Genomic DNA, 288,358 nt, shown 5'->3' on the forward strand with positions numbered 1-288,358 from the left:
GTGGAGAAACAGACAAAGAGGGAGATAGAGAAACAGGGAGGAAGGGAGAGAAATAGAGATGGTAAGGCCGTTATTTAATCTCGTGTTTTCATTCAACATAAAGCATAAGATCAATAGAAGAACTGCAGGAGCTGCAGGGAATCAAGTAGGCAAGCTACTTGAACTAAATGAATAAAGGAATGAGGAGGGTCCCTATCAGGAACAGCACAGGAGGCTCTTGAAGGAAGGACGGCTCATAATAATGGGCCGGAACAGAGCGAATGGAATGGCATCAAAGATATGGAAACCATGTGTCTGATGTATTTTATACCGTTCGTTAATCTGCTCCAGCCATTACCACGAGCCTGTCCTCCCCAATTAAGGTGTCACCAACCTCCTGTGGTGCACAGGAGCTTTCAGGAAAGCACTATTCAACGGGCCTTGTCGACACTGACACAACTAGCAGCGCTTTTAATGAAGCAGTATAAAGGATATTTCTGTAATTTGCTGGCTCATCTGTCTGTTTTAGAGGAGTGTTTGTTCGTTGTCTGACTATCGTCTACTCCCCAGCAACAGATATTGCAACATGATCTCACAAACTAGCATTGATTATTGACCTCAAGTTGATATTATGACTGTTCTGGTTAGCTAACGGACTCATATATGAAGTAACTCCAACATAAATGTTTTTTCTGAACCTCTTTCCTCCCACCACTTTCGTAGGCTTTTTGTTCATTTATTAGGGTTCATGATGGGAATTTTCCATTTCAAAAGAGCGAGAGGAAATCCCATTCCACTTTGTCCTAAACCGAGCATTTCTGCAGGCTCCAAGACAAGGGTTAATTAGACTATAATTGGTAATTTAATTTGAGTGGTAGTCCAATCATTAATCAAAGTAATCACCATCAGTGTTAATTGGATTCATTCTGACATTCTTGATTTCTTGTTTCTATTTTTTATTGTGTGCTTGTTTGACATTTTACTGCACTGTTAGGAGCTAGGAACACAAGCATTTCGCTGCACCTGCTATAACATCTGCTAAACTGTTTACACGACCAGTAAACTTTGATTTGATAAGCACTAATAGTTGCTGGCAGAATAATTGGTGACAGCCTTATCCTTTGTCCAAATCTAGCGGTTGTGCTACGAAGTTTAATAAATTGGTCAAATATATTGTTGAGTTCACTCTAATTGAAGTATGTTTGGACTAAATTCTGAAAATAGAAGAACAGCAAATGACTTCCAGTGGCTTCATTTTTCTTCACCATGGAAATGTAATATGTGTGAAATGATTCAATTTGCTGGTCATTTTTGTAGTCAATTACAACTCCTACACCATATTAAGGTACGACCAGGTTTGTGTTGTGTGGCTTATATGAAGACATAACCTGGAAAAGCACTAATCTCCATTCAGTCATTGAAGATAGTGGGTAGCAAAAAGGAAGACATGTTGGCATGTGTAATGTATTCCCATGTGGTTGGTGGATTGAAGTGGACACGCACCTCTACACTGTTGTATGTTCTTTAAATGACAGTTATGAAAATACAATATACAGAGCAACAATACAATGCCTTGTAGGAGGACTGTTCAGTATATACATAGCCGTTTCTCTGTGCCTTCTGGTAAAGATGAACATAAAATGTGTGCCTTTATTTCAAACCACATGCAGGACGTTCTGTAGGCTCTGGTCTATCCTGGGGGCCCAGACATTTATCAAAAAAACGACAGGATGTGGAATAGGAAATCAATATTCAAAATGCTACAAAACTTCCAAAACCTTTCAATGAGTACTTTATATACATCTTGAATATTTGTTCATTTACATTCTTAAATCTACATGTCATCATCTGCGTAACATTTTGTAGTTTTGTCAGTAATGCAGAGCTAGTCTGGGGGCTTGAGTCTACCTACAAAAGAACCATCACAAAATAATGATTAAAAGGTAGGAAGATATTAAGAGAAACAAATTATCCAAAAATTATGTTTCTTTTCAAGTTAACGATTTGCCATTAGTCCTGTGTGGTATCATTACTATTTTTGTCCTCTAGTATTAATTTTCCCTTTGGCAGTCCCATGTGATTCACAAAAATGTTGCTTCCAGATTTCAACCTCTTCTAGGTTCAGCATTAGGTGCTGTCCAGGCCCAGCTCACTGTGAAAGGCATAAGGGTGAGTTATAAGTGCACTGAGCACACAGATTACGCCACCTCTTTTAAAGCACTGTCATTTAACCTCTCCATGTAGTTCCGAAGCTCCTTGGAGTCCCCCAGCTCTACATCTTGGCACACCCACTTAATGTCCTGGCTGTGGCTCATGCTCAGTGTGCTGACAGTGGGGCAGTCATTGTCTGGCGGGATGGTGGTGAACGTGGTGAACTTCACACGCTTCCTCTTTGTGGTAGGCGAGTCTCCTTTGCTGTCCTTGGCTGTGCAGCTCGCCCTGTCTGCTGCCCGGTGTACCTGGCCCTGCACGTTCTTCTGGGAAGAGGCCCCGTTGAGCAGGTGGCTGCCCTCTTCCAGCCCGGCACTGCAGTCCACCATGGAGGTGAGCTCGTCCTGCTGTGGGGACAGGCTCATGTGGCTCTCCAGCAGCTCTGCCTCGTTCCCCAGCCACACCCAGTCGTGGGCGTGGTTCATGCTCTCCTGGCCCTCGATGGACAGCTCCTTGTGGCGGTACTTGAGGGTGTAGGAAATGCAGTTGATGAGGAAGACCAGGATGGCCAGGCAGAAGACCCCCAGCAGGGCGTACATGCCGATCTCCAGGTCAGTGAGGCCCCGGGCTGTCTGGATCAGATCATCCTCCATGTTGTGGCTGCGAGGGAGGTCCACCTGGGCAGGGAAGTCTGGCATGTTCTGGACCTGGTTCCCATCGTCTGACAGCTTGTCTCCATTGAGCCTCCTGATGATGGTACTCTTAGTGGTGGTGGTGACCTTCCTCATGACACCGTCCTCCATGTCGGAGATGGAGCTGCCGTAGTAGTGGGCTTCTAAACCAGTCCTGTCCTGGGAGGGGGACTGCTGCCTGCGATCGCTGGCCCTGTTCTCCAGCTCCTCGCCCTCTGGCCCATAGTCACTGTTTCTGGAGGTGCCACCGTCGCTCTGGCCAAACTTCACCTTGACGTTGCAGTTCCCTGCAGCCAAAACGCTGCGCCGCTTGAACTTCTGGCAGAGCTCACAGACGGTCATCTCCACCCTGACCAGCAGGCCCTGGCCCTCAGCCTCGGTCACGATCACAGGCCACTTCCAGGAGGGGTCCTGCTGCACCGTCACCACCTCCTCATCCAGAGACGTGGCCGTCAGGACAAAGTAGTCTGAGTTGTACAGGTCCAGAGGAGCCATGGAACCATCACTGAAGTGCAGCCACGCGCTGATCAGGGCCTCCTGGACAAACACACACACACAGTGAGTAGGTAACACACACACACACAAACAAGAGCAAAGAAAATAACAAACAAAGAAAAATAATCTCATGTAACACTGACAGAGACCTCAAGCAGGGTCACATTACCACATTTCGTAGAGCGGCAACCTCGCCATTAGTAGAGAATAATGAAGGGTTGAAAAATACCTATTTAAAACCTATTTATTTATTAGTTCTAAGAATGTAGAAATAAGACAGAGCCTATTTCAGAAATGTTCCTGTGCTATTATTTCATTAGGCAAGCTTATCGTATACATCACTGTACATAGTAATTGGTAACTGCCAAAATTAAAGAAATCAAACTATTTCCATGAGGGAAACATTTCTATCACAGGAACAAGAAAGCAAACAAGACTTCAAACGTACAAGGTTCAAAGGATCAGAATGTAAAATTACAACAACAAAATATACTTTTATACCCTTTTTTGCATTTTTAGAAATGTAGGCCTCCAGCACTGTGGGTCATAAAAGCTATATACAAAAGTATGTGGACACCCCTTGAAATTAGTCGATTCAGATATTTCAGCTACACCTGTTGCTGACAGGTGGACGGCTGAGTACTGAAGCGCGTAAAAATCGTCTGTCCCCAGTTGCAACAATCACTAGCGAGTTTGAAACTGCCTCTGGAAGCAACGTCAGCACAATAACTGTTCGTCGGGAGCTTCATGAAATGGGTTTCCATGGCCGAGCAGCCGCACACAAGCCTAAGATCACCATGCGCAATGCCAAGCGTTGGCTGGAGTGGTGTAAAGCTGCCTTCATTTGAATCTGGAGCAGTGGAAACGCGTTCTCTGGAGTGAAGAATCACGCTTCACCATCTGGCAGTCTGGGTTTGGCCGATGCCAGGAGAACGCTACCTGCCCCAATGTATAGTGCACACAGTAAAGTTTGGGGAAGGAGAAATAATGGTCTGGGGCTGTTTTTCATGGTTAGGGCTATGCCACTTAGTTCCAGTGAAGGGAAATCTTAACGCTACAGCATACAATGACATTCTAGACAATTCTGTGCTTCCAACTTTCTGGCAACAGTTTGGGCAAGGCCCTTTCCTGTACAAAGTGAGATCCATACAGAAATGGTTTGTCGAGATCGGTGTGGAAGAACTTGACTGGCCTGCATAGAGCCCTGACCTCGACTCCATCGGATTAATTGGAACGCCGGCTGTGAGCCAGGCCTAAAGCCTTCCCAGAAGAGTGGAGGCTGTTATAGCAGCAAAGGGGGGACCAACTCCATATTAATGCCCATGATTTTGGAATGAGATGTTCGACGAGCAGGTGTCCACATACTTTTAGTCATATAGTGTATTAAACTAGTGGGAATCATAAGGTAGAGGATAGCTCACTAAAGTGCTACTGTTTTGTTACCTCAGCTGCTGTGCTCAGCAGTGGGGCTGCTGAGGGGAAGACGGCTCATGATAATGGCTGGAATGGAGCCAATGGAATGGCATCAAACACATGGAAACCATGTGTTTGATGTTTATTTGATACCATTCCACTGATTCCGCTCCAGCCATTACCACGAGCCGTCCTCCACCAATTAAGGTACCATCCACCACCTCCTGTGGTGCTCAGACAGCTGAAGGGACACAGATTAAAAGATAGGGAAAATACAGTATCAGACAGTCACATTAAAGACAGCAAATGGGGATTTGCCACAGACAAGCATCTTAAGTCCCTTTCTTGCTGTGATGTTGCTTTTTAATATGGCCACAGGACAAATCACCAGGAGCAGGGAAGGAGATCCATCAGTGGGCTGCAATTGCGCTCTAATTACATATCCTCTAGGGGAATTCCTGCACGCTTATCCCCGCACGGACATTATCCCTACAGAGATAGGACTGATAAAACTAGCCTGTCCTCCATCTGTCCTTCTCTAGAAAGAGAAAGGGATCAAAGCGTTCAGGAGAGAAGGAGAGCAAGGGAGAAAGGAATGCGAAAGACGATAGGACAGCTAGAGTTTGGCCTGTAAATTGTGTTTTCTTACAGAAACTTGCAGTGTTGCTTTTACACGCTCTGAGATTAAGCTTCCCTTTCTATTAGATGCCCAAGGAAACACATTCTGTCACACTCTGCCTTTCAAGAGTTGGAGTTAAGAGGGTTAGGAATGCAGTGGAACAAACAAACAAGCGCAGGCATTCACACACCCACACACACACACACACACACACACACACACACACACACACACACACACACACACACACACACACACACACACACACACACACGTTCACAGTACTTACTGAATGTTCACATTAAAGGACTGCAATTGTGTGAAATGGGATCCAAACAGACAAGGATTACATTAAATAACCTACTATAAACTGTTTCTTAAATCCTAATTTTAATGAAAGGGGCTGCAAACTGATCGTTTTCAAAGATCTGCAGTATGTTGCACAGACCTGTTTTGGGCTCTGCAGCACTTCCTGTGTGGTTGCCGTGGCGAGGATGGCCTTGTTGCTTCCTGGGCTGAGCTGCAGGTTCAGAGCCAGGCCGGTGACCAGCTGCACCCCCAGCTCTGTGATGGTTACTTTGTTATTCACTACCGTCACCGTCTTCTCTGCCAGGATGGAGTCAGACAGGGGGGACAGGACCTGGGACAACACAAGGGAGATGGAGAGAGAGAAACCCTTGGGATTAATCCAGATTATGGACGGGACATGAAAAGCATTACTCTTTGAAATAAACAATTATTACATTATTCCAGGATGCTCTGTAAATCCTGCAGTGATTCTCAGCTCTGACCTTGATGCCTTCCAACATTATGCTGGCTTCCATTTAATTTGATGAGTATATAGATTGAGTTATTTGATGGTAAATGGAGTGACCTGAACAAGCCCTTCTACTATTCATTGTCAGGTGTTTATCCAGGAAACATTAATCAAATGATGATGTGGAGAGAAAACCACCAGCAATACACACTGGAGTAGGCAAGGACCGATCAAGGACACATTTCTGCTGTTAATGGACCATTCCTAGTAATCCAATTAGTGCAAACCTAATTTCATTAATCTCATTTTGAAAATCAAAGAGATCTTTCCATGCGTGCCCAATCATTGAGACCCCTCTATAGCTGTATCGCAGAATAGAACAGCAGCGTCTGGTAAGACAAGGGGCGGCGGACTATGTATTTTTGAAAATAACAGCTGGTGCACAATATCTCAGGAAGTCTCAAGGTTTTACTCGCCTGAGGTAGAGTATCTCATGATAAACTGTAGACCACACTACCTACCTAGATAGTTTTCATCTGTATTTTTCGTAGCTGTCTACATACCACCACAGACTGAGGCTGGCACTATGACCGCACTCAATGAACTGTATTCCGCTATATGCAAACAGGAAAACGCTCATCCAAAGGTGGCGCTCTTCGTGGCCGGGGACTTTAATGCAGGGAAACTTAAATCGGTCTTACCAAATTTATATCAGCATGTTAAATGTGCAACCAGAGGGAAAAAAACTCTGGACCACCTTTACTCCACACACAGAGAGGCATACAAAGCTCTCCCTCGCCCTCCGTTTGGCAAATCTGACCATAATTGTATCCTCCTGATTCCTGCTTACAAGAACAAATTTAAGCAGGAAGCACCAGTGACTCGATGAATAAAAAAGTGGCAAGATGAAGCAGATGCTAAGCTACAGGACCGTTTTGCTAGCACAGACTGGAATATGTTCCGGGATTCCTCTGATGGCATTGAGGACTACACCACATCAGTCTTTGGCTTCATCAATAAGTGCATTGATGACGTCGTCCCCACAGTGACTGTACGTACATACCCCAACCAGAAGCCATGGATTACAGGCAACATCCGCACTGAGCTAAAGGCTAGAGCTGCCGCTTTCAAGGAGCGGGACTCTAACCCGGAAGCTTATAATAAATCCTGCTATACCCTCTGACGATCAATCAAACAGGCAAAGCATCAATACAGGACTAAGATCGAATCGTACTACACCGGCTCTGACGCTGGTCAGATGTGGCAGGGCTTGCAAACCATTACAGACTACAAAGGGAAGCACAGCCGAGAGCTGCCCAGTGACACGAGCCTACCAGACGAGCTAAACTACTTCTATGCTCGCTTCAAGGTAAATAACACTGAAACATGCATGAGAGCACCAGCTGTTCTGGAAGACTGTGTGATCACGCTCTTCTCAGCCGATGTGAGTAAGACCTTTAAACAGGTCAACATTCACATGGCCGCAGGGCCAGACGGATTAGGTGTTACTGCGAGCATGCGCTGACCAACTGGCAAGTGTCTTCACTGACATTTTCAATCTCTCCCTGTCCAAGTTTGTAATACCAACATGTTTGAAGCAGTCCCTGTGCCCAAGAACACTAAGGTAACCTGCCTAAATGACCACTGACCCGTAGCACTCTGTAACCATAAAGTGCTTTGAAAGGATGATATTGGCTCACAACACCATTATCCCAGAAACCCTAGACCCACTCCAATTTGCATACCGCCCTAACAGATCCACAGATGATGCAATCTCTATTGCACTCCACATTGCCCTTTCCCATCTGGACAATACAATAACTATGTAAGAATGCTGTTTATTGAGAATGCTATTCATTGACTACAGCTCAGCGTTCAACACCATAGTGCCCTCAAAGTTCATCAAAAAGTCTGGGACATAACACCTCTCTTTGCAACTAGATCCTGGACTTCCTGATGGCCACCCCCAGGTGGTAATGGTAGGTAACAACACATCCGCCACGCTGATCCTCAACACAGGGGCCCCTCAAGGGTAGGTGCTCAGTCCCCTCCTGTACTCCCTGTTCACTCATGACTACACGGCCAGGCACGACTCCAACACCATCCTTAAGTTTGCCGATGACACAACAGTGGTAGGCCTGATCACCGACAACGACGAGGCAGCCTATAGGGAGGAGGTCAGAGACCTGTCCGTGTGGTGCCAGGACAACAACCTCTCCCTCAACGTGATCAGGACTGGCCACCCCTCATTGCCTGGTTCCTCTCTAGGTTTCTTCCTAGGTTTTGGCCTTTCTAGGGAGTTTTTCCTAGCGACCATGTTTCTACACCTGCATTGCTTGCTGTTTGGGGTTTTAGGCTGGGTTTCTGTACAGCACTTTGAGATATCAGCTGATGTAAGAAGGGCTATATAAATAAATTTGATTTGATTTGATCAAGACAAAGGAGATGATTGTGGACTACAGGAAAAAGAGGACCGAGCACGCCCCCATTCTCATCGACGGGGCTTTAGTGGAGTAGGTTGAGAGCTTCAAGTTCCTTGGTGTCCACATCACCAACAAACTAACATGGTCCAAGCCGACCAAGAAAGTTGTGACGAGGGCATGACAAAACCTATTCCCCCTCAGGAGACTGAAAAGATTTGGCTTGGGTCCTCAGATCCTCAAAACGTTCCACAGCTGCACCATCGAGAGCATCCTGATTGGTTGTGTCACTGCCTGGTATGGCAACTACTCGGCCTCCGACGACAAGGCACTACGGAGGGTAGTGCGTACGGCCCAGTACATCGCTGGGGCAAAGCTTCCTGCCATCCAGGACAGTGACACACACACACACACACACACACACACACACACACACACACACACACACACACACACACACACATATATATATATATATATCCACACTACGATTCAAAAGTTTGGGGTCACTAAGAAATTGTTTTTGAAAGAAGAGCAAGTTTTTTGTCCATTAAAATAACATCAAATTGATCATAAAAACAGTGTAGACATTGTAAATGTTTTAAATGACTGAAGAGGTGACTCTGGGATTGTAACAATCGTCGTAGAGAGGTGACCAAGATGCAGCGTGGCACGTGTTCATGATTATTTATTTAAATCAAACAAACACTTGAAAAAATAACAAAGGGAAACGAAAGCGCACAGTTCTGTCAGGTACAGAAACACAAAACAGAAAACAACTACCCACAAACACAGGTGGGAAAAGGCTGCCTAAGTATGATTCCTAATCAGAGACAACGATAGACAGCTGCCTCTGATTAGGAACCATACTCGGCCCAAAACAAAGAAATACAAAACAGAATGCCCACCCCACACCCTGACCTAACAAAATAGAGAAATAAACCGTCTCTCTCAGGTCAGGGCATGACAGGGATGCTGGCCTTCTAGGCAGAGTTGCAAAGAAAAAGCCATATCTCAGACTGGCCAATAAAAAGAAAAGATTAAGATGGGCAAATGAACACAGACACTGGACAGAGGAACTCTGCCTAGAAGGCCAGCATCCCGGAGTCGCCTCTTCACTGTTGATATTGAGACTGTTTTTTTGCGGGTATATTTAATGAAGCTGCCAGTTGAGGACTTGTGATGCGTCTGTTTCTCAAACGAAACACTCTAATGTAAGTGTCCTCTTGCTCAGTTGTGCACCAGGGCCTCCCACTCCTCTTTCTATTCTGGTTAGAGACAGTTTGCCCTGTTCTGTGAAGGGAGTAGTACACAGCGTTGTACGAGATCTTCAGTTTCTTGGCAATTTCTCACATGGAATAACCTTCATGTCTCAGAACAAGAATAGACTGACGCGTTTCAGAAGAAAGTTATTTGTTTCTGGTCATTTTGAGCCTGAAAATCAGCACAACAGTTTTCAGCTGTGCTAACATAATTGCAAAAGGGTTTTCTAATGATCAATTAGCCTTTTAAAATGATCGACTTGGATTAGCTAACACAATGTGCCATTGGAACACAGGAGTGATGTTTTCTGATAATGGGCGTTTGTACGCCTATGTAGATATTCCATTAAAAATCAGCCGTTTCCATCTACAATAGTCATTTACAACATTAACAATGTCTACACTCAATTTGAGATTATTTTAATGGACCAAAAAAATGGGCTTTTCTTTCAAAAACAAGGATATTTCTAAGTGTCCCCAAACTTTTGAACAGTAGTGTATATTATTATTTTTTAAAACTGCATTGTTGTTTAGCGGCTTGATTATAAGCATTTCACTGTTGTATTCGGTGCATGTGACTAATACAATTTGATTTGATTTTAGCTCTTTGTGAAGGAATGGGTGTGACAGACCGGTAGCTTGGCCTGTCTCATCTCGTGCTTTTGGGCTGGGGAGTATTGTCCTCTGTGCCCAGCCTAACGGGAGGCAGGAGCCAGAGGACGGGTAGTGATGAGTGTGGAGGTGAAGGTACATCTGCCTGCAAGACAGATGGATGAGTCCACACTGTCAAGATGCTGATCGGTTTCACACAGATATCATTAACTGACTGCTATTTATCCAGTTAGCCTGTTTAGACTGACAAATGAAAGGACCCTGCTAGTGAGAGATGGCACGCTTACGCTCTGCACCAGGGTGAGGCCCCATTTACTGTAACCACAGCCCAGACCTGGAGACATGGGACCATTGATAACCACCTGTTTGGCTGACTGAATGCACAAATATAGATTTTATCTCCTCCACTCGACATTTGCAAATCCCATTGTTATGACTGACTTAAGATGACTGTTTTAAGGTATTTTCAGCCCTAATATTAAAACAGACAGCGATGTTTTACTGTTCTATTTTCCAACTCCTTTCACCTCCCCTTACTCCTCTCTCTATTCACACTTGTTCTGTTTATTCTTTCTCATCCGTTGTACTGAAACACCTTATTATAACACACATACTGTACTGTACACGCATGCAGACACATACAGCGTACCTGGATGGTGGTCATCCCCATGTCCAGTCCCACTAGTATGCGTCTGTCCTGTAGCTGAGCTATCTGGGGGTCCTCCACCTTCAGGAAGTCCCACACCAGCCCAGTGATGTCTGCCTGCCAATCACTGCCCAGCATAAAGGTCAGCTGACCACGGGGGTCGGCAGCTTCGGCCACAAAGTGTGTCAACACTCGAACCATGGCATTCTGGTACTGTAACGTGCAGCTCCTTCCTCTCCGGTCTTCATCATCCTCATCATCACTGTCCAGTGCAGACCTGCCATTACAAACAAAGCCAGTCATATAACATGAGAAACTAACCCCAACACTGGACAAGTCTAACAAGAACATCTCTAACACCCACCCACTGATAGCAAATTCTGTTCAGGATGCTATAGGCAACCAATCATCTTCTCAAAGAAGGGAGTGTGTCTCAATGAGAATAGTTATTGCAGTGTGAAAACAAGGCTTACAAGGTTACAATGTTGCTTTTAAACAAATAACTGTATGTCATACATACACAGCACACTTTTAGTAAGATAAATATCAGTGTTTGCTCTGTAGAAGCAGCACTGGTGTCAAGCGGTGGGACAGGACAGGCGTGCCTCTGATAAACACCAGTGCTTTGTCAACAGTGTGCTAATCATAGCACTGCAAAAAGTTACATCTAAGCAAGCCTAAATATCTTATATTGACTGATAATTCAATTTTTTTCTTACCAAAATAAGCTAATCATTTTGCTTATTTTAATCTTAAATGGCAACTCCAACATTTTTAAACCTAATTTTCATGATCTCCAGCACAATACCAGTGTCTACATATGTGAAAACAGCATATTTCTATGTTTTGTAAAACAAATGAAAAGTTGACCCGATGACATCATCAAAAGTTAAATCAGTGATTTTCAAACACCGAGATTCACGGTGACGTAGGGAACAAAAAAAAGTACTCTCGCTCTGTCTAGAAACTCGTTGCAGGTTTTCAAAATCACAGTTTTTCTTACTTTTAATCCTACGCTGTGAGCATTTTGTAGGACCGTATCTTTTTAACCACAGATCATAGAAATGTGCCGTTTCCTTAATACAGTGCTGTGAAAAAGTATTTCCCCCCTTTCAGATTGTCTCTACTTTTGCATATTTTTTATACTGAACATTATCAGATCTTCAACCAAAACCTAATATTAGATAAAGGGAACATGAGTGAACAAATAACACAACAATGACATACTTTAAAAGGAAATACATTTAAACAAAGTTATGCAACACCCAATGCCCCTGTGTGAAAAAGTAATTGCCCCCTTACACTCAATAACTGGTTGTGCCACGTTTAGCTGCAATAACTCCAAACAAATGCTTCCTGTAGTTGTTGATCAGTCTCTCACATCGCTGTGGAGGAATTTTGTCCCACTCTTCCATGCAGAACTGCTTTATCTCAGCAACATTTATGGGTTTTCAAGCATGCACTGCCACAACATCTCAATTTGGATTAGGTCTGGACTTTGACTAGGCCATTCCAAAACTCAAAATGTGTTGCCTTTTAGCCATTTTCACGTAGACTTGATTGTATTTTGGATCATTGTCTTGCTGCATGACCCACCTGCTCTTCAGCTTCACCTCACAGATGGATGGCCTGACATTCTCCTGTATAATTCTCTGATACAGAGCAGAATTCATGGTTCCTTCTATTTAGACAAGTTGTCCAGTTCCTGAGAAAGCAAAGCATCCCCAAACCATCACACTACCACCACCACAGGTTCTTACTGTGGAATGCAGTGTTTGGTTTTCGCCAGGCATAATGGGACCCATGTCATCCAAAAAGAATGTCAGGCCATCCATCTGTGAGCTGAAGCTGAAGAGCAGCTGGGTCATGCAGCAAGACAATGATCCAAAATACAATCAAGTCTACATGAAAATGGTTAAAAAGCTATTTTTAAAATATATTTTACCTTAAATTGTCTTTAAAAAAAATGTAAGTGAATTATCACTCAATATAAGATATTTAGGCTTTCTTTGATTTCACTTTTTGCAGTGAGGGCCTCGCTTATCCTATTGCCTCATCACCTCACATCTGGCAATAAACACACACACCTACAAGGTTTGATATTATAATGGGAGAGAAAAGAGTGAAAGTTAATCTCTTGAAATGTAATTATTCTGATTATCCTCTCTCATTGTATTTTTTCCTGTCCGATACCGTTAATAAGTATCCCTCGATGTGTGGCAGAATGGGGTCTGGCAATGAAGAGTGAAGACGCTAGCTAAGCTGGTTAGAGATCAGCCTTAAGGCTCAGGATTTCCACTGACAAGATAAAAAGGATTTCAGAACGAGGGTTATTTTGACAAGTACTCACAGCAATTAATTAGTCTTCAGTAAAACATAATACAACAAGTAAAGTGAATAAAGAATTGCAAATGCCTGTCTGCGTTTATTACACTGCGGTGGGACATTTCCAACTTAACTGTAGTTTGGGTTTAGCAGCCCTTAGTAATATGAAATATGCCTTGAGGTGCCGATTCAGCAGATACCAGATTACATTTGGACCTGGCAAAATGTGGAAGCTATACCATCCACTAGGGGCAACATGAGTGCCTATTACCATCTAGTAGGTTTGCAGCTTGCTAAGGTGTTGTGGATGGGGATAGTGGATGGGCGTTTAAGCCGCTGACTCTAGTTCCGAGGGTCACGTGCTAGGCACCCGTTTTAGTTTTTTGGTTTTAAGCCTTTCCCAAAGCCTTAAACCTTAACCACTCAGAATTAATGCCTAAACTTAAGTTTAACCCTATCACTAACCTTAACCCTAAACTTAACCATTCGAAATGAATGCCTAAATGTACGTTTTTGTTTAACTTTTGCAGAGTTTGGCTGACAACTAAGATATGCCACTAAGGCATAATTAGAACGTCAAGCCATGGCATAATTCTATAACAACTAATATACAGCACCACATGGTGTAATTCTGTTGCTGCAGTTACGCCACGGGTTGGCGTTTTATTTGGAGATTGGGTTTGGGTTTAGCTGATCTAGTTTACAAATACTGTAGTGAGGGTCTTCCCTTGACATGTCCTTTACAGCAGAGCTCCCAGCTCAAATAGGCCAGGGTATGGGTAGTGGACAGGTCCAGTCCAGGGGGATTATTCCAAGTATGGGTAGAGGGAGAGCATGTGATTGGGGCAGAGCGAGAGAATGTGATTGGGAAAGAGTGAGAGCATGTGATTGGAAACCGAGTGAGAGCATGTGATTGGGGCAGAGTGAGAGCATGTGATTGGGGCAGAGTAAGAGAATTTGAAAGGGCAGAGTGAGCGCATGTGATTGGGGCAGAGAGAGCAAATATGATTGGGACAGAATGAGCAGACAACAGAGGTCCTGTGTGCATTATCAGCTGATGGCTCCCAATCCCTATTGCTAGTATTTTACTCCTGACATAAATCTAATCTGCAGGAAGGCACGATGCAGCGATCTCCAATCTAATCGAAGATTAAAGGTCCAGGGCAGTCAAAAACGTGATTTCCTGTGTTTTATATACTTTGCCACACTATGTGGTTGTAATGATACTCTGAAATTGTGAAATTTATGATAATGCCCTTTTAGTGTAAGTGCTGTTTGAGAAGACTGCCAGAAATTTCACCCTGTTTTGGTGGGATGGAGTTGTGGCTGCTTCGCGTGATGTATTGTTGTCTCTACCTTTTTGCCCTTTGTGATGTTGTCTGTGCCCAATAATGTTTGTACCATGTTTTGTGCTGCTACCATTTGTGCTGCTGCCATGTTATGTTGCTACCATATTGTTGTCATGTTGTGTTGCTACCATGCTGTGTTGTCATGTGTTTCTGCTATGCTATGTTGTTGTTTAAAGTCTCTCTTTATGTAGTATTGTGGTGTCATATATATGATATATATTTATTGATTTTATCCCAACCTCCATCCCCGCAGGAGGCCTTTTACCTTTTGGTAAATAAAGGTTAAATAAATGAGTTAAATAAATAAACTAGTTAACTACATAAGCTAGCTATAACCTAAAAACTCTACTACCATAATTTATATCTATAATATTGCTGCCACAATTGTAAAGGCAATTAGCTATCCAATATCCTCGAGTATGTTTATGATAGAAACATGGTTAACTAACATTACTAGTCTAGCAAGTTAGCTAGTTAGTTTGTTTGGAACTGTATCAAGTACAAACAAGATAGCTCCATTTATCTGTCTTCGATTTGATATTTATTTTCTCTGAATAGTTTATTGAAATATTTTCAGCCACAGCAGCGAAAGAGAAAGGGAGAGAAGTGACAATAGCGTCAGGTAATGTTAACTTAGCTAGCTAGCGTCAAATCAGCCTGAATTAAATGAAACTTTCTTTCGTTAACTCTTTAAAAGCTTAAGCTATCGTTTTTATAACAAGTGTGATCGATGCTTGGCTGCTGTTTGACAAACAAAAATAATCTTGCTCTTTTGTCTATAATAATCTTATCATGTAGGCTATAACCGCACTGTATATGCAAGCTGTTAGCTAGAGCACATGTGCCCATACCAGAGTGGGCACTTACGCTATATAACGCAAACATTTTTTGTGACAAAACCATCAGTAGAATTAATTTGCACATCGGAATTTAACCGCAAAAGTTATTTTAATGTGCACTATGTCATCATGCACAGCCTTTTATCCACAACAAGTTCATTTGATGGAAAAACATCTCTGGTGGAAAATGTGCATATTGTTTTTATGCACATTTTTGAATAATGGCATGAAAATCGGTCGCCAATTGGGTGAAAACCTGGCTAATAATGTACTTACTTGTTTCCCAGAATTTTTTGATATTGAGATAAAAAGCGGCTGCATTGGACCTTTAATCTAATAGGTAAATCCAACTCGGGGAACAATTTACATCTGAAATAAATTTCTCTCTCTCCTTCATTCACTCTCATTCCCAGATTGAGCTTCGGAATAAATGTTTGTGTCATGCTGATTTTCCACTGCCCCGTGGACTCTGTTAGGTATTTGTTTTGGCATTTTGCTGCATGTTGTTTTTCTATTACAAAGACCTAATGAAGGTCATTTGAGGAGAGATGGACGGAACTGCAGCTGCATCTTCTCTTCCAAGAAAATCTATAGATTTTTATGGTCTATATTTCTGAACAGCATTCAAGTGCGGGTGCACAATGTAATGTCAAAGGAGGCCAATTAGTGTCATTGTTTTGGCAAGGTCGGCATTTGAGGATAACACACAGGCACTTTTTTTCCTTTTTTTCACACAAGCCCTTACAGTGGGAAGAAAAAGTATGTGGCAGCAAAGCAGCCCCAAACCATGATATCCCTCCACCATAGTTTACAGTTGGGATGAGGTTTTGATGTTGGTGTGCTGTGCCTTTTTCTCTCCACACATAGTGTTGTGTGTTCCTTCCAAACAACACATCTTTAGTTTCATCTGTCCGCAGAATATTTTGCCAGTAGCTCTGTGGAACATCCAGATGCTCTTTTGCGACTTCAGATGTGCAGCAATGTTTTTTTTGGACAGCAGTGTTTAGTGTTTTACGTATTGTAGACCTGTCAACAGAGATGTTAGCATCTTCCAGAGATTTAGCTGACACTCTAGGATTCTTCTTAACCTTATTGAGCATTCTGCGCTGTGCTCTTGCAGTCATCTTTGCAGGACGGCCACTCCTAGGGAGAGAAGCAACAGCGCTGAAATTTCTGCATTTATAGACAACTTGTCTTACTGTGGACTGACGTTTAGAGATAATTTTGTAAACCTTACCAGCTTGATGCAAGGCAACAATTCTTAATCTTAGGTCTTCTGAGATCTTTTTTGTTCGAGGCATGGTTCACATCAGGCAATGCTTCTTGTGAATAGCAAACTCATCTTTTGTGAGTGTTTTTTATGGGGCAGGGCAGCTCTAACCAAAATCTCCAATCTCGTCTCATTGATTCAACTCCAGGTTAGTTGACTTCTGACTCCAATTAGCTTTTGGTGAAGTCATTAGCCTAGGGGTTCACATAGTTTTTCCAACCTACACAATTATGTATTTAATATAGACAAGAAAAATACAATAATTTGTGTGTTATTAGTTTAAGCACACTGAGTTTGTCTATTGTTGTGACTTAGATGAAGATCAAATCAAATTTATGCAGAAATCCAGGTAATTCCAAAGGGTTCACATACTTTTTCTTGCCACTGTATATTATAAGAAACATGCAGATGTTCTAAAAACAGAACATAAGAAGCACTTCCCAAATGCAACCTGTAACAAAGGAAACATAGCCATGATAAGAAAAGCATCATGACATGTTGCGCATCCCTCACAGAGAGCACACTTGTATCCCTGAGCGAGGGGAATGAATTAATGTGCCTGCTTGTAAATGGTTATCTTGGAGGGGGCTGGGTGGGGGGTAAGCAAACCTTGCAAATGAAACACTGAAGCTAGCATTCTGGCAAGCACCCCACTCCCAAGGCCTGGACACTGTCGTCAGGTCCGGCTCCAGGCATAAGCGGTCACTTAGACCATAAAAAGCTATAGATTTTCTTGGAAGAGAAAATGCAGATAACCGTTTACAAGCAGGCACATTAATTAATTCCCCTCGCTCAGGGATACAAGTGTGCTCTCTGTCTCAACTTACTATTGAGAGTTAGAATAGTAGAATACACCAGGTGCAATTTAAATATTTGGTTGTACATCAGCAGTTTTTCTCTTGTTATGTCAGTCACTCAATTAGTTGACAGTTAGCCATGTACATTTTTTGATTGGTAGTTAGTCTAGCCAGCTATTTAAACTTCTAGTAATCATGGCCGAATACTGACCAAGCACGCAGGGTGCGTGCCCAGGGGTCTTGACTTCCAGGGGGCTGCCATTGATTTTGTTAGTCAGTCTCACTCAGATATCATATGAACATGGCGTAAGGCATGGCAAAATTTGTAGAATTGTAGGAATTTAGCTTTAAAAGGCCCCCACCAGAGGGCAATGCCACCCCTATTTCGATGTAATGCCTGTCCTATAGCATTAAGTCTTGTTTAGGTTCCACCTTCGAAGAATGATGCAGGCTTCTAATACATATTCAGAAATTGGGGGTGGGAACGTTGTGGTGATTTCCACGTGTAGCAGAGAAAAAACAACAAGTAGGGCTGTCAGTGCAGCTAGCTAGCATTATCGAGCTAGCAATCTGTTACACCGTATTCAAAAGATTAGCCAGCTGGCTAAGCTATGGCAGGTTCTGGAGATGGATTTGTCAGAAGCATTTAGAGAAAACTTTGCCACAGATGGATAGAAAAAACTTTGACTTTGCCATCTATTGTTATCTCCAAAGTTTTGGCATGTTCCATTCGGCCGCAAATCCGCCATAGAAATAGAAAGAATAAGATGAAACTCTGGTAATATGGATAGCCTAACTATTGAAAGGTTTGGACTAGAGATGCACCGTGTTCATTATATTACATTGTAATGAACACGGTGAAACATTTGGTAGGCTACTGGCAGTCTATTCGGCTAAATTCAATTTAAAACTAAAACATTCCTCTCCACCGTCAAGAAAAGAGGCCACTAAAATGTTTTGCCACAAGGTGGCGGCCCCCCAACCAGAAGCTAGAGCCGGCCCTGACTGTCACTCCCCCTCCCTCTCTCTTTGTCTCTCCTCTCTCTTTCTTTCTCTCTCCCCCGTGTCTGTGTGGAACACTTGGCAGCCTATCAGACGGAGGCAGGTCCCTTCTCTTGGTATTGTGGCTCTGAGTGGCCCCCTGCTCGGTGGACGGGTGCCGGTGCCGCTCTTGTCACCAGTCACGCTGCTACTTTGCAAGGTCATGCCTGTTATTCCCTGATAAACAAAGATGGTCTGTCTCCCAGAGATCTGTCGGCAGCCATGCCAGACCGGACACACACTCATCAACAACAACAGAAATGGGCTGTCCCAACACACATTTGGATAACAACATTGCACATAACACAACAAGCCCCCACAAATCCAAACTACAGTGAGCTCCAAAAGTATTGGGACAGTGACACATGTTGTATTGTCTCTGTACTCCAGCACTTTGGATTTGAAATGATTCAATGGCTACGAGGTTAAAATGCTGACTGTCAGCTTTAATTTGAGGGTATTTTTATCCATATCGGGTGAAACATTTAGAAATTACAGCACTTTTTGTACATAGTCCCCCCATGTTAGGTGATCAAAAGTATTGGGACAAATTCCCTTATAAACCCAGCAAAAAAAGAAGCGTCCTCTCACTGTCAACTGCGTTTATTTTCAGCAAACGTAACATATTTGTATGAACATAACAAAATTCAACAACTGAGACATAAACTAAACAAGTTCCACAGACATGTGACTAACAGAAATGGAATAATGTGTCCCTGAACAAAGGGGGGGGGGTCAACATCAAAAGTAACAGTCAGTATCCGGTGTGGCCACCAGCTGTGCATCTCCTCATGAACTGCACCGGATTTGCCAGTTCTTGCTGTGACATGTTACCCCACTCTTCCACCAAGGCACCTGCAAGTTCTCGGACATTTCTGGGGAGAATGGCCCTAGCCCTCACCCTTCGATCCAACAGGTCCCAGACGTGCTCAATGGGATTGAGATTCGGGCTCTTCGCTGGCCATGGCAGAACACTGACATTCCTATCTTGCAGGAAATCACACACAGAACGAGCAGTATGGCTGGTGGCATTATCATGCTGGAGGGTCATGTCAGGATGAGCCTGCAGGAAGGGTACCACATGAGGGAGGAGGATGTCTTCCCTGTAACGCACAGCGTTGAGATTGCCTGCAATGACAACAAGCTCAGTCCGATGATGCTGTGACACACTGCCCCAGACCATGACGGACCCTCCACCTCCAAATCGATCTCGCTCCAGAGTACAGGCCTCGGTGTAACGCTCATTCCTTCGACGATAAACGCGAATCCAACCATCACCGCTGGTGAGACAAAACCGCAACTCGTCAGTGAAGAGCACTTTTTGCCAGTTCTGTCTGGTCCAGCGACGGTGGGTTTGTACCGTCTGTAAGCTGTTAGTGTCTTAACGACCGGTGCATGTTCATTAATTGTTTATGGTTCATTGAATAAGCATGGGAAACAGTGTTTAAACCCTTTACAATGAAGATCTGTGAAGTTATTTGGATTTTTACGAATCATCTTCGAAAGACAGGGTCCTGTAAAAAGGGACGTTTCTTTTTTTGTTGAGTTTATGTGTATTAAAGTAGTCAAAAGTGTATTATTTCGTCCCATATTCCTAGCGCTCAATGATTACATCAAACTTGTGATGCAGTGTTGGATGCATTTGCTGTTTGTTTTGGTACAATAGTGAGTATGTCCAGTACTAATTCCAGTAGGTAGACCTGAGGTCTGCTCCCATCATTGGAGTGTGAGGAGAGCAGCACAAAGAGTGTGAGGCAAGCAGAATAAGGTGTTGGTGGATAAGGTGTTAGAGGAGACGAGGTCTCGGGTCCGGGGGGAGATGTGTGACCTGCACAAAGTGCAGAACAATATGATATGTTGAAAATAAGAGCTTTTGTGCATGCTCTTTCGATCATCTCCATTTTCTGTCCACTTACCTGGCGAGGACTGCATGGGTGAAGAGTCTGTCTATGTGATTCTATGGAGGGGGACGAGGGACACATACCTTTGGCTGCTGGTCATGATGGGCACCCTCCATCCCTTGATTTGGCTGAGCTCTGTGTCAGACACCTCGATCTGGAGGGGCAGCCGTGGGATCCACACGTTCATCTCCAGCTGGGCACTCAGGTAGCTGTAGGTGAAGTTCACCATCATCCTCACCTTGCCCTTCATCTCCTTCCCATTCACAAACACGTAGTCACACCTGTCTGACACCTGGACAGGAATTGGAGAGGAGGGGAGAGAAGCATGTGTAAGTGTCACCTAAAGAGATTCCCAACCAGCACCATCAGAACCAGACAAATCCAACTCAATGGACAAGGCTGGACACAAGCATGCACGTGGACACACACAGCTTTATTTTCATGACATTTCTGGACTTTTTGGGGAGTAAAAATGTTTCAACATTAAAAATCCTATTTTCCCTAACCCCTAACCTAACTTTAACCCTATCCTTAACCCCCAAAACCCTAACCTTAACCTTAAGTCTTACCCTAACCTTAGCCCCGAAACCTAACCCTTAAGCTTAAAATAGCATTTGAACAAATTCAGGACATGGAAAAAGTCCAGACTTTTTTAGTTCTCGTTTTCCTAACTTGTCAGGATATTGGGGTCATGATAAGGTAGGAGAACAAGTACACACACACACACACACTTTTCAAACTGTAATGTACTGTACTGTATTGTACTGTAGGTTGTCTTTTATTTTGACCCTACAATGGACCAATATGAGATGCACTACAGTGTTGTGTGTCCCTCTGATATATTTTATCTAGCGTTTGTCCTTTGAAAAATAAGATGAAAGCTTCACTGTTCATCCATAATCTTTATTCCCAACTACAAAAGGAGAAAGGAGGAGGGCGGGGGCACATCTTAAATGTGTGGAGGGAGGGTTGCAATACAGGTCCTTAGATTACCAATGCATCTGCCCAGGGCTACATAGTACCAACAGAACGTAGAACCAACAGATGGCAGCAAGAGAAAGGAAGGCAGGTCTCCACTGATAACATGAAAATTCAAAACCATCTGTTTTACAAATGGCCTTTCAGAGGAAATCACTGGGCCAATTGCATGACATTGAAAGAGGCAGGGCTTCACAGCTCGTCATCGCTTTAGCTGGCTGACTCGCCCCTTCACTAGCAACTACTCTTTGATACACGCTCAGCCTCTATTTCTCAAAGCCTTATGATGAAGCCAGTTTAGCACCACAAATACAAAACACACACACACACACACACAACCAAACACAACCACGAAGGTCATTCAGAGGCGTGGCCGGCAGCTGCAGGAGTGCATCAAACACAAAAACACATGCACACACACACAAAGATACTAAAAGCATATGGAGTAGACAATTAACCTATTTTTAAAGCAGATATTATGAGCAAACTCCCCAATAGCAGTTTATTACTTCAATGAGACGAATTGAGATTAGTTCATAAAATATGTTTTTCAATTTCAAAGTTGTTTCTTTACTGTCAGATATAAAATACATGAATAAGCATTTATCATTCACAGAACAGAGCGTGTATCCTCAAGTAAAAGTGTTTGTGTGACAGATAGCCAAGCTCCTCCGGAGCTCTCTTCCCTGCATCACTGCTTGTCTGATACAGTTTAAGAACCAGTGGCGTAGCTTCAGCCGGTGTGGTCACACCAGGGCCCGCGACGTACATGGGCCCGGTGACAAGACCCATATGTAATATGAATACTGTCCCACCATCCTCAAGTATTAATTGTTGACGCAGGTCCATCATGTCTACGATTTGACGAGAAGATCTTCCTTTAACGTAGGCTATATGATAAATGACCTCATTGATGGTTTCGCCAGCAAAATGATATTAATTTGCTAAATAAATCCTATTATTCAATAGTTTCAATACCATGTTAAGATAATGAAATGCATTCTGGGATTCATTGTGCAAATACTCTCCAAAGTGTTGTTGTTATTTATTTATTTTTCAAGAAAACAACAATGCAAGAAAAAAAAACTAAGGACATCAAGGACAACTAAAATCATAACAGCAAGGCCAACTGTATATGTTTGAGTGCATGTCTGGCACTATTTACATATGTGTGTGTCCATGTATGTGTGCATTTGAATGAGAGTATGTGTATATGCATGTGTACAAACACCTGCACGGCATCAGCCTCAGGCAAACCGGCATTAGCTGTAAAAACATTGCCCCTCAGTGTCATTCAAACTTACTTTTGATTATTTTTACATTTTATTTTTTTATTTTTGTATACTTTATCTTTGACCATCATTCCACTCCCAATTCCACATCCCAACCCTCAGCTTCCCTCAATCCATCCCACTTATCTCTGCTGGCCACCCTCGGATTTCTACGCAACATAAACTCAGCAAACAATTATTTAATCCATCTAAACTTAGCAAAAAAATAAACGGCCCTTTTTCAAGACCCTGTCTTTCAAAGATAATTCATAAAAATCCAAATAACTTCACAGATCTTCATTGTAAAGGGTTTAAACACTGTTTCCCATGCTTGTTCAATGAACCATAAACAATTAATGAACATGCACCTGTGGAACAGTCATTAAGACACTAACAGCTTACAGAGGGTAGGCAATTAAGGTCACAGTTATGAAAACGTAGGACACTAAAGAGGCCTTTCTACTGACTCTGAAAAACACCAAAAGAAAAATGCCCAGGGTCCCTGCTCATCTGTGTGAACGTGCCTTAGGCATGCTGCAAGGAGGCATGAGGACTGCAAATGTGGCTAGGGCAAGAAATTGCAATGTCCGTACTGTGAGACAGCGCTACAGGGAGACAGGACGGACAACTGATCGTCCTCACAGTGGCAGACCATGTGTAACAACACCTGCACAGGATCGATACATCCGAGCATCACACCTGCGGGACAGGTACAGGATGGCAACAACAACTACCCGAGTTACACCAGGAATGCACAATCCCTCCATCAGTGCTCAGACTGTCCGCAATAGGCTGAGAGAGGCTGGACTGAAGGCTTGTAGGCCTGTTGTAAGGCAGGTCCTCACCAGACATCACCGGCAACAACATTGCCTATGAGCACAAACCCATTGTCGCTGGACCAGACAGGACTGGCAAAAAGTGCTCTTCACTGACGAGTTGCGGTTTTGTCTCACCAGGGGTGATGGTTGGATTCGCATTTATCGTCGAAGGAATGAGTGTTACACCGAGGCCTGTACTCTGGAGCGGGATCGATTTGGAGGTGGAGGGTCCGTCATGGTCTGGCACAGTGTGTCACAGCATCATCGGACTGAGCTTGTTGTCATTGAAGGCAATCCCAACGCTGTGCGTTACAGAGAAGACATCCTCCTCCCTCATGTGGTACCCTTCCTGCAGGCTCATCCTGACTTGACCCTTCAGCATGACAATGCCACCAGCCATACTGCTCGTTCTGTGTGTGATTTCCTGCAAGACAGGAATGTCAGTGTTCTGCCATGGCCAGCGAAGAGCCCGGATCTTAATCCCATTGAGCACGTCTGGGACCTGTTGGATTGAAGGGTGAGGGCTAGGGCCATTCCCCCCAGAAATGTCTGAGAACTTGCAGGTGCCTTGGTGGAAGAGTGGGGTAACATCTCACAGCAAGAACAGGCAAATCTGGTGCAGTCCATGAAGAGGAGATGCCCTGAAGTACTTAATGCAACTGGTGGCCACACCAGATACTGACTGTTACTTTTGATTTTGATGTGTACCTTTGTTGATGTGTACCTTTGTTCAGGTACACATTATTCCATTTCTGTTAGTCACATGTCTGTAGAACTTGTTCAGTTTATGTCTCAGTTGTTGAACCGTGTTATGTTCATACAAATATTTACAGGTTTTAAGTTTGCTGAATATAAACACAGTTGACAGTGAGAGGACATTTCTTTTTTTGCTGAGATTATATCTTTCATGCTGTGAGGTTTAACGTACATTTTCAATCTATCTAATCGAATAGAATCCACAGATTGCGAGTGAAAGATAAATACTTTTTTGAGAGTATTAGTATATTAGTAATTGACTGACCCGGTCTCTCCAGATCTCCTAACAATACTATTTCTAGGGTCAATTTTAGATCAATGTTATGCATTTTCAGCCTTTCCTGAACCTGAGACCTTAAACAGGCTACCTGAGGGCAATGCCAAAATAAATGTCCTATTGATTCTGTATCCTCACAACAAAATCTTCAGAGCTTTGATGATTTTATGCCCCAAATATTCAACATTTTGTTGGTGGCAAGAATTCTATATAATAATTTTAGCTAAAAAGCACGAAGTCTTGAATCTTGCGTCGTTTTATATATCAACTCATACACCCTGTACCATGGAATCGGTACATAAAAAATCTCTTCCCAACTTTTTTGCAATCTGTATGGCACAGTTGTCAACATACTGGTCCTCAAATGAAACTGGTATACTTTCCTATTTATGCTATTTTTATTCCTCCGCCAGTTTTAATCCTTTATATTGGGCAGACAGACCAGTTCCCTACCTCCTCCCGCTGCCTCCTCCATTTTTGGGCTAATACTGTAATCAATTGGTCGTACTCTTGGATTGAGCAGACCTTCCTGTACAATTCTGATAACTCCACGAAAGACATAACTCTACCATTCCAATTTACAATATAATTTAAGAACAAAATCCCCTTTTCAAACATTTTTCCCATAAATACTGGTATTTTATCAACCAACACATTTGAGTTCAGCCATAATATTTGTTGAAATATTTGTTCTATATTTTCAGGGGGATGAACTTGAAATTGTAGCCAGCTCTGCGATGCTTGTTTGAAAAAGATAGATACTTTGAAAAAAGTATAACTTTCAATTAATCTAAAATGAGACATGGCAATCTGCACAAAGGCAAGAAGGCCATTTTTAAACAATGGATGAACATTTCTTCGTAATCTACTTGAGAACCATTTAGGGTTAAAGTAAAACTTTTGAGTAAGTGAAGCTTTTAGAGAGAGGATTAGTGCTTTTATATTTAATAATCTCAACCCACCCAATTCATATTCATTATATAGATCGGCACGCTTTATTTTGTCTGGTTTAGAGTCCCAGATAAAGCTAAATATTTTTTGCTCATATGATTTGAAAAATGAATCATCCGGAGTAGGCAGCGCCATAAGTGAGTAAACTGAGATATGACTAAGGAGTTAATCAGGGCAATTTTTCCATAAATAGACAGGTATTTACCTCTCCATGGTTGCAGGATCTTGTCTATTTTTACAAGTTTTGTATTGAAATTTATAGTGGAAAGCTTATTTATATATTTTGTGATAGTATGTCTACTTCACCGTAAGCCCATTTTATAGATAAACTGCAGGGTCATTTTAATTAATTTATTTATTTTTAATTGTTTGATTTCACCTTTATTTAACCAGGTAGGCAAGTTGAAATAGAAATAATGGGGTGCAAAGGAGCAAAATGAATAAATAAATACAGTAGGGGAAGAGGTAGTTGTTTGTGTACAGGTGCAGTGATCTGATAGCTGCTCTGACAGCTGGTGCTTAAAGCTAGTGAGGGAGATAAGTGTTTCCAGTTTCAGAGATTTTTGTAGTTCGTTCCAGTCATTGGCAGCAGAGAACTAGAAGGAGAGCCGGCCAAAGGAGGAATTGGCTTTGGGGGTGAACAGAGAGATATACCTGCTGGAGCGCATGCTACAGGTGGGTGCTGCTATGGTGACCAGTGAGCGGAGATAAGGGGGGACTTTACCTAGCAGGGTCTTGTAGATGACCTGGAACCAGTGGGTTTGGCGACGATTATGAAGCGAGGGCCAGCCAACGAGAGTGTACAGGTCGCAGTGGTGGGTAGTATATGGGGCTTTGGTGACAAAACGGATGGCACTGTGATAGACTGCATCCAGTTTGTTGAGTAGGGTATTGGAGGCTATTTTGTAAATGACATCGCCAAAGTCGAGGATCGGTAGGATGGTCAGTTTTACGAGGGTATGTTTGGCAGCATGAGTGAAGGATGCTTTGTTGCGAAATAGGAAGCCAATTCTAGATTTAACTTTGGATTGGAGATGTTTGATGTGAGTCTGGAAGGAGAGTTTACAGTCTAACCAGACACCTAGGTATTTGTAGTCGTCCACATATTCTAAGTCAGAACCGTCCAGAGTAGTGATGCTGGACAGGCGGGCAGGTGCAGGCAGCAATCGGTTGAAGAGCATGCATTTAGTTTTACTTGTATTTAGGAGCAGTTGGAGGCCACGGAAGGAGAGTTGTATGGCATTGAAGCTCGTCTGGAGGGTTGTTAACACAGTGTCCAAAGATGGGCCAGAAGTATACAGAATGGTATCGTCTGCGTAGAGGTGGATCTGAGACTCACCAGCAGCAAGAGCGACATCATTGATGTATACAGAGAAAAGAGTTGGCCCAAGAATTGAACCCTGTGGCACCCCCATAGAGACTGCCAGAGGTCCGGACAACAGGCCCTCCGATTTGACACACTGAACTCTATCAGAGAAGTAGTTGGAGAACCAGGCGAGGCAATCATTTGAGAAACCAAGGCTATTGAGTCTGCCGATGAGGATGTGGTGATTGACAGAGTCGAAAGCTTTGGCCAGGTCAATGAATACGGCAGCACAGTATTGTTTCTTATCGATGGCGGTTACGATATCGTTTAGGACCTTGAGCGTGGCTGAGGTGCACCCATGACCAGCTATGAAACCAGATTGCATAGCGGAGAAGGTGCGGTGGGATTCGAAATGGTCGGTAATCTGTTTGTTGACTTGGCTTTTGAAGACCTTAGAAAGGCAGGGTAGGATAGATATAGGTCTGTAGCAGTTTGGGTCAAGAGTGTCCCCTCCTTTGAAGAGGGGGATGACAGCAGCTGCTTTCCAATCTTTGGGAATCTCAGACGACACGAAAGAGAGGTTGAACAGGCTAGTAATAGGGGTTGCAACAATTTCAGCATATAATTTTAGAAAGAAAGGGTCCAGATTGTTGAGCCCGGCTGATTTGTATGGGTCCAAATTTTGCAGCTCTTTCAGAACATCAGCTGAATGGATTTGGGAGAAGGAGAAATGGGGAAGGCTTGGGCGAGTAGCTGTGGGGGGTGCAGTGCTGTTGACTACAGTAGGGGTAGCCAGGTGGAAAGCATGGCCAGCCATAGAAAAATGCTTATTGAAATTTTCAATTATAGTGGGTTTATCGGTGGTGACAGAGTTTCCTATCCTCAGTGCAGTGGGCAGTTGGGAGGAGGTGTTCTTAATCTCCATGGACTTTACAGTGTCCCAGAACTTTTTTGAGTTTGTGTTGCAGGAAGCACATTTCTGCTTGAAAAAGCTAGCCTTGGCTTTTCTAACTGCCTGTGTATATTGGTTTCTAACTTCCCTGGAAAGTTGCATATCACGGGGGCTGTTCGATGCTAATGCAGAACGCCACAGGATGTTTTTGTGTTGGTTAAGGGCAGTCAGGTCTGGAGAGAACCAAGGGCTATATCTGTTCCTGGTTCTACATTTCTTGAATGGGGCATGCTTATTTAAGATGGTGAGGAAGGCATTTTAAAAAAAAATAACCAGGCATCCTCTACTGACGGGATGAGGTCAATATCCTTCCAGGATACCCGGGCCAGGTCGATTAGAAAGGCTTGCTCGCTGAAATGTTTCAGGGAGCGTTTGACAGTGATGAGTGGAGGTCGTTTGACCGCTTGCTCATTACGGATGCAGGCAATGAGGCAGTGATCGCTGAGATCTTGGTTGAAAACAGCAGAGATGTATTTAGAGGGCAAGTTGGTTAGGATGATATCTACGAGTGTGCCCGTGTTTATGGCTTTGGGGTGGTACCTGGTGGGTTCATTAATAATTTGAGTGAGATTGAGGGCATCAATGACTTAGAATATGTGGACAACTACAAATACCTAGGTGTCTGGTTAGACTGTAATGTAAAAGTTGTATTTTTTAAAGAACCAATACCTAATATTGTACACTTATCAAATTTAGGTTTTAGTCCAGAGAGTCCAGAAAAGTTATTTAGTTCTTCAATGAGACGTTGCAGGGATCTAGCTTGCGGACTTAATATAAAACTTGAGTCATCGACATACATGGACACCTTTGTTTTTAAGCCTTGGATTTCTAATCCTCTAATGTTGTTATTGGATCTGATTTTAATAGCTAACATTTTGATGGCCATAACGAATAGATATGGTGATAGCGGACACCATTGTTTAACTCCTCTTCACAACTCAGAACTCTGAGAAGTCGCCGTAATTTACTATTTTACACCTGGGGTTGCTATACATTACTTTTACACATTTTATAAGAGAATCACCGAAATGGATAAAAATCCAGGCATTTATCAATAAAATCCAGTCTTACTTTATCAAATGCTTTTTCAAAATCCGCTATAAATACCAGGCTTGGCTTCTTAGATATTTCATGATGTTCTATTATTTCTAGAAGTTGTTGTATATTATCTCCAATGTATCGTTCATGTAAAAAACCTGTCTGATCAGGATGAACAATACCTGTTAAAACCCTTTTAATTCTGAGTGCTATGCATTTCGCTAGTATTTTTGCATCACAACATTGAAGGGTAAGGGGCCTCCAGTTTTTTAGACTGGATCTTTATGTTTGCCATCTGGGTCTTGTTTTAATAATAGTAAAATCAGACCTTCCTCCTGAGTACCTGACAGACTACCATTTCTATAGGAGTAGTTAAAACAATCTAACAATGGAGCTTTGAGTATATCAAAAAAGGCTTGATCTACCTCTACCGGTATGCCATCAAGCCCTGGGATTTTTCCAGACTGAAAGGATTTAATAGCCTCAAAAAGTTATTCCTCTGTAATTTGGCCTTCGCACTGATCATTCTGTACATTTGTTAATAAAAACTGTTTTGTATTATTTGGAAAGAATTCCTTACCGTAATCTTCATTCAGTGGGACAGGATGAGACGGAAAAGAGAACATATGCTTAAAATATTTATCTTCCTCTTTTAAAATATCATTCAGAGAATCATAGATGACTCCGTCTTCAGTAACGAATTTCTGCAAATTCTTTTTTTGTTAGCGTTCCTGTGTTGGAGATTCAGGAAGAATTTTGTGCATTTTTCTCCATATTCCATCCAGTTTGCTTTATTTTTGTAATATTAGATGGTTCTTGAATAAGTTCCTCAAGTTCTTTTTGTTTTTCCTCTAAATTACTTTGTATCTCTGTATTATCGTTTTTATTACCTATCTACCTGTACTATTAGTTAATGTGTTTCCCTTGTTAGTCTTGTCTCTTTAGCCAGAAACTGCTTATTTATTATTGATGAATATTGAATTGAATGACATTTGAAGATACATTTAAAAGTATCCCAAACAATAACTGGATTTGCTGTTTCTATATTAAACTGGAAAAATTCAGTTATAAATAATTTTGTCTTAGTTAAAAATAAGTTGTTCTCCAGTAAACTTTGATTAAATGTCCATTATCCCTGTTCACGTGGAAATTCTATAAGAGTTATGTTAAGGCCAATTACAATGCCTTGCAAAAGTATTCATCCCCTTTGCATTTTTCCTATTTTGTTGCATTACAATCTGTAATTTAAATCGATTTTTATTTGGATTTCATGTAATGGACAAACACAAAATAGCCAAATTGTTGAAGTGAAAGTAAAAAATAACTTTAAAAAATTCAAAAACATTTAAAACAGGAAAGTGGTGCGTGCATATGTTTTCACCCCCTTTGCTATGAAGCCCCTAAATAAGATCTGGTGCAACCAATTACCTTCAGAAGTCACATAATTAGTTAAAAAAGTCCACCTGTGTGTAATCTAAGAGTCACACGATCTGTCACATGTGTATATATACATGTTCTGAAGACCCCAAAGTCTGCAACACCACTAAGCAAGGGGCACCACGAAGCAAGCAACAGCATGAAGTCCAAGGAGCTCTCCAAACAGGTCAGAGACAAAGTTGTGGAAAAGTACAGATCAGGGTTGGGTTATAAAAAAATATCTGAAACTTTGAACATCCCACGGAGCACCATTAAATCCATTATTAAAAAATGGAAAGAATATGGCACCACAACAAACCTGCCAAGAGAGGGCCGCCCACCAAAACTCACGGACCAGGCAAGGAGGGCATTAATCAGAGAGGCAACAAAGAGACCAAAGATAACACTGAAGGAGCTGCAAAGATCCACAGCAGAGATTGGAGTATCTGTCCATAGGACCACTTTAAGCCATACACTCCACAGAGCTAGGCTTTATGGAAGAGTGGCCAGAAAAAAGACATTGCTTCAATAAAAAAATAAGCAAACACGTTTGGTGTTCGCCAAAAGGCATGTGGGAGACTCCCCAAACACATGGAAAAAGGTACTCTGGTCAGATGAGACAAAAATGTAGCTTTTTGGCCATCAAGGAAAACGCTAGTCTGGCGCAAACCCAACACCTTTCATCACCCCGAGGACAGCATCCCCACAGTGAAGGATGGTGGTGCCAGCATCATGCAGTGGGGACGTTTTTCATCGGCAGGGACTGGGAAACTGGTCAGAATTGAAAGAATTATGGATGGCGCTAAATACAGGAAAATTCTTGAGGGAAACCTGTTTCAGTCTTCCAGAAATTTGAGACTGGGATGGAGGTTCACCTTCCAGCAGGACAATGACCCTAAGCATACTGCTAAAGCAACACTCGAGTGGTTTATTAAGGGAAAACATTTACATGTCTTGGAATGGCCTAGTCAAAGGCTAGACCTCAATCCAATTGAGAATCTGTGGTATAACTTAAAGATTGTTATACACCAGAGGAACCCATCCAACTTGAAGGAGCTGGAGCAGTTTTGCCTTGAAGAATGGGCAAAAATCCCAGTGGCTAGATGTGCCAAGCTTATAGAGACATACTCCAAGAGACTTGCAGCTCTATTTGCTGCAAAAGATGTCTCTACAAAGTATTGACTTTGGGGGGGTGAATAATTATGCACGCTCAAGTTTTATGTTTTTGTTGTCTTATTTCTTGTTTGTTTCACAATAAAACATATTTTGCATCTTCAAAGTGTTAGGCATGTTGTGTAAATCAAATGATACAACCCCCCCAAAAATCTATTTTAATTCCAGGTTGTAAGGCAACAAAATAGGAAAAATGCCAAGGGGGGTGAATACTTTTGCAAGCCACTGTAGATGATGATCTGATCGCACTCTGTCTCCTATTAAAACTTTTTAAAGCTTTGATGAAAGAGAGAAAGAGACAAGAAAGTCATCATGACGACTAGCTTGATTAAGTCTCTATGAATATCTCACTAGGTTGGGGTTTTTTAGTCTCCAAATATTCACTATTTCTAATGTGTCCATAATATTTGTGATTTCCTTAAGGGCACAGTGACGATAGTTTTTAGAGTGATTTCCTTGAGGTACTTAACACTGTGTTATTGTCTCCTACCATAATGATTTGATCATTTGTTGTCTGTAAGTTCAATAAATTGGTATAAATATTTTCGAAGTATGGATCATCCTGTTTTGGACCATATAGATTAATGAGCCAAATCTCTTTTTCGTCCACTTTCATATTAAAAAAGATCCACCTTCCGTGCAAATCATTCCTAACATTTTTGTTAATTAATATCATCACACCTTTTGAGTTCCTTTGTCCATGACAGAAAAGTATTTCACCACCCCATTCATTTGTCACGTAACTTCATCTAAGGATGTAAAGTGAGTTTCCTGTAAACAGTATATTTTATATTCCTTTTCTTTTAGCCATGTAAAGACGGATCTTTTTTTATAATCTGCTAAACCATTACAATTATAACTGGCTATACTTATTTCACCTCTTACCATAACTAAGTACTATTCCAGTCTAAATTGACCATAATTAGTGCTTGTAAAGTTACTGCCATCAGAGGTATTATGACAGTCAAAATTAGAGCTTTCAAATGTCTGATATTTAGAATTCAAGAAATAGGTTCTAGCATTAAATGTTTTATTCCCTTGCCTGTTTGCCTGTGAGCCAATACCACAGATGTTAGAAAATTGAGACAAGATATTATGTGTGTAGTAAATCAGAGTAAGTTGATGTGTATGATATTGGATGTGATTTAGTGATAGTGTGTACAATGTCTGTATAAGAGTAAGACTATAATGTGTGATGTCCAAATAAATAATAACCCCGCCAGTTTGCATGGTTAAGTGTCTATGTGTGTAACATGTAGTGCGTATAGCCTTAATATTTATGATGATAATTGCCATCCATATCGTATCACCATCATAGTTGCATCATAATTACCTTTAACATCATTGAAATTACACATCCCAGCATTTCCATAGCAATTCACATTTCACATGATCATGAAAGAGACCTTGCATTACTATGAGACGACATCACTACAGTACAAATGTATCCCGTACAATATGTTATTATTCCCCAATGTCCCTATTCTGATATCTTCCCCTTGCTTGTTGTAAACATATATAAACATGTAGACAAAGACATAGAAAAGATAGACAAACAAGAAACATTAAATTATAGAACAGTTCTCGACAAAAGAAAGAGAAGTGAGAGGGAGAGAAGAGAAAAGAGAGAAAGAGGGAGTGAGAGAAGAGAGCGAGATCAAGTGTGTGTGTGTATGTGTATGTATAAGTCCATATGTGTAAGTGAACATGTAATTGAGTACCTGTGTGGTCATATCCACTTCATAGTGTTCAGATATTTTTACAGTTCCCATACTTTCTTTTTTTCGTAACCTGAAGTCCCTGTAAAAGTTTGTACAGCCATGGTGTTATGGAACTGTCTCAGAATATGTCACGGTTGTCGTAGTGATGAGACAAAAACGCAGCAGGTATGTGTATGCTCATCTTGACGTTTAATAAATTCAAAATGAACACCAAAATAACAAAAAGAACGAACGATCAACAAAACAGTCTGGCAAGGCACAAGTCTAAACACAGAACAATCTCCCACAAACACACAGACAAACACACCCAACTAATATAGGACTTCCAATCAAAGGCAACACCACACAGCTGCCTTCAATTGGAAGTCCACCCCAATTAACTCTACATAGAAACAAACTACCTAGACTAAACATAGAATACATGAATCTCAAACAGTGCCTAAAAAACCCCGGAATACTTAAATCAAATGCCCTTACTACAAAAACACCACCCCGAACCACATAAAACAAATACCCTCTGCCACGTCCTGACCAAACTACAATGACAATTAACCCTTATACTGGCCAGGACGTGACAGTACCCCCCCCTAAAGGTGCTAACCCCGGAAGCACCTCAAGAATAACAAAACCCCAAACAACAACAAAAAATCCCCCTAAACTAAAGGGAGGGAAGGGAGGGTGGCTGCCGTCACCGACGGCACTTGTGCTACACCCCCCCTCCCCAACCCTGGTGGTTCAGGCTCCGGCCTATTGTCCTCCAGAGTGCCGACCGACCCGATCAGCCTCGGACCGTAGGCAGACTCCCCCTGCTCCGGATCATGGGCAGACCTCCACCTCTCCACCCTGTATGCAGACTCAGCAATTAAACAGTTAATCTCTTTAAGTTCTGAATTGTCAGGCTTACTCAGTTCAAGGTTGCTGCTAGACTCCCTTGGGTTTTGGTCATCGGCAGACTCTGGGCCGATGGGCCACTCTGGCTGATCCTGGCCGATGGGGCAGTCTGGCAGCTCCGGGCAGTCCGGCCACTCTGGCAGCTCCGGGCAGTCCGGCCACTCTGGCAGCTCCGGGCAGTCCGGCCACTCTGGCAGCTCCGGGCAGTCCGGCCACTCTGGCAGCTCCGGGCAGTCCGGCCACTCTGGCAGCTCCGGGCAGTCCGGCCACTCTGGCAGCTCCGGGCAGTCCGGCCACTCTGGCATCTCCGGGCAGTCCGGCCACTCTGGCATCTCCGGGCAGTCCGGCCACTCTGGCATCTCCGGGCAGTCCGGCCACTCTGGCATCTCCGGGCAGTCCGGCCACTCTTGACTGACGGGCAGCTCTGGCGACTCTTGACTGACGGGCAGCTCTGGCGACTCTTGACTGACGGGCAGCTCTGGCGACTCTTGACTGACGGGCAGCTCTGGCGACTCTTGACTGACGGGCAGCTCTGGCGACTCCTGACTGACGGGGCTGGACTGACGCACTAGAAGTCTTGTGCGTGGGGCTGGTACTGGACGTGCCAGCCTGGAGACACGCACCTTCGGGCTAGTGCGGGGAGCTGGCCTGGGGCTCCATTCTTGCCCCACAAAACTGCCCTTGTGCCCCCCCCAAAAAAATGATTGGGGCTGCCTCTCGAGTTTCCTAAACTCCTCCATAGCCCTGGAAACGCTCAACCTTATTTCTGTCCATGTCCATCCTTCCTCCTCGTTCCTCTGCTTGGTCTTGGTTTGGTGGGAGATTCTGTCACAGTTGTCGTAGTGATGAGACCAAAATGCAGCAGGTATGTGTATGCTCATCTTGACGTTTAATAAATTCAAAATGAACACCAAAATAACAAAAAGAACGAACGATCAACAAAACAGTCTGGCAAGGCACAAGGCTAAACACAGAACAATCTCCCACAAACACACAGACAAACACACCCAACTAATATAGGACTTCCAATCATAGGCAACACCACACAGCTGCCTTCAATTGGAAGTCCACCCCAATTAACTCTACATAGAAACAGACTACCTAGACTAAACATAGAATACATGAATCTCAAACAGTGCCCAAAAAAACCCGGAATACTTAAATCAAATGCCCTTACTACAAAAACACAACCCCGAACCACATAAAACAAATATCCTCTGCCACGTCCTGACCAAACTACAATGACAATTAACCCTTATACTGGCCAGGACGTGACAGAATAGCTGTCCATCTATAAAGAGTTTATCCACAATGAGAAAGGCACGCTTACCCCTCTCCCTCTGTTGCCTCTGTACAGGATTTCAGTCTCTTGCGACGTTAGTTTATCTCCCGTGGAAATTGGTCATTGAGACCGAATTTGGTCCCTTTAAGCTCCCTTCCCCTGCTTTTGATCAGCTTCTTTTGTTGGTAGTGATCAAATTTTGTGATGATCAGTTGGGGACCCTTGGCCCTCCGAGCTCCAAATCTGTGTACACAGTGGAAAGCCACCTTGTTTACAGTCTCTAGAGGAAGTTTCAATGCGGATTGCATGAATTCTCTGATCGCGCACTCTGGATTATTTGATGCGTCCTCAGGAATCCCAGAAAATATTAGATTTTCACGCATGCTACAACTTTGTATGTCTAGCAGCGACTCCTTCATCACCTTGTTTTCCCCGAGGAGACAATCCATGTTGGAATCGTGGATTTTTACCTTGGCTGTGAGTGCCTTGTTTTCTCCTTGGAGCGTGAGAATTTTACTCTGGCTAAATTCCAAACTCCCCCTCAGCCCTGCTACCTCCTCACATAACTTTTCCAGTGTTGCATGAATTCCAGTCACAGCACTAGCCTCTACTTCAACAGTAAGTAAATCGTCCGTGTCTGTAGATGAATCTGTTTTTCTTTTTTTTGTCGGGTTAGAGTTCTTTTGTGAGGTAGTCGGATCTTTCCATGATGGAGTATGTTGTTCCTTCATAGCGTAAAGCTGTTGGTACTCGTCGATTTCCCTTAGGATCTCCTTAGTATCCAGGTTGGCTCTTTACTGCAACCAGTTGTTTTTCAAGAGTTTTTAACAATGCGTCTTTCCCATGACGACGACCGGTGTCTGTAGTACAGCCAACTAGCGCTGTTGTTTTGTTAGCGGTGTTTCTGAATTGTTAAAAGGTAAACGCGTTACGGAATCCACACAAAAATAAGGTTGGTATTCTTATTTAATAGCAGTTTTGTTTTATACAAAAATAACAAACTGGGTGTTTTCCAGCATACAGTGTTCAGCTGCGCACTCTGATGACATGCTGCACAACAATGAGTGACTCAGCGATAGAAAGTTGTTTTTGAGATGTTTGTTTTAAGCCTATCTAGGGCTGTCCCCGACAAAAAAATATATTGGTCGACCGAGAGTCGTCTGTTCTTTTGACCAATTGATTGGTCCAAAGCGTTGTTGTTTCTGTCCTCGTTTTAAGCAACAGTTGAGCTAGCTATCAAGAGACAATGGCCAACAAAGATAAAATAAAGAGAGAAAGTTGAGAATAGAAAATTACAGATTTTAAAATCAGCAATGTATCAACACAAAAGTGGAGCCTAAAAGAGGAAGGCCAAATTAGAAAGCAAAGGAGGTATCAAAATTAGTTAAATTAGATTCCTTTTTCAAATGCATTTCAAGTGCAGGCATTGCTAGCACAAGCAATGTAGCGGGACCAGAAGAGGATGTAGGTTTATCATCGCCAGCAGCAGCTTTTAGCGGGTAAAGTGAGCCAAGGCCAAGCTGTTCCATTGTGCCAGAAGAAGACACTTTGAACAGAGGAGGATACAGGTTGTCAGGTACCGGCGGATACAACCCTGAGCACAAGCCAGGCCATACTACCACGGACAAGCTATCCTCGGGCCGGGCAGGGTTGGAAGAGGAGCAGGGCAAGGCTAGAATCGTGGCAGCTGAGGAAACAGGTGGAAGTGGGACAGACAGTGTTTTTACCTATCCAACTGACGGGGCATTGCAACAAATGTGCAACAAATGTGGATGCAAAAGTTAAATGGCACGTTATTGCATTAGGCTCGTGTAAGCCTACTGGCCCATTCCCAAGCGATGACGAAAGGCTGTGTTTTTCAGAGTCATATTACACCACTACAACCAAGGCTGGAATCAAATGACCACTTAGATGGCTATGTTATTTGGCCAAGCTAGATTGCGCGTATTGTGAGCCTTGCTGGCTGTTCGGAAATCGGAGTGCCCCTTTCTTCTCTGATGCGTGGGTCAATGGGGTAAGGGTTGGAGCCATCTAACATCCTAAATAGCATGTCATGAGACATCCCAGATTCACATGGGTGCCTGTTTGGTATTTGAGCAATGGAAGCTCAATGGCACTATTGACGCAGAAATGGAGAGGCGTGCGTAACAACATTTCTGGCAACAGGTGTTGGAACGCATAGTTAATGTATCTTTCACACTTGGTCATGTAATTTGGCGTTCAGATGGCACCGTGAAAGGCTGGGGCAGGCCAACAGTGGGAATTTTCTCAGTATAATTGAACTGCTGTCATTTTATGACCCAGTTCTGAAATAACTTTTAGAACGCCCCGCAGGATCCGTTAACTATCTCTGTCCTCAAAATGAGATGATTTATATCTTAGCCAGCGAGAGAAGTATGACATTCAGGGAGAGATGCAGGACACCACACTGGATGTATCCAAAGTAGACCAGTTAAGCCAGGTTTATTGCTATGTGAAAGTGTTAAGGGATGCAAATCATTTTGCCACAGATCTGACCATCACAGAGTTGTTTGGGCATTTCTGGAGACAGCTGACACATCAGCAGCTGAGCTTCAACATAAAATCCTGTGCAGCATAGAAGATAATGGGCTGGATATTTCAAAATATCGTGGGCAGGCGTATGATGCAGGCGTAACATGAGTGGGGTCTATTTGGGTGTGCAGGCCAGAATATCCGAAAAAGAGACGCTTGCTGTTTATATGCATTGCGCAGCGCACAATCTTAACCTGGCTCTATACGACTCTGTCAAAAATGTGCCAGAGATTAAACAGTTTTATGATACTGTTGAACTGTTATACACCTTCTTCAGGCATAGCATAAAGAGATGGTCAATGTTGAGTGGTATATTCGATTTTGCATCAGAAAATGTATTTAAAAAATGTAGTCGTTCTGCAGACTAAGGTTTTAGAAAATGTGAACGTTGTCTCCAAAATGCTACAGGCCAAAGACACAGACCTGCACAGGGCAGTCAGCCTACTCAAGGACATGATAGAGGTCCTGTCCGGATTCCGACAGGATTTTGAGAAGGCCAAAGTCACTGCAGAGACCCTTGCTGACAAATGGGGAGCTCAGAACGCATTTGAAGACACTCGGAAAAGGAAGGTGAGGCGTCATTTTGATGAGCTATGCGAGGACGAGCGACTGTCTGATGAGGAGAGTAGTTTTAGAGTCAACATCTTTAATGCACACCTTGACATCGTTATCCACCAGCTGTCAAACAAATTTAAAACTCTGGGCAACATCGGGTCTGTTTGACTCCACCCATCCCACTAGCCTGGCCAACGCAGATGATGATGTGCTCTATGAGACCACCAGCCGGCTGGCTGAACATTACATCAAAGGTATATCAGCAAGCTTCCCTAGCCAATTACTCTCTTTCAGGGCCTGTTTTAAGAAGGAAATAGCAAAGCACAATACACTTTTTATGACTCTGCCTGTAACGGTAGCCAGTGCCGAGTGCTCCTTTTCCAAACTGAAAATAATTAAATCATACCTGAGGAGCAGCATGGGACAGGAGAGACTGGGTTGGCCATTCTGCTCATTGAAAACACCAGGGCCAGGACCATGGATTTGAATGCCATAGTCAACGACTTCGCAGAGCGCAAGGCCTGTCGAATGCCAATCAAATGAGTGAGTAAGCTTATATTTTTACAGGGCAGGCTACCCAGACAGCCTATATAAATCAAGATTTATTGAGATTAATTTACATTGCTTGTCAATCTACAACTATGCTCGATCTGTCTTTGGAAACCATGTTCTGGTGCACGGCCGCTGAGTCATTTCATTGTCATCATAGCCTATACGTTTAACTAGGCTATAACATAATAGTAAGCACAAACGCATCATATACTGTTATAAGGCATGCTGCCATTTAAGCAATCTGTTTGAATGCTCCACTTGATTGATTTGGTGGTGTTATTGATATAGGCCTCTGCAGGAGGCAGTTCATTTGAAATACCGGCATGGCAGTTTTGACGCTGTGCATAAGTTCGGCGAGCATGTACTGGGTCATTAGCTGTGTTTCGGTGTTTTTGTCAAGACATTGATCTATATATTTATGTTTTATAATATAGGCTATTGCCTATTATTTGCAGATAAAGTAGGGTGTTTTTTGACCGCTTTGCGCTTTCCGTGGTGTTGATAGACTTATACGGGTTAATTTCTGACCGCCGTCCATGGTACTGAATGTATTGGCTATATTGCGGCTTCTCTGGTAACAGCTTCAAATGTGCCCTTAGATTAGGTTCTGCTCTGCTGTTACAATACTTAGTAATATTAACACACAGCCTTACCAACAAAATTATTTCAATTTTAAGGGAAATATGGGTGGTGATTAGGGCCCGTAATTTTTTTGGGCACTTGGGCCCATCATGATTAAGCTATGCTATTGTTAAAAACCCCAGACTCCCAGCTGCTCAAGTAGAACTTTCCATCTTTCCTGTTCACCAAACAAAAGAACAAGGCTTTCTGGTTTCTTGGCCCTTATTACTTATTTTCTCTCTCCCTGACATGAGTCTCTATAAGAAGGTCTGGAGTACACTGTGTAGGGTAGCCCAAGGGCTACAGTCAAGCATCAGAGCTCTCTTCATCCTCTAATATCAATGACTGCTTTAGACTTCAATTCCCAAATGGATTTCTTTCTACTGGTTCTCTTTCAAATACTTGTTTCGATGTCTCACATTGGGATTCACTGATAGGTGGATTCACTATAGGAAGAACCAATCACACAACGTCTGTTGGAGACAGACAAGTTGAGTGGCGAAAGAGGTGAGCCCCTCCCTTTTAATAAGGCGCCACTCATCCTGCCCTCTGGTTATTCTCTCTCTCTTCCTTGCGAAGATCACTACATTCGTAAAGCTCTCCTCAGCACGACTTGATCCCTGTCTTCTTGATCAACTGTTCTCAGGTGAACCACAAGGTTAACGCTGCCGAACGGTAAACTTCAGCACTTGTCTTTTTGTGTTGAACAACTAACGAAAGGAATGTTTTTGTGTAGAATTAGCTCTTCTGCTTTTTCTACTCCCTAATTCTCCTGTAGTAGCTAGCATCACATGGCTAGCTACTGAGACTTGGCTAGCTAACTCGGGTTGGTCACTGAAAGGCCAGCTATACTACCACAATTCGCTTTCATACCTGGCCAAACGGTAGAATTGCTAACTCTCCTCACTAGTTTAGTGCAACCCACATCCCCTTGTGTCGTGTTGACTAGACTGACTGTCCTATCGTCACAGTTGGAAGGTCGACAGAAACACTTTGTTCGTCGAGAGACTAAGAAAGCACACACTTTCTCTGGCTAGCACTGTGCTAAATAGCTACCACGTGGCGAAAGCTAGCTAGTTTATGCTTTACCCGAGGCCCTTCTCACATTTAGGACAACCTACATTCACTCGTTTGTGACTGACCGGTTTAGCCTCTCTGCTTGACAGTCGTATGAGATATTTTACCCGAAGATGAGTACCCATGTGGTTCCCTTCAGCTAGCACTGTGCCCGCTTTAGCATGCCTTTAGCCCACAAGCTGGTTGCTAGCAAGCTAACAACTATACTAGCTCCACGGCTCGATGATGCTGGGAAGCCAGCTGCTACTGGCTCTTCCACCTACGATGGAATTGCCAGCTTGCTCTCTCGTTTAGTACATCTAACTTTCACTTGTTTCGTTTGCTAAACTGCCCAGTTATACCTCACTGTGCTATGATCAATAAAGACTCTCAGGACCAAAGAAGTAATGCTATTCATGCGGTTCTCTTTGGCTAACACTAACACTGTGCTAGCTTTAGCATGCCTTTAGCCCACAAGCTAGTTGCTTGCTAGCTAACGACTACATTAGCTCCACGGCTATAGCGTTTAAACACAGTGCTCACTTCATTAGCCGCGAGGCATCTATTAAGCTAGCTCACGCCTGTCAAGTCTAACTCGCATCAGGCACTACTGGGTTAGCGGGCAATTTTCCAGGCCAGGCATGCGCTATATACTCGAACCCCCTCGCTCTTGAGCTGGTGGCTCAATGATGCTGGAAAGCCAGCTGCTACTGGCTCTTCCACGTACGATGGAATTGCCAGCTTGCCATGGTCAATTGAGACTCTCAGGACCGAAGAAGCAACACTATTCCCACATTTTCTTTGGCTAACGCAGTGCTAGCTATAGCTAGGCTATTAGCCCACTGCGTGAACATTAGCTAGCTAACACAAAAGTCTCATAGCTATGCATTGACTAGCACACGCATAAACTGGTTCGAAATAAATAAAGAGTTATTATGGGCCCTCGTACCGCATGGGAAACAAACACGCTCAGGCAGCCCTCAAACGAATCTTGCAAGTTTTGTAAGGTTTAACCATGTACCGGCCCATGCTAGCTTAAGCTACGCTACTAGCCCTCACACGAACACTAGCTATCTAATCACCATCTAGCTATTTCTAGATTAGCTCCCATATTTAGTTCACCTAGCATTAAGTTGCTTTGTGCCTACTAACTGAACCAGTCCCACCATGTGGTGATCCGGTCCACGAGACAGCCTTAAACAGGTTAGCTAACACGGCAAGGCTGGCTGTAGCACTACTAACCTAGGCAAAACTCTCACGTGGCCTACCTCAGCTAGCACACCGCTAGGTCTTCTCTCTTGCATAGTTCACACATTGTTCAGGCGTTTTTGTGCTTACTTACTTAACTGGCTCCACCTACGAGGTTCTCCGGTCCAAGAGACTCAAAAACCAGGTCAACTACCGCATCAAGGCTAGCCTTGACACCACCTGCCCCGCAGAACCAAGAGCCTTAGAGTTTTTGTTTCAGTCTCCTCCATCTCCGAAGCTAATTGTATGTATTGTTTTCTATTAATAATGTAGAATTAACAGCCATACAGACAGACTCATGTGAAGGTAAAATTACAGAGCAGGAACTTCTTGATGCAAATAAAGCCTTTAAGTCTGGGAAACTCCAGGGCTGGATGGCATACCAGTTGAGGTATACCAAACCTTTTTTGATATACTCAGAGGACCGTTATTAGCGTGTTTTAACCACTCCTATGTTAATGGTGGATTATCAGACACTCAACAAGAAGGTCTGATTGAATTATTACTGAAACAGGATACAAGTGGGAAAAATAAAGATCCAGTCCATTTAAAAAAATTGGAGGCCCCTTACACTTCAGTGTTGTGATGTAAAAAGTCTAGCAAAATGTATAGCGCGTAGAATAAAAAAGGTATTGTCAGACATTATTCATTCTAAACAGACAGGTTTTTTACATGGACGATACATTGGAGATAATGCAAATACTGGAAACAATAGAACACTATGAAAAATCGGGGAAACCAGGTCTGCTATTCATACCGGACTTTGAAAAGGCTTTTGGGAGATTAGAGATTCTGGGTTCGAGTCCAGGCTCTGTCGCAGCTGGCCGTGACCGGGAGACCCATAGGGCGGCGCACAATTGGCCCAGCGTCGTCTGGGTTAGGGATGTCCTTGCCCCCCCCCCCACCCCCGCGTGCTAGTGACTCCTGTGGCTGGCCGGGCTCAGTGCATACTGACACGGTCGCCAGGTGTGCGATGTTTCCTCCAAAACATTGGTGCAGCTGGCTTCCGGGATAAGTGGGCATTGTGTCAAGTAGCAGTGCGGCTTGGCTGGGTTGTGTTTCGGAGGACACACGGCTCTTGGCCTTCGCTTCTCCCGAGTGAATAGAGGAGTTGCAGCGGTGAGACAAGACTGTAACTACCAATTGGATACCATGAAATTGGGGAGAAAAAATTGCAAAAAAAAATCTAAATCTAATAAAAAATATTAATATCAATTTGGAGGTGGAGGGTCCGTCATGGAGGGTCCGTCATGGTCTGGGGCGGTGTGTCACAGCATCATCAGACTGAGCTTGTTGTCATTGCAGGCAATATCAACGCTGTGCGTTACAGGGAAGACATCCTCCTCCCTCATGTGGTACCCTTCCTGCAGGCTCATCCTGACATGATCCCACAGCATGTCAATGCCACCAGTACGTCTGGGACCTGTTGGATCGGAGGGTGAGGGCTAGGGCCATTCCCCCCAGAAATGTCCTCATGCAGTCCATGAGGAGGAGATGCACTGCAATACTTAATTCAGCTGGTGGCCACACCAGATACTGACTGTTACTTTTAACAACTCAGTTGTTTAATCTTATGTTCATACAAATATTTACACATGTTACATTTGCTGAAAATAAACGCAGTTGACAGTGAGAGGACATTTCTTTTTTTGCTGAGTTTAATTGCAGCATTACCGCAAAAATAGAAGAGGAAAGTAAGGAACTTGTCTGTCGGCACAGCATTAAAGACAATAATTGGTTAAAGAACATTGTGATAGTAAAAAAGTTTACCAGGTTCATTTAAGGACCAAATAATTAACAGCCATGCCATATAGACTGCAAAATAGTTGGGAAGAGATTTTTGACGTACCGATTCCATGGCACATGGTTTATAAACTGATACACAAAACAACTTCAAATTTCAGAATTTTTCAATGTAAATTATTACACAAAATTCTTGCAACCAACAGAATGTTATTTATATGGGGGATACAACCTTCCCAGCTCTGCAGATTTTCTTGCGAAGAGGCAGAATCATTAGATCATTTGTTTTGGTACTGTATGTAGCTTGTTTTTGCTCACAGGTCCAGGAATAGCTGAAGAATTGTAATATTTACCTGGAGCTAACCCTGCTGATAGCACTACTTGGCGAACTGAAAAGTCATAGTCAATCGATCAATAATATAATACTTTTAGCAAAAAAATATATTTTCAATTTACAATCTGTAGAAAGAAAGAGAATAGAAAGGTTCAGAACTTTTGTGAAACATCACAGATCAGTTGAAAAATATATGGCAAATAAAAATCCAATATGGATGGTGTTAAGAGATAGATGGGAGGGGTTGAATGGAGCTGAAGGTTGGGACTAATAACAACTAAATACAACAAGATAACTAATGTAAAACATACTGTGTGTATGTATGTACAGTATATGTGTGTATATATATATTTTTTTTTTTCAAAAAAATATATGGGGGATTGGAAGTGATGCAGACAATTACATTGATGGAATATTAAAGCTGATCTACCCCCTTAAAAAAATTAAATAAGAGCTGTCTATTTACCACTACAAACTTTTGCTGGCACTAAGACCACACTCAATGAGCTGTATAGGGCTATAAGCAAAGTAGGAACATGCTCACCCAGAGGCAACGCTCCTAGTAGCCTGTGATTTTAATGCAGGAAAACTGAAATCCGTCTTATCTAATTTATACCAGCATGTCACCTGTGCAACTTCAGGCGAAAGAACTCTAGATCACCTTTACGCCACACACAGAGATGCATACAAAGCTCTCCCTCACTCTCCATTTGTCAATAATGACCATAACTCTATCCTCCTGAGTTCTGATACAAGCAAATACTCAAACAGGAAGTACAAGTGATGCGCTCAATATGGAAGTGGTCTGATGAAGCAGATGCTAAGCTACAGGACTGTTTTGCTAGCACAGACTGGAATATGTTCCTGGGATTCATCTGATAACATTGAGGAGTTTACCACGAGTCATCGGTTTCATTAATAAGTGCATCGACTTCGTCGTCCCCACAGTACACCATACATACATACCCCAACCAACTGGATTACAGGCAACATCAGCACTGAGCTAAGTACTACAGCTGCCACTTTCAAGGAGTGGGACACTAATCTGAAAGTTTATAAGAGATCCCGCTACGACCTCCGACGAGCCATTAAACAGGCAACGTGTCAATACAGGACTAAGATTGAATCCTACTACGCCAGCTGTGACGCTCGACGGATGTGGCAGGGCTAGCAAATTATCACGGATTACGAAGGGAAACAAAGCCGCGAGCTGCCCAGACGAGTTAAATGCCTTCTATGTTCGCTTCGAGGCAAGCAACACTGAACCATGCATGATAGCACGGCTGTTCCTGACTACTGTGTGATCTCGCCCTCCGTAGCCAATGGGACTAAGACCTTTAAACAGGTTAACCAACTTTCAAGTGTCTTCACTGACATTTTCAACCTCTCCCTGACTCAATCTGTAGTACCAATAGGTTTTAAGCAGACCACCATAGTCCCCGTGCCCAAGAACACCAAGGTAACCTCCTTAAATAACTATCGCCCCATAGCACTCACATTTGTAGCCATGAAATGCTTTGAAAGGCTGGTCATGGCTCACATCAACACCATCATCCCAGACACCCACTCCAATTCGCAAACAGCCCCAACAGATCCACAGATGATGCAATCTCTATTGCACTCCACACTGCCCTGACCTACCTGGACAATACAATAACTATGTAAGAATGCTGTTTATTGACTACAGCTCAACATTCCACACTATAGTCCTCTCCAAACTCATCACCAAGCTCAGGACCCTGGGACTGAACACCTCCAACTGCTTCGCTGCTTGAACCCCTAATTATGACTACTATGACTTAAGATGACAGGAATAATTAAGATAATGATGATGATGACAATGGAATGGTTTTATTGTAAAGACAGGCAGAATTGCTATTTCTAATGGTTTTTAATAAACTTCTTTAGAACTCAGCTCCATTTGAGCAGATTGTTCTCTGTCAAAACTTAAACTGGTACCAGGCTACCTTCAGGCGAGTCTTGTGAGGCTTGTGGGCATCCTAGAACAAAACGTGTGTGTGTTTGTGAGAGACTCACCTTTCCATAGATGGGTCATATTAGTGTGCAGCCCAAACTGTTTAGACGCTACAGACATTTTCGTGAGAAGACTAGTTTTTGGGATTTCTCATGGTCTGACAAACAGCTCTGCCACCTTTCACCACAGATGCGGAAGGCCGGTATTGGTGGATGCGTTAGATTGAGACGCAGCCCATGCAAAAAAAAGCTTAACGTTGCACTATGCAGAAATATATACAGAAATCGCTCCACAATTTCCTGGGTGTTAAAACTCATTCAATTTATGTGACAAAATAAGCTAGTATAGTGTAGAGAACTATTGTACCATCTAAATCACTGTGAAATACAGTGCCATCGGAAAGTATTCAGACACCTTAACTTTTTCCACATTTTGTTACGTTACAGCCTTATTAAAAAAATGTATTAAATAACTACAAATTCTCAGTTATCTACACACAATACCCATTAATGACAAAGCGAAAACAGGTTGTTAGATTGTTTTGAAAATGTATGACTTTTTTTTTTTTAATGATTTACAGTTGAAGTTGGAAGTTAACATACACCTTAGCCAAATACATTTAAACTCATTTTTCACAATTCCTGACATTTAATCCTAGTAAAAATTCCTTGTCATAAGGTCAGTTAGGAACACCACTTTATTTTAAGAATGTGAAATGTCAGAACAATAGTAGAGAGAATGATTTATTTCAGCTTTTATTTCTTTCATCACATTCCCAGTGGGTCAGAGGTTTACATATACTCAATTAGTATTTGGTAGCATTGCCTTTAAATTGTTTAACTTGGGTCAAATGTTTCGGGTAGCCTTCCACAAGCTTCCCACAATAAGTTGGGTGAATTGTGGCCCCTTCCTCCTGACAGAGCTGGTGTAACTGAGTCAGGTTTATAGGCCTCCTTGCTCGCACACGCTTTTTCGGTTCTGCCCACAAATGTTCCATAGGATTGAGGTCAGGGCTTTGTGATGGCCACTCCAATACCTTGACTTTGTTGTCCTTAAGGCATTTTGTCACAACTTTGGAAGTATGCTTGGGGTCATTGTCCATTTGGAAGACCCATTTGCGACCAAGCTTTAACTTCCTGACTGATGTCTTGAGATGTTGCTTCAATATAGCCACATCATTTTCCGTCCTCATGATTCTATCTATGTTGTGAAGTGCACCAGTCCCTCCTGCAGCAAAGCACTCCCACAACATGATGCTACCACCCCTGTGTTTCATGGTTGGGATGGTGTTCTTCGGCTTGCAACAATGGTAATAATGGTCATTATGGACAATTTTTGTTTCATCAGACCAGAGGACATTTCTCCAAAAGTACAATCTTTGTCCCCATGTGGAGCTGCAAACAGCAGTCTGGCTTTTTTATGGCGGTTTTGGAGCAGTGGCTTCTTCCTTGCTGAGTGGCCTTTCAAGTTATGTCGATATAGGACTCGTTTTACTGTGGATATAGATAATTTTGTACCTGTTTCCTCCAGCATCTTCACAAGGTCCTTTGCTGTTGTTCTGGGATTGATTTGCACTTTTCGCACCAAAGTACGTTCATCTCTAGGAGACAGAACGCGTCTCCTTCCTGAGCAGTATGACGTTTTCTGAGATCTTGGCTGATTTCTTTTGATTTTCCCATGATGTCAAGCAAAGAGACACTGAGTTTGAAGGTAGGCCTTGAAATACATCCACAGGTACACCTCCAAGTGACTCAAATTATGTCAATTAGCCTATCAGAAGCTTCTAAAGCCATGACATCATTTTCTGGAATTTCCCAAGCTGTTTAAATGCACAGTCAACTTAGTGTATGTAAACTTCTGGCCCACTAGAATTGTGATACAGTGAATTATAAGTGAAATAATCTGTCTGTTAACAATTGTTAGAAAAATTACTCGTGTCATGCACAAATTAGATGTCCTAACCGACTTGCCAAAACTATAGTTTGTTAACAAGACATTTGTGGAGTGGTTGAAAAATGAGTTTGAATGACTCCAACCTAAGTGTATGTAAACTTCCGACTTCAACTGTATACAAGTATTCAGAACCTTTGCTATGAGACTCAAAATGAAACTCAAGTGCATCCTTTTTCCATTGATCATCCTTGAGATGTTTCTAGTACTTGGAGTCCACCAGTTGTAAATTCAATTGATTGGACATGATTTGGAAAAGCACACACCTGTATGTATATATCTTCTTCCATTTAATAATGATGGAGGCCATTATATATATATATATATATATATATATATAAAATAACACAATGGCCTCCATCATTATTAAATGGAAGAAGATTGGAACCACCAATACTCTTCCTAGAGCTGGCTGCCCAGCCAAACTGAGCAATCTGGGGAGAAGGGCCTTGGTCAGGGAGGTGACCAAGAACCCGATGGTCACTCTGACAGACCTCTAGAGTTCCTCTGTAGAGATGGGAGAACCTTCCAGAAGGACAACCATCTCTGCAGCACTCCACCAATCAGGCCTTTAAGGTAGAGTGGCCAGACGGAAGCCACTCCTCAGTAAAAGGCACATGACAGCCCGCTTGAAGTTTCTGACCACGAGAAACAAGATTCTCTGGTCTGATGAAAACAAGTTTGAACTCTTTGGCCTAAGTGCCAAGCATCACGTCTGGATGAAACCTGGGACCATCCCTACAGTGAAGCATGGTGGTGGCAGCATCATGCTGTGGGGATGTTTTTCAGCGGCAGGGACTGCTAGACTAGTTTGAGGGAAAGATGAATGGAGCAAAGTACAGAGAGATCCTTGATGAAAACCTGTTCCAGAGTGCTCAGGACCACAGACTGGGGCGAAGGTTCACCTTCCAACAGGACAACGTCCCTAAGCACACAGCCAATACGACGCAGGAGTGGCTTCGGGACAAGTCTCTGAATGTCCTTGAGAGGCCCAGCAAGAGTCCAGACTTGAACCCGATCGAACATCTCTGGAGAGACCTGAAAATAGTTGTGCATCAATGCTCCCCATCCAATCTGACAGAGCTTGAAAGGATCTGCATAGAAGAATGGGAGAAACTCCCCAAATACAGGTGTGCCAAGCTTATAGTGTCATACCTAAGAAGACTCGATGCCATTATCGCTGCCAAAGGTGCTTCAACAAAGTACTGAGTAAAGCATCTGAATGCTTATGTAAATGTGATATTTTCATTTAAAAAAAATTATAAACAAGCAATTATGGGGTATTGAGTGTAGATTGATTAAGAAAAAAAAACAATTTAATCAATTTTAGAATAAGGCTGTAACATAACAAATTGTGGGTCTTTCTGAAGGCACTGTATACTGTAGTTTCCATAACTAAAAATATTGTTGTTTCAGCTGTTTGAAACCAAAAGTAAAAGACACAAAAACTAAATGTAAGAACAGGAAGCATAGAAATAGTGCACATGCACTTGCTTTCAAGTAGAATGATAGATTTATAACTCACATTTCTATGTGAATTTGGTCGGGTCCCCAAAAAGTTACATATTGCCACTTTAAAAAGACAGATTTTTATATTACGCTAATTATATTTCAGCGGGGCCACAGACATTTACTCGAGGGTTAACATTTATGTTTTAGTAGATGCTCTTATCCAGAGTGACTTACAGGAGTAATTAAGGTTAAAAGTGCCTTGCTCAAGGGAACATCAACAGATTTTTCACCTAGTAGGCTGAGGATTTGAACCAGTAACCTTTTGTTTACTGGCCCAGGGATCTTAGCCACTAGGCTAGCTGCCAGTGTGATATCAGGCTCTATTGTTTGCTTCCTCCTCTCTCTTTCTCTCTCTGTATATAGAGTTAATGGAATGTTAACAGAATCTTCAGTAACAGAAAACCTATGGCAATCTATTGTAACTTTGGCAATTTATACTTGAATAACTTTAAAAAAATGTATTCATATACAGTATTCATTTATTATATCTGTAATATTGTCCATGAGTTTTAATAGCTAGACCATATGGTTCAAGAGAAAATAGCCTCATTAATAAAAAAAGCATCTAATCAACAATGTCATTATTTTCAATTAACTCTGAAACTCTTCCAACTATTAACTTTTTCACAACTGCCACCAGCTTGACGACAAAACATAGTAAATAAATAAATAAATACAAGTTTTTAAAAATGTATAAAAGATATTTCATGCTGAAACCCTCATACAGTATTACACATCAATGGTATTAACTAAGTTGATGGTTTATATTCAGGATAATGTTTTAAAGGGTCACTAGACATTTTGTGATAGACTACTTAAAATCCTTGAAAGATCCTCGAAGATCTGGTAGTTTCAGTATATACCCTCCCTTTGCAACCCTATCTTTGACAGAAAAATCTAAAAGCCACCTTTCCTAGAGTTTGAACTACAACAGGTTGGCACAGCCCATCATATTCAGATTGGAAATACCCAAAATGACTTAACAGTGATCATTGATGGTGTATTGTAGTGACACTACTGGTAAACAAAATGGCAAACATCTCTTCAAGTAAAAAAGCAACATCTCTTCAAGTACCATCTATCCATGTTTTTCACCAAAAACGGTCACAGCTCCAAAGCGCTCAGGTGTGGCCACCACAATGCAACACCGTTTTTGATTCACAGCAGTGCTGTGGCCGCGAAGATAATCACTGTCAAAGATATTATATTACACCTACATCTGTCAGGACTGAGTGTGGAGGAAAGCAACATGGTCTGACAGCGTGTCTGAGTGCTTGGGTTGATTAACATACAACACTATGGCACCTGACAGCCAAATGAACTGCCTGCTGGCACTTCTCTAATCCACTCACAATAATCTGAGCAGAAACAATTATGGAGGACATGGCAGATGAAGTCCAGCCATCCTAACACTTTACACTGATGGGCTAACACTGGCCCCCAGTGGCACATTATCGGCTAGCTTAACTCACAATCAATACTTTAACATACACACTCACCTTCCTCCTCAGTAGCCTGACTGGGGAAGGCTGGTATTGTATAGAGGACTGGAGTGGAGCGACCACATCACTGTGAGTTATACAGTCTCTGTCAAACTCATCCCTCAAGGTATCATAAACGTCCAGGAGGATCAAGAGGCACATTAATCAGACAAATTAGGCAGCTAACGGGAGAATACTTACAGAGGACATTAAGGCTGTCTCGAGATCAAGCCCAGGAAATTAACGACTCGCCCAACAGATACAATCAGTGGCAGATATGAGGGATGGGATTTGAGAGCATGAAGGTGTGCAGGCCTAGGTGATGAATAGAGATGGCTTGACAGAACCAATTAAGCAGCCCACGGCCCACGGCCCACATCAGCCCAGCCTGGTCTCAGTGCAAAACACATAATGTACTAAAATCCGTGAAACTTCATTTAGTATGATATGTTACTTTATGCCAGGTAACATTACATTGGCCTACGTAAATCCAGGATACTCAAATGACTATAATATGTTACGTTTGGTATGACAATAGGTCACTTAAGGCAAAAACGAAAGGAGGGTGGTTGGTCATACAAAAGCAGTCGAACATAATATATCATACTAAACGGGTCAAAGCAAACTGGTGCGATTAAGATGTGGGATACTATACGTCCTACAACTCATATTATATTATATGGTCCTATTACATTGGTATGCCAATGTAATGCATCCTAAGGTAAAGGAACATATCATACTAAATGGAGTGGCACAGACTTTAGTAAAATATAATATGTTTTGCTCTGAGACCAGGTTGGTCAGCCATGCCACTTACTGTACATCAGCACCGCACTTATGCCTAGGGGGAAAAACTTGAATTCTCGCAGGTTGGCGTCTATTGGGTTGAATCTTGTTCTGGAGGCAGAGCTGAGCAATTTCCACTAGATGGGCCAGCTGCAAGGTCAAAATTGGCCATATATTGTAAAAATGTATGAAAACAAAAGCTAGGTTTTTGCTCTTAATTTAAGGTTACATGGGAGGTTTTTATTGAAGCTAGGTCTAGCAGAGCAGCTACAGCGATTGAATGTGAGCAATCAGTCTCCCACCACTATCATCAATGAGTGATGTCAGAGGCTGGCTGAGAGGGCCCTGGGACACACATAACCCCAAAATCAATGATGAAGGCACTGTAATGCACAGAGTCTAAATTAGTCAAGAGTTAGAGCAGAACGTGTGGCTAGTGCTGTTGCGGTGACTGTATTACCGCCACACCTGCGGTCATGAGTCATGAAGTCAGTCAACTCCACGTGACCACTTAGTCACGGTAATTAGGCTTCTCCAAGCTCTGATGCTGCTGACAGTCATTAGTAGCCTACCAAACTTGCTAAATGCCTGGAACTCAGCACTCTATTGTCGCTCTAATCACTCTGACATCAATGCAAATATGTTCAAAAATTGAATCAAACACTTCATGAAAGCCCATGAGCTCATGTTGCGCAACATTTCTATAGTCTATGCAATTGCGTGAGAAAACAGAGTGATGGCCTCTACTAAAAAGTGGAGGATCCCATAGGCTAGGCGTACTATATTTATTTCTCAACTTTCCTAATATTAAGCACATTGTTTCTTTACAACATGAGTATAGCCTAACTGGCTGGCATGAAAATTAACCATGGGTAAAGTGTCCTCCATTCTTTATTTAAGTGCATAGATGACATGTATTTTTCCCGCTGCCCCTGTTTTGAGACAAGTGCATGATAATGGTCCATTCTAAATCAAAACAAATTTCACACATATATTATTTAGTATGTAAAGATGAGATTAAATCAAGAAAAGTCTGATGGGTGACAATATTAGCCTATCACTTGTGAATTATATATTATCACTTGTCAATGATGCCCAGCATAAGAAACTGCCTTTTTTGTGACTTTTTCGATTCATAGTCGCACACCTCATGTAGCCTAGCCCATAGGCCTATATGTTTTGATAGGGTTTGTATAACAACTAAAGTGGCCAAATAACTTCTTAAAATTAAGCACATTAATCTACTTTACAAGGGGTTTAAAGCCTATCTGGCATACATTAGCAGCGAGTGAGCTTCAAATTTGGGGAAGATCATTTTCACCATTAAAATGCACCTTTTATAATAAAAGCATTACATGCATAATTGCATTTGCGGTCACTTATAATATTTTTTTCTCACACAGAATAGAATAGGTCGACTTTTGTACTATGGGGGAAAGTAGATTAACCTCTATGGGCTAGGTGGGACGCTTGCTTGTTCAATCAAGTTCATATTTATATCAAAAACCAGCTTTTTACATTAGCATGTGACTAGCATGTGACTAGCATTCCCACCGAACACTGCCGGTGAATTTACTAAATTACTCACGATAAACGTTCACAAAAAACATAACAATTATTTTAAGAATTATAGATACAGAACTCCTCTATGCACTCGATATGTCCGATTTTAAAATAGCTTTTCGGGGAAAGCACATTTTGCAATATTCTAAGTAGATAGCCCGGCATCACAGGGCTAGCTATTTAGACACCCAGCAAGTTTAGCACTCACCAAAGTCAGATTTACTATAAGAAAAATGTTATTACCTTTGCTGTTCTTCGTCAGAATGCACTCCCAGGACTTCTACTTCAATAACAAATGTTGGTTTGGTCCCAAATAATCCATTGTTATATCCAAATAGCGGCGTTTTGTTCGTGCGTTCAAGACACTATCCGAAAGGGTAAATAAGGGTGACGAGCATGGCGCATTTCGTGACAAAAAAAATCTAAATATTCCAATACCGTACCATTACCGTACCGAAGCATGTCAACCGCTGTTTAAAATAAATTTTTATGCAATTTTTCTCGTAAAAAAGCGATAACATTCCAACCGGGAAAGCGTGTAAACATACAAAGAGAGAGAAAATAAAAACATCTCGTGCCCTCGTGCACGAGCCTGAGTCTCAGAGTACTCTGACCAGCCACTATCCAAACGCGATAATGTGTTTCAGCCTGGGGCTGCCTCGATATCATTCAGCTTTTTCCTGGGCTCTGAGAGCCTATGGGAGCCGTAGGAAGTGTCACGTTACAGCAAAGATCCTCAGTCTTCAATAAAAAGAGCCAAGATGAACAACAACTTGTCAGACAGGCCACTTCCTGTTCAGAATCTTCTCAGGTTTTTGCCTGCCATATGAGATCAAACAGTTTTAGAAACTTTAGGGTGTTTTCTATCCAAAGCCAATAATTATATGCATATCCTAGTTACTGGGCAGGAGTAGTAACCAGATTAAATCGGGTACGTTTTTTATCCGGCCGTGTCAATACTGCCCCCTAGCCCTAACAGGTTAACATAGGCTAGTGCTTTTGCTGTTCGTTAGGCCTACTCATCTTGCTGGCTGGCAAAAAGTACATGTCGACTGTTCTTCCAATATCTTCAATATGCACCTCGGAATTGGATAAGGACGTGCGCAGTTACATCCCCAATGTATCTGTCTTCACTTGTAGCCTGTGAGAAAGAGCTGATCAAGTGATGGAGAGTCATGTGAGTGCGAGGTGCTTAGGAGCATGCAGCACTCGGGGAGAAGGGCACAACGCAGCACTCCGGGCCAAGGGCACAATGGCCACTGGCTTCAAAAGGCATGTATTTTTTTAGGGTGCATTATGGCCACAAAGGGGATGCCGCCGTGAAATTTGAGGCATTATCAAGTGCTTTATAAAAATCATCATTAGAGTCGCATCATGCAGTCTTAAAATCAAAACATATAACCCAGCGATTGTTGAACAACTAAAGTTACATTAATAACTCTAAATTAACCTGTTGGGGCTAGGGGGCAGTATTTGCACGGCCGGATAAAAAACGTACCCGATTTAATCTGGTTACTACTCCTGCCCAGTAACTAGAATATGCACATAATTAGTACATTTGGATAGAAAACACTCTAAAGTTTCTAAAACTGTTTGAATGGTGTCTGTGAGTATAACAGAACTCATATGGCAGGCCAAAACCTGAGAAGATTCCATGCAGGAAGTGGAAATCTGATTTGTGGAATCACCTTCAACACTTTGCCTATGAAACACACCGTGAGTTAGGATTCATTTAGCACTTCCTAAGGCTTCCACTAGATGTCAACAGTCTTTACAAAGTGGTTTGAGTCTTCTCCGGTAGAAACTGACCGAACGAGAGGCCTGGAAAGTTGGTTATAGGGGGAGGGCCATTACTACTATGACGCGGGCGCCCATGGGTACCCTTTTGTTCCGAAACGTTTAGTAAGACAATGCAATCGTCCGCCTTGAATATTATTGAAGCTCTGATTGAAAAAGGCCCTAAAGATTTATGTTATACAACGTTTGACATGTTTGAACGAACGTAAATACATTTTTTTTGCACATTCGTGACGACAAGTCCCGCGCGCCTCGTACATTATGAGTAGCCTTCGGAACGCGCTAACAAGAAGGAGCTATTGGGACATAACTTTTTCGAACAAAACTACATTTGTTGTGGACCTGGAATTCCTGGAAGTGCCTTCTGATGAAGATAATCAAAGGTAAGGGAATATTTACAATAGTATATTTGATTTTAGATGGTTCCAAGATGGCGCTAACCTGTATCGCCTAGCCTATTTTTCTGAGCATAGCACCTCATTTATTGCAAAGTGTGATTTCCCAGTAAAGTTATTTTTAAATCTGGCAATGCGGTTGCATTCACGAGATGTTAATTTATAATTCTTTGAATGACAATATTACATCTTAACAATGTTTTCGAATAGTAATTTTGTAAATTGTAGTGCTGATCCACCGGAAGCATTTGAGGGAAAATATTTTCTGAACGTCACGCGCCGATGTAAAATGCTGTTTTTATATATAAATATGAACTTTATCGAACAAAAAATGCATGTATTGTGTAACATGATGTCCTAGGAGTGTCATCTGATGAAGATTGTCAAAGGTTTGTGCTGCATTTAGCTGTGTTTTGGGTATTTGTGATGCATGCTAGTTGCTTTGAAAATGGCAGTGTGATTATTTTTGGCTGGGTACTCTCCTAACATAATCTAATGTTTTGTTTTTGCTGTAAAGACTTTTTGAAATCGGACAACGTGGTTCGATTCAGGAGATGTGTATCTATAAAATGGTGTAAAATAGTCATATGTTTGAGAAATTGAAGTTATAGCATTTATGAGGTATTTGTATTTCGCGCGACGCGATTCCACTGGCTGTTGACTAGGGTGGGCAAGCGTCCCAGGTTCCCAGACAGGTTAAGCGTATAGGAGTACCTATTTCGTTGTTAACCGCTCAACACAGAATAGCTGCATGTGCGCACTCCCTCAAATCGTTTGGAGAAAATATTCGTATTTTATTCAGCTTGTTCAATTGTATTATTCATACTATAAAATAATATAAAACAATGCCATGGAATTCCAAGCAAATCTTGTCTGCTAAATGAAGTAGTGTAACCACAGCAATTTAGCATTGCCAGATCAGACCCTAACTGTCACGTCCTGACCAGTAAAGGGGTTATTTGTTATTGTAGTTTGGTCAGGACGTGGCAGGGGGTGTTTGTTTTATGTGGTTCGGGGTTTGTTGGGCTATGTACTTATGTAAGAGCGGTGTTTGTTTTATGTGTTCCGGGGTTTTTTGGTCTATGTTCTAAGTTAGTGTATTTCTATGTTCAGTCTAGTCTATCTATTTCTATGTTTAGTTCATTGGATTGACCTTCAATTGGAGGCAGCTGTTCCTCGTTGCCTCTGATTGAAGGTCCTATGTATAGGGGTGTTGTGGGTAGTTGTCTCCTGTTTTGTGTCTGTGCACCTGACAGGACTGTTTAGTGTCGTTAGTTGTTTTGTATACGTGATTTTGATTTAATAAAGAAGATGAGTATACACGTTCCCACTGCACCTTGGTCTAATCCTTACCACGCCCGTTACACTAACATAACGACAAGAGTATGCTATTCTGTTCTTCTGAAATAGATCACATTTTCTTCATATCATATCATTATTTTGAAGGTGTAGGCTATATTACATGGATTTATTAGACTTTTTAGAATGTAGATGTTCCAAAGGTCTGTATCAGTGGCTTGTAGGCTATGTGTGGAAGCAAGGAGATTCTAAATGTGTTTCTGTTAATTAACAGTCAATTACCGTGAGACCGACACTTATTTGCTTGACAATCACTGGCTGACAAAATTTTGTGACCGCCACAGCCCTACGCATGGGACTGCCTAATTCCTCCTAGAGAGGGTGACTCACCTACCGACTTCAGGGGCTAATAACCTCAGCGAACTGACAAACACCACACAGAGTGGGATATCAAACTGATCTGGGACCAGGGGAGAGTATGGACATCTCACATACAGTGCACTCTACACATCCTGGCACATTTGCTGCATTTGGTATCATCTGTCCTTTTTCACCTACAAAAATGATTGACTATATATGCATGCTATGACAGAGCCTAATTTCTGCCTGTACCTGTCAACACAGATTTGTTTAAGTAGCATTATTCTCTAGCATGGGGTTAAGGGAGAAGCATGTCAGTTGAGGTATCCTTTTAAAAACATGCAGTGTAATCATAAATATACTTAAAACTGCCTTTAATTCCCCAGGCCCAAATTATATGAATTAGTCATGTTTACACTGATGAGCCACGGCTATGATTAGAAATAAACTGATACAATCTAGGTCTTCTTCACCAAACTGGTTTTTGCAAGAATAAACATAGTTATTTCTACTCAAAGCACTAACATCCTCTGTCAGCAACCTCTTTATCTGAGGTTGCTCCCTTTTCTCTGAAACTCACTCTGGCGTGGAGGGACATCAGTTCTCAATGCTAATGTGGTAGAGTAGGCTACAGAAAGAGTTTCCTCCTAAACACACTTTAAGAAAATCATCTTTAAGATGTTGAGCGCAAAAACGAGGCCAAAGTTCCTTCCTCACTATAGCTCATTAGTGTAGACAGAGTAGCTACCTGTAATTAGGATGGCCCAGGTTTTTGTCTCCTTGGCTGAATTCATCGTCATGACATGTTCAAAGAGGGTGAAACAGACATCAATTGGCGGAGTCTTTGGCACATAATGGACCTGTCTATAGATAGCTCAGCCAGTTAGGATGGGAAACAGACTGTGGACAGATTGAAGTCTCTGTACTCCAGTTGGAGAGTTAACCATTCCATGGATAATTTACCAGTCATTGTCACGAGTCAGAAGGAGGATTTCTCAGAGAACAGAAGTGAGCCATTGATGTGGAGGCTCTGCCTGAATCCCACTGTACTGTTTTGGGTTTGGTGTTGTGTTTTGTGCGGTGTAGCCTCGGTTTGAGAGAGGCACAGAAAAGAAAAGAAAACTCAAGCGACCTGTCATTGATGTTTCCATATCAAATGCCTTCTTTCGCTGAGTGTTTGTTTATCCTGTCTTTAGGCTTAAATCTGAAAATAGATACTCTAAAAATAGAATCTTCTTATCTGTTCTGGATTTGTTTATTGATTTAACACAAGCGGTTATGTAGAATGTACAAATGCCTGTATATTGTCAATCAACACAGATGTACTCTCATTCAATCCTATTTGGTTCAAATAAATTATTCCCAGTGTCTTAGTTGTTTCATAATCAGGCACACCTACAGTATATGCCTTATTGTTCTCTCTTTACTGCTGTGCAAATTAGACAATTATGTGTGCCTGCTACCGGCATTTATCACCTGTCAGTGACTAACCTGAGTAGCAGTGCTTGACTTGGGCTGGAGCTCACCGGAGCTCACTACCGGCACCTCACATGTTCTACTGCTTGAGCTCCTGTTCCTCTTATAGAATATTAGCTCAAAAGTATTGTGGAGCTCCTGCACCTAAATGTAAACATTACCGGCACCCAAAATGAGTACCGGCACCTATTTCAGTCCAAGTCAAGCGTTGAGCCCAAGGCACAATACAGCCTGTATATAGCAATTGAGATTATAATTAAACTATAGATGAACACTAGCAGGACACTTAGACAAAAAGAAACAGAAGTCAATAGCCAAAGTATTTTCATCACCAGAAGGTTGAAAAGAATTCTGACAAAATTAAACACAAATCAATGTTTCAAAATGTACTTGAGTTTTATCCCTTCTTGCAACTGGCAATGAGTCAGGCTTGGACTGTGCCAGCAGTCAATACAACAATAAATGGCCATGCAACTGAGTGCACTTGGCCATTCTTCATTATGCTCCACCTTCCATGAAATGGCTTAAACCCATCTCACTGGAAACTCCATCTCAATCAGTCACCATCCAACCACTAAACACGGGTCACTGGAACAATGGTCAATGGAATTCAATTAAGTCATCTGCACACTCAAATAATACCAACATGTAAATAAACAGCAATTGCATGAGCTTCGTGCAAACAATTTTTTTCAGACCATATGAAAACCATATGTAAACCTGCAATAATATCCCTTTCATTGGAATTTCTTTTTAAATTTTGATGATAAAAAGTTGTTTTGTCTATAAATCTAATAATTTCTTTCTGATTAGTCTCTACTGACTGACCTTGACCACATCTTCATCTGTGGAATGACAGTCCACTGCCTCTGAGACGTCAGTGACCATGCCGTCCGCTCCGATGGTCACCACCTTAACTGGGACAGCCACAGTCTTCCCTGTCAGCACGGCAGTATTCAGGATCTCTGTGTCCTGAGAGAAAGAGAGAGAGGACCAGCAACAGTCATACACAGGGTAATATCAGTACATTACACACCATGGAGAAAAACAGCTCTATAATCAGAACCGTTACTGAGTGGACAGCTCCAGAATCAGCACCATTACTGAGTGGACAGTTCTAGAATCAGCACTATTACTGAGTGGACAGTTCTAGAATCAGCACTATTACTGAGTGGACAGCTCTAGAATCAGCACTGCTACTGGGTGGACAACTCTAGAATCAGCACTATTACTGAGTGGACAGCTCTAGAATCAGCACCATTACTGAGTGGACAGCTCTAGAATCAGCACCATTACTGAGTGGACAGCTCTAGAATCAGCACCATTACTGAGTGGACAGTTCTGGAATCAGCACCATTACTGAGTGGACAGTTCTGGAATCAGCACCATTACTGAGTGGACAGCTCTAGAATCAGCACCATTACTGAGTGGACAGTTCTGGAATCAGCACCATTACTGAGTGGACAGTTCTAGAATCAGCACCATTACTGAGTGGATAGATCTGTTACTGTTAGTGAGTTCACAGCTCTGGGTAGAGAAACAAGCTCAGTTCTATTAGTGAGTGGGCAGCTGTGTCTGACCTCAGTATTGTTATTAAATGGAAACCCTGGTGGAGAGAGAGGATCAGCAGGGGTTCATTACTCCCAATAAAGCCCCTAACCTTTCATTACACAGCCATCACACTGTCAGAGGAGATAATTGGGCCAATTAAGACAGGCCTGGGAAGGGCTTTACTGTCTTAGCCAGACATGAACATGAAATTGTCTGTTATAGCCATTCACTTCATTACAGTTTGATTTCAATTAGACAGCTAAGCAAGCTGAACCAGCACGAGAAAGGCCTTGGAGCCAAGGTACACAGCCTTTAGATCATTGAGGACTGTCTGCTCTTTGCTTTATTGAGGACCCCACATGACATTATTTAATCCGATAGAGTGAAAAATGTCATTCCAAGCAAGGTCTTCTCATTTAATTGCTACTACAAAACCTTGGTTAAAGCTGTGTCTGTACTGAAGACTTGGCTTTCAAATGTTTCTGAGATGGCATGACATTATGCAGAATTAATGTATGGTTATTAACCTAAATCCAAAATGATGTCTATAGAAGACATTGACATATATTTTCATATCACTAATACTGACACCTTGTAACAGGCTCTATCTGCTGTGTGTATGACTTCCTGTCAACATATTCCTTTCTCTGCATGAGGGAAGAACACATTAATTGTATACTGCTCCGTATACTGCCAGCATGGGTCCTTAATACTTTTACTTATGTCTGTGTGCTTGTGAAAAAAAGAGAGAAAAGGGGGATTAAGTTCCGTTAAAAGGAGCCTGGACTTTTGTAAGCGTCAATTACCCAGTCCATTCAGGCTTTGGAGTGAAATGATTATTAGCTGTGCCAAAAGATACCAAGGAATCACAAAAACACTTAATGTGGCACCATCTTCAAATAGCTTTTTTTTATTGACTGTGACAGTGTTACATAGCATATAAACCCCTCTCTCTCACTCTCTCTGGTGCTGACTTTGCTTCAATTTCCCTTAAAATAGGGGCTGCAGGAAATTAATTCTATCTCTGCTGGTATTCCTCCATTTCCAGAGGGTCTTTTATAATAGATGGGGTAAATGGTTGAGACCTGCTGAAACACAGGGCAGGGTTACATTACAGCAGTTGGAAGTGACCCAGTAGGCTGGGATGCTTCAATGGCCCACACAGCCAACCACACACACACACACAGCCAGCCACATACACACAGAAAGCGCGATTATTGGCAAAATGGAGAGATGTAGTGCACAACAGAAGAGTTACTTACAGCTGAGTCTGAATGGGACAGAGGTCATAGTGAAATATGAGCCAGATTCCTGTAGTACAGGAAGTATTACTCTATTAAATAGTAGACTGTTAAAATAGAAAGACTTAAAACACCATCATTGTGTTGTAAAACCATGAAAAGTAGTGCACCTTAGCTGAGATTTACATTTACATTTAAGTCGTTTAGGAGACACTCTTATCCAGAGCGACTTACAAATTGGTGCATTCACCTTATGATATCCAGTGGAACAACCACTGTACATCTATATCTTTTTTCCTTTTTTTTCTTTGGGGGGGGTTAGGAGGATTACTTTATCCTATCCCAGGTATTCCTTAAAGAGGTGGGGTTTCAGGTGTCTCCGGAAGGTGGTGATTGACTCCACTGTCCTGGCGTCGTGAGAGAGCTTGTTCCACCATTGGGGTGCCAGAGCAGCGAACAGTTTTGACTGGGCTGAGTGGGAACTGTGCTTCCGCAGAGGTAGGGGGGGTCAGCAGACCAGAGGTGGATGAACGCTGTGCCCTTGTTTGGGTGTAGGGACTGATCAGAGCCTGAAGGTATGGAGGTGCCGTTCCCCTCACAGCTCCGTAGGCAAGCACCATAGTCTTGTAGCAGATGCGAGCTTCAACTGGAAGCCAGTGGAGTGTGCGGAGGAGCGGGGTGACGTGAGAGAACTTGGGAAGGTTCAACACCAGACGGGCTGCGGCGTTCTGGATGAGTTGTAGGGGTTTAATGGCACAGGCAGGGAGCCCAGCCAACAGCGAGTTGCAGTAATCCAGACGGGAGATGACAAGTGCCTGGATTAGGACCTGCGCCGCTTCCTGTGTGAGGCAGGGTCGTACTCTGCGAATGTTGTAGAGCATGAACCTACAGGATCGGGTCACCGCCTTGATGTTAGCGTAGAACGACAGGGTGTTGTCCAGGGTCACGCCAAGGCTCTTAGCACTCTGGGAGGAGGACACAATGGAGTTGTCAACCGTGATGGCGAGATCATGGAACGGGCAGTCCTTCCCCGGGAGGAAGAGCAGCTCCGTCTTGCCGAGGTTCAGCGTGAGGTGGTGATCCGTCATCCACACTGATATGTCTGCCAGACATGCAGAGATGCGATTCGCCACCTGGTTATCAGAAGGGGGAAAGGAGAAGATTAATTGTGTGTCGTCTGCGTAGCAATGATAAGAGAGACCATGTGAGGATATGACAGAGCCAAGTGACTTGGTTTATAGCGAGAATAGGAGAGGGCCTAGAACTGAGCCCTGGGGGACACCAGTGGTGAGAGCACGTGGTGCGGAGACAGATTCTCGCCACGCCACCTGGTAGGAGCGACCTGTCAGGTAGGACGCAATCCAAGAGTGAGCCGCGCCGGAGATCTGGTGTTTGGAGGGTGTTTGAATGTAAACCCAATGCAAGTGTTATGATACATTGAAGGTTTTTTTAAACATAATGGAAGTACTCTGAAACACCCAAAGTGGTTCTTCAATCTGAATATTGGTGTTTTTAAGAGAGTGTTGTGAAAACACTTTTTGGTGTTTCGGTGCATGTAAAAGGCATCATCAAAACACAAAAATTATGTTTTGGCAGACTGTGTCTCTCATATAATCAAATATTTTTTAATTGCAAATGATTTATGGCATAAATATTGATTGATTATAAATATTGATTGAATTTGTCAATATTTTGATAAACATTTTAAAGAAGACACTGGGAATGTAATACTTTTCCTAGGGTAGACTTTGGCACTAATTATAGCTACAGTTGCCAGGCATTTATAAATAAATGTTACAATCAAAACGTTTAGGGCTATGCAAGTTATATCAGAGGTAACATGTATGACGTGGGCCTTCATCACTGATATTCACGTGGAGGTGAACCCAGGTCTCCTACTTGTCAAAACACTGCCTTAGGACACTCAGCCATTCTTCAGGACTAAACTGTTGTACACAATCCAAGAAAGTATGTCAATAAAAACGTGAGTACAAAATGTTATCACATTGAAAAAGGAAACAGAAAAATAATTAACTCAATAAGAACATTTGTTTTGTGTAGGACGTTGGCCTTTAATGCTAACAGTTTGAGTAAAACAGCCATTTTGATTCATTGATCAGTGTTCTTGATGCTACATTTACTGGAGTTAATTGACACCTCATTGTTTGCGAATAAGCCACTGCCATTTTTGCCTGCTCTAGCTTTGGCCTAACACACCACATGTTATTGCATCCCACTTTTGACGTTCATTTTGTTATCTTGATGCTATCTATATTTGCAAAGCTTAATCACGTATATGCTTTCTGCATATTGGTATTGATATGTTTAATAATTGTATTCATATTGCAATTTCATATTATAGTATTTTATAACGTAATTATACTTTCATGTACTGTCATTATTGCTTGTTATTATTAGTTTTTTCTCTGTATCCCTGCAGAAAAACATACATACATACAATGTTACCCACAGGCTGGCCAATCCTAAACACAACCAATCAAGACCTGGATAACAGACTACTGCCAAATGTCAATCATATTGTCTATCTCAACTGTATTGTGATTCAATTCATCTGAACAACCTTCCATGCCATGTATCATGATCTGAATATAAAGACTCAGGTCAGGACATTCGCATAACGGATGACCGGTGGATCACATTGAGGCCTGGTGTAATGGCTGTCTGTGGAAGTAGACCAAGGTGCAGAGGATGTGTTCATCATTAGAATTTTAATTAAAAAACAAGAGAACACTACAAAAATGAACAAAAACGACAGCAAACAGTCCTGTTAGGAAAATACTCAAAACAGAAACAATTACCCACAAAACCCAAAGGAAAAACATGCTCCTTATGTGTGACTCCCAATCAGCAACAACGAGCTTCAGCTGTGCCTGACTGGGAGCCACACACGGCCCAAAACAAAAACCCCTCTCTATGGCCAGGGCGTTACAGTACCCCCCCCCAAGGTGCGGACTCCGGCCGGCGGGCGACCCTGGTTGCGCCCGGCTGGCGGGCGTCCCTGGCTGCGCCCGGCTGGCGGGCGTCCCTGGCGGCACTGACCCAGGATTCACCAGGCTGGGGAGATATGAAGGAGGCCTGGCCCTGGGCGCAGGCACAGGACGCACCAGTCTGGCGGGCGGCTCTGGCGGCTCCGGCGGCTCCGGGCTGGCGGGCGGCTCTGACGGCTCTGGCCCAGGATTCACCAGGCTGGGGAGACATGAAGGAGGCCTGGCCCTGGGCACAGGCACAGGACTCACCAGGCTGGGGAGACATGAAAGAGGCCCGGCCCTAGGCGTAGGCACAGGACTCACCGGGCTGGCGAGCGGCTCTGACTGCTCTGGACAGGCGGGCGGCTCTGGCGGCTCCTGACTGGCGGGACCCACTGGAGGCCTAGTCCTGGGAGGTGGCACAGGACGGACCAGGATGGGGAGACCCACTGGTGGCCTGGTCCTAGGAGGAGGCACAGGACTGACCAGGATGGGGAGACCCACTGGAGGCCTGGTCCGTGGAAGCGGCACAGGAGAGACCAGGATGGGGAGACCCACTGGAGGCCTGGTCCGTGGAGCAGGCACAGGACAGACCAGGATGGGGAGACCCACTGGAGGCCTGGTCCGAGGAGGAGGCACAGGCTTAACCAGGATGGGGAGACCCACTGGAGGCCTGGTCCGTGGAGCAGGCACAGGACAGACCAGGATGGGGAGACCCACTGGAGGCCTGGTCCGTGGAAGCGGCACAAGAGAGACCAGGATGGGGAGACCCACTGGAGGCCTGGTCCGTGGAGCAGGCACAGGACAGACCAGGATGGGGAGACCCACTGGAGGACTGGTCCGAGGAGGAGGCACGGGCTTGACCAGGATGGGAAGACATGCAGGAGGCCTGGTTCTGGGCTTAGGCACAGGACGTGCAGGGCTGGGAAGACATGCAGGAGGCCTGTTTCTGGGCGCAGGCACAGTCTTCAACAGACGGCCAGCACGCACCTCAGGACGAGTATGGAGAACTGACTCAGGTGACATCAATTCACTGACACGCTCCGTAGGGCGAATGCCATGCCTTATGCACCAAACCAGCAGCTCTCTCATCTCTCTCTCCTCCAATCACCCCATCAACTCCTTCACTGTCTCTGCTTCGCACCCTTCGCTCACCTCCAACGTCAACCCGACTGGCTCTGGTTCCGACCTCGGCACCGCCGACTGTCCCGTGTGCCCCCCCCCCCAAAAAAAAAATCTTGGGGCTGCCTCTCGTGCCTGTTGCGCTCCCTCTCCTCATACCATCGCCTCTCCGCTCTCGCCACTTCGATCTCCCACTGCGGGAGGCGATACTCCCCAGCCTGAGTCCATGGTCCCTCTCCGTCCAGTATTTGTTCCCACGTCCATGAGTCCATCATGCTGCTCTCCTGGTGCTGCTCCTTCCTCCGCTGCTTGGTCCTTGTTTGGTGGGTAATTCTGTAACGGCTGTCTGTGGAAGTAGACCAAGGTGCAGCAGAGGATGTGTTCATCATTAGAATTTAATTTAAAAACAATTGAACACTACAAAAATGAACAAAAACGACAGCAAACAGTCCTGTTAGGAAAATACTCAAAACAGAAACAATTACCCACAAAACCCAAAGGAAAAACATGCTCCTTATGTGTGACTCCCAATCAGCAACAACGAGCTTCAGCTGTGCCTGATTGGGAGCCACACACGGCCCAAAACAAAGAAATACAAAAACATAGAAAAAGGAACATAGAACGCCCACCCAATGTAACACCCTGGCCTAACCAAAATAAAGAACAAAAACCCCTCTCTATGGCCAGGGCGTTACACCTGGGCTGAGGTTTTGTATGACTGCTACTTCTAACATTAGCAGTCATTGCCTGTATTTCTTTCCATGAATGTGAAATATAATGCCACATTTCTATTGATTTTGAAGAATATTATACATATCTTTATCAATATAAAAATGTGAATGTTACGATGTGCCCTGAGAGTCGGGAAGCAAGTTCTGGGAGAGAGGGATTTAATCAAAAAACCAAACATAATACAAAACAAGAAACACGAACACCGCACAGACATGAAACTGAAACAGAAACAATGACACCTGGGGAAGGAACCAAAGGGAGTGGCATATATAGGGCAGATAATCAAGGAGATGATGGAGTCCAGATGAGTGTCATTATGCGCAGATGCGCGTAACGATGGTGACAGGTGTGCGCCATAACGAGCAGCCTGGTGTCCTAGAGGCCGGAGAGGGAGTACACGTGACAGTGTAATTTAATAATTTGCAAATAGCATTTGAAGCTTCAATCATGTATTGAAAAAGTAATTTTGTACTCATTAGTTATTATCCTAGACAAACATATTCATTTATTTTCACAAAACAATATTTTCTGGTGTCCTTTGTTTGAGCATAGTACTGTACATTTGAGCTTTTGGAATTACCGATGAGCAGTTAATCAACACCACATCAGAGCAGGGAATATACAATAAGAGTTAGTTCTCTCACGTCACCCCGCTCCTCCGCTCTCTCCACTGGCTTCCAGTTGAAGCTCGCATCCGCTACAAGACCATGGTGATTGCCTACGGAGCTGTGAAGGGAACGGCACCTCCATACCTTCAGGCTCTGATCAGGCCCTACACCCAAACAAGGGCACTGCGTTCATCCACCACTGGCCTGCTGGCCCCCCTACCTCTGAGGAAGCACAGTTCCCGCTCAGCCCAGTCAAAACTTTTCGCTGCTCTGGCACCCCAATGGTGGAACAAGCTCCCTCACGACGCCAGGACAGCGGAGTCAATCACCACCTTCTGGAGACACCTGAAACCCCACCTCTTTAAGGAATACCTAGGATAGGATAAAGTAATCCTTCTAACCCCCCCCCCCCCCCTTAAAAGATAATGTAAATGTAAGAGGTACTCCCATTTACAGTATTTGGAGACTCTAGAAGAATGGATCTAATTCTGCACTAGACATGATTCAAAACACCTTCATAGTGTTCAGGAGCTTTAGACAGAGGGAACAACACCGAAAGAGAAGGGATCTAATTCTGCACTGGACATGACTTTCCGGGTTAGTGCTCCCAGTCTCTGGCAAGGTGGTGCACAACTCTTGATTAAGTGGTGTTAGAACAAACCATGTCATGTTTCAGAACACCTCAGGATGAATGTTTCAGTACACTTTAAATCTGTTCCAATACGCTCACAACCATGTGTTTCAATATTCCAGCAAAGATAAGGTTTTGTCTCCTTTAAGGTGGTGGCAGCTCAGTTGCCACTAGTTTTAGTGTTACAATGCACTTCGTTTTAACAGTGTAATGCTACCACCTGGCTGGGAGACTTAGACATTTTAGGAATGTGATACATTTTTGTCACCCTTATACCTGAGAAACCATATACCTAAAACTCACTTATTTTGAGTGACTCCTTAACACTATTACATTGCATGGCCTTGATGCGGGTTGCTCTGTGACCCAGGAGCAAATAGCTACCAGTTCTGGAGACCCTATTTGATAGCCAATCAGCCCTGTCTCAGCCACACAGATTGAGTGTTTTTCGGCCTTTGCCTTATAACATCTGGGAGAAGTGGCTGCCCCGTTTATCATGTGCCTCTGTTAGCATTCAGCACGGTGCGGTCGCTGCTTGGAGATGTGGTCTGGGCCATAATTTCTGCCCGCATCTGGCTTGTATCTGAAAATAAGTGAGACTTATAGTGTCAGCCAGAGTGACACAGCCAGCGTGAGAAGCAGCCAGCCAAGCTCCCAGTGCTGTCCCAGGCTACAGGCTAGTGATCCGCTCGCCACATCTGCCTCTGCCTGCCCTAAAACATTCACATTCTAACCCAGCCACCTTGACCACTGCTCCCACTAGAGCAGGTCAAGCACAACGTTGAGCCAGGGATTTGAAAGGCTTGTATTATTCATAAAGCACCGGTGAGAGCGAGAGAGAAAGCGGTAAAAACACATCTGGTATGGAGAGGGAGAGAGAGACCCATCTGTGCTTATACTTATGTCAACACCACTGGGGCAGTTTGAAACCCAGCTTAATGTGCCTTGCTCACGTAGCCTACCGTACGAATAAGTAGGAGCACATCATTGACCAATGCAATCTTATCTACTCAATAATATTTTACTTGGTTGTTGTGTGCATAACCTACTTTAATACTGGGCATGCTGGCGCACTCATATTCTTTTTCTCAATTTGAGCAGATGATTAATTAATATGACGGACGCACCAAAAAATGTGATAGCCCTTCAACAGTCAAGCAATTTAGGTTAATTATTTATAAAAAAGCGTAGATAACCCACTACTCTGAGATAAACAAATGTTTTCTACCTTTTACATTATTTGTGTACAGGGAGACAGTAAAAAGGGCATAAGAAGATGACAAATATGTTTCAGAAAATAAATGACAATCCATCTGTGTCATGAAGCTATTAAAGTGGAACTGACAACGTTTTAGCAACATGAAATCTTATTCAAATCTGTTCATATACACCCCCAGGGAGAATAACACCTTTTAAAATAAAAAAATTGACAAGTGAGCACTTACAGTGCATTCAGAAAGTATTCAGACCCCTTGACTTTTTCCACATTTTGTTACATTTACAGCCTTTTTCTAAAATTGATTAACACTGGAGCATGTTTTCATCAAGGATCTTTCTATACTTTGCTCCGTTCATCTTTCCCTCGATTCAGACTAGTCTCCCTGTCCCTGCCGCTGAAAAACATCCCCACAGTATGATGCTGCCACCACCATTCTTCACTGTAGCAATGATGCCAGGTTTCCTCCAGATTTGACGCTTGGTATTCAGGCCAAAAGAGTTCAATGTTGGTTTCATCAGACTAGAGAATCTTGTTTCTCATGGTCTGAGAGTCTTTAGGTGCCTTTTGGCAAACTCCAAGTGGGCTGTCATGTGCCTTTTACTGAGGAGTGGCTTCCGTCTGGCCACTCTACCATAAAGACCTGATTGGTGGAATGCTGCAGAGATGGTTGTCCTTTTGGAAGGTTTTCCCATCTCCACAGAGGAACTCTGGAGCTCTGTCAGAGTGACCATCGGGTTCTTGGTCACCTCCATGACCAAGGCCATTTTCCCCCAATTACTCAGTTTGGCTGGGAGGCCAGCTCTTGGTGGTTCCAAACTTCTTCCATTTAAGAAAGACAGAGGCCACTGTGTTTTTGGGGACTTCAATGATGCAGACAATTTTTGGTACACTTCACAAGATCTGTGCCTCGACACAATCCTGTCTCTGAGCTCTACGGACAATTCCTTCGACCTCATGGCTTGGTTTTTGCTCTGACATGCACTGTCAACTGTGGGACCTTATATAGACAGGTGTGTGCCTTTCCAATTTTGTCCAATCAATTGAATTTACTACTGGTGGACTCTAATCAAGTTGTAAATACATCTCAAGGATGATCAATGGAAACAGGATGCACCTGAGCTCAATTTTGAGTCTTATAGCAAAGGGTCAGAATACTTATTTTTTTTTACATTTACATTTTAGTCATTTAGCAGACGAGGAGTCCACTATGCAAGTAACCATCTCACTGTACCGTTAGATTTAATTTGATATAGTATGTGTTTACCAGAGATGGTAATGTGAAGAACAACATGACCTGCAACAAAGTAAATTGGGATATAACGTTAGGCCAACGAGACAGTGTCCAAGTTCAAAAGTTCTCAGGTATAAAGCCCTGCTTTTATTTTGTCACACTCACAAGCTATATTCTGTAATTGGCTAGCCACGGATGATGGCGCAGACAGAGATGGTCGCCTCGCTTCAGGTCCTTAGAAAACTATGCAGTTATTTGTTTTTTAATGTACTATTTCTTATATTGTTAGCCCAGAAAGTCTCAAGTGTTATTACATACAGCTGGGAAGAACTATTGGATATAAAAGCGATGTCAACTTACCATCATTATGACCAGGAATACGTTTTTCCCGAAGCGGATCCTTTGTTCGGACCTCCACGCTGGACATGCGATCTTACCCCAGAGGCCGACACAAAACAACGCGGTCGCCGCAGGAGAGGCAGACGGAGCAGCCTACTTGTCAGATCCAGAAGGCGAGCACACCATCCACCGCTTCCGAGCATATTACTTGCCAATGTCCAATCTCCAGATAACAAGGTGGACGAAATTATGGCACGAGTTGCCTTCCAGAGAGACATCAGAGATTGTAACATTCTCTGTTTCATGGAAATATGGCTCACTCGGGATACGTTGTCAGAGTCGGTACAGCCACCTGATTTCTTCACGCATTGTGCAGACAGAAACAAACATCTCTCTGGTAAGAAGAAGGGCAGGGGTGTATGCCTTATGATTAACAACTCATGGTGCATACAGGAACTCAAGTCCTTTTGTTCACCTGACCTAGAATTCCTTACAATCAAATGCTGACCGCATTATCTTCCAAGAGAATTCTCTTTGATTATAGTCACAGTCGGGTATATCCGCCACAAGCAGATACCTCGTCGGCCCTGAAAGAACTTCACTGGACTCTATGTAAACTGGAAACCATACATCCTGAGGCTGCATTTATTGTAGCTAGCCGCGTCCTCAGAGCATGCACAGACCAGCTGGCTGGTGTGTTTATGGACGTATTCAACCAATCCCTATCCCAGTCTGCTGTTCCCACATGCTTCAAGATGGCCACCATTGTTCCTGTTCCCAAGAAAGCTAAGGTAACTGAACTAAATGACTATCGCCCCATTGCTCTCACTTCTGTCATCATGAAGTGCTTTGGGAGACTAGTCAAGGATCATATTACCTCCACCCTACCTGATACCCTAGAGCCACTCCAATTTGCTTACCGCCCCAGTAGGTCCACTGACGACGCAATCACCATCACACTGCACACTGCCCTATCCCATCTGGACAAGAGGAATACCTATGTAAGAATGTTGTTCATTGACTACAGCTCTGCATTTAACCCTCCAAACTCGTCATTAAGCTCAAGACCCTGGGTCTCGACCCCGCCCTGTGCAACTGGGTCCTGGACATTTGACGGGCCGCCCCCAGGTGGTGAAGGTAGGAAACAACATCTCTACCCCGCTGATCCTCAACACTGAGGCTCCACAAGGGTGCATTCTCAGCCCTCTCCTGTACTCTCTGTTCACCCATGACTGCGTGGCCAAGCACGCTTCCAACTCAATCGTCAAGTTTGCAGGCGACACTACAGTGGTAGGCCCGATTACCAACAACAACGAGACGGCCTATAGGGAGATGGTGAGGGCCCTCGGAGTGTGGTGTCAGGAAAATAACCTCTCACTCAACGTCAAAAAACAAAGGAGATGCTCGTGGACGACAGGAAACAGCAGAGGGAGCACCCCCCATCCACATCAACGGGACAGTAGAGGAGAAGGTGGAAAGTTTTATCGGACAAACTGAAATGGTCCACCCACACAGACAGCGTGGTGAGGAAGGTGCAACAACGCCTCTTCAACCTCAGGAGGCTGAAGGAATTTGGCTTGTCATCTAAAACACTCACAAACTTTTACAGATGCACAATTGAGAGCATCCTGTCGGGCTGTATCACCGCCTGGTACGGCAATTGCACCGCCCTCAACCGCAAGGCTCTCCAGAGGGTAGTGCGGTCTGCATAACGTATCACCGGGGGTAAACTACCTGCCCTCCAGGACACCTACAGCCCTCGATGTCACAGGAAGGCCAAAAAGATCATCAATGACAACAATCACCCGAGCCACTGCCTGTTCACACCGCTATCATCCAGAAGGCGAGGTCAGTACAGGTGCATCAAAGCTGGGACCAAGAGACTGAAAAACAGCTTCTATCTCAAGGCCATCAGACTGTTAAACAGCCATCACTAACATAGAGAGGCTGCTGCCAACATACAGACTCAAATCTCTGCCCACTTAAATAAATGGACTCAATAAAGGTATCACTAGTCACTTTAAATAACGACACTTTAATAATGTTTACATATCCTACATTACTCATCTCATATGTATATACTGTGTTCTATACCATCTACTGCATCTTGCCTATGCCGCATGCCATCACTCATCCATATATTAATATATACATAATCTGTTCATCCCTTTACATTTGTGTGTATATGTGTATAAGGTAGTTGTTGTGAATGTTAGATTACTGTTAAATATTATTGCATAGTCGGAACTAGAAGCACAAGCATTTCGCTACACTCGAATTAACATCTGCTAACCATATGTATGTGACCAATAAAATTGATCTGATTTGATTAACTTGTAAATAAGGATCTTGTTTAGAGTTGTTTTCCTGAAATAATGAATACAAATGAGCTAAAGTGAAGACGTTGTTAGCTTTATGACATGGTCATCATTTTAACTGGCTAGCCAGCTAAGGTAACTTTAGCTAGCTAGCTAATAAGCTAGAAACGAACCAAAACATTGTTTAGAAAGTAGCTTTCAGTTGCCTGGTTTGCTAAATTGACGTATCCTAAATACATTTTTAAACAGGTGGATTTATTGGTGTTGAAATACACCAGTTATGCAACTTTGGACCACCAGGCTGCTGATGTCATGCAGCCTGTAGTTTCTGTTTATACTTTTTCATAACGACAACTACAAGTTTGATGTTGGACGACAACAGAATGTTCATGATGTCACTGTGACAACTGTCGATAGACGTAGTATAAACCAACCTTTAGTCTTGAAATCTTTGGTTGTTTAGTACATGGCCTCATGTGGATCCTTAAAGAGATGGGTGGAGCTAAGGCTTAAGAGGGTGGGAAAAATGCTGAATGGGTGTAGACAAAGAAGAGCTCTCCAGTAGGTATACCAAAAATCATTCAAGGGCCATTTTCTCAAAAGTGGGGTTACAAGTTTAGCAACTTTCAGAATTGCAGAATTACTTTCCCGTTGTTCCTCAACTGTAGTGTATGATATACCATTTTCTAGCTCTGAGTCTCTACTTTTATCCAATGTAATTTTTTTTTTTTTTTAAACGCAATTTCAAATGTTGCTACATAAGACCGAATCGAGCCGGTCGGTCACATATGTAAATACCGCAGGAGTCCTCTTACATTTGGGAACTTTACAATCCTATTGATCAAACAACCATGAAAAGGTAGGTGTTTTCTCCCTCAGTTATGCACATCAACAAAAACAAGATCAACAACTAATGCTAGCCAGAGCAAAATGAGCTCAAATCTAACGAGGGGATATTAGCTAAACCCTCTCAAACGTTTTCTGTTTGTTTCTTTTCTGTTTGTTTGTTTCATATCTGCAAAGTAGTTAAAACGCTGTCAGTTCCACTTTAAGCTAAGAGAGACTTTCAAAGCAGAATTACTTTCCCATGTCCTTTCATCCACTCCACTCCACTCTCCTCTCTGTGTAGTGCCCAGTGTGCTCTCTCTTCCTTAGTCCAATGGGCATTTAATTGGGAGGAAGTGAACATGGTGGAGGAGAAGAGAATAAAGGCCTGGTTTGCACCACGCAGAACAATTTATCACTGCATGACAACTCATTGAAGTGTTGGGGACGTTTGTGAAATGAACGCTCCCTTTTAATGAGGGTCTCTCCATTTCACACTCTTTTCTCCACCTGAGACCGAGCCACCTCTCTCTCTACTATTTTTCTCTCTCCCTTCTTTCCCCTCAGAGAGGTTGTAACAGGGGGGACTGCTGTGTGTGTGTGTGTGTGTGTGTGTGTGTGTGTGTGTGTCACCGGGAACAGGTCATACAGTCTCTCCACCAGGCAGTCATCCCTCACTGCCTCCTAAAACAACACTAACCACTTTCCAATAGTGTCAGCTGGACTTCCAGAGCCCGCTCATCTCAGAGCTTATCTTCTTATTAGAACAGGCCAGTGCAGGGGAGGCAGGGTGAGAAGTGCTGCTGGATTCAATGGCTACTTTGATAGTGGAGATCTCCACTGAGTGCCAGCTTGGGTACAGAGGTCTAATGAGAGAGCATGCTGGGAATCCCATGGCCAGGGTCTGTTGGTGTTGGAAATTACACACAACTATCATGACGGAGGCCTCAGGGCCATTATATAGAGAGTTGGTTGTTTCCTGGAAAGCACTGAACTCACTGTTCATTCACTCATTAACTAACTGCAAAGCCCTAAAGAAAGGAGGAATGGGATTGAGGAGAGAAGATCCAGGATAATTTTTAGGAGAGATAACGTTCAGACACAAGTGTATATCACAAGTAAATATTATAATTTGAACAAACATTTTTAAGGAAAGTGCAGTATTCACTGATTTATGAGGTTCCTATATTCATAAATGACCCTATACTGTAAGGAAAATGACATGATGCTCTGACAGACAATACATACAGTCTGTCTGTCATGGATGTGTATAAGGGGGTTGCTGGGGCATGGGAATACATATGACAGCTCATGGATAGTATTGACCCTTTGGTCTCGTTGAATTGCTCTAGTTCTACATTATTTATGAGTACACATGATTTATGGGTAAACCTCTCCTACACCAACTGAAGTTTCTCAATGGCACACTGGTGACTGGACAAATCCTTCCCTAAAATATTAATTACATTATGGAGTTTACAATAAAAAAAGAAAATACCTTGATGTGAGTTGAGAGGTGTAAAATACAAGGTGGACAAATCACAAAACTACAGAAGCACTTTGAAGCTGCAAAAACAACAGCATCAAACATGGATTAAAAAAAAAAATGTTTAGTTTGTGATGTTTTTGTGATTATGTTTCTCAAAAGCTTTCTGGTGATTTCTTGCTCTCTCCACGGTCTTAAAGAACGTATTTGTCTGCGAGCTCTTCAAACTTCTGGTTGATTTCTCCAAGGGAATCACTTTCAAATCTTAGGACATAAAACCTTTTAAATTACAATACTATTCTATCTTTAATATGTACCCATGTTCAACTTATTCACCAGCATGCTCTCTCATTAGACTGCCTCCTTCCCACATGTACTGTCGGTTTACAAATGAGTGTTCTTCACAGGTAAACACAAGAACTCTGAGTTAGTACAAATTAACTTCCTTTTGGAAGGTAGTTTTGAGTAGTTATTGAATATTGGCTCTTACAGTGAACAGACAGGAAGTAAACCACCTTCTGGAGTACAGTGGCCAGGAATTGCTTCTTCTCATGCGGGGCTAGGAAGCTGGTGAATAAAACATGTCTAGAAGTAGAACCACTATATGTTAACTTTATAGGACAAATCGCCTGCAAGGCTCATGAATACCACACCTGCAATATCTAAATCAATTGATCAGGTGGGTGGGAGGAGCCTGTATCCCTGATTAATACAAATGACAGCGAGTTTCAACACTCCAGGAGAGGAGACACCAAGGTCAGGCACCAGGGACACAATGGGCTCTCTGCCTGCCCCAAAACACAGGCAGGGTTTGTGGAGGGATGAGGGCAGCAGCAGGGGGCTAATGCATCTGGATGGGCTGGTGATGGTATAGCGATGCCCTGCTGATATTCTGCTTCTGCCTGCTCATCTGTGGAGTCTGGGCTGGGCCTCAGGGCTATAGGAATGCAGCCAGGGATGCAGCGCTGTCAGTATCAGCCTGCTCTATGTCAGCCTCAAATCTATCACTTTCAGCCAATCGATAGAGAGCTCTTCCCCTACTCGGGTACAGGCCTGGTAGGGATGACCTGATCTCTCTGACTGATTTTCTCACCCGGCTCTGATCAAGATCCATATAGTCAGCTTAGTTTGGCTTAGCTGACCTCTGGACAGAAACCTCCCTATTCAGGCTCAAAGGTCAACTCCACTGCTAAATGCATTACCACCACCAAAATCCTCCCACCCGGTTCTCTCTCAAGCCTCACAGGGTCACGTTTGCTTTCAGATAGAAGACCAAAACAGACCATCTGTGAAAATACTGCCTTAGTGATATGTCAAGAAATTCATCTTTTTGACAATCCTCTCTATCCAATGTTTTAGGGATTTGATCTATTAGTTTTACATGGGGCATCTACATTTTGGCCAGATGTGGAGAGCAAAACTTGGTATACACCAATAAAATAGCAAACTTTAAAGGAAGCCACAATCACAACACATTTTTTAGCCTTTCAATTATGTAGATATTTTAAGACCGTCTGTATTTTACGTCTGACACCAAAATAATACACCATTAAAATAAGCACTTCCACTCTTTTGAAAATGGAAAACTCCCAAACTTAGTTCCGCACAAGTGCAGTTCCCACCCACACTAGCCTTGCCGCTTTATCAAAAACAAGTGGGAATTGCCTATCTCTTCCAGTCTATTGTACAAAAAGGCTTTGTAGAGAAGGAACAAGGATTGATAGAACAGATCCTTCTCATTTAGAAAGCAGTTTAAATAGGTATTTAAACAGAGTCCTATGTGTCAAGGAGAGAGTGGCTCTGGATCAGAGGACCGTTCATTACATGTGTTGTACTCATTAACATTACATGTATTATGACACACGTGAACACCGCAATAGACTCAATTAGCTAGTGCTATCTCTCATCAGCCTCCCAGCTCTACTGTACCAGCATCTAATGGATTGCCACTTCAGGATTCATACATCAGCCTCAATTGTAGACTCTGAGTCATGCTATGCAAAGAAATGCTATGCTTTGCCCTGGCAAGGCAATCAGCTAGAGTAGTGCATGAGTGCCATTCAATAATGGGAGGAAAATACAGGTCCCTGTAGTGTAGTGTAGTGTAATGCAGGGGTTCCCAACTGTTTTTCCACAGGGCTCCCTTTTTCACATTTGAAATGTTTTGTTTATTGACAGCCTACAGTATATTAAATACAACACTAGCATGATTTTGTATAATTTGAGGGACCTTTTTTTAAGCTAATTTCCTGCAATTCTATGTAGTTTAATAAGACTCCTGAAATCTTTTAGGTAGGCTATTTAAATATAATAATAATAATAATAATACTTTTTTAGACCCGATTTCCCCAAATTATTGCATTACCAAATATTTATTAACCTTTATTTAAACAGGGGAAACAAACTGAGTAAGAGTCTCTTTTACAGTTGTGCCCTATGATACAACAATAAAAACAACACAGCAATTAATAAAAATGTAAAAACAAACAAAATTAAAACATATAAAAAGTACAAGATGGAGATAAAAAATATTAAAATAAATAAACTTCTATAAGAAAAACACACATTACAAAACACAATCACAGTGTACAGTTAATGTAATCAGTTAATGTAATGTGCATTTAAACTGTCTTACAGGCACCAAAACATCTAACTGGAATTCTCTCTGCAATCATTCCATGAGTGTGGAGCATGATATTCAAATGCTGTTTTGCCTAACTCAGAGTGAATCCGGGGTATCTCTAGCACTAGCATGTCCTGTGACCGAGTCTGATAAAAACTGTCTGACCACTGGATTTTTGAGTTAAGATAATTAGGATTAAGATACGTTTCTGTAAGACAGCTTTATAGACAAATATCAACCAGTGCCCTTCTAAAAGTCAGGGAGTCCCAGCCAACTGAAGTGTACAAAAGGCAATGACGTGTGCAAAAGTTTGCACCAGCAACAAAGCGCAATACTGCATGATACATTGCTTCCAATTTCTTCAGTACTGATGCTGATCCATGCATATATAAAACATCACCATAATCAAGCACTGACATGAAAGTGGCCTGTACAATTTCCTTTCTGTCCTGTGATGACAGACAAGATTTTTTTCTATAAAAAAATCTATTTCTCAATGTCAGCTTCTTTACCAGCTCAGTTATATGAGTTTTGAAAGAGAGATTATCATCTAACCAAATTCCAAGTTATTTATAGGTGGGAACACGTTCCAAAAGACAGCCATTGTAGCAATGTTAAAATGTTACAATTGTATACTTTTGGATTGTGAAAATACTATATACTTAGTTTTACTTGAATTAAGCACCAGCCTAAGATCTACAAGTTCATCTTGAAGCAATTGAAAGTCAAACTGCAGGAATGTAAATGCTTGAGGGAGTGATGGGGCTGTGGCATATAGTACTGTGTCATCAGCATAGAAATGAAAGTTGTATTTTTTCACTGAGTTACAGATATCATTTATGTATATAGTGAATAATAAAGGACCTAAAATCGAACCTTGTGGGACTCCTTTGTGAACAGTGACAAAACCTGATTTTACTCCATCTGCAATAATAGCCTGAGATCTATCACTGAGATAATTCTGAAATCACAAACATGTATCTGAGGCCAACCCCAATGAGGTCAGTCTATTCTGTGGAAGAGAATGATCAACTGTATTGAAAGCCTTCGACAGGTCAACAAACAAAGCAACACAGTTCAACTTCTTATCCAAAGCCCTTACAATATAATTTACAACCAGTGTGGTGGCTGTGATAGTACTGTGCCCCAGTCAGTCTAAAACCAGACTGAAATGTATTCAGTATGCAATTGTCAGACAAGAAAGAGTGCAGCTGTACATTTACCAATGACTAACATTTTTGCAAGACAAGACAGCTTAGAGATTGGTCGATAATTATCAAGGTCACCAGTATCCCCATCTTTGTGCACAGGCAGCACATAGGCAGTTTTCCACATCTTAGGTATGACCCCAGAGGTCAACGTGAGGTTAAAAATATGAGTAAGAGCACCAGAGATAAGTGGTGCAGCTCTAGCCAGAAACCCTGGGTCAAGTTTGTCAGCCCCTGTTGCTTTCTTAGTGTCTATGGCTAGCAAGGCATCAATGACTTTATCCTCTGTGAAGAGGCTTAGTGAGAAACTCTGACCATCAGCATCAGCATACTCATGCATAATCCCTTCATATGTATATTTTCTTCCTTATTTGTGGTTGACATTTTCTCCAAAAGACTGCCTGCTGCAATGAAGTGATTGTTAAAGGCATTTTCAATGGCGTTCTTATCAGTAATGAGTCCAGTATCCAACCCTATCTGATTTGGGAGTGTGGAGTGCATATTGTTCTTTAATGTTTTAACTACTTTCCAGAATTTGGCTGGATTCCTGAAACAATCATTTAAACTGGTCACATAGTAATCCAATTTTGTTCTTCTAACAAGTCTGATGCACAGGTTTCTCAGCTGCCTAAAAGTCAGCCAGTTGGAACTAGAATACGTTTCTCTTGCCTTAGCCCATGCTACATCTCTTTTACCAATAGCATTAGAAATGTCTGAACTAAACTATGGGTTTGATCTATTCTTTGCTCTAACCTTAGTGATGGAGCGTGTTAATCGGCATTGGAATAAAAACACTAGTACATTTTTCGAACGCCAACTCGGCTCCATTTATATTACAAATAGATTCAAGATTACTATGGGAAAGATCCTGTAAGAAAGCTTGTTCACTAAAGTTTCTATAATTTATTTTCGTGATAATATAAGGTTTGGCCCTATGAATTTTGACATCTCTAATACATGCAATGGGGCAGTGAACACGGACACCTAGTGGAAATACTCCCCTAGCTCTATATTTCTCAGGTGCATTTGTTAGTATATAATCAAGCAATGAGGACTTTGTAGGCACCTTAAGATTTGGCCTTGTTGGCTCAGTGATTAATTGTGTGAGATTTACCTCAGTACAAAAGTCTTTAAAACTATCTGAGTCCTGTGTTTTCCAATCAAAGTTAAAATCTCCTAGGAAAATGACTTCAGTTGATATAAAAGTGGCTAATAATTCTGTTAAATGGCTAAGCATATTCTTACTAGAAGAAGGTGGGCAATATACTCTAACAATTGTAACTTTACAGTTGTTACCTAATGTGAGACTTAGAGCTAACACTTCAAACTGATTTGGAATGGAGACAGATTTAATTAGTGCAATGGAGAGGTAATTTCTCCATAGATAGCCACTCCTCCCCCTCTACTCATCCTGTCAGCTCTAAAAACATTGTAATAAAATTTAAAAAATGGACAATATACTATGTATATTCGAATGTAAAAACCCAAGTCCCTTACAGTTTTAATATGTTTAATTATGATAATTTAAATGAACCCTCAATTTAATTATACATATTCTGTTTTACAGAAAGTGATTTTATCAATTGATAGCGACAGAGTCACACATTGTATAAGATTACTTCCTAAGCAAAGTCCAATTTCTTTGACTCCTCAACTTTAGAAGGTCGTAGCTCAGCTTCTCACTGTTACAGAGATAAACAAAGATATTCCCATGTGCATCAAGTTTTACCGCTTGTTTCTAGCCTAAAGCATTGGGGATTTATGTGTCGCTTTAGATCGGTATAAACAATCGCAAATTGTTTATGTAGATAAGATAACTTTGCCCTCAAAACCCTTGGTGTAGTGTATTGTTGCATCGTGTCGTGTGCTGCTCAGACACTGATTGAGACCAGAGTACTCTGACATCTCTACTTACAGGTATACCTTAATACATAGAATAATATACAACTGAATACTCTATCTGCACCCAGCCCCTGATATTAAAACAATGCACAAACTTCAAACTTCACTGTGATGTATGTGTGCTCATGTCCGACAGGGTGCTGGATACATGCTCTGCTCACATACCTGTGTGTCTGGCGATGTGTTTGATAAATCACTTTCCTGCTATTTCACTTGCCTGGCACTAAGGTGCAAGGAATTAAATGCATGTGGGAAAATAACACATCAATAAGGAAACATTATGAATGCATGCATAAGGAAATCTACAGTAAAGTGTTACCAAACATTCAACTGAGTATCATTGATGGATTACTGTATCATTTGGGAGAGGAAGTGGCTGGAGAAGGCCAGGGTGGTGATGTATTGTTAACAATACCATTCAGAAAACACATGAATACAAACCACTTCTTTAATTTTTCCTCATCTCCATGCTGTTTGAATGAGCTGTGTTTAAGTGAGCACAGTTTGCTGCCGATGCTGGAGCAGGAAGACATATGAGTGGTGATATGATGCATGCCTAGTCTTCTCACTCGCTCTTCATCCCTGGAGTAGAGCAGTGTGGGTAATGATCATGAGGCTGGGCAGGAGCGTATTACTTCAGGATAGTAAAGGATAATGGGCCAGCCTCCTGCTGCGTTGCTGAGGAATCAGCTCAGCCACCAATTACTGCCTTTAAGATCCATCCATCACCCAAAAAACACACAGCTACTTACCACTATAGGGTCAGAAGGGACGCCATTGGGAGGAGGTGAGGAGAGATACTACTGTATATTAAGGTATGTTTGTCTGAAGTAAACAAAAGATGGGAGGGAAGAAGAGAGGGGGAGAAGGAGGAAAAATGGTGTGGGAGGGAAAGCTCTTCTGAAAGTGAGAAAAGGACAGCTGTAGACAAGAGGAGAGAGAAAAATGTTTAAGGTGTTTCTCTGCTCTTTCTTCTCCGATACTTCTGAATTCCCTTTTTTTTAAGTCTTTTAAAATAATTGCAGCATTCGCAGAAATCCTGCTTCAAGATTTGAAATGGGTGACAAACCATTGAACAGTGCTGGGAGCTGGCAGTGTGCAGATGTCCCTGCTACAGGAGGACGTTGCTTCAAAGAGGAACGAAAGAGAGCTCATCTTTCAAAAAAATCCTCTCTCTCAGAGGTGTCACCTACAGTAGAGCCCTATCACTTGACTCCGGAAGTGCAATAAAAAGGCCTTTTTTTTGTTATAACCAATTAGAACAAGGGCACAGTCATTTAGAGCATGCCTTAAATGGGTTGAGGAGCAACTGAGGTAATAAGCCATGAATGTTATCCAACCCTGAATAAGCTTGCCATTATTAATAATCATTAGCTTTATTACATTATAACCTTTAAGGCATGGTCACTTATGGATTCCCCCTTTCTGTTTAAGGGATTATTTCTGGCCTAAACTCAATTAGCGTCTCTGTCATGGCAAAAGACAATCTAGCCTATTAGCCTAATTAGTCCTAATTACAGATGAAAGCCTCTTCTTAACCAAAGCGACAGCGCTGTTGTGTCAACAGATGCCTTCAGTATGCTCTCTGAAGTCTCCCCACTCAACTCGATTAAAGAGATTTGAGCAGCCCACTTTCTTTCTTTCTCTGTCACCCATCACTGATAATAATGCTCTTCTATTCTCCCTGGCCTGTAAAGAGCTGCCTGCTCTTCTCTCTGAACCCTCTACATCCCCGAACATAAGGGATCAACAGCTGGAAGACATCATTGTTGTGTCACTGATACAGGTCTTTGTCCAGTCTCCTGTCCTGTCCTACCACAGAGACACAATGTAACACTGTCTTTGTCTCAGAAACGCAGTTATGTTCTTGTTTTCCCACTGCAGGGGGAAAGTGGGGCTGATCAGTAGGGTGAGGAGGGGAGGATGAGAGGAGAGGAAGTAATCTATGGGCTTTTCATGCCAGAGTGATCCCAAGTAATCTAATTCAGCCTTCCTCGCTGGTTTGCCTTCTCTTGCAATGACGCATGCAGATTGCACAAACACATTTACAGACACATGCTCAAGTCGCTCTCTCTGTGTGTGTGTGTGTGTGTGTGTGTGTGTGTGTGTGTGTGTGTGTGTGTGTGTGAGAGAGTGAGTGAGGGTACTGTATGTGCTCTGTGACAATGTCTGAGGTTGTGTGTGTGAGTTGTGTACACAATGTGAGCCTACTGTGTGTCGTTTTTTTTCTCTTGGGGTTTAGTGATGAAGAAGGTGAGGCAGCAAGGGAAAACCAGTATACTGACCAAGGAAATGGTCTGACGAGTCTGTACTTTACAGGCCAGGATATTTCCTTCTCAAGCTATTGATTATAGGACTGGAGTAAGGCTGGACACCAACAGCCCTATATCCTATCAACCTTATGGGTTGCTCATGTCAAAATGTCAATATCAGCAATGGAAATGTCAATCGTGCATTGACCAGGTGTAGTCCTGAGATATGCATTGAAATGTTAAGTCCCTCCATTACATGTAGTGTTATGACCATAGAAATATAATTACTAGAATGGAAATCTATATCTACTAGAAAGGGCATCTATTGCTAAGGTCATCACTGGCTTAATGGAAAGCTTCCTGAATAGAATACTGAATCAGGACAGGATAACTAAACATAAGAGGTTACATAGCACATCCATACAGTACACATCTGTAATCTGTTCTAATGTATTTGAATACACCATTCATCTTCTCATATGAGCCTCGCACCATAATGTTTATGCCTTAATTGATTTAGCCAAGTTTATCAAATTATTCTAATAGCAGGTTAAATATGATGGATCTTTGTTGCTATAGAAAAGCCTTTATAATCAGCCTTGAACCATAAATCCTTATTCCACTCAAAATGTATAATGATTTCATCATAATACAAGGCACTATTAGTGATGGATTAGTACATGGGCGTAGAAGTGTACAGTACTTTCACAGAGATCCCAAGTCAGTCTATAATTCTGACAGCCACAAAAAAACCTTAAAATGTGTTTCCTCATTTATAATTTTGCAAATACTGTATACCAAAATATGAGCAAATGTATCTGCAAATGATCAGAGAAAAGACTGCGCCTTAAATGGATATCGTGCTCATTCTCGTACCCACATAAAGCTCCCTCAGAGACAGTATGGAATACTGATGTTAAAAAAAGAAATGCTATTTATAATGTGTGTCAATGCAAAGCGTGGGTGCAAATATCCCTTTTATATGGCAGGCACATTATTGACACGTCAGAAGAATGAAAGGAATATCAAAAGGAAACTATGAGTATAATCTACCTCTGTAAAAAAAACAAAGAAGAAAAAAAGCATAAATTATTTTGGAAATTGATCTGTGGAGAACAAGAGTAGCTGCATTCCTCTCAGCATAGCAACACAGGCAAATACAGCCACCCACAGACACCTATTATGAAGCTATAGGCGCTGCTAATATGGAATTATTTATACTCGACAGTGCACTCACAACATTCATTATGCATACCGCAAACATAGAAATAAAGCGCTTACAGAAAATCACATATCTCAACACTGGCAAGCAACATGTCATGCTTGTAAGTGGGCGTAATTGATCTCTCTGGTATCTTTCTGTTGCTTTTCTGGATCTAACTCTGTTTAGAAAGCCAAGGCAAATGAGGTGAGAGATGTTCTGTGAAGTTCAATGGAGTAGCTTTGGTGAATCCATCCAATAGAGAGGCTAATCTGTATAGCAGCCTAAAGAGAGAAACACACCTGCAGGCCTACCCTCAGGCCACAGAGAGCCTCCAGGCCCCACACAGGGCCTGCTGAGGGCCACATACACCCACTCCTCCTCCATGCCAAAACACACACTCCACAGGCAAAACACTGAAGCTAAAGGTCTGCGATTTCAGTGTAGTTACATCAGGAATCAAAGATCTAAGATTTCTTAGATGTGTAATGTACAAGACCTATAAACATATTACTCCACAATAATAATATACAGTAAGTGATTATACAAAATATGCAATAGATGTACAAAAGTCAAAGTTGTGAATAGAAAAACAATTATGTGAAGCATCGTCACTGCTGTGAACAGCAGGATGCACAGTGTGTAACCGACAAAACTTTGAGTGAACTTTGTGCTCTTCAGATCTCTGGCACAGTCCATCTGCTCTGTGTGTTGTAGTGATTGTGACTGACTGGCTGACTGGCACCACTCACCATGGCCAGGGGCACAATGCCCCCCAGGTCCTTCTGGGCCAGTCGGATCTCTGTCTCTGCCTCCTGCGTGGTGGCACGGCTGCCCGGGTACTCCACCTGCCACGTGATCCAGCGGCTGCCCAGTGGACCCAGGAAGCTGTCCACCTCCAGGTCCACCTGTAGGACCCTCTGCACACCCTCCTCAGACCTGCAGCACAGACAGAGAGAAAGAGATGGGAGAGGATCAGTATTTTATTAGAAAGTAATAGTGTGTCCGTCCATGAGCTCTACCAACACACAGTCCTAATCGAATTATTAAAAATAGTGGAGTCTGATGACTAAATCAATGTCCCTGACATTTTAGATTGTGCTTCTACAAAAAGGTCAACTCTGGTCCGTGGTATGATATGCACTGTTAATAGCTATTTCTCACAGCTCTATATTGACATTCTTCATACTGCCCATATGGCTACAGTTGCTCTGTACAGTACTGTAATACATATTCATCTTTATCTCAGAGGGAGGCTACAAGTAACTGTCACCCCCTGCTCTGGACATGAAGGCTTGGGTGTTAACCACTGCCCTCGTTTGCAGCAGCAGCACAGTATAAATATATAGCATTACAGTATATGCAATGTAGGGAGAATGTACGGCGGGGCTGCATTAAGGCAGACAAATGGAGAGCGTTGATAATATCATTTCCTGGTGACACCATAAGTCTCTGGTGCTCAGAGTTTAAATAAATAGCCAGGAGGCAGCAAAGGTCAGCTTTACACAGAAGCAGGAAATGGAAATGGCACAAGATCTGTTAGCCTTGTCTGGCGTGTCAAATGGCAGGGCTCAGGGCCAATACATTTCACACACTGTCGCCGAGGCCCAACGGCACTAAACAGCATCTCCTTCATTTGAGGCTGACCAGAAAGAAAGAGAACAAGAGAGAAAGAGAGAAATATGCACCCTCTCTGAATCTCTCCTGGTGCTGCTTGGCCTCAGGACAACGACGGCAGTTTGTCTACTGTACCTATGGCACATGGCAGATACAGTATGGCACCCTACAGTACAAATCAACACATCTAATTACTTTCCCAGCTACATTCAAAGACCGCAAATCAATTTGCCCCTTTTTTTATTGTTGTGGTGAACAAAGAACAACATGCGTAGTACTTCGAGAAAAGACATCTGAGCAAATACATAATGTTCTCAATTATGAATGTGACTCAGAAAACAGGAAAACTATGAATAATAGACCAGGCGTTTTATTTGCTGAACCCTGGGTTTTTGTAAGGCACATACTCACTTCCCATTCTCTTATTTATTTTCAATCAGAGAGAATGAGTGATTTGTTGTGTCCTAGCACACAACAACCCAATTTCTACAAGAAACGGAAGTGAGTATAAATATTTCAAAATGACAACCAACCAAATAACTTGTGCCGCATTCCATAACAGAGTAGCAATCAGTGTGGAGAGAGCTGGGTTGTGCTGGGCTGTCAGAGAAGTGGCATGGTAGAAAACGGCCTTACATAACTGCTACATCCACAGTCCCTCTGACAAAACAGATGCCAATTTGGGTTGGAAGACCAATAAAAGCCGTGAGGTCATCAACCAAACAACGATGACAGCTGATGAACAGACTGACTAGAGTTTATAACCTTTGAACAGTGTGTACACTCACAGGACTGCACTTTGGGCTGTGTCACTGGTAATCGGAAAAATGCCCTAGTTTCCTCACCCACTCAGATTTCAGTGCAAACATGATCCTCTGGTAACATCAAATTCAGAATACAATAGAATATACAGAGTACAGAGTCAAACTAATGAAGGTGTCTAAGGAGCAGCAGGATTCAGCTGTGCATGGTATGACGTGAAATCAAACACTGAAATTATTTCACCATTTATCTCTTCTCTGAGCAGATTCTTCTGCATAGGAACAGAGAACCCATTCAGGTTTTTGATTTAGGGATGTCAATTATTGCCCTCCCTACGGCATCATAGGTGGCATTTTTTAATAACTGCCGTGAAAATGAAGGACTTTATGAGGTTTCAAATTTCATCTGAATATAGAACACCAGCTCCTGAGATATCAGGGAGATACAATTGCAGATGACAATTTTCTGTGTTCTATGAGCGTAACCTTAACACAGACATTCTGCAATTTTGAAAACTGAAAAATCTGACTGCAATAAAATGTTTGAAAAATGAAGACAGTAGAAAATGAGATAGGAGGTAAGAGGGGAGGATATGGGAGGAGATTGTGAAGAATGAGGAAATATCTAGGAGAAGAGGAATTCACATAGCTACATGTGCATATTATTTTGGCCCTTTGACGACATCACCTTGTTCATGAGAGCAGTAGCTTGTGTTAGATAAGTCCTGGTGAGAAGCCACAGTAATGCATATTAAAGGAGAATTTAACTTTTTTACAACCAAACCAAAGGGTCCAGACACCTTTTTTGCAATTTCACTTTTTTTGGCGAAATTTACCCCAACCAGCAATTCACTTCCTCATTGTTGTTGTGCAGTACGGGGGGCTCTGAAAGAACATGAACGAAGGCTCCAAAAACACTCAAATATTTCCTTTTAGAAATGGAAACACTCAGTACAGTGATGCATGTCTTTAAATGTTGTACATGAAATTGTTTCATTCTGAATTTTATCCTCAACGTTATATTGCATTTTGTTGCAGCTTAGAGATTTGGTTGTAAAAAAGCAAACTTCTTCTTTAACAGGTAGGGATAGACAAGCCTGGAAAAAACATTATTCTACAGCATAGTAACACTCACTGTGAGTCACTGAATAGGAACAGGTGCTATAGGTAAAATACAGCGTGAACGTCTGAGTGTCTTAGTGCTTCTATTCAACAGACCATGTAAGCCGTCAGAATGTGATGCATTTAATTAAATGAAGTTGTCACGCCCTGATCTGTTTCACCTGTCTTTGTGCTTGTCTCCACCCCCCTCCAGGTGTCGCCCATCTTCCCCGTTAGCCCCTGTGTATTTATACCTATGTTCTCTGTTTGTCTGTTGCCAGTTGGTTTTGTTCGTAGAACCTACCAGCACTTTTACCTTTGCCGCACTACTCTGGATTACCGACCTCTGCCTGACCTGACCCTGCCTGCCGTCCTGTACCTTTGCCCCTGTTGCTGTAATAAACATTGTTACTTCAACACAGTCTGCATCTGGGTCTTACCTTGAAATGTGATAGTACGAACTGGCCATGACTGACCCAGCAGACTTGGACCAGCTCCGCTATGCCATCTCCTCCCAAGGAGCCACCATTGGTAGGCACGAGGAGTTGCTTCGCGGTCCGATGGGGGGGTTCCAGGCTGTGGTCAAACGTCACGACCAAGCATTGGGCACATTGAGGGAGCAATTCCATGGGTTGTCTACTAGGCAGCCTATCATGATGGTAACCTCCCGCCCCTCAGTAACCCGGCTGGTAGCAGCGCCATCACCTCGGTTTCCCGGGAATCCCACTTACCTCCCCCGGAGCGCTTCGATGGAGAGTCGGGTGTTCCCTCGTCATGGAGCTGCAGCCTTCCTCCATCCCCTCGTACCGCTCTAAGATAGCATACCTCATCACGCTGATGTCCGGGAGGGCCCTTGCCTGGGCTATGGCTGTTTGGGAACAACAGTCGGCCGTATGCTTCAGTCTGGAGGGATTTGTGGTGGAGGTGAAAAATGTTTGAGGCTCCGGTGTCCGGGAGATAGGCTGTTCGGAAGTTACCACAGCTTCGGCAGGACTCCCTCAGTGTGGCAGACTATGTGGTGGATTTCCGCACGCAAGCAGCGGAGTGTGCCTGGAACCCAGAAGCGCTATTCGACACGTCCCTGCACGGATCATCGGAAGAAGTAAAGGACGAGCTTGCAGCCCAGGAACTACTGACGGATCTCGACTCGCTCATCGCTTTAACCATCCGGCTCGATGGTCGGCTATGGGAATGTAGGCGGCAGAAGAGGTCTGATTGCGGTCCCAATTGCTCACTCAAAGATCCCAGCTTTCATCTGATAAACTCCGGAAGCCCCCGGTGTCTATGTCCCCGAGAGGATCTGAGCTGACCCGAGTTCCTCCAAGTGCCCCCGAAGACTACCGATTCACCTCTTCCCGAGCCAAGACAGCTCGGCAGGGCTAGGCTGTCTCCAGAGTTGTCTGTATTGCGGTACTGCCGGTCATTTTGTGTCTACCTGTCCCGTCAAGAGACCTAGCTCATTCGTTGGAGTGAGTACTCTGGTGGGGCTTAAAGAAACATTTTCTCCCCTTACTCGTCCCCCTCTCCACGCCATTCTGCTGTGGGGAAACCAGTCCACGTCTCTCCAGGTACTCATCGACTCGGGGGCCGATGTAAGTCTTATGGACGTTACCCTGGCGTCCGAGCTGGGCATCCCCACTCAACCCCTCTCCATTCCCATGGATGTTAGACTGCTGGACGGGCGCTCTATAGGTCAGGTCATCAACCATACCACCCCCATCAACCGACGAGTGTCAGGGAACCACAGCGAGATGATCCAATTCCTGCTTGTTGAGTCTCCGCAGGTTCCCGTGGTATTGGGATTATTTTGGCTCTTGGCCACTTCACTTCCGCAGCACCAACCGGTATCCAAGAAGGTCAAGCCAGATGCGCTGGCACGTCGCTATAGTCTCGCGGCTACACCCAAAGAAGCCCCTCTGCTGTTCGTCCTCTGTTACCCCGTACCCTCCGTATATTTCCTACCTTTCCTGTGTCTAGAATTAAAACCATGTCTTACAGCCCTTTGTCTCCTGTTACCAGCATTTTTACCTTTACCCCACTACTCTGGATTACCGATCTCTGCCTGATCTTACCCTGAGCCTGCCTGCCATCCTGTACCTTTGCCCCTGTTGTAATAAACATTGTTACTTCGACACAGTCTGCATCTGGGTCTTACCTTGAAATGTGATAGAAGTAGACTGAAGGTGTTGAGACAACTGTTGCTATGGAGTCTATCTGTCCTTTTGGGGGATTAAATTAAGCTAATCAACGTCTGAAGCTGCTAATGTTACTGTAGAGAAGAGACTTTACTTAATTTAGCCAATAAACTAGTAGAAAGGCTGAAAAGACTGTCTTCTATTTTTTCAAAACACTGGTCTCATCACAGGGGAAGCAGGTCTGTCCCTCCAGCCCCTGGGACCGACAATCTTTCAGACTTCCAGCATGGACTCTAATTCAATTACACCAAAGGCCTCTAGATGTGTTCTATGCGGCTGGGTTGATAATCACCTGTAAACTGTCTGTGTTGTTCTACTGAGGCAGGGATGGGGGACAGGTCTCACAGACAGACAGCTAAGTCAACAGCACCACAGAGAGAAGTTGGGGTAGAGCTAGATAAAGACTGTAGAGGAGTGAGGAAAGAGCATCTGGCAGGCTGGCTGAGATGGGAGGCTGGAGAGGGACCTGACAATACTGAGAGTCCTGACTCTGGCATGGAGAGGAGAAGGAGCAGACAGGCTACACACATGAGATGCCATCTCAAACCTCTCAATCGCCACAACACAGCATTACCAGCAGGGGTGAAATAAACACATTGATAAGACCCAGCGATCAAATAATAAAACATTCTGACATTTGCAATGAGAGGTACTCATTTAATACTAAGTCCTTTACATACAGCAGGATGTGGTTCATGCGGTATTGTTTTAGTATTTCTGATACGGTCTGAAACTCACATTTGAGATACCTGAGCTACTTCAGTCACACAGAGCTAACAAAAGCCCACCTTGGTAAGATCAGGCTAGCTATTACGTTTTAAGCCCCAAGGAGTCTAAAGATATAAAGATTTCAATGTCACAGAGAATAAACTGCCAGAAAAAATAAAACAGACCTTCCTGAGGTAATTCCTTTCTTGCAGTCCTCTCTAGAGGAAGACTATAATTGAAACTGGCTCTATTGTCCTATTATCAGAGCCAATGTTTCACTGTGACACTGTCATTTAATCTCTGGGAGATGTGATAGGGGCTTCTGTGTCCTCTCCCTTACACCGCTGGGGCTTACACTGCGACACAACCATCAGTGGTGTGTGTGTGTGTGTGAGTGTCTTTGGAGGGGGTAGGTTGACATTTGGAGTGTCAATATCTCTATTTCCAGATCTTGAAGACAGAGCACTTCCATCCCTCTCTTGGTTTTGTGATATTAGAGAAAGATTGACTTTCCCTATGTCTGACACAATCATCTTGAACATATGTAAAACATACATAGCAAATTGGACATGGAGAAGCCAGGATGCAGACACACACAGCACCACACAGTCTGAAAGATGAGGAAATTAGTTGGGGCCAGTGTGGGATGTGGGGATGGACATATCCTGCACACAGCCAGTAGAATAAATGCACTACATTATACTGCACTACAAGGAGGCTTTGCAGGGAGGGTGCAAACTCCCCCAAAAATAATCAAATTTAGGGCTCCAGTGGTGCTTGAAAACAGTACCCTGAATGTCTGCTGTTCCCCTGCTCCTCGGGGTAGAACAGTGATATACCAGCCCTATGCATATCTCACACACACACACACACACACACACACACACACACACACACACACACACACTAACTTATTTACTCTGAGAGGAGGGCTCGTCACGCATGCAAGATAACCAGTCATATTATATCAGGAATCATTAGTTCATAAACATCAAACTGCTTTACTGAAGTTCTATACATCCCAAATGTAATACATCAACAGATTAAATAAAGACATTACGGGAATGATATTATGTATATAACTAATACCGAGACTATAGAACATGCTCAAAATTGTGTAGACCACATTTTTTGAAATTCCTGGATGCAGTGTAAAGTATACCCTGAGGCTAAGAAGGTAATTTTATTGCACATAAATTATGCAATACGCTAACTGCCAATTTCCCACTACTGCCATTCACCTGTTTGCTGAGTGATTTTGTGTTTCAGTGTCATCTGGCTTGTCTCGAAGCAAAGCTATCGGCAGTCATAAATATACAAACAACCCTAGCACACCCATAATATTTTGTCTCCTTACATCCCTCGGCAAATTAAAGCCATGGAAGTCACACATGAAAAGAACCAGCACAGCTTGTCTGTGCTGGGAAGAAGATTTGTGCTGTGCTGAAAAGCTTTGCCGACTCTTTTCAAATGTGGCTGCAATTTGGTTAGCCGTGACAATAACAATATATCAAAGGGATAGAATCAATTGACCTTACAAAGCCCTTTAAGTCAAACCACAACTACGAGGGACCAGGAGGGTGAGGAGGGAACAGGGTGAGAGGGGTGGGGGGAGGAAATAGGACGAGCAGGAGCTTCAGAGGTAATAGCCAGCAAAGCCTAGCTGAAATTTCACTAAGCTGTGGGGGAATTTCATTTCACAGCCATGGGGGAGCCCGTCAGAAGTATATTACCCCAGGCCGCTCTCGCCACGCACACCCAACCCCGAGGTGAGAGTCTGTTGTCAGGTCTGCATTGTGAGAACGGACCCCAATAGTCAGAGCATGAAACCAAATCTAGGAGCTGATATGGGAGCACCGTACGGACAGGAGGTTGTTCATTCAGAGTGTATATACACCCCCACCTAACAATCTCCTAACCTACCCCTTCACCAGATCCCTCAATGCTTGGCTACTGCCAGGAAAATACCGTGCAATACAAAAGCCAAGAGATAGAGCCAAGAGTAATGTTGAAAAGGAAAACAATATTATGAAAAAGAAAAAAAATGGAAAGCTGTGTTACAACCATGACAAGATTTAAGATGTGCATATGGCAACCTGAGGTGTATTGTTGCCATGGATACATCATTGTCAGTACATTTGGCTGGGTATTTGACATGGCCTCTCAAGTGTATTCACTACTGACAGTAGGCAAAGAAGGTGTCGGGAAAAAGTATCTGGAAATATGAGGAGAAAAAATATACAAATGTCTAATAGGGCTGTGGGTTTGATTCCTGTGACCACCCATATGTAAAATGGAATATATTAATATATATAGGCTTTCCAGTTGTCTGACTATTCAGTGGAAACATTTTAGCGATACTAGCTAGGTTGCCATCCAATTTGCGACAGATTTTCATATGAATATTTTAAAAATCCGCAAAAGAAAATATCCACATTATCCCAGCAGTGGTGGGTTTCCACCAAACTGACTTGTTGCAGATAAAAATAAAAAAAATCAGTGTGTGATGACGTAGTGCAGACAAAATGTACTTTTTGGCTTTCATGTAACAAATACAAATCTAAAGTTCAATGTTTCGCCACTGCATTTTCAACTCTATGGTTGTGTTCAATAGAAAATGTGCCTGCACTGTTCATGGCACGTGTGCTCTAGCCAACAGCTAACATATACAGTGCGGGTAGGCTAGTGTACTTGATGGGATTATTATGGATAAGAGCAAGAATATTTGTATTTGTCAAACGGCAATCAAGCATTGATCATAATGTCGCCAGAATAAGACCCTCGATATTTATTGTAAAGGAGCATCAAGATCACCACAATCCTGTGAAGTTCATCGCAGCTTATTTAATCTGTAGCTTAATAAACTGTATGGTTTCCCGAGTCATAGTGGGAGAACCACACACCATGTCATCGTGTGACTCCAAGTTTACTTCGATATGATGGTTGTTATATCAATATTTGCACATAAAAGGTGTTTCCACTGCCATTTCTTGTATTATTAATTTTACCAACACAAAAAGATCCCACCATGTCAAATGAACAAATGATCTGTCAGCACTTACAAAATTGTACCAAAACTTTTCCATCACAGCTGTTGTGATTTTTTTTTTATATGGTATGACTTTACCCACATAAAAACTGTGGATGGAAACATTGTTAGAGAGAGAAAAACTGACGGAGAGAGAAACGGAGAGAGAGAGAGGATGGAGAAGAGAAAGAGCGAGAGAATGAGAAAGAGACGAGAACAAGAAAGAGAGCGAGAAAGAGAGAGAGAGACGAGGAGCAAGCCGAGTCCCCTGTGAGACCTACACCCAACAGAGCTTTTCAATTCAGCCTGTCCAGAAAATAACAGAGATAGCGACAGGAGGAGAAAAGACAAACTTCCACTAAAACACTGTCAAATGTAATGGAAGACAAGAATAAGAATAATAGAGATTAATGTCCGGGAGATGTTGCTTGGCGTTTGTTCTGGGATATTCGTGGTTATGCAGTGACATGTATGGGTTACTGAAGTGGCCACTGGAGAGATGAAGCTAGCCTGGCTAAAGAAAAGGCCGAGGAGCAAATAGAGGCGTTGGTTCGTCATGTTTTAGAAAACAACAGTAACCAAGCCAAACACACCCATAATATTTGTATTCAGCGTGTCGTATTAGTCTTTTGCATAATGTTGTTCAGGAGTGGTTGTGCAAGAGAGTGTTTTATAGTATGTTCCATGGTGAAAGCAGAGAGGTTGAGTACTGTTGAGTGGTGAAGGTTACCAGACTGTTATCTTTCCATCTGTCTGAACTGAGAGATGTTGAGCAGAGGTTATCTGCGGTCACAGGGTCACAATTCCCCACTAAGTGCTTCTTGACTGCAGTTCATGAGTAGCAGGACCTAACATTCACTCTATAAAGCTGTTGCTATTCTCTAATGGCATGAAAGTCAAGCAGCCTTTGAATTCACAAGTACCACTGCCAGCAAAATTCTGGCTGAAACATTAATACAGACCCAGCTAAGAAAAGAAGGCAAATTGTCCATGTGATTAAGCAGTGGGAAGGAATGAGAATTGCTATTGCAATATGGCGTGTGTGTGTGTGTGTGTGTGTGTGTGTGTGTGTGTGTGTGTGTGTGTGTGTGTGAGACAGAAAGAGAGAGAGAGAGAGAGAGAGAGAGAGATGAAATTTGCAAAAAATATTTGCCAGTTGGATTTGGAATAACTTACTGTTCTTTTTATTAATTAAATAACTGTTTTAATATGCATCAGATTATTTTAAATGAATCATTTATTCTTCAACCTTTTCTAGTGCGGCACACAGAGAAAAGGCTGAGCGGTATTAATTATACCATTATAATGAACCGTGGGCAAAAACCAAAGGCTTCTCGCTAGTGTGTATCAAACCCAGGGAGGGGATCACATTCCTATTAGCCTAACAGCATTCCGCAGCATTCATTAGCTAACAAACCCCAGCTCTCACACACTCCCTATCTCGCACACACACACACACACACACACACACACACACACACACACACACACACACACACACACACACACACACACACACACACACACACACAAAAGAAGACTGCCCTTTATATTCAGTGTCATGTTCTCTGCTAAGAATGATGCCTATGTAGGTGGCCATGCACTTGGGAAGAAGGACACACAAGCAGAGGTAGTCTCTTTACTTAGGAGGCATGCTAGGTATTTACTTTGAGCCTCACAGGGCCATGCATTCAGTTAGCAGTTATGTTGTCATAGGTTGCTATATAAACAGTATAATTCAGTGCTCTATTGAGGAAGCACGAATACCAACTAATTATTCAAAGTGCTGCCAGTTTATATTTTCCTCTCCCCCATATCTTTCTGGAAAAAAATCCAAATACATTTAAGGCAAAACTATTTGATTCCAAAATCATCTATATTCATAAGGAGAACATATTTAGCGAGTAAGCTACTGTACCACTTTGTACAAAGCAGACAGGCAGTTTAAAGTGAAACTCTGAGATGCTGCAGACAGAAAGAAGTAGTGGATATTATTCAGTACACAGCAGAAGTACAACAGTGCAGTAATACCTAGCAATACACACATTATCTAAAAAGTCAAAAGAATGAAATTAAGATATGTCGGAATGACTCAAATTAACAACTCAAATAGCATTGTAACAGTAATCCAAATGCAATCTATACGCATCTACACCAGATTAATTTATACAAGATACAGTATACTAGGAATGATATGTATAGCAGTAGATACAGTAGAAAGTAGGTAAAACAGTATGTAAACATTATTTACGTGACCAGTGTTCAATGACTCCACATACATAGGGCAACAGTCTCTAACGTGCATGGTAGAGTACCAGGTGGTAGCTGGCTAGTAACAGTGTCTGAGGTTTAGTGGGCAGAGGCCGGCTAGTTGTGACTGTTTAACAGTCTGATGGCCTGGAGATAAACAGCTTCTATCAGTCTCCCGTTCCCAGTTTTGATGAACCTGTACTGTCTCCGCCTTCTAGATGGTAGCCTGGTGAACAGGCCATGGCTTGGGTGGCTGAGGTCCTTGATGATCTGCTTGACCTTTCTGTAACACCGGGTAGTGTAGATTTCCTGGAGGGAAGGCAGTGTGCCCCCGATGATGCGTTGGGGTGACCGCACCACCCTCTGGAGAGCCCCGCGGTTGTGGACGGTGCAATTGCCATACCAGTTGGTGATACAGCCCGACAGGATGCTCTCAATGGTGCATCAGTAGATGTTTGTCCCGTAAGGGAGAGTAGCAATGGTCAAGAACGCTTTCGCCATGAATAGCAACATTTCAGGAGCGTTTTCTTCAGATTTCCTTTATTAACGCCCCCAGCTACAATAAATGCGGCCTCAGAATATGCGGTTTCCAGTTTGCACAAAGTCCAGTGTAGTTCCTTGAGAGCCGTCGTCGTGTCAGCTTATGTGGAATTGTACACGGAAGTGACTATAACCAAAGCAAATTACCTCGAGAGGTAATGCGGTCATTAAGAGGAGAAGAAAATGCCCTGTGCCACCAGGTGTCCTATCAGAAATACATTTCTACAGAAGAACATCATTAGCACCATTAGTGGAAGCAACCGTGCTGTTTTAATATACCCAAAATGACTACGCTAATCATCAACAGCCACCCCTTAACCTTAGTTTTATAGTTATGGTTTTGTGCTATTAGTGTGCTTGTTTTAGGCTATTGTTCTAAAGTTATTGTTGCTCTTCTCCAAATCATTCCATTCCAACTCTCTCACTTCAAACCGCACAAATTCCTTTCACCCAAAGAGATAAGATCATAACATCTCAACCCCGCCCTTTCACATTCTGCAACAAACTGTAGCTTGAGTTGACCACAGCTGACCACTGGAGCAGTGGTTGGGCAGTGGGCATAGCACTCATCCACACACTAGGGGGCAGTAGATACAAACCCCAGCTGTCTGCAGCAATGATGACTGTGCCGATAAGCTGATATCCTTTTCCTTGCTCTCTTGGGGTGTTTAGTAAGTGACATGATGTGATGGCCACCTGCAGCTCAGAGACTGGGAGAGCCTGTCCTCCTCTACAGCCTAATGAGACTGGACCTTGGAAGTCCACCATTGTTGGCACGGCAACCGCACCCAGGGCACACACACACAAGGTCCATTGACAAGGGGCCCAGAGTGTCCGATCAATGGCACTCCATCAAAACCACTCTTTAGTTGAGGCAAAATGCAAAAGGAAAAGGTTAACAACCTCCCTGTTAGTTAAGGCTCCCTAAGTTGGAGAGTGGAGAGGATACGGTGGGAATCAGTTTTAGTTCAACAAGGATGTGTTCCTCAATTAGGTCAGTGGTAAACAAGGCAAATGCACCCATCCATGTAATTTGCCTTAACAGGGACACAGAAATGTTCCAACATCTTATGAATAGTGGTATCAAGAACCAAATGGAGCCTATTCAGACACAATAGTACCATATGCCTACGGAGCTGTGAAGGGAACGGCACCTCCATACCTTCAGGCTCTGATCAGGCCCTACACCCAAACAAGGGCACTGCGTTCATCCACCTCTGGCCTGCTGGCCCCCCTACCTCTGAGGAAGCACAGTTCCCGCTCAGCCCAGTCAAAACTGTTCGCTGCTCTGGCACCCCAATGGTGGAACAAGCTCCCTCACGACGCCAGGACAGCGGAGTCAATCACCACCTTCCGGAGACACCTGAAACCCCACCTCTTTAAGGAATACCTAGGATAGGATAAAGTAATCCTTCTAAGCCCCCCCCTTAAAAGATTAAGATGCACTATTGTAAAGTGGTTGTTCCACTGGATATCATAAGGTGAATGCACCAATTTGTAAGTCGCTCTGGATAAGAGCGTCTGCTAAATGACTTAAATGTAATGTAATGTAATATAGATTTAAGATGCTATTTTATATATTTTTTTTTTACATACACCGTTTAACAATGTGTTGTTTTACAAGGCCAGCCATAGTAGTATGGCATCACTGGAGCAAATTAGGCTTAAGTGCCTTGCTCAGGAGGACATTGACAGATTTTTCACCATGCCGGCTCGGGTATTCAAACCAACGACCTTTCGTTTCCTGGCCCAACGCTTTAACCGCTAGGCTACCTGCCTCCCTTACCTGTATAACAGTTATTGTTAAGGCAGACAATAACAGTGATTCACACAATGATTCAGAATGACGCACATGCACACACTGCACCAAATACCCTAGTTTCAGACTTCAAATTATCCTTAGACCTCTGAAGACTCTTGCCACTTCCATGGCAGTCGTAAAAAAACGTAGGTGTTTTTTCTCTGAACACTCAAAAGCTTGTTTCTCTACCACCAGTTGGATAAGGGGAAGCATAGCGTGTTAACACTAGAGATCCTCACCCTCCCATGGGTGCTAATTCTGTCACCAAATCACGGAAAGGCCATGCTTTTATTCGTGAAAAAAAAGTGTTAAAAAGTTAAATGATAAAATAGGTCTAATGACATTTAAAAAATCAAAAAGTGTACAAGATAAGCCAAGTAAAAAAAAAGAAGAGAATGTCAAGAGTGTGCAAAGCTGTCATCAGGCAAAGTGTAGCTACTTTGAAGAATCTCAAATATAAAATATATTTTGATTTGTTTGACACTTTTTTGGTTACTGCTGTACATGATTTCATGTCTTCACTATTATTCTACAATGTAGAAAATTGTAAAAATAAAGAAAAACCCTGGAGTAGGTGTGTCCAAACCTTTCACTGGTTCTGTATAGAAAAATAAGTGTTTTTTTGCAAAGAAATATACAATAGAGACATTTATAAAAATAAATAAAAAATGTATAAAGGGTAGTAAAAAGAATAGGGTAATGTTCTGTGTGTGTATGTGTAACGGTGGGTGAGTGAGTGGGAGTCGGTACAAAACGTTTTTAGAAGTACAGTTGAAGTCGGAAGTTTACATACACTTAGGTTGGAGTCATTCAAAGTCATTTTTCAACCACTCCCCAAATTTCAAACTATAGTTTTGGCAAGTCGGTTAGGACATTACTTTGTGCATGACACAAGTAATTTTTCCAACAATTGTTTACAGACATTATTTTACTTATAATTCACAGTATCACAATTCCAGTGGGTCAGAAGTTTACATACACTAAGTGGACTGTGCCTTTAAACAGCTTGGAAAATTCCACAAAATGATGTCACGGCTTTAGTAGCTTCTGATAGGCTAATTGACATCATGTGGGTCAATTGTAGGTGTACCTGTGGATGCATTTCAAGGCCTACCATCAAACTCAGTGCCTCTTTGCTTGACATCATGGGAAAATCAAAAGAAATCAGCCAAGACCTCCACAAGACTGGTTCATCCCTGGGAGCAATTTCCAAACGCCTGAAGGTACCACGTTCATCTGTACAAACAATAGTACGCAAGTATAAACACCATGAGACCACGCAGCCGTCATACCGCTCAGGAAGGAGACGCGTTCTGTCTCCTAGAGATGTTTGGTGCGAAAAGTGCAAATCAATCCCAGAACAACAGCAAAGGACTTTGTGAAGATGCTAGAGGAAACAGGTACAAAAGTATCTATACCACAGTAAAACGGAAAAAAGTATCTATACCACAGTAAAACGTGTCCTATATCGTCATAACCTGAAAGGACGCCCAGAAAGGAAGAAGCCACTGCTCAAAAACCGGCATAGAAAAGCCAGACAACGGTTTGCAACTGCACATGGGGACAAAGATCGTACAGGCCGAAGAACACCATCCCAACCGTGAAACACGGGGGTGGCAGCATCATGTTGTGGGGGTGCTTTGCTGCAGGAGGGACTGGTGCACTTCACAAAATAGATGGCATCACGAGGGAGGAAAATGATGTGGATATATTGAAGCAACATCTCAAGACATCAGTCAGGAAGTTAAAGCTTGGTTACAAATGGGTCTTCCAAATGGACAATGACCCCAAGCATACTTCCAAAGTTGTGGATAAATGGCTTAAGGACAACAAAGTCAAGGTATTGGAGTGGCCATCACAAAGTCCTGATCTCAATCCTATAGAACATTTGTGGGCAGAACTGAAAAAGTGTGTGCAAGCAAGGAGGCCTACAAACCTGACTCAGTTACACCAGCTCTGTCAGGAGGAATGGGCCAAAATTCACCCAACTTATTGTGGGAAGCTTGTGGAAGGCTACCTGAAACGTTTGACCCAAGTTAAACAATTTAAAGGCAATGCTACTAAATACTAATTGAGTGTATGTAAACTTCTGACCCACTGGGAATGTGATAAAAGAAATAAAAGCTGAAATAAATCATTCTCGCTATTATTCTGACATTTCACATTCTTAAAATAAAGTGGTGATCCTAACTGACCTAAGACAGGAAATGTTTACTATAATTAAATGTCAGGAATTGTGAAAAACAGAGTTTAAATGTATTTGGCTAAGGTGTATGTAAACTTCCGACTTCAATTGTAGGTGTAAAGAGTTTGTGAAAAGAGTAAAGAGTTTGTGAGTTTGTGAAAAGTCTCTGGTCAAGTAACGTTTTATTGTATGCTTCGTAAACCGGTGTAGACTAACAGTGAAATGCTTACTTACATGTCCTTTTCCAACAGAGTTAAATATAAATATATTTGATTATTGAAATAGTGACATGAGGAACAAATACACAGTGAATAATGAATAACAATAAACAAGTAAAAATAACATGGCTATGTATAGGGAGTACCAGTAGCTAGTCGATGTGCAGGGGTATGACATAATTGAGGTAGAAATGTACATATAGTAGAGGTTAACAGGATAGATAATAGACAGTGGTGAGTGGAAGTGTGTGCATGTGTGAGTGGTGTCAGTATGCATGTGTGAACTTTTTATGTGCGTATGGGCATATGTAGTGTGTGTGTGAGTGTATAGAGTCAGTGCAAGAGAGTTGTGGCTTGGATGGCATGGAGCTCGGCCCCAGTGATGTACTGGGCCGTATTCACCACCCTCTGTAGCGCCTTGCAGTCGCGTGCCTTGCAGTTGCAGTACCAAGCGGTGATGCAGCCAGTCAAGATGCTCTCAATGCTGCAGGTGTAGAACTCTGAGGATCTGAGAGCCCATGCTAAAATCTTTTAAGCCTCCTTTAAGCCACCTGAGGGGGAAGAGGTGCTGTCATGCCCTCTTCACAACTGTGTGGGTGTGTGTGGACCATGTTCATTCCTTAGTGATGTACACACAGAGGCACTTTGCAGGTGATTGCGCAATAGACCACAGACAATCAGATGTTCTGGTAGGGCTGCGGTAGGTGTGGACTATTGCTCCAGTTTTTGTTCTGACTAAGCCTTGTCTCCCCATAAGCACTCTTGGCCCTTTTCCAGTCTGCTGACTCAGATCCTCAAAAACTCAGGGAAGCGCCAGGGTGGGGAGGTTATTAAAAATAAATCGGGGTCCTCTGGCTCTGTCTCCACATCAGACATCATGTCTCATCTTGCTCGACGAAGGCCTGCCCTTCCGGTGCAGGCGCTAGAGGAGTGCTCTGCTGTAGCTGCTGCTGTTGGAATAGTTGCGCTTCTTGTGTCATCAGCCTTGGTTCATATCAGACAACGTGTTGTAGTCCGGCATATGATTCAGTTTGGCCATGAGTTGTTGGAAATACATGCTGACGTTTGGTGATGCATTGTTCCCTAGCACAAAAAGGCTCCTGGGGGGTGCACTGGTCCCACAAACAAATTATATAAAAAATAAAACAAATATTGCTCCTGGTCTTCTTTGCTGTATTTCATAAGGCTTGTAAGAATAGCTAGATACGAAGCTATAGCCAACTATGATTTGTTAGCTAGCTAGCTAATGTCAGCTTGTTTTAGTCAAAACAGCAACGTTACATTTCTTACTCCTAGAACTAAAATCCATGTAACATGATCATGTTATCTACAACCTTTGTTAACTAGCTAGCTAGCTAGTAACGCTTGTCATTGACTATATTGGCTGTAGTAATTTAACTTGGCTAACTAACGTTAGCTAGCTACCTCTGCTAATGTTACAGCTGCTACAGTGCTAGCTAGCAGAGATAGATAGCTATGCTAGCTATGCTAGCCACCTAGTTAGATTGCTTTGTTGACAAATAATAGAACCGCTTCTTACCTTGTTGTGGAGGGGCATTCAGAATGTTGTAGAAATTCTGGGAGTTCTTCATTGTTAGCTACAGGATTTTTAATTTTTTTATAACCAACAATAGCAAACACCCCCAATGAATTGTTGTGCCTTATAAAGGGCAGTGATATGGCAGAGTTTTCAAATCGTGTTCATTTGATTGAACTTTTGATTGAACATTTGGATTGTCATTTTCAACCGTCACGCCCTCACTTCTGGTTTTGTTTGTTTGATTGGATTATTTACCTTTCAATCACTATGCCCTCCCTTCTATTCCCATGGCTAATGAGTTTTTGCCGGTGTTTCATGAAAATACACTTCCTGTCCATTAAAATCAGAAACTCTACACTTCCGTCTCTGCAGAGACAGAAGAAGAAGTGAGACATCTCACTGTAGACCAGATCCAGCTGCTATCGCATTGGCGTCTATGGGAGAGCCACCCCTTAAAGGAAAGGTTCACCCATTTTGAATTATATATTGTTTTTGTGCATCTCTGAGTGATGTTCTATCGATTCCCTGGGACATTTCATGTTATGAAGTGTAAGTGAGTTATTTACGTTCAAGCAGGCAGATATCCGTTCAGTATGACGTAGCACTGGGATAAAGTCGCTGTCACTACACTGGAAGTTAATAGGAATATGACTTTTAGATTGCGAAAATGTCTATCATACATGTGTGATAGGTTTCAATACTGGCAAATGTCATAATTCTAGAGGTTGTATTTTTCCTACCTCGAGAAATGTGTAATTTAACGGAAGGTCTAGCACCTTTTTCCTATTTGTCTGTCTCTTTAGTCCAGGGTGCATTGCATGGTGCCATTGCCAGAGATATTGTAGAAAGGAGAAAGAAATCCATTGAATGAAAGAGCGTGTGACCCCCCCCCCCAGCAGAATGTCAACCAATCGCATTCACGTTGTCATGCTGCATCACGTGGTTGCTAAGCTAATCGTCAAGAAATCCCTTCTCAAAGTCAGTGTATATATATATGTCGAGAAACATGCCTAATTTCCTCGAAAGTACGTAATGTCAATATTCCAAAGATATACAATACTACAGATGGCAGGTTCACATCTCGGAAAAGATTTGTAATGTTGTACCTCTTGTTGACGAAATTTGTGCTCATGTTTCTTTTTTAACTAGTGCCCAATAGTCTCCCATTCACTCCTTGAAAGAGAGCACTCCTTGTCCCAGAATCACCTAGAATGCACCGCGCGGGCCCATTAACGTAGCATGGGAAACGTTTCCCATCTCCTCCAAAGTATATCTGCCATTGCAAATGTCAGGCACATCAATCTGCAGGTTGAACATGGTTAGATTGTAGACTCCTAAATTGAGAGTGCAGTTTGTTTCGGCAATTTTACAGCTAACTAGCTACATTACATGCTCATATTGTCTTTGTTATTATTGTGTGTAGCTAGCTGGCAAACGTAACTACCCACAATAATAGCTAGCTAGCCAGCCAGCCCATAAAGAAAGCATTGCATTGTGGATTTTGTAGTTGACTTGAGCTGCAACAGATTTCCACAACGATTTTCCATGTTGCTACCAACCTTATTATAATGCCAAAATGAAACATTTGTATACAAAAAACATTGTTCTCACATAATATATTAGTGTTATTTAACACTGTAAATTAAAGGAATGAGTGGTTTTGGGTGTCTTTTTCCTTTAAGTAGACCAGAATTGTTAGAATTTTTTTTTGAATAAGACATCTTAATTTATCCACCATCTTTGTCAAGCAACCGTTTTAGCTTGGCCTTTAATCAACGAGGCCTTTGTGTTTTATGTTCTTTGATAACATTACAGCTATTTTATTGCAGTGTTTATAATTTTTCATTTTATTGTTTTAAGTGTGTTGCTATTTTAAATGCACTTAAAATAATGTTTGAATTGAAGTTTGATTTGATATTGGATCTTTCATTGATGATTGTATAAATATAGACTTCATTCACTTTATAGTCTATCATTCTTTTTTTATTATTATTAATTAGATTATAGGTCTACTAAATACATATTTGGAGTAGATTGCATGTTGAACTGGTGGTGGTGGAGGAGGGGGGGACAATAGACAAGGTATTAGAGGCTATTAGCATGTGTAAAAATCCATGTCCATCCAGAGCTGACTAATCAAGACTGGTCAAGCGCTGTTCGTATTATGACTTTTCACAACTGAGCTACAACTTTAGATCATTAAAGATATTCTAACTTACAAGTACACACTCGGAAACAGGCCATTTTACTCAGTGAAACACACACACACACACACACACACACACACACACACACACACACACTTTGGGTTATAGATAATGGCAGTGGCAGTGAGGGGCTGCTGTACTGCTGGGGCTGAGGAGAGACTCTAGTCCCATGCTGGCTCTGGTGCCTCACAGCCCACAGGCTCACTGCAGTCAGTCAGGGCTCAGAGGACAGAGAATCACCAGCCCCGCCCCGCCCTGCCCGCAGACCCTTATCCCTTTACCCCCCTCTCAGACAGGAGCATTATACACACACACAGTCACGCGTGCACATACAGTACAGGCAGACAAACAAACGCATGAATGCACACTGACAAACACAAACACGCACACATGCACGCACATGCACGCTCACACACATGCTCAGATCCTCTTTCGATTGCAGTGTGACCCCTGAGATGGGATGTTAACACACACAGAGAGGACATGTTCAATAACAATACAAGTGTACTCAGTGTTCTAGGCTCCATGTACTGTACAGAGGTCATTGGGAGACATTGTACCTGTACATGTTACAGGTGAACAACAGTAGACTGATTACTACAACAATTATGATTACCTAACATGGCATCACCTTTAGACATTAATAGTAATATAGCCTATCCGTATACTCCTATACATCATCCATCCATGGACATTAATGGCAGTGGTTTACAGCACTACAGTATTTTATAGCACTACAGTGGTCCATGTTTGTGAGCACAACCCACATCACAGCTGAATCTCTCTCCCACAGTGTGTCAGGAGTATGCTTAAGTATTTAGAAGAATTTAGCCCACTCTGTGGTACACCAGTTAATGAGCTCAGTGCTAAATTACAGCCAGAGCAATTAAACACATGCATGTCACACTCGCACACACACACACACACACACACACACACACACACACACACACACACACACACACACACACACACACACACACACACACATCATACAAACCTACTCATACAAAAACAACCTAATTTGCATGCACACATTCAGTTTTGCAGGAGCCTGTGCAACTTTCCATCGATCAGATAATCGGTCTGGTGTGAGCTGAGCACTCTTCTCAGCAGAGGAGAAATTATGAAGCATTTCATAACTGCTTAACTACCTCCACTCACCCAGGGGTCCATCTGCAGAAATGAGCCATTGATCCCTAATTGGAAGCAGTCAGTCATGAAATCTGAAAACTAATTAAAGAAAGTGAACTTAATGGCAAATATTTACATATTCACACTGATATAACATTGGTTATATTGCCAGAGAGCTATGAGAGAAAGGGTAAGTCATGGAAAGGAGGGGCAAACCGGGTATACTGACCATATAATGTTATTGATGATGGATTTAGGCACATTTTAAATTATATACATTTTTGCAGCACTATAGTAATAAACCAAATGTGTCTTGGATATACTGTACATGTACTAATTGCTAATTCGGAGGCTTTCCTCAATTGGCCTAGACCAGGCTGTGTGCAACTGCTTTAAAAATAACTTCAAAACAAATCAAATAACTTTTTATTTGTCACATGCGCAGAATACAACAGGTGTAGACATTACCGTGAAATGCTTACTTACAAGCCCTTAACCAACAATGCAGTTCAAGAAATAGAGGTAAGAAAATATGTACTAAATAAACTAAAGTAAAAAATGTAATGAAAAGTAACACAATAAAATAACAATAACGCGGTTATATACAGGGGGTACCGAGTAATGTGCAGGGGTACAGGTTAGTCGAGGTAATTTGTACATGTAGGTAGGGGTAAAGTGACTACGCATAAATAGTAAACAGCAAGTAGCGGCAATGTAAAAACAATGTAAACAGTCCGGGTGGCTGTTTGATTAATTGTTCAGCAGTCTTATGGCTTGGGGGTAGAAGCTGTTAAGGAGCCTTTTGGATCTAGACTTGATGCTCCGGTACCGCTTGCTGTGCGGTAGAAGAGAGAACAACCTATAACTTGGGTGACTCGACAGTGGATATTAAAATTCAGTCTGTTAGCTTTGTTAATAAATATACACTGCTCAAAAAAATAAAGGGAACACTTAAACAATGTAACTCCAAGTAATCACACTTCTGTGAAATCAAACTGTCCACTTAGGAAGCAACACTGATTGACAATACATTTCACATGCTGTTGTGCAAATGGAATAGACAACAGGTGGAAATTATAGGCAATTAGCAAGACACCCCGAATAAAGGAGTGGTTCTGCAGGTGGGGACCACAGACCACTTCTCAGTTCCTATGCTTACTGGCTGATGTTTTGGTCACTTTTGAATGCTGGCGGGGGTGCTTTCACTCTAGTGGTAGCATGAGACGGAGTCTACAACCCACACAAGTGGCTCATTATATTTATTTAAACAATGAAAACACTAGAACAAAGAAACAAACCGAAAAGCCAAACAGTTCCGTCAGGTAACGAAATACAAAACAGAAAATAACTACCCTCATCCAGGATGGCACATCAATGCGAGCTGTGGCAAGAAGGTTTGCTGTGTCTGTCAGCGTAGTGTCCAGAGCATGGAGACACTACCAGGAGACAGGCCAGTACATCAGGAGACGTGGAGGAGGCCGTAGGAGGGCAACAACCCAGCAGCAGGACCGCTACCTCCGCCTTTGTGCAAGGAGGAGCAGGAGAAGCACTGCCAGAGCCCTGCAAAATGACATCTAGCAAGCCACAAATGTGCATGTGTCTGCTCAAACGGTCAGAAACAGACTCCATGAGGGTGGTATGAGGGCCCGACGTCCACAGGTGGGGGTTGTGCTTACAGCCCAACACCGTGCAGGACGTTTGGCATTTGCCAGAGAACACCAAGATTGGCAAATTCACCACTGGCGCCCTGTGCTCTTCACAGATGAAAGCAGGTTCACACTGAGCACATGTGACAGACGTGACAGAGTCTGGAGACGCCGTGGAGAACGTTCTGCTGCCTGCAACATCCTCCAGCATGACCGGTTTGGCGGTGGGTCAGTCATGGTGTGGGGTGGCATTTCTTTGGGGGGCCGCACAGCCCTCCATGTGCTCGCCAGAGGTAGCCTGACTGCCATTAGGTACCGAGATGAGATCCTCAGACCCCTTGTGAGACCATATGCTGGTGCGGTTGGCCCTGGATTCCTCCTAATGCAAGACAATGCTAGACCTCATGTGGCTGGAGTGTGTCAGCAGTTCCTGCAAGAGGAAGGCATTGATGCTATGGACTGGCCCGCCCGTTCCCCAGACCTGAATCCAATTGAGCACATCTGGGACATCATGTCTCGCTCCATCCACCAATGACACGTTGCACCACACACTGTCCAGGAGTGGGCAGATGCTTTAGTCCAGGTCTGGGAGGAGATCCCTCAGGAGACCATCCGCCACCTCATCAGGAGCATGCCCAGGCGTTGTAGGGAGTTCATACAGGCACCTGGAGGCCACTCACACTACTGAGCCTCATTTTGACTTGTTTTAAGGACATTACATCAAAGTTGGATCAGCCTGTAGTGTGGTTTTCCACTTTAATTTTGAGTGTGACTCCACATCCAGACCTCCATGGGTTGATAAATTGGATTTCCATTGGTTATTTTTGTGTGATTTTGTTGTCAGCACATTCAACTATGTAAAGAAAAAAGTATTTAATAAGATTATTTCTTTCATTCAGATCTAGGATGTGTTGTTTAAGTGTTCCCTTTATTTTTTTGAGCAGTATATATTTAGTCCCTATTTTGTTTTGTATTCAGCGGATTTCATTTAGAAAAAGACAAATGTTTCCACTCATGATTCTGCAGCCACTAGTTAGCTTGTCAATTAATGTTTGATGTTAGCACCGTTCTGCCGTGGAGCAGCGCCACAGAGTTCTATTGAGCAGTGACCACGTCCTGGTAATTCGTCTGGCCCCGCAGCCTTGTGAATGTTGACCTGTTTAAAAGTCTTGCTCACATCAGCTACGGAGAGCGTGATCACACAGTTGGTCTGAAAAGCTGGTGCTCTCATTCATGCTTCAGTGTTGCTTGACTCGAAGTGAGCATAAAAAGCATTTAGCCCATCTGGTAGGCTCGCGTCACTTTTCAGCCCGTGGCTGGGTTTCCCTTTGTAGTCCGTAATAGTTTGCAAGCCCTGCCACATCCGACAAGCTTCAGAGCAGTGTAGTAGGATTCTATCATAGTCCTGTATTGACGCTTTGCCTGTTTGATGGTTTGTCAGAGGGCATAGCGGGATTTCTTATAAGCGTTTAGTACACACTAATTTGTAATTTGTAAAAATGTATTTAACCTTTATTTAATTATCGATTTTATTACACAGTGTGCCTACACATTGATAGGCTTTAAAAAATGTTTTTAAAGAAAATGCACTGAAACCAAAATACCTTAGTTTTGGTGATCCTCTCAGCTCCGGCTCATTTTCAAATCCTCACGTGGTTACGGTCCTAACCCTGGAACGGGTAGCACCATAGAAAGAAGCTGGCTTGATGAAAACAATGTCCATTTTGTCTGTTCTCTTTGGTCGCAATGTCATTTTTTGCAGGTAGGGGGGGATGTTCACACCTACAGAAGCTGGGCTATAAAGAGTCTATTCCGCTAATCAGGAGTCTATTCCGTTAAAGAGTCTATCCTGCTAATCGGGCTACAAATATTTGAAAACCTGTTTTCAACACGCCACCAGCTGTCCATCACTACTGTAAATAAAAACACAGCATCTTGTTTACATTCTTTATTGTAACCACAATGTCACAAATCATTTTTATCTACCTTTCCAATTACTTTTAGTAATTGGGATTTAATTTACTTTTAGTCATTTGGGATTTACAAGTGTGTGCTTTTCATGTCATTTTTCGTTAAATCCAATTCGGATTTTAATATAACTTTTGACTGACGCCTTTAGTGAGAGGTCTAATGCGTTAATATTTAATAATATCTTCCCTCCGAATTCAAATCTAAGGGGCATTTTTAGTTACATTGTTTTAGTTTGAATGTGCAGACTGGCACTAAGAACAGCGGGAACGTTTCCCTAGTCAGCGCCATTATTAGTGCAATGTCCCTTAAAGTGTTGCTCTGTGCTACCCAGTGGGGTGGGGCCGGCCTCCTCCCTTCCCCATGGGTTAGGTCCGTCTTCTGTGCGCGGCTCTGCGGCCCATCCCGTGCCCCCTGCCCTCGTGCCTTGAACTGCGTGCGCCTACCGCTGTTTCAGTGGATACAGCTGGAGAACTGCAAGAGAATCCCATTGTGCGCCATTCGGCAGCCATGACCAATATATATTGTCCTGCTAATAACAGGGTTAATAATATATCTGTGAGAATATCCAAGGAGCTTTTATATAATTCTAAATTAATATAATAATCGCTTTGTTTACAAAATAACAATATTTTGGAGATGATTTCATTTTCAAATAACATAAAATGAGCGAGAAAAAGGCCCTTCTTGAACATGGGGTGAGACATTGTTACTAATTCATAAATAAAGCCAGTTTGTTATTTAGAATTATTTATTTCTGTTTTTAGTGGGAGAAACCAAAAACCTACAGTCATCTCATGGGTCTCCCAGTTAAGGCAGGCACAGGTATTGAACCAGCATCTGTTGCAACAGCATCTGAAGCAACACAGCTTGCACTGTCTTAGACCGTTGCGCCACTCAGGCGCTGTACAATGTGACTGGTTGGGAATGGGCTACAGTAAGAGAAAAATAATCCTAACAAAATAAAATATTAAAAGCCTTAGTGTAACAACAGTCTTAGTAAGTAGTACTGAAGTCATGCACAATTATCAGTTTCTATTTAGGTTTATGTCGCCCGTTTATTATCAGTTAGAGACACAGTAGGACCGAAAAGCATAATCAGTGCTCCACAGTAACTCCACCTTGCGCTGGTCTGGAGCAATGAAGAGGTGTCGCAGGGTAATGTACTAAACCACAAATTACCTCTAAGTCCCGCAGCATAATCACAAAACTTTTAGTGGAGCAACCACTGTACGGTCACTGTCGGGACGATGTCGTCGATGCACATATTGATGAAGCCGGTGAATGAGGTTGTATACACCTCAATGCCATTGGATGAATCCCGGAACATATTCAAGTCGGTGCTAGCAAAACCATCCTGTAGCGTAGCATCCACGTCATTTGACCACTTCCATATTGAGCGAGTCACTGGTACTTCCTGCTTTAGTTTTTGCTTGTAAGCCGGAATCAGGAGGATATAATTATGGTCAGATTTGCCAAATGGATGGCGAGGGAGAACTTTGTATGCATCTCTGTTTGTGGAGTAAAGGTGGTCTAGGGTTTTTTTTTCTCTGGTTGCACATGTAGGTAAAACGGATTTAGGTTTGCCTGCATTAAAGTCCCCGGCCACTAAGAGCGCCACTTCTGGATGAGCATTTTCTTGCTTGCTTAGGGGCTTATAAAGCTCGTTGAGTGCTGATGAAAACTCTCTTGGTAGATAGTGTGGTCTACAGTTTATCATGAGGTACTCTACCTCAGGGGAGCAATACCTCAAGACTTCCTTAATATTAGACACCGTCACCCCTCGTCTTACCGGACATAGCTTTTCTGTCCTGCCGATGCACGGAAAACCCAGCCATCTGTATGTTATCTGTGTCGCCGTTCAGCTACGACTCGGTGAAACATAAGATATTATAGTTTTTAATGTCCCATTGGCAGGATAGTCTCGAACGGAGCTCATCCAGTTTATTCTCCAGTGATTGCACGTTGTCCAATAGAACAGATGGTAGAGAAGTTACAAACAATGTGAAAAAACACAACATAGCACAGTTGGTTAGGAGCCCGTAAAATGGAAGCCATCCCCTCTGGTGCCATTGTCTTGACTGACATGTCTCAATGTTCATCCACTAATGGTGTTAAATCAGATTTTCTGGACATAACAAAAGGTGTCCAGCGTGGGTCTATTCTGGGTCCAGTGCTTTTTACTGTATATATTAACAATATTGGATTGTATGTTAAAAATTGTATCCTGCACCTGTATGCTGACAATACTGTTATGTATGCCATTGGCCCCGTTGTTGACCAGGCGCTATCTGAGTTACAGTCTGCTTTCTTTGTTTTGCAGAAAAACCGTTACTGACCTTAAATTAGTATTGAATGCAGGTAAAATTAAGTATCCAGAGTGCATAAAAATCATGCAAATGTTTAAGCATATGTACTCTGGATGGTGCCCACGTTAACCGCGTTCCTGCTTTCAAATATTTTGGCATCTGTATAGACGATAAGCTGTCTTTCAAAAATGATGAGTTAGTTAAGGATCTGAGGATAAACATAGGCTTCTACTTTAGAAATAGGTCATGCCTATCAGTAAATAAATAAATAAATACAGGTCATTCAATCAACGTTTCTTCCTGTCCTAGACTATGGTGACATCATCTATTTCAGGGCTTTCCAACCATGTTCCTGGAGAGCTACTATACCGTCCTGTAGGTTTTCGCTCCAACCCTAATCTAGTGCACTTGATTCTAATAATTAGCTTGTTGATTAGCTGAATAAGGTTAGTTACAACTGGGTTGGATTGATAAGAGGGTAGCTCTTCAGAAACAGGGTTGGAGAGCCCTGATCTATATGAATGCAGCTGCCACTTCATTAAAACCGTTAGATGCAGTCTACCACAGCGTACTTCGTTTCATAACGGGCGACTGGTTTAGGACACATCGCTGCATTCTTTACCAGAAAGTGGGTTGGCTCTCTTTGATGTTGCATAGTTCGATACGTTGCTATGTTTTCATTTATAAAGCACTTTTACAAAAATTCCCACTGTCCCATCATTACTTCAGACATATTATAGGGCATTCACTCACTGCTCTAGAATGTAGAAAAAAACGGGGCAATTCAAGAGCGAATTATGAAATTAATGTCAAAACGTAGTTTCCTTTGCCCTATGTCATTAAAAATCACATTTAATTAATCATTAGATCGTTCTAACCTTCATACACTGGTACTTGACAGTGTTGATGAAATAAGAACGTTCATTTGCTTTGACCATTGCTAGTTTAGACCGTGCCGCTCTTGGTTGTATCTCTTCCATATTTAGCGTTGCGAGGTGGTACCATCTGGAGGTGTTTCGGCGTGTTGGACCAATCAAAGTCAACTTGTCATTTTCATCTCCAGATCCTTGGCTTTCATTGGATATACAGTACCAGACAAAAGTTTGGACACACCTACTCATTCCAAGGTTTTTCTTTATTTTTTACTATTTTCTACATTGTAGAGTAGTATTGAAGACATCAAAACTATGAAATAACACATGGAATCATGTTGTAACCAAAAAAGTGTTAAACAAATCAAAATATATTTTAGATTCTTCAAAGTAGCCACCCTTTGATGACAGCTTTTCACACACTTGGCATTCTCTCAACCAGCTTCATGAGGTAGTAGTCAAGAGGCTAGCCCTAAACCTGACCTTAACCCTTATTCTAAACCTAACACTAACGTAACCTTAGCAAGCATTTGCTTATCAACAGAGAGTTTGTTACATTTTTAATCATTTGGCAGACGCTCTTATCCAGAGCGACTTACAGTAGTGAATGCATACATTGCATACATTTTTTTTCTCCGTACCGGTCCCCGTGGGAATCGAACCCCCAACCCTGGTGTTGCAAACACCATGCTCTACCAACTGAGCCACACGGGACCACTGGTTTAAAAAATAAACAAATAAATAAATAAATAAATAAATGTAAACAGAGAGTTTGTTGATAGTTTGACCATCTGTAGAGCATTTACTGTTGGACAATCCGCACTATCCAAATAAAGTGTGACCCTTTTATCATCAAGCACTTGCATTCTTGTGAGTTGCTTAATTAAAAGCCATACATTTCCCATTAATCACACCCGTGAAACACTAAGTTCTTTGATTGTCCAATAACACATCCGGTCACAGAAGTAGCCTAGTGCTCCAAAAACAACACACAGTGTTCCTCAGGCTAACACCCTGCTACAGGAGACTTGTCTCTGAATGACGCTGGCGTCTCCTGTTGGGGCAGCAGTTGACATGAACAGAGTATGGCATCTCATCTAGCTGTGGTGAATGTTGCTGGGGGGCCGAGGCCAGTGAGAGGCCCTGCTAATGACGGGGTCCGGGGCCTGGGTTGGACGTACTTATACCCCAGTGGCCAGAGACTCACAGCTGGGGAGCGCGTGACGGCTGATTACATGTCAGCGCTGGTAAATGACTGCTAAAGGGGAGTCAGGCAACAGCACAGACAAGGAGTGCTTAGTGTTTTAGTTGTTACTGCATTCCATCAAGCAGACACCTATTTTACCTTTTAACCTTGGCTTGGTGCAGGAATGGGATGAGAGAAGAGGGGGACACAACTAGGGGGAGGCCATGAACCTGCTGCTCTCAGTTAGCACACACCATGGAAAAGACACTCTCACAAAGAGCCTGGACTTGGCAATCCATTTATCACTTGGCAATCCATTTATCTTTTCTCCCTGTTTCATTCCCCTCTAGCTGATAGATTCTGTAAGCTTTTTGACTGAGAAAGAGCAAGAAGAGCTGCTACCAGCTCTGTGTGACAAGGGCTCCAGTGGCCCAACACTCAGCCGGATAAAAATGTCTCTCTCTCTCTCTTCTTCACAATCTCAGTTCTTGTATTTTCTCAGCCCATACTACAATGAGGGGAAAAAGTATTTGATCCCCTGCTGATTTTGTACGTTTGCCCACTGACAAATAAATTATCAGTCTATAATTTTAATGGTAGGTTTATTTGAACAGTGAGAGACAGAATAACAACAAAAAAATCTTGAAAAACGCATGTCAAAAATGTATTTCCATTTTAATGAGGGAAATATGTATTTGACCCGCTCTCAATCAGAAAGATTTCTGGCTCCCAGGTGTCTTTTATACAGGTAACGAGCTGAGATTAGGAGCACACTCTTAACCTGTTTAGGATAGGGAGCAGTATTTTCACGGCCGGATAAAAAACGTACCCGATTTAATCTGGTTATTACTCCTGCCCAGAAATGTAATGTTTTGCTTTCGTTGTAAAGCCTTTTTGAAATCGGACAATGTGGTTAGATAAAGGAGAGTCTTGTCTTTAAAATGGTGTAAAATAGTAATATGTTTGAAAAATTGAAGTTTTTGGATTTCTGAGGTGTTTGTAATTCGCGCCACGCCCTATCATTGGATATTGGAGCGGTGTTCCGCTAGCGGAACATCTAGATGTAAGAGGTTAAAACCGCTAGCGGAACGCCACATTGTCCAATTTCAAAAAGGCTTTACAACGAAAGCAAAACATTAGATTATGTCAGGAGAGTACCCAGCCAGAAATAATCACACACCCATTTTTCAAGCTAGCATATAATGTCACAAAAACCAAAACCACAGCTAAATGCAGCACTAACCTTTGATGATCTTCATCAGATGACACTCCTAGGACATTATGTTATACAATACATGCATGTTTTGTTCAATCAAGTTCATATTTATATAAAAAAACAGCTTTTTACATTAGCATGTGACGTTCAGAACTAGCATACCCACCGAAAACTTCCGGTGAATTTACTAAATTACTCACGATAAACGTTCACAAAAAACATAACAATTATTTTAAGAATTATAGATACAGAACTCCTTTATGCAATCGCGGTGTCCGATTTTAAAATAGCTTTCCGGTGAAAGCACATTTTGCAATATTCTGAGTAGATAGCCCGGCCATCATGGCTAGCTATTTTGACACCCACCAAGTTTGGCACTCACCAAACTCAGATTTACTATAAGAAAAATTTGATTACCTTTGCTGTTCTTCGTCAGAATGCACTCCCAGGACTTCTACTTCAACACCCAATGTTGTTTTGGTTCCAAATAATCCATCGTTATATCCAAATAGCAGCGTTTTGTTCTTGCGTTCAAGACACTATCCGAAGGGTGATGCGCCGGCGCATATCGTGACAAAAAAATTCAAAATATTCCATTACCGTACTTCGAAGCATGTCAAACACTGTTTAAAATAAATTTTTATGCGATTTTTCTCGTAAAATAGCGATAATATTCCAACCGGGATACCTTGTTTTTGTTCAAGGACAACTGGGTGAAAGTGTTGTGGTCAGATGAGACCAAAATGGAGCTCTTTGGCATCAACTCAACTCGCCGTGTTTGGAGAAGGAGGAATGCTGCCTATGACCCCAAGAAAACCATCCCCACCGTCAAACATGGAGGTGGAAACATTATGCTTTGGGGTGTTTTTCAGCTAAGGGGACAGGACAACTTCACCGCATCAAAGGACGATGGACGGGGCCATGTACCGTCAAATCTTGGGTGAGAACCTCCTTCCCTCAGCCAGGGCATTGAAAATGAGTCGTGGATGGGTATTCCAGCATGACAATGACCCAAAACACACGGCCAAGGCAACAAAGGAGTGGCTCAAGAAGAAGCACATTAAGGTCCTGGAGTGGCCTAGCCAGTCTCCAGACCTTAATCCCATAGAACATCTGTGGAGGGAGCTGAAGGTTCGAGTTGCCAAACGTCAGCCTCGAAACCTTAATGACTTGGAGAAGATCTGCAAAGAGGAGTGGGACAAAATCCCTCCTGAGATGTGTGCAAACCTGGTGGCCAACTACAAGAAACGTCTGACCGCTGTGATTGCCAACAAGGGTTTTGCCAGCAAGTACTTAGTCATGTTTTGCAGAGGGGTCTAATACTTATTTCCCTCATTAAAATGCAAATCATTTTATAACATTTTTGACATGCGTTTTCTGGATTTTTTTGTTGTTATTCTGTCTCTCACTGTTCAAATAAACCTACCATTAAAATGATAGACTGATCATTTCTTTGTCAGTGGGCAAACGTACAAAATCAGCAGGGGATTAAATACTTTTTTCCCTCACTGTTTGTCCCTCATTCCACTCCTCCACCTTGCTGCAGAACTTAGGCCTTCATTTAATAGGGTCATTTGAATATCTCTCTTGCACAGGTTACAGAAATGAGACAGCCCTAGTGCCAGACAAGCAATCTTAAAGTCATATACTCTTGGAATATGCATTATAAAAACCAATAATCTCAAAAGAGAGGGCGAGAGGAATTAATTGGAATCAACTGGAAGCCAAGGTTCTTTTGTAACATCAATAAAGTAAGGAATTATCCCGATTATTTAGAAAACTTTAAGGAGTTTTCATAGCACAAAGTTATGTCGAAGTCTTGAGGAAAACGGAAGAGGTAATTTTGCTGGACTGCATCACAATTTAATCATCACCTTTGGGGAATGGATTATAAATGTACCAAGGTAAGGAAAGGTACACCGGTCATACAATATACTCTAAATACAGAACAAATGTAATAAGTAACAATTAGAATATGTTCATGTTAATAGTAATAGTATATGACTCATAATGGTGCATTAATAGAACATTTCCTTCTAGGAAATCCTTCCACAGTCAACTACAGACGGATGACTGTGTATGCAGAAGACCACTTTGTCTTCCAAGCTTAGTGCCACATGTAGCTAACACAGCAAAGTACTCATTTTAGCAGACTCATTCCAAAACAACAAGATTGCCTCACCACAGGTCTAATTTAAAGAAAATTGTGTTTGGCTTTTCAGACAACATGAGGAACTGCCTGCAGGGGTAGGTAGTCATAAATCTGGGCAAAATGGAGGAGTAATACATCTATGCAGGCTTATGCAGACCATGCTGTGCTTATTTATGTCATTTTGTTTTGTATGGCAGTATTTGCAACAAAACCAAAGCTCCTCTGTAGAGTGCTGAATCTAGGTCTATGCTGCAGTACTGTGGCAGGGAGGAGTTTGGATATCACTGTGTGTTGTTAGAGACAACACTGTACACCAATGTGGAGCAGCCACATTCAAATCCTTTGGGGATTAACCTCTAAAAGCAGGATATTCAGTCACATAAACTCATAAACCCTTATAAATCTGAAACACATGAACCCATGGGCCAGGGAGATCACATGCAAACTTCAATATGTCAGTCTGTCCTCTGGCTCACAATGCAGCCTGGACCATATTTACCATTTACTGTTTAAGGCACAAATGAATTCCAACAACAATGTTCAGTGTCACACACAAGCTATTGAATCAGTAATGAGCATGGGAGCTGGAATCAGAATTGATATGGATTTGTGTAACCATGATGGGTGACACACATCCTCATTGGTTCTCTGGCTTAATGGTAGTTATTACCTCCTGATTTCTGTAAACATTGTGTCACATTGTGTCACATTGTGTAAACATTGTGACACACCAGGACATTTTCTTCAATCTCCATATTGTTTACTTGGCTTTGCCAGATAACAGAAGTAGAAAGAGCACTGTGCTACTCAGGTGTAATCTACAGTGATTAGTGTAATCACCAGGGTGTCAAAAGACATTGTAGACACCATATCAGCTCTTTCTCAAGGAGGGCTGATTCCCTGCATAACACACCATCTCTGCCTTGACAAAAACCCAGCAGTAAAGAGCTCTGACGTGATTGGCTGCAGCAGAGAAGAACAGCATTGATCACGTCATTCCAATTGTGAGAGGAGCATATAAATCGAGCAGCGGCGACTCAATTATGCATTGGTGGAAAGGTCAATGAGCCTCCTCTGAGGCTGCATGAATGAAGGCCATGGGAAAAAGAGCAGCTTCATTATTAAGGGTGTTATCATTAGGACAGTCCTGTTAACAGCCAACTCTGGGCTTAATGTAATAGACCCATTTCATGTCTGCCTTGATTTATGCTACAATAAGCATATTGCATGCTGCTCATTCTCGACTGTTGTTACAGTGCTATTGTAGAGGCCTTGATGATCCCTTCTCTCTGGGATACAGCGTTGAGAGACCCACAGGAGAAATGGGTTTTAGGGGTTATGGATAATTGCATATACATTTAAAGATGTGCTTTCCCTTTCACCACATTTTTCCAATTTAAACACACATAATCTGGAATCCAAGTCAATGCAATCATAATGTGTTAGAAAATGAGTGAGCGGTGAGGGAAATGTAAAAGAAGACATGCTTGAGTCCTACACTCTGCTCAATCATGTAAGTGTCAATCTCAGTCTGGGTGACAGTGTCTCTTCACTGAGGGATAGGAATGGGCTATAATGACTGAGCTAGTTCTGTAAAGAGCCTGTTACCGCTCTACATGAGGTCTCTCCCAATGGCCAGTCAGGCTGGGGATTAATGAAGCTGGTTCTACCTGAGGGGATATCCATCTGGACTGACACAGTCTTCATTAACTTGGGCCAGACATGGCACTTTTACTGAGAAGAGAAGCGTCCACTTAGACTGGGTTATGACATGCTGAGGAAGCAGGACTGCTGTTGTTTTAAATGTGCTGCTGGTCTTTAATGGCACTGGTGGTGAATTTCCAATCTCCCAGAGTGCTCTTTTAGCTGATATCAGGTACATGTAACGGTTCTGTGCGTTTCTATAGGAGCTTATTCTGATATTTCTGTGACATGTGCTGAATTAGAAAAGAAATCTGAAACTGAAAAAGCCAACTCTATCAAATTGTGTGTTTTCTCATAATAAAATAAAATCGTATTTGTCACGTGCCAAATACAACAGGGTTAGACCTTACAGTGAAATGCTTACAAGCCCTTAACCAACAATGCAGTTTTAAGAAAATACCCCCAAAAAGTAAGAAATAAAAGTAACAAATAATTCAAGAGCAGTAGTAAAATAACAATAGCGAGGCTATATACAGGGGGTACCGGTACAGAGTCAATTTGCGGGAGCACCGGTTAGTCGAGGTAATTGAGGTAATATGTACATGTAGGAGTTGTTAAAGTGACTATGCATAGATAATAACAGAGAGTAGCAGCAGCGTAGAAGGGGGGGGGGGGGGCAATGCAAATAGTCTGGGTAGCCATTTGATTAGATATTCAGGAGTCTAATGGCTTGGGGGTATAAGCTGTTTAGAAGCCTCTTGGACCTAGACTTGGCACTCCGGTACCGCATGTCGTGCGGTAGCAGAGAGAACAGTCTATGACTAGGGTGGTTGGAGTCTTTGACAATTTTTAGGGCCTTCCTCTGACACCGCATGGTATAGAGGCATGGTATAGAGGTCATGGATAGTAGGAAGCTTGGCCATGGTGATTTACTGGGCCGTTCGCACTACCCTCTGTAGTGCCTTGCGGTCAGAGGCCGAGCAGTTGCCATACCAGGCAGTGATGCAACCCGTCAGGATGCTCTCGATGGTGCAGCTGTAGAACCTTTTGAGGATCTGAGGACCCATGCCAAATCTTTTCAGTCTCCAAAATAGGTTTTGTTGTGCCCTCTTCATGACTGCCTTGGTGTGTTTAGACCATGTTAGTTTGTTGGTGATGTGGACGCCAAGGGACTTGAAGCTCTCAACCTGCTCCACTACAGCCTCGTCGATGAGAATAGGGGCGTGCTCGGTCCTCTTTTTGTGTCATCGGCAAACTTAAAGATGGTGTTGGAGTCGTGCCTGGCCGTGCAGTCATGAGTGAACAGGGAATACAGGAGGGGACTGAGGGGCCCGCGTGTTGAGGATCAGTGTGGCGGATGTGTTGTTGTAGGTGACTAAAAATGTAGAAGTTGGCACATTATTATGTTGAGTTAGCAGTTGTGTCTTGGCGAATGAAGTCCGATTCTGTTCATTAGAACAAATGAATGTACAGATATAGGATCTTAATTTGAGATCGTTTGCTACAGAAGGAAAATAATCCTGCAGAAATAGGAAATCATTAGGAAACTAAATTATTTAATGGAGACTTTTGTATGGGTTGATACATCAAGTCTGAGATTGTAAAGTAGAAGTTACAAACCTCAGAAGCCTTTTAAAACCTCAAATACGCTACACGTTTTACATTTCGAAATCAGTCATTCTGGTTTTGAGAACATCCCATTGAAGGAGAAGTGTACGTTTTACAGCTGTGGTGTCTTTGGAAATACAAAGCTGTCAGCCTACCAGACAGCACCTAGGCCTATATACACTAAACTTCCACATACAGTAGAGCCGGATGTGGCTAGACTACCTGGTGCAGAATTGAGGACAATTCCATTTGACCTCAGTTCATAGATTAAATTTTTTTTAATTATTTACTTCAGAAATGTAGTATTCAATCATTGACTCATTATATTAGTTTCAATCAATCTAAATTTTCCTGAATTGAAATTATATTGTCACTATTCCTGATTTTGTGACTCCTTAAACTCACATATAATATTCCCTTTAATACACCATAGAAAAGAGTCAACAACAATATGCCTGCTGCTGCTGGGCATAGAAATACATCATAAACACAAGGTTAAAGGTGCTAGTAAACAGGTAATAACGTGGGTAATCAAATTCCCGCTGCTAAAAGAGCTGGAGATTGACCTGCAGTACTCACATCCACTCATTGTGGATGGAGGAGAAGAGAGAACAGGGGAGGGAGAAATGGAGAACAAACATTACAGTCAGTGTGAGCCTGAGACATTGGATGACAGCTCCAAAAAATTGATGGCTTTGTCTAATCCCTCCAAAGGGGCTCCAGTGAAAAGATTGGGGGTGGGCAGGGGGGTGGAGGGGTTGAGGAACAATACAGAAAAATGTATCATTGTTGTATATTATAGACACGGCTGAGCTTCTTAGGGATTCTTCATGGAGTGACTTGGACAGCTGGGGGATTAGGGAGAAGTAGTCCATCCGACACAGCCCGACAGGATAGCCAGGGATTAGACAGAATATGCTCGCTCTTGTCTCTGACTCCCTCACTTAAATCAATAAAAACAGATTTAACTACGCACTCATGTGAAAGAGACTCAGCCTATGGTGGTGTTGCTGAGACAGAGCGCTGACAGTGTTCTCACTGCGCTGCGGGTTTTTGTTTTTTCCTTTCAATTAAGACCTACACAACCAGGTGAGGGGAGTTCTTTACTCATTAGTGACCTAAATTCAATCAAGTACAAGGGAGGAGCAAAAACCCTCAGACACTCAGCCCTCCGTGGAATGAGATTGACATATGTGTTATACACAACGCTTGCTAGTCAGTGTTGTAGTACTTCTTAGGACCATGTAGGGGTAACTCCCAAGATGATTATACAACAGGCCTGAACATTCAAAGTCTCTAGACTCCACGAGGTTGGAATAGCGATCACTCTTCACCTCTTTTGAGCTCTCTCCATCGAACTAACCAAAGTAACCAAGGGTTACTGCCCTAATATAACATTTTTAGGAATTGTTTTATACAACACTTCAAAAAAGAACACTTCAAAATGAAACAGAATTACACAAGTACATTTAAAAGGCTAAACTCAAACAGCCTCAGGGCATACTTTCAATTGAATTTCACAGAGTCAAACTCTTAAGTCTTGTATTTTCTTTAAAAGTAAGTAGTCAGTGGAATGATGCTGATGGACTTAATACGCAGAGCTTTCCAACCTCCCAATCATTCTCTAATCCGTAAAATTACACCTGTCACTAGAAAGTTAGATTTATTAAACCAACTTCCTGATCCATGGAAGAAAACCATTAGGACACACAAAGGGCCTGGATCAGAACTTAATTAACGCAAGCAGCAACCTTTTTCGCATCCCGAGAATCCGTTTCCTATTTACTAGATTAATTTAAGTACGTAATACAGATAGGAAATGACCAAAACAACTTTAAGGCTATTTCATTTGGGGAAATGAATATGCTAATCAAAAGAGAGCTGGAGATGGGCTGTTAACCTCTTCCTTGCTAGAGGAACAACCACAGAGATTATGCTTCACTCCAGCCAACACTGTGATATTGGAGTCAAGAGTTATAAGGCAGGCAGCGGTCCTTCAGGGAAAGGTTGTAGATGGTTGTGTGAAGGTCGTAGATGGTTGTGCGTACAGTATACCAGTGATGTCCAATAGGACACAGTGGGGAGATCCAGTATTGCTAACTGACCTTTGTCCGTAGCTGGACTCTTTCCTGCGGCAATGGAGGGTGACCACCCTGTGCCCCTCGCTCCTCACATCCTGGCTCACCATCCACAGGGTGGGGTTGCTGGGCCGGGCACCCAGAAACGCCATGCCCTCTTTCAACTTGACCCTAGGGAAGTAGAAACAACACACACAGGCTCAGGACGAGAGTGTGATAGATAGCAGTGCAGCATGGGTTGGTTAAACATGTGGTTATATCAAACAGATCTTTCAGGTATTGAATCATTGAATGCATCCATCTGAACCTGCTTCAAACAGCTGAGGCCAAACAGACCATGACGTCTTCACTATAGAAATACACAAAACAGGATCAGATGGTTTCAAATTCCTTTTTGTCAATATGTGTCTCATCTGTCTTTTATTTTATTCCTATAACAGGGTTTTTTCTTAATCAAAAAGGGGGTGTTCATGGAGTTGTGTTAAATGTTTGCAGTTTTAAAGCAAATTTAATGTGATTTTACATATTCTGCCATGGAGATGAGAACATTTTGCAGTTTTTAAGCCAATTTTGTGCAATTCTATGCATTGTACCATGGCTAATCCTGTGTTATTTTGCTCAAACACAATAGCAAAATGTATACTAAATACATTTTCAATTCCCCCAGACTGTATCTTTTATTTTTGTGATTGTTAGTTGTCAAAGATTATATTATAGAAAAATATATAGATCCTGTCTCTTTTCTACATATTTTATATCTGGTTTTAGTCATTAAGTGTTTTTCCATCTCAAAAAAAAATATATACTGTACCAGTCAAAAGTTTGGACACACATACTCAATCCAGGAGTTCTTTATTTTTAGAATAATTGTGAAGACATCAAAACAATGAAATAAGACATATGCAATCATGTAGTAACTAAAAAAAAGTGTTTAACAAATCAAAATATATTTTATATTTGAGATTCTTCAAAGTAGCCACCCTTTGACTTCATGACAGTGTAACCGATGTGAAATGGCTAGTTAGTTAGCGGTGGTGCGAGCTAATAGCGTTTCAATCAGTGACGTCACTCGCTCTGAGACCTGAAGTGGTTGTTCCCCTTGCGTTGCAAGGGCCGTGGCTTTTGTGGCGCGATGGGTAACGATGCTTCGTGGGTGTCAGTTGTTGATGTGTGCAAGGGTCCCTGGTTCGAGCCCAGGTTGGGGCGAAGAGAAGGACGGAACCTACACTGTTACATTGATGCTGTTGACCCGGATCATTGGTTGCTGCAGAAAAAGGAGGAGGTCAAAAGGGGGGTGAGTGTAACCGATGTGAAATGGCTAGTTAGTTAGCGGTGGCGCGCGCTAATAGCGTTTCAATCAGTGACGTCACTCGCTCTGAGACCTGAAGTGGTTGTTCCCCTTGCGTTGCAAGGGCCGCGGCTTTTGTGGCGCGATGGGTAACGATGCTTTGTGGGTGTCAGTTGTTGATGTGTGCAAGGGTCCCTGGTTCGAGCCCAGGTTGGGGCGAAGAGAGGGACGGAACCTACACTGTTACAACAGCTTTGCACACCCTTGGCATTCTCTCAACTAACTTCACCTGGAATGCTTTTCCAACACGTCTTGAAGGAGTTCCCACATATGCAGAGCACTTGTGGGCTGCTTTTTCTTCACTCTCCGGTCCAACTCATCCCAAACCATCTCAATTGGGTTGAGGCCAGGTGATTGTGGAGGCCAGGTCATCTGATGCATCACTCCGTCAGTCTCCAGACACTTTTTTTGGTTACTACATGATTCCATATGTGCTATTTCATAGTTTTGATGTCTTCACTATTATACAATGTAGAAAATAGTAAAAATAAAGAAACACTGGTATAAAGGATTTGGAGACAGGCACAGGAATACACAATAGGGGTTTTTAATACACCCAAAACAAACACGTATACAAAAACACGCAGCATAACAGCTGCACCAACACATAGGTACTCACACCACCAACGGACATGGGAACAATAACCGACAGAGGGAACAGAGGGCACATATATAACATACTAATCAGGGGAAATGGGAACCAGGTGTGTGTAAACAGACAAGACAGTCCGGGGTTGATGATAATGAATCCCGTTCAGTGAAGCCTAGAAAGCCGATGACGTAGAGGATTTCAATAGCAGAAAAATCCCTGTATAAAATAATTACTCTCACTCTGTCAAGTTCAGAGACAATTATGTGACTGACAGAACTACATCCTCCAAGGAGAGGAAAATGTCTGTATGTTTTTCTCTCTTTTCTGTGTAACTGCTGCTTTTTAGCTCAACAAAAACAGCATCATTTTATGAACATACTATGGAAAAATTAACATTGCTTAAGGTAAAATCGAAATGCTTGTTTTGCTTCAACATATTACTGAAGTAGACCAACAAAACATGAATTACCATTCTGCAGTGCCAGGGCATGCAAAAAACTTGAACTAAGGCTCCAAAAACAACCAAATAAGTAATTTAAGAAACAGTAACGCTCTCAGTATAGTGATGAAGGTCTTTAGATGTTGTACACGACATTGTGTGATTCTGATCTTCATCTGCAATGTTATATTCCATTTTGTTGGACTCAATAGATACTTTTCTGTGTGCGAGCAACCACATGCTTTCTCGTATCACCACAATGGGAACAAATAAAACAATCCCGGAAAAGTAACGCTCGAGTCCAACAAAATTGAGTATAGTGTTGCAGATAACGTTCTGAATAAATTGTCTGGACACTTCTATAACATGCCATTTACATCCAATTTTTAGATTTGATTCAGAAAAAGCTAACTTGTCATGGCTCTCACCCTCCCTCTTTTCCTCCAGTAATGGTTAAAGACATAAATACTCCTCAAAACCCCTCTCCCCCTCAGACCATCCCGCAGGGGAAGGAGCTGGATGTGGACGTCCTGGGCTGGCATGGTTACACGTGGTCTGCGGTTGTGAGGCTGGTTGGATGTACTGCCAAATTCTCTAAAACGATGTTGGTTGTGGCTTATGGTAGATAAATGAACATTAAATTATCTGACAACAGCTCTGTTGGACATTCCTGCAGTCAGCATGACAATTGCACACTCCCTCAAAACTTGAGACATCTGTGGCATTGTGTTGTGTGACAAAACTGCACATTTTAGAGTGGCCTTTTATTGTCCCCAGCACATGGTGCACCTGTGTAATGATCATGCTCTTTAATCAGCTTCTTGATATGCCACACCTGTCAGGTGGATGGTTTATATTGGCAAAGGAGAACTACTCACAAACAGGGATGTAAAGAAATGTGCGCACAACATTTGAGAAAAATAAACTTTGGGTGCGTGTCAAAAATGTCTGAATCTAAAAAGGCCAGAATGATAGATGTTCAGTGACTGCAGCAAATTACAGTAGCCAATGTCCTTGGCACAAAAGAAAAAGTGATTACGTTCAAAGGGAAAATCTGCAATTGAAAAGCTCTGTCTTTAGTGCATTCACTACACATAGAGAAGTGTAGTTTAAAAGGGGAAAATGAGGTCAAGAAACTGAAAAGATTGCCTTTCTTTACATTATGAATAAGGCTGAGGCAGTGTAGTGCAGTCAGGAACAACCACCCATGTCCTCTCACACCCTCCCAACACCAAAAACCTTCCAACACCACACACCTTCTCAACACCAAAAACCTTCCCAACACCACACACCTTCCCAACACCACACACCTCCCCAACACCGCACACCTTCCCAACACCAAAAACCTTCCAACACCACACACCTTCCCAACACCACACACCTTCCCAACACCACACACCTTCCCAACACCACACACCTCCCCAACACCGCACACCTTCCAACACCACACATCTTCCCAACACCACAAACCTTCCCAACATCACACACTTTCCCAATACTGCACACATTCCAACACCGTCCAACACCACACACCTTCCAACACCGTCCAACACCACACACCTTCCCAACACCACACACCTTCCCAACACCACACACCTTCACAACACCACACACCTTCCTAACACCACACACCTTCCCAACACCACACACCTTCCCAACACCACACACCTTCCCAACACCACACACCTCCCCAACACCGCACACCTCCCCAACACCGCACACCTTCCCAACACCACACACCTCCCCAAAACCGCACACCTTCCCAACACCAAAAACCTTCCAACACCACACACCTTCCCAACACCACACACCTTCCCAACACCACACACCTTCCCAACACCACACACCTCCCCAACACCGCACACCTTCCAACACCACACATCTTCCCAACACCACAAACCTTCCCAACATCACACACTTTCCCAATACTGCACACATTCCAACACCGCCCAACACCACACACCTTCCAACACCGTCCAACACCACACACCTTCCCAACACTACAAACCTTCCCAACACCACACACCATCCCAACACCACAAACCTTCCCAACACCACAAAACTTCCCAATACCATACACATTCCAACACCGTCCAACTCTTGATTGCTGACATGCAAAACATTTTGGGACTGCCGAGTGGCGCGGTGGTCTAAGGCACTGCATCACAGTCATAGAGGCGTCACTACAGATCCGGGTTCAATCCCAGGCTGTGTCGCAGCCAGCCGCGACCGGGAGACCCATGAGGTGGCACACAATTGGGCCAGCGCCGTCTGGGTTAGGGGAGGGTTTGGCTGGCCGGGATGTTCTTGTCCCATCGTGCTCTAGTGACTCCGTGTGGCGGCCGGGTGCATGCACTCTGACTTTGGTCGCCAACTGTACGGTGTTTCCTTCGACATATTGGTGGTGCTGGATTCCGGGTTAAGCAAGTAGTATGTCATGAAGCAGTGTGGCTTTTCGGGGTTGTGCTTCGAAGGACGCATGGCTCTCGACCTTTGCCTCTCCCGAGTCTGTACAGGAGTTGCAGCATTGGGCCAAGACTGTAGCTACCAATTGGATATCACGAAATTGGGGAGAGAAAAGAAGGGGTAAAAAGTACAAAATAAATAAATAAGGCTGATTCTCAAACAAGGGAGGGACCAGACCCAGTCCAAAGACCTGCAGAAGTGAGGGACTGTAGAGAAAGCAGCAGACAGGATATGTCTATAGGAGACTGATAATGTAGTGGCATAGGTGAGACTTTGTTGTCAGATTAAAGTGAGTTTTGACCATAATAACCCTATTTTACTGATCCTTTGTGCCTTGAGACCCTGTCTAGTATAGCAGCTGCCCACTACCACAACAGCAGTAAGAAACATATTATATCACCAGACACAAATGCAATGACAAGACCCTCACTGGCCAGTCAAAAGGAATACTTTGATGTGAAATCTTATTAGCATGTGACAGGAACAATGATTGGAGCGGGGGATCCGTAATAAGACAGCAGCACAGATGGTATGGTGTGCTTCCACTCTCTACAGGATTGGGGATGCACTCCAGGGCTAATGCTCACTCAGAATGCATGGCTGCGTGTTACTTTCTAGAAATTTGAGGTCTCTTGACCAGCTGGTTTGTTCTCTTGGATGTTCATGTGGGCATCAGGCTCCCTTTGGATGTAAAACAGTGAAGCCCGACAGATAAGCCTAATGTGACAGGACCGCAACACCACACAAAGAGGATGGAACATCATGTTAAACTTGAAAGCTTAAGATGAAGCAAACCCACTGAATGCCGTACCCACTGAATGCTCAATTTGAATTAATTAAGCTAATATTACAGGTAAACATGTTCATCTCAGGTGGCTCTCGCCTCGCACACATTTTAGAGATGCTTAATACACTATAGAGGTACGTTCCAAGGCCTCTCTGTCTGTCTGTCTCTCTCTCTGTTTCTCCCAGAGGAGGCAGAGACTGGCCTTGCATCCAGTTACAGATGTAGGATCTTAATTTGAACCAGTTTGTTACAGCAGGAAAATAATCCTGCAGCAACAGGAAATGTGAATTACTCTGTGGATTATAATTAATGGACATTTTTGTAGGGGTTGATACATTTTCGTAAGGGAAAATCAAGTCAAAATTACAAACTTCAGAAGCCTTTCTTGAATACACTACAAGTTTTACATTTCCTGTATCTGTAGTTGAGGAACTTCCTGCAGTTCTGTAGGCCCATCAGAGTTCCTCTAATGTTGATCCTCTAACACCCCATGTGGATATACTGTTTCAAATACCATAGCTTTTCAACTTAACAAAACTTTTAAACTGGCATATTGCATTTATAACACAATTATAGAAAACATGCTTTTCATGTATGTTTCAGCTAGGGAGGTAGTCCAGTGCACAGCTGAATACTCATAACATACAAATAGACTATGAATATGAAAACAACTCCTGAGAGACTCATGAGGTGTTACACCTTAGCCCTACTGACAATGATGCACTATTACAGTGTGAGGGAAAGAGTGGGATTGCCATGGTGCTCTAAGTGATTGCTAGTACAACTATTCTAAAGTATATTCTTATGAAACATGAAAAGTAAAAACAATTTTGTGGCCTTCATGCCTCAACAATACACACTGGACTCTTGAAAATGCTATACTTACATAATTGAAAGAAGCTCAGCTGATTCACCAATAAACAGCATGCAGACAGAGTGGACAGCTGTGACAAGAAATGTTTCATATGTCCTTTTCGAGCTCTCCTTGTACATCTCCATCTCACAAAGGAACTCTAATGAATGCAGTATCACACTCTGTACTATTGGGAATCAGCACCCAAATAGTGAGTGAAGTCAAGGGCCAATCTGAGACTCACAGAACAGAATGCAGCAATCGTGTGTTGCTCTCAACAAAGCAAAGCTGTGAGCTGAAATATAACACAGAAATGAAAGGTGGAGGCTTATTATGTATATCCATACTTGTGGGCTCCAATCCATTGTGGAATAGATTTTCTATGAACTTATTGAGCTACGTGCCAGATTGAATGTCCTGAATATCAAATAATGCATAGTAACAAATGAATAAAGAAAATACAATACCCACAACAACATGTACAGAGGAAACGTCATGTATATGTTTTTAAATGTTTAAAACTGACAATACATCATGAACAATAAGTTACTCTCTAATACTGCATGGTAGACACAATATGCTACTTCAGAAAGCTGTCAGCATCTATAATGAAAGTTGTAAGTTCCTCTTTATTGCCCAAGTCGGAAACAAAATGGAGCTGACCATAGCAAAATGGACACTGCAATCAAAAAGCTGCTAGTGCAGTCCATTCTCAATTCTAACACCATTTCAGCTCATCATGGTTCTTTTAATGGGTGCAGAGGAATAACATCAGGGCTCCCCCACCACCAGCCAACCCCCTCTCCTACCCCCTATCCCTCCTCACTGATTGCTTTCAGAAGCCACACTTGGCCTCCTTGGCGTTTCCCTCAATAAATAATGATGAGATAACTAGAAATTGAGCGCTGTCCCTCAGTGAGACAGTGAAGGAAACAAACATCTTCAGAGGAAATCCAATAAGTTGGACGCTGAGCGACAGTGGTAGTCCCCAGCCGGCAGTCCCCTGCATGCGCCTGGGCATCTCTTGCTCCCCTCTCCCTCTGCTCGCCTCTCTCCGGGTCTGCCTGGCTCCAGGATGCAGCACAGGCCTTTGGAGAGGACAGGGATAGCACTCTGTTTCCCTCCATTACTCTGCTGACACCCATCTGCATCGTCCAACACCAGGCTAGGCGCTGCATGCAAGAGGCCATGTTTCACTGTTCCCTTGGTCAAGCCCATCCAACACACACAATGTGGGGGGAATGAGACAACTCAAAAGGGAGGGAGACAGAGTAAGTTTGGCATCAGTGGTCAGCAGAGCCCCCCCCCCCCCCCCACCTGTTTTGAGCCCCACCAGTTTAAAAAAATAAAATATAAATCCTTGACTTAATAAAGCAGCACACAAACATGGTCTCTTTCTTTGAGTAACGCATCTCCAGCCTACCTCAGTTTTTTATGTGGTGGAGGGGCAGCAAGCGAAAGCATAGAGTGTAGGCATTGTTAATCTTCTCTGGTTGAACAGTGATTGGCACAAGGTTCTGTCACTCTTCGGGACACTACGTCACCATAGAATCTACGATAGAGCTAGGCAGTTCAAGACCCCCCTTGGGTGCTGCTATAGATTTACAGTAGAAGTGCCCCTCCAAGAATGCTCAATGTCATTGGCCACAGATAAAAAGACGTCAAATCACGTTATATTTCCTGTAGCTTTGATTGGACTGATCAGGTCAACATCATATTTTCAAAATCTTAGCTAGCAGGCTAGCTAGCTAGATAAGCAGTCATGATCATGAACCACGTCGACAATCTATTGTCAAATCTTTTTCAATCCTTGTCATATGAAGAGAAATTAGAGATAAAACGTCTTGGTGCTCATCGGCCATTGGACATAAACATTACACAAGTCGGAAATCAGAACCTTGTGCCAATCACGGAAGACAGCAGTGGCTAACTGCGAGAGTCACAAACCAATCACTATTTTGCTTCCCCTGTCTGCTATTCAATGGAGAGGGTGTGTGGTCCAAGTCTGGGTTTAAGGATTTAAAACATCTGTCTGAAAGGGTCTCAACACATGACAATTGTGCATCACATGTAGACAATGCTGTTACTGGGGGAAATTAAACATTGTGGCTCACCAGACATTGCATATACTGTAGACGAGCCATGACCTTCACAACCAACAAACGGAGGAGAATAGGTACGTGCTTGCCAGAATTATAGCATTCATTAAATTGTGTGGTAATTGTGAGACAGCACTGCAGGGCCATGACGAGTCGGCCGACTCCTGCCCAGGCATTTTCAGATGCATTTTTGAGACCATGCGTGAAGGAGATTACAGGCTACAAAGGCATTATACTGGGGAAATCAAACAATGTAGCTCAACTAGACACCACATATACTGTAGATGAGCCATGACCTTCACAACCAACAAATGGAGGAGAATAGGTAAGTGCTTGCCAGAATTATAGCATATTGTGTGGCAATTGTGAGACAGCACTGCGAGGCCATGATGAGTTGGTCGACTCCTGCCCAGGCATTTTAAGGTGCGTTTTTGCGACCATGCGTGAAGGTGATTACAGGCCACAAGGCATTATGACAACCAATGCCTTTAAGTTTACATCAAGCATAATCCAAAACAAACCCTTAAAAGGATAAAAACCTTCACACACAACACCATGGGCCAGAAAAGGTTGAATGCATTGGCCATGCTATCAATCCAGCATGAATTTATCCAGAGAATTTCAGACTTTGATGAAAAAGTAATTGAGAGGTTTGCCCACAGGTTCGCCGTGCCACCTTCCTGCACAACAATGGTGAGTCCAAAAATGTGATGTAATATGCCAGGGAGATAGTGTTACTTTCTTAGCTACAGTATACCTAAGTGTAAGCTATGTTGTGTAGTACGTGTATGTTATGTAGAATGTGTATGTTGTGTAGTACGTGTATGTTGTGTAGTACGTGTATGTTGTGTAGCACGTGTATGTTGTGTAGTACGTGTATGTTGTGTAGTATGTGTATGTTGTGTAGCACGTGTATGTTGTGTAGTAAGCTGTTAGTAGCCTATGTGTCTCACCCTAAGAATTTGGTCCCTCTCCCCCTTCCCCTACTGTTCTGACTTGGTGGTGCACATGTAGCCTATAGCCTGTTTTAGAGAAACATCATCATCAAATATTGTAAGAGCTTTCATTGTCTGCTTATGTGCCACCGTTATTTATCCTACTGTTCTGACTTGATATACAGGGAGAACAGGCATATAGGCTACGTCCTTCTCAGCTCGCTCATGTCTTAATCGAAATGACGGCTTGCCTCTTATCCGCTCGTCGTTCCGTTATGCCATAGTTAGTTTGTACATCTCCATTGTTATATTGCTTATATAGGTCTATCTCATTAGTATCTTATTCTTCATTTTAGGCAAAGGTAGAATGATGTATTTCATTGTTTTGCTTACTTTGTGTATTATAATTAGTTAATGTGCTTTCTTTCAGAAGATGGAATACTATATAATGTTTTGGGGTCTGTAACCATGTTTGCCAGTGAATGTCTATTCCAATATTTTGTTAAACAAAAAGTTCAGTAATAGACCCATGTAATTCCAGTTCATATTGCAAGGGTTGTTTTGTTTGCACAATGCGCTGTTTGTGTGTCGGTATATTCTTTATAAAAGTGGATCCTTGTGATTGTATTTTCCTTCCTTTTTAGACCACATAATAAAATACTTCAAATGGTAGGCTGTTGAGTCCTCTCTTTCTCTCTCTCTCTCTGTGATGTGACTTAAAGAAGAGTAAAGTTAAGGTCTCAACATCTTGCTGAAATGATCTGAACTTCTGTCGCTGTCCATTTCGAAAATGCTGAACAAACAGGCCTACCTCATCGCAGATCGTTTGCTTGCACTTGCTTATACTTAGAGCTAAGTGGTAATGATATAAGAACAAACATGATGAATTTACTGAACATGAATGTTATAATGTTTGTGTGTGGTCCAGAAGTCAAAACTCATGTTGGCGTTCGTTATTACTGAAGGAGAATGCAGTTCTTATTGAGTTACACAAATCCGCAATGAGTCAGTGGAAACCATATTTATTTAAACAAGTCAGCAATATCAGCTATGGTTTTTAAAAGGCTGATTTGCTGCCAGATGAGGCTCCACTGATAGCCAGGTGTAGCGGTTGTAAGGATTCACTCCATGGTAGTAAAAGGAAAGGTCTGCTGTCGGGAAAGCTTCATGTAGGCACTAACAGTTTGTGGGCAACATTTGTCACCGTCATAATTCCATCACTGAATGAATCAGGGATCAGGTGGCTAAGGTAGGCTACTTCAAAGCAAGATAACTAACAAAGACATGTTTATCTTTAACCTTGTGAGGCTAAAATATTCAGGTTCCAGGGGAGATCTATAGACAGTATGTGAGTTATTTGTCAATTATTTTTTGTGCTGTCAGAATTAAACATTGGCCAATGTTGAATAAAGGGGATTCCCAGCTCTCCAACAGTGTCAAATCTATGCGAGCACTTGAGAAGTGGTTTACAACAAATAACGTACCCATTCATCAACTGCGGACATTTGCGTTAATGAGTGCAGGTGAAACGTCTTTTAGGACATCAGATGTGAAACTATGAAATGAATACATGCTAATAGCTGAATAGTTAACTACCAAGATAGCTAGCCAGGCTACAGAATATGTTTTGAATTGGCTATGTAGTTAGTTAGTCTGTTAGACTGTTGTCTCTTATTAATTATAGGCTACCTAAAGCTGTCTCTCCCTCCTCAATGCCCCCCCTCGCACTGGCACACACGCAGGTGATTCATACAACAAGACTTTTCCAGGATTTTCATGACCGTACGAACTCTGTTTGATGACCAAAAAATTGCTATAAATGGGCACCTACCCACAAACTAGCAAGGAATATCTACAAATGTGCACATGCCTTTCAATGCAATGCAGTTATGTGATGCAGCCAGTCAAGATGCTGTCGATGATGCAGCTGTAGAACTTTTTGAGGATCTGAGGGCCCATGCCAAATTCTTTCAGCCTCCTAAGGGTGAAGAGGAGTTGTCGTTGTCACGACTTCTGCCGAAGTTGGTGCCTCTCCTTGGACGGGCGGCGTTTGGCGGCTAACCTTCAAAGCATTAGATGGACTACCTATCTCGCCGATGTTAGGATTTTGAAAGTCGTGTAGTGTAAGACTGGCATAAGTGTTAGAACTCTGTCTTTGAGATATAAGAAAGCTAAGGAAAACATCAACAATGATCACAATCTAATATGTCTGTATGATCTTTTAGATATATAAAAACCCTTACCTTCTAACGAGTCCTGTGAGGCTTGTAAGCATTGTACAGCAAAACAGACTACATGTTTGTGAGAGTCTCAGACTTTCAGGATGGTTTGTAGCTCATAATAGTTTGTAGCTCAAACCCTTTTCAGGTTATCGTGAGAAGAACCGTTTTCAGCATAGTCTCTTCTCTCACTAACACCGCTTTAGCTCAGCCCCCATAGACCGCACAGGAAAATGACTGATATGGTCGGATTCAGAACAAATCCCTGAAGTCTGTTGTTCAAACACATGATTAGTTACGGGTGTTAGAAGCTGGTTAGAAGCACTAAAAGGTTGCCCACAAGCTGGTGGTATCCAATTAAAGACATGCTCCGGAACTTTGCCACTACTAAGTATTTTCTTTGGGTGGGGGAATGGGGGTTGTGTCGTTCACACATGCATAATCTATGAGCAGAATTACTGTCTTACCTCAATTATCCACGAAATCCTTAGTTTGAATGCAACTGTTCTTCTGAAAGCTGTGCTGCACCATTTCCCCTACATTTTCTCCCACGCAGGCCAGCCCCCTAGCAATTTGAGTTCAACCAATGAGCTTCAACCCCTCGCTATATGAGTGACAGCTAGTAAACACACACACACACACACACACACACACACACACACACACACACACACACACACACACACACACACACACACACACACACTTACCCTGCAATACACAACAACAATAATCCATTTACACACTCTCTTAGCCCAGACTGCACAAAAACATCTTCATACTGCAATTCACAACAAGAAATTGGATGTTTTACCAACTCTACTATTTGGATACTAAACAGAACAAACATCAGGCACTAAGAGACCCACAAAGACAGATGCTTCGTTCAGGATTACATGGAAGTTGTTAAGGGTTGTCTGAGACCAGTTGAGTCAATATTAGTAAATCATATATTTGGTATTCAGAGCTTGCAGGTTTCTGGAATGCACAGATGTCTCATTCAACACACATATGTTACAGTAATGTGTGTTTACACATACTGTATGTGTGTGAGTTTACTACATGGGCATGCTAGCCAGTCAGTTCCCTTCGTCAGTTCTCTGTGGGCCACTGGGGTGTGACATAAACAGTATGGTCTGCCTTCTCCCATCTGACAAGTCAATAAGTCACTGTGTGTGTGTGTGTGTGTGTGTGTGTGTGTGTGTGTGTGTGTGTGTGTGTGTGTGTGTGTGTGTGTGTGTGTGTGTGTGTGTGTGTGTGTGTGTGTGTGTGTGTGTGAGTATTTGCAGTCAGTGCTGTGCACTCCGTTGCTAGTTAAATCAATCTGTTGTGCCACTCATCTCTTGCATTCAGCAGGGTTGGGAAACAGCTGCTATACTATGAGAGACAACAGCAACTACCGTCTGGAAATTTTCTTTCGTAAGCAGTTTTTAATCATAATAAATGTTAATAGGATGACAAAAAAATCTAACATTCTGTCACAAATTGCATACTTCTATAAAAATGATTAAATATGAACTCCCACTGTAAACAGCTTAGCCTCAGAAAGGTGGAATATACTGTCTGTCAACAGCACATCACCCACACCTTAGGAAAGCAGCGTAAACCAAATATTTCCAGGACAGTCATTTTATCAGAGCCACATCAGCCCCCACTTTTCATCTTACCATGAATTATTCATCTAGTGTCTATTTTAACCATCACAATGTCAACATGAATGATAAGAAAGCATTTGGAATTCCCCACCTGCGCCCATGTCAGTATTTGATTCCATTATATAGCCTCATGTATTTGTGTCATTTTACACATACTGACAGGGGCATGGCAGGCTGGAACAGCAGACGACCTGAGTGACTCAGTAAACAGAAAGGGCTGCGACCAATATGACTATGGCGCATAACAGTGAACATGTGGCTCCCTGGCCTATGTAGCCTATTGCAACTATATACCAAGAACTGCAAGTGTCTACAACATCACCTCAGTGGTCGGCCATTCCATTGCACAGAGGGGACATTTTTCATTGGCGTTTCGTTTCAGAATCACACAGCAGAGATTACGTTGGGACACTGTTCTCCTGAGTGCCTGTACAGGATAGGGGGAAATTGTTGTGTATGCATATCTGTGTGCCAATTACACCACCCTCTGTGTCAACACACTATGTGCAAAAAGGAAGCATTACAAACCCATATTGAGAATTCATATGCCTGCTATCATGGTGTGCGGTTCTGTAGTTTCCTCACAAATTTGTATCCTAATTGGATTTTGACAACAGTCGGGGACAGAGAAAGAGAGAGAGCGAGAGAGAGAGAGAGAGAGGCAGGGTGCACAAAACAGAAAGTGAGAGATTGGGAACACAACTTTGATAGCTCTACCTCCTTGCCTCAACTACTCCAAAAGGAAATCATTGATTTGGACGGCAGTTAGGCCGTGATTACGGTTACTAATTTACATAGAGGATTAGTTCAACTGCTCCTCTATCCTGTATATGGCAGTATCTTCCCAGGTCCCAGGACATAATAGTGTCACTCTATTTGAGAGGAGCTGATTTAAGGGGAGAGAGAGAGAGAGAGAGAGAGAGAGAGAACAGCTCAGTTTAGGAAGAGAGAGGCTGCTGTGCTGCATGAGAGGACAGAAGTGTGGATTTCCACTGATTCCTACAGAAGGCGCAGGCTAATCTGCAGGCGAACGTGTGCACACGATAAACATGCCTATCATTTACAGCACAACACCCCCTCAGCCTCAACATACACACACGGCCTCCACTGAGCTGTGACAGAGAGATAATGCCGGGGCGTCGCCTGCGGCAGGAGATGGATTTACACTCATACTTGTTTTCCACCTTTTTCTTCCATTTTTTTTTCATTCTTATTTTTGAAAATAGGTGGAATAAATTGTTCTGTATCTGGAGGAAATTTGTTGTAAATGGAAGGCATATTGAAAGCTCCAGATGTGCTCCCGGGAGAAAATGATGTTCCAGTTCCACAAGATGATCAGCTGCTGAGGAAAGAGGAAAGCTAATGAAGGATAGAGCGAGGTCCATCAATATTCACTTCCATGCCTATATATAGAATCAGTCAGAGCTGTGCCAATGCCACTGCTACTAAGTCAACAGGTAGTAGGCTATGTGGGGAGGAAGAGCTGGGCATGCTGTAACACTTGGTATTGTTGGTGGCGTCCAGGTCTTTTTCACAACCGTCACAGCCCAGGGTTATTTACACCAGTGGCTTCCTCTCCTCCTCCTAATACAGCCCCCTCCCAGGACCAATGCCCCCTCCCCCTCCAACAACATGAGGATTTAGCCTGAGAACAAATAACTAATGCCCTGCACATGATGGGAATCACAGATATACACACACCCACAAAAAGCAGGCACACACACACACGCACGCACACACACACACACACGCACACACACACACACACATACACACACACACAAACTCTCAGTAAGGAAATGAACAGCCTGCTGTGTTACAAGGCCCCCGGCATGGCTTACTCTAATGCTCACAAAATTGCTTTTAATTGGTGGATGAGAATAAATCAATGTAAACCCTGTTTTGAAACTCACATGGAGAAGGAGTGGGAGGAGAAGAAAAGAGAGTGAGTGAAAGAAAGGAAGAGAGGAACAAAGTCTAGAGTGGGTGGATCGACTGCCGTGCTCCTCTGGAAATTCTGTCAGGTGACTGTTCTAAAAAAAACTGTTTCTGTGATGCTCACTAATTTCGGCTGCATCACCAATGGAATACTAAATACAGATGTACTGTGCAGAGACATTGGGCTGAGATGAAGAGAGAGGCTGACTGATGGCCAAATCTCCAGTGTGAATCAGTGGGGCTGCTAGTATTGAGGAGGAGTCCTCAGAGATAGAGTGAGACAGAGAGACACACACACACAGAGAGAGGCCCCTGGGTGGTCCAGAACCCAACCCCCTCTCACAGCAGATCGACACATTTTTATCCCAAACACACTGACCTTTAAAAGAGCAGGAATAAAAGGGGGCAAGCCCCTCCTGGCAGACAGCAGAACCAAGACCTCACCCGGGAGAAACAGGAGAGATGACAAAGCCAGAAGTTCAACATCCCTAAAAACACAACGTGGAAGAGTCGAGAGGAGAGGAGCGGAGAGGGCTTGGTGGAGCTTGGTGTGCACTGTGCAGCGTCTCTGTGGAGGAGTACATCAAATGTCATGGGGGAGATAAAAGACCAACTCCACAGGCAGGAAGGGAAAGAACACTAAGCCGAATCAAAACTCTAAAGTGGCCCAAGAAATAGATCAAAATCTCCTGGATGTCACTGACTTCCTTCCTCCCAAATGCTTGCAAAATGAAATGAAATGAAAATCACATTTCTTTTGCAATTACTTTGAACAGGGTAATATGCCTTGAAATATTTCCAATTTCAGGCCCATCAGGTCAAATCCATTAAAGCCACACATTCATGTCAATTGAATTAGGGATGCTGCTATTAGAGCCTACTTCCCCATTCTTTCAGCTGAGTGGCTCTGCTGGCACCCTGTCTATCTGTCTCTAACCACAGGCCAGATGGGATTAGAAGGAACTGGGTTCACAAATGTGATCCCAGAACTTTCCAGATCATGTAAAACAACTGAGCACCATCAAGAGCCCTAAACGGGACATGAGAGTGTTTTGGAGTCAATCAGGTGCCATCTACTCTTCACAGGATGTGGAAAGGTGAGCCAGGGGAGGGTAGGGAAGGGGCCCCAAAACAAAGTTTAATCTAATGAATGTTATTAATGAGCTGGTATTGGATGCTGGTGTTTAATCCTGAGTAAAGACACTGCTCTCCTCCACTCCCCGCCCCCACTCCATTTCATTACAGGAAGAAAAAAAAGAAAAGGAGAACATCCCCAGTTTTCACGAGCACATCCCATCATTTTACAATCACACGTTCTCTACTGGCCAAAAACTGATCATAGGGTTGCAGCAAAGACACTTTGACTCATACTATAATGGTCTCCCACAGAGTAAATCATTCCTAGAATATCACTGGTCCCCATGTCCTTGAATGTGAACTGTAGAGCCCATTAAGCCCAGTGAGTGACAGGTGACAGAGCTGATGACAGTCCCAGTGACATGGGAGTGAGGTGAGCAGGTAAGGACAGGACAGGCTTTTTGTGTCCATGTCCGGTTTGTGTGCCAAGGACTCAGCCTCAGCCCTGTTGATAGAAAGATCTGTCAGACAACAGCCCAGGTTGTCCCCTGTGCCACCAGCTCAGCTTTTAGGGTGCGCTCAAAGGGCCTTTTTATTTCACCATAGTGTAAGTGTCATTCAGTCCCCATGTTCCCTCTCTCCCTAAAACATCACTGCTCTGAAACAATAGCTGTTTGTGCATGGGCGCGTGTGTGTCTCGCTGTAGAAGATCAGATTCAGTCAGTCATTGTGATCAACTACTGAAATATTAGGCTACTGAGTGTTGAGTCATTAATCATGAATTTCTGTATAAGTCTTATAGAATGATGGCTAGACTTTTCATTACACAGACCGCATATGCAACACTAGGGAGGTTAATGCTTTACGAATAATACAACACCTCTACATTATCTAATTGATTGATGACCCAACAATAAATGCAAGGTCTATATGACACAGAAGACAGAGATGAGGAGTGGCTACCTGCAGGTGGAGACTGAGCATCATGTCTTGTATAATGCATTAAATTGAACATCAACAGTATCCCACTGGGCACAGATGTCAGTTCAATGTCTAGTTTTGATTTGATTGAGTTGTCAACTAACATGAATTCAACAACTAACATGAATTCAACATGAAATCAACCCATATTGCATATGAGGTCTGTGTAACATTAACCTCCCTAGTGTTGCATATGCGGTCTGTGTAATGAAAAGTCTAGCCATCATTCTATAAGACTTATACAGAAACAACGTTGATTCCAATTTTTGCCCAGTGGGATTAATGCTATCTGACATACTGGCATCACATTGGATGGGAATACGAGCTTTATTACTATGCACACTAAAAGATGCAGTATGGGATAGCATAACAAATTCGTAACATATTGTACGAATTGGATTTGTAACATATTAACATTTTTATTAATATTCGTTTTTTTTGCAGGATGTAACGTATCATACGAAATTGATGAGGTAGTACACAATCGGATGACGTGGTACACAAAAAAAAATGGGAACCCGTTTTGGCTCATGATCAGCACTTTCATAACTACTGGCTGATATTATACACAAGTTCTGGAGCATCACTTTAATGTCTTTATAATAGACCTGTACGAAATAGAGGTCGACCGATTAATCAGCATGGCCGATTAATTAGGGCCGATATCAAGTTTTCATAACAATCGGTAATAGGCAGTTTTGGACGCCGATTATGGCCGATTACATTGCGTTCCACGAGGAGACTGCGTGGCAGGCTGACCACCTGTTACGCGAGTGCAGCAAGGAGCCAAAGTAAGTTGCTAGCTAGCATTAAACTTATAAAAAACAATCAATTTTAACATAATCACTAGTTAACTACACATGGTTGATGATATTACTAGTTTAACTAGCTTGTCCAGCGTTGCTTATAATCAGTGCGGTGCCTGTTAATTTATCATCGAATCACAGCCTACTTTGCCGAACGGGTGATGATTTAACAAAAGCTCATTCGCAAAAAAACCACAATTGTTGCACCAATGTACGTAACCATAAACATCAATGCCTTTCTTAAAATCAATATATAAAATCAAATCAAAAAGTATATATTTTTAAACCTGCATATTTAGTTAAAAGAAATTCATGTTAGCAGGCAATATTAACTAGGGAAATTGTGTCACTTCTGTTGCGTTCAGTGCAAGCAGAGTCAGGGTATATGCAGCAGTTTGCGCCAACTGGCTCGTTGCGAACTGTGTGAAGATAATTTCTTCCTAACAAAGACCATAATTAATTTGCCAGAATTCTACATAATTATGACATAACATAGAAGGTTGTGCAATGAAACAGCAATATTTAGACTTAGGGTTGCCACCCGTTCGATAAAATACGGAACGGTTCCGTATTTCACTGAAAGAATAGACGTTTTGTTTTCGAAATGATCGTTTTCGGATTTGACCATATTAATGACCTAAGGCTCGTATTTCTGTGTGTTATTATATTATAATTAAGTCTATGATTTGATATATGATAGAGCAGTCTGACTGAGCGGTGGTAGGCAGCAGCAGGCCCATAAGCATTCATTCAAACAGCACTTTACTGCGTTTGCCAGCAGCACAGCGCTGTTTATGACTTCAAGCCTATAAAATCCTGAGATTAGGCTGACAATACTATAGTGCCTATAAGAACATCCAATAGTCAAAGGTATATGAAATACAAATGGTATAGAGAGAAATAGTCCTATAATTCCTATAATAACTACAACCTAAAACTTCTAAACTGGGAATATTGAAGACTCATGTTCTCATGTTCTGAGCAAGGAACTTAAACTTTAGCTTTTTTACATGGCACATATTACATTTTTACTTTCTTCTCCAACACTGTGTTTTTGCATTATTGAAACCAAATTGAACATGTTTCATTATTTATTTGAGACTAAATTGATTTTATTTATGTATTATATTAAGTTAAAATAAAAGTGTTCATTCAGTATTGTTGTAATTGTCATTATTACAAATGTATATATATAAAACTCGTCCGATTAATCGGTATCGGCTTTTTTTGGTCCTCCAATAATTGGTATTGGCTTTGAAAAATCATAAAATCGGTCGACCTCTAGTATGAAATACAGGACACAAACTCACATTTCTAACACCCATTTCAACCAGTGTGGTCGGTTTATAGTCTCAAATCAAATCACATTTTATTCGTCACATACACGTGTTTATTACGGGTGTAGCGAAATGCTTGTGTTTCTATCTCCAACAGTGCAGTAATATCTACTCTCACACAAATCTGCAGGAGAAAAGTTCAGTTTGTGCCCATGCTGACAGTCAGCCAGGATTAGTAAGTAGATGCCATGTTAAACAGGGATTAAAGAGGCTCATTAAGTGATCTTTATTTCATGGCTAGTTCCTCCATTAACAGAAGCGTGTTAAAGAGGCATTCCAGAGGACTGAAAACAACCTTGTTATTTTTTTAAACCTACCATTTTGGAGTCAATGTGTCAATGTATGGCTCATACATTCATAATAAACCTGCAGCCCTGACCATAGTGGAGAAAGGCACAGAATCCTTCGATTTTTACCTGGCATCATTTAGTGCACGAGATACCCACTTGTTCATGTCATGTAGCTTAGTGAGTAAATAAAAAACAAACATAAAAATGAGCTGTTATTGGCAGAGAGGTTTGGAACTCTCTTTGTTATTGGTCTAACCAATTTACAGCATGTAGCTGGTTATTAAATTGTAATTTCCTCCTACTAACGTTACAGCATTGTTACGTTAGGTATTTGTTAATTTTGTATTTTTCCCTTTATGATGATGATAGGGACGTCTAAGTACTAGGTTTGCACTGGGATTGTAATTTCGTGAAAAAAAATGATGTATTACGTGATGACGTAGTACACAACTTTCTGGGACCCTATTTTGCTTTTGAGCGCTGCTTTCAGAAATACTGGCTAAAAATATACAAAAGTTATTCAGTCTCTTTAATAGAGTGCAATTCATGGCAAGGGCCCTTCCCTGAGGCTGTGATGACTCAATGTCATGACGGGGGATAGGGGAGGGAAGTGTTTTGTAATCCTGATGGAAACCAGTCACACACACACAAATGCACGTAGGCACGCACACACACAGATGCATTAAAGCGTGCACGCACAGGCACGCACACACATGCACACACACACCCACAGGCATGCACACAGACACACACACACAAATGCACTCAGGCACACACACACACACACACACACATACACACACACACACACACACACACACCCGTACACACACACGTACACACAGGCACGTACATACAGGCAGGAACACACATACGCCCACACACACAGACACACAAACACACATTATCCTTCTTCCCTGTGCCAAACGCACATTATTTGCAGTAAGCTTCATTTCATCTCAGCTAACGCTGTTTGCTCTGTTTACTCTCTCAGTCTCTGTGACAATTAATGCTGCATGTTTACAAATGGGCTGTGATGTTAGTCTAGCTAGTGAGATCCCTACAGCTGAGAACCCCCAGCTCTCAGAGGCGTAGAGTCTCCTACTCAGATACAGGCAAAGGGACTGGGAAGTGAGGGGGGAGGCAGGGAGGTAGGGGGGCTGGTAGAGAGGGAGTGTGGAGAATCCAGCTGTTGGAATCATCAGCAGTCCCATGCAGTGCCAGTCCTAGCGTTTGGGTGAGTGTGCGGTGACTGAGGCTTCTCAGGAGATGGCACCAGCCCAGTGCTTAAACAGCAGCAGACCTGCTGGAGCACAGAACACACTGCAGACCTGTCTCATGGGTCAGCATTCCACTATTTAGGGGAATGTATTTATGATAAACAATCTCACCATATGCCATAGGTTAAGAATGGAGTTCTATAACAAGCTACTGTAAGTAGATTGTGGCTTTGGCAGGTTACATTTGGTTGGAAATTGTGGGAAATCTCTGTACGGGCGGTAGGTAGACTAGAAGTTAGAGCATTGGGCCAGTAATGGAATGGTCGCTAGTTAGAATCCCGAGCCGACAAGGTGAAATATCTGTTGATGTGCCATTGAGAAAGGCACTTAACCCTGATTACTCCAGTGTTGCCACTGATAATGGCTGACCCTAGCCGTGACCCCACTCTCTGAGGGTGTCTCAGGGGGAGTTGGGATATGCAAGAAACACATTTCCAATAAACACTTGTACAGTGTCTTCATAAATTATTTACACCCCTTGATTTTTTCCACATTTATTTGTTGTTACAGCCTGAATTTAAAATGGATAAAATTTAGTTTTTTTTTATGACTTGCCTACACACAATACCCCATAATGTTAAAGTGGAATTATGTTCATTTAAAAATGTTTATAAATTCATAAAAAATTTAAGCTGAAATGTCTTGAGTCCATAAGTATTCAAACCCTTTGTTATTGCAAGCCTAAATAAGTTAAGGTGTAAGAATGTGCTTAACAAGTCACATAAGTTGCATGGAGTGTTTTTTGAATGACTACCTCATCTCTGTACTCCACACACACATCTGTAAGGTCCCTCAGTCGAGCAGTAAATTTCAAACACAGATTAAACCACAAAGACCAGGGAGGTTTTCCAATGCCTCGCAAAGAAGAACACTTATTGGTCGTTGGGTAAAAATGTAAAAAAGCAGACAGTGAATAGCCCTTTGAGCATGGTGAAGTTATTAACTACACTTTGGAATGTGTATCGATACACCCAGCCACTACAACGATACAGGTGTCCTACCTAACTGGAGAGGAAGGAAACTGCTCAGGGATTTCACCATGAGGCCAATTGAATTTTAAAACAGTTACCGAGTTTAATGGCTGTGATAGGATAAAACTGAGGATGGATCAACAACACTGTAGTTACTCCACAATACTAACCTAACTGACGGAGTGAAAAGAAGGAAGCCTGTACAGAATACAAATATTTCAAATCATACATCCTGTTTGCAACAAAGCACTAACATAATATATTATGTTTGGGGCAAATTCAATACAACTCATTACTGAGTACCACTCTCCATATTTTCAAGCATAGTGATGGCTTCATCATGTTATCGGTATGGTTTTAATCGTTAAGGACTAGGGAGTTTTTCAGGATAAAAAAAGAAACGAAATGGAGCTAAGCACAAGCAAAATCCTAAAGGAAAAAGTGGTTCAGTCTGCTTTCCACCAGACACAGGGAGATGAATTCACCTTTCAGCAGGACTATAACCTAAAACCCAAGGCCATATCTACACTGGAGTTGCTTACCAAGAAGACAGTGAATGTTCAAGTGGCCGAGTTACAGTTCTAACTTAAATCTACTTGAAAATCTATGGCAAGACCTGAAAATGGCTGTCTAGCAATCATCAACAACCAATTTGACAGAGCATGAATCATTTTTTTAACAATAATTGCCATTTTTTACACAATCCAGGTGTGGAAAGCTTTAAAAGACTATCTTGAAAGACTCACAGCTGTAATCACTGCCAAATGTGATTTTAATATGTATTGAATCATTGGGTTGAATACTTATGTAATCAAGATTTTAAATTAGTGTTTTATTTTCCAGAAATGTTTTACAAATGTTCGAATTTTTCTTCGACTTTGACATTATAGAATATTTTGTGTAGATCGTGGATAAAAAAAATGACAATTAAATAAATTTTAATCCCACCTTGTAACACTACAAAATGTGGAAAAAGGCAAAGGGTGTGAATACTTTCTGAAGGAAAAGGGAAAATGGTATATTTGTCCATGTGTGAAAAAGGACAAATATAAGCACCCACCAAATTATTATTTTTATGTAATATATTAAATTCATTGTTTCAGGTGGTATCATTCAAAAGCCAGACTAACTGAAAAAGTAGATAATCAATTAATGGGCGTCTAGCTGTCCCTGAAATTGCATCAGAGACATAGTGTGAAATCACAGTGTGATTTTTTACCATAGTTCAGTGCAGTATAGCTTGAAATCATTTCCCAAATATTTTATTCAACATCTCTTTATCTATTGTACTGTATGTCTTGAGGAGGAGCACTTAAGTTAAGTTTTCCCAGGGCTGCCATATGCTTAAAATACATATAAAAGGCATACAAACGCTGTCACGGCCTCATACATTAGAGAGTATACAGAACAGCCGGCTGCTTTAACCCTATTTGTCTCCGTGCTGAACAGAGAGATGCTGCAGCATTTTCTGAAAGATACTGTGGCATTCCACTAGAACTCAGGAGGAAGGCTTACTCTGAGAGTTTTGAAGTTTTGCCATGACAAGGACTCCTGGAAGGCAAGTGATCAAATAAATCCATAATCTATTTTCTTTACCCTCAAGGTGACATCTGTGTGTCTGTATGTGTTTAGAGTGAATTCCCAAAGAAAGAGACAGACACAGTCGTGTGGTTCAGGAGCGCTCCTTCTTCCCGTCTCACAGAGGGTGAGTAATGGTCCAAGACCTAATAATTTTCACATTCCTTCCTAAGCTCCTAAACTGCAAAGAAACATCTGAACCCTCACTGTTTAACAGAGACATCCAGACTGGCCACTGAGGCTGTAGCAGATCACATAAGACCATGTCACCATTTTAATTAAAAACAATCTAAAGTGACAAAGATGGAGAGGAGATTCAATCATCTTCCTCATATAAATGCTATAGATTTTTTTCTCTCACTTCAATAAGATCAGAATTTCCTAACAAAACACATAACAGAATACATAACATCATATGCCACATGTTGACATAGTGATTCGCTGGAAGTAGTTTGATTAATAAGTAGCATGACTCCGCAGCTCTGAGAAAGCAGACCCTGCCTGGCCTTCTTGTACCCCAAGGTGTCTCCTTCACCCAAACTGACAACCCACTCTTTGCCTCAATATGTGAGACAGAAAGACTGGTTTCAACACAGGCTGTTCCTAATGACATGAGGTATTGTCTGTGTCCCCATGCAGCTGGCTGACTGTTTGGCTGTTCAGTCCCTGGTCCCCCTTTGTTTAGGACAGCTATCTCCCAGTATCAGCTGGAAGTGTGATGGATGACAGGTGTAGGGAGAGTGAACAGGGCTCCTCAGAGCCCGTCAGGCCTGCTCTCCCAGCCCATTAGTCTTCCATTTACCCCGGCGCTGCTGGCCCAGCCACCCTGATCACACACACACTTTTATTTTCTGGTCAGTGATGAACCCTTAACCTCGATCCTTTAAGGGTTAGAAAAGGCCACGAGGCTAATCTCTGACAAACAATTTCTCTCTACTACTTTTTTTCCCAGCCAAAATGTTTCATTGCCTGCCTTGGGAAAGTATGTCATTTTCTCACTGTCTGGACTATGATAATCATTGGAAATGGACAGGATTTTCCTCTGAAGGAATGAAACATTAAAAAGCAGAAACAATTCAACAGTGGACTAGAAGAAGTTCACATCAGAGAAGTTGTTTATTCCTGACTCAAGGGTAAAGGGTATGGGTACATTTTTAGTCATTCATTTGTGTGTTTAGCTACACCTATAGGCCACAGGGGCCTTGTAAATCATTGTCGAGCATCTGTCCCTCCCTAAAGTGTCTGGCAGGTGCAATTGTAATTCAGCAGAGTTTAGTATCTGGGTGCAGCCCATCGATTAGGCCTGGGAGATGAAAGGGAGAGTGACAGATGGAAAAGATCACAGGGAGCTGGCTAAGAATCAAATCCTCCTGCTGATAAGCCAATTCGGAAGCTCTAACAGGGATCAGGCTGGTGAAACAGGCACTCGAAAAACTGACATTGAACACTGAATCATTGACATCGAAACCACCAAATGAACAATGAAAAACCATGACCTTTGAAAATGCCACCCTATTAAATAACCCAACAAATTTGGGAAACACATGTAAAATGCAACAGTATTGTATTTATTCTCTGGTTAAATCCAATGATACTGTGGTATGAAGAGAGGCTTAGACTAGCTGAACACGTTGAAGAATAAAATCAAATCTACCACACAAAAATGCAGTATCTTTTCTTGTCGTATGCTGACATTACTAAACATATTTTTCAATAAGGTTGAGAAGAAGAACATAATCTTCATATGAAATCAGAGTTACTGAACCTGGAGGCTTCTGTAATGTAATACCACTATGGCTTCCTAGCATGAAACACAATCTTGTAAAGTATTTTCATGTTTCATCTACATATCCCTCTGCTGCTCCCTCCAACAGGGCATGTTTTACTAGCCAACAATCTCAACAGGTTAATTACAGATTGTAATGTAGACGCTGGGAGTTGAGAAGCAGGTGGTAAGTTTAATATAACAAAGAACGATACAAGGTAGGAGTAGCATCTAGACATGAACAACAGAAAACAATGCTGCCCGGGGAAAGAACCTAAGAGAGTGCCAGATAAAGGGGAGGTAATGAGTGAGGTAATGGAGTCCAGGTGTGCCTAATGATGAAGTGCAGGTGCGCGTAATCATGAATGCCAGGTGGGTGTGATGATGGTTCCCAGGACCGGTGGTTAGTAAAACGGCGACGTCGAATGCCGGAGGGGAGTAATACGCACACAGGTACAATTTTTGTGGATTACCTTGTCGTTGAGACAGAACTGCCCCCACGCCCAACTCTGAAGCGTCCACCTCCACCACAAATAATATTGTGGGATCTGGGTGTTTGAGCAATGGGGCGGAGATGAAACGTCCCTTGAGTAGACGGAAGGCCTCATCGGCTGCTGGACTCCACACCAACCTAGAGGGACCACCCTTGAGGAGAGAGGTGAGAGGAGCGGCAATGGAGCTGAGGTTCCTGATGAAAAGTTGGCAAACCCCAAAAACCGTTGTAACCCCTTTATGGTGGTTGGGACTGGCCATGACCTGACCGCATCTACCTTCTTGACATCCATCTTCACTTCTTGTGGGCTGATGTGGTAGCCTAGGAAGGAGACAGCCTCCTGATGAAACTGGCACTGCTCAGCCTTGACAAACAGGTGGTTAGCCAGGAGGCATTCCAAGACTACTCAGACGTGAACGATGTGATCCTCTAAGGTAGCCAAGTAGACCAGGATGTCATTGATATACACAACCATCTGGTATCCAAACATGTCCCGGAAAACCTTGTTGATGAATGCCTGGAACACTGACGGCGCATTGGCAAAGCCAAATGCCATCACCAAGTACTAGTAGTGACCGGACATCATGCTAAAAGCTGTCTTCCATTCATCCCTCTCCCGGATGCGGATGAGATTGTATGCACTCCGCATGTCCAGTTTGGTAAAGAACCGGGCCCGCGGAGCTGTTCTATGGCTGTCGGCACCAACGGAAGAGAGTAACGGTACTTGGTGGTGATTTCATTGAGTCCTCTGTAATCGATACATGGGCGTAACCCTCCATCATTCTTGGCCACGAAGAAGAAACCAGCCGACGCAGGAGAAGTGGACGTGCGGATGAAACCTTCTTGGAGCGCCTCATGGAAGTTCTCTTCCATGGCCTGGGTTTCAGCCACCGACAGAGGGTAGATGTGTCTGTGTGGGGGTGCAGAGCCTGCAAGCAGGTCAATGGGACAGTTCCAAGGACGATGAGGAGGGAGACAGGTGCTGCTGGTTTTGGAAAATACCTCCCGTATGTCCTGGTATACCTCCGAGATGTTGGGCTGAAGGGCAACCACAGGACTCTCAATCGATGTGGAACCACAGGGGCTGGGGAAGCAGGTCCTCCGGCATTCGGGTGACCAATCTGTAATTATCATCATCCATGAGATGGTGGGGTTGTGCTGTTTTTTAAATGTATTTTTATTGTTTATTTAACCTTTATTTAACTAGGCAAGTCAGTTATTTAACTAGGCAAGTCAGTTTTACCATGTCAGCTCGGGGATTCAATCTAGCAACCTTTCGGTTACTGGCCCAACGCTCTAACCACTAGGCTACCTGCCGCCCCAAAGACCTATTCCCTGATGGGAATAGAACCCGGGTCGCGGCGGTGAGAGTGCCAAATACTAACCACTAGACTGTTGAAGCCAAGGGAGGGTGAGGATGATCTTGTGAGCTGATGCACTGGGGATGAAGAAGGGGATGGTCACCTGATGGATGGACTCCACAGTGAAGGTGAGTGGTTTGGTGATGTGTGTGATGGTTCTGGAACCTAATAGATGATTATTGAGGGCTTGAACTGGGAAAAGAGAGGAGAGCGGGCATGAGGTGATGTTGAGAGAGGAGGCAAGGGTCTGGTCAATAAAGTAGAAGATCACGTGACCGTCCCTCTGCTCTCGTGGATCCCAAGTTGGGACGTATCAGACACTGCTGGAGCTGGTGCCCTCCTTGACCACAATAGAGACAAAGCCCCAGCTGTCTCCGTCTGCATCTCCCGGGGAGGCGTGTGACCCCTACCTCCATGGGTTCAGGCTCTGATCCAAAGTGTTCACTGAGGGAGGGAGAGAAGCAATGAGAGTGCCGACGCTCCCGAAGAAGGTTATCCAGATGTATGGCCATCGCGATGAGTGCGCCCAAGGAGAGGTTGTTGTCTCGACAGGCCAGTTCCGTCAAACTCCTGTCCTGTATTCTGTAACGTAGACACTGGGAGTCGGAAGCAGGTGGTAAGTTTAATATAACAAGGAACGATACAACGTAGGAGTAGCGTCTAGACATGAACAACAGAAAACAATGCTGCTCGGGGAAAGAACCTAAGAGAGTGCCAGATAAAGGGGAGGTAATGAGTGAGGTAATGGAGTCCAGGTGTGCCTAATGCTGAAGCGCAGGTGCGCATAATCATGAATGCCAGGTGCGCGTGATGATGGTTCCCAGGACCGGTGGTTAGTAAACCGGCGACGTTGAATGCCGGAGGGGAGGAGCGGGAGTAGACGTGACACAGATCCATTTTTTGATTACAGGATCCCCATTAGCTGTTGCAAAAGCAGCAGCTACTCTTCCTGGGGTCCACACAAAACATGAAACATGACATAATACAGAACATTAACAGACAAGAACAGCTGAAGGACAGAACTACATACATTTAAAAAAGGAACACATAGCCTATATAGCAATACATACAGTGGTTGCACAACTAAAAGTTTTGCGATTATGTTGCGGGATTTAGAGGTAATTTGTGGTTTAGTACGGTACGCTGCGTCACTACTTCATTGCTCCAGACCAGCGCAAGGGGGACTTATAGCACTGATTATGCTCTAAGGTGCTACTGTGTCTCTAACTGACAATGCATGGACGATATAAACCAAATAGAAACTGATAATTGTGCACGACTTCGGTATTACTTACTAAAACTGTTGTTACACTAAGGTTTTAATTCTAAGAGAAACTTAGACTACAATTAGTGTGTGGAAATGTTAGGATTATTTTGCTCTTACTGTAGTACTGTAGCCACTCCCAACCAGTCACATTGTACCGCGCCTGAGTGGCGCAGCAGTCTAAGACACTGCATTGCAGTGCAAACTCAAATCAAATCAAATGTTGTTGGTCACATACACATGGTTAGCAGATGTTAATGCAAGTGTAGCAAAAAATTATTGTGCTTCTAGTTCCGACAAGGCAGTAATATCTAACAAGTAATCTAACAAATTCACAACAACAACCTTATACACACACAAATGTAAAGGGATGAATAAGAATATGTACATGTACATGTAAATATATGGATCAGCGATGGCCGTGCATAATAGGCAAGATGCAGTAGATGCTATAGAACACAGTATATAAATATGAGATGAGTAAGGTTGGATATGTCAACATTATTAAAGTGGCGTTATTTAAAGTGGCTAGTCATACCTTTATTAAGTCCATTTATTAAAGTGGCCAGAGATTTGAGTCTGTATGTTGGCAGCAGCCTCTCTATGTTAGTGATGGCTGTTTAAAAGTCTAGTGGCTTTGAGATAGCTGTTTTCAGTCTCTTGGTCCCAGCTTTAATGCACCTGTACTGACTTTGACTAAACTCGCCTTCTGGATGATAGTGGGGTGAACAGGCAGTGGCTCGGGTGGTTGTTGTCCTTGATGATCTTTTTGGCCTTCCTGTGACATCGGTTGCTGTAGGTGTCCTGGAGGGCAGGTAGTTTGCCCCCGGTGATGCGTTGTGCAGACCGCACTACCCTCTGAAGAGACTTGCGGTTGAGGGAGGTGCAGTTGCTGTACCAGGTGGTGATACAGCCCGAGAGGACGCTCTCAATTGTGCATCTGTAAAAGTTTGAGTGTTTTAGGTGACAAGCCAAATGTCTTCAATCTCCTGAGGTTGTGCTCCCTCTGCTGTTTCCTGAAGTCCACGATCATCTCCTTTGTTTTGTTGACGTTGACTGAGAGGTTATTTTCCTGACACCACACTCCGAGGGCCCTCACCTCCTCCCTGTAGACCGTCTCGTCATTGTTGGTAATCAAGCCTACCACTGTAGTGTCATCTGTATACTTGATGATTGAGTAGGAAGCGTGCATGGCCACGCAGTCATGGGTGAACAGGGAGTACAGGAGAGGGCTGAGAACGCACCCTTGTGGTGCCCCAGTGTTGAGGATCAGCGAGGTGGAGATGTTATTTTCTACCTTCACCACCTGGGGGCAGCCCGTCAGAAAGTCCAAGACCCAGTTGCAAAGGGCAGGGTCGAGACCCAGGGTCTCAAGCTTAATGACGAGTTTGGAGGGTACTATGGTGTTAAATGCAGAGCTGTAGTCAATGAACAGCATTTTTACATAGGTATTCCCCTTGTCCAGATTGGATAGGGTAGTGTGCAGTGTGATGGCGATTGCATCGTCAGTGGACCTATTGGGGCGGTAAGCAAATTGGAGTGGGTCTAGGGTATCAGGTAGGGTGGAGGATATGATCTTTGACTAGTCTCTCAAAGCACTTCATGATGACAGAAGTGAGTGCAATGGGGCGATATATATTTAGTTCAGTTACCTTAGTTTTCTTGGGAACAGGAACAATGGTGGCCATCTTGAAGCATGTGGAGACAGCAGACTGGGATAGGATTTATTGAATATGTCCGTAAACACACCAGCCAGCTGGTCTGCGCATGCTCTGAGGACGCGGCTAGGGATGCCATCTGGGCTGGCAGCCTTGCGAGGGTTAACACGTTTAAACGTTTTACTCACGTTGGCCACGGAGAAGGAGAGCCCACAGGCTTTGGTAGCGGGCTGTGTCAGTGGCACTGTATTGTCCTCAAAGCGAGCAAAGAAGATATTTAATTTGTCTGGGAGCAAGACGTCGATGTCCGTGACGGGGCTGGTTTTCTTTTGTATTCCGTGATTGACTATAGACCCTGCCACATACGTCTCGTGTTTGAGCCATTGAATTGCGATTCTACTTTGTCTCTATCATGACGCTTTGCTTGTTTGACTGCCTTGCGGAGGGAATAGCTGCACTGTTTGTATTTCCAGTCGCCTTGCCATGATTAAAAGCGATGATTCGCGCTTTCAGTTTTGCGCGAAAGCTGCCATCAATCCACAGTTTCTGGTTAAGAAAGGTTTTAATAGTCACTCTGGGTAGGACATCTCCGATCACATGCTAATAAACTCGCTCACTGAGTCAGCGTATACATCAATGTTATTGTCTGATGCTATGTGGAACATATCCCAATCCACGTGATCGAAGCAATCTTGAAGCATGGAATCCGATTGGTCAGACCAGCATTGGATAGACCTGAGCACAGGCGTTTCCTCTTTTAGTTTCTGTCTATAGGCTGGGAGCAGCAAAATGGAGTCATGGTCAGATTTGTCGAAGGCAGGGCGGGGGAGGGCTTTGTATGCATTGCGGAGTTAGAGTAGCAATGATCCAGAATGCTACCAGCTCATGTCGTGCATTTGATATGCTGATAGAATTTAGGAAGTCTTGTTTTCAGGTTAGCTTTGTTAAAATCTCCAGCTACAATAAATGCAGCCTCAGGATGTATGGTTTCCAGTTTACATAGAGTCCAGTGAAGTTCTTTCAGGGCCGACAAGGTATCTGCTTGACGGGGATATACACGGCTTTGACTAAACTCAGCAAAAGAAGAAACGTCCCTATTTCAGGACCCTGTCTTTCAAAGATAATTAGTAAACATCCAAATAACTTCACAGATCTTCATGTAAAGGGTTTAAACACTGTTTCCCATGCTTGTTCAATGAACCATAAACAATTCATGAACATGCACCTGTGGAACGGTCGTTAAGACAGTAACAGCTTACAGATGGTAGGCAATTCAGGTCACAGTTATGGACACTTAGGACACTAAAGAGGCCTTTCTACTGACCCTGAAAAACACCAAAAGATAGATGCCCAGGGTCCCTGCTCATCTGCGTGAACGTGCCTTAAGCATGCTGCAAGGAGGCATGAGGACTGCAGATGTGGCCAGGGCAATAAATTGCCATGTTCATTAATTGTTTATGGTTCACTGAACAAGCATGGGAAACAGTGTTTAAACCCTTTACAATGAAGATCTGTGAAGTTATTTGGATGTTTACTAATTATCTTTGAAAGACAGGGTCCTAAGAAAGGGACATTTCTTTTTTTCAGTTTTTATACCAACACCTACCCCATAAGCATTCCTGTCTCTTCTATAGATGTTTTATCCTTTGTATTGTTACTGCTGTATCAAAGGAATGTGTCTCAGAAATTGATAATATATTAATGTTATCTGATGTTAGTAAGTTATTGATTTCATTAACCTTAGGCTACATATATATTAACCTAAGGCTACATATATTAATATGGGATAGTTTCAGCCCTTTCTTGGGTAGCTTCTCAGAGATATGGAAATAGAATAAACAAAGCAAAAGAATAAGAAAAACATTCAGAAGTCCATTAATTAGTTGGTGTGTGTGTGTGTGTGTGTGTGTGTGTGTGTGTGTGTGTGTGTGTGTGTGTGTGTGTGTGTGTGTGTGTGTGTGTGTGTGTGTGTGTGTGTGTGTGTGTGTGTGTGTGTGTGTGTGTGTGTGTGCGTGCTGCGGGGTTGAAGCTTCGAACTCATTGGATTGGCTCTTTCATCCCTTCCAGGCTTTTGGGAGGGAGGGTGGACAATAAGCCTATCATAGGGCATATAAGCAATGTCCCCATGCGCTATGGCAGCTTTCATGGCCGGGATAAGTTATTTTCTCATCACAGCTTCAGGATAGTTCTCATTGAGGAAGATGTACATTCCTCTCAAGTTATTGTCTCTTTTCAGAATGGCTACAGTACTTTATCATTGAACCTCAGGAACTTGACCACTATCGGCCTGGGCCTGTCACCTGGACCAGTGGTAGGATTTCCAATCCTGTGGGCGTGCTCCAATTCAATCTTCCTGTGGTCCATCTTCAGTTTGTCCAAGATCATTTCTCTCACTTTGTCCTCAGACTCCATCCAGGTCTCATGTGGAGATTCTGTAATTCTGTCCACAACAATGGAGAACACCATTGTGTTATTTAGATAGTGCTGTCATATTAGTTTGTAGGCCATTCGGACTCTACAGACGTTTTTGTGAGAAGTCAGATTTTTCGGGATGTCTCCTGGTCTGACAAACAGGGCTATAGCTCTGCCACTTTCCACAGCAGATGTGGAAGGCCGACATAGGCGGATGCAGTGGAGACACAGCCCATGCAAAAAAAACGTATATTTTTATAATCATCTACTTTGTCCCAAATACGTTATTTGACTGGAGCATTTGTCCTCAAAATCCTTGCCCCGGGAGGGGATTCAAACTCACAGCCATCATATCTCACCAAATCTGGGTTTACCGCCTTAATAGATTATGCCAGTAATTAGTGATAGCAGTAAGGGGTAAATTACAGCTATTTGACATGACCACAAGCATCGTAAACTTTTTTTACGATATATGAACAAAACATACATTTGTATATAATCCTCCTACATCTTTGTGGCTGTGAAAGCGCATGCATGTGTATGAAACGGCTAGGCAAAAATATTGGATTTTGTCATATGCGAAAATGTCCCTTCTGAATTTTTTCTAATGTTAGTATTCTTCACTACACTTTACAGACCTAGTGGAACAAAAGTTAGCCTTGAATTTGGAGGTTTAAAACGTCGCTCTGGTAGCCAAGTTTACCTATTTTAAGAAATTATTGGTGGATATAAATAATCACTGTCAACTGGTGAGGTTAGCATAGGGCTAACGTGTACCAGGTTATCTGATGGGACGAGCTGCAATGTGGCATTCTATCACGCGCAACTACATCGACGATTGTAATTGGATGATGCACATTTCGAGATGGAGGTCCGGGATAAACTTAAACTTGTTCTAATTTTCGCAAGTATGACCCTGCTGAGTCTCTTCACCTGTGACTGAGTGAGGTGAGGTGGTGTCTATGGGAAAAAAAACACTGAGCAAATGATGTTAGAAACATCTTCTTGTTAAAATGAAAGTGTGAGCTTGAATACAGCAGAGACTATTTGGCAGGGAGATTGAATGCCACCACAAAATTTGAATTACACACACCATTTTTCTTCCAAATTGCATTAGTTACTTTAAATGCAATGGAGAAGCTTATAGGGCATTTATTCACAAAACCATATTATTTAATGTAGGTCAGAGAAGAGAAGGAAAGGAAAGGACTGGCAGTGGTGGTAACATGCGATGCACAGAGGGTTACTCTCCCAGCAGAGGAGAGAAGTGAGGAACATAGTTAGTCTATCTGGCCTGATCTCTGCCTGCAGCCAGACAGATAAAAAAAAGCCTCACATTCACTACATATGCCATTTAGCAGATACTTTATCCAAAGCAACTTACAGTCAAGTATACATATACAGTGAGGGAAAAAAGTATTTGATCCCCTGCTGATTTCGTACGTTTGCCCACTGACAAAGAAATTATCAGTCTATAATTTTAATGGTAGGTTTATTTGAATAGTGAGGGACAGTGTAACAGCAAAAAAATCAAGAAAAAAACGCATGTGAAAAATGTTATAAAATGATTTGCATTTTAATGAGGGAAATAAGTACTTGACCCCTCTGCAAAACATGACTTAGTACTTGCTGGCAAAACCCTTGTTGGCAATCACAGAGGTCAGACGTTTCTTGTAGTTGGCCACCAGGTTTGCACACATCTCAGGAGGGATTTTGTCCCACTCCTCTTTGCAGATCTTCTCCAAGTCATTAAGGTTTCAAGGCTGACGTTTGGCAACTTGTACCTTCAGCTCCCTCCACAGATTTTCTATGGGATTAAGGTCTAGAGACTGGCTAGGCCACTCCAGGACCTTAATGTGCTTCTTCTTGAGCTACTCCTTTGTTGCCTTGGCTGTGTGTTTTGGGTCATTGTCATGCTGGAATACCCATCCATGACCCATATTCAATGCCCTGGCTGAGGGAAGGAGGTTCTCACCCAAGATTTGACGGTACATGGCCCCGTCCATCGTCCCTTTGATGCGGTGAAGTTGTCCTGTCCCCTTAGCAGAAAAACACCCCCAAAGCATGTTTCCACCTCCATGTTTGATGGTGGGGATGGTGTTCTTGGGGTCATAGGCAGCATTCCTCCTCCTCCAAACACAGTGAGTTGAGTTGATGCCAAAGAGCTCCATTTTGGTCTCATCTGACCACAACACTTTCACCCAGTTGTCCTCTGAATCATTCAGATGTTCATTGGCAAACTTCAGATGGGCATGTATATGTGCTTTCTTGAGCAAGGGGACCTTGCGGGCTCTGCAGGATTTCAGTCCTTCATGGCGTAGTGTGTTACCAATTCTTTTCTTGGTGACGATGGTCCCAGCTGCCTTGAGATCATTGACAAGATCCTCCTGTGTAGTCCTGGGCTGATTCCTCACTGTTCGCATAATCATTGCAACTCCACGAGGTTAGATCATGCATGGAGCCCCAGGCCAAGGGAAATTGACAGTTCTTTTGTGTTTCTTCCATTTGCGAATAATCACACCAACTGTTGTCACCTTCTCACCAAGCTGCTTGGCGATGGTCTTGTAGCCCATTCCAGCCTTGTGTAAGTCTACAATCTTGTCCCTGACATCCTTGGAGAGCTCTTTGGTCTTGGCCATGGTGCAGAGTTTGGAATTTGATTGATTGCTTCTGTGGACAGGTGTCTTTTATACAGGTAACAAACTGAGATTAGGAGCACTCCCTTTAAGAGTGTGCTCCTAATCTCAGCTCGTTACCTGTATAAAAGACACCTGGGAGCCAGAATTCTTTCTGATTGAGAGGGGGTCAAATACTTATTTCCCTCATTAAAATGCAAATGAATATATAACATTTTTGACATGCGTTTTTCTTGATTTCTTTGTTGTTATTCTGTCTCTCACTGTTCAAATAAACCTACCATTAAAATTACAGACTGATAATTTCTTTGTCAGTGGGCAAACGTACAAAATCAGCAGGGGATCAAATACTTTTTTCCCTCACTGTACGGTGCCATCAGAAAGTATTCAGACCCCTTGACTTTTTCCACATTTTGTTAGGTTACCCTGTTAGGGCTAGGGGGCAGTATTTACACGGCCGGATAAAAAACGTACCCGATTTAATCTGGTTATTACTACTGCCCAGAAACTAGTATATGCATATAATTATTGGCTTTGGATAGAAAACACCCTAAAGTTTCTAAAACTGTTTGAATGGTGTCTGTGAGTATAACAGAACTCATATGGCAGGCAAAAACCTGAGAAGATTCTGTACAGGAAGTACCCTCTCTGACCATTCCTTGGGCTTCTTGGCTCTGTTTATTGAAAATGTAGGATCTTTGCTGTAACGTGACACTTCATACGGCTCCCATAGGCTCTCAGAACCCAGGAAAAAGCTGAATGATGTAATTCCAGCCGCTGGCTGAAAACCTTTAGCGCCTTGGGTAAGTGGTCTATCAGAGGACCATCAGACTGAGGCTGGTGCACGAGGGGATCCCATGTTTTTATTTTCTCTCTCTTTGAACGTAAACACGCTTTCCCGGTCGGAATATTATCGCTTTTTTACGAGAAAAATTGCATAAAAATTGATTTTAAACAGCGGTTGACATGCTTCGAAGAACGGTAATGGAATATTTAGAAATGTTTTGTCACGAAATGCGTCGTGCGCGTCAGCCTTCTTTACACTTCGGATAGTGTCTTGAACGCACGAACAAAACAGAGGAGATTTGAACATAACTATGGATTATTTTGAACCAAACCAACATTTGTTATTGAAGTAGAAGTCCTGGGAGTGCATTCTGACGAAGAACAGCAAAGGCATTAACATTTTTCTTATAGTAAATCTGACTTTGGTGAGGGCTAAACTTGGTGGGTGTCTAAATAGCTAGCCCTGTGATGCCGGGCTATCTACTCAGAATATTGCAAAATGTGCTTTCACCGAAAAGCTATTTTAAAATCGGACATAGCGAGTGCATAGAGGAGTTCTGTATCTATAATTCTTAAAATAATTTATGTTTTTTGTGAACGTTTATCGTGAGTAATTTAGTAAATTCACCGGAAGTTTGCGGGGGGTATGCTAGTTCTGAACGTCACATGCTAATGTAAAAAGCTGGTTTTTGATATAAATATGAACTTGATTGAACAAAACATGCATGTATTGTATAACATAATGTCCTAGGTGTGTCATCTGATGAAGATCATCAAAGGTTAGTGCTGCATTTAGCTGTGGTTTGGGTTTATGTGACATTATATGCTAGCTTGAAAAATGGGTGTCTGATTATTTCTGGCTGGGTACTCTGCTGACATAATCTAATGTTTTGCTTTCGTTGTAAAGCCTTTTTGAAATCGGACAGTGTGGTTAGATTAACGAGAGTCTTGTCTTTAAAATGGTGTAAAATAGTCATATGTTTGAGAAATTGAAGTAATAGCATTTCTAAGGTATTTGTATAACGCGCCACAGGATTCCACTGGCTGTTACGTAGGTGGGACGATTTCGTCCCACTGGCCCTAGAGAAGTTACACCCTTATTCTAAAATTCATTCAATATTTTTTTCCCCCTCAAAACCCCATACTGACAAAGCAAAAACAGTTTAGACATTTACATAAGTATTCAGACCCTTTACTCAGTACTTTCTTGAAGCACCTTTGCAGCAATTACAGCCTTGAGTCTTTTTTGGAATGACACACCTGTATTTGGGGAGTTTCTCCCATTCTTCTCTTCCGATCCTCTCAAGCTCTGTCAGGTTGGATGGGGAGCGTCGCTGCACAGCTATTTTCAGGTCTCTCCAGAGATGTTGGATCGGGTTCAAGTCTGGGCTCTGGCTGGGCCACTCAAGGACATTGAGCCTTATCCCGAAGCAACTCCTGCGTTGTCTTGGCTGTGTGTTTAGGGTCGTTGTCCTGTTGGAAGGTGAACCTTCACTCCATTCTGAGGTCCTGAGCGCTCTGGAGACGGTTTTCATCAAGGATCTCTCTGTACTTCGCTCCGTTTATCTTTGCCTTGATCCTGACTAGTCTCCCTGCTGCTGAAAAACATCCCCACAGCATGATGCTGCCACCACCATGCTTCACCGTAGGGATGGTGCCAGGCTTCCTCCAGAGTTGAATCTTGGTTTCATCAGACCAGAGAATCTTGTTTCTCATGGTCTGAGAGTCTTTAGGTGCCATTTCTGCAAACTCCAAGCAGGCTGTCATGTGCCTTTTGCTGAGGCGTGGCTTCCATCTGGCCAATCTACCATAAAGGCCTGATTGGTGGAGTGCTGCAGAGATGGTTGTCCTTCTGGAAGGTTCTCCCATCTCCACAGAGGAACTCTAGAGCTCTGTCAGAGTGACAATCAGGTTCTTAGCCACCTCTCTGACCAAGGCCCTTGTCCCCCGATTGATGTTTTTATTTTTAATACATTTGCAAACATTTCTATAAACTGCTTTTTCTTTGTCATTATGGGGTGTTGTGTGTAGATTAAAGAAGACAATTCTTATTTAATCAATTTTAGAATATGTCTGTAACGTAACAAAATGTGGAAAAGGTGAGGGGGGGGGGGGATCTGAAGACTGAAGGTTCTCCCATCTCCACCGAGGAACACTAGAGCTCTGTCAGGCCCTTCTCCCCCGATTGCTCAGTTCAGCCGGGCGGCCAGCTCTAGGAAGGGTCTTGGTGGTTCCAAACTTCTTCCATTTAAGAATGATGGAGGCCACTGTGTTCTTGGGGAACTTCAATACTGCAGACATGTTTTGGTACCCTTCCCCAGATCTGTGCCTCGACACAGTCCTGTCTCAGAGCTCTACGGACAATTCCTTGACTTCATGGCTTGGTTTTTGTTCTGTCAACTGTGGGACCTTATATAGACAGGTGTGTGCCTTTCCAAATGATATCCAATCAATTGAATTTGCAACAGGTGGACTCCAATTAAGTTGTAGAAACATCAAGGATGATCAAACAGGATGCACCTGAGCTCAATTTCGAGTCTCATTGAACTAATCCATTGCAGAGGCCTAGACTAAAAGCCAATTCATGCTTGATCCGAAAATGTGGTCGGAGGCTCCATGTGGAGGGGATAATGCAATTAAGGAGCTTCCAGAAGCATGCAGAGGCCAAATCGAGCTCTGTACCAAATCGCCATGCGCCTCCCAAATTTTGTTACAATGCAGAGGGCTTGGTATAGCTCCGCATTGACATGATTGGTTGATGGTAGGTGGGGGCGGAACGTCCTTGCTCCACAATGCGCAAAAAATATGAATGACCTGACTTCTGCTGAGTTATATCAAACTAAATGCTGCATGGCCAATGCAGACAACGGATTGACCATGCGCCCAGATGCACAATGGCGGGAGAGAGCACTGTCCCGAATGTGCTCTCTCCCGCCAATTTGTGCACATTCATTATTTCATAACTTCATTGTGTGAATCGTTTGCATTTGATTGTTAGTGTATATCAATTCCCCATTACATTTATTGTTAATTTCGATCATTTCTCATTTACAATGTTTGTTACTTTGACTATGGTAATTTATTTTAATGCAGTCAATGTTATTATTATAGTCTTCCCGTTCTCATTGTCGCAGTGGACACATTGTTTGCAGAGTGCACAACATATGCTACACTTGTGAGAAATACTTTTAGTTTATTTCATTCCATTTACGAGTTTTGTCAATTTAGTCATTGTCTTTTGTTTGGAGTGCTCCTGTCAATGTTGAGTAAGGACGTGCACGCATAGAAGTGGGCCTATAGGCTACCTGGCTTGCGCGCAAATGCATACAATGTGCTCATTTGGGGATCTGATATAATTTCTGATTGGCTTAACGCACCACCACTAATTGACCTCTGGAGCTTATCAAAGTAGTATTTCCTTCACTTTAAACAGCAAACAAACAAAGTATGTTTTTACATCCATTGAGAAATAAAAAATTCCTCAATGTATTTGAAAAATCTTTCCAGCTCTCTCCCTTTCGATAACCACTCAGGCGTGAAAGGGAAAAATGTCATGCTCTCATTCACTGGAAACGTCATAAAATACGCCTCCCTGATTACTTCTTGGCAGTGCTTGACTTGGACTGAAATAGGTTCCAGTACTCCTTTTGGGTGCTGGTACTGTATATATCTAGGTGCATGAGTTCCACAATACTTTTAAGCTAATATTCTATAAGAGGAACAGGAGCTCAAGCAGTAGAAAATGTGAAGTGCTGGTACTCAGCTCCAGTGAGCTCCTGCTCAAGTCAAGCACTGCTTCTTATCCCTTGCGCAAATAGCCTACAGCTGTGTCTGTCCCGAGTTCACTGGAGTGGAAACTCTGAGGGCCCAGAATATTTTATATAATGTTGCAAGCAAGCTTCGGGCTGGACCCAAGTTAATAGTTGATACAATGTTTCAAGTTCGTCCCAGACAGGCGATGTGTAGTCAATGAGATTTATAGGATATTTATTTTTATCAGGATAGTTTCTACCTGCAGGCTTCAATGTCTTTATTTGTTGGATTTATGTTGGCTATTTTTACATAGTTGGCAATGGGAATAATTTTCATTTAGATTTCAATAGAATCTTGATTAACCACATGACAATAATTTTGAGATATGAAGACGTTATTATAAATTAAATCAAACAGTTTCACGAAAATGTGCATATGAAAAACATAACTGGCATGCAGATTTAATCAAATCAAATGCTATTGGTCACATACACCTGTTTAGCAAATGCTTGTGTTTCTAGCTCTGACAGTGCAGTAATATCGAACAATTTCACAACATATACCCAATACACACAAATCTATGTAAAGGAATGGAATTAAGAATATATAACTATACAGACGAGCAATGTCAGAGCGGCATAGACTAAGATACAGTAGAATAGAATACTGTATATATATATATATATATATATATATATGTATATATATGAGATTAAGAACAAGTTGTTATTTAGACTGACGGCCTATACCGGCCAAACCCAGACAACGCTGGGCCAATTGTGCGCCGCCCTATGGGACTCCCAATCACAACCAGTTGTGATACAGCCTGGAATCGAACCAGGGTGTCTGTTCTGACGCCTCAAGCACTGAGATGCAGTGCCTTAGACCGCTGCACCACTCGGGAACACTAGTCATTAAAGTGACTAGTGTTCCATTTATTAAAGTGGCCAGGGATTAAAAGTCTATGAATATAGGCAGCATCCTCTAATGTGCTAGTGATGGCTATTTAGCAGTCTGATGGCCTTGAGATAGAAGCTGTTTTTCAGTCTCTCGGTCCCAGCTTTGATGCACCTGTACTGACCTCGCCTTCTGGATGATAGCGGGGTGAACATGCAGTGGCTCGGGTGGTTGTTGTCCTTGATGATCTTTTTGGACTTCCAGTGACATCGGATGATCTATGTGTCCTGGAGGGCAGGTAGTTTGCCCCCGGTTGTGGGTTGGGCAGACTGCACCACCCTCTGGAGAGCCTTGTGGTTGCGAGTGGTGCAGTTGCCATACCAGGTGGTGACACAGCCCGACAGGATGCTCTCAATTGTGCATCTGTAAAAGTTGTGAGGGTTTTAGGTGCCAAGCCAAATTTCTTCAGCCTCCTGAGGTTGAAGAAGCGCTGTTGCACCTTCTTCACCACACTGTCTGTGTGGGTGGACCATTTCAGTTTGTCAGTGATGTATATGCTGAGGAACTTGAAGCTTTCCACCATCTCCACTGCGGTCCCGTCGTTGTGGATGGGGGGTGCTCTCTCTGCTGTTTCCTGAAGTCACGATCATCTCCTTTGTTTTGTTGATGTTGAGTGAGAGATTATTTTCCTGGCACCACACTTCCAGAGCCCACACCTCCCCTGTAGGCAGTCTCGTCATTGTTGGTAATCAAGCCTACTACTGTTGTGTCATCTGCAAACTTGATGATTGAGTTGGAGCCGTGCGTGGCCACGCAGTCATGGGTAAAGAGGGGGTTGAGCAAGCATGAGGATCAGTGAAGTGGAGGTGTGTTTCTTACCTTCACCACCTGGGGGCAGCCCGTCAGGAAGTCCAGGACCCAGTTGCACAGGGCAGGGTTTAGACCCAGGGCCTCAAGCTTAATGATGGTGTTGAATGCTGAGCTATAGTCAATGAACAGCATTCTTACATAGGTATTCCTCTTGTCCAGATGGGATAGGGAAGTATGCAGCCGATTGCATCATCAGTGGATCTATTGGGGGGGGTAAGCAAATAGAAGTGGGTCCAGGGTGACAGTTAAGGTAGAGGTGATATGATCCTTGACTAGTCTCTCAAAGCACTTCATGATGACAGACGTGAGTGCTACGGAGCAATAGTCATTTAGTTCAGTTACCTTTGCTTTCTTGGGTACAGGAACAATGGTGGCAATCTTGAAGCATGCGGGGACAGCAGACTGGGATAAGGGGAGATTGAATATATCCGTAAACACACCAGCCAGCTGGTCTGCGCATGCTCTGAGGACGCGGGTAGGGATGCGGTCTGGGCCGGCAGCCTTGCATGGGTTAACATGCTTAAATGTTTTACTCACGTCAGCCACAGAGAAGGAGAGCCCACAGTCCTTGGTCGCGGGCCGCGTCGGTGGCACTGTGTTATCCTCAAAGCGGGCGAAGAAGGTGTTTAGCTTGTCCGGAAGCAAGACGTCAGTGTCCACGACGTAGCTGGTTTTTCCTTTTGTAGTCCGTGATTGTCTGTAGACCCTGCCACATACGTCTCGTGTCTGAGCTGTTCCACGTTGTCTCTATACTGACGTTTTTCCTATTTTATTGCCTTGCGGAGGGAATAACTACATTGTTTGTATTCTGCCATATTCCCAGTCACCTAGCCATGATTAAATGCGGTGGTTCATGCTATCAGTTTTGCATGAATGCTGCCATCCATCCAAGGTTTCTGGTTAGGGTAGGTTTTTATAGTCACAGTAGGTACAACATCTCCTATACACTTCCTGATAAACTCAGTCATCGAATCAGTATATTCGTCAATGTTATTCTCGGAAGCTACCCGGAACATATCCCAGTCCGTGTGATCAAAACAATCTTGAAGCGTGGATTCCGATTGGTCAGACCAGCGTTGAATAGTCCTTAGCATGGGTACTTCCTGTTTCAGTTTCTGCCTATAGGAAGGGAGGAGCAAAATGGAGTCGTGGTAAGATTTTCTGAAATGAGGGCGGGGGAGGGCCTTGTAGGCAAGTTGGAGTAGCAGTGGTCGAGTGTTTGCAGCGCGAGTACTACAGTCGATGTGTTGATAGAACTTCGGCAGCCTTTTTCTCAAAAATCTCCAGCTACAATAAATGCGGCCTCAGGATATGTGGTTTCCAGTTTGCATAAAGTCCAGTGAAGATCTTGGAGGGCTGTCGTGGTATCGGCTTGAGGGGGGACATACATGGCTGTGACTATAACCGAAGAGAATTCTCCTGGGAGATAATACGGTCGGCATTTCATTGTGAGGTATTCTAGATCGGGTGAAGAAAAAGACTTGTTCCTGTATATTATCACAATCACACCACGAGTCGTTAATCATGAAACATACACCCCATTCTTCTTCCTGGAGAGATATTTATGCCTGTCTGCGTGATGAACTGAGAACCCAGCTGCCTGGACGGACTCAGACAGTATATTCTGTGTGAGCCATGTTTCCGTAAACAGAGTATGTTACAATCCCTGATATCTCTCTGGAAAGAAATCCTCGCCCTGAGCTCATCAATTTTATTATCCAGAGACTGAACATTAGCGAGTAATATACTCGGAAGCGGTGGGTGGTCAGACTAGAAGACCACTCCGAGTACCTCTCATCCGCCGGCTGTGTTTTGGGTTGGCCTCTGGAATCAGTTCAATTGCCCTGGGGGGTGCGAACAAAGGATCCGCTTCTGGAAAATCGTATTCCTGGTCGTAATTCTGGTAGTGTTGGTGATTTACCGCTGCTCTGATATCCAATAGTTCTTCCCGGCTATATGTAATTACACAAACAAATCTGGGCTAATAATGTGAGAAATAATATATAAAATATAAAAAATACTGCAAAGTTTCCTAAGAGCTAGAAGCATGGCAGCCCTCTCTGTCAGTGCCATTTTCACAACAGCAACCTTTCCACATGAGAAAGGTTATCGACTCCTCATGTAGCCTATTACCGGCAACTTCAGGAGAGTAATGGCAGAATCTACGAAAGCCAGCAGGAGCGGGAGGAGAATAGTTGGATCAGGTTAACCTGTTAGGGCTAGGGGGCAGTATTGACACGGCTGGATAAAAAACGTACCCGATTTAATCTGGTTACTACTCCTGCCCAGTAACTAGAATATGCATATAAGTATTGGCTTTGGATAGAAAACACCCTAAAGTTTCTAAAACTGTTTGAATGGTGTCTGTGAGTATAACAGAACTCATATGGCAGGCCAAAACCTGAGAAGATTCCATGCAGGAAGTGGCCTGTCTGACAATTTCTTGCCCTTCTTGATTATCTCTATCCATTACAGAGGATCTCTGCTGTTACGTGACACTTCCTACGGCTCCCATGGGCTCTCAGAAGGCGGCAAAAAGCTGAATTGTGGCTTTGCAGGCTCTGGCTGAAAAAAAGTAGCGTGTTTGGGTAGTGGCTGGTTACAGTACTGTGAGACTCAGGCGCATGCCCGCGTCGACCCCATGCCTTGTTTTCTTTCGTCTGTTTACCTAAACGCAGATTCCCGGTCGGAATATTATCGCTTTTTTACGAGAAAAATTGATGATTTTAAACAGCGGTTGACATGCTTCGAAGTACAGTAATGGAATATTTAGACATTTTTTGTCACGAATTGCGCCATGCTCGTGACCCTTATTTACACTTCGGATAGTGTCTTGAACGCACGAACAAAACGCCGCTATTTGGATATAACGATGGATTATTTTGGACCAAACCAACATTTGTTATTGAAGTAGCAGTCCTGGGAGTGCATTCTGACGAAGAACATCAAAGGTAATCAAACTTTTGTAATAGTAAATCGGAGTTTGGTCAGGGCTAAACTTGGTGGGTGTCTAAATAGGTAGCCGTGATGGCTGGGCTATGTACTCAGAATATTGCAAAATGTGCTTTCACCGAAAAGCTATTTTAAAATCGGACACCTCGATTGCACAAAGGAGTTCTGTATCTATAATTCTTTAAATAATTGTTTCGTTTTTTGTGAACGTTTATCGTGAGTAATTTAGTAAATTCACCGGAGGTTTGCGGGGGGTATGCTAGTTCTGAACGTCACATGCTAATGTAAAAAGCTGGTTTTTGATATAAATATGAACTTGATTGAACAAAACATGCATGTATTGTATAACATAATGTCCTAGGTGTGTCATCTGATGAAGATCATCAAAGGTTAGTGCTGCATTTAGCTGTCTTCTGGGTTTTTGTGACATTATATGCTAGCTTGAAAAATGGGTGTCTGATTATTTCTGGCTGGGTACTCTGCTGACATAATCTAATGTTTTGCTTTCGTTGTAAAGCCTTTTTGAAATCGGACAGTGTGGTTAGATTAACGAGAGTCTTGTCTTTAAAATTGTGTAAAATAGTCATATGTTTGAGAAATTGAAGTAATAGCATTTCTAAGGTATTTGAAAATCGCGCCACGGGATTACACTGGCTGTTGCGTAGGTGGGACGATTTCGTCTCACCTAGCCCAGAGAGGTTAAGATTAGGGGGTTATCTAGATCTCTGGTGCTCGCTTGAGGCATTTGTCTTATTTCATCAAACCGTAAGCTTAAAGCATCAGACAAGCTCAATGCATATAGTTGATTTTATTAAAACACTTAAGGTGTGTCAATATATGGGAAAAATAAACATTTTGACCAATTGAACAGACGACGATTTTTTGGGGTCGGGGACAGCCCTAATATTGTAGAACACCTGATGAAACTAACACTGTAAACATTGATCAGTGTTTTTTGCTTATTGTTGCTCGTTGAAATATACAATCTACACAGGACCTTATAATCAGCAGGTTTGTATGGGGGGAGTTCCAGCTTGCCAGGTGACATCACCAGACGTCAAATTGATTAATAGACCAATAACAAAGAGAGTTCCAAAGCTTTTTAACAAAAAAATACTTAAAACCTCTTAGGAATCCCTTATATCCCATTCCCACTCGAATCCCATTAACGGGATTGATTTGACAACATCCAGTGAAATTGCAGCGCGCCAAAATCAAAAACAGAAATACTCATAATAAGAATTCATAAAACATACAAGTGTTATACATCAAAATACAGCTTAACTTCGTGTTAATCCAGCCGCAGTGTCAGATTTCAAAAAGGCTTTACGGCGAAAGCAGACCACGCGATTATCTGAGGACAGCACCCCGCGTACAAACACATGAAAATCATATTTCAACCAGCCAGGTGCGACACAAAAGTCAGAAATAATGATATAATTCCCGCCTTACCTTTGAAGATCTTCTTCTGTTGGCACTCCAAAATATCCCAGAAACATCACAAATGGTCCTTTTGTTCGATAAATTCCTTCTTTATATCCCCAAAATGTCCATTTATTTTGTGCGTTTAATTCAGAAATACACCGGTTTCAACTCGCCCAACATGCCTACAAAGTATCTAATAAGTTACCTGTAAACTTGGTCCAAACATTTCAAACAACTTTCCTAATCCAAACTTAGGTACCCTAAAATGTAAATAATCGATACAATTTAAGCCGGGATATACTGTGATCAATACCGGACGAAAACAAAGTGAAGCGTGTTCCAGGTCGTGCGCATCAAAAGACTTGAGTCCCTCTGAGTGACATATGGAAAGAACAGGACTAATTCTTAATTTCTCAAAAGAAAAACATCAACCAATTTCTAAAGACTGTTGACATCTAGTGGAAGCCATAGGAACTGCAAGCAGATTCCCATTAAAAAGAGCTTTCCATAGAAACCTAATGGAATACACATTGAGCTCAAACTGTTTTTTCCCTGGATGGATTGTGCTCGGGGTTTCGCCTGCCAAATCAGTTCTGTTATACTCACAGACATTATTCTAACAGTTCTAGAAACTTCAGCGTGTTTTCTATCTAAATCTACTAATAATATGCATATCCTAGCTTCTGGGCCTGAGTAGCAGGCAGTTTACTTTGGGCACGCTTTTCATCCAGACGTGAAAATACTGCCCCCTAGCCCAAAGAGGAATATGTTTTTTGCCCCCAATTTTTTGGGGTCCATTTTAATGGAAAACTATTACAGTAGGGTAATACATTTTTATCCAGAAATGATTTTATTGATAACAAATGGCTGCATTGGACCTTTAAGTGGGGGGAGGGGGGTTAATTAAATGGAATACACCCTCCTCTACCCATGGCTGAAGCTGCAGAACCATCCTATTTAGAATCAATAGAAGCATAGAGCAGACAGTGATTATGTGGGCTCCCACAAAATATGTCCTTGGGCTTTTCACACATCACATTGCACACCATGATGACTCTTTCTTTTAAGATCCGAAACTGCAGATTATAGCATACAAATCTATTTTTCCATTTCTGTATGCTTTTCTGAATCTATTCACTGATACGCTACACAGTGGTGACAGAATGCACTTGACAGTCAAAGGAAATGGAAAACAATGTTAGAATTATCAATTTTTTTCAAATTAGGTTAATTGGTAGTGAGAACTCATGAAATGCACTTTACTTAAAATCTACAAGGATAACCTAGTTGAGGTATATGTTGCCTGGAGACAAACCGTACATTCTGGTAATCTCGTCCTAAAATCAATGAAAGGAAATGTTATGGTACTTTCTGTGTCTCAATGTACAACATATATTTCCCTGCATGGTGGTCTTTTTGAAAATATTCTAGGAAAATGAACAGAAGTATATTAGGATGAGCAGCCTAAATTGATTAATAACTGGCCATAAAAGTCCTTGTTTTACCAGATTTTGCAATTCCCTAATCAAAATGCTCTGCCATTAGTGCTAACGCTCAATTTTGGGATTCAACATGCTTTTCATGGACATCTAAGGTGATCTTGAATCAATTAACACAATCAGCAAAATAATGAAATTAGAGCTGAACAAAGGCCACATGACATTATTATGGATTAGAGATTGTAATTAATTATAAGAATATTGCTTTGATCAGAGACGAGGGGAAAAAACGGTCTGCAGCAGGGAAATACAACACTATGATGATTGAATAAGTTGACCCATTAATTAGTTCTCTCTACTGAATAGAATATATGATCATGATTTAATTCAGTCGTACTGCACATAATTAACTTGAATGCATGAACATATGGAGAAGTGTTAAGATCTATTCCTTACACTCTTAGAAAAGGTGTTTTATAGAATCTCAAAGGATTCTTCTGCTGTCCCTATAGGAGAACCCTTTGAAGAACCCTTTTTGGTTCTAGGTAGAACCCTTTTGGGTTCCATGTAGAACCCTTTCCAGAGGGCTCTACATGGAACCCAAAAGGGTTCTACTGGAAACCAAAAAGGGTTTTTACCTGGAACCAAAAAGGGTTCTCCTATGGGGACAGCTGAAGAACCCTTTTGGAACGCTTTTTTACTAAGAGTGTACAGCTCTATTGTTATTAGTGTTTTTAAGAGTCTGACCTCCATTAACTTCCCACAGAGAACATTTATACCTGTGAGGTGTAACACACTGGTCAGCTTTCAGTTAGCATCTTCACAAATAGAAGAAGAAGAGTTATGTTTATTCAACATCAGAAGAAGAATTAAAACACAGGCCATGTTAGTAAGTAGCGATCTTATCTGCACAGTCTGGGCGAGGGCCATATTAAACAACAGCATTGCATTTTGCAAGTGTCTTTACAGGTGATAAGTAGCCCTATGAATCTGCATGCAGTGTGGTGGGTGAGTGACTGAACCAGGGGACTAAGTGGGCAGGGCCCTGCTCAGCCCAGTGAATGAGTGGTACAGTACAGTATTTCTCTCCAGACAGACGGTGGAACTTTGGCAAGGCTGTTTGTTAACAGGACATGTGTCACCTGCTGGCTGGGCCACAGGTGATCCAATCGTCCGGCTAATAAAAATGTAAGACCTTAATGGGCTAAGTTCCAATAGGCAAGCTCAGCAGAAAAGGTGTTGGGTTTTGTCAACTAGTAGAGCCTCCCGTGCTGCCTTATTGAAAACGTGAGGAGAATTGCTATCAGTAAAACTATCTGCTGCATGCTCAAATGGGCAGTGTTTTTGTCCCTTTCTACTGAACACATTTATCATTGTGCTCATGAGCTCACACAAAGAAATTACACTGGCGCACTGGGCAATTGGGCAGCTGTACAATCAGACACACTAATAATCAAAATGATCCATGCCTCTGGTAATGACTCTATTGGCTATTGGAATTGTAGGGAGGAAAGATATTTCATTTATGCCAGCTGCAATTTGTGATTAATTTTGCATGTTGTGAACCGACACACAAACACAACTGCCATTTGGTAGATCTCACAACAAATCCCTCAGTATCTAAAGATCAGCTTGTCAACCTATCGATCTAACCATCTCATGTACGGCCTTCAGTGCCATATGAATCCACCTCAGGTTTGGATATTTTATCTCATCTCAACCATCTGATCTCTGGGGTGCTTACATCTCAATTTCATATGAAATAATAGTTTCATCAGAATGTGGCCATCTATGCATAATACAGATGTTTTATTGTCACATACTCTGGATAGGTGCAGTGAAATGTGTTGTTTTCAAGGGTCAACCATGGTGTTGACATCAAACCCTAGAACAAATTCCACCCATTTTTTCACCTTGTCGGCTGAGGTATTTAAACCAGCGACCTTTCAGATACTGGCCCAATGTTCGCTAGGCTACCTGCCACCATGGCCATTATATGAAGTGGCATTCACTTGGGTTTTCATCACATAACTATCGTGCACCCCAACTGAAATAGTGTCTGATTTCATAGCTGTTTTTTGTAGATGATTATTTATGGCGCTCAAATGACATTACCCCATTATGGGCCTGGAGTAAGTTTCAGGCTTCTGGGACAGATCAGAATGTTGTTGGATCCAATAGCTGTTAGATAGGAACTCACTCGCTTGGCCTTTTAACACCATAAGCAAGGTTGTGTATTCTCACACAGGCATTGGTTACTGTTGTCCATTATTCTACACAGAAGCACTTAACCATCTAATTCTGTACTTATTGTCCTAATGGAAATATTTTTCTGTTGTGTCCTCCCTCTAGTTACAAAGAGAGGGGGGGGTGGGGGGGTGAATGAAGTTACAGTAAAGGAATCAGCCTTGTTACAGTCTGGTCTCTTGTGCAGTAAGCACACAAACTATAAAAGAGAGAGACCTTCCTTCCTCTATAAACCCTGAGCAGACAGTAAATATGGGTCCAGTTTAAAGCAGTGCACTGTGTCAGGCTCAGGCCACAGTAAAAGTCACTTACCTTCCTTTACCCTGGCCTTGGATGGCCATACGGATACTCATACTGAGCACACTGCTGTTGACCAGATACATTCGAGGGAGATCTGGAGTGTTGAGAATTGAGACGATATCTCCTTTGGATCTCTGATCTGAGCTGCACCACTAAAGAGTTGAGCTGCACCACCTCCACAGGGTTCAGGATACATAACACTCAGCAAAAAAAGAAACGGCCCTTTTTCAGGACCCTGTCTTTCAAAGATAATTCGTAAAAATCCAAATAACTTCACAGATCTTCATTGTAAAGGGTTTAAACACTGTTTCCCATGCTTGTTCAGTGAACCATAAACAATTAATGATCATGCACCTGTGGAACGGTCGTTAAGACACTAACAGCTTACAAACGGTAGGCAATTAAGGTCACAGTTATGAAAACCAGTAACTGGAAAGTCGCAATATTGAATCCCCGAGCCAACAAGGTAAAAAATCTGTCAATGTCCCCTTGAGCAAGGCGCTTAACCCTAATTGCTCCAGGGTCGCTGTTGATAATGGCAAACCCTGGCTGTGACCCCTCTCTCAGGGTAGTTGGTATATGCAAAAAAAGCAAATTGCAATTCACACATGTATAATACATAGTTTTACATCTGTGAAATAGGACAAATATAAGCACCCACCAAATTATTATAATAAAAGTGACTAAGAAAAAACCTTACCTAAAGCCTGGAGCAGAGGAGAGGTTTAGAGAAATATCTAGGGTATGCCTTTGGAAGGAGAGAGACTACAACCAACACAACTGTAGAGCAATGTTACTGAGGCATTCTGGGTCATGATGTTGTATAATCAGAGGTAAAAACCTGTCCAGGAAAACCTTTGAAAATCAAATTAAATCACTTAACAATTCATCATTTAACATCTCTCCTCTCACAAGAGGTGAAACAAGTAATCTGCCCACTCACCTGCCAAGCATTCTAACACACTCAACTCTGAAGCTTTAGTAAAGACCTGGCATCTCTGCAGGTCCCTACTTCCACCCCCCATTCCCCTCCTCTGAGCAGCCTCTGAGTCATAGCATCCTGCACCTGCTGATTTGTCAGGCCACGCTGCAAACATTAGTTCACTGTTGTCCATCAGCACACATAATGAAGCGTAATAGCAGATAATGTGCTCACTGATGCAATGCCTTTTAAAGATGAGGCAAATTGATTCCCCTAAGTAGTTCATGCTATTGGCATTCAGAGTGTGCATCCGCTCCCGAGTACACTCACATACACGCACACACATACATACATATACACACACTTCCCAATTTCTCCCACAGCAGACAGCTCCAAGTTTAATTTAAATCAGTTTTCAGACCAATGTTTTGTAGACTGTTCTTGGTGGGAGGCAAATGATTAAAACAAATTACAAAGGGAGAAGCAAGATTATTTATCTGGCGTTACAAGTATACACAGGCACAAACAAACATACTGTATACACCAACACTCGCAAACACACAGCTGTGCACTGCCACAGACACACACAAATGCACGCAGACACGCACGGACACAAACACGGCCTCAATCTAGAAAAATCAGAGACCTTACATGAAGGAAGCATGAAATCAAAAGCTGTTATTCCATCTTTGTATTGATGCTAATATTGACTCAGTGCCCTGTGTTCAATCTGCCCTTCTGAAGGCACTTCTTTCTCTGTTGTCAGAGGTCATGCTAAAGACCTCTAACGACAGCTTTCTGATCACACAGAGGTGGTTTCAAAAGAACTTCTAAGACCCGAGCCTCACTTCATAATGTCTCAGTGTATTGAGTGTCATCATGAAACACTGCATTGTGTTATTGAGCTACCTTCAAACTAATGCATCTCTCGCTGTTTTAAATATGAACTCTACACTTGTTTGGATGAGGAGGCTATTTATAGATCATTAGATGGGGACATAGTAACCATCAGGTTTTAAGAGGCTTCCCTCTAATAGCAAGTCACTGTGTGACTCCCATCAATCTATGTCAAAATGCAAGCTATGTGGCGAATCCTTTGACATCGATCAACAGTACATAGGCTTGTCACGGTTGTTGTCGGTGAAGGAGGACCAATACGCAGCAGGTACGTGTATGCTCATCTTGATTTTTATTAACTACAAAAATGAACATACAAAATAACAAAACGAAAGAACAACTACAAACAGTCTGGTAAAGCATACGGCTTACACACAGAACAATCACCCACAAAATACAAGACAAACACACCCAACTAATATAGGACTTCCAATCAAAGGCAACACCAAACAGCTGCCTTCAATTGGAAGTCCAACCCCAATTAACTCAACATAGAACCAGACACACTAGACTAAACATAGAAATACCTAAACATAAACCAAAACCCGGAAATACTAAATCAAACACCCTTTTAACAAACACACCACCCCGAACCACATAAAACGAATACCCTCTGCCACGTCCTGACCAAACTACAATACTAATTAACCCTTATACTGGCCAGGACGTGACAGTACCCCCCCCTTAAAGGTGCTAACCCCGGAAGCACCTTAAAAAACAAAAACAACAAAAAAAACAACCCCCAAACATTACCCAAAAGAAAAATTCCCCCTTACTAAAGGGAGGGAAGGGAGGGTGGCTGCCGTCAACGACGGCACTGTGCAACACCCCCCCTCCCCAACCCACCTATTTTTTGGAGGTGGCTCCGGCTCAGGCCGTTCCAGGCTGTCTGGGCAGTCTGGCAGCTCGGGACAGTCTGGGCAGTCTGGCAGCTCGGGACAGTCTGGGCAGTCTGGCAGCTCGGGACAGTCTGGGCAGTCTGGCAGCTCGGGACAGTCTGGGCAGTCTGGCAGCTCGGGACAGTCTGGGCAGTCTGGCAGCTCGGGACAGTCTGGGCAGTCCGGCAGCTCGGGACAGTCTGGGCAGTCCGGCAGCTCGGGACAGTCTGGGCAGTCCGGCAGCTCGGGACAGTCTGGGCAGTCCGGCAGCTCGGGACAGTCTGGGCAGTCCGGCAGCTCGGGACAGTCTGGGCAGTCCGGCAGCTCGGGACAGTCTGGGCAGTCCGGCAGCTCGGGACAGTCTGAGCTCGGGACAGTCTGGGCAGTCCGGCAGCTCGGGACAGTCTGGGCAGTCCGGCAGCTCGGGACAGTCTGGGCAGTCCGGCAGCTCGGGACAGTCTGGGCAGTCCGGCAGCTCGGGACAGTCTGGGCAGTCCGGCAGCTCGGGACAGTCTGGGCAGTCCGGCAGCTCGGGGCAGTCTGGCCACTCCGGCAGTTCGGGGCAGTCTGGCCACTCCGGCAGTTCGGGGCAGTCTGGCCACTCCGGCAGTTCGGGGCAGTCTGGCCACTCCGGCAGTTCGGGGCAGTCTGGCCACTCCGGCAGTTCGGGGCAGTCTGGCCACTCCGGCAGTTCGGGGCAGTCTGGCCACTCCGGCAGTTCGGGGCAGTCTGGCCACTCCGGCAGTTCAGCGCAGTCTGGCCACTCCGGCAGTTCAGCGCAGTCTGGCCACTCCGGCAGTTCAGCGCAGTCTGGCCACTCCGGCAGTTCAGCGCAGTCTGGCCACTCCGGCAGTTCAGCGCAGTCTGACCTCTCTGGCGACTGTTGACTGGCGGGCAGCTCTGGCGACTGTTGACTGGCGGGCAGCTCTGGCGACTGTTGACTGGCGGGCAGCTCTGGCGACTGTTGACTGGCGGGCAGCTCTGGCGACTGTTGACTGGCGGGCAGCTCTGGCGACTGTTGACTGGCGGGCAGCTCTGGCGACTGTTGACTGGCGGGCAGCTCTGACGACTGTTGACTGGCGGGCAGCTCTGACGACTGTTGACTGGCGGGCAGCTCTGACGATGACTGTTGACTGGCGGGCAGCTCTGACGATGACTGTTGACTGGCGGGCACGATGACTGTTGACTGGCGGGCACCTCTGACGATGACTGTTGACTGGCGGGCAGCTCTGACGATGACTGTTGACTGGCGGGCAGCTCTGACGATGACTGTTGACTGGCGGGCAGCTCTGACGATGACTGTTGACTGGCGGGCAGCTCTGACGATGACTGTTGACTGGCGGGCAGCTCTGACGATGACTGTTGACTGGCGGGCAGCTCTGATGATGACTGTTGACTGGCGGGCAGCTCTGATGATGACTGTTGACTGGCGGGCAGCTCTGATGATGACTGTTGACTGGCGAGGCTGGGTTGACGCACTTGTAGCCTGGTGCGTGGTGCTGGTACTGGGCTTACCAGATTATGTACACGCACCTCCAGGCTAGTGCGGGGAGCGGGCACAGGACGAGTCGGACTGGGTTGACGCACTTCCGGGTCCGCACGAGAGACAGGAGCTGGAAACCCAGGGCTATGGAGGCGCACAGTCGGTCTCGATCTTACCTCCTGCACAACCCGTCTTGGCTGGATGGAACTAGTAGCCCTGTACGAGCGGGGTGCTCGTACAGGGCAGACTGGGCTGTGCAGGGGCCTGATGGTAGCCGTGCGTAGAGCGGGAGTTGGGTAGCCTGGTCCTCGGAGGCGTACCGGCGACCAGATGCGCTGCGCAGGCATCCTCCTACCAGGCTGGATGCCCGCTCTAGCACGGCGCCTGCGAGGGTCTGGAATAACGCGCACCGGACTGTGCGTGCGTATGGGTGAGATAGTGCGCTCCTCAGCGAAACATAGCGCTCTCCACCCCATACGCTCCTCCATATAACCACGGGTAGCTGGCTTCCGGCTCTTCTTACGCCTAGCCAAACTACCCGTGTGCCCCCCCAAAAATGTTTCTTGGGGGTGCCTCTCGTGCTTCTCCTTCAGCGCGTACTTGGCCTCGTACCACCGCCTCTCTGCCTTGGCTGCCTCAATTTCCCACTGCGGGCGTCGATAATCCCCAGCCTGGTGCCAAGGTCCGGCCCGTCCAGAACTTCCTCCCAGGTCCATTTCTCCCGCCAGTCCAACTCGAATTCCCTCTGCTCCTTCTTCTGCTGCTTGGTCCTTGAGTGGTGGGTGATTCTGTCACGGTTGTTGTCGGTGAAGGAGGACCAATATGCAGCAGGTACGTGTATGCTCATCTTGATTTTTATTAACTACAAAAATGAACATACAAAATAACAAAACGAAAGAACAACTACAAACAGTCTGGTAAAGCATACGGCTTACACACAGAACAATCACCCACAAAATACAAGACAAACACACCCAACTAATATAGGACTTCCAATCAAAGGCAACACCAAACAGCTGCCTTCAATTGGAAGTCCAACCCCAATTAACTCAACATAGAACCAGACACACTAGACTAAACATAGAAATACCTAAACATAAACCAAAACCCGGAAATACTAAATCAAACACCCTTTTAACAAACACACCACCCCGAACCACATAAAACGAATACCCTCTGCCACGTCCTGACCAAACTACAATACTAATTAACCCTTATACTGGCCAGGACGTGACAAGGCTACAAAGATAGTGTGGTCGGCGGTAAGCATGCTGTGTGATTGAATTGTTTGTAAGTAGGGCACGTTCCTTTAGTGAACTTGCCTTTCTTTATGATACTACATGTCCTGGGGAAAATATCATTTTAAGTCAGTATTCTAGCTTTGGTGGTAATCCGATTTGCATATAAACCATCTAATACTGAGGGATGATAAATTATGAATGACTTATAACCACACTAATTATAGTCTTACAATGATTGCTGAAATCATATTGGGCTCTATTTTCGGCTGGCGTTAAGACAGTACAATTGTCAAACGCATGTTTGTTTGAAATTTCGTCTGTTAAAGCCGGCGCTCTTCTATTTCCAAACCCAGGCGCCAGGATTGGTAATTTACCTGTTTTATATGAGCTTGCTTGGACTGAGGTGGGAGGGGTGGCAGTATCTGAGGTGTGTCCTTAAAAACGTGCAAAGTGCCAATATCAGTGTGTTCTGGTGGGGATATTTAACCTCTATGGGATCGGTCTCTCCTCACGGGACGGTTGAGCTAACGTAGGCCTCAGGACTACCTGGCATGATGACTCCTTGCTGTCCTAAGTCCATCTGGCTGTGCTGCTGCTCCAGTTTCAACTGTTCTGCCTGCGGCTATGGAACCCTGACCTGTTCACTGGACGTGCTACCTGTCCCAGACCTGATGTTTTCAACTCTCTAGAGACAGCAGGAGCGGTAGAGATATTCTCAATGATTGGTTATGAAAAGCCAACTGACATTTACTCCTGAGGTGCTGACCTGTTGCACCCTCGACGACTACTGTGATTATTATTATTCTGACCATGCTGGTCATTTATGAACATTTGAACATCTTGGCCATGTTCTGTTATTATCTCCACCCGGCACAGCCAGAAGTGGACTGGCCACCCCTCATAGCCTGGTTTCTTCCTAGGTTTTGGCCTTTCTAGGGAGTTTTTCCTAGCCACCGTGCTTCTTCACCTGTATTGCTTGCTGTTTGGGGTTTTAGGCTGGGTTTCTGTACAGCACTTTGAAATATCAGCTGATGTAAGAAGGGATATATAAATACATTTGATTTAATTTGATTAATGTGAATAGCATGAGGTTGTAGGTAACAACATTTTTCCCAGGACATAGACATATCTGATATGGGCAGAAAGCTTAAATTCTTCTTAATCTTACTGCACTGTCTAATTTATAGTAGTTATTACAGTGAAATAATAGCATGCTATTGTTTGAGGAGAGTGCACAATTATGAACTTGAAAATGTATTAATAAACCAATTAAGCACATTTGGGCAGTCTTGATACAACATTTTGAACAGACATGTAATGGTTCATAAAATGCAAATTTTTTCTTTGTATTATCTTTTACCAGATCTAATGTGTTATATTGTCCTACATTAATTTCACATTTCCACAAACTTCAAAGTGTTTCCTTTCAAATGGTATCAAGAATATGCATATCCTTGCTTCAGGTCCTGAGCTACAGGCAGTTAGATTTGTGTATGTAATTTTGGGCGAAAATTTAAAAAAAGGGTTGGATCCTTTTAAGACCAACCAAAAGCTGGTCTTAGTGTTAATTTAACCCTTGTGTGATGTTCATGTTTTTGTTATTCACATAATGTTCGCAGGTCATATGGACACACAACATTATTGGGTATTTAAAACAATACAACCATAACAATTTCCGTAAGAATATTTAATACTGTTACGGCTGTCGTAGAGACGCAGCGTGGTAAGTGTTCATACTTTATTATAGATAACAAAACACTTGAACAAAAGAAACAAAACGAAAGCCAACAGTTCTGTCAGGTCACTGAATAACAAAACAGAAAATAACTACCCACAAAACACAGGTGGGAAAAGGCTGCCTAAGTATGGTTCCCAATCAGAGACAATGATAGACAGCTGCCTCTGATTGGAAACCATACCTGGCCAAAACATAGAAATAAAATACATAGAATGCCCACCCCATATCACACCCTGACCTACTAAACAAAGAAAAACGTCTCTCTCGGGTCAGGGCGTGACAAATACTTAATACTTAGATGTTGACTTATATCAATTACAAACAATATAGACAGCATACATGGTTAATATTTGTAAGGAAACATTTTACATCCAGTATTTTATGGAAATGATCATGAGCCCCATTGAAGACACAATAAGGCCGGTCTACACACCACATGAGGGACAGAGTTGTACTGTGCGTGTGTTGCAAATGTATTTCTTGCACTTTCTGTCCTTCTTGGGTCCACACACATCACACTGCTTCTTCTTGTTGCTACCGGCTGCAATCTAGAATAATGAAAACACTTAGTTCAGGAATTTAACTAACATCTCCCTCACTCACATATCTAGTTACAGCAGGCCAAGGTAGGAGAGTCAGACACACACACATGCAACAACATCACTCACACGTACTTCTGGTATTGGAGTTGTTGGTTCTGTGGGTCGGGCAGATGGGGCACCAGCATCCTCCTCCTGAATCCGCATGATAGCAGCAGAAGCTGGGGTCCTTGGGATATCATACCTCCTGTGGATTTGAGGTCTTACCAATGCCTTGGCCAGATCCTCGAGAAAGAGCTGTCTCCTCTGGAGCTTCCCTCTGTTCCAATCTGGGTTCAACGCCATCCAGATGACAAACACGTTGTATGCCGAGATGTCCAAGATGTTGAAGAATATCACAAGTGACCAGCGTAGGGTTCTTCTTTTGCAGCTGTAGCCAGTCACCAGCTTGTCTAAAATGTCCACCCCTCCTTTTGTGGCAATGTAATCCATTATGATTCCTGGTTTTTGAAGTTCCTGGCCACAGATTCTCCCATCCCTATGCAGTGTACTCATGAGTACCACATTTTTGCCTTTCTTTGTCACTTAGGACACTAGGGATGTGTCGGCCGTGAACACAAACTTAGAGGAATTTATAGGCCTGTTCCGTGCATTTGACAGCTAAGGTGGGAGCTCTGGCTTGTTTTTTCATATTGTTCCTACCATCATCAGCTTCCTCTTGAGGAGCTCCAGTCCCAGCTTGTGCGAAGTAAAACAGTTATCGCATGTGATGTTGTGGCCACAGAGTCCCTGTGTCATGTCCAGGACAACCTGCATCCCTTTGTTCTTCTCAGGGGCTCCTCCATCTGGCTTGCCCGTATACACTTGCAAGTTCCACGTATATGACGAAGCAGCATCACAGGCAGCCCAGATCTTGATTCCATATTTTGCGGTATGTACTGCCTGAAGGGGCAGCGGTCCCAAAATGGCATAAGCTATTCATAAACAGTAACGTTGGGCCCAGGGTTGTAAAACAGGGGAACACTGACCTGATTGCAGCTAGCTTGTGTCTCTGCCGCCGAGATTGTCTGGTGTCTGGGTAATCAAAGCTGATAATCCTGGAAATAATGTGGAAGTTTTCCAGAGACATTGCTGCACTGAAAAGTTCTCTGCCAGTTTCTGCATCCCACAGGGATTCTGTGGATTCCTCATTGAATCTGAAAACACCAGCAAGTATAAGAATCCCAAAGTATGCATGTAAATGAGTTTGGCCCATCTCCTTCCATCTCTCTCCAAAAACACACCTTCCCTCCAAATGAATGCAGTCCAGAATAGTTTTCTGTATGGTGTATGTGATGAACAGTTCAAAAGAAGACTATGTCCTGCACATGAGTGACCACCATCCGCGTTGGCCCTGGTTGCGTCCTTATCACATTGGCAGCCATGCGGGGTGGCTCATTCCTTGAGCAAGAAGACAGGTCAATCTCATCCTCTTCTTCCAACTGACTGTCAGACTCCCAATTGACAGATTAAATTCTTAATCTTCCAAAGTAGAAGACACTCCTTCCACACTAGCTTCTCTCTCTGCAAAAAATAATTCTAAGGCCCTCTGAGCAGAGATGATTTTTGCCATACTGATTGATTGTGGTTAGGAGCCACACATACAAAGCTATTTACTTGTTGTGTCCATCCCCCAAATTTGCACCTGGCTGGGGTAGTTTGGGAAAATACAGAATTTTTTTTACGATGTATCGAAATAATGTATTGTAATAACATTGTGCAGGTTCCCGCAAGACATTGCGTAGTTTCACACACTACAAAGGGTAGAGAGTGTGAGACAGGCAGACAGGCAGGGAGACAGACAGGTTCTTGGTGCTATGGCAGGCCAAGGGAGGAGGAAAAGACAGAGTGAAGGCACACAGCAAATCTTTTTGTTTCATTTTTGCTTGTTTTCACCTACACACACACTTTTCCACACTTGTATTACCCTTGGGTCCAGTGGGTGTGTAGGGGGGTGCACAGTGTGCACTCAATGAAAATGTGTTATTTTACATGTTCTTCACAGAAATGAGCCAAGGCCAATGAGTCTCAGGTTGAAAAAATAATTCATTGTATAATTTTTATTTTAGTAAACACTGAAAATGGGTCCCACAGACCCGAACACCACACAGGGGTTAAGGTTTTTTCCTGTAAAAATTGTTTGTTTTCCGTTTCGATTGACTACAAAACATATATACGTATAATGGTCTATTCGTGGGGTCTACCCATCATGCTCTTTCGTTATTCACAACTCACATAGGCCTACAGTACCTGCAGTGCATACTCCATTCTGCTCGTATCCACCCCCATTTCAATAGAGCGCATCAGATTTACCATTGCGTTAGGTTTGTTAAAATAGAGCCCTGTATGTTAATGACTTCTTGTTATGTATTACTTGAATATTTCTGTTTATTGTCCTTCAAATCTTGGATGCTAGGCCTATTCCTATCCTTTTCCCGTAATATTGTTCTTTTAAAAGGAGATGAATAGGCTGGGTTGCAGGAATCCAATACTCATAAACAAGATAAAATGGCATAATTGGACTTGATAGGGCAATCAGTTATGTATTGACATTCTGTTAGTACCCACTCATCAACTTAGCACAGCAGGAAAATATCAAAAGAGAATCAACACAGAAGAACAAACAATAATCAGGCCTAATCCTGTGTAATCCTATTCAGTCCAGATGGATGATTATGGCATACAGCAATGTTCTCTGATTCCAAAACTTGTTCGAACCCTGTTTAGATACCTTATAGTATTTGCCAATGGGAATTGCAAATCTCAACACTGACTCATGTTAGCAGCGTTGCATCAATAGTTACTAACACCGAGAGGAACATTCTCCTTTGTAATTAAATAAGAGGGGAATTTCCAATCATACAAAAATATATCTATACTATGGTAAAACATTCTTCCTCTGAGAGACTGGAATCTAATGAGACTGGATCTGTGTCACCCTCTGCTAGTGAGTAGTTTGTCATTCAGTGGTTAGTGATGAGTCTGGTGGAGGGGATTGTTCCATCTAACACATGTAACATCATACTTGGACGTCAAGAAATCCCAGTAGAAAATTCAATAAAATCTAAGCCAACAAATCAAGGTAGAGGGGTGGACTTGGATGTTGCGTCCAAGGAATAGATTGTCTAGTTTGATAAATTCGAGGAAATCTTCACCAAAAAAAACAAGGAAGAAAGGTGGACTTGGACGTTTCTTCAAAGGAATAAATTGTCTAGTTTTATCACTTTTCACTTCAGTAATTAAGTGAATGTCACAAAGTTTGTACAATCACTTCACAATCCATGTTAGATTCTTTCAATCTGTTTGTTTATGTTTCCAGTCTTAATTAAACTTGTAAGTATACAAATAAGAGTATACTTATAATCTTTCCCACTTCTGAGTTTTTAATCACCCATGGAGCTTGGCCAGATCCGAACTTGCCTTCTCTTCCAATCACACTAGACATGTTGTCACAAGATAGAAATATCAAAGTGGGTCCAGAAAAAATGTGCCAATCAAACAACCCATTGGCTATGATTGGACATAAAAAAGGAGTTCTCATTACTGCTTTCTGTCGCAGCAAGTGTCTCTGAGTAAACATGGAGTTGAGGGAGGTGAAGATTGAGAGTGGGACTCACAGCCAAAGTTGTTTACAGTACCACTGACAGACTGTAATTATATTTAGCTTGACCTGTATACTGCTGAATTAAGTGGCTCAGAGTAGGTTACTGTTACTGTGAAGAGAGGTTTAATCATGTTCTTATCATTCTGGATACATAATATGTATTTCTTCTACTGCATTAGTAAGTGACAATAGGAAGAAAGATGGATGTTGGCACAAACCTATAAATTATAATGTGTATAACAATTATAATATATATTATATAACATATAACATATAATATATTATATGCAATCATAGAAGTTTGACAAAGTTTATTGGTTCCTATTAGGGCTGTCAAATAATTCAAATAATTAATTATGTTTATGTCATTAGTTAATAGCATTTCATCTCATTCATCTCATTCATCTCTTTTCAATTTTTCTCAAATTTGGCCGTAAAAAAATCTATTAACAAAAGCAGTGCATTGAGTTATAGGCATACTATGTTTTGTTTGTAAGGGAAAGAAACACAACATAATCTGTATCATAATGTTTTTAATGGCATTTTCACCATAAACAACACAAAAGTCACTGTAACATACAGCTATTAATGCTAACAATGTTTTTATTTTCTTATTTAACTAGGCAAGTCAGTTAAGAACAAATTCTTATTTACAATGACGGCCTACCCCAGCCAAACCCTAACGACACTGGGCCAATTGTGCGCCGGAAGCCCACTTGGAGCCCCTAAGTAGACCTACTCCCTCTCATCAATGTTCTTGAAGTTTAACACTTGCCACACACACACACACACACACACATACATACACACACACCCACACTTAAGTACTGTTAAAGCTTCAGGCATTCTAAATTAGTGTTCTCCCAATATCTTATTGGAAGGTTGGACTATAGGAAAAAAGAAGTGGCTCTATGGATACAAAGAACAAAGAGCTTTTAAATCTGTCCAACAATGTTAGGGACGGATAAAAATTTACAGAATGGTTACCTGGAGGAAAATGGGGGAGGGTAATGCTTTTTCAATTTCGGTCAAGGGGAGAGTTTAGAATTTTTAAAATTTAGTCCAGGGGAGGGTCATGTAATTTGTAATTGATAACATTTCAATATTTCTCAGTGTTTTAGAATGAGTTGCTTATTATGCAAAACTGAGTATACAAAACATTAAGAACAAAACATTAAGCTCTTTCCATGACATAGACTGACCAGGTGAATCCAGGTGAAAGCTATGATCCCTTATTGATGTGACTTGTTAAATCCACTTCAATCAGTGTAGATGAAGGGGAGGAGATAGGTTAAAGAAGGATTTCTAAGCCTTGAGACAATTGGGGGGGTGCAACTCAATATTAGGAAGGTGCTCCTAATGTTTGGTATACTCAGTGTATATCGATGTGTGCCCAATGCCGCTCACCTTCTCTGATTCTCTGCTGGGCACGCAATATCAAGCGCGCCTACAGGCTATTTAGTGTAGTCTCAATCAAATTATCCATTGCCTATAGGCTATAGGCTACGAAGTGTATGCTCGGAGAAGCACAGAGTAAAGTTAGATTTCTAAGATGGCTGCTGGGATGGTGTAAATAAAACTAGGCTACATTACACACTGCAATGGATATTCCATTGTGTACTGCCTAACCAATGGCTATGCTGTGTAGGGCTATGATGGCAGTTTAGGAGAACAGTCCAAGGTTTCTTCCCAATTTTTGTTGTTGACTAGTCCAAAAAGGGCACTATCTTGCGTGCGGACTAGTCTATAGCCTATGGTCTTTTCAGTTCGAGAAGGAGAGCGTGAAGATGAGAAGGAGGACCAGAGGTCAACTTTGATAGCTTGCTAATACTGTCATTTATTTTAATTAAAACAATATTTTTCTTGCCCATGATGTATTTATCAGAGTTATTGACCTCACAATAAGCCAGATTTGAGTAAGCTACATTGTGGTGCAGAAACTTGAAGCAGCAGTTGAAGTACAACCAATCAGAAATGGACAGCTCATGGGGCAGACAGCAGGCAAATTCGAGTAGGCATAATTCATTTAACCTGTCTTCATTTTAATTAGAATTTACTAAAAACAAGAGAGCCTTGTGTTGGAGCCTATTTATTCCTATTTAAGAAATAAGAGGTAGGCCTACCACTTTTGACAGACAAAATTAGGCTCTAGGCTGCTATATCCATAAATGTGTCAGTCAAATCCTTCACCCACCATGCAATCTTTAAATACACTTCCTCTGTATCAATGAAGGGCTGTTAAGGTAAAACCAAGACTCAAATTGAGGGGGTGTCACGTCCTGACCAGTAAAGGGGTTATTTGTCATTGTAGTTTGGTCAGGGCGTGGCAGGGGGTGTTTGTTTTGTGTGTTTCAGTGTTTTGGGGTTTAGGTTCTATGTTATCTATTTCTATGTTTATATCTAGTTTTCTATTTCTATGTTGGGTTTTGGTAATGACCTCCAATTAGTCAGCTGTTTGTCTGTGTCTCTAATTGGAGGCCATATTTAGTTGTGTTTGTTTCACTTGTGTTTTGTGGGTGGTTGTTTTCCTGTATAGCCTGTGTTGCCTTACAGAACTGTTTCGTCGTTTGTTTATTTAGTTGAAGTGTTTTCTTTAAATAAATTAAGATGAGCACTTTACCCGCTGCGCCTTGGTCCAATCCTTACGTCGTCTATGACAGGGGGCATGAGAGGGTATGCCATAGGTCTACCTTTTATTAAAGAAAATGGTAAAAAGCACACCCTTGTTAGTTTAAGATTTTGAAGAATATAAAATGGATCAGATTATATAAAGTTATCTATAACAGCGCTTTGGTCTGCAATGCTTTATGCTACAAACAAGCTGTAAGATGCATATGGGGATAGCATTGTTTCATTTCTTTGAGGCTGCCTTTGCTTGGGAGGTAATCTAATTCTATCACCATCAATTGATTAAGCTATTCACTTTTTGTACAATAGAAGATGTTAAATCCAGACAGCTTTTAGGGAAACACTTGTGACCTTCTCTTGTTGGCCACGGAAGAAGAGAAGCAAGCAGTTAAAGCTTGCATTTTTCTGCATCGGTAGGACTATGCACGCATAGTGTACCACAATAGAGAATGACAGCGCTACAGAGACCAAGTGCGTACCAACCCAGCTAGCAATGAGGAATCGGCTCAGAAGCGGCCCTCTTCCGGGGGGCCGGAACTGATTGAATTGGCCCGGAATCGAGTGTCGGAATCGGCCCAGAATCAAAATGAATGACTGCCCAGAATCGGCCCAAGTACATCGGGCCATTTCCGTCTCCCGGAATTCAGCTGACTTTGCTGGCATCCTTCCAGAATCCCCCCAGAAACATCCCGATGCAAATTTAACAAGGACATCCCGGCCAGCCAAACCCTCCCCTAATTCGGACGACGCTGGGCCAATTGTGCGTCACCTCATAGGTCTCCCGGCCAGAGAGATCTTACCAGAATCTTACCAGAATCTTTTCAGAATCCCCTCAGAAGCGTCCCGATGCAAATTTAAATAAATGTTTACAGAATTACCCAATTTAGTCATTTTAAATATTACTATTATACATTTTATACATACAAATTATACCCATCCACAAAAAAAACATATTGTGTCGGCGGAAACACCATACACCTGGTGACTGTGTCAGCACATAGCCTGCCACATGAGTTGCTACAGCACAATAGGACAAGGACACCCTGGACGGCCAAACCCTCCCCTAACTCTGACGAAGCTAGGCCAATTGTGCATCGCCTCATGGGGCTCCCGGTCAAGGCCGGCACGGGTCTCGAACCAGCAACTGTAGAAATGCAGTTTGCACTGCGATGCAGTGAAAATATGGAAAAATAAATAAATAATGAAATGTTAATTTTATAAAGCAGCCCGTGTAATCATCTGCCAGAGAGTAGCCTCAAGTATTACATTTGGGCCAGTTAACTCACACCGGAATCGGCCCAAGCTCAATCCCTGCATCCTAGCCATAAGTAATACTGCCGAAGGCGGCACAGACTCGGGCCACATGACGTCGGCCGAGTCTGACTCTCAGCCGAGTGTCCCGACCCTCAGCCGGAATCGGCCCAGATCCATTGTGCTAAACGGAGAAACGGAGATGCGATTAAAAAAAATCCCAAAAAATCCCGCCATTAAACATTTTGCACATTAATCCTTTATTAACACGTTAACTTTAACAGCCCTAGTTCCAATATAAGACTCAAGGCAGCCAATGGTAGTATAACGCTGAGGGATTAAGTACAGAGAAGGCAATACTATTGTGTAAAAAGAGATCTGAGTCTTTTCTTGTCCTGGTGATTGGGCATCCGAACACATGTACACACAAGGACACTCTTATCACCTGGTAACACACAGAGGCTAAAACCAAAGGCCTTTTCATATTTGCACCTCTCAGCTAGCCAGTAGAGGCTGGTAATCACAAAGTACACCACTGCTACCAAATAAAAACACCACAGGCTATTAAGTCTCTGAGGCCAATTTGGACTCTTAATTCATCGGCTGAAAAACAAGGATTATTTATAGTTTCTGAATTACCAACTTGCCAATACCTCATCTCACCAGAATAAATATTTGGTGATTAAATGTTACATCCTAGTTTTCATTTAGATTATGATTTTGATTCATGTGGAAGTCAGATTTCTGAGAGATATATTCAACATCAAATAGGAAAAATAGGATAGGACGTTTATGACAATATTGTCCTCTATTTCCATTGTTTAAGATGAGAAAAGTGTAACTAACTTCAACCCAGCTAGCACAGTGGATCTGGGCCGATTCCGTCTGAGAGTCGGGGCACTCAGCTGAGAGTCAGACTGGGTCGCCTTCGGCAATATTACTTAGGGCTAGGATGCGGGGATTGAGCTCGGGCCGATTCCGGTGTGAGTTATCTGGCCCAAATGTATTACTTGGGGCTTGGGCCGATTGGGGATACTCTCTGGCCGGGAGACCTATGAGGTGACGCACAATTGGCCCAGTGTCGTCTGAGTTAGGGGAGGGTTTGGCTGGCCGGGACGTCCTTGTTAAATTTGCATCGGGACGCTTCTGGGGGGATTCTGGTAAGATGCCGGCAAAGTCGGCTGAATTCCGGTAGACGGAAACGGCCCGATGTACTTGGGCCAATTCTGGGCAGTCATTCTTTTTAATTCCGGGCTGAGTCCGACACACGATTACGGGCCGATTCAATCAGTTCCGGCCCCTCAGAAGAGAGCCGCTTCTGGACCGATTCCTCATTGCTAGCTGGGTCAGCATTCCCACTCACCTTAGCAGAAAACAATCGGATCAGCTAGTTGGCTTGTTTTCATTTACACAGGTTGACAAATTGGCTTGACCCCTAGTCACAGCATCTCTTATGGTTTATAAATGTTCTCAACCAGCGTGATTAAGATCAGGCTAATAGTGATTACACTAATGGAAATGCATTTTAATTAATGACATCCTCATTTGCATTATGTGTTAATTATCAAATTCACTTAGTCTCATCTGCACATTCTAATTAGTACCTACAGCTTCATTGAATTTGACTATTTATTTTAGATAAAGATACTCCACTCCCTGTTTTTGCTGAGTTACATAAGCTTGGCTAAACTGAGTAAAGTAACTTTAATTTTGGAGACAGCAAAAACACTGAGATAACAAATAAATCAGGACTAACAGCCTAGCTGCCAAACATTACAAATATCCTACAATCCTTGGCAAACAATCTGGGTTTACTAATTTAATTACAACTAGGGTGTACTGCAGAAAGTTAATTAGAAAATGTATTCACTCTGTAATACAGCATTGCAGAGACACGTTGTATGAAGATATGCACTGGTCTAATGAGCAACATTTAATTTAAGAGTATGCTAATGTATTGGCTTACCTTAGGGTGAACATTTCCACAGGAGAGAAGGCTGAGGCAGTGATGAAGGCGGAGACAGTGTCCCTCTGCCTCATCGGCGTGGTCGGCACCATGACCAGGAAGTTACTATCCAGCCTGTGTTCAGTCAAGGCCAGGGCGGCAGGGCTCTGGTACAGACGCACACTGCCGATCCTCTTCATTGGGGTGGAGGTGGACGAGCCAAACAGACCCTCCTGATCCGAGCGGATGGAGTTGCCTTTCCGGGCCTCCTCCGAGTGGCACGCTCCTGCCTCTGTTGATTGTAACATGTAGTAGAGCTCCACTGTGGTCCCCTCGGCCAGCTCTATGGTCCTCTGGCGCCCAGGCACCACGCTGGGGGGGCTGAACCAGCCAGCCAGGGGCTCCAGCTCAGCCACACACAGCCCCAGCTCCCCCTTCAGCTGGCAGGTGCCACGCACCTCCTGGGTCTCGTGGAAGGCAAACATGCGTACGCAGGGCAGCTTGTCGATGGCGCTGTAGTCATCCCAGTCCCTGCCCGCCACGTAGAACAGCACCTGGACCCTGGGGTTGGATAGGTAGATCCTGTCCTGGATTATGAAAGTCTGCACCTTCCAGTTGAAGGTGAACATGGAGGAGGCCACGAAGGCCCAAGGGTTCTGGATGAGCTCCAGGGTGACAGGCTGCTCCACAGAGAGGGGGCCATAGCTGGCGTTTACTGAGGGCATGCTGCGGGCCTGGTAGATGAAGAAGGGCTCTGTCCGCGACAGCAGGCTGGAGTTCCTCATGAACTCCTGGTTGGCCTCTTTCAGGAAGAAAGCAGACTCCGCGTTGATCACTTGGTAGTTGACAGGCAAGTAGGTGGGGATGGATGAAAACCTCTGCAATCCCTCCAAGACTCGACAGTCTGCTACTGGAAGACAGAAAAGAAGAGCTGAGTCAGGACAAGCTCAGTCAGTGCTCACTTGTTGTACATCCTGTACATTTCCTCTAAAGCTTCCCTCCAGTAAAACTAAAATGGCTGGACTGACAGCCATTTGGAGCGGAGCTTACTGTACCAGAGAGAACTGACAAGAACTACACACAGAAGATACTGAGTAATGTAAGCTGCGGTCATGCCTAAAATTAGGCCTACATTACAATACATTACATTATGGTGTAGATGTATTTCATGGTGTATGGCTATTGTGATGTTTTGATATTAAAAGGGGTTAAGACCATAGCACATTACAGTACTATTTATTTTCTCATATATATAAATATATACAGTTGAAGTCAGAAGTTAACATACACCTTAGCCAAATACATTTAAACTCAGTCTTTCACAGTTCCTGACATTTAATCCCAGTAAATATTCCCTGTTTTAGGTCAGTTAGGATCACCACTTTATTTTTAGAATGTGAAATGTCAGAATAATAGTAGAGAGAATGATTTATTTCAGCTTTTATTTTAATCACATTCCCAGTGGGTCAGAAGTGTACATACACTCAATTAGTATTTGATAGCATTGCCTTTAAATTGTTTAACTTGGGTCAAACGTTTCGGGTGGCCTTCCACAAGCTTCCCACAATAAGTTGGGTGAATTTTGGCATATTCCTCCTGACAGAGCTGGTGTAACTGAGTCAGGTTTTTAGGCCTCCTTGCTCACACACACTTTTTCAGTTCTGCCCACAAATGTTCTATAGGATTGAGGTCAGGGCTTTGTGATGGCCACTCCAATACCTTGACTTTGTTGTCCATTTTGCCACAACTTTGGAAGTATGGTTGGGGTCATTGTCCATTTGGAAGAAGCTTTTTTTATGGCGGTTTTGGAGCAGTGGCTTCTTCCTTGCTCAGTGGCCTGTAGTTTATGTCGATATAGGACCCGTTTTACTGTGGATATAGATAATTTTGTACCTGTTTCCTCCAGCATCTTCACAAGGTCCTTTGCTGTTGTTCTGGGATTGATTTGCATTTTTTGCACCAAAGTATGTTAATATCTAGGAGACAGAACGCGTATCCTTCCTGAGTGGTATGACAGCTGCGTGGTCCCATGGTGTTTATACTTGCATACTATTGTTTGTACAGATGAACGTGGTGCCTTCAGGCATTTGGAAATTGCTCCCAAGGATGAACCAGACTTGTGGAGGTCTTGGCTGATTTATTTGATTTCCCCATGATGTCAAGCGAAGAGGCACTGAGATTGAAGGTAGGCTTTGAAATACATCCACATGTACACCTCCAATTGACTCAAATGATGTCAATTAGCCTATCAGAAGCTTCTAAAGCCATGACATCATTTTCTGGAATTTTCCAAGCTCTTTAAAGGCTCAGTCAACCTAGTGTATGTACATTTCTGACCCACTGGAATTGTGATACAGTGAATTATAAGTGAAATAATCTGTCTGTAAACAATTGTTGGAAATATTACTTGTGTCATGCACAAAGTAGATGCCCTAACCAACTTGCCAAAACTAGTTTGCTAACAAGAAATTTGTTGAGTGGTTGAAAAACAAGTTTTAATGACTCCAATCTAAGTGTATGTAAACTTCCGACTTCAACTGTATATATATATTTAAAAAAAGCCAGGTCATCTGATGCAGCACTCCATCACTCTAATTCTTGCATTCCAGGTGACTACCTGGCATGCAAGGCACACTTAACCAGCATGGCTACCCCAGCATTCTTTAGCGATACGCCATCCCGTCTAGTTTGGGTTTAGTGGGACTATCATTTGTTTTTCAACAAGACCAATGACCCAAATCACACCTCCAGAATGTGTAAGGGTTATTTGACCAAGAAGGAGAGTGATGCAGTGCTGCTTCAGATGACCTGGCTTCCACAATCATCCGACCTCAACCCAATTGAGATGGTTTGGGGTGAGTTGGACCACAGAGTGAAGAAAAAGCAGCCTGTTGGAAAATCATTCCTCATGAAGCTGGTTGAGAGAATGCCAAGCTGTCATCAAGAAAAAAAGGATGGCTACTTTGAATAATCTAAATTATAAAAATTATTTTGATTTGTTTCACACTTTTTTGCTTACTACATGATTCCATTTGTTTTATTTCATAGTTGTAATGTCTTCACTATTATTCTACAATATATACAATTCATGAAGAGCTCAGGTATCCTCATCATATTGCAACTAATATCAAAGATAACTAAAAGTGGCCTACAATCCACCATTTGTTATATAATACGTACATTAACGTATGAATGAATGTAATCACTGTATAAACACTTTAACACTCTCTGAACATTTAAATTATGTGAAGATTAATCACAAATACTCCGGTCTAATAAAGTATGTTAATTTTCATGTGGAGTAATCTTGAGTTGTTTCTGGTGGGCCATTGCTAACAGGTCCCACTCCATGGTGGCCTGTGTGATGAGTGAGAAAACATTACATGTGCAAATAGGTGTTAATCACCCAAAGAGTGGGCTATGACCTTCCTCTCAAGAGCAATCTGCTGTATGATTGCTTACTATTTTCTCTCTCTCTCTCTCTGCCTGCCTGCCTGCCTGCCTGCCTAAATCAATGTCCCGACAATTTACAAATCAGGCAGGGATTTGTGATTCATGGTGCCCACTTGACCTCGTCCCTGTCTGTCCCATGGAGGCAGCATGGACGCAGCCTGCTGCCTCCTCATCTGAAGGGCAACACAAGCATTTCGCTACACCCACAATAACATCTGCTAAACATGTGTGTGACAAATAAAAAGTGATTTGATTTGACAGCACTCTCTCACTCTGCCCAGCCCAATCACCCCAGAGATCACTATGTATCACTAACATCTTCACTTAAGCATCACTGAGCTCCTTCAAAGTAAACACCAACACTCATATGGGGCTTTTACAACCGAGGACAGAAACCATAGAAAAATACTATACCGCAGTGTAGTTTGTAATTTTCTGAACAAACTCAAGAAGCATTGTTGCAGATGGTAAGATGGTACAACGACACTGACAAATGAAAAGCTTGATAGTCCAGCAAGAGCAATACAAGGCAGAACAATCAGGAACAAAGTCTCATCCTCTGCAGTCCCATGGTGACAATGTTTTTACTCGCATCTCAGGGGCGGTCTCAATCCAGCATGCCTTCTAAGACAAAGCACTCACTCCAAAAGCCTTAGCATTTTTTTATGTCTCGACTATAATGAGATTATTCGTCTGTGCTTTCCAGATGACATAACATTCTTGAGAAGGAATGAAATGTCCCTATGTGCCTCACATACAGTATATAGGCTAAAGGAAACCCTACAAAGTACAAGTATACACCTTTAAGAATGGGATCACTATTGTCTTCTTAGTCAATCATGAAAGACTTTTTTTTAAGTCAGTAAAATGTATTCCCTTGTTACGAGCTGTCAAATGGCTATTTTCTAACAGTTAGGCCATTTTATAATCGTGAATGACAGATACGATACACTGCACAGGCAACATTTTAGCATCTATGGAGTCAACAAAAGTGTGAGACATTTTCTGGAGAAAGAATTACCTGTCAATGTTAAATGTTGCTACCAAGTTTAGCTATGCTGTGTGTGCTGAAAGGGAAACTATTACAGACTTAATCTATTAATGCAAGGTTGGCTGATTTCGTTATAATTTCTGTGAGGCCCATTCTAGCATTTTTTTTCATTTTTTACATTTTTAGTCATTTTAGCAGACGCTCTTATCCAGAGCGACTTACAGTAGTGAATGCATACATTTCATACATTTTTTTCGCACTGGTCCCCCGTGGGAATCGAACCCACAACCCTGGCGTTGCAAACACCATGCTCTACCAACTGAGCCACACGGGACTAGTCTTGTGAACATTTGGTACAAAAGAAAGAAGAAACAGGAAGAAATGAATGAACGATGTGTGGAGGAAAGTATTCAGACCCCTTGACTTTTTCCACATTTTCTTGTGTTACAACCTGAATTTAAATAGATTCAATTTAGATTTGGTGTCATTGGCCTACACACAATACCCCATAATGTCAAAGTGGAATTATGTTTTAACAAATTTTTACAAATGAATTAAAAACGAATAGCTGAAATCTCTTGAGTCAATAAGTATTTAACCCCTTTGTTATGGCAAGCCTAAATAAGTTCAGGAGTAGAAATTGGCATAACAAGTTACATAATACGTTGCATGAATCCCTCTGCCTGCATTAATAGTGTTTAACATGCTTTTTTAATGACTGCCTCAACTCTGTAACCCACACATACAATTATCTGTATGGTCCCTCAGTTGAGCAGGTTACTTCAAACAAAGATTCAACCACAAAGACCAGGGCGATTTTCGTGCTGGGTTTCTGTATAAGTACTTTGTGGCATCTGCTGATGTAAAAAGCGCTTTTTAAATACATTTGATTGAGTGATTGATTGGCAAGGGAGTTTTATTTTGAATAAAAAGAAACAGAATAGAACTAAGCACAGGCTAAATCATAGAGGGAAACCTGGTTCAGTCTGCTTTCAACAGACACTGGGAAACAAATGTACCTTTCAGCAGGACAATAACCTAACACACAAGGCCAAATATGCACTGGAGTTGCATACTAAGACTGCATTGAATGTTCCTGAGTGGCCTAGTTACAGGTTTCACTTACACTGAGCATACTAAACATTAGGAACACCTTCCTAATAGTGAGTTGCTTCCCACAGTTGTGTCAAGTTGGCTGGAAGTCCTTTTGGTGGTGGACCATTATTGATACATACAGGAAACTGTTGAGAATAAAACCCCAGCAGTATTGGAGTTCTTGACACAAACCGGTGTGCTTGGCACCTACTACCATATCCCGTTCAAATATTTTGTCTTGCCCATTCACCCTCTAAATGGCAAACATACACAATTCATGTCTAAATTGTCTCAAGACTTAAAAATCCTTCTTAAACTGTCTCCTCCCCTTCATCTACACTGAATGAAGTGGATTTAACAAGCAACATCAATAAGGGATTGTAGTTTTCACCTATGTTTTTTTACATTTCGGGCATTTTGTTTTTGGTCCCACAAAAATCATAAAGCGTCTATGCAAGTCCCTCACTCTGTCACTCAGAAATGTATTCCAGTGTCTGCCTGCCAGCTGGAAATCTTTGCCAGTGTGTGTGCAGGCTACCTGCCCCTCCCCTCTGAAGCATAGGTTACTTTAGCGTACTGATGCAGTTACATAGGTTACTGTAGCCTACTGATGAAGTTACATAGGTTACTGTAGCCTACTGATGAAGTTACATAGGTTACTGTAGCGTACTGATGAAGTTACATAGGTTACTGTAACCTACTGATGAAGTTACATAGGTTACTGTAGCCTACTGATGAAGTTACATAGGTTACTGTAGCGTACTGATGAAGTTACATAGGTTACTGTAGCGTACTGATGAAGTTACATAGGTTACTGTAGCGTACTGATGAAGTTACATAGGTTACTGTAGCCTGCTGATGTAGTTACATAGGTTACTGTAGCCTACTGATGAAGTTACATAGGTTACTCTAGCATACTGATGAAGTTACATAGGTTACTGTAGCCTACTGATGAAGTTACATAGGTTACTGTAGCGTACTGATGAAGTTACATAGGTTACTGTAGCGTACTGATGAAGTTACATAGGTTACTGTAGCCTACTGATGAAGTTACATAGGTTACTGTAGCCTACTGATGTAGTTACATAGGTTACTTTAGCGTACTAATTCACGTTGGATTTATTAACTACAAAAACGTAAGATGTATTTTTAATTGTAGTGCTGCTCTGCACACACAAGCTTGTTTCCTCTGGTCCGGTGTTAAACCAACTCGAAAAGACATTAGAAGTTCCTCCATATAGCCGCTCCTCCATACTGTAGGTATAATTCTGTTGACCTAATTCAGATAATGCATGCCATAACTAGATGCACAGCGCTTCAACGGAAGCTTCCTCCATCTTCTCTCGCTCTCTCCTCAACCTCAAAATTTCAGATGCATCTCACGTCCTACACTGTGACAGCACAGTGTGTGTGTGTGTGTGTGTTTGTCTTTCATTATGATTAAACCATGCTGTTACGGCAAAATACAATTTTCTCTTAACGACTTTCCTATACAGATTAAATTGCTTAACCGCTCCACAGCAAGCTTCTCTATCCGCACTGATTGCTGGAGTAATTTAATGTCGAGCTTAATGTAAACAAAAATTATATTTCAGAAGTTTAAAAAAGAACGGAAGGAACAATATAAACCTTTACTTTTTGGGGGTTTGAACTGGTTTAGAACGTGATTTTGCTGGTCAGAACAGTGGAACATCTTGAAAAAAACAATGGTTCTGTTCAGAACTAAACAATGGAAAGTTATTTTGATTCCAACCCCTGGTGCAAATATTGTACATTTCAGGTGTGCAAACCTCCTACAGACTTAACCAGACAGACTAACAACTGTAATTGCTGCCAAAGGTAATTTTAACATTTTCAATACATTTGTAAAAATGTCTAAAAACATGTTTTCACTTTGTCATTATGGGGTATTGTGTGTAACACAACAAAATGTGGAATAAGTGAAGGGGTATGAATACTTTCTGAAAGCACTGTAATATAAAATAACAAAAACATACAGATCATATAATAACAACAAACACTTCAACATTTGAATCTGTTTGTGACGGAATGTAGTAGTATAATTTCTAAACTTAGAGGACATACGTTTAAAGGGGGAAAAAAGGAATGCTATGTATAAATCATGGCAGCTTATTGAATTCCATTCAAAGAACCAGCAACTGATGGAACCCATGTGCACGTTAAATCTACAAATAAAGAATAGTTATGAACTTCCTTCGTAAGGTAACCTTGTAGAAAGACGAACCCTGTCTATGCTCATTCTGAAATAATATGTTGAAGATAGAGGAATTGACTTAAGTAATCAATGAGGTTTGAATTGTATGTTTACAACAAATACACGCATTGAATTTGTTTTTACATCAGAAAATAATGCTCAAACCTTTTACACTAATGTTTTATTCATTTGTATTTTTCAAAAAGCAGCTTGAAGCCACAAACCTCTAAGTAGGTATGTGGTAGAGTAACTGCAGCATAATCCAAGGTACAATATGCTTATACCTGCAAACAACTGTGAGATCCATTACCCAGACTGTGGATATTTGTATGCAAATCTCTAATGCAATCAGTCTCTGGAATTGGCTCTGAATTTACAACGTTAAAATAAACTCTCATCAAGAGAACTTTCAACCCAAATCCACAGTAATAAAGAGTCAGCAGTGTTGGGAATTGAAATAAATAAGATATATGTATAAAGCATATAAATATCTTGAGGGTTACTGGAATCTTTATGTGCTCCCAGTTGTGTCCTGAGGTGAAGGGAGTGGACTGGGGACCACAGTATTGTAATATTTAGTCTCTTTCAAACCTTTCAGTATCTCATTCGATGTTGTGCTTCTAAAAAGAGAAATAGGGCATAACATGGTTTGACGGTTTTTGTAGAAATCATTGTGCCCACCTCACCTGCAGTAAAGATGAAACTGAGTGTTACTAATGTCCAGACACAGACATGGGCCAGAAAGGCCAGCATGTCAGTCAGTGTCCCTCCTCTGAGTCACCAACCTGCCTGCTATACCAAGATCATCTTGATTTTAATCTGAAATACGATACAGCCACTAGGCTGATTCATAGTTAAATTGGTTCATTTTCTTTATCGTAGACAACACATTCAGGCACTTATCAGTGAATGTGTGGCAGTTTCATGTGTTTCATTTTCTGAACATGTTTTCTAGTCAGTGTTATTAGCAAGAAATGGACTAATCATCACATAAACATTATCATAGTACAGCGTTCTAAAGGAGCGACTATAAAAAGCAAAAGCATGCAAATCATGGTGAGTCTGCATGTTTCTGTTGGAGCGGGACCACTCCAAACCCTTTTGAGGCATTTCTTATCTTCCGAGATGAGCTGACCACTCATTCTACTGTCAGTATGGGGATGGACGTGGGTAGAGCTACACAATGTTTGAGCTGTTATGACAGATAGACTGGCAGGTGGACAGTGTGCAGCAGATCCCAGGCAGAACCAGGTAGTCAGAGCTCCTGACTAACCAAGCAGCACTCCTCATCCACACATGCTCAGCAGTGCTATCACACAGGCTTCAGACCAGTGTGTGTGTACAGCTGAAGTAGGACTGACAGAGCGGGCAGGGAAGAGCAGCAGCCTTCACACATGGATGAGGCTGGGTAAATGACTGGCCACTGGAGAGGACACCAGGAATGGAGACAATGTTTCTGCTGCCCTCTACCTTGTCTAATGATATGGGTGTCCACTGGAGGACTACTGGAGAGAGGGGATGGCTGCCTTCCTGCTCCTTGCAAAGGTCAACAAGACAGTATGATTTGTGTGCCTAATGCAGAGCCAGAAATGAGAGAGTGGGAGACAAAAGTTTAACAGCACAGAACGAAAATTTAGCAAAGAGAAAGAACTCCACAAGATATAAACATAAAGAGAAAAGTCAGGAAAAAAGCAAAAGGATCTGACAGAAACAAACAGAGGGGAGGAGCTCTCTGTAATTAATAAGAACAGGGCTATAATGGTTGACTTTGACAGTTTCCCCCTCCTCTCCTCTTCTCCTCTCCCGGGGCATGTACCTCTCTCTGACCCCTCTGACTCCCACAGTCCCATGTAGCTCTCTCTAACTCCTCTCTACTTCTAATGGGACATTCCTTAACTATAAAGAATGACAGAAAGCTCTCTCTTCCCTATGCATTACCCACAGCGTATTTATCCTCATATCTAATTAAGAAGGGTTATTGAATTTGTGTCCAAGCGTCAAGAATAATAAATATAGTTGTTCTTTCAATTAGAATTTGAGGATGATTTACTGTGTTGTTGAGTCACCAAGAAATGTAAAAAAGTGGGAAAGGCACTAGTGGATGAATCAATACACAATATAATATGATATTACTTTCTGCTTGTTACAGTGCCTTCAAAAAATATTCATACCCCTTGACTTATTACACATGTTGTTGTGTTACAGCCTGAATTCGAAATGGATAGAAAATTGATCTTTACCCATCTACACACAATACCCCATAATGACAAAGTGAAAACTTGTTTTTAGAAATGTTAGCAAATGTATTGAAAATGAAATACAGAAAGATCTAATTTACATAAGTATTCACACCCCTCTGCCTTTGGCATTGATTTCAGCTATCTATATGGATAAGTCTCTAAGAGCTTTCTACACCTGGATTGCGCAATATTTGCCCATTATTCTGTCGAATTGGTTGTTGATCATTGCTAGACAACCATTTCTAGGTCTTGCCATAGATTTTCAAGTAGATTTAAGTCAAAACTGTAACTCGGCCACTCAGGAACATTCACTTTCTTCTTGGTAAGCAACTCCATTGTAGATTTGTCCTTGTGTTTTAGGTTATTGTCCTGCTGAAAGGTGAATTCATCTCCCAGTGTCTGGTGGAAAGCAGACTGAATCAGGTTTTCTTCTAGGATTTTGCCTGTGCTTAGCTCCATTTTGTTTCTTTTTTATCCTGAAAAACTCCCCAGTGCATAACAAAGCATACCCAGAACATGATGCAGCCACCACTATACTTGAACATATGGAGAGTGGTACTTAGTAATGTGTTGTATTGGATTTGCCCCAAACATAACACATTGTACTAAGGACAAAAAGTGAATTGCTTTGCCACATTCTTTGCAGTGTTACTTTAGTGCCTTGTTGCAAACAGGATGCATGTTTTGGAATATTTTTATTCTGCACAGGCTTCCTTTTTTTCACTCTGTCATTTAGGTTAGTATTGTGGAGTAACTACAATGTTGTTGATCCATCCTCAGTTTTTCCCTATCACAGCCATTAAACTCTGTAACTGTTTTAAAGTCACCATTGGCCTCATGGTGAAATCCCTGAGCAGTTTATTCCTCTCTGGCAACTGAGTTAGGAAAGACACCTGTATCTTTGTAGTGACTGGTGTATTGACACATCATCCAAAGTGTAATTAATAACGTCACCATGCTCAAGGGATATTCAATGTCTGCTTTTTTTTTTTTTTACCCGTCTACTAATAGGTGCCTTTCTTTGCGAGGCATTGGAAAACCTCCATGGTTGTTGTGGTGGTAGAATCTGTGTTTGAAATTCACTGCTCAACTGAGGGACCTCACAGATAATTGTATGTGTGGGGTAGAGAGATGAGGTAGTCAATCAAAAATCATTTTTAACACTATTATTGCACACAGAGTGAGTCCATGCAACTTATTATGTGACTTGTTAAGGAAAGTTTTAGTCCTGGACTTATTAAGGCTTGCCATAACAAAGGGACTTATGGACTTAAATACTTATGGACTCGAGACACTTCAGCTTTTCATTTATAATTAATTTTAATTTTTTTTTTTAAATAAACATGATTCCGCTTTGACATTATGGTATTGTGTGTAGGCCAGTGACACAAAAAGTATATTTAATCAATTTTAAACTCAGGTTGTAACACAACAAAATGTGGAAAAAGTCAAGAGGTCTCTTTAAACCGACATTTTCCCTAGGTGCTTTTACCCCTCTCTATCCCGGAGATGAGCTAAATTAAATCTATAATAACTACTTATGAATAAGGGGTAATGCAAAATGCTGTGTGTAGAACAGTTTCCTCTTCGACGACAGTGGGGGACCTGCTGTAGCTGTTTGTTGTCTGACATCTAATTGATGGTCACCACAGGCGGCTGGTTGCACCTTCATTGGGGAGGAAGGGCTTATAGTAATGGCTGGAACGGAATTAATGGAACGGTATCAAACACATGGTTTCCATTTCATTCACTCCATTCCAGACATTACTATGAGCCGTCCTCCCCTCAGCAGCCTCCTGTGATTATTGGCCAAATTTAAGACAGTTAGAGGTAATAAAGACTAATGGGCCTGTGGGTTCACTAAGGGAAGAGCTACTTTCGAGTTCATGAGAGAAAGCATCATCTTGGGGATTAAAGAGTATCGACCAGGGAAGAGTAAACAACAGCAGCAGCAGCAGCACTACTTGGATGTGTTTGGTAAAGCTGTGGGGAGGAGAAGAGAAGAACCACGGCCACCACATTCTGGTCCCCATGTGGGCCTGCCTGCCTGGATGAGAGAGACAGCAGCACCATTAGGGGCTAAAAAGGAACCTTTAGGTGGTGAGGCCTGTGTGTCTGCAACACAGTTATCACAGCAGGATATCAGTCAGTGAGTGGCCTGGGCTGGGCTGGGCTGCAGACATTACTGGTCTCCTGGGTGCAGGGAAGAATGGCTCCATTGTGCCAGAGCAGGCAGCACACACGGCTGTAGGGGAGGAGAGGCCAGACCAGAGAGCTTTTGGCCTGGACAGGGAGGATGAGACAAGCATGGAGTTGTGTGCCAATCAGTATTCTCAGGGCCGCTCCGGACTTTTCTAAAACATAAACTGTCCGCCTAATGAATCTCTTCCCCTCACACTGCCCTTTATTGCAAAGCGATATCGTAAATCAGGACAAACACAGGGCCTCTTGCAGGGCAGAGTGAGTCGGCCTCTTTGTGTGCACTGAGGGACATTTAACAATGAGAGCAGAGCCCTGTCACGACCAAGAGAACAAGTGGACACAAATCCACCAAAGATCTATACACTGCTGCTCGGCATTGCCTACTGCCCGGTGCAGCACACAACAGGTGTCAAAAAACAAGTACGGAACTAAATAGAAAGGTTCCAGTAAACATAAGGATAAGATACAGAAAATCTAAATTGTGTGAAAAATGGTGGATATACAGTTCTATTCTCCCCAGGTCTCACTACAGGAAACAGCGTATACAGACATCTCTATTCTCATCACATCTGATTAAGCACAGGACAAAAAAAGGCTGAATACACTTTCATATCACCCCAAAGGATTGCTCTCAGAACACAGCTTGCTTCTCTGTGATATTCAGTCGAGAAGGCTTACGATGCAAAATATGAAAAAAAGATGATACTTGCTGTAACATAAGGAATTGTACTGACTGTCGTCATTGGGGTGTTACACGAGTAAAAAAAAAATAGTTAAGCTCTCTGCTGTTCAAAAGCTGAGGGATGGGGCTGAAGAAATGTAACCAGTCGCAAATTCATTGATAGAGCTATGGATTCCAGGACTGACCATCTATGATATCAAAGTATAGTTTCAACCAGGACTTCAAGGTATACAGTGTTTGTTTACATTTACTTTGTTTACAAACATTGAAGTAAAACAAGCATATATAATGGGTTCTGATGAGGTACGCAAGTTGAACTAAGCTCATGAGGCATTTGTAAATTATATTATTCAAGAATCAACGGGTACATATAATTAATTTATAAGCCCAAAAATGGATGTAGCAATTGCATATTTCTCCTTTAATTTTCTTTTGAAGCAACAGTCATGTCTGTCAAGGATAGTCCTTGCCAGAGTCATATGGAGGGACTCAATATGACTCTGGTTCTTACCAGCTACAAGTGGCCCTAACAAACCCCTTCACTCTCTCTTCATTGGACAGTATAACAGCTACATTACCAGTCGACCTCTTGTCCTCTTATCACCACAAATCAGGAAATGTACAGAACATTGAAAAAACATTACCACTGATTGCGTACAATGTCAATGACAAGTAATCAAAGCTACTTTTAATGATTAGGAGTAAGAGGATCTGTGGAACAATGACTGGCTCATCCGCCTCGCCTGAGAGACCTGAGGACAATAGCTCCTTCTTCAGTCAGAGGTCAAGCCTCTAGCTTGGCACTGAACACACACACCCAGGCAGTCTAAAAAGGACATATCCAATAGGTGGCTGTGTGATCTCAGGTAAGAAAGTCATCCGCCACACACCTATTCAAACCCTCTCCGTAGCCATTTCCCTCAACATTCTCAAATCTGTCAAATAGATATGAAAAATGGGAAATATTCAACAGGATATTTCTACAGTGCTGGTCACTACATCTGACTATACCAAATACTGCAGTGTAGCAGTAGCAATAATTTGTTATACATTGCGGTGAAGGAAAGTGTGCGGGTTTGAGGCCAGTAACTGACTGAGCTACAGGGTTCTTTAATGAATATGAGAGATGGACGGCAGCTCACATTAGAGGATAGAGGATGTGGAGGCTGGATTCAGCCTCAGAATGTTCTTTAGCATCCCGACAGGGTTCTTTAATGAATATGAGAGATGGACGGCAGCTCACATTAGAGGATAGAGGATGTGGAGGCTGGATTCAGCCTCAGAATGTTCTTTAGCATCCCGCCACAGTTCAGACACCTCACTGAGATGAGATCCTCATAAGCTGACAGGGAAGAGAAGCCTACTTTCTCACAACATCTCAAAAAGTCCAACAACAGTCAAACATCTGGTACAGAACTACCAAGCTGAAGATGACCAGACATTCCTTTCATCATGTGTTTCATATGACTTCAGTTTGTTAATAACCCAGTACTGTGTCTGTACTGTACCTGGCCAAGGAACACATGTATAATACCTCTAAAATAACATTAACCTTTACTGCAGTGGGATAAATCAGGGTCACACAGAGTGTTTCTTGGTAGTCTTAAACAGATGTACTTTGAAACAAAAGTATTCACCTCACATACATGGTTATGGGCTTAACAAAAATAAGACACCTGTACCATGTCAGATATACAATGTATTACATTTTGTGTTTGCATCACAATATTACACTTTATATGCATCACAGAAGACTGAAATGGAACAAAACCGTTTGACATAGAAACACTGGAATTTCGGAATATAATAAATAACTATGTTAATTAACTATGAAATTAGGAAAAATATTAGTAACATTCCACCCATAAGGCCACTAAAGGGCAATTTGGTAATTTCACTGCAGGAAAGGGCTACTTCAGGTTCCTCAGTTTGTGCTGAGAGAAGGTTTTCCTCAAATCTCTTTGTAACAGCAAGATTTTAAAGAGGGAGCAGGAGCTTGTGCAACACAGTGGCTAAGTATTATTTTACACTCACACAGGCACTCCTACCCTCCCTAAATATATTGGTAAACTTCCGCCAAGGTCAACCATATTACTGGATAATAAATTCTACTTCTACAACCTGACAACACTGCATTTCTACGAAGGGAACCAGACTGCAAAACCATGCATAGATTTTTCAGCTAGACCTTTGTCCTGGCTTAATCTTTATTTTCTTAAATACTGTAGTTTCTACATTTACTGAAAACAGAACCTTACTAACTTAATTGTGTATCTATGGAAATATTGCAATGCTTTGAAGAAATCCACAGATATGTATTCAATGCGAAAGCCATTATGAAATACACAAATGGCTTTAAATTCTTTATTTCATGACCCATTATTGAAAATGCGGTGAAATTGTCTATCTCAAGAGGAAGTGTGCATTCACCTCACTGTGGCCCTTTGCTTTTTTTAAACCCTTTGTTGCGGCTCCAGATGGACTGGCTCTAAATCTGTGGTTTAACCCAAAAGCTGTCAGAGTGAGAACTAACTCCATGGACAAGTAGCTCTATTTTTGTCCAAGAGAAGAAAGCCATTAAGGCAACAACAAGGGGAGAGGGAGTATTCTATTTCAGACTAGATCACAAAGAAAAGTGGTGTGCTGTCTTGCTTCTACAATGTCTCTTACTTAAAAATAAATATTTGTGGGAAGGGCAATGCTGAGCACATTTTGTTTTCAAAGCCATCCTGTTTGATTACCAAGATGGACGGCCAAGAAGGCTAGTCTTGAGGAATGCTACCGGGACAAGGCAGTTATTTTACTCCCCCATTCCAGAACCATGGTGCTTTTCATGGTAAAGCTAAAGATAAAAACAGAAAAAAATAAGAAAAAAATCAGTGATGCTATCAGTGATGTGAGATACTACTTTACCGCAAATCATTTCACTACCATGAAAAGCCTGAGATAGTATTTTTTTTACTCCTTTTTCTGCCCAATTTCGTGATATCCAATTGGTAGTTACAGTCTTGTCCCATCGCTACACTTCCCTTACAGACTCGGGAGAGGCGAAGGTCGAGAGCCAAGCGTCCTCCGAAACACTGCTTCTTGACACACTGCTCGCTTAACCCGGAAGCCAGCCGCACCAATGTGTTGGAGGAAACACTATACAACTGGTGACCGTGTCAGCGTGCATGAGCCCGGCCAAACAGGAGTCGCTAGAGCGCAATGGGACATCCCAGCCGGCCAAACCCTCCTCTAACCCGGACTACGCTTGGACAATTGTGCGTCACCTCATGGGTCTCCCGTTCGCGGCCAGCTGCGACTCAGCCTGGGATTGAAACCTGGATCTGTAGTGATGCCTCAACACTGCAGTGCCTTAGACCGCTGCGCAACCCGTACCTCATAGTTTTAAGTGATTTTTTTGTGCCATCAACATTTGAAAATACACACATTATGATACTGCCAATCAAATCCATAAGCTACACATAAACAGCAGAAATTGGTAAACTGTTAAAACATCTGTTTGTGATTGAAAAATGGCTTTAAAATGACACTTCCTTTTCATGTGTTACCTCAAAAGACAATCCACCTCTTTTCATCTGTGCTCCTTTTATGCAGGGCCAGATAAGGTATCTGTTCTTAACTCAGGGCCTTTGTATCAGTGGCTGCTGTGGGGCTGAGAGAGAGAGAGAGAACGACAGCGAGAGCGAGTGAGCGAGAGAGAAAGGGAGAGCCTTTACAGTATCCAACTCTGCCTCGATATGGGTTACTTACTGTCTCTCTCATCACCACAGCCTACTATAGCACTGTAGAGAGAGAGGACTGGACTGTAGAAAGGCTAGTCGAGCCATAGCTACTGAAAAGACCTGTACTGTAACCTTCTGCTACACTTTCTTCAACATAAAAGAATAGCTGATATATACTTACTCACTTTTCTTATTTTCAGGAGCTGATAAAGGATAGCAATTCTTGATATGTTATCTAGTGATCAGTGTAATAAGGCAGCACAACATATCACAGTTTTGTTCTTGGAGAATTGGAACTTTTTTTCTTGTACACAGCAGAGGAACTATGATTTTGTTCTTAGCGTCTCAGTGTTTTTCCCTGAGGTGTTCTTCTGGTGTTTACTGTACAATACCAAAGTAGTGAGAGCACGATATACCGTGGTATAACGCCACTTTTACTTGAGGAACCACTATCTCCATTCACAGGGGGCCACTGGCTGGCTGCAGAGTTAGACTGCACACTGCCGCCTCTCACTCCCTGTCACACCACCTTTTATTTCCAGCCAAAGGTCACCTCCTTGACATGTGGGTCAGGGCCTGCATATCGCTCTGCTCTTAAAACACTGGGTCCCAACTCTGTGACGAGCAGATTATGTATACTTTTCTCATTCACAGAGCAACACCTGGCCTTTTCTGCACAGGGCAATGCTTTATTCATCACATTAGAAGCTGCCAGATTAGAGTCTGTATTTTATAATGAAAGTTTTCTCCTATCTGCATCTTCTTTTCTATTCAATTGTTTCCTCTCTTATGTGGAAAGAGTCATAAATACTGCATACTGTAGCTAGCTGCTGCAATGGATTGGTCGGCGCTCTGTCTGTCTATTGGGACTGAATGAGTTTGTGGTTTGTGAGTCATGAAAGGCCTGTGAAAGTAATTCACACTTGAGTAACTTTAGAGGGAGAAGGTAAACTGGAGGGAGATGGATATCTGCAAAGGAGACAAGTGGTTCGCTACACACAGATAAGCTTGGAGACGCATCCTATGGAGCCCTCTATATCAAACACAACTCACACTCAGGCCAGGCAAAATCAAAAACACCATGCACATCCAGGATGGGCAGACCAAATCAAGCACACCATGCACATCCAGGATGGGCAGACCAAACCAAGCACATCATGCACATCCAGGATGGGCAGACCAAACCAAGCACACCATACACATCCAGGATGTACAGACCAAACCAAGCACACCATGCATAGCCAGGGATGGGCAGACCAAACCAAACACATCATGCATAGCCAGGGATGGGCAGACCTAACCAAGCACACCATACACATCCAGGATGAGCTGACCAAACCAAACACATCATGCATAGCCAGGGATGGGCAGACCAAACCAAACACACCATGCATAGCCAGGGATGGGCAGGTCAAACCAAACACACCATGCATAGCCAGGGATGGGCAGACCAAACCAAACACACCATGCATAGCCAGGGATGGGCAGACCAAACCAAGCACACCATGCACAGCCAGGGATGGGCAGACCAAACCAAACACACCATGCATAGCCAGGGGAGGCTATATCTTGTAATTCAATTTGACTGATTCTTACTAATAATTGGAGACAAAGACACAGCTCTGACACCAATCTGAACGTACGTATAGGATTAGATAGGCTAATCCACTTTCACAAAATATCATTGCATTCACAAATCTAAATAGTTTTTTTGTTTGTTTTTAGACAAATAGCCTAGACCTCTTTTACTTCACAATCTCTAATGCTCTTGGTTTGGTGTAAAATGTACATACACTTTAAACATCAACATCTATCATCATGGCAGAGCAGGGGACGTTGCTATTATTGTTTCAAGTGTTTACTTGTTTGTTTATTTGTTAATTGTCTGACATTGTAACTGAAGGATTAGTAACCGTAGCAGCACAACACCACTCTGACCAAGGCCTCTGTCTCTGTCTGTGGATCACTGCCACTGGTGAGTGATGATGGTAAACTTTTGTTTCTGTGTTTTGAGGGAATTCCTGTAGAGCTTTTTGCTGGGTTGTGAGGATTTTAGGGCTGTAACGGTACACATATAGCAGCTGCCAACACCTCAAATATGTTGACACATTTACGCCGACATCACCCCAGTATACCGGAGCAAGACGGAAACGCAAAGAAACAACAACACAACATCGTCTCCCCTCTGCATTCAAGCAGCACTTGGCAGTTGATTATGGCCGGATCAAAGACATTACAAGAGCAATAAGTAGGCTATGTTTATATTTTTTTACAGTCTTTGGTTTATAGCCCCGGATATGTGCCTTTTCTCAGTGGTTGAGAATAAGGGGTTTCAGCACCTCATGAAAGTGCTCGAGCCACGTTACGAACTTCCATCTTGCACCCATTTCAGCAAAGAGGTAGTACCCGCTCTACTTAAGCAAACCAAAGCCTAAGTTTTCAATGAATTGGCCAATGCACCCCATCACAATTTCTCCAGAGTGGAAGATGTACCGTGCTACAGACAAGCCCCCTTTATGAGAGTCACAAGTGCACATCTGGAATTGAAGGAGGCAGTGTCATGGTGCATTAGTAATAAAGTGGGAAGAGGGAAAAGTTCACCTGAAAGGCCCTCAAAATGGTAATTACTAGTGGGAAACTCGCCTATCATCCTGAGCACCCACATCTCACACGTTGTGACCTCTGACGTCATCTACTTAAGAAGTGGCCTATATAACAGCATTTTCAGCAGTTAAATGCAACAACAAAATATGATTTATTAAAAGCAATCTATTAATGTGATTTGTGTTTACAAGCATGATAGCTGTACTTTAAGTTTATGGTTGACAACACTTGTTGGCCATTAGCCAATCTGCATTGCTCAAATCACATGAATGCATCCAAATAATATTTAAAACTTCACAACTGGGAAATTCCTGCCTCCCACATGGTTACAAGCATAGCATCAGCGTGGAAACTTGAGAGGCCCAACATAACAATCCGGTCATAACGGACAATACAAGGAACATTGGGAATGCTGAACATTGTAAATGGCATTTAATTTTCCCGCAGTACCGAAACCCGAACCGTGACCCCAAAACCACAATACGTACCGAACCGTGGTTTTGGTGAACAGTTACACCACTAGAGGATTTGTGCGCAACTCAGAGAGAGAGAGAGAGAGAGAGAGAGAGAGAGAGAGAGAGAGAGAGAGAGAGAGAGAGAGAGAGAGAGAGAGAGAGAGAGAGAGAGAGAGAGAGAGAGAGAGAGAGAGAGAGAGAGAGAGAGAGAGAGAGTTGACATCATAGGATTTCTATCCAGAAGTAAATCACCTTTCAGTGTCACAGATTATGCATTTTACATTCTAACAATGGATAGGTAGTTGAGCATGAAAATAAAATGAACTGTCTGGTGCACTTAAAATTGTGATAGACAGTGAAATTAGAGGCAGACAGATCGTAAAAGGAGCAGACAGTGATGCACTAAATCATTCAGCGATACATTAACATCTTCATACATTTTGCATCCAATTTGAATCCAATTTTTATACGTTTCTCTGGCTAATCCTCTGTTATCCTCGGGTTCATTCATTCTCAGCATTCTGTAGAGGCCCCATCCAATTTGTGTTAAAGAGGGGGCCCTGGGGTGTGGAAAGGCTGCAGGAGCAGATAATGGAGCAGGGAAGGTCATGCTCAGTGCCATTGCAGCCTCCTGTGCACAGAGCCTACAGAGCTGTGTTGAGCATTACACTGCGACTGCCAGGGGGTCTCTGACTCACTGATGCCACACGGCCATGGCAAGAGAGCTCAGGGGTCACAGGCCATTGGCACGCCAAGGACAGGGCAACTGCTGTGTAGGATCCAACAGGGGCATCGCAGCAAAGACAGGATGGGAGGGTAGCAGGATGGAGGTGGTTGCAACAAGTAATAATAGAGAAATGTATTTAGAGTTTGAGAGAATGCTCTGGATGTAGTAACTCCACCTAGGATTTAGTTGTCTAAAATATAGTTAACAGTAACATTGCACAGTTCACAGACACTGTTTCTGACCGAGTGTGTCCTTGGGGTTTTGGTGTTCTTTATTTAAAATGAGTGTAGACGATGTCAACGTTCACTCAGTGGAGTTAATGAAGATTAACCAATTCCTGTTTGAAAGGCAAGTGTACTGATTAAGCTCTGAGGTGGCCATTACCTCCACTCTGATTAGGAGCAGAGGATTCTGGGCACATTACTTGGCGACAAACAAACACTCTGGCTTTCCAATTACACTCACAACTAACTCATAGTTACAGTTCTCTTCCTCAGGCCATTTAAATGACTGATTGGTAGTGGACAAAACACAATCAATCAGTTAAGGTATTTCTTCTGTATTGTTTCAACAGATGTACAACCGAATGTAATTCTAAATAAAGGCTGGTTTATAGTACCTTTAGAGTCCCTCAAAGAGCACGTAAAAAGCAGATAATTTGTTGACATTGACAGCACAGCCACCAGAGAAAGGATAGAGAATGTATGGTGCAGATAGATGACATAGATGTGAGTCAATGGGTTCATATATCCCAGCCTAGTGAGTAAACACGTCCGCTACACCACTCTGATCCAACCCAAATAAACTAATAGGGAGATGGCAGAGACTAGAGGGTGGCTGTTTTGGCAGAAGAGGAGAGAGATATTATTGAATGTCTTGTAAAATCGCCCACTAAAACAACCTTCAATGTCAGAGGTATTTGAGGGCCCATATTTGGTTTGACATCTAAACTACAAGCAGAAGAAGAGCCGATTTATTCAGCTCCTGCATAAGCCTGTGTATATTATGCAATAAAACATCCACGTCCATCCATTTTGCTGTTGTCTCCTTTACAGGGCCTGCCCGTTTCACATCGGCCAAATTCCCTTTTTGTCCATCACCAGACCGACATTTTGACTGTTCTCTCTGCTAATGCAGTCTGGAACCAACAGGACCCTGAATAGCTTCTACCCCCGAGCCACAAATAAGACTGCTAAATAGTTAGTTAAATTGCTGTTGTCTCCTTTACATGGCCTGCCCGTTTCACATCGGCCAAATTCCCTTTTTGTCCATCACCAGACCGACATTTTTACTGTTCTCTCTGCTAATGCAGTCTGGAACCAACAGGACCCTGAATAGCTTCTACCCCTGAGCCACGAATAAGACTGCTAAATAGTTAGTTAAATAGGTAACCAAATAGCTACCCAGACTATCTGCATTTACCCTTTTTGCACTAACTATTTTGACTCATCACATACACTGCTGCTATTGTTTACTATCACTTTATTCCTAGTTATATGTACATATGTACCTCAATTACCTCGTACCCCTGCACATCGACTCAGTACTGGTACTCCTTGTATTTTGCCACGTTATTATTACTCATTGTGTATCTGTTATTACTTTTATTATTGCGTGTTTTACTTTTCTATTATTTCTCTATTTTCTTTCTCTCTGCATTGTTGAGAAGGGCCCGTAAGTAAGCATTTCACTGTTAGTCCACACCTGATGTTTGCGAAGCACGTGAAAAATATTTGATTTCAAGTCCAACAATAAATAAAAGGTGCATTCCATCACAGAAAATGACACCCCTTAGAAGGAGTTTTGAAGGCTAGATGCTGGCATTGGGCATTTGTATTTGCTGATGACAACACAGCAAATGAAGTGTGTGTATCAAATACGTGATCCAGATATCTAGCATCTACAGTACTTGGCAGATTTACCGCCTGAGAATGAGAACAACACTAGACGTTAATCAAACCAATACGGCTAACCATTTAATTTCTAAATGATCTCTGACTCACTCATCCCCAGCTCAGTAACAGCCTCACTCTCGATCACAGAGAGGTGTCAAGACTCCTGACAGTCTATCTACCTCACCACAAAGAAGTCAATGGGCCTTGAAAATATGCACCTGTCACTTCATTGCCTCTTCTAATGCATTTAGCTCTGATTTCTCCAATAGATGCTGACAGTTACTCTCAGAGACTCCATTCTGATGCTCTGTGAACCTTTGTCCAGCCACCTGTGCATAATCTCTTCATTACGAAACGATGCAAAACAAATGTGCGTGCCAAAAAAATCTATCCAGCAGAGAAGCACTTTTGGGGGTACAATTCAGTTGTCAGCTTGCCTTGAAAATACAGTATCATCATCATAGTACGTAATAAAGGGGCAGAATATAATCATATTGAGTTAAATGTACTGGTTAACCTAAAATCCTCCAAGCACAACATATTGCATTAATATCTAATATAATGTTGTGCTGGCTTAGCATTTTCTCCGCGGGCTGGCTGCTACTGCAATAACATTTCTATTAATGCGGTAATGAAAACATAATACTTTTGCTGCTTCAAAGTAATATTTGAATAACTCATAATTAGATAAGTTTCTCATTTTGCTGAAAGTCGATTTTCTGTATGTTGGACCTATACACCAACAGTAAGATGTGTTCTCTGTACAGTAGGAAACCAGCCAAGCAAAAATATCTGATATGAAAGTTTGTGAACTTCAATTTGAGTACAGAGCATTTTCTTATAAAGAAAATAAGTCAGTGATAATGTGATTATCCCAATGCTGAGTGTCTGCCTTCTACAGCCTGTAATGAGTTGGGGGTCCCACCCACAGTTATGAGAGCACAGTTGTGAATGCTGCATGGTAAACCAGAGCTTTGAACCCAGACAGAATGATGATCCAGAGGTTCTCTGTTTTGACATCACAAGACTGGAGAAGGGAGAAGGCACAAACACTGAATCAGCCTCAACATCAATTATTACAATGAATTGCCCTCAGTTAAACTCTCTGAACATATTACTCAATCCCATCAGTAACCATTACAGTACATCCCATTATCAAATGCAATGAAGGGTCAAGCTCAATGAAAGGAACTAGTTTAACAGCCGCAACCAAATGAATGGGTATATTGTTGTCAATTGAAGTGTTTTATTTAGTTTACTCTGCTTCCCAGAACATCCAGGTAGACTTAAAGGTAAACCATGAGGGAATCAAAGACAACCCAGAGTGGAGCCCTTATTTTGGTATAAACTGCTATACAGTAAATCAGTGGGCAACCCATCAATATTCTCCTTTAGATCTCCTATCTATTTACTAGAGGTTCTGGAGGGGTGGTGCTACTGAGATTACACACAGAGGGACTCATTACCGCCACACTACCAATGGAACCTCAGCTGAAACTCACAGAAAAACAAAGAGGATTTTACAATTGCCTTTTAATCTATTGGCTTTGGCCATGTTTCCCACCTTCCTCCAGGCAGCTTTTTAAACCATTTAATCTTCTGTTTATATTTTGCTTCCCCTTTCTCATTGCAGGATCTGTGCCTGCTGAAAGTGTGCCAGATGCAACTCTTATCACCACTGTCAGGGAACAAAGGTGAGTGGATCCCACACTCACTGCATATGAACATATAGCTCACACTATGACACATTCATTGTTAAGAATTATAAGACTGGGGTTAATTATGTGATTGTGTACACATTCTTACTGTCAGAAAAATCCTAGAAGCCTATGGTGATTCCTCGACGGATATAGTTTATATGGGGACAGTCACAGTACCTGAAGGAGGAGACAGCATGGTTTGTGTGCTAAGTACTTATGAGGCCGATTGTAGACAATCCATGCTCAATCCTCTATTGGATCTTGATAAGCTGACGGATGAGAGGTAGGGATGGCATATGGGCTATTTTCCCCAGCCAGAAGTCCCATTGGGACACAGTTCAGTTTCAATTAAAAGAGGGGTGAGTTTCAGAGGAGATATTACATTTTCAACTTTGGGAAGAAATTAGAAATACATTTTTATTTAATTAAGTAAAATAATTGATATTTTAGCTCCTGACAATGACTGTTTTATGAGATACTGTAGCAATCTGCCTAGTCTGAATGTGTTATCTCACAGTGCAATTCATTATGTTGAGTAAGTGTTTTTTTCTGTGTGTATGTGCTCTGTAATTAAAGTGCATAAAATTCACCAGTCAGTGGCGTAGCGCAGTTTCGCGAGCCCCCATGCAAGGTCTGAGCATCATGTACCATAGAAGCAAAAATAACTTTCCGTACTGGGATCACACAAAAGTGCTAATTTATGTAATGTTTTTGAGGCAATTCGATGTTCTTTTACAGAGAAAAAAAATACAGAGAAAAACAATTGTAACGGTTATCTCAACTGTCCCACTGGGCATAGACGTCAGTTTAACATTTAGTTTTGATTTACATTTGGTTGAGTTATCAAGTAACGGGAATTCAATGTGAAATCAACAAAACAATGTTACCCTGTCATTGGATTTAGGTTAAAAGTTGGGTGAAAAAAAGACAAAATTCCCTTATGTAGATAACTAAAGCGTGGGGGCCTCCCTCCCATGGGCTGCAGGGGTGTATCCTATGCCACTGCCACCAGCATAGAATATGTGTTCACATGTACGCACACACTATCTCGCTCCCTCTCCCGCTCACATTTTCTCTCTCTTCTCTCTCTCGCTCCTTACTGCTGATTTTCATCATTAATAGTGGAAATACAATCTCCTAAAAAAGTAAAATCAGTGAAAATGTAAATTCCAACTACAGTAATGACTTGCTTAAACATGTCACGGCTGTCTGAGGATGAAGGAGCGGACCAAAGCGAAGCGTGTGTATCGTTCCACATTTTCTTTATTAAACTGTGAAACTATGCAATACATACAAATGAACTGAATGAACAAAACAACAAACCGTGACGAAGTTACAACATACTGTCACGTCCTGACCAGCAGAGGGCGTAATGGTGTTAGTTTTGGTCAGGATGTGGCAGGGGTTTTGTGTGTGTGAATGGTTGTGTTGGTGATTGGGACTCCCAATTGAAGGAAGGTGTGTTGAGTTGCCTTTGATTGGGAGTCCTATATAGGAGTGTGTGTTTTTCTTTGGGGTTGTGGGTAGTTGTTTTTGCACTGCGTTTAGTTAGCCTGCAAAACTGTTGCTGTCTTGTTTATTGTTTTTTCACCGTGGATGCTTTACTCTTTTTGAATTAAACTATGAGTATCCACATTCCCGCTGCACCTTGGTCCATTCTTGACGACGGTTGTTACACATACACTTACTCAAAAACAATCTCCCACAAACCCAGGTGAGAAAAACAACTACTTAAGTATGATCTCCAATTAGAGACAACGATGACCAGCTGCCTCTAATTGGAGATCATCCCAAAAAAAGCCCAACATAGAAATACAAAACTAGAACATAACAACATAGAAAATCTAAACTAGAAAAAAAACTTGTTACGCCCTGACCTACTCTACCACAGAAAATAACAGCTTTCTATGGTCAGGATGTGACAAAACAGATATAAAAGAAATATGCTGACCCCACAGATGATAAGCAAAGAGATAAAAATATTCAGACAAAATATGATGTAAAATCTTTTCAGTCCATTAAAGATCAGTCTTCCGATGATATATTTAATTTATGATTTAAAATGTATTCTTTGTGTTTCCTCTTAAACCACTCCCTGCTCTCACAGACCAAAAGCACATTCCACAGATGGCATTGAAATTAAATAGATATTTGAAAATCATGTTTTACAAGCGCACACAGAGGGTAGTTTCACACAGCCTTTGAAATGCATGTAAAATGTTCTTACATTACCTTATAGTCTACTGAGTGAATTGATCAGAGACTATTAACATTTAGGATTCCAAATCAGGAAGTATAACCTCTAGCACAACTCAAGGCAAGGGAGACAGGAGGTTTTTCTTGTGTCCTCATTGAACCAATATGGTAACCAATTATAATTCCATTACTCTCTATAAGGTGTAGTACACCTTGGAGATACCCCTCTGGGCAAAAACTGGTTGAATCAGCATTGTTAACACATCATTTCAACAAAAAAAATCTATGTGATGACATTGAATCAATGTGGAAAACTGATTGCATATACAAAAAGTCCTTGTTACAAGGGAATTTAGTATTTTTTTCACCCAGCTTTTAACTTAAATCCAATGACTGGGTGACATTTTTTGTTGATTTCACATTGAATTCACGTTAGTTGATAACTCAACCAAATGTAAATCAGAACTATATGATGAACTGATGTCTTTACCCAGTGGGACAGTTGTGATAGCCTTTACTAAGTGCTCTCCATGAACAATCTGTCAAAGGAATACTTTTTTTCTCTGTACAGGAATTGCCTCAAAACGATTACATAAATGAGCACTTTTATGTAAGGAGAGTTATTTTTGCTGCTATGGTACATGATGTTATGTGGAGCTTCCATATTACGAGTTCCAACATTTTCTTATTTATGACAGGCTTAACCATAGGGAATAGGGCTAATTTAAAATGTAGAGGAAAACCATCCTCCATCGTGTTCTGCCCAGCCACCTATTGTCAGAAAAACTGTTCTAGTTCTCATAGTAGGCCTGTGATCAAAGAGATGATGACAGAGACAGATCTGTGGCTGAGTGACTACAACAGGTCTTTATGCTGCTGAGTTTGATGAAGACTTGAGGAGGTCCACCTGAATAAAACTCAGGTGAATCTCAGTCATAATACTGAGTAATTAACAACTTATAGCTACTTAGTAATTCACATCAGTATTACTAATTCACTCTGAGATTCAATCTGCTATCTAAAGTTCCAAAGCTATTACCTGTACATTTTCTGAATACACCCACTTCTGTGTTGTAATTGTAAAGATTTTAGAATTCTACAGAATAAAGAAGAGATGAACAACAACCAGAGAGCGACAACGCAGAAAATGTTTGACATGCTCAAGAGAAAGAAATCTTCCAAGGAACAGTCCAATCAGTAGTGCTAATCCAGTGGAGAGGAAGGATTCTCAGTTTGCCATTGGGCTCATCTCCATACCTCGTACAGCTAAAAACTGAGATTTTTCTGGGGCTCTGAACTGAACCATGCAAATATGCCATTTGCAGAGGGATTGGATGCTATATGTTTCCACTCTGTAGTGGGAGAAACTGATGAGCTGTGAAGACATACAATCTTACACAATATGCACCTCTGTGACCAAATTTGTGACTCGTTTCAGGAAACTAGTTCCGTTGGAAAAAGTGATGGGCTACTTTCTGCACTCGCCACAGTCAGTGCGAACTGGAGTGACTTGACACAACGCTGGTCAAACAAGATGTAGCTATAAACAAAACAGAGTTAAATGGTTCCAGTCTACTTAGCTAGCAAATGTAGGTTTGCTGGCTCACTAACTAACGTTACGTGTATTATCTGTGTAGTAATATTATTCGAATCAGAAACCCATTTGCATTGCTAGTTATAGCCTAATGTTAGCTAGCCTGTTGGGGGTAGGGGGCAGTATTGACACGGCCGGATAAAAAACGTACCCGATTTAATCTGGTTACTACTCCTGCCCAGTAACTAGAATATGCATATAATTATTGGCTTTGTATAGAAAACACCCTAAAGTTTCTAAAACTGTTTGAATGGTGTCTGTGAGTATAACAGAACTCATATGGCAGGCAAAAACCTGAGAAGATTCCTTACAGGAAGTGCCCTCTCTGACAAGATCTTGTTCTTCTTGTCTCTGTTTATTGAAGACTAAGGATCTTTGCTGTAACGTGACACTTCCTACGGCTCCCATAGGCTCTCAGAGCCCGGGAAAAAGCTGAATGATATCGAGGCAGCCCCAGGCTGAAACATATTATCGCTTTTGGCAAGTGGCCGATCAGAGGACAATGGGCTTAGGCGCGTGCACGAGTCAACCCTGTGCTTTATTTTCTTTCGTCTTTTTACCTAAACGCAGATTCCCGGTCGGAATGTTATCGCTTTTTTACGAGAAAAATGGCATAAAAATTGATTTTAAACAGCGGTTGACATGCTTCGAAGTACTGAAATGGAATATTTCAAAATTTTTGTCACGAAATGCGCCGTGCTCGTCACCCTTCTTTACCCTTTCGGATAGTGTCTTGAATGCACGAACAAAACACTGCTGTTTGGATATAACAATGGATTATTTGGGACCAAACCAACATTTGTTATTGAAGTAGAAGTCCTGGGAGTGCATTCTGACGAAGAACGCCAAAGGTAATCAAACTTTTCTAATAGTAAATCGGAGTTTGGTGAAGGCTAAACTTGCTGGGTGTCTAAATAGCTAGCCCTGTGATGCCGGGCTATCTACTTAGAATATTGCAAAATGTGCTTTCACCGAAAAGCTATTTTAAAATCGGACATATCGAGTGCATAGAGGAGTTCTGTATCTATAATTCTTAAAATAATTGTTATGCTTTTTGTGAACGTTTATCATGAGTAATTTAGGAATTTTTTTGTAAATTCACCGGAAGTTTGCGGGGGGTATGCTAGTTCTGAACGTGACATGCTAATGTAAAAAGCTGTTTTTTGATGTAAATATGAACTTGATTGAACAAAACATGCATGTATTGTATAACATAATGTCCTAGTGTCATCTGATGAAGATCATCAAAGGTTAGTGCTGCATTTAGCTGTCTTCTGGGTTTTTGTGACATTATATGCTAGCTTGAAAAATGGGTGTCTGATTATTTCTGGCTGGGTACTCTGCTGACATAATCTAATGTTTTGTTTTCATTGTAAAGCCTTTTTGAAATCGGACAGTGTGGTTAGATTAACAAGAGTCTTGTCTTTAAAATGGTGTAAAATAGTCATATGTTTGAGAAATTGAAGTAATAGCATTTCTAAGGTATTTGAATAACGCGCCACGGGATTTCACTGGCTGTTACGTAGGTGGGACGAAATCGTCCCACTGGCCCTAGAGAAGCTAGCTAACATTGAACCTACTTTGTTAGCTTTAGCTTCCTGCAGATTCATACTACAGCTTTGATAATGTTTGTATTGGTAGTAGTACGAGATGGGATTATGCCGGTTCATTGTTTGGCTAGCTAGCTACCTAGATTTTGGCTGGATTATTACATGACCCATCAAGTTAGCCAGGTGTGTCTGGGGGTGATTACGGCCATCTATTGTATTTCATGAACATGTGTACATATCTAGACAACAGTGACCCATCCACTTAGCTAGATGTGGCTGGGGGGAGGTTATAGCATTTCCTTCACATGAACCATCAATTTAAACAAGTGTGTCAGGTAAGCGTCATCTAATAATGATAAAATATTTATTAAATATTTTTATCTGGACTCTTTCTGTTTTTTATATTGCTACTATGCAAGTAACCACTTCACTGTACCGTTTACACCTTCTGTATCCTGTGCATGTGACAAATAGACAAATAGATTTTATTTGAATTAGCGTATGGTTACCAGATAGCTTCACATGTGAATCCTTAAAGAGATGAGTGGGGCAAAGGCTTAATAAGAGGGTGTGAACGATGCTGAATGGATGTAGACAAAAGAAGAGCTCTGCAGTAGCTGCAGGATTGGGGAGTAACAGATTACATGTAATCTGTTACATGCAAGCAGTGGCGATTTTAGCATGTAAATCTTGGTGAGCCCAAAAATATATATATATATATATACTGCTCAAAAAAATAAAGGGAACACTTAAACAACACATCCTAGATCTGAATGAAAGAAATAATCTTATTAAATACTTTTTTCTTTACATAGTTGAATGTCTCCTGGACAGTCTGTGGTGCAACGGGGCGTTGGTGGATGGAGCGAGAGATGATGTCCCAGATGTGCTCAATTGGATTCAGGTCTGGGGAACGGGCAGGCCAGTCCATAGCATCAATGCTTTCCTCTTGCAGGAACTGCTGACACACTCCAGCCACATGAGGTCTAGCATTGTCTTGCATTAGGAGGAAACCAGGGCCAACCGCACCAGCATATGGTCTCACAAGGGGTCTGAGGATCTCATCTCGGTACCTAATGGCAGTCAGGCTACCTCTGGCGAGCACATGGAGGGCTGTGTGGCCCCCCAAAGAAATGCCACCCCACACCATGACTGACCCACCGCCGAACCGGTCATGCTGGAGGATGTTGCAGGCAGCAGAACGTTTTCCATTGCGTCTCCAGACTCTGTCACGTCTGTCACGTGCTCAGTGTGAACCTGCTTTCATCTGTGAAGAGCACAGGGCGCCAGTGGCGAAATTGCCAATCTTGGTGTTCTCTGGCAAATGCCAAACGTCCTGCACGGTGTTGGGCTGTAAGCACAACCCCCACCTGTGGACGTCGGGCCCTCATACCACCCTCATGGAGTCTGTTTCTGACCGTTTGAGCAGACACATGCACATTTGTGGCCTGCTGGAGGTCATTTTGCAGGGCTCTGGCAGTGCTTCTCCTGCTCCTCCTTGCACAAAGGCGGAGGTAGCGGTCCTGCTGCTGGGTTGTTGCCCTCCTACGGCCTCCTCCACGTCTCCTGATGTACTGGCCTGTCTCCTGGTAGCGCCTCCATGCTCTGGACACTACGCTGACAGACACAGCAAACCTTCTTGCCACAGCTCGCATTGATGTTCCATCATGGATGAGCTGCACTACCTGAGCCACTTGTGTGGGTTGTAGACTCCGTCTCATGCTACCACTAGAGTGAAAGCACCGCCAGCATTCAAAAGTGACCAAAACATCAGCCAGGAAGCATATTAACTGAGAAGTGGTCTGTGGTCCCCACCTGCAGAACCACTCCTTTATTGGAGGTGTCTTGCTAATTGCCTATAATTTCCACCTGTTGTCTATTCCATTTGCACAACAGCAGTTGGATTTTATTGTCAATCAGTGTTGCTTCCTAAGTGGACAGTTTGATTTCACAGAAGTGTGATTGACTTGGAGTTACATTGTGTTGTTTAAGTGTTCCCTTTATTTTTTTGAGCAGTGTATATGCATGCCAGCAAAGCCACTACACAACACAACACTAAACAAACATTAATTGCACTATAACGGTGACAAACGGTGCCCACAAACTGTTAGGGCCTACATAATGTTGTCCCAACAGCAGTCCCAACACCTTACCACTGCTACACCTGGCTATCAGCGGAGCCTTGTCTGGAAGCGAAACAGTTCCTTTGGCCTCATTTACAGCCTTTTTAAAAAACATAGCAGATATGGCTGACTTGTTTAAACAAATGTGGTTTCTACTGACAATTGAGATGTACAAACTATGGCATAAGGGAACGACAAGCGGATAAGAGGCAATCCATAATTTCGATTAAGACATTAATTAGCGAGCTAGGACGGATGTTGTCAATATAACTATTTGATCAGCACTTTTGAAATGTACTGTGACAGAATTCATAACATAGGCCATTCTTACAGTATTCTCCCTGTACACCAAGTCAGAACCGTAGGATAAATAGCGGGGGCATATAAGCAGACAATGAAAGCTCTAACAATATTCAATGATTACATTTCTCTAAAACAGGCTATAGGCTACATGTGCACGTGCACCACCAAGTCAGAACAGTAGGCAAAATTAAGAGGGGAAAAGGGTCCAAATTATTAGCATGAGGCACATGGGCTACTAACAGCTTACTAACGTTACACAACATACACTTAGTATTACTTTCTTAGCTACAGCATACATATCTCCCTGGCATATTACATCATTTATGCAGCAGCATACAAGACATTTTTGGACTCACCTTGCTCACTTCCTTCCAAACCACTCATTGTTGAATTTGCGATTTCCAACTTGTTGTGTAATGTTTATGTCCATTGGCCGATGAGCACCGGTACATTTTATCTATAATTTCTCTTCATTATTTATCTTCATATGGCAAGAATTGAAAAGGATTTACCAGTAGATTGTCAACTTGATTCATGATGATGACTGCTAGCTAAGATTTTGAAAGTATGATGTTGACATGATCAGTCCAATCAAAGCTACTGTACATATAATGTGCTTTGACGTCATTTTATATGTGGCCAATGACGTTGAGCCTTCCTGGATGGGCACTTCTAATGTAACTCTTTGTCAGGATGCAAAGGGTTAGAATTTTCGAGGTCTCCCCTTAGACTTCGCGGTGACGTAGTTTCCCCATGAGTGACATAAAACTGAGCCAATCACGGCGCAACGCTCCGTTTTTTTCTGCTGACTTGCCCTACCACCACAGAAAGCCCCGAGCTGAGCTGAAACACCTGCCTTTTGGACCTGCTTTACTCAAGAAAATAAAAAAGAGACCATGTTTGTATGTGGCTTTATTAACTCAATGATCTATATATTTGTTTTACATTGTTTGCAAACTGATATGTGACACGTATTAATGCCAAAATAACATGCAATACAGGCAAGCCCAAAAGAACTACCTTTTTTGCAAAAAATGTGGGGCTCAAAACAGGTAGGACCCACCTACCCTGAATGATGGGTCGCCACTGCATGTAAGGGATTACAAAAAGCAGTAACTGTAATTCGTTACGTTACCAGAAAAATATATTGTCATCAGATTACAGATACTTTGGAAAAACTAGATGATTACTTCAAGGATTACTTTTAAATTCAGAAAGGAGGTTTAAAAAGGAGGTTTTCTCAATGACATTCAAATTAGCATAGAAAAAGTTTAAGTTTGTTCCATCTGAGTGAGTCTGACCAGAAGTCAGAGACCAGTATGATGACACACCAAATGGGTTTTATGGATCATGGGAAAGGGCAGGAATAGGCTTTCGTAGGCTACAGTCCAAGATAAGTCTTCCAATGGTACGACTGCTGTCGGCAACCAAAGATTATCCAACTTGAATAAGGAAGTAAGGATGACAGCAGTGGTGTAGTCTATGGCTATATGGATATCACTTATTCTTTTTATCTACACAGCGCATTGATGTGAATCACATTGCTGCTGTCTCATTTAGCAATTTATTATTGTGGTTGTTGTGGATGGCTGTTCACAAATCTAAATGTGTATTTGAACCCAATAATGGTTTAATTCAAGAAGTTTAAGCTGCCTATCAATCATTGTTTTTGAAACCAGTGGATAGCCAGTGAAAAAAACTCACTCTTGCAACAGCTGCACAGTGCGGATCCCAGCCTATCACACAAGCTGTTGACTTTTATTGCTGACTCTAATTCATGCTGATACGCTTTTTTAATCCATAAGCCTAATGGACACATGTTCAAGCTTGCACACTTTTGATAGACTTAAAGGGGCAGTTGCTACATCCATTTTTGGACTTATATATTATATATATATATATATATATATACACTACCGGTCAAAAGTTTTAGAACACCCCCATTTTTCACATTTTTATTGAAATTTAAGCAGTTCAGGTACAGTGAATAACCTGAAATGGTAAAAAAGTAAGCGGTAAACTGCCAGAGGTTTAAAAAAAAAAAGGTTTAGGTTACCAGAAACTGAAAAATAATGTACAATTCAGAGTCATAAAAAAAGGCCTTTTCAGGGAACAAGTAATGGGTTAACAACATATAGCTGCTCTGCAACAATGGGAGTAAATTAAGCCTTGAAAGTTGATGCAAACAATTCCTACAGGTGTCACAATTTTTGTTGATTATTTACAAACCCTCTGCGTCCCGTCCTGACCAGAAAAAGGGGTTATTTGTCATTGTAGTTTGGTCAGGGCGTGGCAGGGGGTGTTTGTTTTGTGTGTTTCGGTGTTTTTGGTTTAGGTTCTATGTTTTCTATTTCTATGTTTAAATCTAGTTTTCTATTTCTATGTTGGGTTTTTGGTAGGACCTCCAATTAGAGGCAGCTGGTTGTTGTTGCCTCTAATTGGAGGCCATATTTAGTTGAGATTTGTTTCACTTGTGTTTTGTGGGTGGTTATTTTCTGTATAGCCTGGGAGCCTTATGGAACTGTTTTTCGTCATTTGTTTATTTTGTTTAAGTGTTTTCTTTAAATAAATTAAGAAGATGAGCACTTTACCTGCTGCGCCTTGGTCTGTCCATTACGACGATTATGACACTCTGCCTGTATAAAAGCAGTGTTGGAACAGACTGTGTTACTACACCCTCTTAAGCATTATTTGGACAATATTGTACTGCAGGAAGTAATATTTTACTATCAAAATGGCAAGAAAAAGGCAATTAACAAAGGAAGACAGACCATTATAACCCTTAAAAGTGTAGGTCTTTCATTTAGAGAAATTGCAAAGAAAGCCAAGGTGTCAGTGAGTACAGTTTCCTACACAATCAAAAGGCCTTTGGAAACTGGAGGGAAATCTAACCCAAAGCCACAAAATAATCAGAAGACAAGTTTCTGAGAGTCAACAGCTTGTGTGATAGGCGGCTCACAGGACAATAGCTTGAAGTACAGCTTAACACTGGTCGAAGTAAGCAAGTCTCAGTTTCAACTGTGAAGAGAAGACTTTGAGCTGCACGTTTGACAGGTCGAGTGGCAGTAAGAAAGCCATTGCTAAGATGGGAAAATAAGAAAAGAGGCTTGCCTGGGCCACGAAGCACCGCCAGTGGACTACTGAAGTCTGGAAGAAGGTCAAATGGACCGATGAAATCTTTGGTTCATCATGCAGGTTTTTGTATGCCGCCGAGTAGGGAAAGGATGGTTCCTCAGTGTGTGACGCCAACTGTCAAACATGGAGGAGGAAGCTTGATGGTCTGGGGCTCTTTGCTGGATCCAGAGTCTTCGACTTGCACAGAGTGAGTGGCACCCTGAACCAAAACGGCTACCACTGCATTTAGGTAGCACCTTGCAATGCCCTCTGATGTATGCCTAGTTGGTAAGGGGTTCATCTTACAGCAAGATAATGACCCAAAACATACCTCTAGGCTATGTCAGAACTACCTTAGATGAAAAGAACAAGACGATAGGCTTCAAATCGTGGAGACTTAAACCCCATCGAGCTGGTTTGGGATGAACTGGGCAGAAGGGTGAAAGCAAAGCAACCTACAAGTGCAACTCATTTGTGGGAACTTCTGCTACAGTGATGGGAAGAACATACCAAACAATATTTGATTTCCATTGTATAAAGAATGCTACGAGTGTGTTTGGCTGTTATGTCTGCAAAAGGTGGCTTCTTTGATGAGTCAACAATGTAGATAGAATTTTATTAAACAAAACGATTCCATGATTTATTTTTTGTCTCCAATTGTTTATTTGTTCTATGCTTTAATTTCAGAATACATAAAACTGTGTGAGTTTCAATAAAAACTGGAAAAATGTAGGTATTCTAAAAGTGTTTATATATATATATATATATATATATATATATATATATATATATATATATATATAAAATAGTAGTATATGTATATATACAGTACCAGTCAAAGGTTGGGACACACCTACTCAAGGGTTTTTCTTTATTTTTAATATTTTCTACATTGTAGAATAATAGTGACGACATCAAAACTATGAAATGCCTTCAACCTCAGGAGGCTAAAGATATTTGGCTTAACACCTAAAACCCTCACAAACTTTTACAGATGCACAATTGAGAGCATCTTGTCGGTCTGTATCACCGCCTGGTACGGCAACTGCACCACCCACAACCGCATAGCTCTCCAGAGGGTGGTGCGGTCTGCCCAACGCATTTACCGGGGACAAACTTCCCGCCCTCCTGTACATCTACAGCATCCGATGCCATAGGAAGGCCAAAAAGATCATCAAGGACATCAACCACCCGAGCCACTGCCTGTTCACCCCGCTATCATCCAGAAGGTAAGGTCAGTACTGGTGCATCAAAGCTTGGACTGAGAGACTGAAAAACAGCTTCTATATCAAGGCCATCAGACTGCAAAACAGCCATCACTAGCACATCAGTGGTGTCTGCCTTTAGACATAGATTAGGAATCACTGGCCACTTTTAGAAATGGATCACTAGCCACTTTAATAATGTTTACGTATCTAGCATAACTCATCTCATATGTATAAACTGCACTCCACACTATTCTATGGTATCTTAGTCACTTTTAAATTGTGTTTATATATTGCATCACCCATTTCATGTGCATATACTGTATTGTATTCTATACTACACCACTGACTGTTAAACAGCCGTCTCCAGCACATCAGAGGCTGCTGCCTATAGACATAGATTAGGAATCACTGGCCACGTTAAGGAAATTAAACACTAGCCACATTAATAATGTCCCCATATCTTGCATTACTCATCTCACATGTATAAACTGTACTCTATACTATTCTACGGTATCTTAGTCCCCTTAATTGTGTGTAAATATTGCATCACCCATCTCATATGTATATACTGTATTCTATAATATGCCACTGTATTTTAGTCCAATGCCGTTCTGACATATATGTATATATATTCTTAATCCATTCCTTACATAGATTTACATGTATTTTGGGTATATGTTGTGAAACTGTTAGATATTACTTGTTAGATATTACTGCACTGTCAGAGCTAGAAGCACAAGCATTTCAATACACCCGCAATAACATCTACTAAACACGTTTCTGTGACCAATAAATTGTATTTTATTTATTTGGAAATAACACATATGGAATCATGTAGTAACCAAAAAAGTGTAAAAAATCTAAATATATCTTATATTTGAGATTCTTCAAAGTAGCCACCCTTTGCCTTGATGACAGCTTTGCACACTCTTCGCATTCACTCAACCAGCTTCATGCGGTAGTCACATGGAATGCATTTCAATTAACAGGAGTGCCTTGTTAAGTTAATTTGTGGAATTTCTTTCCTCAATGCGTTTGAGCCAATCAGTTGTGTTGTGACAAGGTAGGGATGGTATACAGAAGATAGCCCTAGTTGGTAAAAGACCAACTCCATATTATGGCAAGCTCAAATAAGCAAAGAGAAACGACAGTCCATCATTACTTCAAGACATGAAGGTCAGTAAATCGGTAAAATTTCAAGAACTTTGAAAGTTTCTTCAAGTGCAGTTGCAAAAACTATCAAGCGCTATGATGAAACTGGCTCTCATGAGGACCGCCACAGGAAAGGAAGACCCAGAGTTACCTCTGCTGCAGAAGATAAGTTCATTAGAGATACCAACCTCAGAAATCGGCAGATTGCAGCCCAAATAAATGCTTCATAGGGTTCAAGTAACAGACACATCTCAACATCAACTGTTCAGAGAAGGCCTTTATGGTTGAATTGCTGCAAAGAAATCACTACTAAAGGACATCAATAAGAAGAAGAGACTTGGGTCAAGAAACACAAGCAATGGACATTAGACCGGTAGAAATCTGTCCTTTGGTGTGATGAGTCCAAATTTGAGATTTTTGGTTCCAACCGCCATGTCTTTGTGAGGCAAAGAGTAGGTGAACGGAAGATATCTGCATGTGTGGTTCCCACCGTGAAGCATGGAGGAGGAGGTGTGATGGTGTGGGGGTGCTTTGCTTGTGACACTGTCTGTGATTTATTTAGAATTCAAGGCACACTTAACCAGCATTGCTACCACAGCATTCTGCAGCGATACACCATTGCATATGGCTTGCGCTTAGTGGGACTGTCATTTGTTATTCAGCAGGACATTGACCCAACACACATCCAGGCTCTGTAAGGGCTATTTGACCAAGAAGGAGAGTGAATGAGTGCTGCATCAGATGACCTGGCCTCCACAATCACCCGACCTCAACCCAATTGAGATGGTTTGGAAAGGAGTGGACTGCAGAGTGAAGGAAAATCAGCCAACAAGTGCTCAGCATATGTAGGAACTCCTTCAAGACTTTTGGAAAAGCATTCCAGGTGAAGCAGGTTGAGAGAATGCCAAGAGTGTGCAAAGCTGTCATCATGGCAAGGGGTGGCTACGTTGAAAATCTAAAATCTATTTTGGTTTGTTTAACACTTTTGGTTACTACATGATTCCATGTGTTATTTCATAGTTTTGATGTCTTCACTATTATTCTACAATGTAGAAAATAGTAAAAAAAAAGAAGAAATCCCCCTTGAATGAGTAGGTGTCCAAACTTTTGACTTGTTCTGTATATCCATTGATTCTTGAAGAATATAATTTATAAATGCCTCATGAGCTTAGTTCAACTGTCACACAAAATATATGCTTGTTTTTCTCCAATGTTTGTAAACATTGTAAATGTAAACAAACAATGTATACCCTCATAACATGGTTAAAACAATAATTTTCATATCATGGATGGTCAGCCCTTGCATCCATAGCTCTGTGTATTAATCTGAGAGTCGTTACATTTCTCCAGGCCCATCCATCAACTTTTTACAAAAACAGAGGCGGGTGTCCATTTTGTTATTGTTTCATCTGTGCATTTGCCCTTTAAACAGCTGCATCAAGATATCAAAGTGTCACCAACAAAAAGTGAACCAACAGGCCTATTGCAAATGCTGCATGAGCGCAGCATTTATTTTTCAAATAGAATCAATGAGCCCAATCAGTCCTCCATGACAACAAAATCATAAACAACAGAGTGGAGCTGGGTAATACGTCCTTAGTTTTGGGGTTAAGCTCAGGTAAAACAATTTGGCTAATCTATACTTCCATATTTCCAAGTCCTATTCTTGAAAATCAAGGGGTATAACATTTTGTAACATGTACGCTGGGAGTCAGGAAGCAAGTTCAGGGAGTGTATTTAATAAATAAATGAACATAGAACAAAACAAGAAACACAGGTAGTGTACAGACATGAACACTGGAACAGAAAAATAATGCCTAGGGAAAAAACCAAAGGGAGTAACATATACAGGGAAGGCAATCAGGCAGGTGATTGAGTCCAGGTGAGTCTGGTGCGTGTAACGATGGTGACAGGTGTGCGTAATAATGAGCAGCCTGGTGACCTCGAGTGCCGGAGAGGGAGTATATGTGACACATTTATTGGAATGACTGGAATTCTGATAGACTTTGGTTTTTAATGTAAAGATATAATTTAATCATTATTTATTATATGTAGTAAGTAGAAAGCGATGGGTTAGAAGAAGCCTTGGCATGCTGACTGCAGGAACGTCCACCAGAGGTGTTGCCAGATAATTTAATTCTCATTTCTCTACCATAAGCTGCCTCCATATATAAAAAAAAAATTGCAGGACCAAAATGGATGACGTAGTACATAACTGTGCACAATTTTCAGAGACCCGTTTTGGCTCATGACCACCACATTCGAAACTGCTGGCTCAATTAATACAAAAGCTCTGGAGCATCACTTTAATTGCCCTCTACCTCTGCATCTTGACTATGGTATCAGCAGCTTGAGTCTCAGTAGGCCGTTAGGTTTGGTTGACTCTCACAATAGGCATGTTCACACCAAGACTAAGAACAATGAAGTGTGAAAAGGCCTAATGTGGTCACAGACTGCAACTTGAAAAATGTTTTAGACACAAATCGAGCAGACCACTTGCTTTGACTCCATTTGCCGAATGCAAACTTGATTCACTGAACAAACTCATATGAACTCTTGTTTGAGATAGATACTTCTGCAACACGTAGCTGGGTATGAGAATGTGCTGTAGATAACTGTTCTGAAAGGAATGACAATGCCATGCTGACATATTAAAATCAGCAGGTACTTTTGTTGGAAGCATTTAGCCTTGAGATTAAAGATTCCCTTGAGGAAGCTATCTGAATAAGGTGTTAACATGGTGAGCAATAATTCACTACCTGAACAAGCAATACAACATATATTTATGATTTGAGAAGCATACAATGGCACAACACCAACGCACAGTTTAAAGAATCCCAGAATAAATAAATATTTAATTATTCAAATATCAAAACCATAGACCTGAGCTGCACGTGTAATGATAACAAATAAACAATTGTTTAAAGTAATGTCACACTTACCCCCTAGAAGTACCATGATTGATTGTAGCGCTCGGAGATGCAACATGTTTATTTTCTCCTTTAAAAAAAAATATATTTAGACTTAGTGTTAATGTATCATTCAAAAAGGGAGGCGAATCATAGACTTGGATGCATCGAAACTGACTGCCAGATGTTTACTAATGTCCACTGACCATCCAAATGATAGCTTATTAAGTTCCAAAAGTCATGCCGTTTCTCTCATCCAAAGTGAACAACCCTCAGCAAAATGTGCCCATTGCTGAATACCGAACGTTAATGAAAACGTAGCAATGTGTAGGCTAAGAAATATTCAGTCATAAAAAGACTTGTTAAAATTTAAAAATGACATGCTCAGCGCTATCTAGCGCATAGTGACTTGAGCGCTTCGTTCCGCTTTGTCGACCAAGCTTATTAGGGAGAGTTTTCTTCTTGGGATCATGAATCACCATGGAAGCAGTTAGAAAAATTGAAATTTCTAATGCAGATTGTAGTAGATTTTTAATCCCCTTTCTTCACCCGTTTTTCATCCCTGTCTCCTCTGCATCATTTGCTCAGCGATGTGACTCCCGATGCTGAAGTTTCTTGGCGCTGCGTACGGGTTCTTATCGTCGAACCCCAATGATTTCACAGAGAGTCACTGATACTTTAGCTGCAGAAGACACAAGTTGTGATCGAATTGCACACGATATGTTTTCATATCTTCAGGTGTCCTGTTTCACCCGTAGAAATAAAACGTTTAAAATCACGCATAATTCCAACAAAGGTTGTTTACAGCGGAAACAAAAAGTAAGAATCCCATGTCGGATACAGAACAACGTAGTGGTTAGGTTAGTTATTGTTTTATATACGTTTTCATCAAACTTCGGCACTCTGTGGCTGCTGACTATGCAGCATGAAGTAATTATTTGCATTTGCCTCCGCTGGTATGTTCCCTGCAGCAGATATAGCCAATTTATAAAGACATGCAATTCCGCTCTCTTAAATCCATCCTCCTGGTACAGTGTACTGTCAACATCCTTTGTATAAAATTCTGAGGGAATTAAACCCACAAGTCACAATTTAGATTGCCAAATTCTGGTCTAGGGGGCGTGTAGTGTGAAGTAAAGGCGGCCGAACCGCTCAGCACCCTACGCACGCACTTTAAAGCGCATATGTGATGGGGTCCTAATGAAGATAACAGGTTTTGTGATTTATTTTTTTGACATGGTGACATTTTTTGTTGAATTCACGTTAGTTGACATCTCACCCAAAACGAGTTATTGAAATGACGTCTATGCGCACTGGGAACTCACTGAGATAGACAAGATCTAAACTATTTTAAATTAAACCTTTATTTAACGAGGCAAGTCACTTAATCTACAATGACGGACGACGCAGAGACAATTTTGCGCCGCACTGTGGGAAGCCCAATCACAGCCAGTTGTGATAAAGCCTGGATTCGAACCAGGGTGTCTGTAGTGACGCTGCAAGCACTGAAATGCAGTGCTTTAGACCGCTGCGCCACTCGGGGGCGTCCACTAAAATGCAGATATCTAAGAAGAAGTGTATTGACATATTTAACCCATTCCTTACAAACTGATATTCAAAAGAAAAATGCCAATTGATGTTGCCAAATTATTCAGGAGTCTTAAATGGAACATATTGATTAGTGTTCTTCGCAATCCGTGTCTAGGGTTCAGTGTCCACTTCCCAGATGATGCTGATTGACAAGCAACAGTGACACCTTGTGGATTACTATACGTAAGTCTTATCTCACGTGCCCGGTTGATGACACACGGCACCGGACGCACGGACGATCTCCATAGTCACTATAGTCGATGAAACGGCGACCAAATATGAGACTGCCTTTAGGCTACCTCCGCACCTTCTTATGTAATGGTTATTTGATTCTTTACCTTCATGCAGTCACTGTTATAGCCGTTATTAGGCCCTACCAGTTCTAACCTTTTCTCAGCTAGTGCAGTTATTATGCTTTATTAACCCTCCTGTTGTGTTTCGGTCGATTTGGACCGATTTACACGTTTTCTCTCTGAAAAATATAGTTAATTTAATCTGATTGTCATAAGGCTCCATGACTTTGTCCACACAGGGCATCTGAACACACAAAATACATTTTGATGATTTTCATTACATTTTGGGTGTTTTATTTAACTTTGTACACCTGTGGCGTTCCCTGTCAAAAATGACCAGTCATTAGAAATGAATGGGTGAGACTACAATTAGTGTATAAAATTGAGTTCAGGCACATGCCCATTCATCAGATGGACACACTTCCTCTCCCAGACCCTCACATGCATGTGTGTTTGAGTGCACACACACACACACACACACACACACACACACACACACGCACACACACACACACACACACACACACACACACACACACACACACACACACACACACACACACACACACACACACACACACACACACACACGCCTCACTCCCCTTCTTGGATTCCATGTCAACCCCCACGGGAACCTTTCCCCAATAGAATCTTCCCCCCACGGGAACCACACCTGTTGGCATTCTCACAAACAATTGCAACACTGTTTCAATAATATATAGAACTTTTCTCACAGCTCTGGTATATAAAGCTTTTTTGAGGCCTTGCACACAATTCATTCTGTGGTAGCACAATGACCAAACAATATACTGTATGTGAGGTTCTTGATCATATCTTTGATCATGACACTGGTGAGGAGGAGAGAGGCCAGGAAACTGATAGGGAAGTAGTCTGTGATAAATAGCACAATATGTTTCATCTGAGTATTTGTTATAGTCAAAATAATCAATACATTATGCTTTTTTTAACTCAAAAACGAGTTGTATGAGCTCAGGTCAATGATTCCTACAGGCCATAAATAGCAAATAGAAGTTCAAAATGTTCAATGTTCACAAGAACTTAAGTTGATAAAAATATCTAACACAACATTAGGTGATAATATATGTATTATTATGGATTTATAATCAGCTATAATTGGGCAGTGATTTTGGACCGGGAACGCAGAATGAATTAACATGAAACGACCACAACAGGGGTGTTAAACAACCAAGTTAGGGACTGACTACGTATTTCTAATGAGGGATGCCTGGAGAAAAATCGGATCTCTGAAATGAAAATGGATTGCCCTCCCTTCAGTAAAATATATTTTTACCTGACCCTCCCTGAATGCTTGAAATAAAAACAAGTGACCATGCCCTATACCCAAAATAATAATTGCAAGTATAAAGTGGATAGCTGAGAACATGGCTACCCTTTACCCCCACTCCTAGAACAGCCTTAGATATGCCGTTTTTGAAACTGTCCTTCGTTTTGTCAGCATTACATGGCAAAGTAGCCAGAAGATTTGCAGACCATCGCAGACAAGGGGGAAAATACATACTGTACATTATAATAAAAGCACTGCATGAATCTATCATCTTATTTGTGGTCCGAGAAAACATTTCCTTCTATAAATGCATTTCATGCAATTCTACGACATTTTACATAACTGGAGACATGCAGCATCTTTTTTAATTCCACAGCCTTGAAATAATAATAATGAATTATTGTTCCTTCTTAGGCTACCTGGCTTGCTCCTGACTGACTTGGAGTTAGTATGTTGTTTGGGCAGGCGGGTATTCTCCACTGCTGAACAGCCAGAATGTGGACAGGCGCATCTCATTAAAATGAGTGTGCTGGCCTTGGTCACAGGAGAGCTCCAGTATCATACACATGTGATCCATGTCTACATCATCCACATCAGCCAGAGTTAAGAATAGAGAGAACGTATCGAAAATGACTATCTACTTGGTCTCTCCAGACGCCTAGCTTTTTCTTGAAATCTGCAATTTTATCTTTTGCTTGGAAAAGGTCTCTTGCGTGTCCCTGCCTGGTTAGGTTGAGCAGCAGTCTCTTGGGTTGGCCTACAGATCCCGATACAACGGTCCCATTGTAATCCATGTCCCATTATGTACTCTTTCAGATCACAGAATATTTCACCTGTAGTTGTATTCTGAGGCAAATCTTTGCAACAAATAAATTCTTCATATACAGTATGTAGTGAATATATACAAGAAGAGGGCATTTTAAATGTCAGTTGTCTCATCTAATTGGATTGCAAACCAATTTGATGTGCGGCTCTGTCTAAAACCTGCATTGATTTAATATCATCTGCCATATCCTGGATTCTATGCATGACTGTGTCATTTTAAAGGGGGATTTCACTGATCTTCGTAGCAGCAATTGGGCCTAAAACCACTCGGCAAGCATCAATGACTGAGGGTATGACCAACTTATCAACTATAGTGAAAGGATTCTGACACTTGGAAATGTTATAAGAGAGTAAGTACTGTTTGAATTCTTCAGTAAACTCTCAATTGTCTGTAACATCATTGTGCAGCATTTTTGTTTTGTTGGCCATCTCTTTTTTGTTCAAATAAATCGTCTGTTTTATCCTTGAGATGTGGATGCTTTGTTTAACATTTTTCGATGGCTTCATAGTATCATTGCTGTGGCAAGTCTGACATATCACACAGAAAGGTTTTGGTGGTCAGCTGTTATTTTAAACAAATCAGAGAGAGACAGAGACCGTGCAGGCTGCACAACAGGGCTAGCTTGTGTGTGCGTGTGTGTTTAGTGTAGCTATACTTAGTCATGGCAACACAATTAGTTTACTGCAGCATGCATAGTTCAGCGCATTGCACAGGTAGGGGAGAGCAAGGTAAGTTGTCACACAGGTAAGCAGTCAAACTGTTCATACCTCCAACACTAGAGGCGCTATCTCAAAAATCAAATAGCTACTTTGTTTGACTACATGTTCTATGGTCAACTTTCTGTTCACATGTGGTCAAGGTCACCCTAATCTGAGGTGAGCACAAGTTTCTTATTTTTTCCCTTCAAAAGTAAAAAATGGGCACTTTACATTTTATGCAATAAAACTTTGTTAGGTATGAATGTTCAAAGTTATAATTTTGCACTAAGTAGAGGAGACAATAACATGTATTTTTATACTTTAGCTGCAGTCCTATGTTGAGCTAAACTTGAGATTTAGCCAACATTAGCACACATGTCAGTTTGGGGCAAGTTGTCTCAATGACCTTGGGGTAAATCTTCACAAGTGAAAACTTGCCCCAGTATACATAGACACATAGAACATGCTCAAAAATATTGTGATATTGTGTAATCATAATAGTTTTAAATGTTATTGTAAATTATTATTATATATACGTATAGTTTAGAGCAGCAGACATATCCCTGGACTACAGAAGACAGGCTCTGGCATGTGTGTGTGTGTGTGTGTGTGTGTGTGTGTGTGTGTGTGTGTGTGTGTGTGTGTGTGTGTGTGTGTGTGTGTGTGTGTGTGTGTGTGTGTGTGTGTGTGTGTGTGTGTGTGTGTGTGTGTGTGTGTGTGTGTGTGTGTGTGTGTGTGTGTGTGTGTGTGTCTACTAACACTACATGCCTACTGTATGAGACAGTATATCCACTGACGTGTCTTTGTCTATGCCGGATTAAGTGATATGACATGCTATTCTATAAAATCCTTTCCCTGTAATTAATATTACCTGATTGAGCTAATCATGTAATTGTAATTAACTAGAAAGTCGGGGCACCACGAAATAATGTTTATAGAGCTGTTATCTTCCGAATAAATTCTTAGTAAACCTAGTAATATTTTACATCAATAGCAGTCAATATTAATCGTCACCTTATTTCAGTCTCATCTGAAAGTTGTAAATTCTTGGTTATCTTCACGAACCCTGGCTAACAAGTTGAATCAGCAATACAAAATTGGGTTTAATTATTTATTTACTAAATATGTAACTAATCACACAGAATTGCATATATACAGAATGCAAATTGTGTCATACAGAAAACGTCCCTGGTGTACGGAACCCGAATGACTGAGGAACAAAGGGAGAAGCCATGCTATCGTAAATACAGTATCTTATGCATTCTAAATTACCGCCCATTTGAAAATGCAATAAATATTAACTCTGAGCTGCGCTTGGTAGGTTGGTAGGTTGGTTGTAGATGCTGGCCGTGTTGGCCAACAGAGATCTTCCTGTCCTCGGAAGAATGTCACCGGTGATAAATTGGATACGTTGTAGTATCGTTGTTGTGTGTTAGACTGGGTACGTCGTCGGTCCTTTCCTAGCCCACGTTTACAACGGCCGCTGCTAACTCAACGGCTAGGAAGTATCACTTCTGTAGTGAATAAGAGTTCAAAGTTCATACCATTCGCAACCAAAGCTCATGTTCAGGTTGGCTTCGTTCTGTAGTTATTATTTGAATCCTTCTGACATCGGACCGTCGCCCTAATGTACCCGGAACAGAAAGTTATTCGCCCTTTTAACGCAGAGGCTGCAGGCCTCGCGTACTCGGAACAGAAGGATACATTTTCGTCAAGGTCTTATATAGTGGAGGGAGAGAAGGGTGTGTTTCATAGTTTATAACCCATGTCTCTTTACAGGGGCGGGCCACTGATTGAGCAGAGCTCTAACCTTATGAAAACCCAATTCCCTCATTTGGAAGCTAAAATTACATTTAATCTTTTCACAAATAGTTTTATATTTAAACATTTAAATTGCACAACAATTCCATGTGAATCTGATAACTAGAATGTGTAGACTTTCCCAGATACAGTTTATGTCATCCTGTCATCAGTCATAATGTCTCAGATGACAACCGAACTGGCATCATATTCATTAAGTACCAACACATATTTTCCACTGGTTGGATTACCGAAATATGGTTCCTTTCCCCCCACCGTTTGATGCTCCCAGACTCTCTATTTTTAACAAAGGCTATTCAAGAGTCCTTCAGTAGAGTCAAGAGAGAGAGGGGAGAAAGGTATTTATTGGGGGCGGGGGTCATAAACCTTACCCACAGGCCAACGTCATGACACCACACACACACAAACTGCTTTATACAGTGTCATGAATTTAGTGTGGTGTTATGAATTGCATTGTGGTAACAAGGATAGTAGACAGGGAGGTGGGCTTAATATGCCTGTAATGAATATGTAATTGCAGTGAGGAAATGTGTTTTTGAAGGAAAGAAGAAAGGAAGGAAGGAAGGAAAGAAATAGGGGAAGGGAAGAAAGATGGTTAGAAATTATAAAAGCAAGACAGAGAATGGCAGCACACCACCTGCCATAATGTTAAAGGCAGTGAGGCAGGTGAAGTTGCAGAACAAATAAATCAGGATTACAGTGAAGGATTTTGACATAAATGACTGTACTCTGATTCCGTATTGTCAAAAGGTTACCAGAGAAGAAGTTGAAAGTCAGACAGCCACGCCAACAAGAGTGGTTGTCTATTCAAAGCCACGGCAGGTTTTTTCACCTGATTTGGAGATGCAGCTTGTTCAGTACATTACTAGGTCAGCTGACATTTATTTTGTCTATCACCAAGTGAGGTCAGAAGACTTGCCTACCAGTTTGCTGTGGCACACCAGTTGAAGTTCGCGCCAATGTGGACAGAAAAAGAAAAGGCCAGCTCGGAGTGGAAGCCCTGTTTACTCCTTTTGGATAACCACAAGTCTCATCTGTCCATTGATGGACTCAATTATGCCAAATAAATTGGCATAATTATGCTGTCATTCCCACCCCATTGTTCTCATCATCTTCAACCCTTAGACAGGTATGTCTGTGGGCCGCTAAAGAGGCACATCAAAACCGTGTGTGACGCCTGGATGAGGAACAATCCCGGGAAGACAATGTCAATTTATAACATCACTGGGATTGTGGCAATCGCCTATCCTCTGGCTGCAACCCCCTTGAACATTCAGGATGGCTTTAGGGTGGCTGGGCTACCACCTTACAACAGGGATGTATTTCTGGAAACCGAGTTTGCGCCAGCCTATGTTACAGATCGACCCATTCAGAACCCAACCCTACCAGGCCCCAGCACCAACCCTGCCCTGCCAGGCCCCAGCAACATTCCAGCCCTGCCAGGCCCAAGCACCAACCTGCCAGGCTCCAGCACCATTTCAGCCCTGCCAGGCCCCAACACCAACCTGCCAGGCCCCAGCACCATTCCAACCCTGCCTAGCATGAGCTCAGACACAGACTTGCCCCAGTTCTTATGCTAGCACCAGCTCACCGTCGCCCAGCAATGCCATTGCTAACAGCAGACTACCAACGCCAGAAGACATCCGGCCATATCCAAAAGCTGGCCCCGAAAACCAGCTTGCAAAGGATGAAAACAGCGCAAAACGGCAATTATAACTGACACACCAGTGAACCAGGCACTAGAAATGGAAAAGAATAAGGCACAATCTAGCAAAAGGCTGTTTTCGAAGAAAGGGAAGCAAGGGGGAGAGTCAAAATCTGGAACTGCAAAGAACAAGGCGGCAGCTAAAAAAAGAAAAATCGTAGTAAAGTCATCATCAGATGAAGAGGAGTGCTTCTGCTTCATCTGTGTGGAGCCATTTTCAAACAGCCTTCTAAAGGAGACTTGGGTGAAGTGTGTGAGATGCAACAAATGGGCCCATGATGCTTGCACCTCAGGCCAGGCAATTTATGTGTGCCAGCACTGTGACTCTAGGAGATGAGTCTGATTAGTCAGTCGTATAGGCTGTTACAAAACTGTGCATTAGTGCATTAGTGTGTTTAAACACCACGTCTGTTTTGTTAAGACTTTAAACATTTAAGCAAGTTATCTGCAGCATTACATTCCATTCCGATTCCAACAATTACTGTGGATCTATGTGCCTCCAGAGAACGTTCGATTTCAAAGTTCAAAGTAAAGTGGTCGTACCACTTAATTAATGTGTGCCCTGCCAGCATTATTGTTTTGATTGAAAGGCATGATTTGCCAGATTCTCTAAGCATGATTGTTTTTATTTTGATAGTAACAATTAATTAGTTGTGTTGTTATTTGTTGATAATCCAATGTGACAATTTACCTGATGTAGTGTGACAATTTACCCGCTGATGGGGCAAATTATCGTAAGTGCACACTCTCTATTTAACGGTCTACAACTCCGTACTGAAATAAGATATGAAGATGTAATGAATACAACATATGTGCCCACGACTTCCATCTTTCATTTATACCATTGTGATATATTGTGCACAGTAAATGTTAGGCAGCATGAAAAGTGTGACAACATACAGTGGGGAGAACAAGTATTTGATACACTGCCGATTTTGCAGTTTTCCTACTTACAAAGCATGTAGAGGTCTGTAATTTTGATCATAGGTACACTTCAACTGTGAGAGACGGAATCTAAAACAAAAATCCTGAAAATCACATTGTATGATTTATAAGTAATTCATTTGCATTTTATTGCATGACATAAGTATTTGATACATCAGAAAAGCAGAACTTAATATTTGGTACAGAAACCTTTGTTTGCAATTACAGAGATCATATGTTTCCTGTAGTTCCAGGTTTGCACACAGGTTTGCACACACTGCAGCAGGGATTTTGGCCCACTCCTCCATACAGACCTTCTCCAGATCCTTCAGGTTTCAGGGCTGTCGCTGGGCAATATGGACTTTCAGCTCCCTCCAAAGATTTTCTATTGGGTTCAGGTCTGGAGACTGGCTAGGCCACTCCAGGACCTTGAGATGCTTCTTACGGAGCCACTCCTTAGTTGCCCTGGCTGTGTGTTTCGGGTCGTTGTCATGCTGGAGACCCAGCCACGACCCATCTTCAATCCTCTTACTGAGGGAAGGAGGTTGTTGGCCAAGATCTCGCGATACATGGCCCCATCCATCCTCCCCTCAATACAGTGCAGTCGTCCTGTCCCCTTTGCAGAAAAGCATCCCCAAAGAATGATGTTTCCACCTCCATGCTTCATGGTTGGGATGGTGTTCTTGGGGTTGTACTCATCCTTCTTCTTCCTCTAAACATGGTGAGTGGAGTTTAGACCAAAAAGCTCTATTTTTGTCTCATCAGACCACATGACCTTCTCCCATTCCTCCTCTGGATCATCCAGATGGTCATTGGCAAACTTCAGACGGGCCTGGACATGCGCTGGCTTGAGCAGCGGGACCTTGCATGTGCTGCAGGATTTTAATCCATGATGGCGTAGTGTGTTACTAATGGTTTTCTTTGAGACTGTGGTCCCAGCTCTCTTCAGGTCATTGACCAGGTCCTGCCGTGTAGTTCTGGGCTTATCCCTCACCTTCCTTATGATCATTGATGCCCCACAAGGTGAGATCTTGCATGGAGCCCCAGACCGAGGGTGATTGACCGTCATCTTGAACTTCTTCCATTTTCTAATAATTGCGCCAACAGTTGTTGCCTTCTCACCAAGCTGCTTTCCTATTGTCCTGTAGCCCATCCCAGCCTTGTGCAGGTCTACAATTTTATCCCTGATGTCCTTACACTCCTCTCTGGTCTTGGCCATTATGGAGAGGTTGGAGTCTGTTTGATTGAGTGTGTGGACAGGTGTCTTTTATACAGGTAACAAGTTCAAACAGGGGCAGTTAATACAGGTAATGAGTGGAGAACAGGAGGGCTTCTTAAAGAAAAACTAACAGGTCTGTGAGAGCCGGAATTCTTACTGGTTGGTAGGTGATCAAATACTTATGTCATGCAATAAAATGCAAATTAATTACTTAAATCATACAATGTGATTTTCTGGATTTTTGTTTTAGATTCCGTCTCTCACAGTTGAAGTGTACCTATGATAAAAATTACAGACCTCTACATGCTTTGTAAGTAAGAAAACCTGCAAAATCGGCAGTGTATCAAATACTTGTTCTCCCCACTGTACCTCGCTCTCCCCTACTGTAGGCCTATGGCAAGTATTTATTTGAGTCAAATATGCCGCAAACCACAATTTAAAAAATATCTAAATCAAGACAAATATTCTGCAGATGGCAAGCATTCCTCCATGGACCGGCGCCAGTGGACCATCTTTTTTAGAAAGGGTGGGATATTGTATGGATCATTTTATTTTATTGAGACCACACTAGGTGCACTTTATATTGCGTGGCCAGCAGAGAATCAGGAATCAGGGGCATCATCGGGCACACATCAGATACTATAATAAGCAACTAATTCCTGAGCAATGTGACATTTAATTTATTACAAATTACATGACCCTCCCCTGGACTAAATTACATAAATACCAATTTCCCCCGGGTAACTATTGTGTGCATTTCGACTTCTCCCTTAGCCTACAATAATTAATATAGCCTATTCTGCACATCAATGGGCAAGCCGAAGCATCTCTGATGATATGCCATTGTAAAGCAGCTTGGATAGGCTAAAGGTCCGATGCAGCCGTTTTTATCTTAATATCAAATCATTTCTGGGTAACAATTAAGTGCCTTACTGTAATTGTTTTCAATTAAAATGGTCAAAAAGAAACAAAGTATCTTCTTAGCAAAGTGCAATTTCTCAAGAAATAATTTAGCTAAGATTTTCTGGTAGTGGTCTGAGTGGAGAAAAATAGCTGTTATTGGCAGAGAGGTTTGGAACTCTCTTTCTTATTGGTCTATTAACTCATTTACAGCCTGGTGATGTAACCAAGTAGGCCAAAACTCCCTCCCAACAAAAACAGGTTGAAATGTCTGCCGGTATTTTCAAACAGCTCTTACAATAAAAGGGCATTATCATCATTTTCACAATTTCAAAGTAATATTCCCAGTGGTGTAAATTACTTCAGTAAAAATAATTTAAAGTACTACTTAAGTCGTTTTAAGGGTATCTGTACTTTACTTTACTATTTCTATTTTTGACAACTTTTACTTCACTACATTCCTAAAGAAAATAATGTTATTTTTACTCCACACATTTCCCCTGACACCCAAAGTACTCGTTACATTTGAATGCTTAGCGGGACTGGAAAATGGTCCAATTTATGCTCTTATCAAGTGAACATCCCTGGTCATCCCACCTGCCTCTGATCTGACGGACTCAGTAAACACACTTTGTTTGTAAATTACAGTATGTCTGACTGTATTAGTATGCCCCTGGCTACCCATAAATATAAAAAAAGAAAAAGAAAATAGTGCCGTCTAGTTTACTAAATATCAGGAATGTTTTATTATTTATACTTTTACTTTTGATAGTTAAGAATATTTTAGCAATTCAATTTACTTTTGATACTTAAGTATATTTAAAACCAAATACTTTTAGACTTTTACTCAAGTAGAATTTTACTGGTGGCTTTCACTTTAATAGAGTCATTTTCTATTAAGGTATCTTCACTTTTACAGCACTGGGCCTTTTAACCATGTGTCTGTTTGCATTTCAAATGAAGGAGGTGTTCAACAATGGAAGTGTTCATTTACCTGCAAGAAAGCAGAGAACCATTCACACAGACCCGCTGTGGTCCTTAAGTAAAAATACTTTGAAGTACTACTTTGGGTATCTGTAATTTACTTAACTATTTATATTTTGGACAACTTTTACTTTTACTCCGCAACATTCCTAAAGAAAATATGTACTTTTTACTCCCATACATTTTCCCTGAAACCTAAAAGTACTTGTTACATTTGGAATTCTCAGGCAAGACACCAATATGAGACAATTCGCGCAGCTGTCAATATAACGCGTTGTCAGCCCTACTGCCTCCGATTTGGCGGACTCAATTAACACAAATACTGTGTTGGTAAATTATTCTGTAAATTAAAGTGTTGGATTGTGCACTTGTCTGTCTGTAAATTTAAAGTTTAAAGTTTACATACACTTAGGTTGGAGTCATTAAAACTCATTTTTCAACCACTCCACAAATTTCTTGTTAACAAACTATAGTTTTGGCAAGTCGGTTAGGACATCTACTTTGTGCATGACGCAAGTAATTTTTCCAACAATTGTTTACAGACAGATTATTTCACTTATAATTCACTGTATCACAATTCCAGTGGGTCAGAAGTTTACATATACTAAGTTGACTGTGCCTTTAAACAGCTTGGAGAATTCCAGAAAATGATTTCATGGCTTTAGAAGCTTCTGATAGGCTAAATGACATCCTTTGAGTCAATTGGAGGTGTACCTGTGGATGTATTTCAAGGCCTACCTTCAAACTCAGTGCCTCTTTGCTTGACATCATGGGAAAATCAAAAGAAATCAGCTAATTGTAGACCTCCATAAGTCTGGCTCATCCTTGGGAGCAATTTCCAAACGCCTGAAGGTACCACGTTCATCTGTACAAACAATAGTACGCAAGTATAAACACCATGGGAAGACGCAGCTGTCATACCGCTCAGGAAGGAGACGCGTTCTGTCTCCTAGAGATGAACGTACTTTGGTGCGAGAAGTGCAAATTAATCCCAGAACAACAGCAAAGGACCTTGTGAAGATGCTGGAGGAAACAGGTACAAAAGTATCTATATAAACAGTAAACCGAGTCCTATATCGACATAACCTGAAACTCTGCTCAGCAGGGAAGAAGCCACTGCCCCAAAACCGCCATAAAAAAGCCAGACTACGGTTTGCAACTGCACATGGGGACAAAAGCGTGTGCGAGCAAGGAGGCCTACAAACCTGACTCAGTTACACCAGCTCTGTCAGGATGAATGGGCCAAAATTATTTTTTCACATTCTTAAAATAAATTGGTGATCCTAACTGACCTAAGACAGGGAATTTTTACTAGGATTAAATGTCAGGAATTGTGAAAAATTTAGTTTAAATGTATTTGGCTAAGGTGTATGTAAACATCCGAATTCAACTGTATATTTTAAGATAGTCATTCGTGCTTGCCAAATTGTAAGCCTATTAAGCTTGGTTGAATAATGGTTAATATGAACTTCACTTTCTGAACATTTGAGACGTGTAGTCCACTTGTCATTCCAATCTCCTTTGCATTAGCGTAGCCTCTTCTGTAGCCTGTCAACTATGTGTCTGTCTATCCCTGTTCTCTCCCCTCTGCACAGGCCATACAAACGCTACACACCGCGTGGCCGCTGCCACTCTAACCTGGTGGTCCCAGTGCGCACGACCCACGTGGAGTTCCAGGTCTCCGGCAGCCTCTGGAACTGCCGGTCTGCGGCCAGCAAGGCAGAGTTCATCTCAGCCTATGCTACCCTCCAGTCCCTCGACTTCTTGGCGCTGACGGAAACATGGATTACCACAGATAACACTGCTACTCCTACTGCTCTCTCCTACTGCTCTCTCCTCGTCTGCCCACGTGTTCTCACACACCCCGAGAGCTTCTGGTCAGCGGGGTGGTGGCACTGGGATCCTCATCTCTCCCAAGTGGACATTCTCTCTTTCTCCCCTGACCCATCTGTCTATCGCCTCCTTTGAATTCCATGCTGTCACAGTTACCAGCCCTTTCAAGCTTAACATCCTTATCATTTATCACCCTCGAGGTTCCCTTGGAGAGTTCATCAATGAGCTTGACGCCTTGATAAGTTCCTTTCCTGAGGATGGCTCACCTCTCACAGTTCTGGGTCACTTTAACCTCCCCACGTCTACCTTTGACTCATTCCTCTCTGCCTCCTTCTTTCCACTCCTCTCCTCTTTTGACCTCACCCTCTCACCTTCCCCCCCTACTCACAAGGCAGGCAATACGCTTGACCTCATCTTTACTAGATGCTGTTCTTCCACTAATCTCATTGCAACTCCCCTCCAAGTCTCCGATCACTACCTTGTATCCTTTTCCCTCTCGCTCTCATCCAACACTTCTCACTCTGCCCCTACTCGGATGGTATTGCGCCGTCCCAACCTTCGCTCTCTCTCCCCCGCTACTCTCTCCTCTTCCATCCTATCATCTCTTCCCTCTGCTCAAACCTGCTCAAACCTTCTCCAACCTATCTCCTGATTCTGCCTCCTCAACCCTCCTCTCCTCCCTTTCTGCATCCTTTGACTCTCTATGTCCCCTATCCTCCAGGCCGGCTCGGTCCTCCCCTCCTGCTCCGTGACTTGACGACTCATTGCGAGCTCACAGAACAGGGCTCCGGGCAGCCGAGCGGAAATGGAGGAAAACTCGCCTCCCTGCGGACCTGGCATCCTTTCACTCCCTCCTCTCTACATTTTCCTCTTCTGTCTCTGCTGCTAAAGCCACTTTCTCCCACTCTAAATTCCAAGCATCTGCCTCTAACCCTAGGAAGCTCTTTGCCACCTTCTCCTCCCTCCTGAGGCCTCCTCACACCCCCCTGTCCAAGTGAAGGACTTGTCCTTCGGCAGCAGGCGGTTCAGGGGAGCAGCGACGCTTGAGAAGCCCCGTACAAACCTCCTGTAGTACGAGGCCAGGCCCAGGAAGCTCTTCAGCTGACGCTGGTCGGTGGGGGTGGGCCAGTCTCGGACAGCCCACACCTTGTCCTCCATGGTGCTGATCCCCTCCTTCCCCACCTGGTGGCCCAGGAAGGACACCTCTCTCCTCATGAAGTGGCACTTCTCGGGGTGGAGCTTCAGACCTGCGGCAGCCACCCGCTCCAGCACACTCCGTAGCGCCACCAGGGCTGACTGGAAGGAGCTGCCATGTGCCAGGATGTCATCGAGGTATACCAGACACTGCTGTCGGGGGATGCCATCCAGCACCCTGTCCATCAAACGCTCAAAAGTAGCTGGAGCGTTGCACAGGCCGAAGCACAGGACCTTGAACTGCCAGTGTCCTCTGTTAGTGGAGAACGCAGTTTTGGCTCTGGCTTCTGGGGAGAGGGGCACCTGCCAGTAGCTACTGCGGAGGTCTAGTGAGGAGAACCAGGAGGACCCCCTAACCAGGTCCAGCGACTCATCGATATGTGGTATGGGGTATGAGTCCTTCCTGGTTACCTCATTCAGCCGCCTGTAGTCCGCACAGAACCTCAGCTTGCCCCCCTTCTTAGGAACCATGACAACCGGCGCCGCCCAGGGGCTGTCTGAGGGCTCGATGAAGTCTGCCCGCTGCATCTCCAACACAGCCTTGTCTGCCGCCTCCTGGCGTGCCAGCGGGATACGGCGGGGACGCATCTTGATGGGTCGAGCGTCACCTGTGTCGATCTCATGCTGCACCAGATGAGTCTGACCCACCTCTTCCTCACTCAGCGCAAAGCTGTCTCTGAATTCAAACAGCAACTGCCACAACCGTTCCTGCTGCTCAGGGTCAAGACCAACACAGTTCCTCCCCATATCTCCCTCACTGCAGACAGTGTCCTCTCCTCTCCCATCTGGGGTAGCTGGGCTGGTGGGGTGCGGCCGGGGCTCACGGAGGGCTGTGTCGTGGGGGTAGCTGGGGGAATGTAACACACAGCCGTAGGTGACAGAGGGGCTGGGAAAAGTCACACACAGATGTGGGGGGGGGGGGGGGCATGAGTCTCTGCTGCTTTAACTGTTGGAGTAAAGGGTTTGTTGGGTTGAGTGTATGTGATATTAGGGGGGGCCAGGGTGACTGCAGGCCCTCCCTGGAAGCTCAGTGTGCCCCCATTTAGGTCTAACTGGCAGCCTGTGCTCCTAAGAAAGTCCAACCCCAGGATACAAGGGTCCTGCACAGCCGCCACCCACACGGGATGACGCACAGTCCTGCCCCCTACTGTCAGAATCATTATTCCCTTCCCTTTTATGGGTCCAGCTCACCTGTGACTGTGCAGAGCTGCACAGTTGTGGGCTCACACTGAATCCAACCTGGTACAATATCTGGCCTCACCAGGGTTACTGTGGACCCAGTGTCCACCAGGGCAGAGCAGGGCAACCCCTCCACAGTGACAAGGACATGACAAAAGTCCCCAACACAGGTCCGGCCCACCCCAACAACAGGCTCCGTCCGCTTGCCCACGTCTGCTTCTGGGGGAAGTGGAGCCTTGCTTCCCCGTCTGGGCCGGTGGGCTCCTCCTGAAGAAGATGGTGGTGGTTGGGATAGAAAGCCAGGGGTCCGCACTACCCGGTCAATGCGGACCCCGAGCCGTTTCCCTGAGCTCCGGGGGACTCGGGGCAATCCCGGCGCAGATGGCCTGGCTGGCCACAACCCCAGCAGACCCGGGGACCACGGCGTGTGTTTCGTTCCACCTGTAGCGACACAGCACGAATGAGTTCTGTCATATCAGCCACGCATGCAGGCTTTTCCGGCTCTGGGCTGCTCTGCCCCCCCAGCTCGCCCAGAGGGTCTGCCTCCCTGCGCCCCCACCAAAGACCCAGCTGAAGCCCCAGCCCACACCAGCTCCCTCTCCAAAGCCATCTCCAAGACTATCTGCAATGACTCAGGATGAGCCAGCTGGGTCTGTATGCGCAGCTCCGTAGGAGAAAGCGCCTGTATGAACTGGTCCCGTGCTAGCTCTTCTGCACGGAGGGGGGCATGTGAGCATATGCCCGCCGAGAGAGGCTCTCAATGTCATTAGCTAGCACCCGTAGAGGCTCTCCAGGCTGCCTGCGTCTATTACTCTGTTCGGAGCGCAGCAGCCCGGGCTGTATACACTGTCCATAGCGCCTCCTCAGTGCTCCCACTAAGGCACCATAATCGCGTCTGTCCTCGGGGCTAATCAATATCAAACAGGCCAGAGCATCATCCGTCAGGCATAAAGCCAACTGCAGTGCCCTATCTTCATTCGACCACCCCCTAAAATGAGCTAACACTTCAAACTGAGCATGAAAAGCTTCCCAATCCGCCTTACCGGAATACTTTGGGGTCTTAACGGATACGGACGCAGCCGGGGGCTGGGCGCCGCCATGTTTGTTTACATCCTGAGCCCCAGATTCCTCGTCCCGCCACGTCGACGTCACCCCTTCGGTCCGCCCACCAGAATCCGCGCGAAACACATTAGACGAAGCACTCATGCCCGCTTCAGCCGCCATCACTCTAACGTCCTCCCTCAAGCGACCTCTGGGATCCGACGCCCTGGCGATCTCCTCAGCCAGATCCTCCGACGTCCATGCACACACACCTCCTTGGCCATAATCGTCCCCTACCTAACTTGCTAAATCGTGTGTAGCACTTAGTAACTACATTGTACTTATGCAGATATTGCATGTACTCGGTAGTGTACTTGTGGGTTCATCCTCTCACTTGGATGGCAAGTGACAGGTTGTCATAATGGGTAACGTTCACATTAATATTTTTTTTATTATAGTCTGGGATGACACATGTATGGTAGACCTGATCTGTTTTTGTAAACTCAACCAAATTAACCCATATGTTACACTTTTTGGGGGGCAAGTGCTAGCAACAACATTGAGTGGAGTTTTTGAAGAGTGCGCATACACAGGTAGGTAATTAGAGTCTATTGAGCCTCCAACCTTTGTAATCTGGGACACCCACTGCATTTGTCCACAAGAGATTACAACCTTGTGACATTTACTACTGAATCGGATGCAGCTGAGAATAAACTAAACACTAAATTGGTGAATTTAGTGGAAACAAGCACGGTAACAAGCATTTGGTGTTATAACAGCTGTCAGGTGTGTGCGTACTGGTAGCGAAGTCAGGTGCAGGAGAGCAGAGATTTGTGAACAGGCGCACACTTTATTTAGGAAAATGTGCAAAACGCGCAAAACAGTCACAAGAATTATGTTTAACAATAAACATCTTCGTGAAAATAACACGGAAAATACAAGCCAGTATGGCGCGTCAACAACAAACACGTAACACAAACAATCCTACACAAAGACATGATGGGGAACAAAGGAATAAATACATGTAGATTGATTGGGGAATGAAAACCAGGTGTGCAGGGAACAAGACATAACAAATGGATACATGAAAATGGAGCTGCGATGGCTAGAAAGCCGGTGACGTCCACCACCGAACGCTGCCTGAACAAGGAGAGGAGCTGATTTCGGCGGAAGTCGTGACAACAGCGCTATAGTTACAGACTGCAATAACCACCAGTTAGTTGCATGTTGTTATTACAGTGTAACTACGAGTCATTACAATTGACTACAATACTGGTTAGTGTAATTACATTGTATTAAGGACCGAATACAAACATTAAATGCAATTAAAATACACCGACTCATCTACAGCACAATTATTATTTTCATGTAGGTATTTTGCTGTTCTATTTGTTTCTGAATGCTTTGATGTCTTTTTTCAAGCCCAACACAAGGTGAGGATGGCATCCACAGGGCATCCTGAATCTATTCTGTCCCCATAGGTAGGAAATATACATGAAACAGACCCAAATTATAAGAGTTTTGATCATGTATAGATCAATCTGCAGTCTATTCAGATGTAAGTCAGAATAGTAGAGTTAACTCAAGCAGAGCGTATCCTGGCATCCTCAGCACTTTGTGATTATGTTCACAAATCTAGGATCCAGTATGAAATTACATTGGCCAGCATTGATTTACAGTTGGCACCACCACTGCATTTCAGTCAGCTGTAGGCTACTCATTCTACATTCCATCCCTCCCATGTGGAACCTATCTTTTGGTTACCTCTGAATGTATGAAAGGTGATCTCTGGGAGAGAACATTACACTGTGTGTCGCTGCAAGTACTTTTGAGCGACAATAATACACCCCACACCTGCTAAGTATATTAGTACTGGTTAACGGAATGTTTTTGTACATGTGGTTAGGTTTTTAACATAGACATTGGCAGCAGCCGCACTCATGTGCACTGCATCAACTTACTTCAGACGTGATGTAAGGAGACATGATATTAAGACAGATGGGAAGGTTTGAAGACAAAGGTTAAAAGTTAACTTTTGTTCCCCCTCTGACTTTTAGTTCATAGTTGCAGTATGTTCCCCTCTATATGGGTAATGTGGTGAGTAGGTCCCTTGGGGCCACCCTGAGGTGGCATCCTTTATCCATGACCTTAGCCAGGCTCCCCTTCCTACCGGCCCTGACAGCGCCACACAAGTAGACAGGAGCCCCAAATTCCTAATCACACTTCATTCTCCTCCTCTATCTGATCTATGATAGCACTAATAATAACCTGGCACTGCAGATTGTACCCAGTCTCCTTTGGTGCCCTGTACACCTTGAGCCTGTGCAGATTACAACCACCCATTCAGAGGCCATTAAAACGTTATTTACTTATCATCTTCACTGTGTGCCAGGCAGATGCCCACAGGGGAAGAATAAAGTGACCTTCCTATAGCCCTCAGTAAGTTACAGGAGAGTACACTATACCATTGCTCCTCTCCTGGTGATTTGTTCTTGTTGCCTAACCTTTAAAATAAATATGACTCACATAGACACAGCACAAAATAACCTCCTCTGTTTCATCTAACAAACACAGACCTGAAGTGGACCGGCTTTGTCTAGGGTAATTGTTGTAAACATTTCCCAGCCAGAAGTACTTGAAAATATCTCCTTCTGAGAGAGAGAGAGTTGTGATCAGACCAGGTGACTGACTGTCATTTTGAGTGACAGTTCAGCAATTTCAGTTGCACAAATGATTTTTTTTTTCCTCATTCTGCCTTACATGGGAAGTTTTTTCTTATCAGGGAGGAAGAGGCATGACCTGCTGAGGACATGCTTAACTTTCCCTAACCTTTCATACAGCTGATAATTTACACTCAAGATTATTCTCTCTTCAATATGCTGCCAGCACAAGAGGATATTATGCAAAGACCCACTGGACTGATAAATCCAGCGCTCAGAGTGACAAGCAATGGGGAGACCTTCCCAAATCTTCCCCTCACTTGATTACCGTTTGTCTGCCTAACCATCATCTTGCCAAGGGCACTCTATTACCTTGCAACTGTAGTCTGTGGCTATGTATGAGCAAAGAGTTTAATATGTGAATACATGTAAAACATTTTAGTCATATTTAATTCAATACATTTTAATAATATATTATTCATTCAAGTTTATTCTCAACTTTCTCGCATTGCCCTCCAGAGGCAAATTACACCCAGCTTTACATAACCTAATGTCACATAACCTTAAAAGAATGTTTCCTAATTTCCTGGGAATGCTCTCAGTTAGCTGGGTATGGCATTAGTCTTGTCTCTGGTCTCCCTGGTAGCACCATTTGATGAAAGAGAGAATGGGAAAGGGGCCCCAGCAGCACTAAATGATTGTCTAATGGATTCCTGCTTTACTGCTGGTAATCAGAGGTTCAGAAGGAGCACATCTATCACTGAGGGGAAAAAATACAAGTCTTAATATGTCCTGCTTCCTCTCACCCAAGGAGTAAATGTGGACCAGATAAAAAAATGGCCTTGTTTCAGGAGAGACTGGATCTATTGCCAACGATTTGTGGCAAACTAAGTAATTTCGATACCAGTCCATGTACTGACAGATGGAGCCTAAATTTAATAAGGAGCCAATTTACTGGCAGGTGGAATAGAAATGGAATTGCAGTTATCTTCTCTCCTTTTCTGCTCGATTCTTCTCACAATCCAACCGAAAATCAGATGGGAGAAAAGAAACACTACCAAAATAAGGCTATTTATTGATGTCAGACACATTGCTGCCACCTTTGTGTTGCTATCTTTTGGAAGGTGAACACAACATGTCCCCTCTATTTGGTTAAGGTCTGTTTCTATGACACCGAAATTATATAGGTTGGTTTTTCTATGAAACCACAAAGAAGCTAAGCTGTGAATGCGTACTGAATATAGCTAAGGTCAATCTTCAAATGCAGGATCCATTTTGGAAAACTAAACACCCTTACCGGAAAAAAAATGGCTGCTGGCAAACAGTGGTGGCAAACCTTTTGCCAATTTGCCACACATTTGTGGCAAGCTCCAATTTTCACATGCAAATTAGTTTTGTGGAAAACTGTTGAGGCAAATCCGCAATTTTGGGAAACTTGAGGCAAACATTCTACTGTTTGCTGCAAATTGCTGCAAACTCAGTATGAATATGCAAATTATATCAGTTCTTTTGGTTACTGTGGTTTATTTGGTTACTGTGTGTTAACAACAATGATATGTTGTATCTACATAAACCAAATCACATATATGACTTCAAATGAACATGCTTCTCACAGAGAAAACTAAGCGTAGTAAATGTACTAAACAACATATATTCAATGTTTTAACAGAAAAATAAATCCAATACAACTTGAAATTATTAGCATGCTAATGAAGAAATTAGGAAAGACTGAATATTTCCCAAATAAAATGTTTATTTATTATTTTTATGGAGCCATAACATTTACATGAGAGAAATGTGAACACTATGGGAATGTTGACCTTAAGGTGTTTAAAGGGGGAACTACAAAATTGTCACGCCCTGACCTTAGAGAGCTGTTTTATTTCTCTATTTGGTTAGGTCAGGGTGTGATGTGGGGTGGGCATTCTATGTTGTCTATTTCTTTGTTTTTAGCGAGTGTGGTTCCTAATCAGAGGCAGCTGTCTATCGTTGTCTCTGATTGGGAATCATACTTAGGCAGCCTTTTCCCACCTGTGTTCTGTGGTTAGTTGTTTTCTGTTTCGTATTCTGTACCTGACAGAACTGTGCGCTTTCGTTTCATTTTTGTTTGCGTGTTTTTTGGTGAAAATAAGACATCATGAACACTTTCCATGCTGCGCTTTGGTCTCATTCCGACGACAGCCGTTACAAAAATGTACATGGGCCAAGTGATAACTGAGCATTAGCTTTCGACCAATTGGAGTTGAAAAAAATTATTCAAACAACAAAATACAAAACAAACCAAGTACACAACTGTTGCATTTTTGAGTGAACTTTGGAGATGGCGGCCCTGTGGAAGTCCTTCGTCTAAAGCTTGTTGAAATCATGCACTGAAACAATCAGAAAATACAAAACCAAAATGAAATTAGGACACTGAAAACAATTACTGAGAACATTTATTTTGGCATGTTAAAAGGTGTAGTCAGTGGCTAATGTACGGGTTTGGCTTTGGATAAACGTGGTCATCTGTTACAAAGTTGACTTGGTGTTGCTATGCTTCTCACTGAAACTGGCATTCTATATATTTTTCAGCATGGAAACAATGTTTCTGTTTGTATAAATGCTATATAAAACAAAGGATGTAGCTAGCATAAACTGGGACTTAGGCCTACTAAATCTACCTTTAAATGTGTGGCCAACTGTTCCTAGAGAGCCACAGTATACAAGATTTTTCTCCAGCCAAGCCTCAACAATTGATTCCAACGAATCAACTGCTGTAATTATGATATTGAATATAGTCTGGGGATCATTAAGAGACAGCCATCAACTGGTTGTTTCTTCTTCCTGACTCAGGTGTATAAGGCTTGGGTGGAAGAAAAGCAACATACAATTCAGTTACACCTAATATGGAAATTCAAAATATTTTTTCAAAATGAATTGTTAACTTACATCTCAAAGCCATGCACACGAGAAGCTTTGACCTGCTACACACATATTTCTCTGTCCTCAGCTTGATTGAAGGCCTCAATCTGTATTTTTGGCTTGTAACGGATTGCTTCTAGAAAGAGAGAAAGAAACAACACATGATCAAATGAGCTAGCTACAAGCTTAAAGCAAATAAATATCTAATTGTTACAAAGAATGAATGTATGAGCTACATTTATGAGAATAATACATGCATTTGCTTACTTAATCAAGCTTAAATATGATACATTCATTTATCGCTCCAAAAAAGTGAGTGCACCACAAACACCTTTCCAGGGTGTTAATAATGCCTCCTCCTCCCAATACAGCCTCTTCCAACACCACGGGTAGGAGAAGGGTATCCATTTGCCAACGTTAAGTTTTGCTTTGATGTCATATTGTTGCTACCTTAGGTATTATGCTAGCCAACATGCTACTGAACAGTTACACTATCATATTGGCATGCATATTGGTATTAAAGACAACAACTGTCATGCCCTGATCTGTTTCACCTGTCCTTGTGATTGTCTCCACCCACTTCCAGGTGTTGCCCATCTTCCCCATTATTCCCTGTGTATTTATACCTGTGTTTTCTGTCTCTGTTGCCAGTTTGTCAAGCTGACTAGCATTCGTCCTGTCAGTGCCTGTCTTTTCCCAGCCTCTCTTTTTCCTCATCCTCCTGTTTTTTTTTTTTTACCCTTGCCTATCCTGACCCTGTGCCCGCCTGGCCTCTCTGCCCGTCCATGACCCTGCGCCTGCCTGCTGTTGTCACGGCTGTCAAAAGAATCGGACCAAAATGCAGCATGGTTGTAGTTCCACATATTTATTTATCCATGAAACGTAATGCAATACACCAAATACTTGAAACAACAAACCGTGACGCACAGAGAAAAAACACTACTCAAAATATAATCACCCACAAAACCCAGGAAGAAAAAACCCTACTTAAATATGATCTCCAATCAGAGGTAACGAGGACCAGCTGCCTCCAATTGGAGATCAACCCCCAAAAAACAACATAGAAATAGAAAACCTAGAACTTAAACAGAAAAAAAACATAGAAAAACACAAAACACCCCCTGTCATGCCCTGACCTACTCTACTATAGAAAATGACATCTTACTAGGGTCAGGACGTGACAGTACGCCCCCCCAAAGGTGCAGACTCCGAATGCAACAAAAACAAAAGAAACCACAAAACAAAAGGGAGGGTAGGAGGGTGACAATTGTCTATGGCGGCTCACAGAGGCGGCTCCGGTTCGGGTGTACTCCCCGCTCCACCTGCTGATTCTTCTGCTTTATTACCACCTGACCGTGGATCGTCGTCGAAAGAAACGGACTGTAGATCATTGCTGGAGGTTCTGGGCTGCAGGCCGCCGCTGGAGGTTCCGGGCTGCAGGCCGTCGCTGGAGGTTCCGGACTGGGGAGCGTCGCTGGAGGTTCCGGACTGGGGAGCGTCCCTGGAGGCTCCGGACTGGGGAGCGTCCCTGGAGGCTCCGGACTGGGGAGCGTCGATGGAGGCTCCGGACTGGGGAGCGTCGATGGAGGCTCCGGACTGGGGAGCGTCGATGGAGGCTCCGGACTGGGGATGCGCACTGGAGGTCTGATGCGTGGGACTGGCATAGGTGGCGCCAGACTGGTAGCACGCACCTCAGGGCGAGTGCGGGGAGGAGGCACAGGACGTACTGGGCTGTGGAGGCGCACTGGAGGCCTGATGCGTGGGACCGGTACAGGTGGCACCAGGCTGATGACATGCACCTCAGGGCGAGTGCGGAGAGAAGGCACAGGACGTACTGGGCTGTGGAGGCGCACTGGAGGGAGAGTGCGAGGAGCAGGCACAGGACGTACTGGGCTGTGGAGGCGCACCGGAGGCCTGATGCGTGGGACCGGTACAGGTGGCACCAGGCTGATGACATGCACCTCAGGGCGTGTGCGGAGAGGCGGCACAGGGTATACTGGGCCGTGAAGGTGCACTGGAGGTCTGGAGCTTATGGCTGGTACAACCCATCTTTGCTGGATGCTCAGCCCAGCTTGACAACTGCAAGGCGCGGGCACAGATCGCACCGGCCTGTGAGTGCACCCTGACGACACAGTGCGCATCACCGCATAACACGGTGCTTGCCCCGTTACTTGCTCCCCACGGTAAGCACGGGGAGTTGGCTCAGGTCTCCACCCTGACTCTGCCAAACTCCCCATGTGCCCCTCCACCCCCCCCCAATTATTTTGGGGGGGTGACTCGGGCTTCCATCGTTGGGCTAGCTCCTCATAGCATCGCCGTTCCGCTTGCGCCGTTTCCACCTGCTTCCATGGCAGGGTCTTGTCCCCTGTCATTACCTCCTCCCAGGTCCAGAACGTCCTCCATTCTCTTTTCTCCCAAGCCCAGGATCCCTGCTACTCCTGGGCACGCTGCTTGGTCCTTTTGTGGTGGGTGATTCTGTTATGGCTGTCAAAAGGATCAGACCAAAATGCAGCATGGTTGTAGTTCCACATATTTATTTATCCGTGAAACGTAATGCAATACACCAAATACTTGAAATAACAAAAGAACAAACCATGACGCAGAGAGAAAACACACTACTCAAAATATAATCACCCACAAAACCCAGGAAGAAAAACCCCTACTTAAATATGATCTCCAATCAGAGGTAACGAGGACCAGCTGCCTCCAATTGGAGATCAACCCAAAAAACAACAACATAGAAATAGAAAAACTAGAACTTAAACATAGAAATAGAAAACATAGAAAAACACAAAACACCCCGTCACACCCTGACCTACTCTACTATAGAAAATGACATCTTACTAGGGTCAGGACGTGACAGCTGTCCTGTACCCCTGCTCCACTTCTGGATTACTGAACTCTGCCTGACCCTGACTGCAGTCCTCTACCTTTGTTCCTACTCTGGATTATCGAACCCTGTCTGCCTTGACCTGTTGTTTGCCTGCCGCTGTGGTTACATTAAACATTGTTACTTTACACAGTCTGCACTTGGGTCTTACCTTGTTTCCTGATAGCAACGTATTCAAGTGTTTAGGCAAATTATTACATAGCCAGCTAGCACATTTAATGTGCAAAAATATGATAGCTAACCTTAGTAAGCTAAGTGCAAGCCAGCTAGCTAAGCGCTAGCCAGTCAGTGACGCTGAAAGATTGAAACTGGTATCAGCAAAATGTGTTTCACTCTCACATAAAACTAGGCATCAATTAGCTTACAACATTTTAAAGTTTAGTAGGAAGTTTAATAAAAAAGTTAGACACTCACAGGACAACTTTGGTAGATAGCTAACTAGATAGCTTGGTTTACATTTTCCAACAGATTTTTCTAATCCCCCTGATTCGTGGTCAACGGTTACTGTTTTTGAAACTCGTGTTCACCTGAAATGGCTTTTGGAAAACTGTTTTCCAATAGTGGCAATAAATATTGTTGCCACAAATTTGCCAGATTAAAATCCAATCTTGAGGGAATTGTTTGCCAGAAAAAAAAACTCTGGCGAACTATTTGCCACTAGTGGCACATTTTTATTTACCTTTAACTAGGCAAGTCAGTTAAGAACAAATTCTTATTTTCAATGACAGCCTAGGGTTAACTGCCTGTTAAGGGGCAGAACAACATATTTGTACCTTGTCAGCTCGGGGATTTGAACTTGTAATCTTTCGGTTACTAGTCCAACGCTCTAAGTACTAGGCTATCCTGCCACCCCAGGGTATGTTATTGTTGCCAAAGGGTTGCCGCAGATTCCCCACTAGTGGCAAACATTTGCAAACTTCTGGTAACATTTTGTGGCACAAAATTTAGTTTGCAGCAAATTTGCCAAAAGTTTGCTTCAACCACATTTTATGTGGTTATCCTTGGGCGTATTCTCTAGACTGGAGTGTCTTAAAGGTCCAATGCAGCCATTGTTATCTCAATATCAACTAATTTCTGGTTAACATATTTGATTAACAATTAAGGACATTGGCCAAAGATGGGAGAGGAAATTGATCATTCATGACCACATGGCATAAAAATGGGGAATGGTGGGAAATGGCATCCGACTGCAGCCACATCAGAGTGATTTCGAGTAGCCTGCCATGCCTGCAGTGAACAATGCTTTATTGAATGCCTGGGTGGGATGTGATTATAGTAATACTAGGCCTGAAAGTAATGAAATTAGAATTATTAATCAGCCATTGATTGAACTGCTGTGTTTTGCCTTCCACTTCAGGGAAAGAGCTTGCAGACCTCCACTGGGCATTTGTGATGGATGAATTCACATTAAAACGTAGAACACATTGGGGGAAAGTGCTTATGTGCATTTGTTTGTGTGTCTTCATGTCTGCATTATGCATAGTTCATAAGGCGTTCTAAATGGGCTCATGATGCATTATGAAGAGGGTTTTCATAGGGAATTTGACCAAATATACTATTGTGACTGTCTAATGAATATTCAATCATGGCAAGAAATAATCATGAACACATGGAGATAGAGTTCAACTCTGCACATTGAATGGTGAGATTATTCTGTCCATTGAGCCTTATTGCTTTGGGTGGGGGGGGGTAATTTATTATTGTCACTTGACTTGTAATATAGGCATATGATCCAATGACTGCTATCTTAATGCATTATAGCTCATTAATCTATGATACTGCAGCTTTATCTGTAGATGACAGAAGTATTGGATTTCAAGACTAATACTGTCACCTAAAGTTATTTTTATCTTCCTCAATATGCAAGGGGATGCATGGGCCCTTTGAATGAACCGCATTAGCTAGCTTTGCATCCAGTTTGTAAATCTTCTAAAATCTGCATAAAACAATATGTGCATTTTCTCACAAGAGATGTTTCAATCAAACTGACTTTTTGCATAAAATAAAAATCTGTTGAATTCCCATGTACCAAATGAAAAATACAAGTTAAATGCGTTTCCATTGCATTTTCAACTCTACTGATTATTTTGTCACAAAAACTGTTTCGTTATATAGCAAATGTGCCCACGTTGGTTTTGGCACATGCGCTCTAGCCAACAGCTTGCAGATACAGTGCGGGAAGTCTTACCAAAAATTCCTACAGGAGTAGGAAGTCCTGCAGGATATCCCACAGGATTTTCAGGGCCACTTTGTAGGGCAAGTTGTTCAGGAAAACAATCCGGCAGGAATCCATCAGAATATATACTCTGAAGAATAGGAAGTCCTGCAGGAATTCTGCAGGATCCTGTTGGAATCTTGCAGGTTATTCCTCAGGAAAACAATCCTGCACGATTCCTTCAGAATATACAGTTGTAGTCAGAAGTTTACATACACCTTAGCCAAATACATTTAAACTCAGTTTTTCACAATTCCTGACATTTAATCCTAGTAAAAATTCCCTGTCTTAGGTCAGTTAGGATCACCACTTTATTTTAAGAATGTGAAATGTCAGAATAATAGTAGAGAAAATGATTTATTTCAGCTTTTATTTCTTTCATCACATTCCCAGTGGGTCAGAAGTTTACATACACTCAATTAGTATTTGGTAGCATTGCCTTTAAATTGTTGAACTTGGGTAAAACGTTTCAGGTAGCCTTCCACAAGCTTCCCACAATAAGTTGGGTGAATTTTGGCCCATTGCTCCGGACAGAGCTGGTGTAGCTGAGTCAGGTTTGTAGGCCTCCTTGCTCGCACACACTTTTTCAGTTCTGCCCACAAATTTTCTATGGGATTGAGGTCAGGGCTTTGTGATGGCCACTCCAATACCTTGACTTTGTTGTCCTTAAGCCATTTTGCCACAACTTTGGAAGCAAGCTTGGGGTCATTGTCCATTTGGAAGACCCATTTGCGACCAAGCTTTAACTTCCTGACTGATGTCTTGAGATGTTGCTTCAATATATCCACATAATCCTTCTTATTCGCGTCTTCTTCCTGAGCAGTATGACGGCTGCGTGGTCCCATGGTGTTTATATTTGTGTACTATTGTTTGTACAGATGAACTTGGTACCTTCAGGCGTTTGGAAATTGCTCCCAAGGATGAACCAGATTTGTGGAGGTCTACAATTCTTTTTATGAGGTCTTGGCTGATTTCTTTTGATTTTTCCATGATGTCAAGCAAAGAGGCACTAAGTTTGAAGGTAGGCCTTGAAATACATCCACAGGTACACCTCCAATTGACTCAAATGATGTCAATTAGCCTATCAGAAGCTTCTAAAGCCATGACATCATTTTCTGGAATTTTCTAAGCTGTTTAAAGGCACAGTCAACTTAGTGTATGTAAACTTCTGACCCACTGGAATTGTGATATAGTGAATTATAAGTGAAATAATCTGTCTGTAAACAATTGTTGGAAAAATGACTTGCGTCATGCACAAATTAGATGTCCTGACCAACTTGCCAAAACTATAGTTTGTTAACAAGAAATTTGTGGAGTGGTTGAAAAACGAGTTTTAATGACTCCAACCTAAGTGTATGTAAACTTCCGACTTCAACTGTATATCCTGCAGGATTAGGAAGTACTGCAGAATATCCCAAAGGATTTTTTTGGGCCAATCCTGCAGGATCCTTTATGAATCATGCAGATAGTCCTTCAGCAAAACAATCCTGCATGTATCCTGCAGACGGTCCTCAAATAAATCCTGCATTATTGTTTCCTGAAGGACTACCTGCTGGAATTGTCCTATACAAAAATGGTCCTAAAATCCTGTCGGATATCCTGTAGGTAAGAGTCCTGCAGGTAATTCCACATGATTTCCATGGCCATTTTACATTTACATTTACATTTAAGTCATTTAGCAGAAGCTCTTATCCAGAGCGACTTACAAATTGGTGCATTCACCTTATGATATCCAGTGGAACAACCACTTTACAATAGTGCATCTAAATCTTTTAAGGGGGGGGTTAGAAGGATTACTTTATCCTATCCTAGGTATTCCTTAAAGAGGTGGGGTTTCAGGTGTCTCCGGAAGGTGGTGATTGACTCCGCTGTCCTGGCGTCGTGAGGGAGCTTGTTCCACCATTGGGGTGCCAGAGCAGCGAACAGTTTTGACTGGGCTGAGCGGGAACTGTGCTTCCTCAGAGGTATTTTCAGGTAGGACAACGTGCAGGATTCCTTCTTCATCTTTCAGAGAATTTCATGTAGGACAATCCACGTTCTTTCAAAAGAACAGACTGATTGTACAAGATATATGGTTGCATGGCAACTGTATTATCCAATGAAGCAACAGCCGACGTGTTTGTTTGTCCATTTCACAAGCACTGCATAAAATAATATTCATAGGAGAAAGAAAACACAAGATTTTGAATAAATATGGTAAAAGCACATTTTGTAACAAGAGTGAGAGTCATGGTGACATCACATGAACATCTTATGTGTATTGGTGTGACGGGAAACAGATGTCTGAAATGGTAAACTTGGTGATAGTTGGTTTTAATATGGCTGGTACACCAACAACATCTGTGAGTATGTACAGTGCATTCGGAAAGTATTCAGACCCTTTCACTTTTCCCACATTTTTTATGTTGCAGCCGTGTTCTAAAATGGATCAATCTACACACAATACCCCATAATGGCAAAGCAAAAACAGGTTTTTAGACATTTTTGTTAATTGAATTACAAATAAAAACACTGAAATTTCACATTTACATAAGTATTCAGACCCTTTACTCAGTACTTTTCTGAAGCACCTTTGGCAGCGATTACAGCCTCGAGTCTTCTTAGGTATGACGCTTCAAGCTTGGTACACCTGTATTTGGGGAGCTTCTCTCATTCTTCTCTGCAGATCCTCTCAAGCTCAGGTTGGATGGAGAGCATTACTGCATAGCTATTTTCAGGTCTCTCCAGAGATGTTCGATCGGGTTCAAGTCCGGGCCCCTCAAGGACATTCAGAGACTTGTCCGAAGCCACTCCTGCGTTGTCTTGGATGTATGCTTAGGGTTGTTGTCCTGTTGGAAGGTGAATCTGCGCCTGAGTCTGAGGTCCTGAACACTCTGGAGCAGGTTGTCATCAAGGATCTCTCTGTACTTTGCACCATTTATCTTTTCCTCAATCTTGACTAGTCTCCCAGTCCCTGCCGCTGAAAAGAATCCCCACAGCATGATGTTACCACCACCATGCTTCACCATAGGAATGGCGCCAGGTTTCCTCCAGACGTGATGCTTGGTATTCAGGCCAAAGAGTTCAATCTTGGTTTTATCAGACCAGAAAATCTTGTTTCTCATGGTCTGAGAGTCCTTTAGATGCCTTTTGGCAAGCTACAAGCGGGCTGTCATGTGCCTTTTACTGAGGAGTGGCTTCCATCTGGTCACTCTACCATAAAGGCCTGATTGGTGGAGTGCTACAGAGATGGTTGTCCTTCTGGAAGGTTCTCCCATCTCCACAGAGGAACTCTAGAGCTCTGTCAGAGTGACAATCGGGTTCTTAGCCACCTCCCTGACCAAGCCCCTTGTCCCCCGATTGATCTGTTTTTATTTTTAATACATTTGCAAACATTTCTATAAACCTGTTTTTGCTTTGTCATTATGGGGTGTTGTGTGTAGATTAAAGAAGAACATTTTTATTTAATTCATTTTAGAATATGTCTGTAACGTAACAAAATGTGGAAAAGGTGAGGGGGGGGGATCTGAAGACTTTCCGAATGCACTGTATGTGTGTTAGGCTCCGTTATAAAGAGAGATATGAGAGGCTGAAAGTGTGTGTGGTGTTACCTTCGCCTGCATGGCTGTCCAGTTCTGCCTTCTGTGGTAGTCAGTCTCACTGTTGTTTAACAGGCTCTCTATCTCAACTGGGGAGGACAGGAGACAGATGAGAGGGGCAGAGTTCAGAATATAACTGCAGAACATCTGTGTGTTACATAAATGACAGCGACAAAATAGTGCAAATTATACGTATATTGTAGTAGTAAAAGACAACCTACTCACATTTATCTTGTAGACTACTGGACTAATGGAGCTCCAAATGAGACAAAGAATCAGAAACAGTGTAAGTAAATGTATTGTCTTCTAATGCACTTACCGACTCTAATGTGGTGTGGTGGCCTTCTGCTAAACTGTTAGAAATACAAGGTAAAGAATTACAGTGAAATACTAGGTGTGTGTGTGTTTTCTGTGCTCCCTGTAGTCTAAGCTCTAAGGGAAAAGAAGAGAACTCACATTGTGGTGGTGGTGAAACTGTTCAACCAACCTAAAATAAAACTGAGAGAAAGTCATGTAAAAATGATCCATTTCTATTTAAATCAAACTATTTGTATATTCAACATTTTTCAGTGAAAATAATGTGATATTTCATAGATAAATTGCATACTTGTGTTCTATCTAGAGCGTATAGCGAGTACGGAAGTCCACTGTCATTTTTCAAGTGCAATTCCAAACCCAGAATGTGAAACGGCAAGTATGTACTAGGTTTTCCGGAAGTTCTATAAGCATTATTGGGAGGTCTGGAAAACAAATCACGCATGGGAGCATACATTTAGCAAATCATATAGCAAATCGTTTCTTTTCATTTGTTTTCAGGGACAGATGGCAACTGATGCATTCATTTCACTCCATGACATTGGCTTGGCAGGACAAAAGTGGAAGACTGGTTTGGAGGTAAGACATTTTAACAACATCTGATTAAAAATGTAGGAAATGTAGATAGCTGTGTTCTGTTCAATCTAGGCTTGCTAGCCAGCCAATTATTTGGGCATTCTTACATGATCAGAAAATACATGCATTCATTGTCTGTTATCTAATGTTAGCCAGCATTCTTCTTGTCACTTTCCCCTCCCCTCGTGTTCCACCATTGTATACGTTTTTTATTTATTTTAATAATGTAATTATCAAATAAAAGTAAATCAGTGACAACTTGATCAAGCCCAGTTAAAAAGATAAAACATATTTTTTAATATGAATATGCATAACTGTTTACAAAGCCATTGCACATTATCAAAAGTACAGTAATTGTGGTTCTCAGCAACTTGAACCAGCACTGAAATTTGAGCAGTGATGTTAAGTTCTCCTCCCTTGGCCTTATGTTTCTGCTCTGTTCGCCTCAGGTTCAAGCACATCCCACCCCATCACCCAGACAGATTACCTTTTGAAGACAGATCATTTGTTCATTTAACATGGTGAGATCTTTTTGTGCCAGTAAAATTGTCCCTGTTCCCAAGAGCTCCAAGGTAACCTGCCTAAATGACTATCACCCTGTTGCACTCACATCTGTAATTAGGAAGTGCTTTGAAAGGTTGGTCATCACCATCATCCCTTGGCCTTAGACCAACTCTAATTCGCACACCGCCCCAACAGATCCACAGATGATGCAATCTCAATTGCACTTCACACTGCCCTCTCCCACCTGGACAAGAGGGGAAATAACTATGTGAGAATGCTGTTCATAGACTACAGCTCTGCGTTCAACACCATAGTCCCCTCATCACCACGATAGGGACCCTGGGACGGAACCCCTCCCTCTGCAAATAGATCCTGGACAGGTCGGCCCCAGGTGGTGAGGGTAGGCAACAATGGGGGCGCCTTAGGGGTGTGTGCTTAGTCCCCTCCAGTACTCACAGTTCACCCACGACTGATTGGCTGTGCACGACTCCAACACCATCATCAAGTTTGCTGATGACACAACGGTGGTAGGCCTGATCACTGACGGTGATGAGTCCGCCTACAGGGAGAAGGTTAGAGACTTAGCAGTGTGGTTCCAGGACAACGTCAGTAAGATCAAATAGCTGATCATGGACTATAGGGGAAATGGGAGAGCACGCCCCCATCCACATCGACAGGGCTGTTGTGGAGCGGGTCGAGAGCTTTAAGTTCCTTGTCATCCACATCACTAAGGACTTAACATGGTCCACACACACCCGCACAGTCATGAAGAGGGCACGACAGCGCCTCTTCCCCCTCAGGTGGCTGAAAAGATTTGGCATGTGTCCTCAAATCCTCAAAAAGTTCTACAGCTGCACCATCAAGAGCATATTGACTGGCTGCATCACCGCTTGGTATGGCAAATGCACTACCCTCGATCACAAAGTGCTACAGAGGGTGATGTGGACCGCCCAGTACATCACTGGAGCCGAGCTCCCTGCCATCCAGGACCTCTACATCAGGTAAATAAATAAAAAATGCAGATGTAGCGAAATGCTTGTACCCCCAAAACCATAAGACTGCTAAATAGCCAGATTGCTAAATAGTCAATTAATGGTACCCAAACTATCTGCACTGACTCTATCTTGCACTGACCCTACGCACACTCACTAGACTATATATATACACACACTCACTAGACTTTATATACACACACTCACTAGACTTTATATGCACCATATACACACACTCACTAGACTTTAAATGCACACTCACTAGACTTTATATACACACTCACTAGACTTTATGTACACCATATACACACACACTGCACTGCCACTCCCACACAAATCCCTCACATATTCAAACACTACATACACACACACACACACACACACACACACACACACACACACACACACAACATACTGTACATACACACGCACACACACTTTTACAGTCATTATTTGCTGCTTCTGTAAGTTGCTCTAGATAAGAGTGTCTGCAAAATTACAAAGAATGTAATGAAAATTGAAGTTTCTAAACTGATTAGAATACCATCTCTTTTTTCTGACAACCTTTTCATGTGAATAATACATTGCAGTCATGTCCTCCTCTTTGGTGAGTCAAGAGAAATCTTAAATCTCAAATCTTAAAAGACAAGATTGTTTGTTTGTTTTATTTTAGCGGAGGTTCTTATAGATGATGTTTATGATTGAGTGTTTTCCCATGCAGGATCATCTGAAGATGGATTGGACTATGAGGCAACTCTCACATCAATGCACAGTGATAAAAGGAATTGACAATAAACCTGTCAAAGTAGCTGAGCAATTAACTGAATGATACTGTAACAAACTGATGTGAAAACTGTGGTTTTGTTCACATTTTTCACTTTATCACAGTGTTGCAACATGCAATACTATAGCTACCTACTACACCTCTATACCAATTTCCATTAAAAAAGTTATTTATATTTGAACGTATTACTGTAATGCAATTATGTATTCACACATTATGTCGAAAGAAACATAAATATGGTTAAGGTTAACACATTGACATATTTACAGTCACCTCATACAAGTACTTGGGTGTATGGCTAGACAGTACACTGTCCTTCTCTCAGCACATATCAAAGCTGCAGGTTAAAGTTAAATCTAGACTTGGTTTCCTCTATTGTAATCGCTCCTCTTTCACCCCAGCTGCCAAACTAACCCTGATTCAGATGACCATCCTACCCATGCTAGATTACGGAGACGTAATTTATAGATCAGCAGGTCAGGGTGCTCTCGAACGGCTATATGTTCTTTACCATTCGGCTATCAGATTTTCCACCAATGCTCCTTATAGGACACATCAGTGCACTCTATACTCCTCTGTAAACTGGTCATCTCTGTATACCCGTCGCAAGGCCCACTGGTTGATGCTTATTTATAAAATCCTCTTAGGCCTCACTCCCCCCTATCTGAGATATCTACTGCAGCCCTCATCTTCCACATACATCACCCATTCTGCCAGTCACATTCTGTTGAAGGTCCCCAAAGCACACACATCCCTGGGTCGCTCGTCTTTTCAGTTTGCTGCAGCTAGCGACTGGAACGAGCTGCAACAAACACTCAAACTGGACAGTTTTATCTCAATCTCTTCATTCATAGACTCAATCATGGACACTCTTACTGACAGTTGTGGCTGCTTTGCGTGATGTATTGTTGTCTCTACCTTCTTGCCCTTTGTGCTGTTGTCTGTGCCAAATAATGTTTGTACCATGTAATGTGCTGCTACCATGCTGTTGTCATGTTGTGTTGCTACCATGCTGTGTTGTCATGTGTTGCTGCCTTGCTATGTTGTTGTCTTAGGTCTCTCTTTGTTTAGTGTTGTGTTGTCTCTTGTCGTGATGTGTGTTTTGTCCTGTATTTATATGTTATTTTATTTTTAATCCCAGCCCGCGTCCCTGCAGAAGGTCTTTTGCCTTTTGGTAGGCCGTCATCATAAATAATAATTTGATCTTAACTGACTTGCCTAGTTAAATAAAGGTTAAATAAAAAATGTAATAAAAATGTTTTGACATACATTCAAGTCACCAAAACATTAGTCAAATTGAATTCAAGCGGTAGGAAAAAGAATGGGCTTGCCAGTGATAAAACCAAAACACAGCCCTGTGTTTCTAACCAGATGCAGCTGTGGCCATGTGTAGAGTTAATGTCACAGAGGATCAGCCAGTTACTGTTTCAGGCTGATGTAGACAATGTGTTACTGTGACTGTCTGAACACAGCCAGTCAGACAGTTGGAGAACCATGCGAAATGCTTCCTGTTGCAAATTGTCCTCTAGTTCCTCAGTATGCAAATATTTCAGATGGCCACTGTGTCATGGCCATTGGTTACCGGCTTCCATATCCCATATACTAGCAACCACCGTTGTGCCCGTGAGCAAGGCACTTTACCCCTCAGTGCTCCAGGGTCACTGCTCAGCAGCAGCCCCTGTGCGTCTCCCAGCCTGTGATGTGTGTTGTGTGTCAGGTTGGGTACTGTGACAGCAAAAAAAAAAAAATATCCATGCAATTTGACCAATTAAGCAAGTATTGTATTGTATAAAACAACTCCTCTTCAGATCAGGTAGAGTAGCCTATACATGGATCAACTGAGTGTGGGGTGTGTTAACTATGCTACAGGAGATATGTGTCATCATCCCCTGGCTGGTGGAGAGTGTTGTTGGCAGCCTGGATGGCAGCATTGTTGGTTGGAGTCTTTCCTCCCTGCAAGCCCACAGCAGTGACTACAACAATATACTGGAGTTCCTACAACTAAGGTGGACCTGTCAGTGATTTGAGACATTCCACATCTTGCCATTGATAATATTACTAATGTGTATTGCACCTACAGTATACTAATAAACATGGTAGTTTTCACCAACATGCAATATTTTGCAGTGGCCCAATGCTGGAACTTGTTTATAAACTTCAAGCTGAAGAATATAAGTTTGAGATCGAAGTCGCCCGTTTCCCTGTATGAGTTGAACATAGATGCTAATTGCACAGTGTTATTACAGTATTACTTCACAATGTCATCACGTTAACAATTATTACTACTCATTAAAATATCTGTAGTTAAACGCCTATTGGTCTACCTTCCTGTATGAATGCTGAGTTTTTTTATTTCATTTTAACAGGTTCATGTGAGAATTTCCATCCAGGAGAGGGTCATTTCAAACAGACGGATATTTCAGAATCAGAGATTGTCACTCAGTGTCCTTTTTGCAATCTTTGACACAATGATAACTATTACTATGTACAGTATTATTGTATAGTCTTTATCCACTGGGATCACCCATCAGGGCAGCAAACCTCCATCTCTAACAATCTACTTTGCCTTGGTGGATGCATATCTAAAACACTTTCTCCCTACAGAAAGCCCCTTGACCTCACACGTTCCAAGGTACAGCCAGCCTTTCACAATGCAATAAGACCAACACATCATTTATTAATGTAAAACAAAAATGAAATATAATATTTGCTTGTTTTGATGGTTCCCCAGATCCTCTAGGTATAGTGAAACGAGCAAAGGCTTGTTGCAACGCCAGTGCCCTGTTAACACTTCAGGGGATCTGGAGATCAGAGACTATGCTACAGTTGACTGAGATATATCTGGGTTGGACGGAGACACCTTTTAATACAGCAATCTTGGGTTGTCTCCCAAATTTTGTGCAGTTGCTGATCCCCACGGGGGACCAGTACGGAGAGAAAGGAGAGAAAAAATGTATGAAATGTATGCATTCACTACTGTAAGTCGCTCTGGATAAGAGGGTCTGCAAAAATGACTAAAAAAAAAAAGAACAAAAATTGTCTGACTATGTTTATTGTCCCTGCTTTAGATATTTCTGGAGATATGGCTGTCATATTTCCCCTTGGAGACACACCAGAAGCTCAATGAAGTCTTTCCTACCTTCCTTCGATGACTCATTCTTCATGACTAACATGCACTTCTATTCACATTTGTATTCTAATGGTTTAGGGACAAAATAAGAAACCTGCACACTGCTCTTGCTAGTATCACAGCTCTTTAATAAGCTTTACGTATCGGCCTCAAGGCCTTCCTCAGGGTTTTTGTGTGTTTAATTAGCACCTTTATATAGACATAGCTCCACACACATCCGTTCAATGCATCGAATGGGGTTGGAGTCGAAGGAAAATGACTAAGTGTTACCAAATATTCTAATAAAGTGTGTACATAAAACATATTAAACACGTCTGTAAAACCCCAATGAGCACATCGACCCACCAAGCAAGCCTTCATAAATCACTGGACACAGCGCAAGAAAAACGTCAAGAGTAATCTGAAATGGGGGCATTAATTAATGTTCACATTTACAACATAACATACATAGACATTTCATCATTAAAGACCTTTAGGAAATAATGTCTGGAGGGTGAAAATCCCAAAAGTTATATTTTACTCAGAGTATTATTAATATCACCTCCCCTGTCTGATATCTTAACTTTCTCTATGCCACAGAATCTAAAGGTAGAAATGTCATGTTTTTGGTCATTAAAATGTACCGTGACTGGATAATCCCTGTCGTTGCTCCTTATTGAACTTTTATGTTGACTAATTCTGTGAGAATGACAGGTTTTACCTACATAACACAGCCCACATGGACATTTAATCATGTAGATAACATGGGTGGTGGAGCACGTAATAATGCCATTTATTTGGAACCGTTTTCTTGTATGTGGGTGGCAGAAAGATTCACACTTCTTCATATTGTTGCACTGTGCGCAACCTCTGCATTTATAGCTACTATTCGGTAGAGGGCGTAAAAGAGCCTGGCTCATTTTCTTTTGTAGCTGGCAGTTGGCATGGACCAATTTATCACATAAATTGCAACCTCTCCTATATACAATAAGTGGTGAATTCTTAAATTCAGCTGGCAATGCTGGGTCCGATGATAAAACATGTCAGTGGTGAACATTACAGAGTGTTCTTTAGCTCTACTGGGTCGGTTTTGTAGCAGTTCATCTCATGTTTTCAGAGATTCATCCATACGCTGCGGAGAGTAGAATCTTAGAATCCTGTTGGGCATCTCCGCTGCTTTTTCAAGATAGTCCTCTGTGGAGTGGCATATACAGAAAAGAGAAACATTCCCCACATTTTTTAAAATGTATTATTCATTTGGTTTACAGGAGAAAACTTGCTATTGCATCAGGGTCCCCTAATCCCAACCACCCTGATGGCATTTCAGGTGCAGCCCACTGAGAAAGGTACCCTGCCCCCTGCCCAAGACATCCATAATAAGGAACCACAGATGTTTTGGGATAGAAATGCGAGCTCAGTAAAGTCTAACAAGAACAAGCGAATGACAGGAAAGACCATTTGACTGAGGATACTGCAATCTACCAAATATAGAGAGTGATCACAAATGCTTTCCTATATTCTGAACATTGTACTGTAGGTGCTGAAAATGGTCCAAAGACTAATGCAGGTCCAACAGACTGCAAAAACAATGCTGGATCAGCCAGCCAATACATCAGTTGGTCAGTTCCAGGGGTTCAGGTCGATTCTTAAAACCAACTCAGAAAGTGGGGCAGTGACATGTCCAAGTGTGACATGAAGACAGTGGAGCTACAAAAAAAAGCTGTGGTCCACCTCAATGAGATTTTCAAAGTCAGAAGATGAATGTATGACATTAATTATTATCAAGAAGTAGTAACCAATGTTAAAGTGGTAAATCTCACATCAGTTTTGGTGTTGTCAGTGGTGTAAATTAAGTAAGAATACTTTAAAGTACTACTTAAGTAATTTCTGTACTCTACTTTACTATTCATATTTTTGCCTACTTTTACATTTATTCCACTACATTCCTATAGAAAATAATATACTTTTTGCTCCATACATTTTCCCTGACACCCAAAAGTACTCATTACATTTTGAGTGCTTAACAGGGCAGAAAAATGGTCCAATTCCCACACTTATCAAGAGAACATCCCTGGTCATCTACTGCCTATGATCTGGCACACTCACTAAACACAAATGCTTAGTTTGTAAATTATGTCTGAGTGCTAGAGTGTGCCCCTGGCTCTCAGTAAGTAAAAAATAAATAAAAACATTCAAGCCATTTGGATTGCTTAATATAAGGAATTTGATACTAAAAATGTGATACTTAAGTATATTAAAATGTTTTTTTTACTTTCGATACTTAAGTATATTTTAAACTAAATACTTTGACTTTTACCCAAGTGGTATTTTACTGGGAGACTTTCCCTTTTACTGGAATCATTTTCTATTAAGGTAAGTTTACTTTTACTCAAGTATGACAATTGGGTAGTTTTTCCACTACTAGGTGTAGCTCTATAGATTATCTGTCTCAGAGGATGATGAACATGAGGTCAGTGGAGGAATCCAAACAGCTCCCTGACTGTATTTAGAGTGAGAATGGGCTGATCCTGACAGACCTCGCCAGAATGTAATAAAAAATTATGTGCATAGAGTGCAATACGTAATCGTAAACTGTAAGTGCGTTCTATTGCAGATTACCACTGGCCTTTGCAGATCTGATATCGATTATCAAGTGGACCCACAGCTACAGCTTGTGAGGAGCTATGAAAATGCAGTCTTGGTGCAAGTTATGTTTTGGATCGCCACACTAATCGATAACAGAGCAAGTGGGGGGCCTTAGATATGCAATTTTATGTTTCTATAATGATTCATTTTTATGGCATTTACAGTAGACCCTCCTTTAACAATTGGTAGTAGTACAAGGAGACGTTGTCTCACGTAGCCATACCTCCAATCCAAAATCACGTTGTTGTCACGCCTCTTTTGGAGGGAAGCCTTCAACGAGGCTACAGTAGGAGACATGAAATTACTAAATGACTTGAGAATCTTGTCCCGCAGCTTGAAGGACAAATGCACGACCTGTGCTCACAACAGAACCTGTTGGGAAGGCTGGTACAACACTACCTTATCACTTCTACTGTAAAGGGTACAGAGGCAGACCAGTGCCAGGACTACCACTTGCGGCAACGCCTTACCCTGCGCACATTTGCCAGTTATCGCACAATACTCATTCCCCTCTTGTAGGAGCCAAATATTGTATATTTGTATGTCTCCAATTGATGCATTTCTGTTGTATGTGTGTTTGCCAATCCCCTGTCAAGTGTATGTACCCCCTCTACAGGCCAATGAAGAATACAGTTAAAAGGCATGCATGCTCCAAGGCCTACTGGGAGTAACTGGAATAGCAGCACAGTCTTTTGGCCATACCAGACCCTGTTTACCATGCAGTTTGTTTCTATAACTTGAATGATCACAATTAGTTTTGGCAGAATTTTCTTCACATTTTTGTATCCAGAAGAGCGACAAATAAATGTATTATTATTTCTCAACTTGAATCAAACTCTGGTCATTGTATTTGTCAAGACTAAGGATTATAATGGAAATTGTATTGGGACAATTATATTGGACAATTTAGCCACTACACCTCTTATTGAACCTTTTGTATGGACTGTGCACGACTGTCTATGTGGGAAAGTAAAACACATTCCACTGCGTAAATGCTTGTGTGTTATACCAAATAAAAGTATTTCTAACACACCAACTTCAACTGACTGATAACTACACACTGGGCACAGACGTCACAGTTCAATGTCAAATTGTGATTTACATTTGGTTGAGTTGTCAACTAACTTGAATTCAACGTAAAATCCTCCAAAAAATGTCACCCTGTCATTGGATTTACGTTATATGTGGGGTGAAAAAAAATGATGAAATGGCATTATGTTGATGACTTTTTTTAAACAATCCCGCACGAGAACCCCAACTGAAAATACACACTAAATAACCCCCCACTAATGACAAACACAAAACAGGTGCGGGATAGACAGACAAAACCAAAAGACACAGAAACAACGATCGGTGGCAGCTAATAGGCCGGCGACGACGACCGCCGAGCGCCGCCCGACCGAGGAGGGGAGCCACCTTCGTTAGATACTGTGACAATAGGTCTACATAATTTTCAGCTCCAGGAGCTCCATACGACTGTCCTACAAGACAGACAGCAATATCAGATTTCTCAAACAAATATCACTAGGTTTATACGTTACTAGCTAGGTTTCCATCCAATTGGCGACAGATTTTCATGCAAATATTCTAAAATCCACATAAAGAAAATATGCGCCTTTTCCCTCCAGTGGTGTGTTTCACGAAACGGACTTGTTGTGGATACAAATCTGTGAGTGATGACGTAGTGCACACAAAATGTACTTTTTCATGTACCAAATAAAAAGCTAAAGTTCAATGTGTTTCCATTGCATTTTGATCACTACCAATAGTTGTCACAAAACAATTGCGTTAAATAGCAAATGTGCCTACTCTGGTCTTTACACCTGCACACTAGCCAACAGCTTGCGGATACAGTGCGGGGAGGCTAGTCTACATGACATTATTATGGATAAGAGCCAGAACATGTTTATTTGTTAAATGGCAGTCAAGTGTCGATCATCATTTCACGAGAATAAGACCATCAATATTTATTGAAAAGGAGCGTCAAACTCACTGTGCACTTTCACCACCCTGTGAAGTTCATCATCATTTATTTCATCTGAAGCCTAACAGTGTTGTGTTCGAGACCACCTAAAGCTACAACGATTCAAGACCAAGACCGGAGCAAATCAAGTCCAAATCAAGACCAATAAAGAGGGGGGACGAGACAGAGTAAAGACCGAGAAAGGGAGAGGGACAAGGGGTTTGAGACCTAGTCAAGACCGAGACCAGAAAATGCGAGTCCAATTCAAGACCATGATTGTAATTTTGTCAAATCACCACCATAATAAGAGTATTACTGTGTTCATATTTCAGAACAACATATGGATTCTTTAGACATTCAGAATGGTGAAAATATGCTGAGGGAAAATGAAGCCATTCTACAAATTAATCCAAACATAGTGGGGAACAATGGGCCTTCTACGCCTTCAAAAAAGGGCTAAGGGTTGATAAAATAGTGATTATAATAATAATGACCGCAGTGGAGAAGGTGGAAAGCTTCAAGTTCCTTCACGTACACATCACTGACAATCTGAAATGAGTGCCTCCCAAGTGGCGCAGTGGTCTAAGGCGCAGTGGTCTAAGGGATCGCAGTTGCTAGCTGTGCCACTAGAGATCCTGGTTCGATTCCAGGTTCTTTCGCAGCCGGCCGTGACCGGGAGACCCATGGGGCGGCACGCAATTGTCCCTGCGTCGTCTGGGTTAGGGGAGGGTTAGGCAGGCAGGGATGTCCTTGTCCTATCGCACTCTATTGACTCCTGTGGCGGGTAGGGTGCATGCATGGTCACCAGGGGCACGGTGTTTCCTCTGACACATTGGTGTGGCTGTCTTTCGGGTAAAGTGTGCAATGTGTCAAGAAGCAGTGCGGCTTAGTTGTGTCGTGTTTCGGTGGACGCATGGCTCTCAACCTTCGTCTCTCCCGAGTCCATACGGGAGTTACAGCAATGAGACAAGACAGTAACTACCAATTGGATACCACAGAATTTGTATAAATTTTTTTTAAGACAATCTGAAATGGTCCACCCACACAAATAGTGTGGTGAAGAAGGCGGAACAGCACCTCTTTAACAACAACAAATTTGGCTTGGCCCCTAAGACCCACAAACTTTTAAAGATGCATCACCGCGCATCACCGCGCGGTACTGCAACTGCAGGGCTTTCCAGAGGTGGTGCATCACCGAGGGCAACCTGCCTGCCCTCCAGGACACCTACAGCACCTGATGTCACAGGAAGGCCAAAAAGATCATCAAGGACATCAACCACCCAAGCCACGGCCTGTTTATCCCGCTACCATCCAGAAGGTGATGTCAGTACAGGTGCATCAAAGCTGGGACAGAGAGTCTGAAAAACAGCTTCTATCTCAAGGCCATCAGACTGTTAAAAAGCCATTACTAGCCGGCTATCACCCGGTTACTCAACCCTTCACCTTAGGGGTCACTGGTCACTTGAATAATGTTTACATACTGCTTTACTCATTTCATATGTATATACTGTATTCTATTCTATTTAGTTTAGTATTTTAGTATTTTAGTCAATGACACTCCGGCATTGCTCGTCTTGATATTTATACAGTATATTTCTTAAATACATTATTTTAGGTGTGTATTGTTGTGAATTGTTAGATACTACTGCACTGTTGGAGCTAGGAACACAAGCATTTCACTACACACGTAATAACATCTGCTAAATACGTGTATGTGACCAATAAAATTTGATTTGATATTTGTATAATTATTTTCAATAATGTTCTGATTTAATCTCTTCAGTTTTTGTTTGAAAGGAAAGGGTTAACACTGAAGAGTGAAACAGATCCAATCATAATTTTTCTTTGCTGGTCTCTGGGGAGATAAATCTAGCTAAATCAGACATTGGCTAGGCCATCAGAAGCTAGATAAAGGCATCTGCAATTCAACTGTATAAGTGCAACATTTTGGAGTGACAGTGGAATCAACCAATCACATTTTGACTTAATGAGTGGGACCGTTTTTTTTTATGTATTGGAAACTTCTGCCTTCTTGAAGGCCATCAGGTCACTGCACAATAACAAGCAGTCGTTTTTCCGCGGTCTAGCTAGCTAGCTTTTGTTGTCGGCTAGTTTGCACCGGCTGCGGCAGGAGTTATCAAATAGGATTGTGTTGCTAATTTGTTAGCTTCTCCCTTTTCAAGAATAACTTTCAACAAGAAGTTAAGTTTCAAATGACCATCATCCAGTGAGTGGAACTGTGTTTTTATTGCAGCACGCAGTAACCATTAACCATCTCTTTGAAAATAACGTGTGTGAAACATTGTTGCATTTAATGTGGAACTGACAGCATTTTAGCAACATGAAATCTTATTCAAAACTGTTCATATACACTCCAGGGAAGAATATTGCACGTTTTCATAAATTCTTAGAATGTTTGGGAATTACATATCCTCTTGACGTTACCCTAGGATAGGGGGCGCCACAGCGCATTTTGGAAAAAATGTGTGCCCATTTTCAACGGCCTACTAATCAAACTCAGAAGCTAGGATATGCATATAATTAATACCTGTGGATAGAAAACACCCTAAAGTTTCTAAAACTGTTTGAATGGTGTCTGTGAGTATAACAGAACTCATATGGCAGTCAAAACCCCGAGACCGATTGAAACAGGAAGTGGAATTCTGAATTGTGGACTCAACTTCACGTCATTGCCTATTATTCACACCGTGAACTATCGTTATTTGAGCACTTCCTATTGCTTCCACAAGATGTCGCCAGTCTTTACAAAGTGTTTTGAGCCTTCTACTGTCGAAACTCAGTGAATGAGACGCGTTGGAAATTGGTCACAGCGGGAGGGCCATCACCATTATGACACCGGCGGCCCTGTCTACCCCCACCTTTGGAAACGTTTTGAAACACATTGAAATCGTCCCCCTCGAATCTTATTGGCTCTCTTGTTGAAACAGGCCCTGAAGATTTATGTTATACAACGTTTGACATGTTTGAACGAACCTAAATCGGAGAAAATTGTTTTTTTCCGACACGGCTGTCCCGCGGCCTGCAGAGCTTTTGGATACTGCCTTCAGACGCGCTAACAACAGCAAGCTAATGGAACATAAAGGATGGACTTTTTCGACCGAAAATACATCTGTTGTGGACCTGGGAGTCCTGGAAGTGCTTTCTGATGAAGACAACTAAAGGTAAGGGATTATTGACAATATTATACAACATTAGATGTGATATGCGATTGTTCCAAGATGGCGCCGAGCTGTATTTACTAGCTCATTTTCTGAGTATCGCATCCCCTTTTATCGCTAAGTGTGATTACCCAGTAAAGTTATTTTTAAATCTGGTATGACAGGTGCTTTCAAGAGATATTCATCTATAAATCTTAGAATGACAATATTACATTTTAAACATGTTTTCGAATAGTAATTCAGTAAATTGTAGCACTGTTTCATCGGATGCTTTTGACGGGAAAATAGTTAGTCAACGTCAGACGCCGATGTAAAATGCTGTTTTCATATATAAATATGAACTTTATTGAACAAAAGAATACATGCATTGTGTAACATGATGTCCTAGGTGTGTCATCTGATGAAGTTTGTAAAAGGTTAGTGCTGCATTTAGCTGTTTTTTGGTTATTTGTGATGCATGTGGTTGGTCAGAAAATTGCTATGTTGCTGCTTTTTACGATGGACTCCTCTAACATAATCTAATGATTTGCTTTTCCTGTAAAACCTTTTTGAAATCGGACGACGTGGGTCGATTCAGGAGAGGTGTATCTATAAAAATATATATATATATTTTTCTATTAAATTTTGTTATGCTAATGGCGATATGATTGTTCGCTGGATTTTGATCCCGCTGACGGGATGAGACGCTGAAGAGGTTTTAAACTAAGGAATTTGTGAAAACTCCATAGCAATATAGAGTGGGAAAGCGGACGTGTGTTTGGACAATGAATAGACACTGCAGTAAATAAAACCGAATATAAAAACCTGTCTTGTCCAGGACCGGAGTCTACACAGACCGGTGCGCTATAGCCAATTAGAGCTACTGTAGGCCTTTATACAAACAAGGGCCTACCATCATTGACTTTGAACTGGACTGTGTGTTTACAGGCAGTTGCAACAACGCAACTTTAGATCATTAGAACGCATTTGCCAAAAGCCACAAAATACACCTGAATGGATTTCTGCAAATATGTAAACACCACGGGAGTCCTCTTACATTTGGGAACTTTACAGTCCTATTGATCAAACAACCAATGAAAGGTAGGCTGTCTCGCCCTCAGTTATGCACATCAACAAGATCAACAAATAATGCTAGCCAGAGAAAGATAAGCTAAAATATAACAAGAGGAAATTAGATAAACCCTCTCAAACTTTTTCAGCTAGTTGGTCGTCCAAATTTCACTGATAAATGATGGGGAATTGTAGCCTCTTTGTCCTTCTGCAGCTTGTCTGTCAATGCATGCGTGTCCCAACCAAGCACCCAAGCTAACTGGCTAAAGTTGGCTAGCTTGCTAGCTAGCTACAGTACTTCCAGGCACAAATGAGAGAACACCTCACTCAGACCATTTTACTTGCCGTAGCAGAGCTTGTTAGGCTGTGTACATGTTATCTAGAGTATTCTTGACTAACTAATACTTTTTTTGCCTAAGTTTACTGACACTGGTCATATTCAGCAGGTGTTGCTCGTTCATAAATTCCTCAGTTATTCTGCGCTCTTGCACATTCAGACGAGAGTGCTCTGAAATCAGAGTAGATAACCAGAGTGAATTTGCAAACGCAAGAGATATTCTAACTGTATAACAGTCGTTCAAGTTCTTGCTAGCTAACCAAATGACACCTGCATCTCTAGCTGTGTATAGCCACCGAAAAAAGATGAGGGGAAAAAGTCACTCACCCACTCCTCCAATGGCATGACATCCTCCTAGCAGCTAGCTAGCTAGCTAGCCATCTAGCGTACCTTAGGCTCTGTGTTTTTAGCTTGCTACATAAATAGACACACTAGCCTATTAGCCACGTTATGACTGACTTGTGATCATTGCCCTTGCTAGTTTGATTGTATTGACATTCCCAGCCTTAGTTACATTCGTCCGTTTTTGTCCAGAATATTGAGTCATTGAAACGGAAACGGTGCATCCTGAATGGAGGCAGCAAACAATGTACCAGGCCAGCTGTGATTTATAACCTGATGGCAATGTATTGGTGAATTATATGAATCATGCATTGAAGTGCATTCATCCATTCTGCCAACAATGACTTAGTGTACTTCGTGGAACGTTGAGTCAAATATAAGCTATTTTTCTAATCTCTCATGAAGTTGGTTTTGTAGCATAAACTGAGAATTTTATATTTTTTTACTGATATGATTGTTTCATACCTGCAAAGTAGTTAAAACGCTGTCATTTCCACTTTAAACTTCAAGTCACCGGTTACTTTGTGTGCTAAATGTGAAATGTTTTTTGCAATGGGAAGTAATAGTTGTACATGTCGATGGTGAAATGCTTAATGATTGTGTTTTTGTATTCTTATGACTGAGACCTCTTGGCTCTTGTCTGAGTTTATGGACCGCTTATCCTTTAACATGCTGTGTGACTGCTGTCTTTCCATCGGCCCTATGCAATTGTGTAGTTGTGCCTGGAGAAGTGGGTATACTCAAATGTTGCCAAAAAGTTCCCAAACGGCCCGCCCAGTGAAGGAAAGGCAGCCTGTGTGAAAAATCCTGTTTTTCTATCTTTTTTCACTCTCAAAATGTTACTTTTTTTTAAATAGAAAAAATACAAATTGTATGGTCTAAGTCCACAACAATGCTTAAAACACATCAATCTGATTAGGTGGGCCTGTCAGGGCCTGGCTCCCCAGTAGGTTGGCCTCTGTCCACCCAGGCCCATCCATGTCTACGCCCCTGATGCAAACAATAATAATGACAATTAGGCATCACAAACAGCCTACAACACTTCAGACTAAACTTTTTCAATACCTGGTTTGCATACCCATTGTTGCCTTTGTCAGCAGTTATTGGTTGATATAAGGTTGAAATGTCTTTCCTACCGGTGGCATTTTTCTGTGAGCTGCTCCATGCCAAAACCAGCTGAGAGTTGCGTACTTTTGCTGCCTGCAGATGACATTCCTCTGGAATTAGGATGTATGCTGCAAGCATGTGAATATATTTCATGTGCTTTGCAATTGTTTAGGCTACTTTGTGCATGATTTCTCTATTGTACTACATAATTGAGAAGTCTTATACCTCCACTACTTTGATACATATCAATAGGGATTAAGAAGTGAGTATAAGAAATGCCAACTGAAAAAAAAGTGGGGTATACGGCTTATACCTGTGTTTACCCTCCACTACACCACTGGCGCTTAGTGTTTTACAAAAAGTGCACTCTCTTACATGAATGCGCTGGTCTTATAGTTGCTGTCCTTTCAGAATCACGAACATGTCACACACTTAAGGCCTATAGGTTCACCACTACGCTAACAAGTCTATAATAGATATGAAGGCTGGGAAGATAATGTTTCTCGAAAGGAGTGTATATATTTGGCCTGGCAAATCGGTTTTATGTGCCGACTGAATGGAAGCTGAAAATGTTTTGTTTTTTTACTCCACTGGTCTTGGGAAGAAATTACAATCCTCACAGTCCAATACCGAGTACAACTGTATTCAACACTCAATGTGGTATCGACAGGGGCGCCGCCAGGGATTTTGGGCCCCATGAAAAGATCTCATTGGGCCCACCACCACTGGCCACACAAACCCTGCGCAATTGCTGTAACCACACACCTCCAGAACCCAATCGACCCATTCAGCTTAGCTGTCAAAAAACGCACATCTGCACAGTTTCACATTGCACATCACTCTCGTTTAATAACATGTGCCACACATTCTGACAACCCATTCATCTGTAAAGCAGCACACGGTCATAAACCATAACAATGTACAGTACAACGAACAGCACGTCGTACCAAACTTAACAGTGAGCTGTGGAAATATAACACTGTGCAGACATGCATGTAACATTCTGCATACAGTGGAATTCACTATTTGATGCAAGTGTAAGGAATGGCGCTGAAGAAGAGAAGCAGGTATGGGGAGTTTACATTTTAATTAGGAACGGACAGGCAACAGGAACAGCGTCAGAACTGGGAAACACAAAGACAGACGACAATCAATGCAGCAGCGGGGAACAGAGCTGGGGGAACTTGGCAAATATAGGGGAGTTAATAAACAGGTGATTAAGTCCAGGTGAGTCCAATATCACAGATGTGCATGACGAGGGAAGGCAGGTGTGCGGTAACTTTCCTCTGTACTTGGAATAAATGCCTGCCCATAGTATCTCTATTCCACTGCTCCTGCCATCTCTTCACCATCACTGTCCATATCAGGCTTTTTGCCTCTGCCTTGCTCATTGAAACTACAACAGCCTCACAACTAAGTGCTTGTGTAGCCAGTACATCAACTGCCTCATTCACTTCCACATGGGCTGGGACCCAAGTAAATATTGTCTGTATATCCATCTGTAACACTGCCATGGGTATGTAGTATGTCAATGCTAAAGGACTGCACTCATCAACACTGTACATGAATCAGAGCAAATAACTACTGTCTGGCTTGACTTCCTCCACCCACTGCAAGGCGATCAGCTCCGCCATATATACAGCCAGATGATCTGCAATAAGTTTCCTGAATGCCACCCCACATTCCTGCACTACAAATGCTGACAGAGTACATCCTGTCCTTGGATCTTTTGAACCATCTGTGTAAATGACCACAAAATCCTGATACACAGTATCCAGACATCTATAGATGGATCAACACCCTCCCTATCTTTCCATAGTCTCTCCAACACTTCTAGATCAACTACTGGAGGCAAGAGTAGCCATGGTGGGTTCACAGGATTAGCTACCCTTGGACTAAACTCCTTTCTATTTAGTCCTAGCTCCCTCACCCAGGTATTACCCACCCACCCAAAGCTCATGTTCTGTCCTCACCCATTTTCCCAGCATGCCTGTAAAATCCGTTTCGCAGGATGAGACACCTCATGTCCCTGTAGGTTGACCCCAATATTTAATCACCAGCTGTTGTCTTCTAATCTGCAATGGCATATTCCCCTATCTCCACCTGTAGTGCCACCCTTAAATGACACTAACAGAAAGGCTTTTTATACAAAAGGCCACACCCTTCATTAACAATCACATACAACTGGCAGAGCAACAAGGGTGCATTAACAATAGGTCACATGTGTCAAAATCTTTCCACAGAGGGCCGAGCGTCTGCGGGTTTTCGCTCCAGCCTTATTCTCGATTGATGAATTAAGATCACTAATTAGTAAGGAACTCCCCACACCTGGTTGTCTAAGCCTTAGTTGAAATAAAAACATGTAAAACCAGCAGACACTAGGCCCACCATGGAATGAGTTCTAGTCCAAGGATCTTATATGTTTTGTTTAAATGGTGAATTGGCTCTAGAAGCAAAACAGCCAAATACTCCATCTAAACATTATTTGATTCTCAGTTGTGGTACAGTTCTAGAAACATAAATTCATTAACTTTCATACCACAACAAAACAATTTCATAAATGCAAAATACACACATACTGTACTGTTTTAACACAGTTGCAGCCGACAGTATTTTTAAGTGACAACACGTTTGTGGCATCTGTCTTCCGTTTACACACAGATGTTCGGAGAGGCAGATAGCTAATTAGCAGAGATAGTCCACTCTGTCTTCCATCTGTTTTCCGTAAACAACAGCTGTAACATGGAAATATGGTACCAATTTAACCTTTTTGTTTTTTGAAAACTATGACTCTTATGTGTAATGGAGTGGAACTGAGATTCATAATCAAGGGCTAACTCCCACCATAAAAACGGCCATATATTTTTTTACAATCATTGCCAAGTCTTAATGCAATGTGTATGTTTTTGTAGGTATTTGTTAGTAAATAAATGCAATACTAACAAGTAATTGTTTAAATATATATTTCACGCAAAAATTGTATTAGTGCTTGGACAGTATATCTGTGGGGAGACATCAGGAAGAGGTCTAGCCCTTGATCATGACTCTCAGTTCCATGTGTTTCATAGTATTACTTACCCGCCAGTGTTGTGATTGGCTGTGATATTCGCATATTGATTTCTCCCACCCAGCGTCATCTGTTGTCAAAATGGGAAAGCTGTTCTGACTTTGTGGCTGTGTTATCTAGTGGATATTGCTCTGTCATTTCCTGGTTGCTAAAATTCTACACTATTCGCTCAATTTCAGTATATGTGAGAAAACAACAGAATCATTGTACCATCTAAATCGCTGTGAAAAATCTTTTCAATAACAAAAAATATAGTCCACCAGCTTTAAACAGCAGTTTTGGTCCACCAGCTTCAAACAGCTGTAAAACATATATTTTGTTATTGAATTGATATTTCACAACGATTTAGATGGTACAATGATTGCCTACACTATTCAGTGCTAGGTAACCAGGAAATGACAGAGCGATTTCCACTTGATAACACAGCCACAAATTCAGAACAGCTTTCCCATTTTGACAAGTAATACTGTGAAACACTAGCGTTCCACTATTACTGCAGATATATTATGGACATTTTCTGAAATTACAAAGCGAAAATTCCCAAAAAATCCTATGTTTAGCGCCTTTAAACGATCATAACTTTTGATAGGATTCAGTTACAAACAAAATGAAGTGTACTCCAGAACACCCCCCCTCCTCCCTCACTGGCTGTTCGCAGCCTGGAGCAGCTGGCCACATGGCCAGCCCCTCCTCTTGAGTGCTCCACCCACTGCGCGCGGTTGATCTGTATCTTCCGTCCATGGTTTGTCGTACTTGTGTTTCGTTAGCGTTACACTACGACTCCATGTGCATCCATTAGTATGGTGGCTCTTGCTGCCGTAAACAAAAATGTACCTTACACAACTTGCCAAATGGCTTGTTCTATGTGTGTTTTGTGAATTCCTGTAACATGCTGCTACCTTGCTGGGTTTTTTTCTTGTTCTTTCTCCTGCAGAGTGTAAGAGTATCGTGGTGGGCTTTCCACAACATTGAGACATTAACTCTGGAGTTCCTTAACGGATTTACTACGTCATATGGTGCTGTTTTTACTGCTTGGATATTAAACTGGTAACAGGTAATATTGCAGTTGGCGTAAAACAAAAAAACAAATAAATCAAATCCATTACCTGGTTGCTGTTTTTTTTGTCTGCCTGTTTATCCCACACGGGTCTTCTCCAGTTCTTGCAGAGTTACTGGGTAATTTATCCCTCACCGGGTTCCTATTCCTCCAAGCAGGTCACGACATAAGCTCTCCCAGGGTGTCTGACCCCTGCTCCGTGGCCTTGATGTCTTTGCTGAGCTTATGGCTTCCCTTTGTGACAGGTGTGATGGTGGCATCCCCCTGGGGATCCGCATACCTCATGTATGCACTGCCTGGGTTTGAGCCACACAGAGAGGGCGGTGCAGCGCCCTACTGTATGCCTGTTCTGTGTGGTGTTCTCAGAATGCCTGCGCCTGGTGCGATTGGAGGCCAGGCACAAGTGGGTCGGCCAGGCTTGGGCTCAGTCTGGGGTCGAGCTCCCTCCCTCAGGAGTGGTGCGCCAGCGAGCTGTTAGTCCCTCTACTGGGCCCAGTACCCCTCCCAGGAAGCGTAGCCAGAGTCACGCAGGCAGAGCCCAGCTGCTGCCAGTCCTGGACGGGGACAGGAGTCGGACCCCTGGGGGGCGCATGCCCTGCGTTGGGAGGTTGATAGCTTCGATGGCGAGGACAGCTGTTCCTTATTGGCCAGTGATAGGCTGTTCCTGGGGAACGACAGGCCATCAGAAGCCGTCAGCGGGGCTTCATTGCCCCCAGCGGCTCGAGAGGCTATGAGGAGCCTAATCACTCGGGTAGCCACTGCACTGGACATTAAACTGGTGGACAGTGATGATTCTCCATCTGTCCCCATCGCTGCTGAGTTCCGCAAGGTCTTGCACTTTTGGCAGGGGCGGGTGGTATCCGCCCTGCCTGCCAATGCCTTTTGGGCTTGCCTCGTTGCTGATTCCCATGGGCCTGCTCCATCTCCGGCCTCTTCAACGGTGGGTCAACTCCCACCGGCTGCACCCGAAGTGCCACCATCACTGCCATCTGTGGGTGACTGCACAGTGCCTCAGGGAATTGCTGAGGTGATGCTGTCACTCCTTTCTCTCAGGTGGGATGGATATGCTGAGGATGTGCCACCGGGAGCTGGTCAGCATAGACGCCTCCCAGACCGGCTGAGGGGGGTGTGACCAAGGGCAGGTCGGCCAGCGGCTGTTGGTTACCTCCTTGGAGCGGCAGGCACATCAATACACTAGAGCTCCGAGCAGTACTGCTGGCCCTGTGGTCTTTCCTTCCACACCTGGTGAGAACGGACAACACCACAATGGTGGCTTACATCAACCATCAGGGTGGCCTGAGGTCCCACTGTCTCCATCTTATGGCACAGGAGCTCCTTTTCTGGGCTCAGGGGCGTCTAGCGTCTCTACGCGCAACGCACATATCTGGCATCCTGAATGTGGCAGTGGATATGCTCTCGAGGGAGGGCCCACCACTTTGGGACTGGAGCCTGCATCCCCAGGTGGTGCAGCACCTGTGGGACAAGTTTGGGAGGGCGCAGGTGGACCTGTTTGCCTCCCTGGACAATCAACACGGTACTCCATGTCGGAGCCACCAGGGCCTCTGGACTTGGATGCTCTGGCTCACAATTAGCCAGGGCTGGAGCTTTACGCATTCCTCCCTTTTCCTCTGATCCAGGCTGTGCTGGACAGGACCAGGATGGCAGAGCATCGTCTGCTGCTGGTGGCCCCATACTGGCCCAGATGACCCTAGTTCAGCCTTCTCCTGTCCCTGTTGTCTGAGACACCTTGGCAACTGCCCCTGAGACCCAACCTGCTGTCTCAGACCGGGGAAACTCTGTGGCATCCAAGACCGCACCACCTCAGTCTGCCAATGGTCCATGTTAGAACTACAGGAGGGCGTAATGAACACCATGCAGAGCGCAAGGGCACCGGCTACAACTGTGGCATACCAGTTGCGCTGGCGGTAATTCTGCTCTTGGTGCACTGATATTGTGGTTGTGCCTGAGTCATGCGGGGTGCAGTATGTCCTCCAATACCTGCAGTCTTGCTTGGATGAGGGCTTGGCAGCCTCTACACTGAGAGGGTATTTGGCTGCTATATCTGCCTGCCATGTGGGGTGGATGGACAGGCCAGTGGGGTGCCATCCCTTGGTCTTCAGGTTTATGAACGGGGTTCGTCGCCTGCATCCAGCTAGGACCCGCTCTATGGTGAGATGGAATCTGGATGTGGCCTTGGGAACTTTGGCAAAGCCGCCTTTTGAACCATTGGAGTCTGCCTCCCTAAAACATTTCTCTATGAAGGTGGCTTTCTTGGCAATTACTTCCATGAAGAGGGTGAGCTCCATGCTCTTTCGGTAAGTTCTGAGTGCTACCGGATGGACCCCGATGGGAGGAGTATATCTCTCCGCCCCAACCCTTCATCCCTCCCGAAGGTCCTGTCAGACAGGCATGTGAACATCCCTTTTATCCTGGCAGCTTACGACCCCCCGGCATTGGCGGGGGAGCCTGGGTCTCCCTCTGACATGCTGTGCGGGCACTGGCTGCCTATGTGGAGTGAACACGGTCAGTGAGAACAACAGACCAGCTCTTTGTCTGCTATGGTGAGAGAGTCCTGGGGGCTGGGATATCAAAGCAGAGGCTCTCTCACTGTATCATGGACACAATTACGACAGCATACCGCCTGGCTGGCAGGCCAGTGCTGGGATCTGTTGTGGCACATTCAACACGAGGTGTAACTGCGTCCTGGGCTCAACTTAGAGGAGTGCCCCTCACTGATATCTGTGCTGCGGCCACCTGGGCTTCCTCTTGAACCTATGCTAGGTGCTATCGGGTAAATGGGACACCTTCCTCTGCGGTTGGTTCAGCGGTCCCTGGCGTCGCCTCCCCTTCCTGGGGACTGTGCCGGGACCCCCCTTCCACATTGATGGCCCCTGCGTCTTGATCCCGTGCTGGGACTTCGCTGCTGGCTGGCCAGGGCCCTCTATCGCCGACTATGGGTATACCAATATATTGGAGTGATACAATATAGTGAAACACAATGAAGGTTACATATGTAACCGTGGTTATGTGAGTTATATGGATCACTCCAATCCTCTACGTTGCTAGAGGTGCCTCAAAAATGATGTAGCGAACGTGTGTTGCGGCCATGGGGTCTATATATAGGGGTGGACCCCAGCCGTGACACAGGTGTACACGGGAGTAAATCTGTAAATCCTCACCTCAGATCTATCCCTCCACTGCGGAGTGATACCAATATATTGGAGTGATCCATATAGCTCAGTTAACCGTGGTTACATTTGTTTTCCCCCTTTCCCACATTTTTTTTTCTTATTCAGTACCCCGTCCAGCTGGTGGCGGTAATGCACCATTAACATTGGATGCCAACCTCCGTTAAACCCCATCGAAGAAGAAGAAGAAGCAGCAGCAGCAACAGCAGCTTGAAGGCAGATAGCTAATGTTAGGGGGCAAAGGGCTTGGATGGGATTGGGAGGAAGATGGCGGAAGTGGAGTTCGAATTAAGCAGCGTGTTGAGTAAATTTGGTGAAGACGAATGTTCTGAATGAAAAACAGTAATATTGAAAACTGGAACAAAAAGGAAATTGTCTAAAATTGGAGTGGAGAACACGTGTTTAATGGATAATGAATCGCTTCTTGTTGGGATGCGTTTGTTGAGTAAGGATGCGTATATGGGAAACCCTTCTGAAGTCTCAAATTGTGAAGTATGCGTTTTGAAAAGTGGATTCTGTCAGAGTGGCCAAGAGTGGTCTTATTTTGATTAATTGTATTTCCAAAGAGCAGAGGAAGATTGCAGTGGGCCTCAAAAGAATCTGGAGAAAATACGTTTTGTGTTTTAAACTTCGGAGTAGAGCACCCGTCAAAGGAGTCATCTCAGGGGTGACCACAGATGTTCAGGTTGAATACCTGAAGAGAATTCCTGGTGTGGTTGGTGCCCGGCATCTGACCCACTGGGTGAATGGAGAAAAATAAGAGTCTGTCGGTCCTGTTGTTAGAACGGTCAATCGAATCTCCTATGCGGAGGCGATATAAAATAATTGAGAAAATAAGTGATGCTAGTGAAGATATGGTAGTTGATACACCACAGCCTGTAGTAAATGTTTGCTGCCAGACAAAGATACCCAGTGTATTATTAAAAAGGTGGATTTTGTTGCGTTCATTGCCACAGTTAAAAACTGCACAGTACAAGTCTCAAAGAAGTCGAAGAAGCAATACATTATTGTAGCTGCAGCAGAAACGTTTTTGGGACTCAAGGATTTTACATTGAAAGACTTGCAAGGGGTACTGGCGCTGGAAGACCCGCCCTCCCAGGTTCCTCTTGAGCCTGTGTGAAAAACGGAAAAACTTGGCTAAGGTGCATGTAAACTTCCGACTTCAACTGTATGTATTCTTGTTAGCTAGCATGTAAGTTTTGCCTTCATATCAAATCTTGTTATGTCCAGGTAACACCAATTATGAACTAACTTGAGCAATGTCTAGCTAGCTTGCTAGTAACGCTAGTGCTGAATTCAGATGTGATGCTCACAGCTGACTTTGGCTGGCCAAATCGTATTTAGCTTTCATTGTTGGCTAGCTAGTTATAAAGGCTATAGTTAACTAGCTACATACTTACCAATGATTAGTGGGTATATTAGCTAGCTAGCATGTGGCAATAATTCTTAAGTTTGCACTCACAATTAGCAGAATAAAGCTAACATTAGCTAACTACACATTATTTTGTTTTGGCCGTATATCTACTGATGGACTCTGTTCTGTGTGTTGTTGGGCTGGAGGAAGGAACAAGCACTGAAGAGAAATGAGGGTGCTTTTTCTGATGCTATGAGTCTGGTTTAGTGATAAGTGACTGCCCTGCTTTGGTAGAAAAAGTACCCAATTGTCAAACTTGAGTAAAAGTAGTAAAGATACCTTGATAGAAAATGACTCAATTAAAAGTTAAAGTCACCCAGTAAAATCCTACTTGAGTAAAAGTCTAAAAGTATTTGGTTTTAAATATACTTAAGAATCAAAAGTAAATGTAATTGCTACAATATACTCAAGTATCAAAAGTAAAAGTATAAATAATTTCAAATTCCTTATGTTAAGCAAACCAGACATTTTCTTGTTTTTTTATTTATGGGTAGCCAGGGGCACGTTCCCACACTTAGGCATAATTTACAAACAAAGCATGTGTTTAGTGAGTCTGCCAGATCCGAGGCAGTAGGGATTAGAGGTCGACCGATTAATCGGAATGGCCGATTAATTAGGGTCGATTTCAAGTTTTCATAACAATCGGACATCGGTATTTTTGGACACCGATTTGGCCGATTTTTATTTTTTTATTTATATTTTTTTGGTAAAAAAAATGTCATTGTATTTATTTATTTAATTAGGCAAGTCAGTTAAGAACACATTCTTATTTTCAATGACGGCCTAGGAACGGTGGGTTAACTGCCTTGTTCAGGGGCAGAACGACAGATTTTTACCTTGTCAGCTCGGGGTTTCAATCTTACGGTTAACTAGTCCAACGCTCTAACCACCTGCCTTACATTGCACTCCACGAGGAGCCTGCCTGTTACGCGAATGCAGTAAGAACCCAAGGTAAGTTGCTAGCTAGCGTTAAACTTATCTTATAAAAGACAATCAAACAATCAATCATAATCACTAGTTAACTACACATGGTTGATGATATTACTAGTTTATCTAGCATGTCCTGCATTGCATATAATCGATGCGCATTCGCGAAAAAGGACTGTCGTTGCTCCAACGTGTACCTAATACACAAGTATATATTTTTTAACCTGCATATTTAGTTAATATTGCCTGCTAACATGAATTTCTTTTAACTAGGAAAATTGTGTCACTTCTCTTGCAACAGAGTCAGGGTATATGCAGCAGTTTGGGCCGCCTGGCTCATTGTGAAATGTGTGAAGACTATTTCTTCCTAACAAAGACAGCCAACTTCGCCGAATGGGGGATGATTTAACAAAAGCGCATTTGTGAAAAAAGCACAATCGTTGCACGACTGTACCTAACCATAAACATCAATGCCTTTCTTACAATCAATGCACAGAAGTATATATTTTTAAACCTGTATATTTAGCTAAAAGAAATCCAGGTTAGCAGGCAATATTAACCAGGTGAAATTGTGTCACTTCTCTTGCGTTCATTGCACACAGAGTCAGGGTATATGCAACAGTTTGGGCCGCCTGGCTCGTTGCGAACTAATTTGCCAGAATTTTACGTAATTATGACATAACATTGAAGGAATATTTAGACTTAGGGATGCCACCCATTAGATAAAATACGGAATGGTT

At 42.6% G+C, this 288,358-nt stretch overlaps 1 protein-coding gene across 2 annotated transcripts; it reads right to left on the reverse strand.

Moving 5' to 3' along the window:
- Positions 1–1,487: 1,487 nt before the first annotated feature.
- Positions 1,488–230,395, reverse strand: LOC106579906 (transmembrane protein 132C). Of its 2 annotated transcripts, none has more exons than XM_014160261.2 (9): positions 229,338–230,395; positions 189,190–190,075; positions 122,122–122,265; positions 84,883–85,069; positions 59,483–59,626; positions 20,652–20,860; positions 11,050–11,323; positions 5,798–5,989; positions 1,488–3,359 (listed from the first exon to the last, which is right to left on the reverse strand). In XM_014160261.2, exons 1-9 carry the CDS (start codon positions 229,381–229,383, stop codon positions 2,178–2,180), a joined length of 3,264 nt encoding a protein of 1,087 aa, XP_014015736.2. In that variant the 5' UTR covers positions 229,384–230,395; the 3' UTR covers positions 1,488–2,177. The 2 variants fall into 2 exon arrangements, with proteins under 2 accessions (XP_014015736.2, XP_014015735.2); XM_014160260.2 differs by having other exon boundaries at positions 189,190–190,078.
- Between the last annotated feature and the right edge of the window lie 57,963 nt (positions 230,396–288,358).

This window comes from Salmo salar, chromosome ssa20, assembly GCF_905237065.1.
Source record: "Salmo salar chromosome ssa20, Ssal_v3.1, whole genome shotgun sequence".
NCBI classification, from domain to species: Eukaryota; Metazoa; Chordata; class Actinopteri; order Salmoniformes; family Salmonidae; genus Salmo; species Salmo salar.

What these genes read in the sequence shown, in the direction of transcription:
- LOC106579906 (XM_014160260.2), bottom strand. Translation starts at nt 229,383, where the DNA reads ATGTTGCATCTCCGAGCGCTACAATCAATCATGGTACTTCTAGGGG. An exon ending in GTGGAAATGTTCACCCTAAG is followed by an intron (nt 122,266 to 189,189) that starts GTAAGCCAATAC and finishes CTACTTCCCTAG; the next exon opens with GGTCAAGTTGAAAGAGGGCA. An exon ending in TGCTGCAGAGCCCAAAACAG is followed by an intron (nt 3,360 to 5,797) that starts GTCTGTGCAACA and finishes GTGTTTGTCCAG; the next exon opens with GAGGCCCTGATCAGCGCGTG.